Source organism: Hyperolius riggenbachi, chromosome 10 (genome assembly GCF_040937935.1).
Source record: "Hyperolius riggenbachi isolate aHypRig1 chromosome 10, aHypRig1.pri, whole genome shotgun sequence".
Lineage (NCBI taxonomy): Eukaryota > Metazoa > Chordata > Amphibia > Anura > Hyperoliidae > Hyperolius > Hyperolius riggenbachi.
Window position 1 is genome coordinate 140,640,047 of NC_090655.1, and position 288,358 is coordinate 140,928,404.

Sequence of the window (288,358 nt, forward strand, 5' to 3'; positions counted from 1 at the left end):
TAAAATTCTTTGTTCACACAAGAATTTCGTTATGGAGGTAAGCCACCTCACTCTGTTTTTAAACTGGTTTTAATCCATTTTATAAAAACCAGGGTGCCTCTTTTCCTTTAATTGTAGAAATGTTGAAAATGTATGACTCCCCCTGAACCCAATGTCTCACTTCATCTTGTACAGCCTGTCTTTTAACCTTCCTGGCGATGTAGTTCAGGGTAAGCCGCGCAGGAGGATTTCTCAGGCCCTGCTGGGCTGATTTGCGTAATTTTTTTTGTTGTTGCTACATGCAGCTAGCACTTTGCTAGCTGTGTGTGCATACCGATCGCCGCCGCTCCGCGCCGATTCACTGCTATCCACTGCACCCCCCCCCCCTAGACCCCTTGCGCAGCCTGGCCCATCAGCACCAGGCAGTGCTGAGGGGTGGATTGGGACTCCCGATGATGTCAAGACGTCTATGACATCGATGACGTCATCCCGTCTGTCGCCATGGCGACGGGGGAAGCCCTCCAGAAAATCCCGTTCTTTGAACGGAATTTCCTGATCGCAGATCGCCGGAGGCGATCAAAGCGGGTGGGCTATGCCGCTGCACAGCGGCTATCATGTAGCGAGCCCTAGGCTCGCTACATGATTTAAAACAAAAAAAAACACAACTGCTCTACTGCCCCCTGGTGGTTTTTAATAGACCGCCAGGAAGGTTAATATCAGAATATGGATACTCAGACCACCTTTAGATTGCAAGGCATAAACTGTTGCAAACATTTATTTGCAGGCAGTTATTGTAACAGTAGCAAGTATTAAACCTTTTTTTCTAAAGTAGCTGTCGTATCTCCAAGTATTTAATAAAGTTTGATTTAGTGGTTTGTAGTTTCCTTGTTTTAAATTTGACTTGTGTTATATGTGTTCATGTATAATGTCACTAAAAGGTCTTGAATTATCCATTTTGATCCTCTGCCACAAACCAATCCATTTGATTAAAAAAAGATGACTTTTAGAATAGCGCCAGAATGAGATCAAGCTAACAGGAGAATGTCAGCACAATCAAGATTTAGTCCTCCCTTTGTATTGAAAGTAGCTTAACAGCCAAACATAAAATCTATTTTTTTCAAAAGACAATACGATAAAGTACCCAGGTTTACGATTATGATTTTAATACAATCATGTTTAATCAGTTTTATGTATCAACTGGGTAGATTTACATAAAACTAATTACAAATTAATCAATAAAACTGAATACATGATGAATCAACAGCATCAGTTAATCAAAAGTTACTGGTTGGGATATTGGTTAGGAACAAGACACTTAAACAACACACACCACCATCCAATCTCAGACAGATTTCTGTAGAAATCTGATAAAAACAAATAAAAACAAAATGCACCATAAAAACATAGAACCACTAGTTGTCCTGCTTCCAAACTGGCCAAGATTATCACAATTTCCAGTCAAACTACTGATTGATAAACTACTTTAAAAAAAATTGTGTACATAATTATATTCTCGCATAGAAGAACTTTTAAAGGAAATTAAATCAACCTGTGTATAGCAAAAATAAGTGAAAAGGCTGGACTCTGAAGAGGTACATGATTTAGGAGTGAAAAGTCAGACTCTGGAAATGATCCTGCAAATGAGGTGATCTCTCTGAATATACGCAGCTGAAAGTCAGCTGATGAACTGATATGACTGAAAATTGGCAAATTGATTAACTTATCTGTAATCATGTTTAGTTACAATGCCACTCGAAATTTGCAGTTAAGGATTGTGCTTATCATACTGATGACCTTTTTGTTGGTTAGTAGTCAGAGGAAGGTCATTCAGTTTGAAGATGTGTACTTTATGTTGGCTGCCAGTGCTGCTGACTAATTATAGTATTTTTATGTAAAAGATACTGTAGAATTACGAAAGCCCATCATGTTTTGGGTTCAGCGGGGAATTACAATACTTCAACCTTTGATGTATGCAGGAACAGCAGACATAAAAAGGAGACATCTCATTGTTCTAAGCTATTGTGAATAAATGCACCGGAGGGTGACATATTCCCCACTGTTTGTAAAGAGTGCAGACTCTGCCAAAAATAACTGTTATTGTAAAATTATAAAATAGATGACAAATGCACAATATAGGAATCAATTTATTATGCTAAAGTACAGTTGCTTATATCTATTATTCTTGCTTTAATAAAGAGAACTTCACAAAGGAAACAAAAACTCCAGTATATTTTATGTAGCAGATACCTCGGAAAGGATTGTAACTAAAGTGCTATTTAAAGCAAACCTGTCCCTAACGCATCAACAATATGGCAGACACGCTTGTTTCTATTACTTATTTGCTGCTAGTGATTTCTACAGCCACAATACTCCTATATATGCTGCACGTTACTGGTGATACGGAAGTTGTCCTAACCAGTAGGCAGCCAGGATATCCTCAGATCTCTGCAAGAGGCCAAAATGAATAATAGAATAAATGATGATTAGATGTAATATGGGTGTGATAAAGCATACACAATATTAGTATAATTGTCTTTTGATGTTTTAGGAAAATGTTGAATCACAACTTTATGCACACTGGGGTTTTTTTAAGTGCAGTGAAGGCACCTTTAGTGAGTCGTTTGCTTATTTTTATCTGTTAAAAAAAACCTTACTAATGAAAATAGGATTTGACTTACCTCAGTGATGACACAGACATTGGACAAAGGGAAATAACATTTATTTGCACAATGGCAGCAAGTTTCAGGAGTACACCTAGCTTCATCAGGCCAAATTTCAGTGCCAGTTTGCAATAGCAGCCTAGCTTCTGAGGTACTCTATACTATTCTGTTATAGCAAACTGGCACTGAAATTTGGCCTGATGAAGTTAGGGTAATGCACTCAAGAAACACATTGCATAGTGCAAATACAGGTAGAAGAGGAGGGAACTCACAAAATTAGATTGCTAAGAAGGGCAACCGACCAATAAAGCATGTGGAAATATATCAGTCTCCACTCGGGTACAGGTGACCTTCCTTGTATTTTTCTTGCTCTCCCACAGCAAAAACAGGACTGGTACCTGCCAGCTACAAGGAAAATAGGTGATGGCTTTCCTTAGTGATGACAAAAATTTGAGAAAAAGGACATTTGTTCAGTTAATTAGCACTATGGTAACATGTTTGAGTGCATTACCTTAACTTCATCAAATCAAATTTCAGTGCCAGTTTGCAATAGCAGCCTAGCTTCTGAGGCACTCAATACAATTGTTATTGCAAACTGACAGCAGCAGATGCTACAAATGGTACTACATACACAATCATCCATAATGGCACATGTATCTCAATAAGCAAAAAGGTAGGGAATGAGCCTACATTATGTTGCCCACCGGGGACAGAAACTTTATATATTACTTGTAGACCTAAGCCTGTTTAAAAATAGGCTCTAGGTCTGTCTCTTACCACCACCGCCACATGTCTGTCTGCGCACACGCCCACCCATCTAACAGGTCTCACCCTCCTGTCCCAACAGTCCATGCTGCACACATGCGCAGTAGCAAAAAGCACGGACCCAAGGACACAGAGAAATGGAGTACGCAGGGACAGTTAGGTTTTATTAGGTAGGATAGTAGGATAAGATTAGGTAGGATAGTATGCAGTTAACAATGGAGGTGGGGAGGGACAGGTATGACCATGAGAATCCCTGTGGGTCAGTATATAAAACAATAAAACAGAACACAAGAATGTTTATCCCCTCAGTCAAGCTAATGACCTTCATGCTTCATGGAGCTCTATCACTGGCATGACCTCAGAATGAGATTAGACAGGTTAGATCCAGGGGCATAACTAGAGCTTGACGGGTCCCTCGGAAAAACTGAACCAGACAGGCTCGCTGCAAAATCCTGGTCCTCCCCAGGATCAAAATTGTTTGTGTGGATCCAGCAATCTCTGTGTCAGTGAGGGGCGGGAGATTAGAGGCACATTCCATGGATAAAAGCAGTCTGTTGGCTTACCTCACCAGTAATCACGCTGATACGTGAAGAGATCTGACGTAACGGCACTGATTCATTTCCTCGTACCACCTAAAAGCCATCTCCTATAATCTTTGGGCACTATCACAATGGCACCACATATGCAGATAATCTCCTCCCCGTTGACCACATCTCCAACATTCATCTATCAGACCTTCCTGCCATCTACATATCTGTGCCGAGGTGCGAAACCAGCGTGTTAGAATTCTATAGTTCCTCTCTTGAACTGAACTCGATATAGAAGATTTGTGAGTCAGGATCAGTGATTTTTTTCCATTCATATTCTGAAAAGGACTTTCCCAGGTCATCTTCCCATCTAGAATTGATGTTTTCGAAGGGATTAACTGCTGTCTCCCCAAGAAATTGGTATAATTTTGACAGAACGTGTTCAGGTCTGGGATCACCCGCACACCAATTCTCAAACTTTGAGCAGTCCCTCCATCCCCATGGGGCAGCCCAAGAGAACTGATATAGCTATGTAGCTGATAATATTGGAGCCATCTTGGTGACTAACAATTTCCCCTACTAATCTCTCCCACGTCCGCCATAGGACGTAGTGTTCCATCTATCACGACCCTCCTCAGCTGGAGCTAATCTCCCCTAGAAAAGCCTAAAAAGGTATCAATTCCAATGGCTGGGGGGGGGGGGGGGGGAGGCCAAGTTGTCGAAAATCGGGGTCAATGGTCCTGGTAGGGACAATACTAACTGATTATTAAGCACTACATTATCCCATACCATAAGCACGTTCCTGACCCATAAAGGCAGATTATTCATGGGTCTCCTGAGCTTCTTAGGGGTCCAGGGCAAATCCCGTATGTCCAACTCCACGATCTGCGACTCTAGGGCCACCCATGGTTTAGTTTCTCTACTGTGATGCCAATCTACTATGTGGGACAAGGCAATAGCCTTGTAATATAGTTCAATATTTGGGAGACCTAGCCCCCCTTCCATTTTTGACTTACATAATAAAGAGTAGCGGAGTCGAGGGTCCTTCATATGGCTGCAAATGTACTTGGCGAATATTGACCTTATTGATCTGAAGACTATCTTAGGAACAAACAACGGAAGCGCCTGCATTACATGTAAGAATTTTGGCAAGATGTCCATCTTGTGGACATTTATTCTTCCTATCCATGACAATTTGCCATACGTAGGGGATGCCAGGTCCCTTGATATCGCATGTACTAATGGTATATAACAGGGGTCCCCAAACTTTTTCGGTCAAGGGCCAGGTCAATATACTTCAGACTGCTGGGGGGCTGGAACATACATAAAATGATGTTGAAAAACATTACATTGAATCTAGGTATTGATTCCTCCCAGTCATGCCAGAAGGAGAACTCCCAGCAGCAGCCATTCAGTCATGTGGGTCCCGAAGAACATCTTTGTGCACCAGACAGTGAAGCATAACCAGGTGACAGCCTGTTGTCCAGTTGAGCAGCAGCGTCACCTGGTGCAGAATTGGAATGGAAGTCAGCAAAGGACTGCTCGCTGGCTTCTACAGTATGCGGATGGGTGGTGCCAGCACTGCTATTCTATATACGGGGCACCAATATTTAAAGGTGCAGTGAGCAGCATCTATAAGTTATACATTTTATGTTTGGGGGGCCAGTGAAAAAGTCTCAGGTCGCCGCATTCGGCCCGCGGGCCTTAGTTTGAGGACCACTGGTATATAATTTAGTGTGTATAATTTGGAGAGATCTGAGGGGACCTGTATTCCCAAGGTATTTTATGTGCTGAAATTGCCATTTGAAAGTGAAGGCAGCTTGTAATTTTCTTAACATCTGCCCAGAAAGGTTAATATTCAAAATCTCCGTTTTAGCAGTGTTCATTTCAAAATTACTTAGGTCTCCGAACATGCCAATCTCGTCAAGCACATTTGGGAGAGAGATCAATGGGGAAGTAATAAACAATAATACGTTGTCTGCGTATAAGGATATATCATAGAATGTCCAGACCGGATTCTAAGCCCAGAGATCGAGAGATTCTGCCTAATCGCATTTGCAAAATGCTCCATAGTTGGAATATAGAGTATAGGGGACAGGGGACATCCTTGCCTGGTGCCATTGTGGACCTCAAAGGTGTCCGACAGGAGACCATTCACCCTCACCCTCGTTGCGGGGAAGGAATATAAGGACATTATTCTCTGTAGCATACCTGGACCCACCCCCGTATGTTGGAGGGTGAGTTCCAGAAAGGGCCAATGTACTCTGTTGAACGCCTTTTCGGCATCCACAGACACCAGACAACTAGGGATACATTCTCGCTGTGCATATTCGATCAGAGTGGTGACTTTAATTACATTGTCCCTCAATTCTTTTTGGCTCACAAACCCGGTCTGGTCACTATGTACCACTTCAGGAATCAGTGGTCGCAAACTCGCAGTCTGTTTGCAATCAATTTTGCAAAAAAATTTAATATCCAGGTTAATTAGGATATTGATTTTTATTGAAAAAATATATACAAAATATACAATACAATAAATAATAATTATATTCGTGATCAAAAGGATCACAAAAGCAAAACATACATAATCGATACATACATTGTATATCCTATACATAATGTATTAGCAACAATACTATGTACACAAGGTGATTAATTAGCCATATCACAAACTTGTATCAAGCAAAACAAAGGATTATAAATCCCTGAGCAGAAGAATACTCATTCAATCTACATTCAAAACCAGACAGGACAACAGGAAACATGAATCCATCACCTACACCCAACAAGTGACTATCACCAGAAACAATAACCACTCATTCTGCCATTTATGCAGGAGGGGTAAACAAAGACACAAATATCAAAATCAACACAGGACAAACAAGGACACCCATAAGTTAGTTGGAGGGATAACTCCACTAATTATGTCTGCGGCCAATCATCAAAAAAGGTATGAAAAAATAAATCAAAAAACTGAAAAAGGGTGATAAGAAACAGAAAGCTCACCCAGAAGAGACGGAGATAGGCTAAGGAGGCCTGATGTTCTGCCACGCAAGAACCCAGGCACCTCTGCCCAAACTACGCCTTTCCAAGTCCCGGATCCTAGATACCTCACCCAGAATATTGCCTACCACCACCTGAACAGGAATGGTTTTATGCCTAAGTGGTACCTGACACCGTGCCAACCATGTGTGCTGCCTAACAACTAAGCTGACTAAGTATAAGGTGCATAAATCAAAACCCTGGTGGTGTCTGAATGCTCCATACGCCCACTCTGCGTAACTTAGACGCTCCAGAAAGGGAATACCTAGGCTTCCTCCCACCTGTTTATACACTTCAACGTTAAAAGGACAATGAAGTAGAAAGTGGTCCATGGATTCCTCAACACCACCACACTCCTCACGAGGACATCCACGTGCTTCCACCTTCAAGCACTTAACATTACTTCTAACGTAAAGCTTGCCATGAAAAGAGAGCCAAGCAATATCCCACAATTTATTTGGAATCCGCTGTGAATTAAGAAGTCGCAAACCCTCCTCCAATTTTACGCTTGGGCAATCTCTCAGGTACAGTGGCTCATGAAAGTATGAGTCTACCACCCGGCTCGTAAGGACACGCCTCTCGACCGATTTGATATCCTCCACAGTCAATCCCCACTGCCTTAATTTTCTCAAGCACATAACAACATAGGTCGGAAGATAGTCACGACGTGACGCCAGTCTCTTCACTGAACCACCACTTTCCCAACTCTTTAGGTAATTAAGGTTAATTAGGTATCTTAGGTATCTTAAGGTTAATTAGGATATTGGTCTATACCCGGAGCATTCCATAAGGTTCTTACCAGGTTTGCGTAACACAGATATTTAGGCCTGTAAAGCCTGTGGAAGAAACTTTTCTGTAGGTGAAACTGCATTAAATGCCTCTAATAACATGGGAACCAAGTCTCCCTTAAAGAGACACTGAAGCGAAAAAAATATATGATATAATGAATTGGTTGTGTACTATGAATAATTACTAGAAGATTAGCAGCAAAGAAAATATTCTCGTTTTTATTTTCAGGTATATAGTGTTTTTTCTAACATTGCATCATTCTCTAATATGTGCAGATTACACAACACTCAGCATTCAAAATGATTCTTTCAGAGCAGTCTGTGAACTAATGACCTCTTCTCTGGCACAGGAAAAGTAAAAAAATTAACTAACAGTTGAGATAATAAAAGTCAGAAAACAGCCCTCTCCACGACTTTGAAAGTCGTAGAGCTTAATAGCTTTTTTGCATAGAGATAACAACTGGAGTTTCTTAAATCTTCCTGTACTGGAAACAATTAGACTGATGTATCTGATCTTAATGTTTTATTTCTTAGCTGTACTACACATACAAATCATAATATCATAATTTTTTTTCGCTTCAGTGTCTCTTTAAAGGCCTTATAAAATGGGGCTGTAAAACCACCTGGGCTCTTGCCATTCTCAGAGGTGCAAATAACCAAAGTCAGTTCCTCTTCCGATAAATCCCTTTCCTGTGTGTCTAAAGCCAAATCTACACGGAGGGACATTGTAGCGATCCGGCGGCTCGATTAGCCGCCGTATCGCCTCTTCCGCGTGCCCGCGGCGTCCTCGCTCGCCGCGCCGCATTCGATTCCCCGCTCGTGCCCACTCGTCCCCGCTTATCTCCCGCACGATTCCCTGCCATTGTCCCCTCGCGGGGATCGAGCAGGGAATCGGCGGTACGGAGATCCGTCCTGTCGGATCTTATCAATCGAGCAGCATCAGCGGCTCGATTGATAAGCAGCATCGCGGCCGCATCTACTCGTGTAGATGCGGCTTAAGATCTCAGAAGAGACTTCAGGTAATTTAGTGGCTTTCAGATAAGTGGAAATCTTATCTTTACGTTCTGATATGGGAAGATCGTGATATTTACCTTTAACATTATACAAGTTGCTATAATATTCCATGAAAGTGTTTGCTATCTCTTTTGACTTATATATCACCCCTTTATTAGGGGAGTTTAGGTGAGGGATAAAGGTACTTGATGTTTTCGGATGTATGAGTCTGGCTAATGCCTGTCCACTTTTATTGCCAAACCCATATGCTCTGGCTGGGACTCTCTCTGTAAAATAATGTTTTAGAATCCAAAATCTGTAATAAGTCATGTCTAACCTTAGATAATTTAATAGCAACTCCTGGCTCTATACGTTTTATGGTTTACCTCCAGAGAGTGAATCTCAGCCAGAAGGGAAGATACATGACGAGACCTCTCCCATTTAATCCGCACCCCATGTGAGATAAACAACCCCCTTAGCATGCACTTTAATGTTTCCCACCTTACTAATTGAGTAGTAGGATCTCCTATGTGGGTGATTTTAAAAATAGGTTATTGCCCTCTTTATATCTGCCTTACAAATTGGATCATCCAAGAGGATGCTATTTAAGCGCCATGAATAGTCTGTTTTGTTATGCTTATTAATGACAAAAGAGCAGATCACCGGGGAGTGGTCTGACCATAACATCTGCCCTATCTTACAATGAAATTGAAGGTCCAACAGTTGATGTGATACAAGAATATAGTCTATTCTACTGTGCATATTGTGTAAGGGGGGAAAAGGAGTAATCTCTAGTGCCTGGGTTAATTACTCTCCACCCATCAACCAACCACAGGTCTCTCAATCTATGCTTGATTTTCTGCAAGATATTGCGGGGAGTAGTTGAGTGACCAGAAGAGGAGTCCCAAGTCGGCTCCAATGTGAGATTCAAGTCCGAGCCTATTACTACATTACCCTCCATAAAATTACGTAACTCGGATAGATACCCCACTAAGCAAATGGTGGGCTCTGGTGTATCGGCTACACAGTAAACTTCGCGAGCCGACCCATCAGAGCCCACCACTTTGGGCGAGAGAGCCCCCCTCCCAGGGACACCGCCCTCCCACAGCACAACATTAGTATTCACAAAGGTGGTCAACAGACCACTTAGGTGATCGTGCGTTAGGACACAAAAATCCATAAGACCAGAAGTACACCTCCCCCACCCCGGCCCGCTACCGACTCAACCCTCCTTTTGAAACAACAATTTTCATTTATATAAACACACTGAAAACACATTATTCCAATTTCTATTAATTAGGCCATCATTATAGACCATCAAACTTCTCCACGGCTTACTAGATCCCCTTCTGCCAATTACTGTGTGATAAACAAAGTTACCACTGTTTTCCAACAGAGGCCTAGTGCTTATATTTATAGCTAACTAATTCTCATAAACAAATGTTTCAATGATAATTTCTCTGTTTCAGAATTTCTGGCTCCTTTCCTATGCCATTTTTCTCTCTGAGGGGAAGTTACTGCTGTATAATGATAAGGCCACTCTCCTATTGCTAGATCAGGTATATCAAAAGTCTACAAAAGATTCGGTAGATCAGCCGGTGTTCTAAGAATGGCTGACCGGCCTTCATGGTTTACAATTAATGAAAATGGAAAAGCCCATCAAAATGTTATTTGTTTTTCTCAGAGGACTGAAAGCAGTGGGCCCAAGGCCCTCCTCATCTGCAGGGTCATACATGAGAGATCTTGTAAAACTATCAGTTTAGCACCTTTATAAATCGATTTCAGGTTTAGAACGAGCTGCTTTCAGAATTTCATCATTTAAAGCAAAAAAAATGTATGTGGCAGACTTTTGATTTGATAGATTTCACATGTCTAGGGCCAAGATATCGGTGTGCGCTATCAATTTCGATATACATATCTGCTGGTCTCCCCAGCAGCTCGTTGAAGATTTTGGTCAAAACAGGAATAAGATCTGAGTGATTTACTGTCTCGGGAAGACCTTATGCGCAAATTGTTCCGCCTGCTGCATTTTCGGTATCATCTAATTGCATTGCGAGCAATTGGATTTGCTGTCCTTGTAAGTCTATTAACTGCTCTTGGACATCTAGCCGGGCTTGAATATCCTCTTGATTCTGTTCGACTTCCTCTAACCTTCCTCCCACAGCTTTTATTTCTTGTTTAAGATCTGTCATTTCCTGGCAATAAGTTGCCTTGATAGGTGCCACACAACTCTCTAGGTCAACCTTTGTCAGTAGGAGACTTACATAACTTTGTAGGTAGGTCTGTAATTGCCTCTCAAAACTGTTCTTGGCAATTTGCTCTACATTATCTGCGGCAATCAAGTTTGATTTACCTGTCTGTAAAGAGGTGAGGGAAGGTGATCTCTCTACCAAAGTGATTTTTCCTATTGCCCCTTGCTGCTGTTGTCGCCTGTCAACCCGCCCTGTATTGTGATTTGATTAGGCCAGAGGATCGACTCGATCATCTGCAGGGGTGGCAGCAATAGTAGCCATAGGGGCAGGCAAAGCTGTATTAGCAGGAGAGTCATACACAGATATCAGATGGCAGTAGTACAAAGGGGCTAGGCAGATACGAGGTCAAACAGGCATGCAAAGGTCGGTACAGATCAATATACAAGATTACAAATAATACAATACTTTCTGACTAGAGAACATATATATTGTGCTGATGCGCAATATATGAAATGTAGCTCTCAAACTCTCACTAGCTAAGGGCCAAGAACGAGCAAACTGATTAGTATCAAGGCCAAAAAGCAAGTGAACTCTCTGGCCTTAAGTATCCAAAATGACCTCACAGCTGACACCACCTCAGATAGGCCTCCTCAGCCTGTAAAGGCTGCTCAGGCGGGGGCTCTGACTCACCGCTGCAGGGGTGCCGAGACTGCCACTAGAGGCCGACAGACCACGTGAGCGAGTACCACAGGAGACGCAGCAGAACTCGCTGCAGGAAGGCAAGCTCATTACATTACTCCAGGGCCGGAAAAGGAGAAGGTGAGGATGGAAAACACGTTAATCGGGGATTCTGTCCAGTAACGATCAAAAAAGGTGACAACTTGGTTGATGAACTGGGGAGATTGTTGAAAGCGAATTCGGCAAAGGGCAAAAAGTCAAGCCATGACTCCTGACAGTCTGAGACAAAACAATGGAGGTACTGTTCCAATGATTGATTCTTTCGGTTTGACCATCGGTCTCTGGGTGGAAACCAGAAGAGAAGGACAAAGTGATCCCTAAAAGGGTACTGAAGGCTCACCAAAAACAAACTGTACCCCTCTATCTGACAGTATGTTCTCAGGAATTCCATGCAAACGGAACACATGGACGATAAATAACTTGGCCAATTCTTTAGCAGAAAGCAGACTAGAAAGTGTTACAAAATGCGCCATTTTACTGAGGTGGTCAACGACAACCCAGATTACCCTTTTACCCCCAGAAGAAGGCAAATCAACCACAAAATCCATTGACACCAGGGGCGTAGGAATAGACCCTGCAGCCCCTGCAGTTGCAGGGGGGCCCCTAGCAAGTCAGGGGCCCGGAGGAGGAAAGGCTGTCACCACTTAGAACGGGCCCGGGGCCCACCGCGGGGCCCCTAGCAAGGCTGACACCAGTTAGAACGGGCCCGGGGCCCGCCGAGGGGCCCCTAGCAAGTGAGGGGCCCGGCTGCCTGAAGAAGGAAAGCCTTTTGCTTGGAACGGGCCCGCCGCCGCCATTGTTTCTGTGTTGGTGCGGCGGGCTGCGGGCACTAGGACCTTACAGGAAGAGGCTAAGAAGATCCTGATTCCTGAGAGGACCACGTTTCACTTCCTGGATAGGGGGAGGAGGATCACATGGCACTTTTGTCCAATCCAGTTGTCCCGCCTGTCAGCGTGTCTCTGCAGTGCAGGCTGGGACAAGGAAGGGGAGGTGCCTTCTCTCGGAGCCGGAGGACAGAGGAAGAAGACACCATTGTGGGACCTCCAGCCAGTCTGCAGCCTTTCTCTGCCACCAGCAGCCAGCGAGCTCAGCGAGAGAGAGCTCTCACACAGACAGACTCAGTGTCTGTGTGTGTGTGCTGTGCTGCAGTGGTCAGACCAGCGGATCTGTGTGGAGGACAGAGGGGGCCTTTGGAGGAGAAGAGAGACAGCACAGCAGCCGGACCGGACTTGTAAGTGAGAGCGAGTGACACATTGTTTTTTTTTATCAATAAGGGGAGAGGGGACTCGGAGCAGAGCAGGAGCATGAGGTGAGGGTCGCTGTTTTCTTTGGGGGGGGGGGGGGAGGGGGTTATATCTGCATTCTGGCTGGCTGTGTGTGGGGGAGGGGGGAACATGAGGTGAGGGTTGCTGTTTTCTTTGGGGGGGGGGGAGGGGGGGTTATATCTGCATTCTGGCTGGCTGTGTGTGGGGGAGGGGGGAGCATGAGGTGACTGAGGGTCGCTGTTTTCTTTGGGGGAGGGGGGGGGGACTTATATCTGCATTCTGGCTGGCTGTGTGTGGGGGAGGGGAAGGAGATAGCATGAGGGTGTGGGATGCTGTTTTCTTTGGGGGGGGGGGGGGGTTATATCTGCATTCTGGCTGTGTGTGGGGGAGGGGGGTAGCATGAGGGTGAGTTGGGGCTTCACAAAGGGGGGGCAGTTCTGGCACCACTATAGGGGCCTGTTTTTAGAGGACACCTGTAAAAAAACTTTCCTGGGGAATCTACCGGCCCCTTGCAGGCGTCCTGTGCCCGCGACAGGATAAAGCAATCCTCCGGTTCCCCGCCGTGCCTCACTTTCATTCAGCGCAGGACACCACCGCTCAGAGCCGCGCAGAGGGTGCCGACCAGGAAAATGAAAGTGAGGCATGGCAATGGACTGAAGAATCGTCTTGGCGTGGGAACAGGACGCCTGCAAGGGGCCGGTAGAAGCACCAGGTAAGTTAAACCTTTTTAATATTACAGATGTCCTTAAACATCAGCAGGTGCAGTGAATCATTTTTTTTTTTTTGCACTTGCAGTGATTGGGGGTGTGTGTGTGTTAAAGCTCGGCTTGGCTGGCGGCTTGATAGCATAATGGTTAAGGGCTCTGCCTCTGACACATGAGACCTGGGTACGAATCTAAGCTCTGCCAGTTCAGTAAGCCAGCACCTTATTCAGAAGGAGACCTTGGGCAAGATTCCCTAACACTGCTACTGCCTATAGAGCGTGTCTTAGTGGCTGCAGCTCTGGTGCTTTGAGTCCGCCAGGAGAAAAGTGTGGATATAAATGTGCTGCCCAAATAGTGTTTACTGGGGAAATGTGGCTTCTCTCCTCGCGTGGTGTGTCCACGTTTTTTTGACCATTTTTTCCCAGAAAAATATGAAATTAGATTGGCAACCCTGGTTGCCGCTGCTGGCCACGGGGTCTCAGAAGGGGGGTGTGCGTGTGTGCGTGATATGGTTTTTTTTTTTTTTCTTGTTTTGTTGTTTTTTTCGTGTGTTTCTGAGACGAAGGGAACAAAAGGATTTTTTTCTTACCTGGGGCTTCTTCCAGCCCCTGTAGTTTGTCAGCTACCTAAATGTCTTTTGGATCCCCTCCATTGTTCCACTGCGAACCCCGTTTCAGTTGTGGAGTACTACGCACCTGATTGTGCTCCCTAGGCCGGCCGCAGGAGCATGATCAAGGAGGCGCACAGCCCTGTACAGCTCACGCAGTGCAGTGGATCGGACCAGGGGGACATCGGGGGAGCTCACGGCCTGCAGAGGACTGGCAGGATTTATAAATACAAATCCCCTTTGTTCCCTTAGTGTTATGTTTACTTTAAATTGGTGTTCAAACTATAGTACCTATTCATTTCCTAGGGCTCTTCAACAGCTGCTGAGAGGGAGGCAAAGGGCTGTGTGTGGACGGTGCTTCCTGGTTGATCTTGTGTAAGTATGTGTGGTATTATGTATTGTGTGTGTTTGGGGGGGGGGGGGGTTGTTAGTATTCTCGCCTGGCAGAGGGTGTGGAGTGTTTTTTTGTAAATTAGGCAGATGCATTGCAATAGGGCCCTATTACTGGTGTGTGTGTGTGTGTGTGTGGGGGGGGGGGGGGGGGAGGGGGCGCAGCAAAGTTTGAACATATTCCTCCTATTTTCAGGGCTGTTCAACACAGTCTGCTGTGTTGAACAGCCCTGAAAATAGGAGGAATATGTTCAAACTTTGCTGCGCCCCGCTGCGCCCCCCTCCCCCCCCCCCCCCCACACACACACACCAGTAATAGGGCCCTATTGCAATGCATCTGCCTAATTTACAAAAAAACACTCCACACCCTCTGCCAGGCGAGAATACTAACAACCCCCCCCCCCCAAACACACACAATACATAATACCACACATACTTACACAAGATCAACCAGGAAGCACCGTCCACACACAGCCCTTTGCCTCCCTCTCAGCAGCTGTTGAAGAGCCCTAGGAAATGAATAGGTACTATAGTTTGAACACCAATTTAAAGTAAACATAACACTAAGGGAACAAAGGGGATTTGTATTTATAAATCCTGCCAGTCCTCTGCAGGCCGTGAGCTCCCCCGATGTCCCCCTGGTCCGATCCACTGCACTGCGTGAGCACTGCACTGCTGAGAGTGAGACAGAGGGCTACCTGCAGTGCTTTGGACGGGTCTTCCTGGCTGATCTTCTGTGTGTAAGTATGTGTGTTTTGGGGGGGGGGGGGGGCAGACTTCAGCAAAGGGCAAAGTTTGAACACATTTTTTAAAATTATTCTTCCTATTTTCAGGGCTGTTAAACACAGGCTACACAGCAGCTGCAAGAGAGTGAGACAGAGGGCTACCTGCAGTGCTTCGGACGGTGCTCCCTGGCTGATCTTCTGTGTGTAAGTATGTGTGGTATTGTTTGTATATGCATTAGGGTGCATTCACACTTGAGAAGAGAACGTATCTGTGAGCACGGTTTTCTAAACCGTGCTCACGGATACCAATGTAAACAATAGACACCATTCAGACTAGAGGTGCACATGGATCCGTGTGCGTCCCTGCTCAGACGCGGAACGCACATAAGGATCTTGCAGCATTCTGCACGCACCCGTCCACACGGACGGGTAGTGCAGAACACTGCATTTCCCGACCTCCATTCCCACTTGTACTTTAGGGACACTGGGAACGGATCCGTTCCCAGTGTCCCAGGTGGGGAAAATGGAGGCTGGCATTGCTGGAGGGGATGCCGAGGACGGGGGGCTGCGGGAAGCGGCGCCCAGGGGAGTCGGACCCCCCTCCCGGGTCACCTGTGTGCCCCCGTCCCCGCTCCCCTCCAGCTCTGTGGCCAAAATGTATTAAAAAAAGTTACATTATATTAAATAAAGAGCCGGCATATTTACATGTACTTTCCCCGCTTCACGGTAGGGCACTTCCGCCCATACCGCTGAAGCCATTTCCTGGGGATTCCGGTGACGTCACTGGAATATCCCCGGAAGTGACGTCGCGCTATGGGCGGAAGTGCCCTACCGTGAAACAGGGAAAGTACATGTAAATATGCCGGCTCCTTATTTAATATAATGTAACTTTTTTTTCTACATTTTGACCACAGAGCTGGAGGGGAGCGGGGACGGGAGGCACACAGGTGACCCGGGAGGGGGGGTCCAACCCCCCCCCCCTCCCAGGTGCCGCTTCCCGCAGCCCCCCGTCCTCGTCATCCCCTCCAGCAAATAGCTGCACGCACACGGATCCAGGACGGGTGCTGCTGAAAAAGCAGCACGTATCCGTGTGCGTGCAACACGCAGACAGCACGGATCCAGGTTCAACCGTATCCAATTTGAACCTAGCCTTACCATATTGTGAATATGAACCTTTTTTTTTTTTCCCCTAAAAAATGGGAATAAAAAAAAAAGTCTGTGTCCTATATTTCAAATACAGGGAGACCCTTGACTTACGCCCGCAGATATGAAATGACGACCAGCCACCATGTCAGGCACTCCCTGTAATGTACGTGTGTCCTTATTTGCTCCCTGTGTGTAGGTAAAAGCAGCAGCATATCTCTAACCTCATCCATCAGAGCCCGCAGCAATCAGAGATCTCTCCTCTAATTTGCTGTTCCTCTAGTGCTGGTCGTATTTAATGACACAATCAGCAGAAGCTGGTACTAGTGAGAAGAATGAGGGACAGGAGAGTTCTCTGATCACTGCAGGAGCTGATGAATGAGGTGAGAGACATGCAGCTGCTGCTTTTTACTATGCAAAGGTGAGTGGAGGAGAAAGGTTAGTTGGACAGAGAAGGACACAAGGGGAAGTGCAATGGTGGGACAGGGGATCACTGGAGGTGCAGGGGGCTGAGACTGAGAGGGAACAGTGTTCCGAATTTTAAGCCATATTGTCACCCTAAAAAAAAATCAAATTTCAACAGCAACTGGTCTGAGTGTATTAAGTGATAAAGATGCTAATCCTGCATTCAGAACTTTCAAAACATTTTTTCCTGCTGTTATGGTTTGGAGTTATTACATACCTTAGGAGCACTGGCCCTTTAAGAGCCATAGGCATCAACTGGAATGCTGGGAGTTATTTTTTATCTAATATATTCATCCTCTTCCTTTGTTTCCCTGCTTGGTTGAATGGGTGAAACACGATCCTCTGCTCACTTGTGTTTACAAGCAAGGCTGAGGTGACTCAGCGATTGGAGGAGAGTTAAGAGAAGAAATGACATCAGGATTTAGCCTCAAACTGTGGGCAAAAGACATGGCTCCCACCAGGGATAAAATTTTCGTAATTATCTAAATAAAATTCACTGACATCAAAATGTGGACAGTGCAACACATGTGTTATATAAGTAGAGGAAGTATTTATCAACTTAAATATGTGGTTTATTTTTCTTAGATAGTATGGCTGACATCTCCTCTTTCAGGTTAATGGACAACTGTAATGAGGTATATGGAGAATGCCATATTTAATTCCTGTTAAACAATACCAGTTGACTGGCAGCACTGCAGATCTATTTGGTTGCAGTAGTGTCTGAATTACAACAGAACCAATCATGCAGCTAATCTTGGCAGATCTGACTATGTCAAACTCCTTATCTACCTCATGCTTGTTCAGGATGTATGGCTAAAAGTGTTAGAGCTAGGGGATCAGCAGGATAGCCAGGCAACTGGTATTGCTTTAAGGGAATAAAATAAGGCAGCCTACATATCCCTCTCACTTCATTTGTCCTTTAACCCCCTTGGCGTTCTAATTATTTACAGATTTATGTTCTAAAAGACGTGACATTTTTCACAAGCTTTTAGACCCTAAAAACAAGAAGAAAACCATACATCAGAGAGGTCTGCAGAAACTCCTGCATGTAATTCACTCAGGCACAGTACTACCGCTATGTTCTGCGGCTTTCCGTCCCGAGCCTGACTCGGGATAACTGCCAAGGGGGTTAATGGAGTAGTGTGTGTGTGTGTGTGGGGGGGGGTTGAACTTACCTGAGGCTTCTAACTCTCCCCCGCTGACGTCCTGTGCCCGCTCAGCCACTCGCCAATGCTCCAGTCCCTGCTGCCGGTTCACTGGGATTAAAGTTGGAAAACCGCTGTGCCTGTGCAGCTGTCTCCTCACTCCTGCTGATGTCACCGGGAGCGTACTGCGTAGTCGCAGACCGTACAGTGCCTGCACAGTACGCTCCCAGGTAAGTGAAGTTTAATTTTTTTTCCCTGCCCCCATTACACTACTATTAAGAACAAATCTACAGTCCTTATATAGTAAGTGACAGGGGAAGAGAGCGGCTGTAGCTGCTCTGTACTTTGACTGTGGGGGCCCATGCACTCTCTTGTGCTCCTTTTTGTCAGTGATGCAGTGGTGGTATTTTGTGGTATTTTGTGGTATATAAAGCCTCTTACGTCTTTCTGCAATGTGTCACCCTTCCTGATTCTCCAGCACATATCAATGCATCACCCTCTGCATCATAGTTCTCTTATTTGTCGCATGATTACATGCAACATTTAGGAGATTGGAGCAGGCAGCTGCTTCATAGGATGGCTGCATATCACATATACCACTGCACTGCTACTCTGATTGCCTAGACTGGGGTGCATGGGGGAGGGGGTGGGGGAAAATAGCACTGTTTAAGGGCACTGCCTTTGACAAGGGAGACAATGGTTCTCCTGGCTAGGGTGAGTACCTATTCAGTAAGAATTCATGGCAAGACTCCTTAACACTGCAGACTGGCCACAGGAGCACATCCTTAGTGGCTGCAGCTCGAGCGCTTTGAATCTGACAGGAGAAAGCGCTATAAAACTGTTCGGATATTGGACAATAAGGAATATCTCCCTCTGACCATAGGACTCTCTATAAACGAACATTATATACAGGTCATCTGGCAGGACTTTGGCCGCCTGTCACTGTGATAAATTTCAGAATGTAAATCAGAGAGGAAACAATCTATAAATGAGTATTGTTAAATCTTTATTGTAAAATTGTATTCATTATATTTTCATTATGTTCTCACTACAGTTCCTCTTTATCCCTTTAGCAGCCATTTTATTTAGAGGCTTGCAAGGGTTTCAGGCCAATTTAATATTTGCACATTTTTTTTTTTTATTTGTTGCATTTCCTTGCTAATATTTTTACTGCTGTGATGTGTTGATGTGTATGACCGTTTGTCCCTAGGGGGCCATATGAGACAACAGAGGACTTCTGCTTTTAGTTTTTAGTTTCTCTATTTTCTGCTAGCAGAGACATCCAAGCATTACAATAATTTACAGCACGAGTTGTGCAGACTGAGTCAAAAGCAGTGCACATTTTACAAACAAAAAAATTCCTTTGGAGCTGCTGATAGGTTAAGGTATATACTAGTGCGGGTTTTAACTTGACTATGGTATCCGATAACACCATAGCCAGTGTACAACGGCAGCATGACAGGCCCTGCGAGACAACATTGTTCTTGCCGCTGCAATGCCGCACACCGCTCTGTCTCTCTGCTCCCCCCGCATAGCAACATACACATCATTAGACGGAGGCTAATGATGTGTATGTATATTGTCGTGGGTGCTCTGTCACCCAGCAGTGGACGATACCTAATCCCTTAGGCCAAAGAGCTCTGCAGGTTATCTTTAGGTGAGTATGTTGCCTTTCAAAAACAAAAAAAGTTGCAATAGTTGCTGAATAGCCATCCTCATCCGTCGGTCATGTTTTAAAGGGAAGGTTCAGGCTTCTATTAAAAAAAAACAAAAAAAAAAACGATATCCACTTACCTGGGGCTTCCTCCAGCCCGTGGCTGGCAGGAGGTGCCCTCGTTGTCACTGTGGGGGCTCCCGGTCTCCCGCGACAGCCCACGACCGAACCAGGAAGTAGCGTCTCGGTCCTGGCTTCATTCTTTTGAATTCCGCGCTCCACGCGGACGCGATGACGTCATCCGGCGTCATCCGGACTGTACTGCGCAGGCGCAGAACTACTGCACCTGCGCAGTACAGGCCGGATGACGCCATCGCACCCGCGTGGAGCGCGGAATTTAAAAGAAAGAAGCCAGGACCGAGACGCTACTTCCTGGTTCGGTCGTGGGCTGTCGCGGGAGACCGGGAGCCCCCACAGTGACAACGAGGGCACCTCCTGCCAGCCACGGGCTGGAGGAAGCCCCAGGTAAGTGGATATCGTTTCTATTTGATTGGATAGTAATCAATAGTAATCACTTCATACATGGCATGCTCCCTCTTAATCAATATCACTTAAGTTGTCAAGCATTAATTTAACTACAAAATTGGTACTGTTTGATGTTAATGGGCAGCATAGGGGATAGCACTTTCACAGCTGCAAGGAGTTTGTATGTTCTTTCCACGTCTACATGGGTTCCCTCCAGCCAATTGTGTTTTCTCCCACATCCCAAAAACATATAGCTGAATTAATTGGATTTTCCCTAAATTGGCTCTATACCGCAATAGACATATGACTATGGTAGGGATTCGAGATTGTGAGCCTCACTGAGGGACAGTTAGTGACAAGACTATATATACTTTGTAAAGCGTTGTGGAAGATGTGTACCCTATATAAAAATGTGGTGCAATGCTAATTTCTTGACTATCGCCTCCACCCTTTATCTGCTCAGCCCAAAATCCAATCAAAAGTGAATGGATCAGAAATGCTAGGCCAACGGGTGACAGGTAGATTTGATCAGTTTAACATATTTGGCCAGCTTTACATTTATATACTATTGATGGATCATGTGAATATTATGGAACGTAAAGCCTTCATCTTTCAATATGACGGTATCATAATGTACTCATTTTAGTTTTTAGAACATTTTAAGCTTGCTTAGTGTAGAATTTTAAAGGAATGTTCACTTATACTTCGTTCCTACAGCATAAACCATCAGTAACATGTCTAGTTACCACCATCAAAGTGGTGCATAAAAACGGAAAAAAAGGCTGGAGGCAAACGAGAAATCAAAAAAAAAATCCAAAAATTACCAGTTTTTTTACTGCTCCCAGTGCTGGTGAAAGCGCTAAGGCATCTTCACCCATTGAAAGTGCTGTGGAAGCAAGCCCAGAAACTCTTTGCTCCCCGGGTAGTGTAGTGCAGGAGTCTGAAACAGGGGATAATACTATAGCAGAGACAAGATCTTTGGATGTTGGCAGTCCTGCAAGGGAAACCGTGGAACTATGCGAAGCTGAATCAGAGCCAAGTACATCTTTAGATGTTGGCAGCCCTGCAGGGGACAATGTAGAAGTGTGTGAAGCTGAACCACACAGGTCAGGTGAACTGGAATTGGTGAGTAGTGATGTAATTGACCTGACTGCCATTGCTGCAGAGAAATACATCACAGACAGAGCTAATTTCCCAATAACCATAAAAGATCCTCGTGTGAAGAGATTTATAATTTCTCATGGTCCTTGCAGACCTGTTGGACCCTTTCCGAAAGATGATGAGAGAAGATGTTTCTCGGTCAGTTACTATGAGAAAATAACACATACAGGGCTAAAAATTCCAGTATCCTGGCTTTGTTACTCGCCCAAACTAAATTCTGTGTATTGTGAGCCATGCTGGCTTTTTGGGGATCGTAAAAAGCTGGGACTTGAACCGGCTTGGGCAAAAGGTATTCAAGTATGGAGAGAACTTTCTAAAAAAATAAATGTGCATGAAACATCCCAAACTCATATTGATGCATGTGTGGTTTATGGTCACTGGCGAAGAGAGGGAACCATTGATGAGGAGCAGGAAAGACAAATCCGAAAGGAAAAAGGGTTTTGGAGAGAGGTTTTAAAAATAATTATTAATGTCACTCTGACTATGGCAATGGGGAACATTGCTTTCCGAGGCCATCGTGAAAAACTTGGCAAACTAAATAGTGGAAATTTTCTAGCTATTATAGAACTATTGGCAGAGTATGACCCTATACTTAAACAACTGCTACAGTTACCACAGGGTACCACCAAGTATCTTAGCCCTACAATACAAAACAAAATAATAGAAATTCTTTCAAAACAGGTTGTGAATGACATAGTCTCTGAAGTACAGCAGGCTCAGTTTTACTCACTGATCATTGCCACAACTCAAGACATCTCTAAAGTGGATCAGATGAGCCAAGTCATTCGCTATGTGTCAATTAAAAGAGATATCAGTATGAGAGCCATCGAAGTTGTCATCCAAGAGGCATTTCTGGGGTTTCATGTGGTAGAAGATCAGTCTGCTGCTGGGATAGAGCAGGACATTTTGGCATGCATTGCTAAAAAAGGCCTCTCTTTGGACAAATGCCGTGGTCAAGGTTACGATGGAGCTGCTACGATGAGTGGAGTCTATTCTGGGGTTCAGGCCCGAATTATAGAAAGGCAGGAGAATGCACTGTATGTTCATTGTGCTGCTCACAACTTAAATTTAGTCCTTCAGGATGCTGTGTCTGACATAGCTGAAATCTCATCTTTTATGACAACTCTACAGCAATTGTATACATTTTTGGGGGATAGTGGAAAGCGTTGGCAAATTCTTTCTAGTTTCAACTCTGAGTCTTTAGTAACTTTGAAAAAACTATGCCCCACATGTTGGTCTTCTCGATTTGACTCACTGATTGCCTTACGTTTTCGATATGCAGATGTGTTGAAGGCATTATCAAAAATCATTCTTGTGTCATCCAAGAAAAGTGAAAGAGAGAGGAGGCAATGAGGATTAAAACAAAATTAGAGTCCTTTCACTTCATACTTCTCATTGTTCTTCAGTCAAAAATTCTGAGCGTAGTAAATTCTCTCTCCAAAGTACTCCAGTCTCCGAGCATGGATTTGTCAAGAACTGCTCAGTTAATAAAAACTGCAATTGAAGAGGTGTCCCAGTTCAGAAATAATTTTGACGAAGCAAAAAAAAATGCTGTCTCGCTGGCACAGAACTGGAATATTTCACCAAAATTTGAAGTTAAGCGAGTTCACTTAGTCAAAAAGCATTTTGACGAACTGTGTGTGGATGAACGTTTAAAAGACCCAGAAGAACGTTTCAGAGTCTACGTTTTTTATAAGTGCTTAGACACAGTTACCGGCCAGCTCTCGAATAGATTTCAGGGACTGAATGAAGTTGTTGATCGCTTTCATATTATTCAGCCAGCTGTTCTATCATCAGTTTCAGATGATGAACTATTTAAAGGTGCAGAAAAACTGCAATCCAAGTATGCCAGCGATTTATCTTCATTTTTCCCTAGACAGCTTCTGAGCTTCAGATCAGCACTTAAAGCTGATATACAGAAAGTTTGTTCTGTGGAGGACCTAACCCACTTGCTTTTGGTTGAGAACAGTGCCCTAGCCTCCACATTGCCAGATGTCTGCTTAGCCTTACTATTGTTCTTAACCTTACCTGTGACTGTGGCATCGGCAGAAAGGTCCTTTTCCAAATTAAAGCTAATTAAAAGCTATTTGAGAAGCACAATGTCTGAGCAAAGACTTTCTGGGCTTGCTGTCCTAAGCATTGAAAATGCACGAGCAAAGATGCTAAACCTTGACAGCATTGTGGAGACCTTTGCAGAAGTGAAAGCACGCAAACGTTTGTTCTAATAGTGTTCTGAGTGAGTATACTGGTTCGAGGTTGGAGTTCAAAGATTTCTCCAGCTTCTTTGTTCAGTTGGCATAGCCCCGTTGGCATAGCCAGTTTTTTAAAAATATTTTAGGAATGGGCAAATAACTATGGAATTCATGGAGCCAGTGAGTCCAAAATCGGACCCATAAAGAAATGTTTTAATTGCAAGATTCATTGAAAATTTGTTAAACTAACACCTGTAATTTTCAATAGCTCATTGGCTACCTGACTTCTGTTATTTGTCCAGCCTAGCTACAGTTGGCATAGCCCCGTTGGCATAGCCAGTTCACTCTTTTCCAGCATAGCTACAGATGGCATAGCCCCGTTGGCATAGCCAGTTCTCTCTTTTCTATCCTAAGTACAGTTGGCATAGCCCTGTTGGCATAGCCAGTTAACTCTTAAGCCTTTCTTCCATGGATGGATAAATTGCTATGGATTTCAAGAGCCAGTTGGTCCAAACCAGGAGCCAATGGGAAATGTTTAATGGCCATAAATTGAGAACCGATTAAGGTTAAGTGCCATTTTTTATTTTTTTTTATTTTTTGCCTTTTTTAAGCTCATTGGCTACTTGAGTTCTGCAATTTGTCCAGCCTAGCTTCAGTTGGCAGAGCCCTGTTGGCATAGCCACACCTGAGCATCGCAAAGCAGAAAAACAGGCACATGTCGAACTTTTATATATATATATATATATATATATATATATATATATATATATATATATATATATATATATTTATTTATTTATTTATATATTTATATTCCTTCTACATGTATCCTGAAATGCTTACAGCTAACCCAAAACATAAGCAGCTAACCTCTTTATGTTCCAAGACACAGCTAAATTGACAATACTTTAGTTATATGCTAATTTGTCAGGAACCTATTTCACCAATCTAAAAGTGTAATATTGCTGTAAGTCATGAAGATTGTAGATTGATCTTGCTGAAAGTGGCAAGTACTAGAAAATACTCAGCATCGTGATGGTGCTTATTCATAGTCAGATGGTCAACTGGCCCTTCTCTGGCTACCTAGTGTGCTAAAAGTGGCTGAACATATTTTCAGAACCTGTTCAACATTTGCCTGCAATTTTGCTTCCACTATTTGAGTTCCATAAACTGATAGCCGTTTAATTTTTTTTCCCCTCTTTTTTGACTCCACAGCTGCTTACTGTTTTCATTTTCCCTATGCACTAAAGATATATTGTCATATCTAAGCTGCCACTGCAGCCCTGTGCCAGACAACTGGAATAACTGTAATCATTGTGGATCATTTAAAATATTTTTCCACACAGCACGCATTGAAATGGAAACCCCCCTCTATCTCCCATTGAAAATTAAGTTTTATATGGGTCAATAAAGGACTTGTCCATCAATAGCCAGGTGACTCCAAGAGCAAATATACTCTACATTAACTTTATGTGCATCGAGTAAGCTGTGTTAGTCAAAAAGAGGGGGAAAAAAAGTTTCAAAGGACAGTACTAATGCATTTCTATTTTTGTAATCTAGGTTCTGTTTTCTGTTTTATCTTGGATTGTGGATGTTCATTCGTTAAGATTTTGATATTGGCTACGGTTAAAGACTTCAGATTTCAAGTGCAAGTGAAAAAGTAAGTAAAAATAAAAAAATACACAGTAGAATTGTATGATTAGTATAACCCCTTTATAGTAAACTCAAAGGGACCAGGAAAAGTAGTTTCCTATATCAAAAGTTTGCTTTATCAGAATTGGTCACAGACAGTGTATATTTATACAGGTGCTTTTGCAGGGAATTGATAACTGAGTTTACTGTATCCAGAGGTTAATTATATCAGAGTTTACTATGAGATTCTACTGTACTATTGGTTAATTTTTACCTCTTTTAAAGGAATGGTGGGATCTGTTTTCCAATGAAGATAGACACTGGCGTTTCACCACTAAATTCACGATTTCTGCATTGAAGACTTATGGGTAAGTCCTAAACTTTTCTTTTCTGCACTACACACCTACACACTGTCATTCCAAATACTTAATTGTTTTCATTTTGTCTTTCTGTTTTTCACAGCTGACACTATCATCCTGTGGATTGTTTTACTTGTGTGGATTGTTTACCTTGTGCTCCTGGTTGATATTTCAATAGTACAGTGCTCTTGAACGTGGACTGGTTACATTGAGCATATGTGGTGTTTTATATATGCCATAATTAAAAAAAAAAACAAAAAAAAAACATTGCGAGTTTTTATTTTTACTTTTTTTTTGGGGGGGGGGGGGGCATCCAAAGTTTTGCAGGGGGGCCCTGTGGTTTCTAGTTACGCCCCTGATTGACATGAGACCATGGTTTAGATGGAATAGGTACAGGCATCAGGTGACCTCGGGTAGCGACCCGGGAGACCTCAATTCTGGCACAGGTGGCGCAAGCTGCCACAAAAGCTTTACAGTCTTTTGTTAGTGAGGGCCACCACACATGACGAGACAAGAGTTCCAACATCTTGGTCTCACCAGGATGCCCTGCTAGTTTAGACTCATTAAATAATTGGAGTATTTGAATGTAAGGGAACATAATCTACATTAGGAGGTGTTCCGGAGGGGCTCTCTTGTTGAAAGGGCTGCAGGGAATTACTCAGATCAGAAAATTCTTGAGTGTGCACAGCTGCCAAAACACAACGTGAGGGTAGAATTATTTCTGGAGTAACAAGTTGAGATATCTTTGCTTCAAAACTTCTGGATATGGCATCAGCTTTCACATTCTTGGAACCCGGTTTATATGTGATGACAACATTGAAACGGGAGAAAAACATTGCCCAGTGTGCCTGCCTAGGATTAAGCCTCTTAGCCCCCTCGATGTATTCAAAATGTTTATGGTCTGTATAAACTGTAACAGGGTGCAGCGCCCCCTCCAACCAATGCCTCCATTCCTCAAGGGCCATTTTTACAGCCAAGAGTTCCCTGTTGCCTATATCATAATTGCGTTCTGCTGATTAGAATTTCTTAGAAAAGAACACACAAGGGTGTAGAGGCTCGGGACGGCCAGAACATTGCGAGAGAACTGCTCCTACCCCGACCTCAGAGGCATTTACCTCGACAAAGAAGGGCAACCCAACATCTGGATGAGTAAGGATGGGAGCAGAACAAAAGGCTGATTTAAGATCAGAAAAGGCCTTGCAGGCCTGCGAAGACCAGTTGACAGGATCTGCATCTTTTTTTGGTCAAATCAGTTATAGGAGCGACCAAAGTGGAGACATTTCTAATACATTTAGGATAGTAATTGGCAAAGACCAAAAACCGCTGAATAGCCTTGAGCCCCTTGGGTTGTGGCCGGTCTAGAACTACTGAAAGTTTTTTCTGGTCCATTGAGAGTCCTGTATCAGAAATTATGTATCCTAAAAAGGGTACTTGTGTGACCTCGAAAATACATTTTTTCAATTCAGCAAACAGAGTTTTCCCTCAATTTTTGTAACACAAACTTAACATGGTGTGATACAAGTCTGAAGAGCTTGTGTGAATGACTGGTTGCTAGGGAAAAAAACACATTAGCAAGCTAGTCTGTAGGCAGATAGGACATATCCTGTATCTTTTACTAGTGATGAACCATTCTTCATAGAAAACCATTGGCAGAGCAGCAAAAGGTTATTGCAAGTTATGAAAACATGCTGTTTGCACTGCAATCACGCAGAGATCACGAGGGATGAATCATACTTCCACGTTGTGGATAGGCTGACGGCCAACTACACCCTATCAAAACAAGTACTTAGCATGCGTGGCACGTGATATGGTTATATAACATTGTGTTTGCAATAAGCGCGTAACCCTGAATTAACTTCAGGAATGGCACGACTTAACTAGAACTAGTCCTGTTCATGAAAATATTGACTATAAGTCATACAACCGTAGTGAAGCTCATGCCTGAGCATCCCCAGGATGCAATAGGGAAAATGGGTGGAGCTATGAGTATAAGACAGAGAGACTTCCCTTGCTCTGATGGGACTCTCCACTACTGATGAGTTGTGTGATGTTGTGTATGCGCTGCCTCCTGACGATCGCTGGTCCCCCGATATGGAGTGATGATGCAATATCCAGTAATGTATTGATTCTTTACTCTATTACTTATCCATGATTCACTGCTATACCTGTAAATAATGTAAATAATTGACTAAATATCCTAATACAGCGTGAAGTTGTAAGCTATGTATTTACCCGGCCTGTAGGCTGGTGTGAGTCGAGTGTGAGGACTTAGCAACGCCAAAAACATAGCAATACACATGGTTGCGATGTTCAAACAGGGTGTTAGAATAAATCAATATGTCGTCTAAGTAAATTACCACAAATTTACCCAACACATCCCTGAAAAGGTCAGGGACGTAAACCCCCATCTTTTTTATCCACAAAGAAGAATCCTGCTCCAGCTGGAGATGTGGAAGGTCGAATAAACCACCTCGAGATTTTCCTTAATGTATTCCTTCATGGCCAGTTTTTCAGGACCAGTAAGGTTGTAAAGGTGACCTCGGGGGGGGGGATGTTAGGGGTGGAATGCTCCTCAAACATATTCCCTGGCACTGATGTGACCAATTGATCAGTTGTCCTGAGCACCAGTCAATACGAGGGTCATGGGTGTCCGCAGGAAATTTTACAGGGGGGGGGGGCAATAAGGGGGGGGAGAGAAAGAAGTAGCCTGTCAATGGGTCTATAGCTGAAAAATTGGTGTGGTCATGGACCAGAATGTGGGTGTGGTCACGGGTGGAGACAAGATTACATGAATTTAGCAATGGTGGGACATTAGATTAGGACAGTGGTGGTGAACCTTTTGGAGGTCGAGTGCCCAAACTGCAACCCAAAAGTCACTTATCGAAAAGTGCCAACAGCAATTTAAACTAAATACAAACGTTTTAACTCATACATGAACATTATGGAAAATCCAAGTTGAAAATAAACTGTAAAGATAAACAATTTTATCCATCCTACTCCTGAAAAATGTATTAATTGTTTTAGAACCTCCCAGTTTAATTTTCTGTTTTAAAAATCTGAAAAAGTAGGTTTAATGCTGTTGTCTCGTATGATGATGATTCAGCTTTTTCCATAGTCTTGCACTTAGCAACCATGTGATCCCCAATAAGACAAATTCAACAATCATGAGCCCCCCCCCCCCCCAATCAAGACATTCAGCAATCATGAGGCCCCCAACATGACCAACTCAGCAATCAGGAGGCCCCAACAAGACAAATTCAGCTATCATGAGGCCCCCAACAAGACAAATTCAGCAATCATGAGGCCCCCAACAAGACAAATTCAGCAATCATGAGGCCCCCAACAAGACAAATTCAGCAATCATGAGGCCCCCAGCATGACAAATTCAGTAACCATGAGGCCCCCAACAAGACAAATTCAGCGGTCATGAGGCACATAAATAGACAGCGTTTCACATAAATAGGCAGAATGCCCCCTCAATATGGTAGACACCTCTCACCTGGCTTCTGAATTCTCCTCTAATGGCTGCTGTGCTTGGCTGGCCTGGCAATACTGTTTTTGGCTGGCTTGGGGATGATGTGTGTGCCAAAAGGCCTGGCAGTGATGCTGTAGCCTGGCTGGCGGTGATGCTGGGCTGGCCTGGCTGGCGGTGATGCTGGGCTGGCTGACCTGGATAGTTTAGGTAGTGACAGGGACCCCACAGTTTAGGTAGTGACAGGGACCCCCCAGTTCAGGTAGTGACAGGGACCCCTCCAGTCGTGACAGTGGGCGGCGGGGAAGGGAAGAAGTCCCCCCCCCCTTTCCCTCACCTTGGGGCTCACCCTTACTCGGTCTCCCCTCCATAATACAGCAGCTGGCACACGGCAGTGGGCGGCAGTAGAGCGTCACACTTCCTCTATTCCCCTGCGCAAGAGGGAGATCTGTGCGTCGCTGGTCTGACGTCATTGACCAGACCAGACCAGCTGTTCACAGAACCTTCCTTGCGAGCAGCAAATAGAGGAAGTGTTCTGCTCCGTTGCACCCGCCGCTGACTTATGGAGGAGGGGGGAGCGAGTAAGTTGGAGCCCCAAGGTGAGGGAAAGGGGGTGGGGGGGGAGAGATGTCCCCCCTTCTCCACCGATGTGCCTGCTGCTCTCCCTTCACTGCGCTGAGTCGCGTGGGGGGTATGGGGCAGGGTTGCCAACCTCATTTTTAATTTTTGCAGGACAAAAGGTCCCAAAAATCAGGACACCTAATTTTTTGGATAGACAGGGAGCGGAGTCTGCAGCGTACTCTCTGAAGGGTTGGGAGAAAAAGGTGTCTAGCTGTTGTCACAATATTTACATAAATTGTACACACGTATAGTACAGGGGAACCTCTATTAAAACCTGTAGGCTGAAGAACATTTAAAGTGAGTGTCCAAGGTAAAGAAAAAACCCCCCAAAGATCCACTTACCTGGGGCTTCCTCCAGCCCGTGGCAGCCGTTCTGTGCCCTCGGTGCCACTCCGGAGGCTCCTGGCCTCCCACACCGGTGCAGCCAACCTCGCCAGGTAGGGTTCCGGGTCGGCGTCTTCTGCGCTCCACCGCGCGGGTCACTTGGTCAAGCCGACGTCATCAGGACGGTACTGTGCAGGCGCAGAACTACTAAACCTGCGCAGTACAGTCCTGATGACATCGGCCGGACCACGTGACCTGCGCCGTGAAGTGCATAAGAGGCCGACCCGGAAACCGACCTGGCGAGGTTGGCTGCACCGGGGAGAAGACCGGGAGCCTCCGGACCTACGGCAAGGGCACAGGACGGCTGCCACAGGCTGGAGGAAGCCCCAGGTAAGTAGATCTTTGTTTTTTACTTTGGATGTTTCCTTTAAAGCAAGACTTATGTGTTGGTGGTGGGGGTATGGAGGGATCAGACCTACTTACTTGTGGCTTCTTCCAGCCCCGCTGCAGTACGATTTCCTCCATGGTGCCGCGGTTCCCTCTGAAAGATCAGAGTACACCACATGCACAAGTTCATCCATGATCCTCCTCTATCACACTCCCATGACCAGCAGCGTTCTGTTCGTGTGCAGTTTAAACCTGGGTGAACTGCGCAAGTACCGAAGGCTTCCAGGCCGCAGGAGCGAGATAGAGGAGGCACGCTGATTCGTCCACGCATGCACAGTAGCCGGATCTTTTAAATGGGGACAGCGGCACCATGAAAGGAATCAGACTCATAGCAAGGGACCTGATAAACTGCTGAGGGCTGGAAGAAGCCCCAGCTAAGTAAATCTAAACCTTCCTATGAAGTGTTCCTCCATCAGATAAACACACAGAACTGCTGCTGCTGCTGCTGCTATACGTCCATCTGAGCAGCTCACAACAGTTCATTTACTATCAAAAGAAATGTTCTTGCCCTGATTACAGTTATAAACTGTTCTTATCACCTTGCTTCGACACCATCGTCTCACAGACTGTGAGATCACTTGACTCTCCACACAGCAAACAGGAGATAGACTTTCTCAGGCTTCTTCAATGTTTACGTTATTTATTCAAGTCACAGAAAGACAGATAGATACAGTCATCATATCCTAGCTATGCCAATCTTCATGTTGCGTTACAAGCTCGTGATGAGACTCCCTGCTGAAGTCTATCAGGTACCTTCTTCCTAACTACGTTACACTAAACTACCTATGTACAGCATACATTATATCAGATTACAGAAAGGAAGAACATGCTTAGAGGTCCCAGTCGGCCTTGCGAGCTAGTGCGGAAGGAAGAAGCAGGAGTGAGCTCTCATAGCTCCCTCAGCCTTTAATACCGACTAGGAAAGAGTTAAATATGACATCATCTTCGCCACCCCCTAGATTAGTCTATTGGTGGACCCACTTGTGGTGTCATCATACACACCTACTTGATTAATAATCAATGAGGCATTTGGCCTATATGCAGGACCGTGGATGTTTAGTAAATATGGCCAATGTTTTCTGTTCCTGTGGTTGAGGTCAGAGTAGTCCGATGGCCTTCTTTTAGGAACATGTTCTCAGTATCTGCGTGTATCCTCTGCTACACGCAGACCCTGAGATGCCTCTGCCTGCATCACAAAACCTCTATTTATTTTAAAGGCATACACTGCGGACAAGCCTTTTACATAAAACTCAGGCCAAGTAACTGAGGCCTACTTAAATTATAACAATTAATACTTTGCCTTTTCAGAGCCACATGGTGATTTTATTACACCTAGCTCAGCTGGAGTCTCCTCTCTTGATGTTTACTTTATTATGAAAGAAGGGGGCAATCACTCTCTGTCTATCTTTCCCCTGCTTTACACAAGATCTCCTAGTAATCCTCCAATCCCTTCCCCCATACCTCACGGACCGAGACATTCTCCAGCAGTAATGCTGCTGCACTCACCAGCCCAGCTCGCTCGTAGCTGATAGTGCAGATCACTGCATGTTCCATCCTTTTGGATGACAGCAGTAGAAGACTTGCACATGCTGGGGGCTGCAGAACGCTCTCCATCTCCACTCTGTGCTAGTCGGGACTCTGATGCTAGGGCTGTGGGGGCGTGACACACTCGCCTGGCTGCCTCTCTTCTATTTGCTGAAGAGAGGCGCCAGCTAAGAAAGGAGGTTATGGATTGGTCGGGAGAGAGAGAGGGAGGAAGGGGTTGCAGTCTGAGGCTTTAGTGCGGGGATCCGGGATCTCAACTAACCACGATCTCTGTGTCTGCCACACATGCGCACATGACAAGATGCCGTGGCCAGTAATGTTTTACATATTCTGTGAGACGCAAATCAGCTAGGAAGGGGGGGGGGGGGGCAGCCAGGAGGGGCCGTCCGCCCGAATTTGCCATACGTGCGGATGCCCATGACGAGGGTTGTGAACCTGCAACCGCGGCAGACCCAGAACCAAAAAGGACTAGAGGGCATCCTGAGTATATAAAACTGAATTTTCTCAAAATGCATGGCCCCAACCTGCAGGGAGATTTCAGGAGTAATGGAGATAGGTTGTTTAGTCTGCAAGGTTGAGTATCATCAATGGCAGTGATGAAGTTTGTTCTGCAAAGACACGACAGGAATACCCAAATCAGCGGCAAGGACGGAATCAATGAAGTTACCAGCTGCCCCGGAATCAATAAAGGCTTCAGAATGGAAAGACTTATCGCCTCAACGAATGGTAACTGGTAATAAAAAAAAAATATTTTAAAGGGAAGCAATTGCTCACCCAAGTGAAGTTCCCCTACTTCACCTAGGCGCTGGAGTTTTCCGGAGCCTTCTTTGCAGAACAAGACTGTGCAAAATTACCTTTCCCACCACAATGTGTAAGCCCGCCCTCGGAATTGACAGCACCTCCTACCAGAAGTTTCAGCTGATGACCTCACAGCTGACATCACCCCAGATACGCCTCCTCAGCCTGTAAAGGCTGCTCTGCCCCACATGCCTCCATCTAAGTGCACTGCGCAGGCGCGCGCTCCGATTCACCACCGCAGGGGTGTCGGGGATGCCACGGGTTCTCTATGAGGTACCTAAATTAGGTAGCAGGAAAAATGGGATCCGACGGCGAATGGACAATTTGGGTGCTGCCATAGACTCCAATGCATTTTTCAGTAATATTTTACGTTATCAAACGTTATCATTTCTAGGTTTGTAAGGGTGTTTGTGCAGGGTGTGTGGTTAGGGTTAGGCATCACCAGGGGAGTTTAGGGCTAGGCACCACCAGGGGGTGTCTTAGGGTTAGGCACCACTAGGAGAGGGTTCTGTGTGAGAGTAGAGTTATGGTAAGCCGTTTTGAATAATGAAACAGTTTATAAAATGCACAAACCATTTTGTTATCATTTGCGGTAGTTTCAGAACTGTACTTATTTACATGCTTTCATGTTCAACCGTGCCCAGTTCAACACGCTATTTTCCGTTAATACAATTTTTTTTTCAGTTGCGCCCTTTCTTTCTTCCACCTCTATTTCATGCACATCTAACTTACAAGAAGCAAATGTGCGCCATAATTACCTTTTACAGTCGCACAGACTTCTTGACTACAACATATTTAAGAGTAACTGGATTCTTCTTCTGATCAAGCTTTTCTTAGATATGGAATTAGGAATTATTTTCACTCGATTCTTAAAATAACTAGGTATTCTACAAATAGCAAATTATAGCAAATTATGAGAGAAATGAAAAATAGCAATTAATGGATCTTTATGTTTTTGTGTACTATTTGTAGCAACCAAAAAGCCTGTTTCATTTTCCATTAAACCCCTTTTCTGTTTAGCAGCCCAAATGTACCACTGATTCTTGCACAAATCTAACAATAATCTGCATTACTGACTGTGCTTGCTGGCTTGCTGGCTTGCTAGTGTACAGCATTGTTGTTTTTAAGGCTGCCATACACTGGTCGATTGCCACCAGATCGACCAGCAGATAGGTCTCTCTGTGATCGAATCTAATCAAAGAGGGATCTATTGGCTGCCTACACTGCAAACAGATTTTGAATTGATTTTACTATGAAACCGATTCACAATCTGTGGAGCTGCCGGTGCCGCCGCCCCCTGCACACATTACCTGATCCGGCCGATGAGAGTCCCCCTGGTCTCCACTGTCCCTTCTCCGCTCTGGGCTCCAGCTTCACTTTACTTCCTGTCGCTCTACTGTTTAAACTTCCTGTCGGGACAGGAAGAAGTGAAGCCAGCCGGAGCCCAGCGCAGAGAAGTGACAGCGGGGAGAGCGGGGACACGCGACGGCGGAACAGGTAATGTATTGCCACTAGCGTCGGTCATTCGGACATTTGAACGCCGCTATCAACGCACTCCCGACCCGCCGGCGATCTAGCAAAATCTTCAACGCGGACAGATCGACGGGAATGATTTCAGATGGAAATCAGTCGTTCGGTCAGCATTTGCACAATGATTTCACAGCAGATTCGATCACAGTGATCGAATCTGCTGTCTATCGGCGGGAAAACTTTTAAGTGTATGGGCACCTTCAGTCTACAGTCATACCATATTATATATCTTACATGTAACTTATTCATGTGAATTTGCAATAATATACTCCATTAAAAAGTAAGTTGTATGACTAAATGAGGTACAAAATCAGCTTAGCCATATTATAAGCAAATATCATGTAAAAGCCAACATTATTAGGACATCTATGAAAGATTATGCCAAACATAGGATGTCCTGCTGCATTCCTAAACATCTGGAAATAGCAGTAGGTTGCTGCATTATTCATGACTGTATTCAATGTTAGCAGCAGGGCATAGGACAGGACCTGGATTTATAGATCATTGGTAAGTAAACACCTAGTGGGTTCAGTTCTGGTTATGAAAATCTAGGAGGTTATTAATAACAGTAATGGTTTGTTAAGGATATATGGTATTTAGATGCACCATAGATTTATTGTGTTGGAAGTAAAGTTTATCAGGTAGTGAGTGCACCAAAGGATGTACAGAACAAATGGAAAATTGAACTTCGTGACATATGTTGCTTTTGCAGTAAAAAAAACAAACAAACAAAAAAAATGCTAGCTGTAGGTTTTCATAGACAGTAAAAAATGTGCAAAATTCTTGATTAAGTTGTTTTTATTTTAGTTTAAATTATCTTATCGCAGGAGTTTAACGGAGCATTTCAAACATAGCATCAGGAAATGTATCAGTACATTCAACATTGTATAGATAATAAATGTACAACCACATGACAATTAACACTGAGCTGATCGCCGGCAGTTGCGTGCATGCAGTGGGGGTCAAGGTGGGAGGGCACATCGATCCTCCTGTTCTCAGTACGCCCTCAGACGGCAGCTGAGGTGGTATCTGCTGAAATTTTTAGTCAACTGATACGCAGGCAGCAGTGTCATAGCTAAGGAACTATGGGCCCCAGTGCATAACAATTGATACGGCTCATCAAAACCAATAGAGACAACCACAGTGTCAGAGGTGCAAGAAGGGCATGGGGAACAGTTTGTTAATGATTACTACTATTCAAAGCATCTATAGAAGTGAATATTATCAGCACAGGACCAATAAAGAGCTAATTCGGTGGTTGAGGGTGGGCTCCATGGGGCCCTTCTGGTCCAAGGGCCCCCGACGCGGTTGCTACCTCTGCACCACCTACTGCTACGCCACTGGCAGGCAGGCTTTTAGCACTTGGTGTCAGCTGACATCCTCAGTCAGCTGACACACACGCAGGTTCAACTGATGGTGTCAGCTGACATTCTAGTCAGCTCAGAATCAGAATAATTTATTTCGCCAAGCATGACTGGGTCATGCCCGGAATTGGATTTGGCACATACATAACTCAGAAGCAAAGCAAGACAATGGATAATAACACAATAAGACAAGATAGTAGCACAATAAGACATTAGATAATAGCACAATAAGACAGTAACACTAACAGATCGTGGACACTGGACAGCAAAACAGACCATGGACACTAGACAGCAAAAGAGGTGGTGACGTAGTAGATACAGTATAGTTTCCCAGCTTCAGGTCTCTTCGTTTGCAGTTCAGGGGGACCCTGGTGGAGTGGGGGTACGTGACTGTAATTTAGGAGGAGTTTAATAGGTTGACAGCGGAGGGGAAGGAGTTCCTGTGCCTTTCGTGTTGGTCCAAAGTATAGAAGGGTCGGCACCACCAAGTAGTAAATATAGCTCTTTATTCCAGCAGTAACAGACGCTGTTTCGGGCTGACAAGCCCTTTATCAAACTGCTCACCATGTGTAAAACACCACCACCTTATATACCCACCCACAAAATGGGTGGCAACACAGGAGGACCTGATGGGGAACTTTAGAAATGTCATAAAACACTCACCAAGAGCGAAGAAAACGTTAGGATGCCAGGAAGTAGCTGCAACGTGTATTGAAAGCCATATGTTCAATCACAGCAGCTGTACGCCGCCGACCAATCACAGAAGGCAGTCCCCGCCGTCCAATCGAACACAACAACGCTTGGAGCAAACCTCACAGCGCGCTATGACTGACGCTGGCCAATCAGGGCGGCTGAAGCCGCCAACCAGTCACAAGCGTCTGTCAGCGTCGCCCCGCATGACGTCACGGTGTAATTACGTGCGTCTAAGAGGGAAGATCATAGGTAGTCTCCATGCGTATAGAGGGGCGTGCGCTGTCACAACATTATCGCACCGCCCACATAGAGGAGGACATATAACTACATAGATAAAATAGGGCATGGGGTGTCATGACAACGCCGCTCCGCCCTTTTAAACAAAGGGAGTAAATATAGATCCTAGCTACAAACATCACTAACAAACATGTGATAGAAAGTAAAAATTCACATGTAAACAAAAATAATATAACTCAGATTCCCAGCAGGTCCTCCCGTGTCAACATTAAAATAAGGCAAGAGCACCTGTTAAAATTAAAATAAAAGAAAACAGATGTCAAAGACCAGCATAGTGTGCAACTCTCACTTACAAGCAAAATCTGAGATCATATTCTTTATTGAGACCCCCTGGACCCATGGTACCAAGTCTACGTATCCAATAAGCCTCCTTACGTAGCAGTTCTTTGTCCCGGCTCCCACCCCTAAAACCAGCAGATACCCCATCAATGACAGTGACCCTAAGTTGGGAAACCGCATGTCGAAAATTATGAAAATGCTCTGCCACCGTGACAGTACATTGGGGATTACGAATGTTGGATTTATGCGATGATATGCGGTCCTTAAGACGCTGAGTCGTCTTACCAATATAGGAAAGACCGCACGGACATTTAAGCATGCAAACAACATACGTAGAATCACAATTGTAAATCCCATTAATCTGCAAAGGAGTACAAAGAGAAGGGTGAGAAAACGTTTTGCCTCTGATAACGTTATTGCACATGTGGCAGCTAAGGCATGGATACATACCACGCCGACCCTCACCCGAACGCTTGGGGATAGCCGCCGTAATCTTATCACGGATGGTGGGAGCACGTTTAAAAGACATGAGAGGAGGGTACCTAAACTCAGGTACCGCAGGTAACCCATCTCTCAAAATATGCCAATGTTTGCGGATGCTATGAGAAATAGCATCACTGCAAACATTGTACGTGGAGACAAAAGGTAATCTAACACCCATACCCCCCATACCACGTTTTGTCCTGGGTCTAAAACAACGGTCTGGATAACCCCGTTTCTTAAATTTCTCCACCATCTCCCGGCCGCATGCCTCTCTGGTCGGTCCATCGCTGACAATTCTAGACACACGAGAAAGTTGACTGTGTGGTATACTCTCCTTGGTGCCCATGGGGTGAAAGCTGCAAAAGTGAAGCACCGAATTCCGATCCGTGCATTTCACATGCAGATCTGTCATCACCCCAGAGTCACCAAGGGAGACCATAACGTCCAAAAAAGGAACGCTGGTCTTATCAGCATGGACAGTGAGACGCACCTGCGGACAGGAGCTGTGGAGCTGTGTAACAAACTCCTGCAAGCTGCTCTGTGGCCCCCTCCATACGCAAAAGATGTCATCAATAAAACGTAGCCAGCACAAAGCGTGCCGGTGAAAAAGTGAATTCGTGTAAACAAAGGCTTCTTCATAAAGCCCCATATACAAATTTGCGTAGGAGGGAGCCACATTCGAGCCCATAGCAGTGCCCCGTTTCTGCATATAGAATGTTCCTGCATAAGAAAAATAGTTAAACTTCAACACAATTTCTAACAATCCGATAGCAAACCTCCGTTGTTCTAATGTAAGGTCGGCCTCCATCATAAGGTACCAATCTACTGCCTCTACACCCCCATCATGAGGGATGGAGGTGTAGAGGCTTTCAACATCCATGGTAACCAATAGCACATCACCCCCAAAATCCAGTTCTTTGAGTTTATCTAAGAACATAGACGTATCTCGCAGATAGGAAGGTAAAGCTTGTACAATTGGTTGGAGAAGGCCATTGAGGAATTTGGCCTTTCGTGTTGGTGGCAATGACCCGAAACCTTCCGGCCTGATGGAAGCCTGTTAAAGTAGCGGTGGCCTGGGTGAGATGAATCGCTTGTGATCCTCAGCGCTCTAGAGCGCAGTCTTGTGACGTAGAGGAGGTCGAGTGGAGGGAGAGGTTTCCCAATGATTTTTCTCTGCTGTTCTGATAACCCTCTGTAGTTTGCATCTGTCGCTGGCAGAGGAGCAAGCGTACCAGACCAGAATAGATGAGCAGAGGACAGATTCAGTGGTGGCAGTGTAGAAACTTGTCAGAACCTTTTGGGCCATACCGAACTTCTTCAGCTGGCGGAGGAAGAAGAGCCCTTTCTGAGCTTTTACCAGGGCGGAGCTGGTGTTGGCCTTCCAGCTCAGGTCCTTGGAGATAGTAGTGCCCAAGAGGCGAACACAGGGAACACTTGCCACCTCAGTGCCGTCAATGTGGATTGGAAGTGGTTTGGGGGCATTCTTTCTAAAGTCTATGATCATCTTTACAGTTTTGGCCGTGTTGAGGACCAATCTGTTCTCCTTGCACCAGTGACATATTCTGTCAACCTGCTGGCGATAGGCCTGCTCATCGTTGTTTGTGACAAGGCCAACAATGGTGGTGTTACACAGAGTCTGCTGTAGATCTACAGTCATTCGTCTTAGGCAGGGATCTCTATTTGATTGGAGGAGTGTGTGTGGCCACTGATTGGTTGCTTGCAATATAAAAGTCTGCTCTGCTCATTTTCTAACTGCCCGTGACAGCATTAGCAGTTGCTACTTGCTGGGGCTCCTGTGCATCTTACTAAACTGTGGATTCATTTTCTTGGGTTTGACCTTTTGCCTGTACTTGGATTACCGCTGTTTGTTGCCTGGATTTACCTTGCCTGTACCTTGACCTCTTGTGATTGCTGCCTGAACTGACCTTTTGCCTTATACTAACTAACCGTATTGCTGCCTGGACTGACCCCTGCCTGTTTCTCGACTACGCGTTGGATTGTCCTCATGATTTCTGATCTTCTGTGTATGATCCCTGGCTAGTTTAGACTTTTCTTTGTATCTAGTGGGTACTGTTAGTTTCTTGCATTCTCTACATCAGTTTCAACACCTTGCGCATTAAGGCATGGGTGTAACGGAGGTCAGGCAGACGCTTCTCTGTCTCTAAAACAGAGTGAAGACTGCGGTGTTAGATTGGGGCGTTGAGACTGATATGAAGGCAGGAATTTGACCAGGCCTTACAATTTTGCACTTTTCTCCTGGAGGACTCAAAGCGCAAGAGTTGCAGCCACTAGGACGTGCTGTATAGGCAGTAGCAGTGTTGGGGAGTTTTTGCTCAAGTTCTCCTACTGAATAGGTGCTGGCTTACTGAACAGGACAAGCTGGTCTTCTGTGTCAGAGGCAGAGCTCTTAAAGGGACTCCGAGCAGTGCAGAAACTATGGAAAGATGCATATCATTTTAAAGCTCTCTTTCTCCTCTTTCCAATGATATATAAACCGCCGGAATACGCCTTTTAGTTTTCGCGATTGAATTTGCTGCAGCCGCGATTTCAATCGCTAAAATAAAGAAAACTAAAAGGCGTAGGGCAACGATTTAGGTGTCGCCAGAAAGAGAAGAAAGAGAGCTTTAAAATGATATCCATCTTTCCATAGTTACATTGTATTACACAGGGCGACTTTTTCTGCTGACACTGGGGAAAGTGTCGTCCTGTGTAATACAAGTAACTATGGAAAGATGGATATCATTTTAAAGCTCTCTTTCTCCTCTTTCTGGTGACATCTAAATCGTCGCTCTACGCCTTTTAGTTTTCTTTATTTTTGCGATTGAAATCGCGGCTGCAGCAAATTCAATCGCGAAAACTAAAAGGCGTATTCCGGCAGTTTATATATCATTGGAAAGAGGAGAAAGAGAGCTTTAAAATGATATGCATCTTTCCATAGTTTCTGCACTGCTCGGAGTCCCTTTAACCAGCACACTATCCAGCCACTGTAAAACATAGCAAAAATATGCTTTTAGGCTAGGTCTACACTAGGCACGGTTGCAGGACGGATGCTGCAGTCCGGGATTAGGGGAAGTACCACCAGACCGCAAACTGATCCGTTTTCAAAAAAAGTGCATCAGTTTTGTATCAGTTTCCGTTCAGTTTTTTACCCCAAAAAACGGACAGAAAACGTCTCTATCATTAGGAAGGTAGTGGGAGGATTTTTTGTGCCAATAATAAAGTTCAGGCTATCCGTTTTTTCATCCGTTTTTGGTGCCATTTTGCCTGTGGAGATGGAGTTGCGTTTTTCCATTGCTTTTCACTACCAATCCGTGTATCCGTGTTCCGTAAAAATGCAGCAATTCCGGACCTTCCGTTCAGGCTTTGAAAATGGGTCCCTGCAAACGCAGACAGATCAGTTTTTTTCTTGGGTGAGGATGGCTGCCATTTTTAACATTAGTATCCGGGACTCCGTTTTTCATCAGGGCTGAAAAACGCAGCCACGGATACGTTTCCGGACCTAGTGTGGACTAGCCCTTAGACATCATAGGCAAGAGTCAAATGGAACAAAACATGCTCATCAGGCCATGAGAGTGATATTGAGCAAGTAAGGAAGAAAGAATACTTGGAGTATCATTTCAAGAGTACACTATGAAGATGTGTTTCCCCTATAGGAAATCCAGGGGGCCCAGGTTTTTCAGCTGTCAAATTTGTAATCGATTGTAGCATTTATTTTCTGGAATTTCAAAGTGGAGTCAATCCTATCAATTGCAATAGTAAATGATAAAGTGTTGGTTTACCAATTTGCAAAATCAGTAGCAGAGACGGAGGAGTTGATGGTAATGGATTTATTTATATGGGGATGGTGTAATTAATTTACACCTTATTATACAAAACATCCCCATTTGCTATGCCAAATTTTAGAAAAGCAGGATACTATGCTGAAACTAGTATCCAGGCAATATATGATCATTTTGGAAAAAAAGGTTTGCTCTTAGCCACATTTTTTCGGAATACTAAGGCCCCTTTCACACCCAATCTTTTGTGTTGCAGAATATTTCTGCACATCAGTTCACAGCCCATACAGGGTTGTTCACACTTCTGTGTTATAAGAGATTGCGTATGGCATAATGCACACAGTATTCATTGCGGTTCACACACACATAACATGTGCGATATCCATGCACACAGTGTGAATCCAGAGCCTAAATTAACCCACTTTTTTGTTGTTGTTGTTTTTTAAAGGGACTCCGAGCAGTGCAAAAACTATGGAAAGATGCATATCATTTTAAATCTCTCTTTCTCCTCTCTCCAATGATATATAAACCGCCGCCCTACACTTTTTAGTTTTCGCTATTTTTGCGATTGAAATTGCCGCAGCCGCGATTTCGATCGTGAAAATAGAGAAAACTAAAAGGCGTAGGGTGACGATTTAGGGGTCGTCAGAAAGAGGAGAAAGAGAGCTTTAAAATGATATCCATCTTTCCATAGTTACATTGTATTACACAGGGTGACTTTTTCTCAAAGTCAGCAGCTGCATTCAGCAGAATGGAGCTGCTGACTTTAGGAAAAAGTCGCCCTGTGTAATACAATGTAACTATGGAAAGATGGATATCATTTTATGGATATGGAAAGATTTTATGTAACTATGGAAAGATAAATATATCATTGGAAAGAGGAGAAAGAGAGCTTTAAAATGATATTCATCTTTCCATAGTTTTTGCACTGCTCCGAGTCCCTTTAAAATGTGTGACTAAATATTTTTCAGTTTTTAAGTAAAATTTGTGTGTGAATACACACAGTTTTAAAATAATTAACCGAAACCGCATATGGATATTACTTTTTCACCACTCACCAAGGTATGCAAAACCTTTAGTCATGATGGAACTAAATCTGTTTAATAGTTTAATGTATTTCATTTTTGAAATACTGTGTATAAGACAATGGCCTCGATTCATAAAAGTAGTGCGATAAAAAAAAAAAATCTGGGAGGGAAAATACTGCACTCAGTATTTTCCCGGTCTGTGTGCCAATTCATAAAGATTTTCCCAGCTGCCTTTGAAGGTTGGTAAATTACCGCAGCCTATTGAGCGGTAGAGCAGTGTGGTGATCTCTCTTTTGCCCTGCACAGATGACTCACACAGACGGCTCTGTGCACAGATGACTCACACAGACGGCTCTGTGCTCAGGACTTTCGTCTCCCTGCACTTTGCATTGTTAACACCTTACCAGAGGTGTCAGTAACTTGTTAAGACCTCACCAGAGGTGTCGGTAACTATGATGGACAAGGGAAGTAAGGGACAAGTGGCAGATGGAACAGCCAAAAAACGTGCGGTGGAGTTTGTTGGGGATTTGTTGATTCAAGGAGGGTGAAGTCTATGGTGCCCAGACATCTGTGCCTATAGGCTCCTGTGAGGTATGGCGCATGCGCGATTAAACCGTGCATGCGCAGTACTGTCACGCCGGCCGCCGTGATGACACGAGGCAGCCGGCGTGGTGACGACTGATGTCATCTTTCAGGAAGAGGAGCCCGACACTCGGGCCCAGTGTTGCTGGGAGCCGCCGGGGAGCCATTTCTGACCAGGCCCTGGGAGAAGAGCCAGATGGACATCGAGGGACCTCCCGGACCTACGGTGGGCTGGAGAAGCCCCAGGTAAGTTCAGATTTTGATTTTAATTAGAGCTCAATTCCCTTTAATATTTGTACAGTGTTGAGGAATATGTTGCTGCTATACAGAGTATAGTACTGTCACTGTGTCACAGAGGAACTCCAGTGAAAATAATGTAATTTTTTTTTAAGTGTTTTATCTTTACAATAATTATGTATAAATAATTTAGTCAATGTTTGCCCATTGTAAAATATTTCCTCTCTCTGATTTACATTCTGACATTTATCACATGGTGAAATTTTTACTGCTGGCAGGTTATGTCAGTGGAAGTAGTAGTTTTGGCAGTTGGAAACAGCTGTAAACAGCCATTTCCCACAATGCAGCAAGGTTCGCAGACAGGAGACTGCCAGGACCCTGGCCCTCACCATTTCCTGTGGGAGGGGTTTCACCACAATATCAGCCATACAGAGCCCCCTGATGATCTGTTTGTGAAAAGGAATAGATTTCTCAAGTAAAATGAGGTATCAGGGACTGATTGGGATGACGTTCATTTCTTGGTCACGGTTTCTCTTTAACTGTCCCTCAGAGGGGCTCACAATCTAATCTCTACCATAGTAATATGTCTATGTATATCTCGTGTAGTGTATGCATTGTTGTCTAGGCGACAATTTAGGGGGAGCCAATTCATTTATCTGTATGTTTTGGGGATGTGGAAAGAAACTGGAGTGCCCGGGGGAAAGCCATACAGACGGAGAACATGCAAACTCCATGCAGATAATGCCCTGCCTGAGATTCGAACTGGGGATCCAGCGATGCAAGGCAAGAGTGCCACCATGCTGCTCACTGAATAGGTGCTGGCTTACTGAACAGGAAGAGCACAAATTCTGAATGCAGGTTGCCTGTGTCAGAGGCAGAGCCCTTAAAGAACAATTGAATTGAGAAGAATATGGAGGCTGCCATATTAATTTCCATTTAAACAATACCAGTTTCCTGACAGCCCTGCTGATCTGTTTGGCTGTAGTAGTGTCTGAATAAAACCAGAAACAAGCTAATCTTGTCAGATCTGACAAATGTCAGAAACACCTGATCTGCTGCATGAATGTTCAGAGTCTCTGAAGCATGGTGCACACCGAGCGGTTTTTGAAGTGTTCCACAAACCGCTTCCGCCTGTGAAAACGCTTGGCTAATGTATTTCAATGGGATGGTGCACACCAGCGGTTTGAGGTTCTTAGCAAACCACAAACATGGGTCCTGCAGCACTTTTGCGGTTTACAGATGCATTTCTGCCTCAATGTAAAGTATAGGAATATCTCAAACTGCTCTGAAAAACGCTAGATCAGAGCTATTTTCCAGGCGTTGTTACATTAGCTGTTTAGTAACAGCTTCACTGTAACAAGATTTGTAATCTGCTACACAAAAACACTCAAAAAAACGCCAGACATGTTTAGAAAACATGCCCAGAATCGCTCTGAAATCTGCTTCAAAAACCTCTAGCGTCTGACAGAGCATCAGCAGGATAGCTGGTATTGTTTTAAAGGAAATAAATATGGCAGCCTCCATATCCCTCTCCTTATAGTTGTCCTTTAACAATCCAGCCACTGCTGGATGAATCCTTGTACATCTGAGTAAACCCAAAACAATGATTCACACTGCAATTTAATGTTTACTTTTAAATGTGCTTTCAGCTGGTAGCACAGGGCATTCATGATTATAATATTTGCTTAATTATGTAATGGCAGATTTCCAAAGAATGTATTATATAATTTTACAATTATCTCACTGTCATTTATCAATTTGATGCCACACCTGTTATCCTCAAAGTGGGTAATGAAATTGTTACAAAATGTCCAAATATGTTCTGAAAAAAAAAAAAAAAAAAAAAAAAGGGAAAAGCATCTGCTAATAGGTCCAATTACTGAATACATATTTCCGGTACTTTGCTATGTGAAAATTCTGACTTTCATTCACAGACTGTGTAAATCAAATCTCTCTCTGATCAAATCTTATTAGAGGGAGTTCTGCCGCCTGCCCATACACTGCAGACATTTCCGGTCGATTTTGGCATGAAATCTCTCGAGAATCGGCTGTTTCCTCGCCACCCCTTTAGTGTGTAAATGTACCCACTTGTGTGTGCTTTTATACATTACCTTCCCTGTGTCGCCCACCATGCAGTGCTCATCCATCTTTGGAATTCCCTGCAGGTTATTGTATTGAATTCAATGCAAAAAAATAAATAAATAAAAAATTAGCCAGTAGTTGATGACGGTGCATGACACAGATCGCCGAGGAACATGTCACTATCAGAGGTACACGACGAAGGATCCGTATGCCAATGGTGAGTATAAGTGCCCTCAGTATAAGTAGCCAATTATAGGTGCCCCCAGTATAGGTTAGCCAGCTATAGGTGCCCCAGTATAGGTTAGCCAGCTATAGGTGCCCCAGTATAGGTTAGCCAGCTATAGGTGCCCCAGTATAGGTTAGCCAGCTATAGGTGCCCCAGTATAGGCTAGCCAGCTTTAGATGCCGCAGTATAGTTAACCAGCTTTAGGTGCCCAGTATAGTTAGCTAGCCATAAATGTCCCAGTATAATAGAATCATATTAAAGGTGATTAGGTCTAAATTATAAAGTGTTTATCATAATAGTTAAAAAAAATGGTTTAAAACATATCAATTAGCTCTAGTTTTAAAGTGCTTAACAGTATACATGGTAATATATAAATGACAAGGTTAGGGATTAAGGTAAAAAACAAACTCACCTCATGTGGTCTAGTAGCAAGCTTAGACTGCGTCTGAGGGCATCTAGTGCACACTTCCTGTGGCAGAATCAACACTGTGCGCAGAAGTGTATTGTTAAAACATGCTTCCGCACATGCGCGATGCGTAAAACTTGCAGCTGTCGTTTTTAAACAAGCACATCACCATACACTTAAATAGCTTCCGATCTGATGCCGGAGTCACACAGTAACGTAGGTAAGCGCTCATGTTAGATTAGGGACTTCCGGTGCACCGTGCCACGTGTAGTGTGATATGCCCCACAGACTTTCATTGCCCTAGTGTAAGGCAGCGGTAAAATGCTGCACCGCGCCAGTGTGAAAGGACACTCATCCACCTGTCTTCCTAGTCATCTGATGCAGCTCCTCTCTGACTATCCATTGGTTACTTATTACCCAAAGGTTCCAGTTTAGACTCCTCATCCTATCATACAAAGCTCTTCATAAGTTGTCACCTCCTTACATTTCCTCACTAATCTCCAGATACCATCCCAACCAGAACCTTTGCTCTTCCTACCCTCTTGTCCTCTAGCTTAGTCACCTTCTCTTAGGGCTGGTGCAAACCAGAGCATTTCTGTAGCGTTTTTAAAAATGCTTGGGTAATGTATTTCAATGGGCTGGTGCACACCAGAGCAGTTCGTTTTTTCCACAAACGCAAACTCCTGGGCTGCAGCATTTTTTTAGATTTCTGAGGCGTTTCAACCTCAATGTTAAAGTATAGGAGAGTGGAATACTGCTCTGAAAAACGCTAGATCAGAGCGGTTTTCCAGGCGTTTGTTACAGTAGCTGTTCAGTAGTAGCTTTACTGTAACAATATTTGTAATCCACTACACAAAAATGCTCCTAAAAACGCTAGGCATGTTTAGAAAACCTAAACCTACTTACAGTTTCTCTGAAAATCTACTTCAAAAACATCTGCTAGAGGTTTTTGGTGTGTACTGGGCCTTACTCCCTTATTCAGGGCTTCGCACAAGCATCACCTCTCCTTTGGAACGCTCTCCCACAGCCAGTCTGGTATGCTCCGAGCCTGGTAATACTGCAGCCTTCATTCTCCGAAAACACACCTGTGCACGCAAGCTTATAATTTTCTATAGGTAGCAGTGGAGGCTTACTCCCTCATACTCTTATTCATGTATCTCCTTCCCTAATGTCTCCAGACCACTACCCTCTAGATCAGCCTTTCTCAACCTTTTAACCCTGGAGGAACTTTTAAAATAATTTGGGGATCTCAAGAAACACCAACATTAGTGGGGAATGGCAATTTTATAGAGGGGATGATAGTCTTTCAAAATAGCCCCTCTCCAGGATTCTACTTGGATCCAACAGATTTACAGCACATTTGCAATATCCAACAGGAGGAAGAAAAAAAAAAAAAAAAAAAAAAAAAAAAGCAGGAAAATATTTTGAATTGCTGAACTGCAAAGAAAAAAAATATAATAAAAGTATTGCATAGGGCCGTGAATGCTATGCAATTTTCCTGTGCTCCCATACTTTTTAATAGACGCTCAAGCCCATGAAAACAATGCAACAGGCAGGACAGTTGCGAACACCAAAAATCAAGCCATAAATGCAGTGCGAGTACCTAGAGTTTTGCAATCTGAATTGCATTGTAAAATGCTCTTATTTGAAAATGGCTCAAACTTAAAAAGTTTTATATTTAGTACATTCCAGACTAACTGCAGAGGAGTTTTCATACTGGGCTCTCTTTATGTTCTGCAATGTACATATTTAAAAGCACACAATTTGCTATTTATTTTTTGTTTACTGTATGCCAATTACATGCGATTCGCATACAATTTTATTTATATATTGTAATGATAAAGCGCCAACATATTACGCAGCGCTGGACATTAGTTTAGGTTACAGACAATATTTAGGGGCGACATACAGCAAAATGACAATACAAGAAATACCACAGTATGAGTACAAGGTAATGCTTAGTCACTGGAGGGGGGCATGGAGATTAGACAAGTTAGGTTCACTGAGATGCATAGCATGGGTTCACAGTAATGGTGGTGCATGATCAGGTAAGACACAAAAAGAGGACGACCCTGCTCAAAGGCTTACAATGTAGAGGGAGAGGTAAGGACACAAAAGGTAGGGGACCAGAGTTCAGGTGTGGGTTTAGAGCACTTGTGAGGGGTAGTAGGCCAGAGTGAAAAGGTGAGTTTTGAGGGCTTTCTTGAAGATGTTGAAGGAGGGGGCTGCCCTAATGGATGGAGGTAGGGAGTTCCATAGTTTTGGAGCAGCTCTTGAGAAGTCCTGGAGACGTGCACAAGACTGGGTGATGCAGGGGGCGGTTAGGTGAAGTTCTTTGGAAGAGCAGAGTGAGCGGCTAGGTTTGTACCTCTGAGTAAGATCGGAAATGTAGGTTGGTTTTGTGGACAGATTTGTAGGTCAGACACAGCATCTTGAATCTGATTCTGGACTGGATAGGAAGCCAGTGGAGGGATTCAAGGAGGGGATCCGCCATGGTGGAGCGATGGGAGCAGTGGATAATTCTGGCTGCCGCATTCATGATGGACTGCAGTGGGGCAGTTCGGGTCATAAGGGGACAAGACAGCAGGGCATTGCAGTAATCAAGGCGGGAAATTATGAGGGCATGGATGAGGAGTTTGGTGGTGGCAGAGGTCAGGAAAGGGCGAATCTTACAGATGTTAAGGTGGAAGTTGCAGGACTTTGTGAGGTTTTGAATGTGGGAAGTGAAGGAGAGTGCGGAGTCTAGGGTGATACCCAGACAGTGGGCTTGAGAGGTAGGGCAAATGGTAGTGTGGTTAACAGTGACATGCACATCTGGGAGGTTCATGGATAGCCGGGGTGGGAAGATCATAAATTCTGTTTTGTCTAGATTTAGTTTCAGGAACCTAGCGGACATCCAGGAGGAGATGGCAGATAGGCAGGAGGAGACCTTATCCATGGTAGTGGTGGATATGTCAGGGGTGTGGAGGTAGATCTGGGTGTCATCTGCATACAGATGATAGTTAAAACCCAATGTTAAATGCAATGCTTTCCTATTGGTGGGGGTGGAATAGAATACAATATATTGGGCTCTATTCATAAAAGGTTACCGCAAGTTTTCCGCTCAAAACAGCGGATTTTCCCGTCCATTTAGCAAAGTGGGCATTCATAAAAGCTGTTCCCGCATGAAAATCTACAATCCCCCTGCAGAGCGAGAAATTTCCGCCTTCTCCAGTGTTTTCCTAGATTTATCTAGAAAAAAGTAACAAAATGGCCATTCATAAAGTTTAGAGGAAGCGGTATGTGGACGGGAAATACCGCTTCCTCTGATTTTGCGGATTACATACAAGTGAATGGGACAGACCTCCCAGAGAGAGCAGTGCACGGAGGGACTCTGCGGGCTGAAGTGTTTCCGCATGCCTTCCGACAGCTTACCGCCAGCTTTCAGCGGGAGATCTCCGCCCTTGCATCGCAGCTGGCAAGATTTTTTTGAATGACCACCCAGAAGTGTAAAATACCGCTGCGGTATTTTACCTCTACGAGTATTTACGCCACACGTTTTTTATGAATAGAGCCCATTGTATTTTTCTACATTGATAAAGGGAAACTATTAAAAATGCAAGACACATAACACAAATGCACCAAAAACGCCTGAAAAAAAAAATTCACAGAAAACGCCAACACACACAAAAATACAGAAACGCACAATACAAAAAAAACCTCCACACCTGTTAAAGGGAAGGCAGAAGAAAGACATGATTCCTGACTGACTGCAGTGGGACAGCCCACACCGACTCAATTCACTCAAATATGCAGCAGTGAAACCTTTCCTGTCATGTTTGTCCCTTGCCTCACTGACTTCACTTCAGCAGTAACCAAAATCACAGAAATCTAAGGCAACAGCCAATAACACTTTATTTGTGCAAACACATTTTCACCACCTTTATACAGCAAAGTGAATGGATATGAAATGGCAGAAGAGCAAAATTATCATGTTGAACCATTTCCTTTTTTTTCCTTTTTAGCATTGTGCAATATTTCAGCAGTATCGCGCAGGGTATTTTGGGCACTAGTATGGCGACCCAGCTGGAAATCTCATAGGGAAATTCCACTAAAATGATTGGGTGGGCAGTACCCTCTAAAGGCTCATACACACATCAGGACTATAGTCTTTGGAAAATGAAAGATCACAGACCAATTTTATCCCCTTCCATGTAGTATAAGAGCCATACCTACACAGTCTATTCTATGGAGCTGAACTCCACATCAGATAAAAATCTTTTCAAGATGCTGCACACACAGATGCTGTACAGACACAAAAGATCAGTATCTGCAAAATATCTGTTCCTGACAAAAATCCATTCCTGCAAATTGCAATGATAGTCTATGAGATCTGCAGATCATCATACACACATGATTTAACTGACATTTATCTGCAGATCAGATTTTCAGATCTGCAGGAGATTGCCTGATCTGCAGGTTAATAACTAATCCCACACTATTCAGCCAATTACAACACTTCAAGTTGTAGAGGGTGTTGTGAATGCAGAGCTGTTCCCTATGGACTTTATATATATTCTATATACAGACTGTGAAATACGGTCTGAACTGTTCAGTCTGTGTTGCATAATTCAGTCTATATTGAACTGTGCAAAAGAAACACACACTAAACTGTGCTGTATAAGCACTACAATACAGACTGCCATTATATAGAGGGTGAACGCTGTCATACAATTCTAGCTGTGCAATGCAGAGCGAGCTGTGCTGTGCAACATGTTAAGACTGAACAGTGCCGAACAGATAGCTGGCAAGAATACATATGCAGGAAGTACCTGAGCTGAAATGAAATACAGTATCACACAGATATGTGCAGAGCACTCTTCACCTGAACTCAGTGGCGTAGCTAAGGAGCTGTGGGCCCCAATGCAAGTTTTACAATGGGGCCCCACAGGCACTCTATACATAACAATTGATACGGCGCACCAAAATCTGACAATGGCAACTACAGTGTCAGAGGTGCAAGAAGGGGATGGGGAAGAGCTTGTTAATGTTTACCACTACTTAATGTATATATAAAAGTGATTATTATGTGCACAGGACCAATAGAGAGCTAATACTGTAGTTGAGGGAGGGCCCCGATGCGGTCGCTACCGCTGCACCCCCTATTGCTATGCCCCTGCCTGAACTTTGCTTGCAGGGAATTACAACAGCTTCAGTGCACTGAACCACACACGACCGTGCCAGTCCCTGCTTCCTCTCTGGGTGTGCTCTGCCTGCGTCTCTGAAGAAAAGGGGTGGAGCTAGACAGAGCTGAGTGACTCCTGCAGCACACAATGTGGATGCTAGTGATGGGAATTCCGGCTCTTCTCAGAGAATCGGCTCCCATTAAAGAGATGGCTCTCACGGCTCTGAATCGGCTCTTCATTAAATATCACTAGACACCACTCAGAATCGGAGTAAAAGCCCCACCCCCATCTCCATGACAACTCCAGACTGCTTCTCTGACTGGGGCAATCCCTCCTGCTACTGCTCTGCTCCGCCCCATACACTCCTACAAGCTGCAAGAGGAGGACTACATCTCCCAGCATGCCTCAGCGCCCTTTATTACACAGCAAATCAGAGCTGTGTGGGGCGGCTGAGGCCTCGGCTCTTTCAAAACTGAGAACCGACTCTTGTCGTTTGCAGCAAAGAGCCGGCTCGTTCGCAAACGACCCATCACTAGTGGATGCAATAAGCATTAAGCCATCAAGTCTGAGTGTGTTCTGTGTAGGTGAAACTGTGTCTCCAGCATGCAGAGAGACAGCAGTTATCGGGTAGACCGGTGCCTAGTAGTGTCCTGCTAAGCCACAACCCGGGAATTTGCCAGCAAGGGGCAGGACAGACGCCAAAAAAGTGACAGTCCCTCAGGATTCGGTAGAGTCGGGCCCTATGGCCTTAGGCCTCTTTTATATGAGCAGCTGAAGGCAGTGAAATTCACCACCTGTCAGCTTCTCTCGTGTCATGACCGGGCACTGGTTAGCGCTCGGTATTGTGCTGGACAGGCAGTCTCACCATGGAGTCACATCTAAGCGCAGCTGCGCTCATTTGTGACATGTGGCTCTATGCTGTGTAGTAGCACCACTGCAATTATATGTCTTATAATATAAGTGCTAACAAATGCTGCCATCCAGCTGCATTTTAACCACTTTACCACCAGCGGTGCGTATATCTACGCTCCTTTTTATGCCCTTTCCCCACCAGGAGCGTAGATATACGCACCTCCCGCCGCTACCCGTACTCCCACTCGCTCGTGCGCGCGCTCCCGAACCTCGCAGGCCGCTCACCCAGAGATCAATGAATGAGAAAAACCGTTCCCGTTCGTTGATCTCAGCCCCCCAGCAATGATCGTCTGCTTCTATGAGAAGCAGCACGATCATTGTGAAAAATAAAACCAAAAAAACAAAAACCTTTTCCAGCCTCATTTAACATCCTGTAAGCGTACTTCCGACGCTTACAGGTTGCATGAACAGAAAATTACTGTGGCCATCTTGTGGCCAAATAGTAAAATTACATCCAAAACATTTTTCATATACAAATACATACTTTTACACTATAAATTAACTCATTACCTCCCACACTCTAATTTATTTATTTTTTTGTAAGAAAAAAAAATGCCAATGAAAAAAAAAAAAACATAAATAAATAGTTACCTTAGGGAGTGAACTCTTTAAATATTTGTGTCAAGAGGTTACAACACTGTTACTTTATAAACTATGGGCTTGTAATTGTAAACTGAAAAAAATGCACCTTTATTTCCAAATAAAATATTGGCGCCAAACATTGTGATAGGGACATAATTTAAACGGTGTAATAACCAGGACAAATAGACAAATACATTTCATGGATTTTAATTACAGTAGCATGCATTCTTTAAAATCCGCGATCCTGTGAGAGCTGCAGCTTGACCAATTAGCTTCACTCGTCACTATGACGACGATCGGACATGACGTCATGTGCAGTTCCGATCCTCCCCATAGCGATGCCGAATGCTGATTGGGAGGCTGCGCCCATCGCGGAATCCCTGGGGGGTACTTATTACGGCGGCAATCAGGGGCAATCGGAGGGGACCGAAGGGACTTGGCGCACATAGTTAGCTAGCCTAGTGCTAGCTTAACAATAGGCAGCAGATTTTATAAATAAAAAAAAATCCTCCCGGGGCCATGTGATCCCCTGCGGCGGCTAGCCTGAACGTAGGTCGGGCTTACCGACAGGGAGGTTAATGATGCTTATAAGAAAAAAAGCCAGTACACCCCTTTTTAACTGCTTGGCAACCAACATGTGGAAGACAGTGTAAAGTCAGCGTTTGAGTCCTCTTTCAGATGGCAGCCTGATCTGCAAACATGTTGGGCAGTTCAGCGTACTGTCTGCCATGCCCACTAGTCCCATTTGTGTGCAGTTAAAATGCAGCTAAATGGCAACGTTTGTCAGCACTTCACATATAATTGCGGTGGTGGTGCTACTACACAGTAGAGAGCCACGACATATCACATCTGAGCACAGCTGCGGCCACAGTGGCCAGTCTCTAATTTTTTTGCAATGGGAACAATTAATGGTAACATTGCACTGTTATAGAGAAAAGATCTTACAAACCTTTATGATACCTGGTCAGATAGTACTTTCAGTACTGGGCATTGCTTTTCATTTCCCACAGTGTACCCCTGTTCCAGCCACTGGTGGACCCCACAGAAATTATGATTACCAATGACAGTCACACACAGGACATTATTTTCACATCTTCATCATGCACTTTACATTGAATATTCTTACCTGTTCCAGTGCAGATCCTCTGGGTAACAGCATGCGTGCTGTTCAGGTGGTGCAAAGAAAATATATCCCTCTTCTACAGGCTGAGTTTTTCCCATTCCTTTGTCATGCTGTGCAAATTCACTTCCACTTCTGGGCATTAGATACTAAACATGTCGATCCCACTGAAAACACACTCAGAGCTCCTGCTGCCAATTGCTCACTTGGTGTTTCAGGTTCCTCCTGCAGCCCTTAACAACCGCTCTCGCAATCTGCTTCTTTAGCAATTCCAGGCAGTCTCTCACCATCTGATGTTAGTTGGTTTTCTCTGGCAATGAGATTGCCCAAATTCCTAAGTAACACAAGACTCATCTTAATCCACAGCAGGCACATTACTCTCCGCAGGTTCAAAGAGTTTAGAAATCTACTGCTTCCATGCTGGATGAGACTCTGCGCCCTTTAGGCCTCATTCAAACTTGGGTGCTTTCAGCCCACGTTTCATGCTTTTCTGATCTTCAGCGATCAGCAAATTGATGCAGCACAAGTAGTCCTATGGGATTACTCACACAGCCGTTATTGTGGCGCGTTTGCAATATCCACTGATCGCAAACGTGCTGCATGCAGCATTTTCCCAATGGTTGTGTTGCAATTCTCATTCACTGGAAAACGCAGTCCGTGAAAAAGCACTGGCAATCTGAAAAAGGGCTCAGAAGCTCTCTCGGTTTGCACCAGCCCTCACCTATGTTCACTGGCCTGCAACACTGGCTCCAAAGGCTTATTTTCAAAGTAAACATTCCCATAGACTTTTTAGAAACTATTATCAAACCATTATTGTTGTCATTGAACCAACTATCTTAGTCAACAGCTGGACATTTACTTTTGCGACCCATTTCTGCCTTATGCAGTACATCCACTTGACAAACTTAGCAAAGGGTGAGGCAATTAGAGAAAAAAAAATCTGCTGGCGTAGTTTACGAGCTGGAAGCCGAATTATTTCATTCCCCCACTATCCATGGCGGCCTGGAGGGGGAATAGTAACTAATTCGGGCCGGACTTATGCAGAAGCAGGACCAGCCATATAACAGCTGTATCCTGCACCCAAGTCTACCGGCGCCGAATTCAAATGTACTCCCTCATAAGGTATGTAGCAGAGAAAACAATGACAGAAGGTTATGCTTCATACACACTTGAGATAAAAGTCTTTGGAAAATGCAAGATCACAGACCAATTTTACCCCCTTCCATGTAGTATGAGAGCCATACTCTACACAGTCTATTCTATGGAGCTGAACTCCCCATCAGATAAAATCGTTGCAAGATGCTGCACACAAAGATGCCCGTACACACTTAAAAGATCATTATCTGCAAAAGATCTGTTCCTGCAAAAGATCCATTCCTGCAAAATGCATTCATAGTCTATGAGATCTGCAGATCCTCATACACACTTGGTTTAACAGACAATCATCTGCAGATCATCTGCAGATCAGATCCACCAGGATGGATCTTCAGATCTGCAGATGATTGCCAGATATGCAGATGAAGTCTGTTAAACCAAGTGTGTATGAGGATCTGCAGATCTCATAGACTATGAATGCATTTTGCAGGAATGGATTTTTTGCAGGAACAGATCTTTTGCAGATAATGATCTTTTGAGTGTGTACGGGCATCTTTGTGTGCAGCATCTTGCAACGATTTTATCTGATGGGGAGTTCAGCTCCATAGAATAGACTGTGTAGAGTATGGCTCTCATACTACATGGAAGGGGGTAAAATTGGTCTGTGATCTTGCATTTTCCAAAGACTTTTATCTCAAGTGTGTATGAAGCATAAGAAGCACTCTGCTAAAATACCAACCCTCACCTCAAGTTATCTCCAGGGTCATTTGCATATTTCTTTGTCCACCAGCATGACATTCACCAACCACTTGTTTATTTAGGCCAAAATGGGATCCCCAGTACTGAAGTCCAGCTAATGCAGCCTCTCTTTGCTGCACAGCCTACTGCCTTCTGAGAGATCCAGCTTTCTGCTTGTAAATTACACCAGGTGAGCTGATTATTCCTGCTCGTCTTAAGAACTGGCCTGGGTTTTCACGACTGGCATGTAAGGCCTATACCAGTGTTTCTCAAACCTGTCCTCGTAACTCCGGAACAGTGCATGTTTTGCAGACTATGGGCTCTATTCTCAATGATTTTCCGCATGCGGAAATGCACTTGCGGTAAATTCCCGACTGAAAAAAACCAAACATCTTGACATTCACAAATGTTATGCATAAAATTTACCGCATGCGTAAAATTTTACGCATTAATTACCCGCATGCGTAAAAAAGTAAAAGTCCGCAAAAGTCGGTAGTTTCCGCAAAAAAATACAAATTCACAAAAAAAAGTGGCGCCTTATTTCTGACTTAACTACCGAATTTTTATCACCTACTACCGGTAGTACTTGGTGATATATTTCGCTTCCCATTGACTTAAATGGAGTCTGGAGCCTTGAGTGCTATATTTTGTGGACTTTAATTTTTTTTTTTTGGACAAGGTTTTTTTTATGCAACTTTTTTCCACATGGTTTCCACATGTTTTCCACATTTTTTTACACATTGTTCCCGCATGCGGGAAACATGCGGAACATTTTTAGTGTGTGGAGAAACCCTGCTGTTTAGATAAGGCGATCAGCCAGGGGTAACAGTCAAGATAACAGCAAGTGAATGAGAAATACCTCCCAGGCAGCTGCAGTGAGAGGAGAGCAAACAAGGCATTCCAGAGTATCAAGGCTGTGCTTTTTTTAACCCCTTGGGTACCTGTTTTCAGATAAATGTAACATCAGAAAGCCTGCATTATTGAAGTTCTTTTAAGCTGCAGCAATTAAATAGATTGTTTAGGAAGACTTAAGGTGCGTACACACATGCGACTATAGTCGTTTGTAACGATCGTTCCCCGATCTTTACCAACGACGATCGTTACAAAAAACGAACCACCGACTATTAAGGCAAACGACGAACGAGCCAAATCGCTACAAAAGAAAGTTCTGTCTCGGCGGATTTTAACCAACGACGATCGTTTGCAAAAGTAGTACATCGTTTGGAAACGGTCGTTCCTACTAGGCTTGACATGCGCATTTCACTATTTCTCCCTGAAACTTCTCATTTTTATGCGCAGGCGCAATAGTTGCTTTACCTGATGTAACGTTTGTTCTAACGATCAGATCGTTACACACATTTAAAAACTAACTTTACTCAGGTCGTTCTTTCATCGATTAAAAGCTCGTTCGTCGTTCTCAACGAACGATCGTTGTCGCATGTGTGTACGTAGCACTATAGACAGATTCAGTGCAGGAGAAGGAGAGGCAGAAAATGCACATGTAAAAGGATGCTGGGGCTGCCTCCTTTCTACTAAGGCTGTCTATGCAGGAGAAAATGTATCAACTCAGCCAGCAAATGTAACAACTCAGCAGCACCACCAGTTTAGGGCTCGTTTCCACTATAGCGAATACGCATGCGGGCACTGCATGCGGATTCGCATACTTAATGTTAGTGGATGGGGCTGTTTCCACATGTGCGGCGGCGGCGTTTTTCGGTGCGGGGAAAATCTGCACGACAGGGTCGTGCAGATTCGTGTGCGGCAGGAATGCGGGCGAATCGCCGCTAATGTATTCAATAGGGAAATCGCATGCGGCTTTGTCATGCGGATTTCCCCGCGATTTCGCATGAAAGCCAATGGAACTTAACACAGGCAGTGACATGGTTAAATTCGCATGGCTCCTTGCCATGCGAAATCGCATGCAAAATCGCGGGTAAATCTGCATGCGGAAACGCAGCCGCATGCGATTTCTTCAGCAGTGGAATCCAGGCGATTCCGCACCGCTACAGTGGAAACGAGCCCTTAGTGCGGGAATTCCCCAACCTATTATCACAAGTGTAAACATTTATATGAATTAGCACACAAAAGTGTAAAATACCGATGCAGTGTTTTCCCTCCAAGATTTTTTTTTACCGCAAATGTTTTATGAATAGAGCCCTATGGGCTCTATTCACAAAACCATGTTCGGTAACTTTTTTGGGTGAAACATTACCTCCAGTGATAATTCACTAAAAATAGTGAAAATAGTGAGTAGTCACTAAAAATGTACCAAGTGTGATAAATGTTTGATAAAAGTGCGGTAAAACAGGTGATAAAACTGTCAGTAATATGTACGGAAATAAAGTTTTTTTGGGCAGCCCATATACTTGCCACCCATTACACAGAGACGACCCAGGAAAGCCTGTCACATTTAAAGTGGGACCTCAACTCTTGCACAGGACAGAAGGAAAACATATAGAAATGCACCCTGTATGTATATAATTTAGCCTGTCTAATTCTCCCTCATCCGTGAATAATCACAACTGTAATTTGAGCTCTCAGCTGTGCCAGCTGGCTGCCTCAGCAGAGCAGCTAATGTGTAAACACAGAATGTTAACCCTATGTCTGCTTTCATGAAAGCAGGAAGTACACACACTGGAGATTTTTTGCTGGATTTGTACCAGCTGTAACAAAGAAATGTTTTTCTTTAAAGGTAATTATGCTGTTGCTTATCTTTTAGAGCAGAGATGTATTTCCTCCTCGGCATCTATTAAATCATCTAAAAGACTGTACAAGGTCTGAAAGTGCCTGCCTTCTATGTAAAATTGACATAAACTCGAGCAAACAAAGCTCAAAAGGCTCCATCCTGAAGGCCAAAAGCAGAGAAGTGATAATTATCACCTGCCATTTGTAGGTGATAAAAAAATCCTTAATTAACACCAACTTTTCAATTGAGAATCTCAAATTGGAAATAAATTTTGAGGTAATTACCACACTTTTACCTCACTTTTACCGCATGAGGTAAAGAAAAATTGTGAATTTCAAAATGGAGGTATTTTGGTCGGTATTTATCACTACCTAATTTAACTCATGCGGTAACTCATTGCGAAATAGAGCCCAATGGGCTCTATTCACAATTAGGCATGCGGTAAAGGATTTTTTACCGCTAAATTACCGCCAGCGGTAATCTCTGCATTTTTTTCACAGTCACTAAAATGTTCTGCATGTTTTCCGCACGTGGGTATTTTGCGGAAAAAATGTGCGGTAACATGTGTAAGTTGGCGTTAAACTTGCGACAAACATGCGGAAAAAAGTAGCATTAAAAAATTGTCCCCCAAAATTTTTCGAAGTCTTGCAAACACAGCACTAAAGCCTCCAGACTCCATTTAAGTCAATGGGAAGCAAAATATATCACCTGCTACTTGTAGATGATAAAAAAATCGGTACTTAAAGCAGAAATAATGTGCCTAATTTACATTGGGAATTTGGATCTTTTGCGGAAATTGCCGACTTTTGCGGTAATTTTCCACATCCTTTGCACACTTTCACCGCACATTTTCCACATGCGAGAAAAAACATGTGGAAAGTTTTGTGAATGACAACATGGTCTTATTTTGGTCGCAAATTTCCTGCAAGTAGTTTACCACATGCAGAAAATGATTGTGAATAGAGCCGGGAGCAAGGCGTAAAAATTTTTGGGAAACACGCGTAATTACATAGTAAACATGCGGAAACCATGCGTAAAAAAAGTGGTATAAATAAACTTGTCCCCCCCAAAAAAAAGTTCATCAAACAAAGCACTCAAGGCTCCAGACTCCATTAAGGGCTGGTGCACACCAAAACCCGCTAGCAGATCCGCAAAATGCTAGCAGATTTTTAAACACTTTTTTTGGTACTTATCCGTTAGCCGGGCGCATCCTCTAGGTGGCGACAAAACTCCACCAGAGTTACATCTTTCCCTACTATCCATGTCGGCCTGGAGGAGGAATAGTAATTAGCGCCACCTGCCGGATGCGCCCGGCTAACGGATAAGTACCCTTTTTTTTTATTTTTATGAGGCGATTTGCTAGCGTTTTGCGGATTGCTGCTGCGGTTTTCAGTATAGTAGATTTCATATATTGTTACAGTAAAGCTGTTACTGAACAGCTTCTGTAACAAAAACGCCTGCAAAACCGCTCTGAAGTGCCGTTTTTCAGAGCGGTTTGCGTTTTTCCTATACTTAACATTGAGGCAGAAACGCATCCGAAATCCAAAAAATGCCTCACCCAGGCATTTTTCGTTTCTGCAAAACGCCTGCCGCTCTGGTGTGCACCACCCCATTGAGATACATTGACCAAGCAGATCCGCAGCCGCAAGCGGATCTGAAAACGCCCAAAAAGCCGCTCGGTGTGCACCAGCCCTAAGAGCTCTTTCACACCAAGACATTGCATTTTAGGGGGCGTTAAGGTCGCATAACGTGCCCCTAACGCAACGCATGGTGGTGCTGAAGTTGGACACCAGATTGAGCCGCGTTATGCGGCTTTTGGTGCGCTGTTTTTGTTCTATAGACTGCGGAGACCACGTGATCGGAACACTCCGCATCACGTGGTCCCGCCAGTCAATAAGCTGCCGCTCCAGGAAGTAAACACTGCAGTATTAATTAGCCATGTGGCTATGTACAATAGCGGACTCTCCCCTCCTCCCCTCCTCCTCCTCTCATGCACACAAAAAACCTACATTACTGAGCATGTGCAAACAGTCTAACGCGGCTAAAACCGCGTATAACGCACAGCATGCTGCACTTTCATAGAACGTGCAGTCTTATAGTGTAATGCAACATGGGCACTGTGAACAACCCATTGATTTTTCATTGCTGTGAGTTGGGCTGCGTTACAGGCTGCTCTAACGTGCGCCTGTAACGTTCCACTGTGAAAGCAGCCTTAAGTCAATGGGAAGCAAAATATATCACCAAGTACTAGTAGGGGATAAAAATCGGTAGTTAAGTCAGAAATAAGGCGCCCCTTTTTTTTTTGAGAAGTTGGATTTTTTTTTTTTGCGGGAATTACCGACTTTTGCAGACTTTTACCGCATTTTTTTACGCATGCGGGTAAACAATAAATACAATTTTACCCATGCGGTAAATAATCATGCGTAAAAATTTGTGAATGTCAAGATGGTCTTTTTTCAGTCTGGAATTTACCACAAGTGCATTTCCGCATGCAGAAAATGATTGTGAATAGAGCCCATTGGCTATCATTCATAAAGCATTACCACATGTGGTAATGCAGAAAACAGCTGACTTTACCGAGCACTTAGCAAACTGTCAATTCACAAAAGCAGTTACCGCATGAAAAGCTGAAATTCCTGAACAGTGAGGTAAATTACCGCCTTATGCAGAGATTAACTCAACACATGTCAGTAAATGTCAATTCATAAAGATTAGAGCAGTTGGTAATGGCACGTAGAATACCGCCTGCTTTGAAGAAGTGATAAGAGAGTGATAACAGCAAAGTTAATGGAGACAGATCTCCCAGGCAGTCGCAGAGCGATCGGAACAAACAAGGCTTCCCATAAATGTGTTTTTAACCTCTTGGGTACCTGTTTTCATATGCATTTTGCATCAGAAAGCCTGAATTTGTAAAGTTTTTTGAAGTTCTTCTAAGCTGTGACAATTAGATAGATTGTTTAGAAAGTCTAATGGACAGATTCAGAGCAGACTCAGGGTAAGAAGAGGTAGTACAACAAAAAGTGCACATCTAAAGGGAAGTTGGGGATGCCTCTTTTATTGTAATGCTGTCTCTGCATGGAGAACAGGAATGTAACAATGTTACCGACAGCTGGGCTTCTGGAAAACACCGCAGATTTTTATTTTTTCCATCCCAGATTTATTTTTTACCTTACATGCTTTTATGAATGATAGCCATTTGGCTCTATTCACAATAAGCAGTTCAGTAAAAAAATTTGGGAGGTAAAATAACTCATGTGGTATTTTACACTTTGTTTCCAACTTCACAAAAGTTTTCTCCCATGAGGCAGAAGTTCAGTAATTTACTGAACAAACTGCCTCAATTCACTAAGCCCTGGTCGGTAAGTTTTACTTACCAGGCTTCTAGCAGAGCAGCAGTCAGACAGGGAGCTGTGTGTGGGACTCGGAGGTTTTCATGACTGTGCATACTGTCATCCCTTTAGATGTGCTGCAGCCACTAGGGGGAGCTCTTTTGTGCAGTACAATACAAATATGCACAGCTAAAGGGATGCAGGGATGGCTGCAGAGTTGTAACTTGTCTCTGCTTTGTTACACTGAAAGACCCACCGGCATCCCTATCACATCCAATCACAGGGAGAAAGCAGGCTGTGTGGCTCTCCCTATTGGCTGCCTGGCTCTCCCAGAGGCTGTCTGTCAAGTTACCGCACAGAGACAGCATGTGGAGAGCCACTTATCGGCTGCTATGAGCTGGAGAAAATACAGAACACTTTTGGCTGGTAAATAAGATGTGGAAATCTTTGTGAATTGATATTTCTTGACGTTTCCTGAGGTAATTAACGCACAAGTCAGTAATTTACCTCACTAGCCGGGAACTCTGATTTTCTGTGCAGTTTGGCCTGGTGCACACCAGAGGAGTTTTTCTAAGCGTTTTGAGTTTTTAAATCTGCTGCTAATGTTATCCTATGTGTCTGTGCACACTGGAGCAATGAGGTTTTGTAAAAAAAACCATAGCATTACATTGGGAAGAGCTTTTGAAACCTCTAAAAGCTCTTCCCATTGTAATGCTATGGGTTTTTTTACAAAACCTCATTGCTCCAGTGTGCACAGACACATAGAATAACATTAGCAGCAGATTTAAAAACCCAAAACGCTCAGAAAAACTCCTCTGGTGTGCACCAGGCCTAACAGGTTTAGTGAATTGTGACTTGGGAAGGTGATCGGTAAAATCAGCTGTTTTGAGCATTACCGAATGTGGCAATACTTTGTGAATAGAGCTCATTGGGTTATATTAACAAAGCATTACTGCATTCGGTAATGCTCAAAACAGCTGATTTTACCGATCACCTTCCCAAGTTACAATTCACTAAACCCATCCCCGCACTAAAAAAAAAAATCATAGTTCCTGATTAGTGAGGTAAATTAACGACTTGTGCCTTACCTCAAGAAATGTCAATTCACAAAGATTTCTGCCTGTCATTTACCGGCCAAAAGTGTTGTTTTCTTTTCTCCAGCTCACAGCAGCTGATAACTGGCTCTCCCCATGCTGTCTCTGTGCGGTAGAATTGACAGACTGCCTTTGGGGAGAGCAAGGCGGCCAATAGGGAGAGCCACACAGCCCTGCTTCTCAGGCCAGAAACACACTAGGAGCGATTTTCTGAGCGCTTTGCAATTTGAAAATTCTAGCTAATGTAATGCTATGGGTGTGATCCCACTTTAGCAATGTGATTTTATACAAATACCCCATAGCATTGCATTAGCAAGAGCTTTTTCAAATCACTAGTGCTTAGAAATCGCTCCTAGTGGGTTTCTGGCCTCACTCTGATTTGATGCGATGGGGTATCGGGTGGGTCTTTCACTATATCAAATCAGAGGAAACTGACAATTCTGCAGGCATCCCTACACATGTGTTTTTTATGCATTTTCCATGCGATTTTCTATTACGTTTTATGCAAATCACTAGGAAGACAACAGGAAGCAGAAATACATCAGAAAATATATTTTTTTTAAATCAAGCATATAAAAACGCATGAAAAATGCATACAAAACACATTACCTTACGTTACCATTGACTTTCATTATGTGCGTTTTTTGAGCATTTTTGAAATATATGCAACAAAAAAAACATTTTTAAAAAGGCATGTTTTAAAATGCATTCAAAATGCATATGTGTTTTTTTGATGCGGCCCATTGACTACCATTGCAGGCAAAAACGCTGCGTTTTCTGTGTGTTCCCAGCCTAAAAGAAACATTATCCTTTAAAAAAAAATAAAAACAATGAAAAAAAAAAACAGCTCTACTTAACTCCAGCCCCTAGCAGCTTATATGTTCCTCGCCGCAGCTCCACACCCAGCCGGTCTACCGGTGTCCCCTCCATTGCAGTTGCTGACCCGGCGAGGTCGGCAGCTTCTGGGTTTATGGCTAAAAGCAGGGTTGCTCGGGTTGTACTTTTTAAAACCCGCCCGGATCCGGGTACCCAGATACCCGGATCTGAGTCGGATATCTGGATCCAACCTTGCGGATATCCGAGTGAATTCGGATATCCGACCAAATTACCTGCGGGTACCCAACCTATTCGGGTATCGGGATAGAAAAACCGGAAGTGCCCTTTAAATAGCTTTAGCAAGAAGTTTTAAATCAGGATGATACCATTTATTGGCTAACTAAAAATGAATAAAAATAAGCAAGCTTTCGGCCTTGCAGCCTTCGTCGGGCTTATATCCTGTTAGTTTGCAGGCTGGTGGTACAGACAGCTTTAGACATGCATCATTAAAAGGGAAAACAGATATTTTTTTCAAGCATAAATACATGTCATTAAGATGCCTTAATTCAAACAGACCATCTAAATGGGGTTAGGGGTTATTAGCTAAGATAAGGATCCTTGTTTACTCCATGCTCACAGACCTGGGATTAGGATTGACCCAGAGGTATTGTAAATTCTTAGTTCACAAGTTCAGCTAGAATGGCTGAGAAAGTTCGAATATCATCAGCCTCATACCAATATAAAAAGTTGTTGTCCTTATTCAAACCGTTCTGCACAGCTTTGAACCAATTTATACATTTTGTTTCTGCTAATAATCGATCATTTGACGTTTTGAAGCCCCCCTTCAGGGCAGTGACACGTAGATAATCCATGCTGTGTCCGTTGGACCGAAAGTGTGTAGCAACTGAGAGTCCAGATTTAGTATCAATCTACGTGGGAGAAACTGGACAAACTCTGCGCAAACGTATGAATGGACACAGGCACACTATTAATGATACCAAATCTGGACTCCCTAGTATAGGTTAGCCAGGTCCCTGTGAAGAATAGTGGGACCGCCGCCGCGCAGGGCAGCATGGCGGCGGCCTCCGCTTCCCAGCCGGCTGACTCCGTCGCTCATGCGGAGCAGCCGGCACACTCTGCTAGGGACACCACCGCCGCGACTGGCGACACGGCGGCGGGTCTCACATGGCGGCAGGCGGATTTCAGTCCGCAAGCGGACGCGGACCCGGGGCCTGGCCTCTCCATTACCCAGAGGCAAAGGGTCGCACGCGCGCGCGCGCAAAGAGGCAGGACTTTTACCTCCTACGTAGGAGGCTCAGCTGACTCACTAGTCAGCTGACCTCAGGAGGTGTCTGGATTGGTTGGGGCTCTGGGGCCGCGCTGAGTAGCTCTCTAGCTTCAAATACAACTTGCCTGCCAGTAGCAAGTTGTCTGCTGTCGTGAATACACTGTTGTGTTAGCGCTCAGACCTTAGTGCAGTGCCCTGGTGTTGATACTAAGGATTTCACACCTTAGCTTAGGAATATAATTGTATATTGATCTGTGTTTTGACTCTGGCTATCCCTGACTACTCTATCTCTTGCTGATCTTGTACCTTTGCCTATCTGATCCTTGTTGCTGACCTCTGCCCGTTTACCGGTTAGGCTGGTTTCACACCAGGACGTTGCGTTTTAGGGGACGTTATGGTCGCATAATGTGCCCCTGACACAATGCCTGGTGCTCCCTGCTTTGGACGTCGGAGTGAGCCGCGTTGTGCAGCTCACTCTGGCGTCCGTGATGCCATGATGCGTACTCTTGTGCGCATGCGGCATCACGTGGTCCCGCCGGCCAATCGCTGCACAGAGCGGCCGCTCCAGGAAGTAAACACTACACGTCACTGAGTGCAGTGAATATTAATTAGCCATGTGCCTGGCCGCTCTCCGCTCCTCCCCATCGCTACTGAACATGTGCAAGCAGTCTAACGCGGCTCTGCCGCTTAGAAAGTACTGCATGCAGTACGTTGTCTGGTGGCGCAGCGTTACTATGTAACGCAACGTGGGCACTGTGAACAGCCCATTGATTTTTCATTGCTGTGCGGTGGGGTGCGTTACAGGCTGCTCTAACGTGCGCCTGTAACGTCCCACTGTGAAACCAGCCTTACTCTTCTGTCTTCCGCTCCTGTACCGCTGCCGTCATCTCTGTTGCTGAACCCTTGCCTGTCTGACCTTTCTCCCTTCAGTGGAACGTCTCCCACTGGAGGGTTATCTCTGAGGCTTGCCTTTCCGAGACGCCTGCCCCAAGCAGACGATTACTGCTAGGGGTCGAGATTCCTCACTCAACCTGGTTAGAGGATCTCACTCACGGGGTTCCCATTCAGAGGTAACCACACCTCTGAGGTGGATATTTCCACACTTCTGTGATATTACTGTCTTTATTGTGTTACTTTTGCTGAGGTGCCCAGAGGTTAGCAATATATCTGTATCATCGGTGATTCTGCAGATCACCAATAATCAGGTATATATTTGCATTCTTGGTGATACTGCAGATCACCAATAATCAGATTCTCTCTGTGTGCTAACATCAATCATGACAGAACAGCAGACCATTAGGATGGAAGCACTACGCACTCAGATCGAGACTCTAACCAACTCGCTTAAAGGGGAACTGTAACGGCAAAACGTCCCCTGGGGGGTACTCACCTCGGGTGGGGGAAGCCTCAGGATCCTAATGAGGCTTCCCACGCCGTCCTCTGTCCCACGGGGGTCTCGCTTAGTGTTGGGCGAACAGTGTTCGCCACTGTTCGGGTTCTGCAGAACATCACCCTGTTCGGGTGATGTTCGAGTTCGGCCGAACACCTGATGGTGTTCGGCTAGATTGTTCGGCCATATGGCCGAACTAAGAGCGCATGGCTGAACGTTACCCGAACGTTTGGCTAGCGCTGTGATTGGCCGAACGGGTCACGTGGTTCGGACCCGAATGCGCCCTGATTGGCCGAACGGGTCACGTGGTTTGGGTAAATAAATACCCAATCCACGTCATTTCTCCGCCATTTGTCTGTGAGTTTAGCTTTGGGTAGGCAGGCAGGGTAGTTCTCTCTCCAGCCAGGCTAGCCAGGGTCCCCCGGTCATTGTGTCGCTGCTGGGAATAGTAGTACACCGCTTACCCACACTATATAGCATTGTGTTTACTGCCACTCTGTGTCTCTCTGCTGGGAACAGTAGTACACCGCTCACCCTGTATAGCATTGTGCTCTGTGTCGCTGCTGGGAATAGTAGTACACCGCTCACCCACACTATATAGCAGTGTGTTTACTGCCACTCTGTGTGTCTGCTGGGATCAGTAGTACACCGCTCACCCTGTATAGCATTGTGCTCTGTGTCGCTGCTGGGAATAGTAGTACACCGCTCACCCACACTATATAGCATTGTGTTTACTGCCACTCTGTGTGTCTGCTGGGATCAGTAGTACACCGCTCACCCTGTATAGCATTGTGCTCTGTGTCGCTGCTGGGAATAGTAGTACACCGCTCACCCACACTATATAGCATTGTGTTTACTGCCACTCTGTGTCTCTCTGCTGGGAACAGTAGTACACCACTCACCCTGTATAGCATTGTGCTCTGTGTCGCTGCTGGGAATAGTAGTACACTGCTCACCCACACTATATAGCATTGTGTTTACTGCCACTCTGTGTGTTTGCTGGGAACAGTAGTACACCGCTCACCCACCACTGTATAGCATTGTGCTCTGTGTCGCTGCTGGGAACAGTAGTACACCGCTCAGCCACACTATATAGCATTGTGTTTACTACCACTCTGTGTCTCTGCTGGGAACAGTAGTACACCGCTCACCCACCACTGTATAGCATTGTGCTCTGTGTCGCTGCTGGGAATAGTAGTACACCGCTCACCCACCACTGTATAGCATTGCGCTCTGTGTCGCTGCTGGGAATAGTAGTACACCGCTCACCCACCACTGTATAGCATTGTGCTCTGTGTCGCTGCTGGGAACAGTAGTACACCGCTCACCCACCACTGTATAGCATTGTGCTCTGTGTCGCTGCTGGGAATAGTAGTACACCGCTCACCCACCACTGTATAGCATTGTGCTCTGTGTCGCTGCTGGGAACAGTAGTACACCGCTCAGCCACACTATATAGCATTGTGTTTACTGCCACTCTGTGTCTCTGCTGGGAACAGTAGTACACCGCTCACCCACCACTGTATAGCATTGTGCTCTGTGTCGCTGCTGGGAACAGTAGTACACCGCTCAGCCACACTATATAGCATTGTGTTTACTGCCACTCTGTGTCTCTGCTGGGAACAGTAGTACACCGCTCACCCACCACTGTATAGCATTGTGCTCTGTGTCGCTGCTGGGAATAGTATTACACCGCTCACCCACCACTGTATAGCATTGTGCTCTGTGTCGCTGCTGGGAACAGTAGTACACCGCTCACCCACCACTGTATAGCATTGTGCTCTGTGTCGCTGCTGGGAATAGTAGTACACCGCCCACCCGCCACTGTATAGCATTTCTGTACTGCCACTGTACTGCTGCCAGTCAGCGTGTACGTTTATGGATAAGTGAAATGAAGAAGAAATCCTGTGAAAGAGGGAGGGGCAAGGGAAGAGGTGTTCCCCCTGACGGTTCACGTACAAGCCACAGTGGAGCACCGAAGAAAACCTACTCAATACCGCCCATGTTGTCCAGGAAATCAACCCTCACCAATCCAAAAGAACAGGACCAGATAATTAATTGGATGACCTCTCAAGCGTCCAGCAGTGGGTTAAGCAGCACCAGCACATCACGCACGAGGTCCGAGTCCTCAGCCAGTTACAAGGAGCTAGTGGGCACAAAGCTGACACAACCGGCAGCGACACCATGCACACAACTGCCAAATAACCAGTCCGAAGAATTTCCTCAGGACACAATGGGGTATTCGCAGGAGCTATTCCCAGCCCAACAAACTTCCACCTTTCAAAGGTAAATGGAACAGCCAGAAATTTTGTACCCGGATTCATAACCATTGACTGTGGGAAATGCACCGCACACTGAAATGCAAGGCGAGTCCGAGGAGGACTTTGAAACCCAAATCCCAGAGCAAGTTGGGCAGGAGGGGTTTCAATTGCAGGAGGTCGGCCGAGAAGATCTTGAAGACGACGTTGGAGTGTACTGCGCAGAGGTTGTTGTGGGGAGCTCTACTCCACGGCGGCGGCCCACAATCACATATGACGAGTTTGAGGAGATGGAAGAGGAGGAGGGTATGGACAATGTTGACAGAGACCCAGATTTTGTATGTGAAGGAGAACATCGCCGTCGTAGCAGCACAGATGAGTCTGTTGAAGAACCCACTGCTGCACGAGTTCGCCTTGTGCCACAAGGTAGGCGGCACGAAATTTCAGGCACCACAAGCGTGGAAGTTCAAGTGAGACGCAAAAGAGGCGCAAACAGAAATCACCAGCAAGGCAGGTGCTCCAAAGTCTGGCCTTTCTTTGAAGACTGCAGTGAGGATGGTACCATGGTGATTTGCAAGGTGTGCAAGACCCGCCTGAGCAGGGGGAAACATATTAACAACCTCTCCACCACCAGCATGACCCGCCACATGGTATCCAAACATCCCACTCTGTGGCCGCCAGGACAGGGTACCAGCAGCAACACTGCCTCCCTTGGGGTCACCAGACTCACCACCAGACCCTCCTCAGCAGCAGCAGTAGCCCAGCCATTGCGTGGTTCACAACAACATTCACAAACATCAGACGACGCTGACACTGTCACTTTCCGGAATAGTGCTCTTGAGGTCTCCCAGTCATCAAACACAACAACCAACAGCCGTTCAGTGTGCAGCCCTACGGTTCAGTTGTCTGTCTCGGAGATGCTTGAGAGCAAGAGGAAATTGCCAGCAAATGACCCCCGGGCCGTGGCACTAACAGCCAGCATAGCCAAGCATCTGGCCTGCGAAATGCTGCCATATCGAGTGGTGGAGACAAACAGCTTCAAGGGCATGATGTCAGTGGCCATCCCACGTTACGTGGTTCCCAGCCGCTACCACTTTGCGCGCTCTGCAGTGCCTGAGTTGCATGAGCACGTGGTCAGCAAAATTACCCGAAGCTTGAAGAATGCCGTTGCCTGCAAGGTTCCCTCACCACTGACACCTGGACGAGTGCGTTCGGCCAGGGTCGATACATCTCCCTTACCGCGCACCGGGTGAACCTTGTGGAGCCTGGCAGCGATTCCTCACCTGCTACGGCGCGGGTGTTGCCCACGCCGCAAACAGCTGCACCGCCGTCCCTCCCACTGGATAACAACAGCAGCACCTACCTCTACCGCTCATCTGGAAACGCTAACCCAGCAGAAGTAGGATCGTGGAAGCAGTGCAGCACAGCTGTTGGCATGCGTCAGCAAGCGTTGCTGAAGCTGATCTGCCTTGGGGATAAGCAGCACACAGGGGAGGAAATTTGGAGGGGAATAAAGGAACAGACGGATTTGTGGCTGGCACCGCTGGACCTGAAACTGGGCATGGTTGTGTGTTATAATGGGAGTGATCTCATTCGCGCTTTAAGGTTGGCTAAGCTGACACACATCCCTTGCCTGGCGCACGTGATGAACCTAGTAGTTCAGCGGTTCCTGAGGACATACCCAGGCGTGGCCGATCTTCTGTTGAAGGTGCGACGAGTGGCCAAACATTGCAGAAATTCCAGTACTGCTTCGGGGGCACTCGCCAAGATGCAGGAGCGCTTCAATCTCCCCCACCACCGCTTGCTGTGTGATGTCCCTACGCGCTGGAATTCTACGCTGCACATGCTAGCCCGCTTTTGCGAGCAGAAGAGTGCAGTGGTCCAGTACATGACGGCGCAGTACCGAGGCGCATCCGGACAGCTGCCAAGCTTCTGTGGATCCGATTGGGCTAACATGTTGGACCTCTGCCAAGTCCTCCAAAATTTTGAGCAATCCACGTTGCTTGTGAGCAGTGACAACTCTTCAGTCAGCATTACCATACCACTGCTGTGTTTACTGAAGAAGTCAATGTTGAAAATCAAGGAAACAGCTGTCATGATGCAACTGGGGGAATCGGAAGGAGAAAACGATCAGCGTGATGGTACCAACATCAGGCTATGACGAAGAAGAGGAGCTGGAGTTGGAGCAGGAATTTCATGCCACCACTGACGAGGGCCAGAGCGGTGCACGTTGGACTTCCACAATTCAGCGCGAATGGTCAGCAGAAGCAGACCAGGAAGAAGGTGATGACTATGATGCATCACAACAACTATCACAACGCTCACAAGAGGATGATGAGGATTCTGGTAGGACTCTGGCACACATGGCTCAATTCATGCTAGACTGCATTGAACGTGACCCACGCATTGTGCGCATTCTGGACAACACCAATTACTGGGTTTATACCCTTCTGGATCCACGGTACAAACACAATGTTCCAAAACTGCTTGAAGAAAGAGTCAGACAGGTCAAAATGGAAGAATACCAGCAGGCCCTTGTGGAGACTTTAGAGAGGAGATTGACATCCTCCCCCTCCTCTAGCCAGTTGTACGCCGACAGACTGACTTCCGCAAACCCAGGAGGACCAGGAGGGCAGCAAACAACACAAGCCGCAGCTAGTGCCCAAAAGGGAATGGTATCGGCAGTGTGCTTGGAGTGGGAACATTTTCTGACAGCCATGCAGCAGCCCACAGAACAGCAAGCGTGCAGATCCACCTCCAACACCGATCGCCTGCAGAAGATGGTCAAGGACTACATGTCAGATGGCGTAGCTGTGTTGAACAATCCATCTGCACCCTTCAACTATTGGGTATCGAAGCTAGACACCTGGCACGAACTGGCAATGTACGCAATAGAGGTGCTGGCTTGCCCGGCATTCAGCGTTATGTCGGAACGCTGTTTCAGTGCTGCCGGAGGCATCGTCACAGATCGGCGTATCCGCCTCCACAGAAAATGCAGACCGTCTGACTCAAATTAAAATGAATCAATCCTGGATTGGAAACGACTATGCAACACTCCTGGACCCCAACCAAGTAACATGAACAATGACCATCTGTGATGGGTTAGTGTTTCCGGTCCCTGTTTATTGAACCTCTTATCTGTATTACATTTATGACTGCATGGCGGCAAAAAGCATGCTATCCGCACGCTTCTTGTCCTCATGCAAGGCATGGGTTGTTGTGTCTCAAAGCGTGGCCTTCTCCTCCTGCGCCTCCTCCTGTTCCATCACGTGTGCTGCTGCTGGGTTAGCGTTGCCGGTCCCTGTTTATGGAAATTCAAATGGAAAAAGGGACGAAAACTGGCACTAAATGCGGCAGGGATGGATACCAGGTCACACTGGGCTTACCTGCAGTGTGCTTCCAAGCAGTACAAAGTCCAAATCAATCAAGGAAGAGAGAAGGGCACTGCTGCATAAAAATACACTTTATTGTGACCGGGTCGACACACAGGTTACAGCAGTGGGGGGAGGAAAGTTGTCTGACAGCTGTTTCGCAAGGATTAACCGTGCTTCATCAGAGACAATGCGAAAATGAAACAAGCAGTTTAAATACAATAGCCATCACGCTTACCACCATGTCGTAACCACCTTGGAACGCACGCTGTTGAGGACGGTGGATCCGCCCACCTCCTACTCCAAACACGTGGATGGCTCTAGCCCAATCAGCGAGCCGCATGTCTCCCCGCTCTGTCATCCAATCGTGGTGATAGACGTCATTGGAGGGCGGCGTCCACCGGCCCATTACAGCTGAATGTACGTAATGCAGGCGTATTTACGCCTGATCGTCACGTTGCCATGGTGACTTGCCGCTGTTTCCCAGTACATGCGCACATACTCCCCTCCTATCTCTGTTACGTCACAGCAGGTCTCCCAGCTTCAGTGACAACACAGGTTTGATATCATTGGGTTTCTGTCGCTAGTATTCCAGGGCAGCAGTAATAAACCAGCGGATCATTTGGCCACCTGCAAACAATTATATACATAATGTTAATTGCAGATAGTAAGAAAAAGAAACGTTAAAAACATATCAGTGACTGAAAGGAATGGTCTAAACTCACTCTGACAGCTATTAGCATCAATACATGTGAATTCTAATCATACTTATTGAGAAAGCAATGGAGCTCATTTCTATCATTTAGACCTAGAGGGCCACAGGCATTCGTGATTGAAATTATTCTAGCTTCTTGTTGAAGCAATTTTTGTTCCCGATTGCCCCCTCTATGTGGGACCTCTACAGTCAAAATACCAGTAAATCTTAGGCAATTGGTGTTCCCATTGTGCTGCTCTCTAACATGTCTAATTAATCTGCCTGCTCACACCCCAGTTTTTACTGAATTGCAATGTTCTTGAAAACGGGTACACAGCATCCGGGTGGTCTGGCCAACATAAAAACTGCCGCACTTGCAGATGATAGTGTATACAATAAATTTAGTGCGGCAGTGGATGAATTCCTTAATTTGTAAATTTTGACCACCCACTCGGACACTGCGTCCCGGCATGAACTGATGACAATGTGTGCAGTTTCCACACTTAAAGGCTCCTACGGGCATTGCCCTCTGTAGCCAGTTTAACTCTCTCTGTTGTCCTCTGAACTCACTGTTGGTGATGACATCACCTATGGTTCGAGCCCTCCTAAAAGAAATAAGTGGTCTAACAGTTGCCAACTCAGATAAGTGAGGATCATTGCTTAACACATGCCAGTGTTTGTACACAATACTCTTGATACGCTCTGCCATGGGGGAATAGTCAAAAACACAGGTGAATCTTTGTTCATCTTTTGATTTCTGTTGGGTTTTCATATTTGTCCGTTTCCTACTCTTTTCAAGGATCAGGTTGCTCCTTTCTAGGGACTCAGCTTTTTATGGAACCTCTTATCTTTATTACATTTATGACTGCATAGCGGTAAAAAGCATGCTATCCGCACGCTTCTTGTCCTCATGCAAGGCCTGGGTTGTTGTGTCTCAAAGCGTGGCCTTCTCCTCCTGCGCCTCCTCCTGTTCCATCACGTGTGCTGCTGCTGGGTTAGCGTTGCCGGTCCCTGTTTATGGAACCTCTTATCTTTATTACATTTATGACTGCATGGCGGCAAAATGCATGCTATCCGCACGCTTCTTGTCCTCATGCAAGGCCTGGGTTGTTGTGTCTCAAAGCGTGGCCTTCTCCTCCTGTACCATCACGTGTGCTGCTGCTGGGTTAGCGTTGTCGGTCCCTGTTTATGGAACCTCTTATCTTTATTACATTTATGACTGCATGGCGGCAAAATGCATGCTACCTGTGCAAAGAAAACAGACATTTCCCGCATCTAATAGACAGTTTTCCCTTTGAAAATTTAAAATCGATTTTCTCAAAAACTATAAGCTCTTTTTGCTAAAAAAATTTTCCTCTTGTACCCACTCCCAAGTGCACATACCCTGTAAATTTGGGGTATGTAGCATGTAAGGAGGCTTTACAACGCACAAAAGTTCGGGTCCCCATTGACTTCCATTATGTTCGGAGTTCGGCGCGAACACCCGAACATCGCGGCCGTGTTCGGCAAACGTTCGCCAACCCGAACATCCAGGTGTTCACCTAACACTAGTCTGGCTGCAGCCCTCCGTACAGCCGTGACGTAATATTTACCTTCCTGGCTCCTGCGCAGACGCTCTGATGGCTGTCGGCTCCGAAGTAGGCGGAAATACCCGATCGCTGTCGGGTCCGCTGTACTGCGCAGGCGCAAGTCTCCGTCACCTGCACAGTAGAGCGAACCCGACGGAGATTGGGTATTTCCATCTATTTCCGAGCCGAAAGCAGCCACAGCGCCCCCGCTGGAGCCAGCAAAGGTAAATATTGAAATTACAGTCGGGCCTGTCGCCGGCTGTTCAGAGGGCTGCAGCGAGACCCCCGTGGGACGGAGGACGGCGTGGGAAGCCTCATTAGGATCCAGAGGCTTCCCCCACCCGAGGTGAGTACCCCCCAGGGCATCTTTTTGAAGTTACAGAGTCTCTTTAATAAACTCATTGAGGTGGTTAATACGCAATAGACTCAGATCAATCAATTGGCTGGGTCTGTACGGGTCTTGCAGACGACTGTGGCCATAGTGCAATCCCCTCCAGTCACAGATCTCCGCATGCCAGTGCCCGAAAAGTTTTCAGGGCAAAGATCTGACTTCCAGAACTTTCGTAACCGGGTTTTATCTTACTTTGAGTTACGACCTACTCAGTCTGGTTCTGAGCAGCAAAGGGTGACCTTTATTAAGACCTTATTGTCCGGGGACTTGCAAACCTGGGCATATGGTCTTCCACCCGAGGATATGGCTCTCACGTCAGTTGAAGAATTTTTCAAAGCGATGGCTATAATTTATGATGATCCGGATGCTTCGATCACTGCCGAGAGGAAGCTCAAAACTCTCAGGCAGGGTCGAGACACGGTTGAGGTTTACGCAGCAGAGTTCAGAAAGTAGGCTGTGTCAGCTAGGTGGGGGTCTCACGCCTTGTTAGACTGTTTTCTGTCAGGCCTATCAGATGCAGTCTCTGAGTTATTGTTGGGACACCCAGAGCCCAAGTCCGTGGATGACGCCATTTCCTTGGCGATACGGGCGGACCGCAGGTTGCGCTATCAGCTCCAGTCGAGGGGCAGAAATGCAGTGAGAGTTTTTTCTCATGCGTCCTCATCTCCTGCCCCTCCTACAGACGAGCCGATGCAAATCGGACAGTCTCGGTTGACTCGAGCCAAGAAGGAGCGTAGAAGGGCAGAAAATCTTTGTTTATATTGTGCAGAGCAGGGTCATATTGCTCAAAATTGCCCCAGGAAATCGGGAAACGCTGCTGTCTAGGTGTAGTTAGAGGTAATACCCTAGACGCACAGAGCTTACCTCTAAATCAGAATAATCGGTTACTTCTCCCGTGTTCCATTTCCTGGAGGAATTTTACTGTTTGTACTGAAGCTTTTGTGGACTCTGGGTCCGCGACCAATTTTATAGATTACGAATTTGTGAAAGGACAGCCCTTAGACCGACAAATAGTCGTCACCGCTGTAGATGACTCTCCTTTACAGTGTAGACAACCTCTCTCTCAGACCCCAAGATTGTCATGCACGATAGGGGTTCTACATAAAGAGAGTCTACAGTTTCTTGTTTTGCGCATGGCAACCTCCACCGTTATTCTCGGTATGCCCTGGTTACAGCTCCATTCCCCACAAATAGATTGGGCCTCAGGTCAGTTACTCAGCTGGTCACCTTATTGCCATACCCATTGTTTGGGGAGGATTGCCATGTGTGCCGCCAAGGTAGAGGTTAAGGGGATAGCAGCACAGTACGTTGAATTTGCGGATGTGTTTTGTCCTAAATCCGCTGATAAATTCCCTCCACATCGGAGTTTCGACTGTCCTATCGACCTAAGATCTGGTTGTATGCCTCCTAGGGGTCATCTTTATAATCTTTCCGGACCGGAGAAACAGGCAATGCGTGAGTACATTGCCGAGAACCTGGCTAAGGGGTTCATCCGCCCTTCTCGTTCACCAGCCGGGGCGGGGTTTTTTTTCATTAAAAAGAAAGATGGTGGTCTTAGACCCTGTATTGACTACCAAGGTTTAAACAAGATCACCATAAAGAATCGCTGTCCATTACCTCTGATAGACGATCTCTTTGCCCAGATTACCAATGCCACTATTTTTTCGAAATTGGACCTATGTGGGGCATACAACCTGGTGCGCATTAGGGCTGGTGACGAGTGGAAGACGGCTTTCAATACACCCGATGGGCATTACGAGTATCTGGTTATGCCCTTCGGGTTGTGTAACGCCCCGGCCGTCTTCCAGGACTTGATTAACGAGGTCTTCAGGGAGGTGATGGGGAAGTTTGTCGTAGTATACCTCGATGACATATTGATTTTCTCTCCAAACCTCGAGGAGCATCGCAAGCATGTCAAATATGTGTTGAAGAGGTTGAGACAAAACTTATTGTATGCAAAACTAGAGAAATGCCTTTTTGAGGTCACTCAAATTCCTTTTCTGGGATACATCATCTCTACGTCAGGGCTCTCTATGGATCCAGAAAAGGTTTCGGCAGTCCTAGAGTGGCCGCAACCGGTAGGCTTGAAGGCACTTCAGAGATTCCTTGGTTTTGCTAACTACTACCGGAGATTTATCAAAGGATTCTCTTCGGTAGTAGACCCTCTGACTAATCTAACCAAGAAAGGGGCCAACCTCTATCAGTGGTCCTCGGAGGCCCAGGCCGCCTTCAATACCCTGAAGAAACTGTTTTGCTCGGCACCTATACTGAGACATGTTCACATCGCTCTTTCCTTCATAGTTGAGGTAGATGCCTCAGAGATCGGGGTGGGGGCTGTGCTGTCTCAGCGCTCGGGTCTGCAGGGCAAGACACATCCTTGTGCCTATTTCTCACGCAGGTTTTCTCCTGCTGAGAGAAACTATGATGTGGGCAACAGGGAACTGTTGGCCATCAAGTTAGCCTTCCAGGAATGGCGCCATTGGCTGGAAGGTGCAGAACACACCATTACTGTATATACTGACCATAGGAACCTGGAGTGCATTGAAGGGGCTAAGAGGCTCACTCCCCGGCAGGCCCGCTGGTCCCTATTTTTCTCGCGTTTTTAGATTTGTTGTCACGTACACCCCAGGTTCCAAGAACATTAAGGCAGACGCTCTCTCCAGATGTTTTGAACCGGAGACGGCTCAGCCCGCACTTCCCAAGAGCATTTTACCACACAAGGTGGTGCTGGAGGACTGGGCAGTCACACTGGCGCCTCACCAGCTAGATACCCCAGAAGGGAAACCGGAAGGGGTCCTCTTTGCTCCACTTCCGTTCCGTTTACAAATCATGCAGCTATTCCATGCCCATAAGATCACAGGTCACCCAGGGGTCACCCGCACGTTAGACCTACTCACAAGGTGTGTTTGGTGGCCTTCATTGGCCTCTGATTGCAGAGAGTTTGTCAGAGAGTGTGTGGTGTGTGCCAGGAGTAAACCGTCTCGCCAGGCTCCAGTGGGTACCTTGCAACCCTTACCAGTTCCAGGTGAACCATGGACCCATCTGTCCATGGACTTCGTGGGCGAGCTTCCCAGGTCGCAAGGTATGACTGTGATATGGGTGATAGTGGAGGGCCAGACAGAGTACGAGGTTGGGAAAATTTTGGATTCCCGGCTGGTACAGAATTCTGTACAGTATCTGGTCCATTGGAAAGGGTATGGGGTGGAGGACAGATCTTGGGTATCTGAGAATCGCATGCATGCTGAGAAATTAAAGAAGAATTTCCATCAGTTACATCCTGAGAAACCGGGTAGGAAGTGTCCGGAGTCCACTCCTCAAGGGGGGGGGGGGGGTACTGTGAGGAATAGCGGGACCGCCACCGCCGCGCAGGGCAGCATGGCGGCGGCCTCCGCTTCCCAGCCAGCTGACTCCGTCGCTCATGCAGAGCAGCCGGCACACTCTGCTAGGGACACCGCCGCCGCGACTGGCGACACGGCGGCGGGTCTCGCATGGCGGCAGTCGGATTTCAGCCCGCAGGCGGACGCGGACCCGGGGCCTGGCCTCTCCATTACCCAGAGGCAAAGGGTCACACGCGCGCACAAAGAGGCAGGACGTTTACTTCCTACGTAGGAGGCTCAGCTGACTCACTAGTCAGCTGACCTCAGGAGGTGTCTGGATTGGTTGGGACTCTGGGGTGGCGCTCCCTATTTGTATCACAACATGCAGAAATAAGTGAATGATAACAAGGCAAACAGGTTCAATCTCACCCTTCCTCCGATGTCCCTTGATGTTTACTTGCTTGGATGTGTGCACATCAGATCAACGAATGAAAAAGGAATAACAGCTATGACCAGGAAGAAGAAGAAAAACATCCGGGCACCTTCTGTCCTTGACCTTATTGCAATCTGTTTAATCATTGTGGGTTACATATAGTGTTGGGCGAACACCTAGATGTTCGGGTTCGCGAACGTTCGCCGAACATCGCCGCGATGTTCGGGTGTTCGCGCCAAACTCCGAACATAATGGAAGTCAATGGGGACCCGAACTTTCGTGCTTTGTAAAGCTTCCTTACATGCTACATACCCCAAATTAGCAGGGTATGTGCACCTTGGGAGTGGGTACAAGAGGAAAAAAAATATTTGAAAAAGAGCTTATAGTTTTTGAGAAAATTGATTGTAAAGTTTCAAAGGAAAAACTGTCTTTTAAATGTGGAAAATGTCATGTTTCTTTGCACAGGTAACATGCTTTTTTTCGCCATGCAGTCATAAATGTAATACAGAGAAGAGGTTCCAGGAAAAGGGACCGGTAACACTAACCCAGCACCAGCAGCAGCAGACGTGATGGAACAGGAGGAGGCGCAGGAGGAGAAGGCCACGCTTTGTGAGACACAACAACCCAGGCCTTGCATGAGGACAAGAAGCGTGCGGATAGCATGCTTTGTACCGCCATGCAGTCATAAATGTAATAAAGATAAGAGGTTCCATAAACAGGGACCGGCAACGCTAACCCAGCAGCAGCAGCAGCACACGTGATGGAACAGGAGCAGGCACAGGAGGAGAAGGCCATGCTTTTTGAGACACAACAACCCAGGCCTTGCATGAGGACAAAAAGCGTGCGGATATAGCAGCAATGCTTTTTGCCGCCATGCAGTCATAAATGTAATACAGATGAGAGGTTCAATAAACAGGGACCGGAAACGCTAAACCATCCCAGATGTTCATTGGTCATGTTACTTGGTTGGGGTCCTGGAGTGTTGCGTAGTCGTTTCCAATCCAGGATTAATTCATTCATATTTGAGTCAGACGGTCTGCATTTTCTGTGGAGAGGCGGATACGCCGATCTGTGACGATGCCTCCGGCAGCACTGAAACAGCGTTCTGACATAACGCTGGCTGCCGGGCAAGCCAGCACCTCTATTGCGTACATTGCCAGTTCATGCCAGGTGTCTAGCTTCGATACCCAATAGTTGAAGGGTGCAGATGGATTGTTCGACACAGCTACGTCATCTGACATGTAGTCCTTGACCATCTTCTCCAGGCGATCGGTGTTGGAGGTGGATCTGCACGCTTGCTGTTCCGTGGGCTGCTGCTGCATGGGTGTCAGAAAATTTTCCCACTCCAAGCACACTGCCGATACCATTCCCTTTTGGGCACTAGCTGCGGCTTGCGTTGTTTGCTGCCCTCCTGGTCGTCCTGGGTTTGCGGAAGTCAGTCTGTCGGCGTACAACTGGCTAGAGGAGGGGGAGGATGTCAATCTCCTCTCTAAAGTCTCCACAAGGGCCTGCTGGTATTCTTCCATTTTGACCTGTCTGACTCTTTCTTCAAGCAGTTTTGGAACATTGTGTTTGTACCGTGGATCCAGAAGGGTATAAACCCAGTAATTGGTGTTGTCCAGAATGCGCACAATGCGTGGGTCGTGTTCAATGCAGTCTAGCATGAATTGAGCCATGTGTGCCAGAGTCCTACCAGAATCCTCATCATCCTCTTGTGAGCGTTGTGATAGTTGTTGTGATGCATCATAGTCGTCACCTTCCTCCTGGTCTGCTTCTGCTGACCATTCGCGCTGAATTGTGGAAGTCCAACGTGCACCGCTCTGGCCCTCATCAGTGGTGGCATGAAATTCCTGCTCCAACTCCAGCTGTTCCTCCTCCTCTTCTTCGTCATAGCTGCTGGGGCCAGCGTTTCCTGAGGCGGATGGCCTGATGTTGGTACCATCACGCTGATCGTTTTCTCCTTCAGATTCCCCCAGTTGCATCATGACAGCTGTTTCCTTGATTTTCAACATTGACCTCTTCAGTAAACACAGCAGTGGTATGGTAATGCTGACTGAAGAGTTGTCACTGCTCACAAGCAACGTGGATTGCTCAAAATTTTGGAGGACTTGGCAGAGGTCCAACATGTTGGCCCAATCGGATCCACAGAAGCTTGGCAGCTGTCCGGATGTGCCTCGGTCCTGCGCCGTCATGTACTGGACCACTGCACTCTTCTGCTCACAAAAGCGGGCTAGCATGTGCAGCGTAGAATTCCAGCGTGTAGGGACATCACACAGCAAGCGATGGTGGGGGAGATTGAAGCGCTCCTGCATCTTGGCGAGTGCCCCCGAAGCAGTACTGGAATTTCTACAATGTTTGGCCACTCGACGCACCTTCAACAGAAGATCGGCCACGCCTGGGTATGTCCTCAGGAACCGCTGAACTACTAGGTTCATCACGTGCGCCAGGCAAGGGATGTGTGTCAGCTTAGCCAACCTTAAAGCGCGAATGAGATTACTCCCATTATCACACACAACCATGCCCGGTTTCAGGTCCAGCGGTGCCAGCCACAAATCCGTCTGTTCCTTTATTCCCCTCCAAATTTCCTCCCCTGTGTGCTGCTTATCCCCAAGGCAGATCAGCTTCAGCAACGCTTGCTGACGCATGCCAACAGCTGTGCTGCACTGCTTCCACGATCCTACTGCTGCTGGTGCTGGGTTAGCGTTTCCGGATGAGGTACAGCTTTGAGATGCGTTGGAGGAGAAGGAGTCAGAGAGGTAGGTGAACCTTGCAGGCAACGGCATTCTTCAAGCTTCGGGTTATTTTGCTGACCACGTGCTCATGCAACTCAGGCACTGCAGAGCGCGCAAAGTGGTAGCGGCTGGGAACCACGTAACGTGGGATGGCCACTGACATCATGCCCTTGAAGCTGTTTGTCTCCACCACTCGATATGGCAGCATTTCGCAGGCCAGAAGCTTGGCTATGCTGGCTGTTACTGCCACGGCCCGGGGGTCATTTGCTGGCAATTTCCTCTTGCGCTCAAACATCTCCGAGACAGACAACTGAACCGTAGCGCTGCACACGGAAGGGCTGTTGGTTGTTGTGTTTGATGAAGACTGGGAGACCTCAAGAGCACTACTCCGGAAAGTGACAGTGTCAGCGTCGTCTGATGTTTGTGAATGTTGTGAACCACGCAATGGCTGGGCTACTGCTGCTGCTGAGGCGGGTCTGGTGGTGAGTCTGGTGAACCCAAGGGAGGCAGTGTTGCTGGTACCCTGTCCTGCCGTGTTTGCCCAAAGAGTGGGATGTTTGGATAGCATGTGGCGGCTCATGCTGGTGGTGGAGAGGTTGTTAATACTTTTCCCCCTGCTCAGGCGGGTCTTGCACACCTTGCAAATCGCCATGGTAACATCCTCAGTGCAGTCTTCAAAGAAAGCCCAGACTTTGGAGCACCTGCCTTGCTGGCGATTTCTGTTTGCTCCTCTTTTGCCTCTCACTTGAACTTCCACGCTTGTGGTGCCTGAAATTGCGCGCCGCCTACCTTGTGGCACAAGGCGAACTCGTGCAGCAGTGGGTTCTTCAACAGACTCATCTGTGCTGCTGCTACGACGGCGATGTTCTCGTTCACAAACAAAATCTGGGTCTCTGTCCACATTGTCCATACCCTCCTCTTCCATCTCCTCAAACTCGTCATATGTCATTGTGGGGGGCCGCCGCCGTGGAGTAGAACTCCCCAGAACAACCTCTGCGCAGCTCACTCCAACGTCGTCTTCCAGAGCTTCTCGGCCGACCTCCTGCAATTGCAACCCCTCCTGCCCAACTTGCTCTGGGATTTGGGTTTCAAAGTCCTCGGACTCGCCTTGTATTTCAGTGCCCGGTGCATTTCCCACAGTTAATGGTTGTGAATCCGGGCACAACATTTCTGGCTGTTCCTCCATTGACCTTTCAAAGGTGGAAGTTTGTTGGCCTGGGAATAGCTCCTGCGAATACCCCATTGTGTCCTGAGGTAATTCATCGGACTGGTTATCTGGCAGTTGTGTGCGTAATGTCGCTGCCGGTTGTGTCAGCTTTGTGCCCACTGGCTCCTTGTAACTGGCTGAGGATTCGGACCTCGTGCGTGATGTGCTGGTGCTGCTTAACCCACTGCTGGACGCTTGAGAGGTCATCCAAGTAATTATCTGGTCCTGTTCTTTTGGATCTGGGAGGGTTGTTGTCCTGGACAACATGGGCGGTATTGAGTGGGTTTTCTTGGGTGCTCCCCTGTGGCCTGTACGTGAACCGTCAGGGGAAACACCTCTTCCCTTGCCCCTCCCTCTTTCACCGGATTTCTTCCTCATTTCACTTATCCTTAAAGTACACGCTGACTGGCAGCAGTACAGTGGCAGTACAGAAATGCTATACAGTGGTGGGTGAGCGGTGTACCACTATTGCCAGCAGCGACACAGAGCACAATGCTATACAGTGGCGGGTGAGCGGTGTACTACTGTTCCCAGCAGACACAGAGTGGCAGTAAACAATGCTATATAGTCTGGCTGAGCGGTGTACACAGAGTGGCAGTACACACAATGCTATATAGTCTGGCTGAGCGGTATACACAGAGTGGCAGTACACACAATGCTATATAGTGTGGCTGAGCCGTGTACACAGAGTGGCAGTAAACAATGCTATATAGTCTGGCTGAGCAGTGTACACAGAGTGGCAGTACACACAATGCTATATAGTGTGGCTGAGCCGTGTACACAGAGTGGCAGTACACACAATGCTATATAGTGTGGCTGAGCCGTGTACACAGAGTGGCAGTACACATAATGCTATATAGTCTGGCTGAGCGGTGTACACAGAGTGGCAGTACACACAATGCTATATAGTCTGGCTGAGCGGTGTACACAGAGTGGCAGTAAACAATGCTATATAGTCTGGCTGAGCGGTGTACACAGAGTGGCAGTACACACAATGCTATATAGTCTGGCTGAGCGGTGTACACAGAGTGGCAGTACACACAATGCTATATAGTCTGGCTGAGCGGTGTACACAGAGTGGCAGTAAACAATGCTATATAGTCTGGCTGAGCGGTGTACACAGAGTGGCAGTACACACAATGCTATATAGTCTGGCTGAGCGGTGTACACAGAGTGGCAGTACTCACAATGCTATATAGTCTCGCTGAGCGGTGTACACAGAGTGGCAGTAAACAATGCTATATAGTCTGGCTGAGCGGTGTACACAGAGTGGCAGTACACACAATGCTATATAGTCTGGCTGAGCGGTGTACACAGAGTGGCAGTACACACAATGCTATATAGTCTGGCTGAGCGGTGTACACAGAGTGGCAGTAAACAATGCTATATAGTCTGGCTGAGCGGTGTACACAGAGTGGCAGTACACACAATGCTATATAGTCTGGCTGAGCGGTGTACACAGAGTGGCAGTACACACAATGCTATATAGTCTGGCTGAGCGGTGTACACAGAGTGGCAGTACACACAATGCTATATAGTCTGGCTGAGCGGTGTACACAGAGTGGCAGTAAACAATGCTATATAGTCTGGCTGAGCGGTGTACACAGAGTGGCAGTAAACAATGCTATATAGTCTGGCTGAGCTGTGTACACAGAGTGGCAGTACACACAATGCTATATAGTCTGGCTGAGCGGTGTACACAGAGTGGCAGTACACACAATGCTATATAGTCTGGCTGAGCAGTGTACACAGAGTGGCAGTACACACAATGCTATATAGTCTGGCTGAGCCGTGTACACAGAGTGGCAGTACACACAATGCTATATAGTCTGGCTGAGCGGCGTACACAGAGTGGCAGTAAACAATGCTATGTAGTCTGGCTGAGCGAGGTACACAGTGGCAGTACACACAATGCTATATAGTCTGGCTGAGCCGTGTACACAGAGTGGCAGTAAACAATGTTATATATAGTGTGGCTGAGCGAGGTACACAGTGGCAGTAAACAATGCTATATATAGTGTGGATGAGCGAGCGGTGTACTACTGTTCCCAGCAGCGACACACAATGACTGGGGGGGACCTTGGCTAGCGTGGCTGGAGAGCGAACTACCCTGCCTGCCTACCCAAAGCTAAACCCACAGAGAAATGGCGGAGATATGACGTGGTTCGGGTATTTATTTACCCGAACCACGTGACCGTTCGGCCAATCAGAGCGCGTTCGGGTCCGAACCACGTGACCCGTTCGGCCAATCACAGCGCTAGCCGAACGTTCGGGGAACGATCGGCCATGCGCTCTTAGTTCGGCCATATGGACGAACGGTTTGGCCGAGCACCATCAGGTGTTCGGCCGAACTCGAACATCATCCAAACAGGGTGATGTTCTGCAGAACCCGAACAGTGGCGAACTTTGTTCGCCCAACACTAGTTACATACCATAAGTGCGTTCACCTAATGGTTAATGCGGAGGTGGTGAGTTGTAGGTGGGGGTGCCGGGCACCAGTTGGGGCTTGCGATGGCCGTTTTGCGTCCTAACAGACGCTTGGTCACGCTGCGCTCCAGTAACTGTGGCGATCCGCGAACATCCGGTATATGCGTAAACAAGCCCTGCCTTTTCCGGGTGTCGCGTTCGCCAATGGGTGAAGACTAAGGAAAGACTGCCGGGCTACAGGATGTGCGTTGTCCGGCTAAAGGACTACCATACCCAGAAGTCAGCGCGAATGGGAGGCGGTGAGGGGGCAATGCATCTTCACCTCTCCCAAACCACCAATTCTCAACGGTAAAGGCCGTTAACTCCACCCCATGGGCGCTGACAATAAATGTCCTGCATACATTTTAGCAAGACGAACTGGTACAGTATCAAGTACTTTACAAGTACGTGCCTTTAGATTGCAGGGAAAAAACGCACCCAGTTAGGCAGGTCTCTCAATAATGTGAGTGACACAGTGAAAAACACCATTGTGAAAATACATTTAAAATCACACACAACCTGGGGATTTCAGATCTAGCTGCAGCCAACAAAGCGAGTTAAGCTACTGTACATCCACAATAAGGTATATATATATATATTAAGGTATATATATTAAGGTATTCATAGTGGTTGCCTCAGCGGTAACCCTAGCCAGCACCTATTCAGTAGGAGACCTTTGGCAAGTCTCCCTAACACTGCTACTGCCTATAGAGCGCGTCCTAGTGGCTGCAGCTCTGGCGCTTTGAGTCCGCCAGGAGAAAAGCGCGATATAAATGTTCTGTGTTTGTTTGTTTGTTTGTTTGTGAGTATAACCTTCTCACATTACATTATTCACTATTGTTCCGAGCATACTGCACCATATTGGGCTCTCGGTGTCTTTTTCTTAAAATTGGTTAAAGATAAAAACAGTTAAAAAAAGACGGGAGTTGATAACAAAAAAAAAAAAATTTGTGTTAAAAATCATAACATAATCCAACAATACAGCTTAACCCAACCTTACTCTCACACAGAACCCTCCCCTGGTGGTGCCTAAAACTAACCTCTCTCCTGGTGGTGCCTAACCCTAACCAGCCTGGGTGTTGCCTAACCCTAACCGCCCCCCCCCCCTCCGGGTGGTGCCTGGCTCTAACCACTTAACCTGCAAAAACACCCTTTTACACATAGAAACAATAATATCTTTGATAACGTAAAGCCTGTACATACAAATGAAATGTGATATGATAAAAGCTATAACGCTGAAAGCTTCTAAAACGATAACATACTTCAAAAACTTTAATGTTGTAATGTTGTTAACTATATTTATCGGGTGCCCTTTTTTCTGCTTTTTTTCCGCTGTATTAACGATAATTGCATTAGAGTCTATGGCGGCACCCTTTTCGTCCACTAGCTGCCAGCGCCCTTTTTTCCTACTACCATTTTCGGCTTCACCCTGCACCCAAATTTCTCAGCCCCTTAATTGCATGTACACTTTTATAATTGCTGACTGCCACTGGATGTGAATATAGGGAAGCTGATGAACACAAGTTTGAATCTGGAGAAGGTACAGGACGGCAGGGAATGGGAGAAGGGTGACACTGGCAAAAGGATCATGCCAGGGGAAGCCCAGTCCTGGTTGCTTTTTGTTTTAATAACTGGACCCTCCCAATTCAATGCCGCTGGCTTTATGTTCTGTGCCTACACACACGCTGTCTCCACCACCACTCAACCCTGCAGTTCCGGGTGCTGCTGAGCATCATTGTTGTCACAGCAACTGAATACAGAAACCGGGCCACTTTGTTACATGCGGCCTGCTTCTGTGTTCTGTTTCCATGGGAACAGTGATGCTGCTTTGGTGCCAGGTGTAAAGATGCGGAGTGGCTGGTGGGCACAGAATGTGTTTGTGTGTGCATGTGGGGTCTGAGGTGAGGGTGCCAGGCAGCATTGTTGGAGCAGGATGGCAGCAGGTTCTGAAGGGGAGGGGGGTTTTAGAGTACTGGCAGCACTTTGTCCTGCACACTGTGATTAAAGTTTTACAACTTTACGCAGAACTTGCAGAAAATGTTGCGGTGCCTACCGGAATGATTACAAACACAGTCGCAGCACAAGTGACAGACAAGGGCAGATGACGTTAGCAGAGCAGGTAAATGACTTGCCATGCTGCAGCTACTCTGCATGGAGGGTAAGTGTACTAAGTGGTTCCATATACCCCACCTATTCTCCTCCAGAATAGCTGCAACATGGTAAGCCATTTACCTATTCTGCGGACAACATCTTCTCTGTCTGTCTTGTCAGTTGTTGTGTCGGTCATTGTTCCGGCAGGGTATATAGCAACACTGGGGGTGGAGGCACCCAAAATACAAAACTAGGGTATGAGTTAAATAGAAAAATTATAAGAAGAGTTATCTTAATCTGATAATAATAATATCCGCATGTGCACCTCTAAGAATGGTCTTTTTATCAGTGTTGCTTGCAAATTTTAGAGAAATTAGAGACATTTTTCGCTAAAAATTGCTTGTAAAAACATGAAAAAAAATATATTTTTGCTGCAAAAAGCACAAAAAAACAATATTTTAGTGTGACTATTTTTCTGCAAAACTGAAAAACTCGAAAAAAATCAATATTTTTACAGCAAAAAACGGGAAAAATAAAACAAATTTTCAATGGAGTTTTCATTTGAAAATCGTATTTAACATTATTTTCTCGAAAATGTATGCAAAAAGAATTTTAGCATTTTCAGTCATTACTGCTTTTTATAATTGTGTTTGAATAAATCTGACCCAATAAAACCCTTTCCTTGTCTGGTTTGTGCATCTGGATTTTTTTCTATATAACTCATACCGTAGTTTTGTATTTTGGGTGCCTCCACCCCCCAGTGTTGTCAATTACACCTCCTCAGGAGGTGGTTAACCCCTGGTGTGGTGCCATCAATAGCCAGAAAGGACCTCAGGAGTGCGACCAGTTCCAGCAGGAGTGGGGATGGTAATGTCCCTTCAGTTGATATACGTTGGTTGCAGGGACTGCAAGCCATCTTTGTGAGTATATTTTCTCTCTGAATTCTGAAAAGCATTCAATACCCTATGATACTACACAATTTGGCTCCTGGTCTCTCCTTGTTACACAAGTGACCATGGCCCCTCCCTTTGGAAGGATACCCACGGTGACCTCCACTACCCCTATGGGTATATAGCAGGCTGCTTGCAATACTGTGTCCCTGTTCCTACTTCTTCCAAAATTGCCTCCAACACCTCCTCCATCTATACTGTGTTACCTATTCCTGATCCCACAACCTCTATACTTTGCTGACTGCTCCTAGTCTCTCTCCCCATGCTTTGCCCCCACTCCATGGTTTCCTATATCTAGGGGCTTATCTGGGTAATGCACACGCATTTTAGCTGGACACTTCAGCTCTCGTATCCTTTAAAGTGTACCTTAGATAGATTTATACATAGATGTATAGATTTATACTTATCTGGGGCTTCCTTCAGCCCCCTGTTGTCTGTCTGCTAGATCACTGTCCTCCTGGGCCACTCCATTTTTTAGCAATGTGCCCCAGTAAATTCACAGACTGACCCAGTCGCACTCTACTGCGCATGCGTGGTCCAGCGGAAATGCATGTCCCCCGATTGCGCTCTCACTGCTGGGAGCAATATGCACATGCACAGTCTGCTAAGCCTGTTATTGTGCTTGTACAGGGTGATCGTGGGTGCACGCATGTCCATTGTCCAGGACTGCACAGTGGAGTGCGACTGGGCTGGGTCATGGACTCCAGTGCGGGAGGGCGGCAATCAAGCAGATGGACTACATGGGGCCGGAGGAAGCCCCAGGTAAGTATGAGTCTATACATTTAGTTTATCTCAGGTTTCCTTTAAAGGTAATATTTTTGTTGTTGTTGGGGGGGGGGAGTAGGTGGCAAGAGGGAAGGGGACCCCATCCAAAGTTTTGCAGGGGGGCCCAGTGATTTCTAGTTACGCCTCTGGGGGCAGGCATGGTAGCACAGTACAGGAATAGACATGGCGCCTATGGCAGGAGCCATGCCTGCACCCCTCTAGATACACCTCTGCATCATATTGTGCCCCTGCTCTCCCTCCTCATACTCTGCCCCCAAGGTCATGATCCCTTTCATAGTATGCATCCCATTCCATCCTGGTCTTCTAACCCATACTGTGGCCCCAGGTTCTGCTGCACCCATCCCCCTACTGCAGAAGGTGGAGGGTCATCTGGCTACCTACACTGGGGGATGCGGTCACCTGGATACCCATACTGGTGGGACATGACCATATTCAGACCTTTCCACTGCTGCCCGGGAGACTCTTCTTACTTGTGGCCTCCCGTCTGTGTATAAGCACAACTATACTGGGCATGTGCGAGTACAACCTGCACATGCCCAGAAGCATGAAGCCGCTTGTGCACAGACATAAGTGGCTTTGTGCTACTGGGCATGTGCGGACCACACTCATGCATGCCCAGTACAATTGCACTTTTACACAGACACAAGGACAGCCTCAAGGATGAAGAGGGTCCGAGAAGCAGTGGTAGGTCTGAATATACTCAGAGGGTCCCGGCGCTGGAACAGTGTTGTTGGTCAGGGGGAAGCTGGTGACAGTGGGACAAATTTATCAAAGCATTACCAACAGTTTTTTTCTGCTTTAAACAGTTCTAACCAGCAGAGGGAACTGTTCTGCATGATAATAAGAAAAGTCTTAACTCCTAGTTAATGGTGACGGTTTAGTGTGAATTTCTAGAACTGCACTACAGTTAAGAAGAGTGCAAACCCATCCCTAAATTGCTAGAGATTGTGCTTAACAGCACTTCTACAAATTATGCAGTGTAGACTAGACATGATTTGTGAATTGCTCCTTCCCCTGCTTAATCCTGTGCAGCTGTTCTTTGCTTAACTCTTCCAGTGCTGGGCATTGATGCAATACCACAGACGTATTGGTTACCTTAGCAACAGCAATTTCCCTCAAACACTGCACTGTCTGAGAAACATTCCTAACTCCTCCTATTCCTATTTATTTAGTGATTTCTTAAGATGTCTGAGACAGTTTTTCTGCACAGATTTCTTAAAAAAACCTACCAATATTTTGTCTCAGACAATCTTGATAAATGTCCCCCAGTGAGCCTTGGGCAATAAAGGGTCCAAATCCGGCCCTGCTCAGTAGTATTGGACCAATCAAGGAATGCAGAGGTTTACCTCGGAAATCATAATACCACAAATTTCCACGGTATTCTAATTTCCACTGAGAAATTCTGCAGCCTGTGATTGGTCCAATGCTTCCAAGCCCTGTAATTGAGCTAACAATTTCAAGTTGCTGTAATGTGCTATTTCTGCGGAATACTGATTTCAGAGGTCAGTTTTGGATTGCCACTGCGGTAAGTCCATTTGCAATGGAAACTCTGAAATCAGTATTCTGTGGAAATTTTCCTAACATCTAGGGCCGGATTTACAGCTCAGGAGGGAGAGATGGCACTTAAACCACAAATAACCCCCCCCCTCGAGTCTACTTGACTGTGCAGACGTGAGATGACTGTTACTGTGCAGTAGAGCGAACACCATCGAGCCCGGCTATTTCTGCCAGAGCCTGAGGGGAAAGCCAATACTGCACCTACGAGCAACACCAAGAAGCAGACCTTCAAGGGTGCCAGCGCTAGATCCAGGGGACTGAGGAAGACTTAAAATCATTTGGAATCATTTAGAATGCTGGGTAGTATGTAAACTGCAAATAATACAGAATGATGCAATGTTATAAAACAAACTATATAACTAAAAATAAAAATATGAGAATACTTTTCTTTGCTACTAATGTTCTAGTAATTATCCATACTCCACAGCCAATTCATTATATCATATTTTTTTTTCACCTCAGTGTCTCTTTTAGGATCCATTGAGTCAGATCCTGAAGGGCCACAGATGCCAGAGCAGGCGCAGGCGGCACAATTTTAGTTTTTGCTATGGGCGCTATTTTACCTTGATACATTATTGGTCAGGGGAGATTAGATTGTTGGTCTTAGTCCGACACTTTGATCTCAGGGGTCTGACGCCATGTCTTAATAGATCCGATGGCAGCGCAGGCAGCTAGAGAACAAATACACTCATTATAATTTACAGTATATTACGTGGCATGGCTGAAGGACTAAAAAGTTAAGGGCTTCACTGCACATTTTATATTGGCCCCCTTCAAACACTCTGTATATAAAAATAATAAATAAGGTGCACAAAAACCTACCAAGGACAGTTGCAACGCCAGGGGGGTGTGTAAGCTGGGGGAGCATTTTTTTTTTTTTATGATTTTCACTATTAAAATTAGAGATGATTATTACCAACATAGCACCAATGAAGTGCTAATACAATGACTGAAGGAAGGCACTTGATGGGCCTTTCTGGTTCAAGCGTCCCAATGTGGTTGCAAACTCTGCATCCCCTACTGCTACACCACTCACTGTAACTAAATCAATGAAAGTGGCAGATTGCATTGGACACTTCCATTCTACTGAGGAAAATACTACATTTACAGTTATTACGAATCTTCGAGTGCTTAATAGTTTTGGTAAACTAGATGAATTTATACAAGACTAACCAGCAAAGAAAATGTAAACTTAATGATAATACTGATGCTTTTTATACAAAGTTTATTTAATCAGATTTACATAATTAAACTTCTTTGTTCTACTTCATACATCACTTTCTGTTTTCAGAATGATTAGATAAGCGTCAGTGCGTAGTGGGCCTCTAGAATATTCATGAAGCACCTTGCTGTATTTGTCATTCTGAAAGTAGTCAGATCTGAAAGCCCAGAACATTTCAAATTCTTCCATACCAAGAGATAAAACTTTTTCGCAACAGCCTATAAAATATAAGCAGATCTTTTCTCATAACATCTGTCTGCTGCAGTATGACATGAGTCTGACCAGCTGTTGTGAAAAAGTGGCAAAATGAAGGTAAAAGGCTTGGGGGATAATATATATTTCATCCTCAAGTAGTTTGGATCATATGGTTGGGGATGTTGCAGCACTAATGATCTTAGACAAACTGCAAATGTTTATACAGCATTTTGAGTTTACCAATTAATTATGAAAATGTGAACACAAAGAAAAAGAAAAAAAGTATTGCTATGTAGAGTTTAAAAAGTAAATGCCATTTTTTTCTCTGATTGGCAGAAAATAACTTTTCGGAAAACTACAGGGGCCCATACACTCAGCCGATTTTTGGCCGATCGATCGATCAAAATTGGTCGATTGCAAATCGATTGACCAATTGATCGATTTGTGGCCGATTTCGATCGATTTTGATCAATTTCAATCGATCTGGCAGGCTGGAAAATCTAGGTCGATCTGTTGAGATTGCTTATCATTTTGCATTGGCCCTAATTGAAATCTGATGGCTAAAAAATGCCATCAGATCGATTTTCAATAGATTTCAAACTGAAATCTATTGGAAATCTGTTCCTAGTAAAAAATGTTCCTAAACACATCAGAGAGATCAGAAATCTATCTGATGATCTATCTGCTGCTAATCTAACGAGTGTATGGCCACCTTAACTTTATACCTGCTCTGTATACATATTTCCTCACAATCTTATCTAATCTATACTCACCAGGGGTTTAACTACAGGAGATCTGCCCCTGAGACTGCAGAGGGGGGCCAGAGCTGTAAGCGGGCCACAAACACTTAAGGTAGCCATACACTTGTCGATTTGCCATCAGATTCGACCAACAGATAGATCCCTCTCTGATCAAATCTGATCAGAGATGGATCATATGGCTACCTGTACTGCAAACAGATTGTGAACCGATTTCAGCCTGAAACCATTCACAATCTGTTGTGGTGGTGGTGCTGCCGCCGCTCCCCCCGCCCGCATGCCCGCATACACGCATACATTACCCGCTCCGCCGGCGCGACTCCAGTCCCCAGGTCTCCGCTGTCTTCTCCGCTCTGGTCTCCAGGTCTGGCAAGCTTTACTTCTTCCTGCCGGGCAGAAGGAACTGAAGCATGCCGGAGACCAGAACGGAGAAAAAGCAGCGGTCACAGCGGGGACAGTCGCGCCGGCGGAGCAGGTAATGTATTGCCTCTCTATTGCGTCGGTCGTCGGGCACTCGAACGCCGCTAGCGACACGCTCCCTACCCGCGGGCGATCGACGGTAATTTTCCGCACGGAGCGAGCGGTCAAAATGGATCAAAATTCGGCGTGTAGCGCGAACGATTGGCAGCAGATTCGATCCCAGTGATCGAATCTGCTGTCGAAACGGCGGCAAATCGGGCCAGTGTATGGCCAGCTTTAAGGTGGCCATAAACTTTGCAGCAGATTCGACCATCAGATAGATTTCTAGCAGATGTCTGTCAAGTCCAATCTGACAGGAATCTATCTGATGTGTGCCACACACTAGGAACAGATTTCCAATGGATTTCAGAATTAAATCTATTGGAAATCTATTGAAAAATCAATCTAAAGACATTACTGCACCATTAGATCCAGTGCAACTCTATGGGCCATCGATCTGCTGCCAGCAGCAGATTGACCTAGATTTTCTATCCTGTCAATTAGATCAAATCGATCGAAATCGGCCACAAATCGATCAATCGGCTGATTCGATAGAATTGATTTCCGATCAATCGATTGCTAGCTGAAATCGACCAGTGTATGGGCCCCTTTATAGACTCCCTCTGATAAAGGGATCTATCGTTCTATTTTTGTGGCTACACTTGTTATGGGTTTGAAAATTATGATGTTCACAGCAATTCTTGCAAGATGCCCCCACTCCTCTGGGCTCAAACTCACTAGAAGCCTTTTCTAAGCGCTAGTGATTTGAAAAAGCTCTTGCTAATGCAATGCTATTGGGGATTTTTATAAAATCACATCACTTAAGTGGGATCACACCCGTAGCATTACATTAGCAAAAGCTTTTCAAAAGCAGTTTACATTAAACCTAATAAGTTACAGTATATTTAATCACACATAATAGGGTGTTATTTTCTCACCCTAAAGGGACTCGGAGGAGTGCCCGAATGTAAAAGAATACACTTACCTGGGGCTTCTTCCAGCTCACTGTAGGCAGAGAGGTCCCGCGGCATCCTCCTGGCTCGTCTCCTTTAGCCTCCGCCTGCAGCAGTTCTCCTGTCTCCCACCACTCCTACAACTGTGAAAAGATATGTAATTTGATCCAGGCAGACAGAGGGCACCAGGCCAGAGGGGAGGACACTTGCAAGGCATCAGCATGAGGAGAAAGATGGATGTGCTACTACAGATATAAATGTAAGTCTGATTTATCCACTACGATGTACCAGATGTGAACTTTATATGTTCATCTAACTGTACACAGTGCATAGACTACATATATATGTACTGCAATTCAAACTTTTTTTGGCCGTAGGAAGTCTTTAATTACCTTATTTTCAATACAGGTCCTCATTAATGGATCCCTTTACTAGTTCACAGTGCACAAAAAGAAAAAAAAATCTCAGTATGTAAAACCAGTGATGTAACTGTTGGAGAAGCAGTCTCTGCAGCTATTAAGAGGGCCAGGAACCAGAAGAGTCTAGTCCCTAACCAGTGGCGTAGCTAATAAGATGTGGGGCCTGGTGCAAGTTTTACATTGGGGCCCCCCAAGCATTCTATAGATCACAATTGATATGACGCATCAAAATCTGCCAAGGACAACCACAGTGTGAGAGGTGATAAAAGGGGATGGGGAACGGTTTGTTAATCACTACAATTCAGAACATTTATAAAAGTGAGTATTATCAGCACAGGACCAATAAAGAGCTAATTCTGTGGTTGAGGGTGGGCCCTCTGGCCCAAGGGCCCCGATGCAGTCGCAACCTCTGCACCCCATATTGCTATGCCACTGTCCCTAACTCAAACAAAGGCCCCCTTACAGCCCTTTTCCTAGTAGGTATCATCTGCCCCTTAAATGAAAAACAGTGCAGCAGAGCCAAAAAGTTATTTACCTGTAGGCACATGCTCATCTTTACTATAGCTGCCCACTGACCCACACCCTTGTATAACTCCCAAGTATGGTCATACAATGGTCAGCAGGCTTTCACAGGTAGCAGTGGAGAGCAGAAGGACCCTAATGCTGATGCTTGTTAATATTTCTGCGCTGCTCTGCATATGAGCGGTCAGAGTCTGATGAGGTGACAGCAGTGGCTTGATGCAGGGGGATTCCTTATTTATTAGGTGGGTGCAGAGGGTGGAGCAACTGTGGTTGCCTTTATTATTGGTAGGAAATGCGGTGCATTTTTGCTAATCACATGTTTTAGGTAGAAGATTGAAGTAGAATGGCTTGGCAGTGGCATAGCAATAGGGGGTGCAGAGGTAGTGACTGCATCGGGGCCCTTGGGCCAGAAGGGCCCCGAGGGGGCCCACCCTAAACCACAGTATTAGCTCTCTATTGGTCCTATGCTGGTAATAATAATCAATTCTATAGGTGCTTTTATTACTAGTAATCATTAATAAACTGTTCCCCATCCCCTCCTTGCAGCTCTGACACCGTGGTTGTCCTTGGCAGGTTTTGGTGTGCAATATCAATTGTTAGGTATAGAGCAGGGGGGCCCAATGTAAACCTTGCATCGGGGCACATAGCTCCTTAGCTACGCCACTGATGCTTGGCATGGGAAAATAGCTGTGCTTGTTTTATGGGGGTGTAGGGCTGGTAGCAGCACTTGTTCTGGGGAGAAGGGAGGGTGTTATGGTGGCAGCACATGTAATGGAGGGTTGGAATATGGTGCCTAGTATTGCAGTAGAAGTAAGTTTATATGGGGGCCAGGGGTAGTGGTTTTCTGCATCTTGCAGTCCTGAATCCTAGTGAACAAACAACATTTAAGAGAGATGATTCCTTTTATATAATAAAGAGAAAAAAAAAACTATATATGAATAAATAAAGTGTTGGATAATATACACACATTTAAAATGAATTTCAGCATTTTTTGATAGTTGTCCTTTAAGGAAGTGATTTATGTGATAACACTATTCCAACTTCCTGCAAAAAGTAAAATTTGATGAATAGAGAAGCAACTTTATGTAAATCTGTTACATATAATGTATCACCCTTCCCCATTGTGCGCTTCTTGCAGTATGACACAGTTGATAAATCTCTGCCATAGACTTGTGCTCAGCTTGTACTGCATTATTGATATCAGTCATTTAAAGCTCTCATAAACCAAACACAGATCTACTTTTGATTACAGAATGGAGTTATTTTAGGTGTATATGATTTTGTTTGCTTTGGGTTTTCCTTAAGTTTGTGTCAAACAACACATCATTTCTTCCTCATAACTCCAATTTCAATTTCAGGGCTCAATAAACAAAGTGCACTCTGTAAATTGGAACTTCTGTTCAGCATAACTGTCATTTCCAGAAAAAAGCAATAAAGCCAAAAATTCAACATGCATATCTTGCTCACAAGCCTAAGATAATGTAAATATGTCAGATGCCAGTAATGAAGTGTTTACATAACTGGGTATCTATCTATAAATATATATATATAGGACCGGATTTGTACATTTTACCGCCCAAGACCTACTGTCAACAACCCCACCAACATCCTGCCTCATTCCTGTGCTTCCCTCGTCCTGTGCTTTTCTCTCCCCCATCCTGTGCTTGTCTCCCCCCTCTCCCTCCATCCTGTGCTTGTCTCCTCCCATCCTGTGCTGTTCTCCCCCTCCCCCTTACCATGCTGTTCTCCCCCCATCCTGTAATGTCCATCATTTCCGCAGACCGGGTCTGTGACCGCTGCCATTTACATGTTTGGCAATTGAACTACCTGAGTGTGCCAGCGACTGCCCGCCGCTTGATTCTTGGTGCCCTAGGCCATGGCCTATATGGCCTTGCCTCAAATCCGGCTATATATATATATGTGTGTGTGTGTGTGTGTGTGTGTTTGTGTGTGTCAAATGTCTCAAAACCTTGAGACCACCTTACTCTCAAAATAAATCTTCATGCGGTATGTTGAATTACTTACTGTAAAAGGAACCAGAGGTAAAAACCATATGGAGGCTGCCATATTTATTTCCTTTTCAACAATACCCTTTACCTGGCTGTATTACTGAACTTTCTGGTCAATAGTGTCTGAGTCAGATGTGTGAAACAAGCATGCAGCTAATCTAGTCAGATTTCTAGCAGGAACTTTTGATCTGTTGCTTGTTCAGGGTCTATGGCTAAAAGTTTTAGAGGCAGAGGATCAGCAGGACAGCCAGGCAATATGAATTGTTTAAAAGGAAATAAATATGTCAGTCTCCATATGCCTCTTGCCTTAGGTTCCTTTCACAACCCTGTCATGTAGTTTAGCATAAATAGAAGATTAGTTCATAGAATTTTGTCCGCAGCACCAGCAAATAATGAGTGTGCTATGGTAAATTACAATCAATATTTCAACCAAGGGGGGCGTGGCTTGGATCCCGAGCAAGATGGCTGCTTAACTCTGAGCTCTCGTGTCACCACTGCACGAAGCATCCAAATTCTAGCCTTTACCCGATACGACCCGAGCTATGAGGAGTACCCGCAAACAGCTTGCCTCCAAGGAAGACCTAACACTCTCGCAAACCTCAGTGGGACCTACTATCCCGGAGATATTCCGCTCAAACCGCGGCGCTAGCACGGACCCATCTAAAACTAAGATGGCGCCCGTCAAAGACTCGAACAATGCGTCACCGCCAAGCACAGGCACTAACCTGCAAAAAGATAAGAAGAAAGCGGCCCTTACCCTAGACGATCTTCAAGCGATGGCAGCGGACATCAAATCCACCTTTCACTCCGCAATAGCAGAGGTACGTCAAGATGTAGCTGCCTTCGGCGTGAGGCTTCAGGCCCGAGAGGCCGCAGACACCGCCCAGGGGTCGCAAATCACCATGCTCCACAGGCTGGCGGTAGGGCAGAATGCCAGAATTGCAGCTCACTCTCGCCATTTAGAAGACCTTGACAACCGAGGCAGGAGGTGCAACATTCGGGTGAAAGGCCTCCCCGAAACAGTCTCCACAGAGCAGATTGAGCCTGCCCTCCAATCGATCTTCGCAAACCTCATGGATCTTCCGGCTGACTCTGAGATCCCACTCGTCAGGGCTCACAGAGCGCTGAGACCCCGGGGCCTAGAAAGTGATAAGCCGAGGGACATCATATGCTGCCTTGAATCATTTAAGCAAAAGGAGGATATCATGAAGGCCGCTAGAAACAACGAGGAGATTCGCTTCAATGACCACCCCATTGCTTTATACCAAGACCTCTCAGCCATCACTCTTGCCAAGAGAAGAGCCCTCAAACCGCTATTTCAACTTCTGCGTGACAAAGGTTATACCTACCGCTGGAGGTTTCCATTTGCACTAACGGTGATGCATGGCGACCGCATGGCGATACTCAGATCAGCTGCCGGCCTGTCCGATTTCTGCACCGAACTGGGCCTGTCATCGGTGGATATCCCGAACTGGGACAGTGAAATGTCAATCCCCGAGCTAGCGTCTGCAGGAGACTTCGTTTCCACACCTCCGGCATCCCAACTAGCTGGTCAGTCCCGCTCCCCTCCGGAATCCGGATTGTCACAGAGGAGACCCTCCATCTCCTCGCGCACTTCCGAAGTCTCCACCGGTGACTGATAGAAGGTACATTGGTGGGATTTTCTTCCTCCCTTCCCCTCCCCCCTCATTCTCAGCATATGCACCCCCCGTTCAGGCGAGACCCCCTTTATGATGTGGGGCTCCTAGCGTGACTTAGCTATAATATTTTTGATGGCCTCACGTACTCCATTTTTGGGTCCTTCACACATTAGATAACAACCTCTGCAGGCCCCAGTTCGTGTTATGATGTTTCTAACTGTTTTTGTTCAGATCCGTTACTTTGCTAAATGTTGGTATTTGGGGGTTTTGGGGCTAATAATGATGTGGGGGCAAAATGAAGAAGAGGGGGGGATGTGGACGTTGATGTTGATGTTGAATATTATACCGCATTGCCTAGAGTTTGTTCTCCAGTTAAGTCCATGCTACCCAACACATGCTCCGCTTTACCTGTATATAACTTAGCTATTAGGAGGTTGTTTCCCTCCTAAATGTATGTTAACTTCTCCCATAGAACTCTAGGTCAGACCTGGGGGGGAAGGAAGGCCCCTCTATCCCTGCTTGTCCTCCTACACTAGGCTAATTGAGGCTATTTTGTTATAGCTCACCCAATGCTAGGATTTCCATTCAGGTAATCCCTTCTGCACTATGCAGTGTAGACACCCATGAGATCAGCTCCTATACCCTTGGTATCTTTCCACAACCCACAACAGTGTGTATACCCGACACACTGAGAAGGTTACCCACACGTTGGGTGAGTGCAGTCCCCCACACTGTACTCACGTGGGATGCCTGTCCTTGTTGCTCCTACACTAGATAGGTTACTGTCTCTGTCTTCACCCTATTTTTTCCTTTTTTTCCTCTTCTCTTTTTAACACTGTCCTCTTATCCCTTGGTGTCTGTACCTAACACCCCTTTGAAAGAAATCTCACTCTCTGCGAGAAGTGGTTGTCCAGGCTTGTGGCCATACAGATTGAGCTTACCAGAGATACCCACCTTAACCAGACCCCCACGGCTCCCGCATCTGCCAGCACTGATATTTTGGAACATGGGCACACACGATAAAAATATGGAGACCACCAGCTCAGGTTTTCTAACCTGGAAAATGGTGTCACTAAATGTCAATGGTATGAACACCCCTGAAAAAAGGACCATGATATTTGATTTTTTGAAAAGGGAGAAGGCAAACTTTGCCTTCCTACAGGAGACACATTTACGCTCAGGTCATACCCCAACCAGATTTGACAAATGCTTCCCACATGCATTTCATGCCACTTCGGCTACAACTAAAACGAAAGGGGTTTCTATTTTTGTCAACCAAAATATCCCATTCACTACACTAGAAGTCCAACAGGACCCATTGGGAAGGTTTCTATTCGTGAAAGGCAAAATTGACAACAGAATAATTACATTAGCTAATCTTTACTCTCCTAATGTGAAGCAGACTCCCTTCCTGATCACCACCTTATCAAAACTGCTAAACTTTATGCAAGGTATACTGATTCTGGGAGGTGATCTTAATGCCCCGCTGGAACCGCTCATAGACTGCTCTAACGAAACCTCGACTCTATCTTATAGGTCTCTAAAGGCTATCCGTACACAGCTGCAAAAACTAGCCCTAGTCGATGTATGGAGAGCCACCCACCCACGAGAAAAGGATTTTACGTTCTTTTCCCAAATTCACAAGAAACACTCACGCATCGATTACCTCTTTGTTTCCCAAAGAGACTTGAGCCTATTACAATCAACATCAATTGGTGTTAAAAGCATTTCAGATCACGCCCCAGTTTTCGTTACCCTCAAACTCCCGGAACGAGTGACCAAAACCTGGTGCTGGCGTTTAAACCCACACCTGCTGGCTGATAAGGTTAGAGCAGAGAAGATCTCTGCTGCATTATCCGACTATTTTACTATCAACCAAACCCCAGAAACTTCGCCTCTCACTGTCTGGGAAGCACACAAGGTGGTGATCAGGGGGAGGCTTATCCACTTGGGTGCCCTGCTCAAAAGAGAAAAACAAGAGGCCATAGCTAATTTGACAGCCAAAGTAAATGAGATTGAGAGACTCCATAAACAATCCTTAGCAGCAGATAGAATGGAGGAACTGACCACAGCTAGAATATACCTATCCAGATACCTCTTAGTTGAGGCAAAAAGGAAAATCTGTTAGAGTAAACACATTTTCTATGAGTTTGGTAATAAACCTGGAAGAATTCTAGCCAGGTCTCTGAGGAAGCAGGTTCTTAAAACAAACATCTCCTCGATTATAGACAAGTCCCAGAGGAGGGTTCACTCACCGGAGGATATTGTGGAGCAATTCAGACAGTTCTATGAGAAGTTATATAACCTATACCCTGTAGGGTCACCGGATCCCAGAGGTCTGGAGAGGTCCGCTAAGATGCATGCCTTTTTAAACAAATTCTGCCGCCCCTTTAACCTCTCCACTGATGACAGGGAGATGCTCTCAGCACCTATATCTGAGGACGAATTCCTTATGGCTACCTCCACACTCAAAGCTGGTAAAGCACCGGGCCCAGATGGCCTTTCCTCCCAGTATTATAAACTCTTCCGCCACATTCTTGCTCCCAGGTTCATAGCAGCCTTTAACTCCACTAACTCAACCACTGTCCCATCTCCCCAATTCCTTGAGGCTCACATTACCGTGATCCCCAAGGACGGGAAAGATCCACAACAGTGTGCTAGCTATAGACCTATCTCACTGCTGAACCTGGACGCAAAAATCCTAGCTAAAATTATCGCTAACCGGCTACTACCTCACGTTCCTAACACAATAATGAGCGATCAGGCTGGCTTTATCCCTGGGAGGGAAGCCAAAGATAACGTCTTTCGTACGATCGACATAATCTCTCTGGCCAAAACAAAGGGAGTGAAGACCTTTCTCCTGTCCACAGACGCAGAGAAGGCCTTTGACAGGGTGGCCTGGGACTATATCCGAGCCACCCTGTCATGCCTTAACATTGGTGAACCTATGATCCACTGGATCGGTTTACTCTATTCTAACCCATCAGCTCGGGTTAAAGCAAATGGGGTACTGTCGTCCCCATTAGCAATATCAAATGGGACTAGACAGGGCTGCCCTCTTTCGCCACTCATATACATTTTAACTCTAGAGCCCTTTCTCAACTGTCTAAGATCGGATCCCTCAGTCAGGGGTGTTAGAATAGGGACAAACGAACATCTAGTTGCGGCATTTGCCGACGACCTCTTGTTTTTCTTGCAGGACCCCTTAGTCTCACTGCCGAATTTGATGAAGAGGTTCCATGAATTCGGCCTACTCTCTAATCTCAAGATCAATTTTTCCAAATCCCAGGCGTTGAACATTTCCCTGACACCAGAAGTGGTCCTTCAATGTGAGCGGTCCTTTCCATTTCAATGGTCTAAGTCATCCCTGAAATATTTGGGAATTAATATTCCTAGTGAGCTGTCTGAGTTGTTCCACCTGAACTTTGAACCTCTGGGCAGAACTCTCTCTGATGATCTGACCAGCTGGGCCAAAAAACCCTGTCTCTCTTGGTTTGGGAGAATTTCCTCTGTCAAAATGAACCTGCTTCCTCGGTTCCTCTATGTCAGCCAATGTCTCCCTATTACACTTCCTCCATCCTATCTGCGCTCTCTCCAATCTCAAATCTCCAAATTTATTTGGGGGAACAAACCACCCAGATTGAAAAGAGCGGTGATCTCCATGCCCAAAGAATGCGGAGGCCTTGGTCTCCCTGACCTAACTAAATACCATATTGCATCACAACTAGCTAGAGTGGTGGAATGGTCTAACGAGCTGGATACCAAACACTGGGTTCTAGTTGAACAAGATCTCACTTCAACTCCGGCCCCAGTCCTTGGCTGGGCGCCCCCTAGCAAACTTACAAGAGGAACCCTGGGCAACCCATTAATCGACGCAGCAATTACCTGCTTACGGAAACACTCTTTAAAACTTGGGTTGACCTCATTTCCAAGCAAACTAACCCCCTTAATATACAACCCTGAGTTCTCTCCAGCTCGCGAGATCCCCTTCCTCTCTAACAATCCCACCCTCTCAACTCCTCGGGTCAAAGACTTCATTAGTAATGGTAGAATTAAATCACTTACTGATCTTAATTCAACATTTGAGACCCCTTCCCCCCTGACTTGGTGGCAATACCTCCAGATCTCCCACTATCTCAATAGTGGTCAAATCAAGAAAGTCTGGTCTAAAACACTCACCCCATTTGAAAATGTAGTGGTTAGTGCAGGCCCCCACAGACACCTGGTGTCCTCCATATATCACATTTTGCTCGGGGCAAATTGGGACGGAAACACCAAATTCCAAGACAAGTGGGAAAGAGATCTGAAGCTAAGATTTGATAATGATAGATGGCAACAAATCATCCTTTTTAACCACAAAGGTTCACTAAACTCTAACACCCAGGAACTTGGCTACAAAATCATAACACGTTGGTATAAGACGCCTCATGTTCTGCACAAAATTTTCCCTTCACTCCCAGATCAGTGCTGGAGATGTGGAGCCCCTGGAGGGACTCTTGTCCACATCTTTTGGGAATGCCCAATCATACATAATTTTTGGAAATCAATCCACTCCTTAATGGAACACATCACAACCGACAAAATCCCATTTACCCCAGCTTGTCTCCTGCTGCATGATACCAAAACCTCCATCAGAACCTATAAGAAATCTCTCCTAATTCATTTAATTAACGCCGCAAGGGCACTCATTCCACTCCATTGGAAATCTCCCACCCCTCCGTCCCCCACTGAGTGGGTCCGTAGGGTAGATGCAATCGCAGAAATGGAGGAACTGGTGTCAGCAGCTGCAGACAAACTTGAAAAATACAATATCACTTGGGCAGTCTGGCACCACTTCAAACTCTCAGACGACTTTCAACAGAGAGTGGGCTCATAGCCCCACCACATTCGAAGGTCTAACATTTACACACCCTTCAAGTTATGCCATCCGCAACTGGCTGAGAAACACCAACCCCTTCTAAACTTTCGTATACTCTCTTCCCCTTTACTCCTTCTTTCTGGGTCTACCCCCTCCCATCACCACTCAGCTTGGTTTGGCTACCCTTTTGATGGGGCATGGAGACCCCAGACTTCCTTATAGTTAGCCTCAATCTTGCTTAAACGTCTAGCAGCCTAGGATACAGTTAACCTATCTATGTTTTTTACGAAGCTGTATATGTGCCCTTTTTGACACTGAGATGCTTGTATCTTTTTGAATTTCTTGTTCAATAAAGCCTTGAATAGTGAAAAAAAAAATATTTCAACCAAGAAAATAAACCCAGAAACCAGCACCACTCATAACTTATATCACTTCTATATTGATCTTTATTTGACAATGATCACCCGCTATGCAGGTATTAGTGCACAAAATATACAATCCAACAATTTAAAATCAATTTTAAAATCTCATGCCCTTGTATTCTGCTGCCAAGTGATATATTATTATATTTCTGATAATATGTTATCAACAACACTGGGGGCTCAAACAAGTGCCTCCAGTTCGTATGAACCCGGGTTCAGTATATAAATATAGTGCAATTGCTCAAAAAGTGATAATCGATGCAAAAAATACACATCAAATGTATAAACAAATCATAAAAATCCAAACCAATAATATTATAATAAAGTGCACTACTTAACCACTTAAGGACCGCCCCCAGCCGATGGGCGGCGGAAAAGTCCGGGCCTAAACGACCGCAATACGCCCATCGGCGGGGGCGGCTGTGGGCGTGGTTATGCGGCGATCGCGTCATTCGTGACGTGATCAGCCGCCGGCGACTGGCTCCGCCCCCCTCACGCTGTAACCCGCCGGCCGTTCGGAAGCGCCGGCGGGTTACTAGCACCCGGATCGCTGCATGTAAACAGTGTAATAGGCTTTGTAATGTATACAAAGCCTATTATACTGGCTGCCTCCTGCCCTGGTGGTCCCAGTGTCCGAGGGACCACCAGGGCAGGCTGCAGCCACCCTAGTCTGCACCAAGCACACTGATCCTGCCCCCCTTTCCCTCTGATCACCCATAGAACCCCTCAGACCCCCCCCTGCCCACCCCCCAGACCCCTGTTTGCACCCAATCACCCCCCTAATCACCCATCAATCACTCCCTTTCACTATCTATAAACACTATTTTTTTTAACCCTAATCTGCCCCCTGCTCCCTCCTGATCACCCCCACACCCCTCAGATTCTCCCCAGACCCCCCCCCCCCGTGTACTGTATGCATCTATCCCCCCTGATCACCTGCCAATCACCTGCCAATCACCTGTCAATCACCCATCAATCACGCCCTGTCACTGCCACCCATCAATCAGCCCCTAACCTGCCCCTTGCGGGCAATCTGATCACCCACCCACACCAATAGATCGCCCGCAGATCCGACATCAGATCACCTCCCAAGTGCAGTGTTTAAATCTGTTCTCTACTCTAAACACCCACTAATTACCCATCAATCACCCATCAATCACCCCCTATCACCACCTGTCACTGTTACCCATCAGATCAGACCCTAATCTGCCCCTTGCGGGCACCCAATCACCCGCCTACACGCTCAGATTGCCCTCAGACCCCCCCCTTATCAATTCGCCAGTGCAATATTTACATCTGTTCTTCCCTGTAATAACCCACTGATCACCTGTCAATCACCTGTCAATCAACCACCCCCTGTCACTGCCACCCATCAATCACCCCCTGTTACTGCCACCCATCAATCAGCCCCTAACCTGCCCCTTGCGGGCAATCTGATCACCCACCCACACCAATAGATCACCCGCAGATCCGACGTCAGATCACCTCCCAAGTGTAGTGTTTACATCTGTTCTCTACCCTAAACACCCACTAATTACCCATCAATCAGCCCCTATCACCACCTGTCACTGTTACCCATCAGATTAGACCCTAATCTGCCCCTTGCGGGCACCCAATCACCCGCCCACACGCTCAGATTGCCCTCAGACCCCCCCTTATCAATTTGCCAGTGCATTATTTACATCTGTTCTTCCCTGTAATAACCCACTGATCACCTGTCAATCACCTGTCAATCACCTATCAATCACCCATCAATCCCCCCTGTCACTGCCACCCATCAATCACCCCCTGTCACTGCCACCCATCAATCACCCCCTGTCACTGCCACCCATCAATCACCCCCTGTCACTGCCACCCATCAATCAGCCCCTAACTTGCCCCTTGCGGGCAATCTGATCACCCACCCACACCATTAGATTGCCCCAGACCTACCCTCAAATCACCTCCAAAGTGCATTGTTTACATGTGTTCTGCCATCTAATCACCCACTAATCACCCATCAATCAGCCCCTGTCACTAATACCCATCAGATTAGACCCCTATCTGCCCCTAGGGCACCCAAACACCCACCCACACCCTCAGAACGCCCTCAGACCCCAGCCCTGATCACCTCGCCAGTGCATTGCTTGCATCTATTTCCCCCCCTCTAATCACACCTTGAGACACCCATCAATCACCTCCTGTCACCACCTGTCACCCCCTAGCACACCTACCCATCAGATCAGGCCCTAATTTGCCCCATGTGGGCTCTTGATCACTCAGCCAAACCCTCAGACCCCCTTCCGATCACCTCCCCAGTGCATTGATTGCATCTATTTTCCCCTCTAACCACCCCCTGAGACACCCATCAATCACCTCCTGTCACCCCCCTAGCACTCCTATCCATCAGATCAGGCCTAATACAACCTGTCATCTAAGAGGCCACACTGCTTATGACCGGTTCCACAAAATGTGCCCCCTCATAGACAACCTGTCATCAAAATTTGCAGATGCTTATACCCCTGAACAGTCATTTTGAGAAATTTGGTTTCCGACTACTCACGGTTTTGGGCCTGTAAAATGCCAGGGCAGTATAGGAACCCCACAAGTGACCACATTTTAGAAAAAAGACACCCCAAGGTATTCTGTTAGGTGTATGATGAGTTCATAGAAGATTTTATTTTTTGTCAACAGTTAGCGGAAATTGATTTTTATTGTTTTTTTCACAAAGTGTCATTTTTCACTAACTTGTGACAAAAAATAAAATCTTCTATGAACTCACCATACACCTAATGGAATACCTTGGGGTGTCTTCTTTCTAAAATGGGGTCACTTGTGCGGTTCCTATATTGCCCTGGCATTTTAGGGGCCCTAAACCGTGAGGAGTAGTCTAGAAAACAAATGCCTCAAAATGACCTGTGAATAGGACGTTGGGCCCCTTAGTGCACCTAGGCTGCAAAAAAGTGTCACACATGTGGTATCGCCGTACTCAGGACAAGTATCATAATGTGTTTTGTTGTGTATTTTTACACATACCCATGCTGGGTGGGAGAAATCTCTCTGTAAATGGACAATTGTGTTTAAAAAAAATCAAAAAATCAAATCATTTACAGAGATATTTTTCCCACCCAGCATGGTTATATGTAAAAATACACCACAAAACACATTATACTACTTCTCCTGAGTACGGCAGTACCACATGTGTGACACTTTTTTGCACCTTAACTGTGCTAAGGGGCCCAAAGTCCAATGAGCACCTATAGGATTTCAAGGGTCATTTTGCGGCATTTGGTTTGCGGACTACTCCTCACGGTTTAGGGCCCCTAAAATGCCAGGGCAGTATAGGAACCCCACAAGTGACCCCATTTTAGAAAGAAGACACCCCAAGGTATTCTGTTAGGTGTATGATGAGTTCATAGAAGATTTTATTTTTTGTCACAAGTTAGCGGAAATTGATTTTTTTTGTTTTTTTTTCACAAAGTGTCATTTTCCACTAACTTGTGACAAAAAAAAAATCTTCTATGAACTCACCATACACCTAACGGAATACCTTGGGGTGTCTTCTTTCTAAAATGAGGTCACTTGTAGGGTTCCTATACTGCCCTGGTATTTTAGGGGCCCTAAACCGTGAGGAGTAGTCTAGAATCCAAATGCCTCAAAATGACCTGTGAATAGGACGTTAGGCCCCTTAACGCACCTAGGTTGCAAAAAAGTGTCACACATGTGGTATCGCCGTACTCAGAAGAAGTAGTATAATGTGTTTTGGGTTGTATTTTTATACATACCCATGCTGGGTGGGAGAAATCTCTCTGTAAATGGACAATTGTGTGTAAAAAAAATCAAACAATTGTCATTTACAGAGATATTTCTCCCACCTAGCATCTGTATGTGTAAAAATACACCACAAAACACATTATACTACTTCTCCTGAGTACGGCGGTACCACATGTGTGGCATTTTTTTGCACCCTAAGTGTGCTAAGGGGCCCAAAGTCTAATGAGTACCTTTAGGATTTCACAGGTCATTTTGCGACATTTGGTTTCAAGACTACTCCTCACGGTTTAGGGCCCCTAAAATGCCAGGTCAGTATAGGAACCCCACAAATGACCCCATTTTAGAAAGAAGACACCCCAAGGTATTCCGTTAGGAGTATGGTGAGTTCATAGAAGATTTTATTTTTTGTCACAAGTTAGCGGAAAATGACACTTTGTGAAAAACACAATTAAAATCAATTTCCGCTAACTTGTGACAAAAAAAAAATCTTCTATGAACTCACCATACTCCTAACGGAATACCTTGGGGTGTCTTCTTTCTAAAATGGGGTCATTTGTGGGGTTCCTATACTGCCCTGGCATTTTAGGGGCCCTAAACCGTGAGGAGTAGTCTTGAAACCAATGTTGCAAAATGACCTGTGAAATCCTAAAGGTACTTATTGGACGTTGGGCCCCTTAGCGCAGTTAGGGTGCAAAAAAGTGCCACACATGTGGTATCGCCGTACTCAGGAGAAGTAGTATAATGTGTTTTGGGGTGTATTTTTACACATACCCATGCTGAGTGGGAGAAATATCTCTGTAAATAGACAATTGTGTGTAAAAAAAAAAAAAAAATTGTCATTTACGGAAATATTTCTCCCACCCAGCATGGGTATGTGTAAAAATACACCCCAAAACACATTATACTACTTCTCCTGAGTACGGCAATACCACATGTGTGGCACTTTTTTTGCAGCCTAACTGCGCTAAGGGGCCCAAAGTCCAATGAGCATCTTTAGGCTTTACAGGGTGTCAGAATTCTAGCGGTTTTATTTATGCAGGAAAAGATGTCATATGTATATGTGTTAAGTTTTAATGTTCTATGCAAAATTTCATTGTAAAGTTGGGTTACTTCTTTAAAATATTGCTGTGTGACATCTGAGCATATTTTAGGCTTTAAAGCTTATGAGATTATTTTAACTTGCAAGCTGGCAGATAATAGACGTACTGGTTACAAAAAGCCAGAGCATTATTGTTTATGCTAGTGCGTAGCCTTGACATTTAACCACCCTGGCGTTCTATTAAGATCGCCAGGGCGGCTGCGGGAGGGTTTTTTTTAAATAAAAAAAAAACTATTTCACTAGATGGCGCTCCGGAGGCGTTCTTCTGATCGCCTCCGGCGGCCAAAAGTAACACGGAAGGCCGCAATGAGCGGCCTTCCGTGTTTAGCTTACTTCGTCGCCATGGCGACGAGCGGAGTGACGTCATGGACGTCAGCCGACGTCCTGACGTCAGCCGCCTCCGATCCAGCCCTTAGCACTGGCCGGATTTATTTGTTCCGGCTGCGCAGGGCTCAGGCGGCTGGGGGGACCCTCTTTCGCCGCTGCTCGCGGCGGATCGCCGCAGAGCGGCGGCGATCAGGCAGCACACGCGGCTGGCAAAGTGCCTGCTGCGTGTGCTGCTTTTTATTTCGTAAAAATCGGCCCAGCAGGGCCTGAGCGGCAGCCATCGGCGGGGATGGACGAGCTGAGCTCGTCCATACCGCTAAGATGGTTTAAAGAGGCTTCTGTGTGAAGACAGAAAAGCAAGTTAAACTTACATTACTGCAGTAATTATAAATGCACATAATTATTACACACAGATATTATTAATCTAAATATTAATCATCAATACAGTCCTTCTAAAGAAAGAAATAGTTATTGTTAAACCCTATATAATAGAATCTATTACTCTGAAAGATATTTAAAATCTGTAGTCTACCCGTGGAAGATGAGAAAGTAAAACTTTTATAAGATTGTTTCAACTTGTAAGCTAGACAATTGTTGACATGTTCAGTGGCTTGAAGGCCATCACAGCCAGCAAGAATATAATGCCATGTTTTGACTATGATTGTCCTTTGGAATGTCAATAACTTCCAAGGTTTTTGTATTGTCCCGTATTTAGGACAATGATGCCATCTGGCGGGTTCATACTTTAATAAAATCAACATTATTAATAGATTGTTATTTGTTATGAAATGCTGACCTCTGCCGGTGGACATTATATTTATTTTATAAGAAAGACAAAAATATAGACATTGAGGGCTGGTGCACACCGAGCGGCTTTTTGGGCGTTTTCAGATCCGCTTGCGGCTGCGGATCTGCTTGGTCAATGTATCTCAATGGGGTGGTGCACACCAGAGCGGGAGGCGTTTTGCAGAAACGAAAAATGCCTGGGTGAGGCATTTTTTGAATTTCGGATGCGTTTCTGCCTCAATGTTAAGTATAGGAAAAACGCAAACCGCTCTGAAAAACGCCTGTTCAGAGCGGTTTTGCAGGCGTTTTTGTTACAGAAGCTGTTCAGTAACAGCTTTACTGTAACAATATATGAAATCTACTATACTGAAAACCGCAGCAGCAATCCGCAAAACGCTAGCAAAACGCCTCATAAAAATAAAAAAAAGCGTTTAAAAATCTGCTAGCATTTTGCGGATCTGCTTGCGGTTTTTGGTGTGCACCAGCCCTGATTTTATATTATTAAGATTTATTATGTAATTATTCCTTATATGATTCATTGTTTTAATTAGAATTATATAATAAGCTTTATATTTAAATAAGTATATTAGAAGCCCTGTATGTTTTAATAAGCCTTAAATTGCTGAAGGCTCTTGCAGGTCTGTGTTAGTGTCAATCTGACCTGGGAAAGTACCAAGACATTCCAACATAATTAACAGGGAACACTTTATCAGAAATGCGTCATGAATGACATTGTTTAGTCCTCATGTCTGGGTCAGCCAACAGACAAGATGGCTGTTGACGTCCATTTTTAATTACGTGCGTCAGAAATGACCTAAACAAAATGTCAAGCACTCCAAATGACGTTAATTCCCACAAGATAAGGTAATTAAGAATTTATAAACAATAATATTGTGACTTAGGAAATCAAAACATGATAAAGCATTGACGCACGAAAGCTTTAGCCAATCAGAGCCTGGGATTCAGGGAAAGTTCGGATTAGGCAGCCATATTGCCTCCAGCCCCTATAAAGGTAGGAGCTGTAAGCTCATAGTTTGCAGAAGCCCAATAATCTCCTGAGAAGACACATGAGGCAGAAGCTACCTTCCCACAAGTGGTTCTAGATGCTGAAGAGATGACAGAGAAGGGGTAATATGCTTAATATTGTGGTGATTTACTTTATTAATTTTTCAGCATTAAGTTTTATTAAGATGTTAGCAAGAAGTTTTTTTAGAAGCTATTTTTTATGGTATGTCTTTAAGAAGATTACTACACGTTTTACACAGCTACTAGATACACAGCTATTGATACAGATGAGACTACTTTTGATCTTATTCTACATAACACAACTGTTATATTCTTTTTTGAATGTACTTTTTTGAAAATTGATGATCGTTTGGCTATAAAGCCTTGATGAGATGGAATACTGTTATAAGGAAACACTACATGGAACTGTTCATATTTTGTATATATGCTGTATGATAAGCAAATACAATTTTTTATATAAAATCATACACTGAGTGCTCTGATTCATTTCAAGGTATACCGTCAATCTATAATTACTGTAATAGAGGGTTCAGACCCCACTATGCCGGATTTATATGATAGCAACGCTTTAAGGGCTGGTCCTTTACTGAGTTGGCAATCATGAAAAAGGCAAAAACCGCACAGGTTTTTGACAAGGGGTGCTTACAATTAGGCACCCCCAAAATGCCAGGACAGTGAATACACCCCACAAATGACCCCATTTTGGATAGTAGACACGTCAATGTATTCAAAGAGGAGCATAGTGAGTCCGTGGCAGATTTCATTTTTTTTTGTCGCAAGTTAGAAGAAATGGAAACTTTTTTTTTTTTGTCACAAAGTGTCATTTTCCGCTAACTTGTGACAAAAAATAAAATCTTCTATGAACTCACCATGTCTCTTACTGAATACTTTGGGATGTCTTATTTCCAAAAATGGGGTCATTTGGGGGGTATTTATACTATCCTGGAATTTTAGCACCTCATGAAACATGACAGGGGGTCAGAAAAGTCAGAGATGCTTGAAAATGGGAAAATTCACTTTTGGCACCATAGTTTGTAAACGCTATAACTTTTACCCAATCCAATAAATATACACTGAATGGTTTTTTTTTTATCAAATAAATGTAGCAGAATAACTTTCACACGCAAATGTATAGGAAATTTTACTTTATTTGAAAAATGTCAGCACAGAAATTTATGTCTTTTATGATGAATATAATAAAGAGTAAAACTCGCAGCAGCAATCAAATAGCACCAAAAGAAAGCTGTATTAGTGACAAGAAAAGGAGGTAAAATTCATTTAGGTGGTAGGTTGTATGACCGAGCAATAAACCGTGAAAGCTGCAGTGGTCTAAATGGAAAAAAAGGCTCTGGTCCTTAAGGGGCGAAGAGACTGTGGTCCTCAAGTGGTTAATAACTGTGTAACATACATTATTATATTGACCAAAGTGCATATATCAGATGAGGTAGTATAAAAGGTAGTGAAGCGGCCCATAAGTAAAGTGCATAAAGTAAAAATATATACTTAGAGAGAGTCAACAGGAGAGACAGGGAAGGACGGTGAATCCTCTCAGACCGACCTCACTAGTTCCGCGGGCGCCACCCCGCTTTCTCAAGGAGAGGAGAAGCAGTGTTATCTTGCCGCGTGTGCGGCGTTTAAATATGAAATCGGAGGGTGCTTACGCGTACAACCATCCACGTCACTTCCAGATGTGACATCAGAGGAAGGAGGAAGAAGACCTGGCCGGCTCGTGAGCGTAATCACGCTGGAGCACAAAGGTAAATATAATAGACGCAATGTCTGTGAGTCCAAGACAGCCACTCCCAGATAGCCCCAAACAATAGAGAGTCTGTACAGAACCACGCTGGAACACAGGAAGGTAAATATGATCCGGACAGTCCCCAATACAACATAAACAAGTGTCAATAGTAAAGATTAGAATAAGGAAGGGAAAGAGAATGAGATACAACAAAGAAGAATACATTGCATATATTAATTACATCATTACAACAAGATCTTACAAAATATAATACTATTACACATTTTTATAAAATTAGCATCCATTGTATATGATGCATGCTCTTGGAGGCTCCCTATACTAATGCGTTTTTTCCTCCATTTGGCACTGTTATTGGCCTCAGGAAGTGGGCTTAGACCTGTGAAACGCATTGCCTTTGCTCAATAATAAAGATCTTTCGTTGTTACAAAGATTTTGTTATTTAAGGTAAGCTACCTCCCTTTCTTTTGTTTATATTTGTTTTTAAGAATTTTATACACACCAGGGCGCCTCTTTCACCCATATTGTGCTTATATACCCCCCGACATATCCTGTTGGAGGGGTTAAGACAGACTGCATGTGGTTCACACCACAGAGGACAACTGTCGAGTTTCCTAAGAGAGTGACCGTCACCAGGTCCGGCTGGACCACCCCGAGTGGAGTCGGGTTTATGGTCTTCACCTGCTTCTTGCGGTCGGTTGCCACACTGCAACCCACCTTTGTGAGAAGTTTTCATTATTCCACTTATAGACCTTATACTAAAACGTATTACGCTATTGGGCTCCCGTCCTTTTTGTGTTTCCTGTGTCTTTTCTCCAGGGTGTCAAGACACCCCTACCATACCACAGATGATTAGGTAAGTTATAATTAAAGAAAACAGCAGAGAAATGGTGGCCGATAAAGCCCACCTCGACCAAGAATCTAGCATGCATCCAGCATGTGTACAAGAGCCGCCCAACATCACCAAAGGGCCTGTACACACTGAAAATCGCAAGCTCAGTGCAATGGGATTACGTTTTTATTCATCACATTTCTGTTTCTGTCCATTTCTGTCCATTTTTGTGAGCTTGTGATGCACCTGCGATTTTGCTGATAGTATCTTTTCCTGGTTTCCTGATTGTTTACATAAAAACACAATACAAATTTCAAGTTATTGCATTTTTCAAGCTTTTTTTCAAATGCAGCACTTTAAAAACGGCAGCAGTAACTGCGATTGCATCTTTCAAAAAAGCATTGCACCAGTGTGTACAGGTCATTACGAGTTTCATGATTTTTCAAAAGACCTTGCAATTTATAAAATGCATTTGATTTTAAAAAACGCAGTGCAAACACAGCAGTGTGTACAGGCACTAAAGATCCGGCATCCCAAGCAGTGTCTGAATGCATTGTTCTTCTACTCACCCAGCCTGCGTCAAGCAGTTCTGTCATGGACATCGTGTCATCCCTCCGCCGACCTCCACACCAACAGAGGCATCACTAGCCTTCAGACATCTGTACAGAACCAAACCCTGATCCTGAGAGATCCATATCCTTCTAAAAATTGCCAACTATTAGGCAGTAAAAGATTAGAGCTTTGTCTGGGTCATAAGTAGTAGTAGCCATTGATAGTGTTAGTTAGTAAATTAGCTGTTGTCTGATAACAGTCTCATCCAGATATCTACAAAGACACCCTTTTTTTGAAAACACAGGCTGTCTTGCATTTATTTAAAGAAAAAAAATTAAGCACAGCCACTATTTCTCACAATTGTCATACATCCTGGATTTGATTTGATTTGATATGACCCAGACCAGTTAATAGCAGAAACATTTTAATTTATTCAGTGCAGCGTTTTCTAATTACACTAAAACTCCTGACTGTAAAGGTCTTAATGTCTCTGAAAATTTAAAGAAAAGTGTTCCTTGTGTGTTAAACATTACAGCTGATGCTATCCCCCATCTTGAGTAGTGGCTGACAAAGTCAATACTGACAGGTCTGGTGATCAAGTTTTCTTCTTGGAGATAATTTTTTACCTTCTGTTTAACCTAACTTTTCAGCACTCTACAATTGAAGCAGTACAAAAAAGTAGGCGAAAAAGTACTATCAAAATTATGAGATCGGGAAGTTGCGGTTTGACACTTATCATTGTCGCAAGTTCTAATTCACCTGATGAGGAAACGCTTGCGTCATATGATTAAAAGCTCCCACAGGCATTATAACGCAACACTCTGAAATGCTTTGTCTAATGTGACTTTAACGGTTAATAGCAAAGCCCCCTTACATGGTAGAAGCACCAAATTTGCGGGATATGTTAAAAAGATAGTGGGAAAAAATATTCTTTTCCAATTTTTTTTTTTTATGTTCAGAGTGTGGGAAATTTTTTTTTAAAAAATGACATGGGGTCCCCCCTACAGAGCATATTTAACCCCTTTAATCAAGAAAGGTCTGTACAGCGCTCACTCCCTTCTCAATGTCTCAAAATACATCTTCTATAGGTAGTCTTTCAATCAAAAATGTCTCTAGTTTCTGGTACAAATAAACACTCTCACCAATGTTGAAATGCTGACTTATCACAGATCAGCTGCATGCACATAAGGGATGGACCAGTTCTTGTATTCCTCTTCCTGATGTTCACCTCTTAAATTCCACAGATATGTTGGCTGACCGATCAGACCAGCATCAATCGCATGAATAGTATCACTCAAATTCTTCCTCCACAACAGGTCTCCAATAGTAGCTTGCTTCGGTAGTTCCTCAGAAACAAATTCATAAACACATATAGTGTGAGCCTGTCACAAACAGTTTCCCAGTATTCATGCAAACGCATTTCCCTCTGTGGGCACTCTGCACCCTGTGATCTCGTGCTGTCCTACTGGTAGTCCCACTGGATATGCTGTCATACAGAAGTTGGTGTACAGGTCCACGGGTCAGGCAAGCTGTCTCATTACAGAACTGTGACAAAGGCCAAGTGCATGAAGATAGATAGGTTGGCACACACTGTATGTGGTAAGCACTTCGGGCTAATGAACAGTATTTTCACAATAGGCCTGACTCGTGACCCCAAGAATGACAGGCAATTCACCGAGATTAGTGCCTAAGTTGAAAACACATTCCGAGGCAAGCTTATGGACACAATTGCAGGTGTAAATGATATATTGTTAAAGTTGATACAGTTCACTCATAGAACAGTCCGCCAGGGTCATCCCTTCAGCAGCATCAACTAGGCAAAGGCAATATCAAATTTCCAGCCGGCAACAGCATATTGGTGCATCCTAGGTAGGTGTCTTAGTCAGCATAAAGTACACAATGGTTATTCCTTAAAGGAGAACTGTAGTGAGAGGTATATGGAGGCTGCCATATTTATTTCCTTTTAAGCAATACCAGTTGCCTGGCTATTCAGCTAATCCTCTGCCTCTAATACTTTCAGCCATAGGCCCTGAACAAGCATGCAGCAGATCAGGTGTTTCTGACAAATTTAGACAGATATGACAAGATTAGCTGCATGCTTGTTTCTGGTGTGATTCAGACACTTCTTTAGGCAAATAGACCATCAGGGATGCCAGGCAACTGGTATTGCTTAAAAGGAAATAAATATGGCAGCCTCCATATCCCTCTCACTACAGTTCTCCTTTAAGAGGCCTCTTTCTAGTCACCAGCAGAAATACACATCATTGAGATATACTCATCTGAGTGGCTGATTGCTGTGAAGTCCATCCACAGGGGCCCATGTGCTGCCACCACAAGTGTGTCTGGTCAAAGGGAGAGCTCTGGAAGGCCAACCGGTTTCACTGGTAAGGATACCAGCATCATCAGGGCAAGCTCAAAAGTTTTGCTGCCTGTGAGAAAGAGGAGCCGGCCTAAAATGGCACTGAGCGGCCAGAGGACGCCACCACGCCCCCCCACAGCCACACCCAAGCCTCCACCACCTGTTGCAGGTAGTGGATGGGGGGGCGGCGGCAAAGGTGCGATGCGTCCAATTCTCCGCGTGTACGCATAGCGTTTCCCCCACGTCCGCATGCGGTAATGCGGATTAATGAGGAGGGAACGCGTAATGCGTACATATGTATGCATGGAGTTTCCCCCGCGTCCACAACCGCTCAGCGGATCAAGGCAGTGGGAATGCGTACATGCGTACAAATGCATGCGGACAGAGGCCCCCCAGCAGCAGGGCCACTAGGGCACTACAAAGGGGGGAAGATACCTCCGCAAGCACTAGGGAGCATGGACCGAGTGGACCATACTCCCAGATGGAAGTTACAGAGAAGGGTTGACCCGGCTGGCCCTAAAGGTGGGTCCCCGGGTCCCCTGGGCCGCCCAGTTGCCATCACCACCGGGGCGCCACCATAGCCGCGGCCCAAGGTGCCATGGGGCAACAGAAAAGCAGGGTAGGGGAGGGGGGGGGAGGGAGAGCCACAGCAGGAGGAAGACGGGGGAGGCCCACTGGCTGGACATGGGTCAGCAGGCAACAGCCCAGTATATGGCCCATGACAAGCCCAAAGCATGGACCAAGCCTGAAAGACCCCCCCGGGGCACACCAAGCCCCCACCAACCCCACCCCGCATCCAGGGGCAGCGGCCAGTGCGCCACCCCGGGGGGGGGGAGGGCATAACTAACACCCCCACAGGATCAGCAAAGTCATCAAGGAAAATTACATATTAAAGAAATAATACTACACAAAAATAATACATAATAGTATTTACATAAATGCTGAATCCCTGTATAACCATATATAATAGTATAGTCATAGTAATTAAATAGACTACAAAAATATAATGAACTATATAATCAATAATCATTGTCCTGCCCGTGGGGGACAAGAGGGGAAGAGGCCATGAGCAAAGTGGAGCGGCGGGAGGCCACGCCAACCCACCAACCATCATCCATGGAATGACAAAAATCATATCCACAATGGGTAACAAGTGGAGTATATGTTAAATCAAAAAATAATAAACAGGAAAAAGGGGACAGGAAAAGACCCGGCATGAGCGCAAGCAAGTCTCCAGTTCCTAGCACAAAAATTACTAAGGGTGAAGGTTCAACCCTGGTGAACAAAAATGATGAAATCGAAAAAAATATATATATGAAGTGTGTTCTGCAGTGATGCTCGAATACCCCTTTTTATTATTCGAGTTTGGTCGAATTCGAATAGTAAATTATTCGAATTCGGTCGAATATTCGAGTCGAATATTTTTTACTACTCTATTCGACCTCGGACTTCGACCTCACTATTCGAGTCGGTATTCGAGCTCATTATTCGAGCTGACTATTCGAATTGGCCTTAAATAGCTTCCAACACTTGTTTTGAGGGTGAATGATGCAAGAAACATCTTTTTTTCCAAGTAACAACAGCAAGTGATTATGTGGGGATGTTCCTTTAAAAAAAAAAAAAAAGGTGGAAAGAGAAGTTGTGTCCAAAATGTTGTTCAGTACTGTATATACTTCTTCTTCTTTATCTTCTATATCTTCTTCTTCTTCTTCTATATCTTCTTCTTCTTCTTCTATATCTTCTTCTTCTATATCTTCTTCTTTTATATCTTCTTCTATATCTTCTTCTTCTTCTTCTATATCGTCTTCTTCTTCTTCTTCTTCATCTTCTTCATCATCATCTTCTTCTTCATCTTCTTCTTCTTCTTCTTCTTCTTCTTCATCTTCTTCATCTTCTTCTTCTTCTTCATCTTCTTCATCTTCTTCATCTTCTTCTTCTTCATCATCTTATTCTTCTTCATCTTCTTCATCTTCTTCTTCTTCATCTTCTTCATCTTCATCTTCTTCATCTTCTTCATCTTCTTCATCTTCTTCATCTTCTTCTTCTTCATCTTCTTCATCTTCTTCATCTTCTTCATCTTCTTCATCTTCTTCATCTTCTTCATCTTCTTCTTCTTCTTCTTCATCTTCATCTTCTTCTTCATCTTCTTCTTCTTCTTCTTCATCTTCATCTTCTTCATCTTCATCTTCTTCTTCTTCTTCTTCTTCATCTTCTTCTTCTTCTTCATCTTCTTCTTCATCTTCTTCATCTTCATCTTCTTCATCTTCATCTTCTTCTTCTTCATCTTCTTCTTCATCTTCTTCTTCATCTTCTTCTTCATCTTCTTCATCTTCATCTTCTTCATCTTCTTCATCTTCTTTATCTTCTTCATCTTCTTCATCTTCTTCATCTTCTTCTTCTTCTTTTTCTTCTCCTCCTTCTTCTTCTTCTTCTCCTTCTTTTTCTATATCGTCTTCTTCTTCTTCACTTATTTCTCTTTTATATTTTTTTTAAAGAAATGCAGCTATTTTTGAGTGTAATAAATAGCTGGTTGCGCACGCATGTTGGAAGCGCCATTGTATGTGCTCCCTGGCAGTGGAAACACACAGACAGCAGGAGGTAAATTCAGCAGCAGGAGGAGGAGGAGGATTGTGTGGCAGCAGGCAGTCAATGAGGCAGGCAGCGAGACTAGACATAATAGGCTGTGGTACCTAGCGGTGGTACCAGGCCGTAAATACACAGCATGAGGTTCCAGACAGCGGTCGTGAAGCCCACATCATGTCCAATACACAACTGGGACAACACAGTTTTCAACCCGGAAACCTCTAAAAATAATATCACACAGTATTAATAAAAAGTATATATAATTTTTTGGTTTTTTTAAAGAAATGCAGCTATTTTTGAGCGTAACAAATAGCTGGTGGCGCACGCATGTTGGCGCACGCACGCATAGCTCCCTGGCAGTGGAAACACACAGACAGCAGGAGGTAAATTCAGCAGCAGGAGGAGAAGGATGAGTGTGTGGCAGCAGGCAGTCAATGAGGCAGGCAGCGTGACATAATAGCCCTGGTACCTAGTGGTGATACCAGGGCTGTAAATAAACACAGCACGAGGTCCCAGACAGCGGTCGTGCAGCCCACATCATTTATCTAATACACAACTGGGACAACACAGTTTTCAACCCGGGCACCTCAGAAAAATTAAACCTTTTTTTTTTATAGTTTATTTGTTTTGTTTTTACAACAAATTACACAGACAGATATAGCTATTGTTTGACGTAATAGCTGGTGGTAGAGTGGCAGCAGAAGGAAATTCTGTGTACCCTGGCAGTGGGAAATACAGACAGACAGCAGCAGCAGCAGGAGGAATGGAGGAGTAGTGTGAGTGTGGCAGCAGGCCAGGCAGGCAGCGTGACATAATAGCCCTGGTACCTAGCGGTGATACCAGGGCTGTAAATAAACACAGCAGGAGGTCCCAGACAGCGGTCATGCAGCCCACATCGTGTCCAATACACAACTGGGACAACACAGTTTTCAACCCGGGCACCTCAGAAAAATTAAACCTTTTTTTTTTTTTTGGTTTATTTGTTTTGTTTTTTATAGAAAATTACACAGACAGATATAGCTATTGTTTGACGTAATAGCTGGTGGCAGAGTGGCAGCAGAAGGTAAATCTGTGTACCCTGGCAGTGGGAAACACAGACAGACAGCAGAAGGGCAGAACACAGCAGCCCACTGTAGGTGTAAAATGTGTGGCTGCAGGCGACGTAATAGTCAAAGTGAACCAGGCTGGCTTAGTGAGCAGGAGCCAGGAGGTGGTAAAGGGTGGTAAGGCACATTAACGATGGTTCTTCAGTTCATGTCCCCCTCTCGCCGACAACAGGGGCCAGGAACTCGCCTTCCACCCACGCCTGGTTCATCTTGAGAAACGTCAGTCTGTCCACAGACTTGTGAGACAGACGTGAGCGTTTCTTGGTGACCACGCCACCAGCTGCACTGAAGCAGCGCTCGGACAGCACGCTGGAAGGGGGACAGGACAGCACTTCCAGGGCGTACTGCGCCAGCTCGCTCCAGATCTCCAGGCGCTTGACCCAATACTCCATGGGATCAACAGGGGCATCGCTGTCAAGCCCGCTGTAGGACCCCATGTAGTCAGCCACCATTCGGGTCAGGCGCTGGCTGTGACCGGAGGAGGATGCTGCTGCATGCACCTCCTCTCTAGTCACTGCTGCCGGAGCCTCTACAGTCCTGTAGAGCTCGTTGCTGAGAGACAGCAGGTCTGTGGGGCGCTTGCTGCTGGATGCAGGCACCTGCTGCTGCCTCTGTGCTGGCTGGACAGTGGGGGTGGAAGGCTGGGGGAAGGCTTCCTCCAAGCGCTCAACAAGGGCCTGCTGCAAGCTCCTTATTTGTTGCGCAGGGTCTCCTCCTGCAGGCGGCAGGAACTGGCTCAACTTCCCCTTGAGGCGTGGGTCCAACATCATGCTGATCCAGATGTCCTCCCTCTGCTTCATCTGGATCACCCTGGGGTCTTTGCGCAGGCACGTCAGCATGTGCGCTGCCATTGGGAAGAGGCGGGCCACATGTGCTGGCACATCGGCAGCAGTGCTGTTCTCATCCTCCTCCTCTCCCTCCTCAGCCTCATCCTCTCTCCACCCCCGCACCAACTCAGCTGCACTGTGCTGATCCCCCTCATCAGCAGCAAGGTCAGGGACCTCCACCAAGTCCTCCTCCTCCTCCCCCTCAGAGGTGGACTGTGCAGCTGCATGACGCTCCTGCTGGTCCAAGGCTGCCGCTCCCTGTTCCAGCAAAGCATCGAGGGCCCTGTTCAGCAGACAAACCAGGGGCACCCACTCGCAGACCATAGCATGGTCCCTGCTCACCATGTTAGTGGCCTGCAGAAAGGGAGCCAGCACTAAGCACACCTGCTGCATGTGCCTCCAGTCATCATCGGGGACGATGGACGGGATGTTGCTGGTCCTGTCCCTTCTCTGAGCGGCGGACACAGTGGCCAGGGCAAGGTACTGGTTGACAGCGTGCTTCTGTTCAACCAGACGCTCCAACATCGCCAGGGTGGAGTTCCAGCGAGTCGGAACGTCAAGGATCAGCCGATGGCGTGGCAGCTCCAGCTCCTTTTGCACGCCTTCCAGGCTCGCACAGGCTGCAGCCGAGCGCCGGAAGTGACGCACAACGTTCCTTGCCGTTTCCAGCAGTTCGCCCATCCCCTGGTAGGTGCGCAAGAACTTCTGCACCACCAGGTTCAGCACGTGGGCAAGACAGGGGATGTGGGTCAGGTTTCCCCTGTCTATTGCGGCAACCAGATTGGCCCCATTGTCGGACACCACCTCTCCGACTCTGAGGCCTCTGGGGGTCAGCCAAATCCTCTCCTGCTCCTGGAGTTTGGCCAACACATGGGTTGCCGTCAGTTTGGTCTTCCCAAGGCTGACCAAGTGCAGTAGCGCTTGGCAGTGGCGGGCCTTCACGCTGCTGCTGAGGCGGGGGGTTTGGCCAGGTGTGCCGGAGGATGGCAGAGGATCGAAGGAACCTGCTGCAGTTCCCCTGACCCTGCAGGGTGGCACCACCCACTTTGTTGCTGCTGCTGCTGTGCCCGCTGCTGCTCTCCCATCCTCACCCCCTTCCACCAAGCTGACCCAGTGGACAGTGAAGGACAGGTAGCGGCCTGTCCCGAAGCGGCTGCTCCAGGAGTCCATGGTGACGTGGACCCTTTCACCAACCGCGTGCTCCAGCCCTCGCTCCACATTGGCCATCACAAAGCGGTGCAGTGCAGGAATGGCCTTGCGGGCGAAGAAGTGTCTGCTGGGGAGCTGCCAGTCTGGGGCTGCACAAGCAAGCAGCGCATGCATGTCACTCCCCTCCTGCACGAGCGTGTACGGCAGGAGTTGGGAGCACATGGCCCGTGCCAGCAAGCCGTTCAAGCTGCCGCACGCGACGGCTGCTGAGAGGCAGAGCCCTAACTACCCCCTGGAAGGACTCGCTCAAAAGGCTCTGGCGTGGCCTTTTGCTGGCACGGGAATCAGCAGACACAGCAGAGGAGGCCACTGAGGACTGGCTGCCAGAACAGGCCTCAGTGCCGGCGGCAGGAGTTGCAGAGGGGGGAGGAGCAGTGCGTTTCCGCACTCCTGCTGGTGCTGCTGGAGGAGCAGGAGGGCGGGTGGCTGCTGTTGCTGCTGCTGCTGAAGGCTGTGCAGTGATGGGTGTGGGTGTGGTGCCACTGGTGCCACCAGATGCCTTCAGCCTCTGGAACTCCTCATGCTGGTGGAAATGTTTCGCAGCAAGGTGGTTGATGAGCGAGCTGGTGCTGAACTTTAAGGGGTCTGCACCTCTGCTCAACTTCCGCTGACAGTAATTGCAAGTGGCGTACTTGCTGTACACTGTGGGCATGGTGAAAAACCGCCAGATTGGTGACTAAAACAACCCCCTACGGCCTGGAGCCGCTGCTGCCTGTCTCCCTGTGGTGGTTGGGGCGGGGGCTTGGGTGCAGCTGATGGTGGTACTGGCAGATGCTGCTGCTGCTGCTGCTGAGCCTGAGACACCAGCAGGCTGTGGGACCTGCCTACTGCTGCCAATGCTTGCAATGATGCGCCTCCTTGCAAGGCCCACAAGCGCATCCTCCTCCTCCTCAGAGCTGCTGATGACGACATCCCCTGGAGCTGGTGGCACCCAGTCTTTGTCTGTCACCGTGTCATCATCATCCTCCCCCTCCTGAAACATGTCCTGCTGGGATGATGACCCCCAAAACTCCTCTCCTGATGCATGGATGGGCTGCTTGACTGTCACCACAGTCTTGCTGTCCAATCCCTCCTCCCCCAAAGTGCCCATCAGCATCTCCTCCTCAAGATCGCCAACAACAGCAGACAATTTACTCATGATGCCTGGGGTCAAAAGACTGCTGAATGACAGGTCGGCGAGTGACGGTGAATTGGCCTCCTCCCCAGGCCCTGCTGGGCGGCTGCTGCGAACAGGGGTGGTGGTGGTGGTGGTGGTGAGGGTGGAGGCCTCGGATGCAGAGCTGATGGCGGGCTGCTCATCCTCCGTCATCAGTTGCACCACAGTGTCTGCATCCTTTTCCTCAATGGGACGTTTCCGACCCGGCTGGAGGAAAATCGGAGCAGGTGCTACACGCTGCTGCTGCTGTGTCTCTGCAGCGTGAGTTGCAGATGCTCCTGCTGGGCCGCGCCCAAGGCGTCCACGGCCAGTGGCTATAGGAGGAATGTTAGCCACTGACGCTGCTGCTGCTGCTGCGGAACTGTGCATGGTGCTGCTCCCTCTCCTCCTGATTCCCTTGCTGGCCTTCCCCTTGCCCAAACCGCGCTGGCTGCCACTTCCAGACATCTTAGATGTTTTGGGCGTAAACACAAAAGTTTTTTAAAAGGGCGGGTGAAAAGTGGGGTACTTTAATGGAGTGGGTTGGTGGGTGAGGTGACGCTAATCACTAAGTGATTAGATCGCTAACTGATTAGTACAGTACAAATACAAAATACAATAATCGGTAATCAGTAAGTGTGAACAGTGAACAGTGAGTGTGTCCCCTAGTACACTAACTGGAAATTACAATAATCAGTAGTAATCACAAGGAAATAGAGTGTGTGTACACTACAGACAGTGAGTGCACGCACGCACACACACGCGCAGGAGCTAGCCTATGAACAGTGACTGAGTGAGTGTCCCTAGTACAGTAAGTAAGTAGTAACAGTCAGGAAGTACAACTAGAAATTACAATAATCAGTAGTAATCACAAGGAAATAGAGTGTGTGTACACTACAGACAGTGAGTGCACGCACGCGCACACACGCGCAGGAGCTAGCCTATGAACAGTGACTGAGTGAGTGTCCCTAGTAGAGTAAGTAAGTAGTAACAGTCAGGAAGTACAACTAGAAATTACAATAATCAGTAGTAATCACAAGGAAATAGAGTGTGTGTACACTACAGACAGTGAGTGCACGCACACGCACACACGCGCAGGAGCTAGCCTATGAACAGTGACTGAGTGAGTGTCTCTAGTACAGTAAGTAAGTAGTAACAGTCAGGAAGTACAACTAGAAATTACAACTTACTCAGATTCAGTAATCAGTAGTAATCACAAGGAAATAGAGTGTGTGTACACTAGAGTTGGGCCGAACGGTTCGCCTGCGAACGGTTCCATGCGAACTTCAGTGGTCCGCGTTCGCGTCCCGCAGGCGAACCTTTGCGGAAGTTCGGTTCGCCCCATAATGCACATGGAGGGTCAACTTTGATCCTCTACATCACAGTCAGCAGGCCCAGTGTAGCCAATTAGGCTACACTAGCCCCTGGAGCCCCACCCCCCCTTATATAAGGCAGGCAGCGGCGGCCATTACGGTCACTCGTGTGCTGCCTGCGTTAGTGAGAGTAGGGCGAGCTGCTGCAGACTGTCTCTCAGGGAAAGATTAGTTAGGCTTAACTTGTTCCTGTCTGGCTGCATACCTGTTCTGTGAACCCACCACTGCATACCTGTGCTGTGAACCCACCACTGCATACCTGTGCTGTGAACCCACCACTGCATACCTGTTCTGTGAACCCACCACTGCATACCTGTGCTGTGAACCCACCACTGCATACCTGTTCTGTGAACCCACCACTGCATACCTGTGCTGTGAACCCACCACTGCATACCTGTTCAGTGAACCTGCCACTGCATACCTGTTCTGTGAACCCACCACTGCATACCTGTTCAGTGAACCCACCACTGCATACCTGTTCAGTGAACCCACCACTGCATACCTGTTCAGTGAACCTGCCACTGCATACCTGTTCTGTGAACCCACCACTGCATACCTGTTCAGTGAACCTGCCACTGCATACCTGTTCTGTGAACCCACCACTGCATACCTGTTCAGTAAACCTGCCACTGCATACCTGTTCTGTGAACCCACCACTGCATACCTGTTCAGTGAACCCACCACTGCATACCTGTGCTGTGAACCCACCACTGCATACCTGTGCTGTGAACCCACCACTGCATACCTGTTCAGTGAACCCACCACTGCATACCTGTGCTGTGAACCCACCACTGCATACCTGTTCTGTGAACCCACCACTGCATACCTGTTCTGTGAACCCGCCACTGCATACCTGTTGTGTTCAGTGAACCCGCCACTGCATACCTGTTCTGTTCAGTGGACCCGCCACTGTATACCTGTTTAGTGACCCCGCCACTGCATACCTGTTGTGTTCAGTGAACCTGCCACTGCATACCTGTTCTGTGAACCCGCCACTGTATACCTGTTCTGTTCAGTGAACCCGCCACTGCATACCTGTTCTGTTCAGTGGACCCGCCACTGTATACCTGTTCAGTGAACCCACCACTGCATACCTGTGCTGTGAACCCACCACTGCATACCTGTTCTGTGAACTCACCACTGCATACCTGTTCTGTTCAGTGAACCCGCCACTGCATATCTGTTGTGTTCAGTGAACCCGCCACTGCATACCTGTTGTGTTCAGTGAACCCGCCACTGTATACCTGTACTGTTTAGTGAACCCGCCACTGCATACCTGTTGTGTTCAGTGAACCCACCACTGCATACCTGTTCTGTGAACCCGCCACTGCATACCTGTTGTGTTCAGTGAACCCGCCACTGCATACCTGTTGTGTTCAGTGAACCCGCCACTGTATACCTGTACTGTTCAGTGAACCCGCCACTGCATACCTGTTCTGTGAACCCACCACTGCATACCTGTTCAGTGAACCCACCACTGCATACCTGTTCTGTTCAGTGAACCCGCCACTGTATACCTGTTCAGTGAACCCGCCACTGCATACCTGTTGTGTTCAGTGAACCCACCACTGCATACCTGTTCTGTTCAGTGAACCCGCCACTGTATACCTGTTCAGTGAACCCGCCACTGCATACCTGTTGTGTTCAGTGAACCCGCCACTGTATACCTGTACTGTTTAGTGAACCCGCCACTGCATACCTGTTGTGTTCAGTGAACCTGCCACTGCATACCTGTTCTGTGAACCCGCCACTGAATACCTGTTGTGTTCAGTGAACCCGCCACTGCATACCTGTTCTGTTCAGTGGACCCGCCACTGTATACCTGTTCTGTGAACCCGCCACTGCATACCTGTTGTGTTCAGTGAACCTGCCACTGCATACCTGTTCTGTGAACCCGCCACTGCATACCTGTTGTGTTCAGTGAACCCGCCACTGCATACCTGTTCTGTTCAGTGGACCCGCCACTGTATACCTGTTTAGTGAACCCGCCACTGCATACCTGTTGTGTTCAGTGAACCCGCCACTGCATACCTGTTCTGTTCAGTGGACCCGCCACTGTATACCTGTTTAGTGAACCCGCCACTGCATACCTGTTGTGTTCAGTGAACCTGCCACTGCATACCTGTTCTGTGAACCCGCCACTGTATACCTGTTCTGTTCAGTGAACCCGCCGCATCAGTGCGCATACCTGTGCAGTTAAGTGAACCCACCTACCTACGTGAGTGCACGCAGTGTGATATACCACTCCGTGCATACCCGATATGGACAAAACAGGTAGAGGAAGAGGTAGTGCCAGAGCCAGAGGAAGGCCACCCGGCAGGTCTGCGCGAGGTCGTGTAAATGTAATTTCGTGTGGACCTGGCCCACAGTACAGTGCTCGGAAGAAGGCATGTCCCATCACGTCCCAAGATTGTCAGGACGTGGTTGAGTATTTAGCGACACAGAACACCTCATCTTGCTCAGCCACCAGCGCTACTACTAGCACCACTTCCGCTGCATTTGACACTTCGCAAGAATTATTTAGTGGTGAAATCACTGATGCACAGCCATTGTTGTTACAGCCAGATGAATTTTCACCAGCTCATATGTCTGCGTTACGCGGCAACACTATGGATGTAACGTGTAAGGAGGATGAAGGACCTACTGATGGTGCATGTTTGGATTTTTCTTAGTCAAGCGAAGCTGGGCAGGATGACTACGATGATGACGATGATAGGGATCCTCTGTATGTTCCCAATAGAGGAGATGAAGAGGGGGACAGTTCAGAGGGGGAGTCAGAGAGTAGTAGGAGGAGAGAAGTTGCTGAAAGAAGCTGGGGCAGCTCTTCGTCAGAAACAGCTGGTGGCAGAGTCCGGCACCATGTATCGCCACCTATGTACAGCCAGCCAACTTGCCCTTCAGCATCAGCTACTGAGGTCTCCATAGTGCCCACATCCCAGGGTGGCTCAGCGGTGTGGACATTTTTTAATGTGTGTGCCTCAGATCGGACCAAAGCCATCTGTTTGCTCTGCCAACAAAAATTGAGCCGTGGAAAGGCCAACACTCACGTAGGGACAAGTGCCTTACGAAGGCACCTGGAGAAAAGGCACAAACAGCAATGGGATGGCCACCTGAGCAAAAGCAGCAGCAGCACACAAAAGCAAAGCCACCCTCCTTCTCCTCTTCCTCCTCCATCAGGTGCATTATCTGCTTCTGCCGCTTTCTCCCTTCCACCTTCACAGGCACCCTCCTCCACGCCGCCTCTGCCCTTGAGCGGTTCCTGCTCCTCTGCCCACAGCAGCAGTCAGGTGTCCGTGAAGGAAATGTTTGAGCGGAAGAAGCCAATTTCGGCCAGTCACCCCCTTGCCCGGCGTCTGACAGCTGGCGTGGCGGAACTGTTAGCTCGGCAGCTGTTACCATACCGGCTGGTGGACTCTGAGGCCTTCCGTAAATTTGTGGCCATCGGAACACCGCAGTGGAAGATGCCAGGCCGCACTTATTTTTCGAGAAAGGCCATACCCCAACTGCACCGTGAAGTTGAGAGGCAAGTGGTGTCATCTCTTGCGCAGAGCGTTGGGTCAAGGGTACACCTGACCACGGATGCCTGGTCTGCCAAGCACGGGCAGGGCTGCTACATTACGTACACAGCCCATTGGGTGAACCTGGTGGTGAACGATGGCAAGCAGGGCGCAGCGGACCAAATTGTGACACCTCCACGGCTTGCAGGCAGGCCTCCTGCCACCTCCTCTCCTCCTGCTACATGCTCTTCGCTGTCCTCCTCCTCCTTGGCTGAGTGGCAGTTCTCCTCTCCAGCTACACAGCCCCAGCTCCGCAGGGCCTATGCTGCATGCCAGGTAAGACGGTGTCACGCCATCTTAGACATGTCTTGTCTCAAAGCGGAGAGTCACACTGGAGCAGCTCTCCTGGCTGCTCTTAAGAAACAGGTGGATGAGTGGCTGACCCCGCACCACCTGGAGATAGGCAACGTGGTGTGCGACAACGGCAGCAATCTGCTTGCCGCTTTGCATATGGGGAAGCTGACACACATACCCTGCATGGCACATGTCATGAATCTAGTGGTGCAAAGATTTGTGGCAAAGTACCCTGGCTTAGCCAATGTCCTGAAGCAGGCCAGGAAGTTCTGTGGGCATTTGAGACGGTCTTACACAATATTAAATAAAAGGTTTGCACACCCTGAGCATAGTATGAAGCAGATCTGCTGGGTGCTTGGTACAGTAAGACAGACCCGTGGGGAGGTCCTAAATAACAATGTAACTAGAAAAATACCAGCACACCAATTTTGCTTAGTGAATATATATATTGACAAAGGCAAAAATACATACAGCATTAGCAGAAAAAGTTGAAGCACACAGCATAGCAGTTAAACTGGAATGACTGAAACCTTATGCAATCCAGTGAGAGCACAAAACAGACGCAGGAAACATATGTACAAAGTTTAGGTTGCTAGACAAGTAGCAGCAAGTGATGTGTATAATATAGTATTTGAACAAATGGCTAACAATCCAAAATGTACACACAGTTAACTGCACAGAAAATCACCCTGCATAGTTTACAATGAGAAAAAAGCATCAGAGTTCAAAAAGAGCAAGTAGAGCTACAGGGATGCAGGGGATGCCAAGAAACAAAAAGTGCTCAGAGATCCATTTACCCTGACAGCGCTGTTTCGGAGTGAATACTCCTTCCTCAGAGGGTAGCCAGGTACTGCTGCAGTGAGTGCTCAGCACTCACTGCAGCAGTACCTGGCTACCCTCTGAGGAAGGAGTATTCACTCCGAAACAGCGCTGTCAGGGTAAATGGATCTCTGAGCACTTTTTGTTTCTTGGCATCCCCTGCATCCCTGTAGCTCTACTTGCTCTTTTTGAACTCTGATGCTTTTTTCTCATTGTAAACTATGCAGGTTGATTTTCTGTGCAGTTAACTGTGTGTACATTTTGGATTGTTAGCCATTTGTTCAAATACTATATTATACACATCACTTGCTGCTACTTGTCTAGCAACCTAAACTTTGTACATATGTTTCCTGCGTCTGTTTTGTGCTCTCACTGGATTGCATAAGGTTTCAGTCATTCCAGTTTAACTGCTATGCTGTGTGCTTCAACTTTTTCTGCTAATGCTGTATGTATTTTTGCCTTTGTCAATATATATATTCACTAAGCAAAATTGGTGTGCTGGTATTTTTCTAGTTACATAGGCGGTCTTACACAGCCATGGCACGCTTTGCGGAAATTCAGCGCAAAAACAACATGCCGGTGAGACGCCTCATTTGCGATAGCCCGACTCGCTGGAACTCGACCCTGCTCATGTTCTCCCGCCTGCTAGAACAGAAGAAAGCCGTGACCCACTACCTCTACAACTACAGTAGAATGAAACAGTCTGGGAAGATGGGGATGTTCTGGCCCGACAACTGGACACTGATGAAAAATGCATGCAGGCTCATGCGGCCGTTTGAGGAGGTGACCAACCTGGTGAGCCGCAGTGAGGGCACCATCAGCGACTTAATTCCCTACGCTTACTTCTTGGAGCGTGCTGTGCGTAGAGTGGCGGATGAAGCTGTGAATGAGCGTGACCAGGAACCGTTACGGCAGGAACAGGCATGGGACCAATTTTCATCAGACCCAGCTGTTTCCTCAACACCTGCGGCAGCACAGAGGGGGGAGGAGGAGGAAGAAGAGAAGTCGTGTGCAGAAGACGAGTCAGACTCAGAGGATGATGAGCAAGGTGTTTCTTTGGGGGAGGAGGAGGGGACAGCGGCAGGAGAACAACCGCAGCAGGCGTCGCAAGGGGCTTGTGCTGCTCAACCTTCCCGTGGTATTGTTCGTGGCTGGGGGGAGGAGGTTGACTTACCTGACGTCACTGAGGAAGAGCAAGAGGAGATGGAGGGTACTGGATCCGACTTTGTGCAGATGTCGTCTTTTATGCTGTCCTGCCTGTTGAGGGACCCCGTATAAAAAACCTCAAGGGGAATGAGCTGTACTGGGTGGCCACACTACTAGACCCTCGGTACAGGCACAAAGTGGCGGACCTGTTACCAACTCACCGGAAGGTGGAAAGGATGCAGCACATGCAGAACCAGCTGTCAACTATGCTTTACAATGCCTTTAAGGGTGATGTGACAGCACAACGCCAGCAAGGTACCACTGCCACTAATCCTCCTCCCGTGTCCACGCAGTCAAAGACAGGACGCTCCAGCGATCTCATGGTGATGTCGGACATGCGGACGTTCTTTAGTCCAACGCCTCGCCGTAGCCCTTCCGGATCCACCCTCCACCAACGCCTGGAACGGCAGGTAGCCGACTACCTGGCCTTAAGTGTGGATGTAGACACTGCTGTGAACAGCGATGAGGAACCCTTGAACTACTGGGTGCGCAGGCTTGACCTGTGGCCAGAGCTGTCCCAATTTGCCATCCAACTTCTCTCCTGCCCTGCCGCAAGCGTCCTGTCAGAAAGGACCTTTAGCGCAGCTGGAGGCATTGTCACAGAGAAGAGAAGTCGCCTAAGTCACAAAAGTGTTAAGTACCTCCCCTTTATCAAAATGAATGAGGCATGGATCCCGGAGGGCTGCTGCCCGCCCCAAGACTAAGTCAGTCCCCGCACACACAGCATCTCTGCCTGCACGCCGTGTGACTGGCTGCCTGGCCTGCCCCAAGAACACTAAGTCGCTCCCAGTCCCTCCACACAGCATGTCTGCCTGCAGGCCGCTTGACTACCTTCTCTGCCACCACCAACAGGGTCCGGGACTCCAGGCTGATTGCTGAATTTTTTAGGCCGCTGCTAGCAGCGGCCGCTGTAATAATTTTTCTGGTGCGTGTACATGACTGCCTAATTTTTCTGGCTGCACTGTGGGCAGCTGCAACAACAAAAGAAAAGGCATGTACATGCGCCCATTCCCCTTCGTGATCATTACCTTGCCGTGGTGAAGGGGCTTGCGTATCACAATGAAGCAATGACCGGCGCCTAGATGAGTGTCTCGGGGGGCACACAAAAGATAATAAGGTCGTTGCTTCATTGTGGTCAGACCAAATTTGATCAGCTGGACAGTCACTGTTCTGTCATTCAGCTACATCAGCCAGGCGACCATATGGGCTGTAAAGCCACCAAAACCTGCACTCTCGCCATGGTGCGCACCAGTCCAGCACGGCCATCACTACACAAACAGCTGTTTGCGGTGCGTTACACAGTGAGTTTGGTGTGTCAGTGTGAAGCAGTACTCTAATTACACTCCCTGATTGATGTATACACATGCAAGATGTTTCAAAGCATGTTAGGCCTGCAATTTAGCATTCAATGTGATTTCTGTCCTTAAAACACTGCTTTGCGTCACATCCAGATTTTTCCCCGGTACTTTTGGCATGTATCCCACTCCGCCATGCCCCCCTCCAGGTGTTAGACCCCTTGAAACATCTTTTCCATCAGTTTTGTGGCCAGCATAATTATTTTTTTTTTCAAAGTTCGCCTCCCCATTGAAGTCTATTGCGGTTCGCGAACTTTAACGCGAACCGAACGTTGCGCGAAAGTTCGCGAACCCGGTTCGCGAACCTAAAATCGGAGGTTCGGCCCATCTCTAGTGTACACTACAGACAGTGCACGCGCACACGCACGCAGGAGCTAGCCTATGAACAATTACTGAGTGAGTGTCCCTAGTACAGTAAGTAAGTAGTAACAGTCAGGAAGTACAACTAGAAATTACAATAATTAATCAGTAATCAGAAGGAAATAGAGTGTGTGTACACTACAGACAGTGCACGCACACACACACGGTCACACGCAGGAGCTATGAACAAACAGTAACAGTGAGTGTCCTAGTTAGTCCTAGTACAGTTATATAACTACAATACAAAATACAATCACTCAGTAGCTAGTAAAGGACAGCAGAAATACTGGTATAGATGAGAAATAAACTAACAGAGGACAGGAGAGAACAGCTGAGCTGCCCACACAGGCAGGCCCTGAGGCCTAAAGTTGTGTAAGCTTGCCTGCAGCAGCTGGCTCTCTAGTAACACACAAGCTACTAACTAAAATACAATGTCTATCTACGGTAACTAACAACAATATAGGTGTATATAGGAGGTGTATGTGAGCAAAAACGCTAGGTGAATGACCACAATAAAGCTCTTGCTAAGCCAAAGCACAAAGGAGCAGATCTCTCTCTGTACAAAGTCAGGCAAGGACGGAAAAACCGAACATGGCGGCCGCTATTTATAGGGTAGGGGCTGGCCAGGGTCCCCCTCAGTGATTGGCTGCCGTCAGAGGGCCTGGGAGCCCTCTGATTGGCTCTGAGGACATCAATCTGGGCTATGACGCTATTCGAGCTCGGTATTCGAGCTCGAATAGCGCTGTTAGCTCGAATAGCGCGAATAGTGAATGTGCTATTCGAGTTCACTCGAATAGCCCATTCGAATATCTCCAGCTATTCGGAGCTCGAATACCGAGCTCGAATAGCTGAAAAAGAGCTCGAATATTCGAGCTACTCAAATATTCGAGCTCTGTTGAGCACCACTGGTGTTCTGGAGCTAGGGCGCCGCTGTCACAGAAATGGTGCAAAATCAATACCTTCATTGAGGCCCGGTGTTCGAAAGGCCTTAAGTTTGTATATCCAAAAAGCCTCACATTGGAGGAGTCTCTCGTCCCAGTCCCCGACCCGAGGATCCCAATGTACCCTATCCAGGCCAAAAAAATCTAATTTTCCTAGGGTTACCCCCCTGACAGGTTGCAAAGTGTCGAGCTACAGGTGTCTGGTGTCCCTCCTGAATGCCAAAGTCTCAGACTTATGGAGGATTATCTTTGATAGGAATATTTAGGACCCTTTTGTCTAAATATACTTAGTATAGCTAAGAGCTTGTCCTCTGTGGACGCTTTGCCGCCAGCTCCCGCTGTCCTCCCCACGCCTATCTCCCTCACCCATGCTGGCACCCAGTGCACCCATGGGCAGATGCGATCTCAGCTTTATTTAGTATAGCTGAGAGCTGCGGCATGTGTGGAGGCAGCAGCAAAGAACTTCTATCTTCGAAGATCTTCAATCAATGCAAGAAAATCGCAAGATTAGAGGATATTGGCGTGGGACCTTTTTCCAAGGATATTGGTGTCGGAACATTTTTTAAAAGGTACATGTAAGTACTGTATATTCTGGCGTATAAGACAACTGGGCGTATAAGACGACCCCCCAACTTTTCCAGTTAAAATATAGAGTTTGGGATATACTCACTGTATAAGACTATCCCCCTCTTCTAATGCACACCAAATCATTTTTTTTAATCATATACTGGTGCTATGTATGAACAGATACTGGTGCCGTACTTTACCCAGTATATAACCGATTGACTGGTTGGATTGGTCAGCTCTCCTTGTCTCCCTGTTTATCAGAGTGATATGGAAGAATAGATTGCGCTATGCCCATAAAACACGCCTCTTTCACCCTTCTGGCCCAACCTTGTATCCTATTTACCTACTTCTCTGCCTCTAAGATCTCGCACATGTTCTTCACTACAGTCCTCAGCAGCGAGATCTGAGAGTCGGTTACAGGATAGGGCGTATCACCTGGCATCAATGGCACCAGCGTATAAGACCACCCCTGACTTTTCAAAAGACTTTTAAGGGTTAAAAGGTAGTCTTATATCCCAGAATATACTGTATTTCTATGTCTCCGACTTCATCTGGACGGTACTGCTCAGGCGTCGAACTACTGTGCCTGCACAGTACCGTCCTTATGACGTCGGAGAGACCATGTAACCTGCGCGGTGGAGCGCAGAAGAAGCCTACCCGTCTGTGGCAGCGGAGAAGACTGGGAGCCTCCGGAGCTGCGGCGAGGGTACAGGACAGTTGCCACGGGCTGGAAGAAGCCCCAGGTAAGTGAATTTTTTTTAGGTGCTTGGATGTATCCTTTAAAAAAAAAGAAATTAAAAAAAAAATAGGAAAATAATATTTTTCCTCACCATCTTTTTAACATATCCTGCAAATTTGGTGTTTCTATCATGTAAGGGGGCTTTGCTATTAACTGCTAAAGTCAGTGGGTTTTGCTTCATTAACTGGCATTTACGGCATTTAAAAGTATACTTTTTTCCTTTAAAATTTTAAAATAGATTTTCTTTCTTTTTTTTAAATTTTTTTTTTCTCCTTGCTCCTGCTTTTCTTTTTAACATAACCTGCAAATTTGGTATTTCTGGCACGTAAGGGGGCTTTGATATTATCTGTTAAAGTCGGTGGGTTTTGGCAGTTTAATCACGGCCTTGATCATGGCTAAATCCGTGATCACGACCCGGATTTGGACGATGATCACGAGTGCATTCGAAACGGAATTTGTGATCGAGAGGCAATCACGAATTCGGATCACAATGTCGGATAGTGAAAAAATGCTTGTGAATCATGGCTATGCAGTGATCACGAGGTCGTGATGAGCAACCCTGATGATGGGCAAGCTACTGGGCTCTGGAAATTATTAGCTCAGGTCACGTACATCTTGAAGACTTAAACTTAAAGTGAACCTCCACACTAAAAATGTACTCCGCAGCACTGAAAAGGCTTGGTGTTTCTTATACAGTTTCACAGCATCAGAACTTAGCTGCACAGAAACTAAGCTCTGTCCCATAAAATAAATCTGCTCAGGCATTTTCCCCTCATGCTGTGCAAAGCAGGATGGGATTTCTGGTGTTTTTGTTCTCATTCTGCTGTTTTGGCGCAAATTTGTTTTTTTACATCTTGAATTTGAGATTTGAAGCCTGGCGCACGCAGCTGGGAGGGATGATCAGGACACAGGACAGTTAGAACTGTGTCTCGTGCTTCCTGTCACCTCCTTTCAACCAAAATAATGGCTGCCCCCATGAAATCACAAACATTTGCCTGTTCTTCTAAAACAGGGTGGGTAAGAGATTATATTACATATCTATTTTAATCAATTCAACATACAGTAACTACTTAACTATAAACTGCTGTAAGATTGCTGTGCACAGTTAAGGCAAATGTCCGCGGACTGGCTAACTCAGCGAACTGCAGTAGACTTCAATGGGTAGAGATGGCCCCAACCTCCTATTTTCGGTTCGCGAACCACGAATGCGAACTTCCGCTAAAGTTCAGTTCGTGCGAACGTTCGCAAACCGCAATAGACTTCAATGGGGAGGTAAACTTTGAAAACTAGAAACACTTATGCTGGCCAGAAAAGTGATGGAAAAGATGTTTCAAAGGGTCTAACATCTGAGTTTTTGGCTTGCATGGATGAGTGGGATAGATGCCAAAAGTCCCGGGGAAAAATCTGAATTTGACGCAAAGCAGCGTTTTAAGGGCAGAAGTCACGTTGAATGCTAAATTACAGGCCTATAGTGCTTTAAAACATCTTGCATGTGTATACATCAATCAGGGAGTGTAATTAGAGTACTGCTTCACACTGACACACAAAAACTCACTGTGTAACGCACCGCAAACAGCTGTTTGTGTAGTGACGGCCGTGCTGGACTGGTGCGCACCATGGCGAGAGTGCAGGCCATGGCGGTTTTCAAGCCCATATGGTCGCCGGGCTGTGGTAGCTCAATGATAGAACAACAGTGACTGAGTGTCCAGCTGATCAAATTTGGTCTGCCCACAATGAAGCAACGACCTTATTATCTTGGGTGTCTTTAAGCGGCCTTAAAAATTCAGTAATTCACCTGGAGTCCTGGACCCTGTTGGTGGTGGCGGAGAAGGCAGTCAACCGGCCTGCGGGCAGAGATGCTATGTGGGGAGTGAGTTAGTCTTGGGGCAGGAAGTCACACGATGTGCAGGCAGAGATGCTGTGTGTGGGGACTGACTTAGTCTTCGGACAGGCCTGAGCGTGCTTTGCAGACCAGGCATCTGTGGTCAGATGGACCCTTGACCCAACGGTGTGTGCCAGAGATGTCACCACTTGCCTTTCAACATCACGGTACAGTTTAGGTATCACCTTTTTTGAGAAAAAATTGCGGCCTGCGGTGTGTGGCTTTGCTTTTGTGTGCTGCTTTTCCTCAGGTGGTCATCCCGTTGCAGTTTTTGCTTTGTAATCATGTGCCTTCGTAAGGTAGTTGTCCCTACGCGGGTCTTGGTCTTTCCACGTCTCAATTGTCGGTGGCAGAGAGTACAGATGGCATTGCTCTCATCTGAGGCAGACACACAAGAAAAATTTCCACACCGCTGGGCCCTGGGGTGATGGCACTTTGGTGGTGGCGGCCGACTGAGTGTTAAGTGGGGTGCCAGAATCAGAGCAGGAGGAAGATATGTCACGCTTCCGTGCAGAAGCTGAGAAAAATGAGGTGTTCTGTTTTAAATAGTCAACTACGTCCTGACAATATTGGGGGTTGATGGCTTTCTTCTGAACACTGTACTTTGGTCGAGGGCCGCATGAAATCATGACAGCGCAACCTCGAACAGACCTGCCAGGTGGCCTGCCTCTGCCTTTTGTTTTGTCCATATTTGGGGGGGATGAAGTGAAAGGTATGCACTGACTTGACTAATACAATGTGCAGTCACACAGGTGCAGCAGTTAACAGGTATGCACGGAGTGGTATATCTCAGTGCGTGCACTCACGTAGGTAGGTGGGTGCACTGAACACAACAAGTAGGTATATGCAGTGATGGGTATTATAATGTGCACCTGTCACAGTAGTAATTATACCACCAAGGGGCCAAAGGCCAGCTGCGACTGACTGACAGGGCTGTACATAATGCAAGTGGGCCACACAAAAAAAGAAAATAGATCACAAAAATAAGATTAGCTCTCAAAAGAGCTGTTGAGGGGTGCTTTTTTACCAATAAGAATCAGCAAGGAGCAAGCTAAGAAGCCTAGAACACAAGAGCCTAACTAAGCTTTCCCTATAGGTCTCTGCACAGCAGCTCTCAATTCTCTAATTACTGCAGGCACACACGCGAGTCCAGTGCCTGACGCTGCCTGCCTTTTATAAGGGGGGGGGGCCTCCAGAAGGGAGTGTAGCCTGATTGGCTACAATGTGCCTGCTGACTGTGATGTAGAGGGTCAAAGTTGACCCTAATGATGCACTACGGGGAGAAGTGAACTTCCGGAAAAGTTTGCATTCGTCCGCAAACCACCAAAGTTCGCCTGAAACCATTAGCTGGTGAATCGTTCGGGCCATCTCTATCAATGGGCAGGTGAACATTAAAAACTACAAACACTGTTTCTGGTGGCCAAAAGTGATGGAAAAGATGTTTCAAGGGGTCTAACACCTTGCGGGCGGCATGTCGGAGTGGGACACACGCCAAAAGTTCCTAAAGGGCAGAAATCACATTGCATTACTAAATTGGAGGCATAAAGTGCTTGAAAACATCTTGTGTGCATATATACATGGATCAGGTAGTGTAAGTAGTGTACTGCTTCACACTGACAGACCAATTTACTGTTTAATGGATGCACCGCCGCAAAGGGTTAGTTGACACTCCCAGGCCAAACTGTAAGGATCCCTCCTGTAGCGTGTTCTGTCCGTTGCAGTGGAGCTGCAAACGGACAGTTCTGGCTTATCTGTTTGCATTCGGTTGTGCATTAGCAATAAGTGTCATTGTCATTTGCAATCACTCTGCAGTTCTGGGCAGCTCAGGATGCTGTCATCATTCCACCAATTGCTTGTTGCAGCTGAGCTGCGGCCAGATAGCCCTGGATTTCCTGCATGCATGTATTTCTTATGGGAGTCCTGTGCATTCACAGCCAGCTAGCAAATGGTAATCAAGCCAACTCAGGATTGAACGATTTCCATTCAGCTGTGTGGGAATTTGCATACCTGCATCCATTGGTTGATGCCAGCATAAAAGTCTGCCTCCCATTTCATGCCCGGCCCAACATAGTGTTCAACTCTCTGAGTTGTCGTTGGGTCTATGCTGTGAAAGTTGTTATTGTAAATGTCTAATGCCTAGTTCTGTATTTTCATGTCTGCTGGATGTTTGCTGACCTGCGGGGGTCAGTGAAGTCCTCCTGATCCTGATAGTTAGATTCTGCCAGCACCATGTTGGTGACTGGTAGTATTCTTGAGGATGAACTATAGCAGCGGTTGCCATTAGTTCGCTCCTACCTGTTAGTCTTGTCTATCTCAGTGTGAATGTTTCCGTCGATGAAACAGCGACTAGATTGGCTGAGCATTCCGTCTGTCTGTCTGTTATCTGTCTTGTTAACTGTAATTACTTTTGCTTTAGCTAGTGAGTTATTTGAGAGCTACATTTTATATATTGTGCATCAGCATAATATATGTACTCTAGTCAGTAAGTATTGTATTATTGTAATATTGTATTGTATACCGACCTTTGCCCGCTTCTCGACTACGAATCTGCCTAATCCTTCCAATACGACTGACATCTGAATTAACGTGTATGACCCAAGCCTGTTACCGACTACGTCTGTTGTGTATTGTATCACATAGCATTTAGCCTGATAGGCGGCCCAGAGCTGCAGTTGCTCTGGGCAATCTTGCTCCCTTGTTTATTACTGTATTTACTCGAGTATAGGCCGAGTTTTTTGGTCCAAAAAGTGTCCTAAAAGTGGGGGTCTAGGCCTATACTCAAGTCAATTACCCCCACTATGAACAAATATAAAATAAAGTGTCCCCCGTCTTAACTAGAGCAGTGCGGCCGCCGCGGATTTGCATACAAAAGTGACAGCTTTGTGCTGTCTCCCGCTGTGTGCCGTGTCCCTTGCCAGAGCAGTGTGGCCACCGTCAGAGCTGGGACAAGGTCCTCCAGCGCCCAAGGCTGAGACAGCAAAGTGCGCCCCTCCATCCCTTCCACCCCAGCCGTCACACACTGATTGCTATTAGACTAAGAGGGCCACAGGGCCCACAACGTCCCCAACACCTTAATCTCTAGTTATCTGGCTTGCAGTCACTGCTATGTATCCCCTTTTCTTATTTCTTTCTGCTTCATACACAATTAGGAATGACAGCTGAATGAATTGTGCGCCCCCTCCTACACTGCGCCCTGCCTCGGCCCGGCCCTGGCCACCGTGGATTTACATACAGCACAAAGCTTGTGCTGTCTCCTGCTGTGTGCTTTGTCCCCTGTTCCGGCAGAGTGGTGCGCGTGGCATATTTACCAGTGACGATGCACGGGTCCGCCACCTTCCGAGTGTCCCCGCCGGCATATGTCTTCTTATGCTCTCCAATGGCTTAAGTGACACCTCCTGCTGCAAAAAAAATAAATAAAAAACAAACAAAAAATTCAAAAAAAAAAATAAAAAACCAAAAAATGACCGGGGGAAAAGCCACTAGGTCCCATGGACTAACATTTAGCATAAACAGGGTTTCATTTGCGATTACTTTATTTTTTCCACCAGAATGCGGAATTCCGTGGAAATGTAATGGCGACGGAATTTAACACTAGCGGAATTCCACAATTCCAGCAGAACGGAATTTGCTCATTCCGATCATCCCTGTTGCTGATAGGGGATAGGTTCATCTTTGCCACTAATGCAACACCTGACCTCGGCTTATACTCGAGTCAATCTTTTTTCCCCAGTTTTTTTGATGTAAAAGTTGGGGGGTTGGCTTATACTTGAGTATATACAGTACTCCTGTGTCCATCTGTGGAGCCTTTTTCGTTATCCAGCTCTTAGCCTTGTTGCGCTGGGTGGTGAGAAAGTATGACCCCCCCAGCATTGCACATACACTGTCAGTACTGTGGGCGGCAATGTTTGTGTAGTGATGGCTGTCCAGAAGTACTACAAGGTAAATCATGCACTGTTCCCATTCAGTGACAGGCTTTGTTGTGTGGGGCCAACAAATTCATGACCCGCTGCTACTTAGTAGCCTTTCAGCTTCCACATCAGGATAGTATGGATGGATGGATGGAAGCTGTACCTTATGGTATCTCTTTCCACTTGTTCCACTAATAATAATAATAATCTGAACATTTCTATAGCGCTTTTCTCCTGTCTGACTCAAAGCGCTCAAGAGCTGCAGCCACTAGGACGCGCTCAAGAGGCCACCCTGCAGTGTTAGGTAGTCTTGCCTTGAACTCCTTACTGAATAGGTACTTGACCTAGCCAGGATTCGAACCCTGGTCTCCCATGTCAAAGACAGAGCCCTTAACCAGTACACTATCCAGCCACTACTAGCCACTAGCCAGCCACTACCACTAGGTACCCACTGCTACTTAGTTAGTAGCCTTTCAGCTTTATCATCAAGATAGTATGGATGGATGAAAGCTGTACCTTATGGCATCTCTCTCCACTAGTTCCACTAGGTACCCGCTGCTACTTAGTAGCGCTACCAGAGAAGATTGTGGTGTACAGAGATCATGGAGTGTCAGATGGACAGCTCAGCACAATTCAGAATTATGAGATCCCGCAGTTACAGACCTGCTTTGGTACTTTTGAAAATGATTCCCCTCGCATAATTGTCATCATAGTGCAGAAAAGGATCAGCACCAATCTGTACTGCTCAGTGTCCGAAGCATTTGTCACAGGGCAGAAATGCCATTGCATTCCTAAAGTGGAGGCATAAAGTGCTTTAAAACATCTTGTGTGTGTATACATGGATCAGGTAGTGTAGGTAGTGTACTGCTTCACACTGGCAGACCAAACTTACTGTGTAACGCACCTCCGTAAACAGCTGTTTGTGTAGTGGCCGTGTTGGTGCGCAAGTTGGTGAGAGTGCAGGCAATGGTGGTATAACAGCATATATGGTGGATCACGAAGGGGAATTAACACATGTACATGCCTTTTATTTTGTTGTTGCAGCCGCAGTGCAGCCAGAAAAATTAGACATGTACACACACCAGAAAAAAGCGGACTTAAAAATTCAGGAATACACCAGGAGTCCTGGAACCTGTTGGTGGTGGCAGAGAAGGCAGTCAATTGGCCTGCAGGCAGAGATGCTGTGTGGGGACAATGTCACTTACAAAAAATAATAAATTAAGTTAGTGCGTTATGCTCAAGTAAACGGACCAGCGTAGCGTCATGATCTCACGTGTACCAGAAGCCTAGATGGGAAGTTAATTATAGAACTTTATGATGGTAGCAAGCAGACTGGCTCACTGTACTACCTATTATTTTCTTTTGTTTTTCTTAAAGCATGTTAGTCAAAATCATCAAAAATTATTTGTAACGTTGTTATATTTGTGTGCTGCTTTTATTAACGTGTGCCTACCATTGGTGTTTGTGTTTGGCGATCAGGTGCCATTGCAAAGCTGTTGACCCTAGGTGGGTGTTGGACTTCCCACGACTCAGTTTCTTTTGGCAGAGGTTGCAGATGGAATTGCTGGTATCAGAGGCACACAAACAAAAAAAATGCCACACTGGTGATCTTTGGAAAGTCGGCATTCGGGTGGTGGCAACAGCAGGCCTTGAAGGGCATGTTATAGCTGGATGACCCCAAGTGTATCACTAAATGCATTATGTGTGAATAAGTCCTCTTTGGAAAAGAAGCAGGCGGTTTACTTCCGGCAAACAGAAGGAGCGATCAGTGTGGCAGGGTGAAAGAGGGGAAGGATAAAGGTGCTTCTCTTGGTATCCACCTCAGTGGAAAAAGTATCTGTGTTTGAGACAAGAAGAGACAGAGCGCACTCAGGGGAACAGTACAGCAGTAGATTCTGTGAATTCAGAATAATCTCACCTCTAGAAGTTGCTGGCGAACCTGTACAGGAGTAGCCAGCATGTAGACAAATAGACAAGACAAATAACATTTATATTGCGCTTTTCTCCTTGCGGACTCAAAGCGCCAAGTAGGCTTTTATCCCTCTAGCCAGGGATCAGGCACAAAGGCAGCTGGATTCCTCCTTCACTCGGATGGTTGTTGGCAGGCAGCGAGCGGCTCTGAGGTTGTACACCCTGTCTGTGTGCGAGTCCGCTATATGCGGTTGCACAAACAGGTTGTGGTGGATTTCAAAGCATCAGCTCCAGGAGTGAGGGATTTAAAAGCAAAGCTCCATGCTGCTCCATGAGTCTTGCACAGGCAGTTCACGGGCAGTTGGAGTGGTGGTCTAATTGCAATGCAGCAATGCGTGTGGGAAAGAAGAAACGGCGGCTGCCGTATAGTGTTGATTGAGGGTTATCAAAATATATTGCAATGCGTTTCAGGAGACCTAGTCCTCCTTTCAGTGAAAAGATATGCAATGGTAATACAGAGTGTGGGCCTGGCACACTACAGAAACTAAGCCCAGCTGCGACAGGGCTGTATCTATGCCTGTCTGTGGTCATACACACACAAAAAAAGAAAATAGATTAGCAGAATATTAGCTCTCAAAAGAGCTTTTTGTGGGGTGCTTTCAGCAACAAGACTGAGTGAGGAGCAAGCTAACAGCAGCTTAACACTTTCCCTATCTCCAAATGTCTCTCCCTTCCTCTCACTATAGCAAGATCAGCAGACTGAGAACATGGCCGATGCTGCGGCGGTTTTATGGGGGGGGGGGGGGGGGGGGGCGGGGGTGAGTGGAGGCTGAGTGGCTGCCATGTGTCTGCTGACTGTGATGTAGAGAGTCAAAGTTTAGCCCAATGACGAGGTATAGGAGGCGGGTCGAACGCACCATGTGTCCACTACCCGCTGTGGGTGCAAGCAGCTGATATCCGTGTGGATTACCCGCCGGGCGAAGCGTTCGGGCCATCTCTAGTGTCTATATTGTGTATACCATGTTGTATATTATGTACCCTATTGTTTCTTACTCTGTATAGTGCCACAGAGTATGTTGGTGTTTTATAAAACAATAATAATAAATTAATCTTATCTTTATCGGGAAGAGTACAACTGATTAAAATGTTTAGTGTAGCCAGGCTATTATATCCTCTTCAGACGATACCAATTCTTTTAAAACATAAAGATATCACTCGCTTTGAGTCGGCCTTTGTAACATTTCTATGGAAGAAGGGGAAGCCTAGGATAGCTCTATTAAAATTAAAAGCAACTATCCTGCAGTTAGGACTAAATTTCCCAGATATACGCATGTACAATCTTTCAGCATTATTTAGACACATTAGGGACTGGGTAGGTGATACTTCTTTTTACACGCCTACAAAATTGGAAAAAATGGTAGTGATTCCATTTTCATTCCTAGGAATTCTCCACACCCCAATGAGTCAGTTACCTCAACGGATTAAAAGCAATGTCTTGATAGGAGACACACTAATAACATGGAGGGAAATTAGAAAAAGGTACAACCTACGTGCCTATATATCTTTATTAACACCTATAAAAGGAAACCCTTCGTTTCCATCAGGAGATATGCACGAGGCCTATGAATTATGGGCGAATATGGGAATACACTTAACCTTCCTGGCGGTAACCCCGAACTTAGTTTGGGGTAAGCCGCGCAGGAGGTTTTCTCCGGCACTGTTGGGCCGATTTTCTTAACTTTTTTTTTTGCTGGACGCAGCTAGCACTTTGCTAGCTGCGCCAGCACACTGATCGCCGCTGGCCTGCGCCCGATCGCCGCTATCCGTTGCGGCGCGCGGGCCCCCCCCAGACCCCGTGCGCTGCCTGGCCAATCAGTGCCAGGCAGCGCCGAAGGGTGGATCGGGACTCCCAATGACGTCACTGACGTCGGTGATGTCATCCCGCCCCGTCGCCATGGCGACAGGGGAAGCCCTCCAGGAAATCCCGTTCTTTGAACGGGATTTCCTGATCGGAGATCGCCGAAGGCGATCGAAGAGGGCGGGGGGATGCCGCTGAGCAGCGGCTATCATGTAGCGAGCCCTGGGCTCGCTACATGATTTAAAAAAAAAAAAAACCTGCCGCGCTGCCTCCTGGCGGAATTTTTCATACCGCCAGGAGGATTAATAGGGGATTTTCTAGACCAGGAGGGCAAGATGTTACCTGGGAAAAGGCTTTATTGACTAAAGAAATTCTTTCAAATCATGATTACTATTTTGCTCAATTGAAAAGTTATGTGAGGAAAAAATCAGGGGGAACGGGAGTGATTAAGTCTTGTACTGGCTTCAGCTATTTAATAGGTACTCTAAAATATAAACAGTCCCTATCCTGGATATATACCCAACTTAGAGAAACCCTTCCTAAAAAAAATATTTCCAACAATTTTATAAATGGGCAGAGCTAATGGAAATACCAAGAGACAACATAGTGGATCTTTTAAAAGAAGGATGGTTAGCAGTGAGATCAGCAATAGTGGGAGAAGATTGGAGGGAAATATACCTTAAGACAGTATTTAGAGCCTATATTCCCATAAAAGGCCCATACCTCATAATGGATCAACCTTGTCAACTATGTGTCCTAAGTGTGGGGATCTGACACCCGATTTAAACCATATGTTATGGCTATGTAAAGCAATTTAAAACTTCTGGAAAGAGGCATTGGTTTTCTCTCAGGAAATCACTCAGAAATCTAGGACAGTGGATCCCCTTTTCTGTTTATTTCACACCATAGATCGTTCACATAATAAAGAGATTCCTTCAATCATAAAGTGGGAACACCTTCTTCTTCTGGCAGCCAAAAAGGCTGTCATGAAGAAATGGCTTGAACCTACAGCACCCTCTGTGGAAGACCTAAAAATAATTCTTACCCACATCCTCCATCTTGAGAGGTTATCGATGGAAACGATGAAACCAAAAACAGTCCCGAAGTTTTTTAAAACCTGACAATCATGTATTGAATATTCATTTACAAGAAGTCAAATTGTTACCTTAATGAAAGCTTTCAAAGATACCTCGTGGTACCTGAAAGGAAAGATAGGGGGATACCTGGGTCGTTTAGAGATATAATCAAAGAAATGAGTATAGTTAATTAATCCAAATTAAGAAATAGACTCCTATCAGAGGGGAAGAATGAGGGGGGGGGGGGGGGGGTAGAGCGGAAAATGTTTGTGTTTGTGTTATTTTATGTTAATGCATTCAATACATATTAGGTTCTATCATATATCATTCTATAAAAACGAAGTATTAGATTGAGTGCATTTTGGCCAGGATTTATGGCTTATTAAGGAAATTGAAATAGGACAGCAAGACAATGCCATATAGATAGGTTATGATGCCCTCACTTTAGTGAGGGACTTATCTATATATATTTGGATGAAATGCTATATGGTTCTTGACAATGAAACAACCATTGCAACTATATGATCATTGTTTGTACGATAGACATTGATATTGAACAACATATTGTATAGTAACCATCAGATTGTCATGAAGCAGTGGTGTATTGTTAACAATATGTTTTTGTATCTCCCTTGCTGTTCTAAATAAAGAAAAGTTAAAAAAATAATAATAATGCCACTAACTAGAGGCTTAAAAGAATAGACACCTATACGCTCCATGAGTGTGCTGGACCACAGTGTGAAAAAGTGGATCTGAGGAAAAACCATTAGCTTGCTTGACAAAGTCCTCTCTGCAACTACAGGGTTGATCCATCCAATCTGCGCTGAGAGTAACAAACATAAGGCATACAGCTTCAAATTCAGTTGTACTTCATGTATCATTGAATTTGCAGTTGTATGCCTTATGTGTGTTGCTCTCAGCACATCTACTTTCACCATGTTATTGCTGTGGAAGCTTATTGTATTCCATTTGCAATGTATTAAAACTAAACAGAAAGAAAAATGATTTCTACAGATTTGGATATCATTATCTAATGTTCACTCTTGCCACATCAGTCCTGTGTGAAGTTATCCTATTTTAGTTACTCTATGTTAGACCAAACAGGGAGGAGGTAACTGTCAATCAATTCACTAACCTTAAAGAGGAACTCCAGTGAAAATAATGTAGTAAAAAAAGTGCTTAATTTTTTACCATAATTATGTATAAATGATTTAGTCAGTGTTTGCTCATTGTAAAATCTTTCCTCTGCCCGATTTGCATTCTGACATTTATTACATGGTGACATTTTTACTGTGGGCAGGTTATGTAGCTGCTCCTAGCTGTTTTGGCTGTTAGAGACAGCTGTGAACAGCTAATTCCTGTCTGTGAACCTTGTTACATTGTAACAAACTGCCAAAAGTACCGCGGTACTCAGAGCTTCTTGTGGGAGGGGTTTTAGCACAAAATCAGTCATACAGCGCCCCCTGATGATCTGTTTGTGAAAAGCATTATATTTCTCATGTAAAAAGGGGTATCAGCTACTGATTGGAATAAAGTTCAATTCTAGGTTGGAGTTTCTCTTTAACTCCTGTCTTTAATAACTCTTCTGAGCTGTTTTACAGTTATCACCATGGTGATATAATTGTGATAACTGTAAAACAGCTCAGAAGAGTTATTAAAGAGAATCTGTATTGTTAAAATCGCACAAAAGTAAACATACCAGTGCGTTAGGGGACATCTCCTATTACCCTCTGTCACAATTTCGCCGCTCCTCGCCGCATTAAAAGTGGTTAAAAACAGTTTTAAAAAGTTTGTTTATAAACAAACAAAATGGCCACCAAAACAGGAAGTAGGTTGATGTACAGTATGTCCACACATAGAAAATACATCCATACACAAGCAGGCTGTATACAGCATTCCTTTTGAATCTCAAGAGATCATTGTGTGTATCTTTACCCCTGCAGCTATCTTCCACTGAAGTGTCAGGCTGTTTCTTCCTGCAGAGTGCAGACAGCTGTGCCTGTATGTAATTCCTCAGTATGTGAAAGCCCAGCCAGCTCAGAGGAGGATTTATCCAGCTTGTAAAAGATAAGAGAGAAGAGAGAAGCTGCCCTAATCTAAATAACACACAGGCAGTGTGCAGAGAGGGGCCTGGAGGGGGGAGATGCATCACAGAACCACAACACTGAAGAACTTGGCAGCCTTCCAGACACAGTCTGACAAGTCTGACAAGAGAGAGATAAGTTGATTTATTACAGAGATGGTGATAGTAGAACGCGCTGCAGTAAGCCAGAACACATTAGAATAGCTTTTGGAACTTGTAGGATGATAAAAAACAGGATGCAATTTTTGTTACGGAGTCTCTTTAAAGACAGGAGTTAAGCTTAGTGAATTGAGGCCATTGTCACGCAGTTTCTACTCTTATGTATATTCTACAAGTCTGCTGTCACTTTATCATCATTGATTTATAAAGCACCAACATATTCTGTGACGCTGTACTCAGTAAGAAACAAACATAGTGTGCATAATGATACAGACAAGGCATTCATAATATATTAAAATTGGTACATAACACAAAATTGATAGCCATAATAATTAATGTGACAAATGTAACAAGTTCATCATAATGTATAGTACATTCCAAGAGACAAAAGGGTGATAGAGTCCTGCCCTTGTAAACGTATAATAGGAATAGGGAGAAAAGGATGGGATAACATGCAATATGTGTATCTAAAAGCAGTGATTTCAGGATTTATTTAGAGCAGAGACATTTCAGAAATTATCACTAGATAGCTGCTGTATTTATATATTAAAATATATTAATAAAATGCAATGGCAGCTTTCAGAGCAAATAAACTGTACTTTGAGAACTTGTAATTTGTAAACTGGCAATATTACGTGTGCACAGAAGCAAATATGGTAACTGTATGGGTAATAACAAGTAGGAAAACACATTTTTATTGAATGTTATGTCAGAGCTTTATTCCACTTTAAGACCAAGGGACTTATGTTCAAAGCAAATTGACTGATCTGAGGTTGAACAGAATTGAAAAGAATAAAGAACCAGAGTGACAATGGAGCAAACCAGGAACATAGGAAGGTAAGTTAATTAAACGGAAACAGCACCATTATGTTACATTTTAAAATAAATTTTACTGCAGGCACCCTTTAAAGCAAACCTAAAGCGATAATAAAAAAAAACAAAAAAAAACACCTATGATATAATGATTTGTATGTGTAGTATGGATGAATCTTACATTAGTAGAATATTTTTATTTTCAGTTATATATCATATTGTCACAGTTGCGGTTTTAAAACCACACACTGTGTTTTAAGCTATATAACAAATTAGAAATAATAACCCTTTATCTCTTTATCTCAAGCTGTTTCTTGGCTGCTTAAGTGCTTCAGAAAACAGGACTGTATTCCACCCAGGTGGGTCAAATAGCAAAGAAAAGCCCTTTTGCATAAATAACAGCTGAAGTTTTTTTTTTGTCATTCTTCTTGTACTGGAAAACAATATGAGACTCTTTTCTTTGCTACTAATATTCAAGTTCTTAGCTGTACTACACATACAATGCATCCTATATAATAAAACCCGTGTCTCTGCATCCTCCTGTGTCCGTGCTCTCAGACCTGACAGTTTGCTGTCTGTGAACCTCATTGCATTGTGGGAAATAACAGCTTTTTCCAACTGCCAAGCAAGCAGCATCTCCCTGTGTGCATATACTTTAGACAGCGGTGGAGGATGGGTGAACGGGACACATCTAAGCTCATTGCGGGGAAAAAGGGGGATAACCTAGCGCATGTTTTTTTAATGGGCAGGCCTTTTTACTAGTTATCGCATACGTTTATTCAATGATTTCTGAATCCCAAATATCTCAATATTCTCAGACAAAACAGAAGCAAATCTGAACAGCGCTTGTTATGATTGTCAGAACAGACCACTAGCTGCTAACCTTATGTAAATATAAAACATTTGCATTCAGTATTTCATTGCTACTTCATAAATGTCTGTCCAAAAGGTTTAAATTCTTAATAATATTTTACAGGAAAACAAAACAAAAAGTACCAACCATGCATTTTATTAACATTAAGTTACTGATAAAAAAAATAAAATTAGATGCTAAGAAGCAACAGGTATTGTAAGGCAGGCCTTGGCTAAGAATGTAAGCCTATGTCAGGTGTCATCAGGCGTTTTATGGTATCAGGCAAAAATGTATTGACAAAATAAGTCGAATAAATTTGTTTACTGTTCAGTTATCACAAAATGTGTACGTTACATACACATTTCGTGATAATGCTTACAATCACAAATGATGGATTGTTTGCTCAAAATACAGAAGAATGAATGGCATTCTGATTGAAATAACATATGCCAAAATCATAAGTTAATCTTCTCTCAGACTCATTTCATTACAGCCGTTCACAGTATGGTATTATTTTTATAATCAGCATGTGTCAGACTAAAGTAACAGCTGAGTGCCAAATACTGTGTCAGAAATCTGAAGGCTCATTTGATAACATATTTGTTTCTTATGATTTAACCCTGAAGACTAATTTAAATAGAGATTAAAATGACTGAAGGTTTGCTCTGCTCACTAACATTGTCACAACAAGTATAGTGGCAGATGAAAACATAGCAGATTGCCAAGGCTGCCTCTACAGCATCTACAACTGTCAATTTGGTGATTTGACAATGGAACAAAAAATGACTGATAAGGAATCTCATCAGGATGTTGATTAAGAAGCCATTGCATCAATCAAATCAAGCATGCTAAGATATTCAAACATCAGACAATGATAGGCCTTTACATGTCTAGTGAGACATATTGGTTCCATGGCCATGAATGTGTATTAAAAGAGAACCTGAAGAGTGAGTGATATAAAGGTTGCCATATGTATTACCTTTTAAACAATGCATAATGCCTGGCTGTCTTGCTGATCATTAGATATGGCCCAAACCTCCGATTTTCGCGAACTTCCGCAAACGTTTGCGAACATGCGAACTTCCGCAAACCGCAATAGACTTCAATGGGGAGGCGAACTTTGAAAACTAGAAACATTTATGCTGGCCACAAAAGTGATGGAAAAGATGTTTCAAGGGGTCTAACACCTGGAGGGGGGCATGGCGGAGTGGGATACACACCAAAAGTCCTCGGGAAAAATCAGGATTTAACGCACAGCAGTGTTTTAAGGGCAGAAATCACATTTTATTGCTAAATTGGAGGCCTAAAGTGCTTTAAAACATCTTGCATGTGTATACATCAATCAGGGAGTGTAATTAGTGTACTGCTTCACACTGTCAGGCCAAACTCACTGTGTAACGCACCGCAAACAGCAGTTTGTGTAGTGACGGCCATGCTGGACTGGCCTGCCCTGGCCAGAGTGCAGGTGATAGCGGTTTTCAAGCCCATATGGTCGGGCTGAGGTAGCTGAATGACAGAACAACAGTGACTGAATGTCCAACTGATCGAATTTGGTCTGTGCACAATAAAGTAACAACCTCATATAGCCGGCGGTCATTGCTTCATTGTGATACGCAAGCCCCCTCACCGCGGCAAGGTAACGAACACGAACGGGAATTGACACATGTACATGCCTTTTGTTTTTGTTGTTGCAGCTGCAGTGCAGCCACAAAAATTAGGCAGGCATGTACACGCACCAGAAAAATTATAGCGGCCATTGCTAGCAGCGATGCAGGCAGAGATGCTGTGTGGGGACCGACTTAGTCTTGGGGCAGGCAGTCACACAGCATGCAGGCAGAGATGCTGTGTTTGGGGACTGACTTAGTCTTCGGGCAGGCCTGAGCGTGCTTTGCAGACCAGGCATCCGTGGTCAAATGAACCTTTGACCCAACGCTGTGTGCCAGAGATGTCACCACTTGCCTTTCAACATTACGGTACAGTTTAGATATCGCCTTTTTTGAGAAAAAATTGCGGCCTGGTATCTTACACTGCGGTGCGTGGCTTTGCTTTTGTGTTCTGCTTTTCTTTAGGTGGTCATCCCATTGCAGTTTGTGCTTTGTAATCATGTCTCATGTGCCTTCGTAAGGTAGTTGTCCGTACGCGGGTCTTGGTCTTTCCACGGTTAAATTTGGCAGAGCGTACAGATGTCATAGCTCTCATCTGAGGCAGACACACAAAAAAATGTCCACACCGCTGAGCCCTGGGGTGATGGCATTTTGGTGGTGGCGGCCGACTGAGTGTTAAGTGGGGTGTCAGAATCAGAGCAGGAGGAGGAAGATATGTCACGCTTCTGCGCGGAAGCTGAGAAAGATGAGGTGTTCTGTGTTAAATAGTCAACTACATCCTGACAATATTGGGGGTTGATGGTACGTGCCTTTTTCTGAACACTATACTTTGGTCGAGGGCGGCGACCTCGAACAGACCTGCCAGGTGGCCTGCCTCTGCCTTTTGTTTTGTCCATATTGGGGGGATGAAGTGAAAGGTATGCACTGACTTGACTAATACAATGTACGGTTACACAGGTGCAGTGACTGGTATTACAAATGTGCAGCTGTCACACACACAGGTACCGTGAACAGGTGCAGCAACTGGTGGTGGTATATAAAACTGTGTGCGCTCACATAGGTAGCTAGGTGCACTGAACAGGTGGGTATGCAGTGATTGGTATTACAAATGTGCAGCTGTCACACACACACACACACACACACACACACACACACACACACACACACACACACACACACGTGCAATGACTGATGGTATTAACAACGCGTGCCCTCAAGTAGGTAGGTAGGTAGGTGCACTGAACAGTGAACAGGTGCAGTGATTGGGATTACAAATGTGCAGCTGCCTGTCACACACACAGGTAGTCACTGAATGTGCTAGGCCTGGCAGTGACAAAGTAGGAATTACCACCAAGGGGCCAAAGGCCAGCTGCAACTGACTGACAGGGCTGTATATCATGCAAGTGGGCCACACACAAAAAAAAGGTCACAAGAACAAGATTAGCTCTAAAAAGAGCAGTTGATTGGTGCTTTTTTTTAGCAATAAGAATCAGCAAGGAGCAAGCTAACAAGCCTACAAGAGCCTAACTAAGCTTTCCGTATAGCTCTCTCTGCAGCAGCTCTCCCTTCTCTAATTACTGCAGCAGGCACACGAGTGAGTCCAATGCCTGATGCTGCCTGCCTTTTATAAGGGGGACTCCAGGAGGGAGTGTAGCCTGATTGGCTACAATGTGCCTGCTGACTGTGATGTAGAGGGTCAAAGTTGACCCTATTGATATAGCATAGGGGCAGACCAAACTTCCGAAAAAGTTTACGGTTCTCCACGATCACGGACCACCGAAGCTCACTGGTTCCTGTTCGCCAGCAAGCCGTTCGGGCCATCTCTACTGATCATGTGCCTCTAATACTTTTAGCCATAGACCCTGAACAACATGCAGATTAGATGTTTTTTTTTAAAACAATAATCTGACAGTTGCATGCTTGTTCTGGGTGTGCAATTCAGACACTACTGATACCACAATGATCATCAGGACTGTCAGGCAACTGGGCATGTTTAAAATAAAATGAATATAGCAGCCTCCATATCCTTGCTTCAGGTTCTCTTTAAGCATGCAGCCAGTATCTACTGAGAGGAGTCACAGGGCCCAATTTAATCACAACAATCACTGGCAATAAGTCACACATGGAGTCATTCACTTAAATGTCTTTTTATCATGCTGACATTCTGTTCATTTAATTCAATGCAAGAAGCATTGTTTCATGAAAAATAAGAGCAGATGACTTTTACACTTACCACCTGCTTTACCCAGGTAATCAAATGTATTGCTTATCTCAGGATGGCGAGGAATCCTGTTGGAAGAATCACATTAGCACATAGACCAATAGGAAATCCTTAGTGGCAAAATCTCAGATGCTTTTGTCAACATTCCCTGAAAATGTACTTTGCAGCAATAGCAGGGAGAATAGGGACATCCAGCAAAATGCTCCTTTTGATTTGTTTAATTTGCTACTGGGTCTCCATTTTACGGAACATTTAAAAATAATGCAACAAATTTGGACGCCCACTATGAGAACTGCAGCTATGAATAGCTGGCATAAGTTGGCACAGTCTGCATAAAGTCGGGGGATCATAAGGTTAGGTGGTTTTGGGGTTAAGGTTAGGCACCCAGCAGGGGGGTTAGCATTAGGCACACCACCCAGAGGGTTAGGTTAGGCACAACTGGGGGGAAGTAAGGTTAGGCACCACCGGGGGTTGTTAAGGTTAGGCACCACCCTACATGAAAAAAAAATGGCTTTGCTGCCCCCTGGCAGATTTTGACAAACCGTCAGGAGGGTTAAAGGACCAATGCAGGGTGCTGGAGTACTTAGTATAGCAAGCCGAGACATAGCAGCAGCTGTCCCTCTCTCTGAGGCCGCTGTCCCCACTGCATCTTTTTTCACAGTAGGCAGGGCACCCCAGCACCCTTCCCTGTGACACCCCTGCCACTAGGTCTGGGCTTGCTATACTAAGTATAACAAGCTCAAAAAGCATTTTTAAATTTCCCTAGACCAATGGGAATACTCATTGGCCATTAAAAAGACCAATTGAGGGCACTGGAGGAAAAGATGCTCCAGGGCTTATCATATTTAGTATAGCAAGCCCATGGCATCGGTTTGACACATGTGGCACTGTTTGTCAGTTGTCTGGGCAGGGATCGACGCATGCATGTGCGTTCTCCTTCATTCATTGGGTATCAAGAAGATATGGTGTTGGACCATTTGAGAGAATACTGTTGTGGGAGTAACAAAAATTAAGTATTTATTGTTAATTAAGATTAATAAAGGACTTTTTGCATGGTTGATTTTTCTCTTATTATAAGGAACTTATCTGTGAATACTGATGATGTGCCGAGAGCCAATCGGAATCCGCCGCGTCCGGGTCTTTACGCTTCTTCCCCGCTGATGACGTGCAGGCTGGGACACAGGTCACACTTCCTGATAGGTGGAGGGTGCATTCTCAGTAGGCACTCCGCAAAGTTAAACAATAGTCATCTAACTGCACTCAGCTGACAGCGCAAGCGTCAACTGATTATTCATCTGACACTTAGGCAGGTGTGTCTGCTGTGATTGGATGTGCAGAGTGTGGCCGGCCACTGATTGGATGGAAGATGTATTTAAACACGCAGAGTGCTCTCAGTCATCCCGGTAATAAGAATAGCTGTGGCTAGTTGCTGGGTGCGCACTCATACTAAAATTGAATTATCTGGAATTGACCTTGGCTTGTATTTGACCATTCTTGTCTGCTGTTTAACTAACCCTTGCTTTTACCTGGATACTCTTGTCTGCTGCCTGGATAAACCTTTGCTTGTTACCTGGATACTCTTGCCTGCTGCCTGGACCAACCTTGCTTATTACCTGGATACTCTTGCCTGCTGCCTGGACCGACCCTTGCTTGTTACCTGGACATTCTTGCTTGCCACCTGGACCAACCCTTGCTTGTTACCTGGATACGCTTGCATGCTACCTGGACCAACCCTTGCTTGTTACTTGGATACTCTTGCAGGCTGACCTTGCTTGGGCTCTCTTGCTTACTACCTGGATCAACCATTGCCTGTTTCCTGAACTATAGGTCACTTTGCTGGCAGTCATCACTGAGGGCCTCATCCGACTAAACTAATGGTCCTGTGCAGGGGCGTAGGAATAGGCCCTGCAGCCCCTGCGCCCGCGGGGGGGGCCCGGCCCCCCCCCTGGGGCCCGTCCGGAAGTGACGTCAGCCGCTAGAGGGAGAAGTCTCCGATGGAACGCACGGAAGCAGGTATGTATCTGCCCGCCGCTCGCTGCCCACCACAGCCCCACAGACAGACACTTACGAGCTGGAGGGGAGCACAGAGGGGAGAGCCCCGAGGTGAGGGAGAGGGGGGAACTACCCCTCTCCCCGCCGACTGTGGGCAAGGCTTTCCCCTCATGCTGCCACCCCTCCAGCACCCACAAAACGGCCGCGAGCGGGCCCCGGGGGGGGCGCTCAGAAAATCTGCAGGGGGGCCCGGTGGGGCCTAGTTACGCCCCTGGTCCTGTGTGTACAGTGTGTAAAGTGTGTACAGTGTACAATATAGTCCTGTGTGATGCTTATGAACTGTTGAACTTTGCTTTACTTGCCTCAGTGGGGTTCTGGTGGGTTATTGTCCACTCTACTGCAGTCTGTATGCCTTGCACGTTTGTCAAAAACCTGAGCGGTTCTTGCCTTTTTCATGATTGCTAACCCAGTAAAGGACCAGCCCTTAAAGTGTTGCTATCATATAAATCCGGCATAGTGGGGTCCGAACCCTCTATAACAGTAATTATAGATTGACGGTATACCTTGAAATGAATATGAGCACTCAGTATAGGATTTTATATAAAAAAATGTATTTGCTTATCATACAGCATATATACAAAATATGAACAGTTCCAAGTAGTGTTTCCTTCTAACAGTATTCCATCTTATCAAGGACTTTATAGCCAAGCGATCATCAATCTTCTAAGTACATTCAAAAAAGAATATAACAGTTGTGCTATGTAGAATAAGATCAAAATTAGTCTCACCTGTATCAATAGCTGTGTATCTAGTAGCTGTGTAAAACTTGTAGTCATCCTCTTAAAGAAATAGCATAAAAAATTGCTTCTAAAAAAATCTTCTTGCTAACATCTTAACAGAACTTAATGCTGAAAAATTAATAAAGTAAATCACCAGAATATACAACATTCACTCTTCCTCAATCAGCACGCGTACACAAGAAAGCAATTATAAACTTTTAACCAGGTGGTACATGACACCAGATAGACTGGCAATTATAGATAGTACAAGAAGCGAAGAATGTTGGAGAGGATGCGACAACAGGGGCACTCTGCTACATCTACTCTGGAACTGCCCTAAACTGGTGAATTATTGGGATGAGGTGCTCCAGATAATTGAAAAAATAACATGTCATAAGATTGAGGACAATCCATGGGTAGTCCTCTTACACCTATCAAAAAGCAAATCGTACAAGAGAACGGTGGTTCCTCATATGCTAGATGCAGCTAAAGGACTAATCCCCTTACATTGGAAATCCCACTATACCCCCACCATAAAGGACTGGTTCCAGAGACTTAACCAGACACAGAGGACTGAGGAAATAGTGCTAACAAGCAAGGATAAGTATAAAAAATATTACCAAATTTGGGCCCTATGGATCGATTATAAGGATTCAGTAGAATACAGACACTATATGGGCGGAAATCCATCTGATTAGGCTATATCAGCAAGGTAGGCACCTTCGACACAAATGCTATTCTTAGACATAGCCGAGCACAGTCCAATAACCTGTGATCCGGGGAGGGAGGGGGGGGGGGGGAAGGGAGGGGGAGGGGGTGGATGGGAAGGGTAACACCTGCTAAGCCTGGAGGATAGTCAATGCAATAGGTAGCACCTAATGGAAGAAGCAATACCTCATTCTTAACCTCCCTGGCGGTAAGCCCGTGCTGAGCACGGGCTATGCCGCGCAGGGGGATTTCTCAGGCCCTGCTGGGCCGATTTGCAAAATTTTTGGTTTGCAACACGCAGCTAGCACTTTGCTAGCTGCGTGTGCAGTCTGATCGCCGCCGCTCTGCGGCGATTATGTGCCTCCGCTCGCCGCGCCGCCCCCCCCCCCCAGACCCCGTACGCTGCCTGGCCAATCAGTGCCAGGCAGCGCTAAGGGGTAGGCCGGGACTCCCAATGACGTCACAACGTCGATGACGTCGGTGACGTCATGCCGCCCGTCGCCATGGCGACGGGGGAAGCCCTCCAGGAGATCTCGTTCTTTGAACGGGATCTCCTGATCGCCGATCGCCGGCGGCGATCGGAGGGGCTGGGGGGATGCCGCTGAGCAGCGGCTATCATGTAGCGAGACTTTGTCTCGCTACATGAAAAAAAAAAAAAAAAAAAAAAAGATTTGCTGCCCCCTGGCGGATTTTTTGCAAACCGCCAGGAGGGTTAAAGTTGGAAATAAGCTGTTTAAAAATAGAGAAGAGTTTTGTCCGCGTCATAGATAGAAACCCGGCATTTCGATATATATGCACACAGAAAGTCAAGCTAATCTGTATATGAAAAGTTTATTACACTGTATGGATGAAACGTTGTAAAGGTTTTTCTTCTTGAAAAATGAAAATAAAATTATGTTAAAAAAAAAAAATCACCAGAATATTAAACATATTACCCCTTCTCTGTCATCTTTTCAGCATCTAGAACCACTTGTGGGAAGGTAGCTTCTTCCTCATGTGTCTTCTCAGGAGATTGTTGGGCTTCTGCAAACTATGAGCTTTAAAGAGAAACTCCAACCAAGAATTGAACTTTATCCCAATCAGTAGCTGATACCCCCTTTTACATGAGAAATAGAATGATTTTCACAAACAGACCATCAGGGGGCGCTGTGTGACTAATTTTGTGCTGAAACCCTTCCCACAAGAGGCTCTGAATACCGCGGTACTTTGGGCAAACTGCCACAATGTAACAATGTTCACAGACAGGAAATGGCTGTTTAAAGCTGTCTGTAACAGCCACAACAGCTAGGAGCAGCTATATAACCTGCCCACAGTAACAATGTCACCATGTAATACATGTCAGAATGTGAATCTGGGAGAGGAAAGATTTTACAATGAGCAAACACTGACTAAATCAGTTATACATAATTATGGTAAAAATGAAGCACTTTTTTTATTAAATTATTTTCACTGGAGTTCCTCTTTAAGCTCCTACTTTTATAGGGATAGGATGCAATATGGCTGCCTAATCTGGAATTTCCCTGAATCCCAGGTTCTGATTGGCTAAAGCTTCCATGTGTCAATGCTTTGTCATGTTTGAATACCTGAATCATAATATTATTGCTTATAAATTCTGATTAGGACATTTCTGACGCAGTTGATTGAAAATGGACGTCACCAGCCATCTTGTCTGCTGGTTGACTTTTGTCCTTAGACATTGAGACTAAACAATGTCATTTATGACGCATTTCTGATAAGATGTCCTTCTGCTAATTAGGTTCAGTTTGTAATGTGTCTATACTTTCCCAGGTCAGGTTGACACTATAACACTGTACACGGACCTGTAAGTGCCTTCAGCAATTTAAGACTTATTGAAGCATACAGGGTGTAACAATAGGTGTCAGCAACCAGAGAGAGAATCTGATTCTTGGCGATCTGCAGTATCCCCAAGAATACAGATATACCTGATTATTGGAGATCTGCAGAATCGCCAATAATCAAATATGTCTAACCTCTAGACACCTGAGTGTGTAAGTGTTTTGGTGCAACAGTAACCTTTGGACCACCGGGGTAGCAGGTGGTCCAATAAGTAGAGAAGACTCTACTGCAGTCAAGGACACCTGGAGAGGGAGTCCCTGACTGATAAGGAGCAGTGTCCCCTCTGTAGAGCAGGGGACCCCTGCGGGAAGGCTGGCCACCCTGTAGAGGGGGGGGGGGGGGTGACAGCCAGAAGGTCAGACAGGCCGGGTCGGCAACCGTGTATCAGATAAGCAAGGTACCAAATTAGAGAGCAGAAGAATAGTCAAGAAAGCTACAGGTCATAACCGATATCAGAACAAGGCCTAGTCTGAGGTGTGAGGTCCATGATCTCAACACCCTGGAACTATGCTAGAGAATAACACAGATGATATACAGTATTCCTAGTCTGGGGTGTGAGGGCCGTGATCTCAACACCCTGGAACTATGCTAGAGAATAACACAGATGATATACAGTATTCCTAATCTGAGGTGTGAGGGCCGTGATCTCAACACCCTGGAACTATGCTAGAGAATAACACAGATGATATATAGTAACTGGCTAAGTGTGGATTCCCAGGTCCTCCTGGTTCCACCACACTGAAGGATCTGACTAAGGTCTGAGTGCTAACACATAGGCATTCGCAATGCCAGACAACCAGCAACTGAACAGCAGATATATATAGTAAAGCACCCCACAGCGCCGCCCAGCTCCCATCAACCAATCACTGACTGAGCAGGAATCAGCTGACCGCCCTGATCAGCTGATCTTCCTCCTACTGGTATAAAGAGCTTGTCTTGCAGCGCGCGCGCGCGTAGCTCTCCATCTGTGTGCACTACTAGGTCCAGACAGCCCAGGCACATGTTGCTGCGGGGAAACCGCTGCACTGGACGCGGAATCCGCCGCCTCACCGTCGGAACATGCGGCGGCCCCCACGCCATCCTTCCCATGTGCACCATTAGTTCCAGATAACCCAGACGCATGCTGACGCGGACAAACCGCCGCATCAGACGCGGAATCAGCCACCTTACTGTCAGAGCACGCGGCGGCTTTTCCACTATTCATCACAGTACCCCCCCGAGGAGTGGACTCCGGACACTTCCCACCAGGTTTTCCAGGATGTAAATCATGAAACTCTGTCTTCAAATCCTCCGCACGCATGCGGCAATCTGGTACCCAAGATCGCTCCTCTATGCCATATCCTTTCCAGTGGACCAGATACTGCACGGAATTCTGCACCAAGCAGGAATCCAGAATCTTTTCAATCTCATACTCTGGTTGGTCATCCACCAACACAGGGGGGGGGGGAGGAGTCCAACAGCTGGTTTCAACAGGGACACATGGAACGATCTCACACCTTTCATGCTGGGTGGGAGATCAACAGCATATGTGACATTATTAATCTTCTTGGCCACTGGAAATGGTCCTATAAATTTAGGACCTAGCTTGGGTGACAATTGTTTCAAGGCCAAATGACGAGTGGACACCCACACCAGATCTCCAGGGGAGAATCTCCACTCCACAGACCGATGTTTATCTGCCTGCTTCTTCTGGGTCTGGAAAGCTTTCCCTAGGTTCCTCTTAACCATTCCCCAAATCTCTTTCAAGGCCCTCTGCCAGTCCTCCAGAGCTGGAAAAGGAGTTGATGCGACTGGCAAAGGAGCAAACGTAGGTGATCTACCTGACACTACTTGAAAAGGGGAATACCCAGAGGAAGAGCTTTTCAGATTGTTGTGCGCAAACTCTGCAAATGGCAAAAACTTTACCCAATCAGTTAGCGCATCAGCAACATAGCACCTGAGAAATTGTTCCAGGGATTGGTAAACTCTCTCGGTCTGGCCGTTGGTCTGAGGGTGGTAGCCTGATGAGAATGCGAGTTCCATGTCTAATTGATGGCAAAAGGCCCTCCAACATTTTGAAACAAATTGGACTCCCCGATCTGACACTACATTTTCCGGAATGCCATGTGTTAAGAAGCGCGGAAGAGCCGCCGCCATGTGGCAGCAGGAGGCGGCTCTTTTCGCGCATACTGGGGCAGAGCACGGGGAGGCAGCCGCCTCCTCTCAGCGTGAGGCGGCTGTCTCCGTGCAAGGCATGGTGGTGCGCGGAGAAACCGCCGTGTTGGACGCGGCGGTTAGCGCACATGGCCCCACTGCAGAGACTCCGCAGAACGGTGTTTGTGTGGCTGGGACACGTAGTCCCTCCAGGTTCAGAGTGACGCGCGCGCGCGCGCACTCAGGCAGGAATTATATGACAGCCAGAGGTAGTCAGCTGACCAGGCTGGTCAGCTGACTCTGGCTCCACTCCTCATTGGGCTCCACTCCTTATTGGTCCAGCACTTAGGGAGGTGCTGGAGGGATCCTTGGGGATATATACGGGAGCCTGGTCATTTCTCCAGTGTCTGGCATTGCGATCACATATGTTGGAGCACTCAGACCCTTAGTCAGATCCTTAAGTGTGCCGGGACCAGCTGGAGCTGTAATCCTACACTTAGCTAGATTCTGTTGATTGCTTAAAGTACTAGTTGTGATTATCTGTTATGACCTCTTGCCTGCTTGACTATCCTCCTGAACTCTGATATTGTACCTCGATATTTCTGATAATCTGTTGCCGAACCCTGCCTGTACCTTAGACTCCGCCTACTGTATCTGTACCTTATCTGTCCGTGTGTTTACTACCTGGCTTGTCCGACCTCGAGAACCGACCTTACTGTTGGAGGCGGTTCCCCGTCCTGTCAGTGATACTTCCTCCAGAGTGTCACTCTCAGACTAACCTTCCTACTCTTTCAGCCTGACTCCTCCCGCCTTGGAGTGTTCATGTCTTCGGAAGGAATCTGTGTAGTACTCCTTACTACACCGAGGCCTAGTCCTCTAAGTGTTACTGTTACACCAAACACTCCACTCAGGTGAACAGAGGTTAGCTGGTATATCGGATTATCGGTGATACTGCAGATCACTTATAATCTGGTATATTTCTGTATTCCTGGTGATACTGCAGATCACCGGTAATCAGATCCTCTCTGTGCTTCACCAATCGTTACAGAACGCCAGACCAAAACCAATATGGATGTACACTCCGACCGTCTGGGGGCAATGGCCTCTTCAATGGATGATATCAATCGAGTGCTGGGTGGGCACCAGACACTGATTGATTTATTGTCCGCGTCGTTACAGACCCTCCGGACGGCTATTGATGAGGTACGATCCCCTCCTAGTGCTGATATATGTATGCCAATACCTGAGAGATTTTCCGGGCACCGATCTGACTTCCGCAATTTTAGGAGTACAGTGTTGTCGTATTTCGAGTTAAGACCCCAATCCTAAGGCACAATGTCCCAATGGGTCACATTTATCAAGACATTACTGTCAGGCAATTCCCAGACCTGGGCGTACAGCCTACCTGAGGGTGACTTAGCCTTGACATCTGTCGATGAATTCTTCAAAGCAATGGCGGTAATCTACGACGACCCAGATATTGCCTCAACCTCAGAGCAGAAGCTCAAGTTATTACGTCAAGGCAAGGGTCCAGTCGAGGATTACGCCTCTGAATTTAGGAGGTGGTCAGTGACAACCAGGTTGGACAACTTCGCCCTGTTAGACCGCTTCCTATCTGGGTTGTCGGACGAGGTCTCTAGTCTCATGTTGAGTCAGCCGAAGCCCACAACACTTGATGGAGCCATCTCTGCGGCCATCAGGATTGATCGCAGATTGCGCTACCAGCGACAAACCCGGGGTAAAGACCAGGTTAAACTAGTCTCCTATGCAGCTCCCCCTGAGACGCCACCTTCGCCTGTTTTACCCTCACCTGAACCTATGCAGATAGGTCGGTCAAAACTGTCTCAGGTAGAGCGGAGACGCAGAATGACAGAGCAGTTGTGTCTATATTGTGCGGAGCAAGGTCATAGAGTACGGAATTGCCCCAACAAGCCAGGAGGTGGTCCCAAGGACCCGGGAAACGGGCTTGCCTAGGAGTAGTGGGGGGTGACACCCTAGGCACACAATTCTCACCCCTTAAAGAGAAAAGGTTGCTTCTCCCTTGTACGATTACATAGGAGAACAATTCTGTAGCCACTGAAGCTTTTGTGGATTCAGGTTCAGCGGCTAATTTCATGAGCATTGAATTTGCTAAAAAATTGGGTATTGCTCTCACCCCAGTGAAGCCTCCTATCCAAGTCACGGCAGTGGACGATTCTCCCCTGCAATGGAATCATTCCCTGTCACAGACTCAAGAGAAGAAGGTCACTATTGGGGTATTGCATGGGGAACAATTGCAGTTTTTTGTATTACACATGTCCACCTCCACTATCATCCTAGGCATGCCGTGGTTGCAAATCCATTCACCCCAGATAGACTGGGCCACGGGGCAGTTAACAGCATGGTCACCTCATTGTTTCCAGCAGTGTTTAGGGAGACTGACGCTAGGTCAAACCAGGGTACAGGTGGAAGGAGTACCTGAACAGTACTCGGATTATGCTGATGTGTTCTGTCCTAAGGCTGCGGATAAATTGCCCCCGCATCGCCCTTTCGACTGTCCCATTGACCTCCGTTCTGGTTGTATGCCCCCTCGAGGCCATCTGTATAATCTATCTGGACCTGAAAAACTAGCCATGCAGGAGTATATTCGTGAAAACTTGGCCAAGGGCTTCATTCGCCCGTCTCGGTCGCCGGCCGGGGCAGGTTTCTTTTTTGTTAAGAAAAAAGACGGGGGCTTGCGGCCATGTATCGATTACCGGAGCCTAAATAAAATCACAGTGAAGAATCGCTACCCGTTGCCGTTAATAGACGATTTATTCACACAGGTCACTGATGCAAGGATTTTCTCGAAACTAGATTTACGGGGGGCATATAATCTGGTGCGTATAAGAAAGGGCGATGAATGGAAAACGGCCTTCAATACACCTGACGGGCATTAGGAGTACCTGGTGATGCCCTTCGGGTTATGTAATGCCCCGGCCGTTTTCCAGGAACTCATTAATGAGGTCTTTAGGGAAGTGTTAGGGAAGTTCGTTTTAGTCTACCTAGATGACATTCTTATCTTTTCTAACAACCTCTCTGAACACAGAACCCATGTCAGAATTGTACTGGACAAACTGAGGCAGAATTTGTTGTACGCTAAACTTGAGAAGTATATTTTCGAGGTTACGTCTGTCGCCTTTTTGGGATATATAATCTCCACCTCGGGCCTGTCTATGGACCCTGCCAAGGTCTCCGCGGTCCTGGAGTGGCCACAGCCGGTGGGGTTAAAGTCTTCACAACGGTTCTTGGGTTTTGCAAACTATTACAGAAGGTTCATAAAGGGGTACTCCACAGTAGTCACACCCCTCACCAGTCTTACAAAGAAAGGGGCAGACACCACTCACTGGCCTCCCGAGGCCCTACAGGCATTCTCTACTTTAAAGGAGCTGTTCTGCTCAGCACCCATACTAAGACACATGGACACTTCTTTTCCTTTTATAGTTGAGGTAGACGCCTCAGAGGTCGGGGTGGGGGCTGTGCTGTCTCAACGTTCAGGCCTACAGGGTAGATTACACCCGTGTGCCTATTTTTCTCGGAGGTTCTCTCCTGCAGAGAGAAACTACGATATAGGCAACAGGGAGCTCCTAGCTATTAAATTAGCCTTCGAAGAGTGGCGTCATTGGCTAGAAGGAGCAGAGCACACGATCACGGTTTATACCGACCACAAGAATCTGGAATACATCGAGGGGGCTAAGAGATTAAGCCCTCGGCAGGCTCGATGGTCCCTGTTTTTCTCGAGGTTCACATTCTTGATCACGTACACTCCAGGTAGTAAGAATACTAAGGCGGATGCACTCTCTAGGTTTTTCGAGCCGGAGACAGCATAGCCCTCTGTCCCCGAGACCATTGTCCCACGGAAATTGGTGTTAGCCACTACCGAGACTTGGGAGGACTGGAAGGAAACTTTGAGTCCTTTCCAGCAGGATATCCCGGAAGGGAAACCAGATGGGGTTTTGTTTATCCCGTTACCATTCAGTCTTCAGATCCTGGAAATGGTCCATTCACACAAGAATGCTGGACACCCTAGATAGAACGCAAGATCTCGTAGCCAGGTGTGCGTGGAGGCCCTCTCTAGCAGCAGACTGCAAGGAGTTTGTTAGGGAATGTGCGGTGTGCGCAAAAAGCAAGCCCTCCCGGCTGGCACCTGTAGGTACGCTGCAGCCTTTTCCCACCCCGAGTGAACCATGGACCCACTTGTCCATGGATTTTGTGGGTGAGCTTCCTAGGTCTGAGGGCATGTCGGTCATTTGGGTGGTAGTCGACCGCTTCAGTAAAATGGCCCATTTCGTGCCCCTGAAGGGACTCCCCTCGGCTCAGGAACTGGCCGATTTATTCATCACCCATATCTTCCGACTGCATGGCATTCCGGAAGACATAGTATCCGATCGGGGAGTCCAGTTTGTCTCAAAATTTTGGAAGGCATTCTGTCACCAAATGGGCATGAGACTGTCATTTTCGTCGGGCTACCACCCACAGACCAATGGTCAGACTGAAAGGGTCAACCAATCGTTAGAGCAATTTTTAAGATGTTACGTTGCCGAAGCGCAGAATGAGTGGGTTAAATTTTTACCTTACGCAGAATTTGCGCACAATAACTTAAAGAGTTCCTCCTCGGGATTCTGTCCGTTTCAGATAGTAACCGGGAAACTACCTAAATTCTCTCCGTTGCCGATTGCGTCCACTCCGTTTCCAGCCCTGGAGGCCTGGCAAAGGTCATTCAAGGACATGTAGTGGGTCATAAAGGATAACCTGGTGAAAGCATTTCAGAGTCAGAAAGGTCAAGCGGACAAGAGACGCTCTTTAGAGTGGAGATTTCAACCAGGAGACTTGGTCTGGGTGTCCACCCGTCACTTGACCTTGAGACAGCCCTAAGCCAAGTTGGGGCCCAGGTTTGTGGGTCCGTTCCGGGTAGCAAGGAAGATCAACAATGTCACGTATACCGTTGATCTTCCTGCTAGCATGCGTGGTGTAAGGTCCTTCCATGTGTCCCTACTTAAACCTGCAGTTCATGTGGGTCCCACTCCTCCTCCCCCTGTAATGATAGACGATGGACCTGAATATGAAGTCGAGAAGGTTTTAGACTCTCGTATAGTACAAAACTCAGTACAATATCTGGTGCATTGGAAAGGGTATGGCATTGAAGAGAGGCAATGGGTACCTGGGAGCCGCATGCATGCGGACGAATTAAGGAAGGAGTTTCACGCCCTACATCCCGAGAAACCTGGTAGGAGCTGTCCAGAGTCCACTCCCAGGGGGGGGGGGGTGCATTTACCATTAAGAAGCGCGGAAGAGCCGCCGCCATGAGGCAGCAGGAAGCGGCTCTTTCCGCGCATACTGGGGCAGAGCACGGGGAGGCAGCCGCCTCCTCTCAGCGTGAGGCGGCTGTCTCCATGCAAGGCATGGCGGTGTGCGGAGAAACCGCCGTGTTGGACGCGGCGGTTAGCGCACATGGCCCCACTGCAGAGACTCCGCAGAACGGTGTTTGTGTGGCTGGGACACGTAGTCCCTCCAGGTTCAGAGTAACGCGCGCACGCGCGCACTCAGGCAGGAATTATATGACAGCCAGAGGTAGTCAGCTGACCAGGCTGGTCAGCTGACTCTGGCTCCACTCCTCATTGGTCCAGCACTTAGGGAGGTGCTGGAGGGATCCTTGGGGATATATACGGGAGCCTGGTCATTTCTCCAGTGTCTGGCGTTGCGATCACATATGTGGGAGCACTCAGACCCTTAGTCAGATCCTTAAGTGTGCCGGGACCAGCTGGAGCTGTAATCCTACACTAAGCTAGATTCTGTTGATAGCTTAAAGTACTAGTTTGATTGTGATTATCTGTTATGACCTCTTGCCTGCTTGACTATCCTCCTGAACTCTGATATTGTACCTCGATATTTCTGATACTCTGTTGCCGAACCCCGGCTCGTCCTTAGACTCTGTTTCTGCCTCCTGATCTTGTACCTCGATATTTCTGATACCCCGTTGCCGAACCCTGCCTGTACCTTAGACTCCGCCTCTGCCTACTGTATCTGTACCTTATCTGTCCGTGTGTTTACTACCTGGCTTGTCCAACCTCGAGAACCGACCTTACTGTTGGAGGCGGTTCCCCGTCCTGTCAGTGACACTTCCTCCAGAGTGTCACTCTCAGACTAACCTTCCTACTCTTTCAGCGTGACTCCTCCCGCCTTGGAGAGTTCAGGTCTTCGGAAGGAATCTGTGTAGTACTCCTTACTACACCGAGGCCTAGTCCTCTAAGTGTTACTGTTACACCAAACACTCCACTCAGGTGAACAGAGGTTAGCTGGTATATCGGATTATCGGTGATACTGCAGATCACTTATAATCTGGTATATTTCTGTATTCCCGGTGATACTGCAGATCACCGGTAATCAGATCCTCTCTGTGCTTCACCGATCGTTACACCACGCAGCCGGAAGATGTGCTGGATGAAGAGATCAGCCAGTTCCTAGGCCGAGGGGAGTCCTTTCAGAGGGACAAAGTGCGCCATCTTACTGAAACGATCTACTACCCACCCAAATGACCGACTTGTCTTCAGACCGAGGGAGTTCACCCACAAAATCCATGGAAATATGAGTCCAAGGTTCATTGGGGACTGGCAAAGACTGTAACGTGCCCACGGGGGCCTGCCGAGAGGGCTTACTCCTCGCACAGATCGTGCACTCCCTTACAAATTCCTTACAATCAGAATTAAACTAGGCCACCAGGCACATCTAGCCAGTAGATCCTGAGTTCTGGTGGCTCCAGGATGACCGGCATTCTTGTGAGAGTGAAAAAACTGTAGAATTTGTAACCGAAAGGGCAGTGGCACAAACATGACCCCATCTGGCTTCCCCTCTGGAACATCCTGTTGATAGGGACTCAAAGTGGTTGACCAATCTGTCCAAGTCTCAGTGGCTGCCAGGACCACCTTTGGAGGCAGGATAGTCTCCGGATAAGCAGACTGCACTGACTCGGGTTCAAAACACCTAGAGAGCGCATCGGCCTTGATTTTCTTACTTTCGGGAGTATACGTGATTATAAATCTAAATCTAGCAAAAAACAGGGACCTCCGGGCCTGACGGGGGCTAAGTCTCTTAGCCCCCTCAATATACTCCAAATTCTTATGGTCTGTGTAAAACGTGATAACATGTTCTGCACCCTCCAGCCAGTGTCACCATTCCTCAAAAGCTAATTTGATGGCTAGAAGCTCCTGGTTGCCGATTTCATAATTTTTCTCAGCAGGTGAAAATCTGCGAGAAAAGTAAGCGCATGGATGTAGCTTGCCCTGCAATCCTGACCTCTGTGACAATACCGCTCCTACCCCCACCTCTGAGGCATCAACCTCCACAATGAAGGGAAAGGCGACGTCGACATGCCTCAGTATGGGGGCAGAACAGAACAGCTTCTTTAGAGTCGAGAAGGCCGTATGAGCCTCAGGTGTCCAATGATGAGCATCAGCCCCTTTCTTGGTGAGACTGGTGAGAGGAGAGATTATGGTAGAGTGCCCCTTAATAAATCTTCTGTAGTAATTGGCAAAGCCCAGGAACCTCTGGAGTGCCTTCAGCCCCACGGGCTGAGGCCAGTCCAGGACAGCAGAAACCTTTCCTGGGTCCATCGAGAGACCAGAAGTGGAGATGATGTAACCTAGGAAGGCTACCGACTCTACCTCAAAGAGGCATTTCTCTAGTTGGGCATACAGCTGATTCTGTCATAACCTCTCTAATACCCATCTAACCTGCTTGCGATGTTCAGCGAGGTTGGACGAAAAGATTAGTATGTCGTCCAAATAAACCAGAACAAACTTACCCAACACTTCCCTGAAAACTTCATTAATTAACTCTTGGAAGACGGCTGGCGCATTGCACAACCCGAAGGGCATCACCAGGTATTTGTAATGCCCATCGGGTGTGTTAAAGGCCGTCTTCCATTCGTCCCCATCTCTGATGCGAACCAGATTGTATGCACCCCTGAGATCTAGCTTAGAAAAAATCTTGGCGTTTGTCACCTGCGTGAATAAATCGTCAATGGTAAAGGGTAGCGATTTTTCACAGTGATCTTATTCAGTCCTCTGTAATCAATACAGGGGTGGAGACCTCCGTCTTTTTTCTTCACAAAGAAAAACCCCTGCCCCTGCTGGTGACCGAGAGGGACGTATGAATCCTTTCGCCAAGTTTTTCTTGATGTATTCCTGCATAGCTAGTTTCTCTGGCCCAGATAGATTATAAAGATGATCTCTGGGCGGCATACAACCAGATCTCAGATTGATAGAACAATCAAAGGCACGATGGGGGGGAAGTTTGTCTGCAGACTTTGGGCAAAAGACATCAGCAAATTCTGCGTATTGTCTTGGTACACCTTCAACCTGAATGTTGGCATTACCCAGGGTTACTTTCGCTAAATAATGATGATCACAGTGGGACGACCAGCTCGTTAGCTGACCCGTAACCCAGTCTATCTGAGGTGAGTGGATTTGTAACCAGGGCATGCCAAGAATGATGGTAGAGGTTGCCATATGCAAGACCAGAAATTGCAGACTCTCCCCATGTAAGACCCCCACCTTGAGAATGGATGCACATTAGGAGTCTGGGACAAGGGGCGGCTGCTCTGCAGAGGAGAGTCATCTACCGCAGTGACCAAGATTGGTTGATTCAAGGGAAGCATGGGTATACCCAATCTTTTTGCAAACTCGTAATCGATAAATTAGCTGCTGAACCAGAATCAATAAAGGCTTCCGTAGAAGCAGTCTGACCCTCCCATGTGACGGAACAAGGGAGTAACAGACGATAATTATGTAGAGGTAAAGACTGCGCACCCAGGGTATTACCTCTGACTACACCTAGGCGGCAGCGTTTCCCGACTTCTTGGGACAGTTCCGCACTATATGACCCTCCTCTGCACAGTATAGACAAAGCTGCTCCGTCTTCCTACGATTCCTCTCTGAACGAGTTAATTTGGAGTGACCAATTTGCATTGGCTCAGGTGACGGTGAGGTAGGTGGAGATGTGGCATAAGAGACATATCTAACCCTGTCTTTACCACGGGTTTGCTTTTGGTATCGCACCAGACGATCCACACGCACTGCCAGGGAGATTGCTTCCTCAAGTGTCTTAGGTTCGGGGTATTCCAACATCAGCCCAAAAAATGCGTCTGACAACCCCGATAAAAAACAATCTAATAGTGCAAAAGCCCCCCACCTAGCTGACACTGACCACTTCCTGAACTCAGCCGCATAGACCTCCACTGGATCCTTGCCTTGACGCAAGGTCTTTAGCTTCCGCTCAGAGGTAGACGCAATGTCTGGGTCGTATAAATTATGGCCATGGACTCGAAGAATTCTCCAACTGACCTAAGTGCTTCATGCCCTGTTGGTAAATTATACGCCCAGGTTTGAGCATCCCCTGAGAGTAAGGTTTTGATAAAGGTAATTCTCTGTGCCTCTGTCCCTGACAGATTAGGCCTCAATTCAAAATATGCCATCACACGATTCTTAAAATTCTGAAAATCAGATCTATGGCCAGAAAACTTTTCCGGTACAGACATTCTCAAGTCTGTGACTGGAGGGGATCGCACTGAATTGACAGTCGTCTGTAGGACTTGTAGTGACCCAGATAAAGCAGAGATCTGGGCCTGCTGACCGTCCATCACTCTGATGAGATTTTCCACCGAGGTGGTGAGTGTGTCCAGACGAGTGCTAAGTGCTTCCATATTGTTTTGGTCTGGCGTTCTGTAACGATAGGTGTCAGCAACCAGAGAGAAAATCTGATTCTTGGCGATCTGCAGTATCCCCAAGAATACAGATATACCTGATTATTGGGGATCTGCAGAATCGCCAATAATCAAATATGTCTAACCTCTAGACACCTGAGTGTGTAAGTGTTTTGGTGCAACAGTATCCTTTGGACCACCGGGGTAGCAGGTGGTCCAATAAGTAGAGAAGACTCTACTGCAGTCAAGGACACCTGGAGAGGGAGTCCCTGACTGATAAGGAGAAGTGTCCCCTCTGTAGAGCAGGGCACCCCTGCGGGAAGGCTGGCCACCCTGAGGGGTGGTGACAGCCAGAAGATCAGACAGGCCGGGTCAGCAACCGTGTATCAGATAAGTAAGGTACCAAATCAGAGATCAGAAGACTAGTCAAGAAAGCTACAGGTCATAACAGATATCAGAACAAGGCCTAGTCTGAGGTGTGAGGTCCGTGATCTCAACTCCCTGGAACTATGCTAGAGAATAACACAGATGATATACAGTATTCCTAGTCTGGGGTGTGAGGGCCGTGATCTCAACACCCTGGAACTATGCTAGAGAATAACACAGATGATATATAGTAACTGGCTAAGTGTGGATTCCCAGGTCCTCCTGGTTCCACCACACTGAAGGATCTGACTAAGGTCTGAGTGCTAACACATAGGCATTCGCAACGCCAGACAACCAGCAACTGAACAGCAGGAGATATATATATTAAAGTGCCTCACAGCGCCGCCCAGCTCCCATCAACCAATCACTGACTGAGCAGGAATCAGCTGACCGCCCTGATCAGCTGATCTTCCTCCTACTGGTATAAAGAGCTTGTCTTGCAGCGCACGCGCGTGCGTAGCTCTCCATCTGTGTGCACTACTAGGTCCAGACAGCCCAGGCACATGTTGCTGCGGGGAAACCGCAGCACTGCACACGGAATCCGCCGCCTTACCGTCGGAACATGCGGCGGCCCCCACGCCATCCTTCACAAATCATGTTCTATATATTTGCCTTTCTTATGAATAACTTTAACCGGCAGAGGTCACCATTTCATCATGTAATAACAATCTATATTAATGATATTAATTTTATAAGACTGAAACCGCCAGGTGGCATCATTGAATCATCTTTAACTAATTAGGAAAACACCTTTGTTTTATTTTTTATAAAGCCTATTCCCAAAACGCGTACGTTAAAAAGGGGCGCTGGGAAAAAAGGGCGCCGGGTTTTAAACGATAAACATGGATAACGTTTAAAAAATATAATGTACTATATTTCGTTTAAAAATAATGTTTTAAAAAGTTATAAATCATTAAATAATGTGCATGAAATTGGCAATTGTGAAAACGTTAATCTTCCGTTTAAAAAGTGAAACGTATAATAACGTTTAAAAAAAAATAGTAAGTAACCCTCCCTGTACCTACCCCTAACCCCTAGACCCCCGTGTTGGTGCCTAAACCTAAGACCCCCCTGGTGGTGCCTAAACCTAAGACTCCCCTGATGGTGCCTAAACCTAAGACTCCCCTGGTGGTGCCTAAACCTAAGACTCCCCTGGTGGTGCCTAAACCTAAGACCCCCCTGTTGATGCCTAAACCTAAGACCCCCCTGGTGGTGCCTAAACCTAAGACCCCCCTGTGATAAGCATTAATAACGTGTGAAAAAAATATTGTGCTGTTTTTCGTTTAAAAATAATGTTTTACAAAAGATTGTACTGTTTTTCGTTTAAAAATAATGTTTAAAAAATTATAAATCATAAAATAATGTCTAATCATGAGAAGCAGTTATAAAACAGTAAAAGTCTCCGGGCGCCGCTTATTAAACGTTATTTTTCTCCGGCGCCCTTGTCGGGCGCCCATTAAACGATATTTATTATGGGAGTGAATGGCGGCGCCCGATTTGTCCACTTGCCTCAGGCGCCCGAATTTACTGTTCCCTCCCAAAACATCATGTGTTATCAGCTAGCTGAGACTAGAACATGTCAACAATCCTCCAGAATTATAACAATCTCACGAGAATGTTTTACTGTCTCAAAGCATCACCAGCTTTTAAATGTATTTCAAAGTATTAAATTATATTATATAGGGTTTAACAATAACTATTTCTTTCTTTAGAAGGACGGTATTGGTTATTAATATTTAGATGAATAATATTTATACGTAATAATTGAACAAATGTGTGCATGTATATATATATATATATATATATATATATATATATATATATATATATATATATATATATATATATATATCTGCAGTAATGTGACTTTTAAACTAGCATTCTGTCTTACACATACTGCGCAGTCTAACCTTGACATAAACAAAGAATGTTTGGCTTCTTGTAACCAGTACGTCAGCAATCTTCTATCTTGCAAGTTAAAATAATCTTATAAGCTTTACAGCCTGGAATATGCTGAGATGTCACAGAGCAATATAAAGTACTCTAACTTTACAGTTTACAATTAAATTTGCATAGAACATTAAAACTTAAAACCTATACATATGACAGCTTTTCCTGCATAACTAAAACCGCTAGAATTCTGACACGTTAAGACCTGGGGTAACCGTAGTCAGGAGACAAAGTGTCCTGTTCACGTGGGGGCTTGTCTATACTGGTGAAGACCGTGGGCTGAGCCCAGAGTCATGGCACTAGATTGGGGCATAGGGACTGATTGTGGACATAACCTGTCAAGCCTTACACATTTTTTTTTAACTCTAAAATTGGCTAAGGGGTACGTCAGTTGATTCCCCTAAGCCATGCCACTGTCCAGGTTTTTGGACACTATGCACATCTTTTTTTAAAGAAATTATGGCAGCAGATGCCCTGAAGGTTTTCAAAGTTCACCTGCCATTAAGGTCAATAGGGCTTAATGTGAACACAGGGGTGAGCCTGGGGTGCCTGGCACCTGGGTGCAAGATTTTCTCTGGCGCCTATGGGAGTAGTTAAATTAACCGCGCCCAACCACATAACCACACCCATGTCCTGCCTAATGACACCCACACCTTCCACCTCTTTACACATGCATGTGATACCCCATTCCTTACCCCTCTTCCATGGGCTTGCTCCTGGCTGGCTTTGGCTGCCTGTGAGTCTGCTAGTCTCTGGACTGACTCAGGTTGAGAGGCTCTGCGAGTGCGACGCAGTCACACACTGCGTATTTATGGCTGCCTGTGGCCACCCTACTCTCGCTGTTGTCAGCGAAGCCCAAGTGTTAGGTGGGCTGCCTGTATCTTTACCGTTGCGCCACATAGCCTGCCAGTGTTGCCAACGTTATTTTTTACTGACAAATACCTACAAATTTACTGACAAAAGATTATGACAAAATTTCCCCACTAAATGCACATAAGAGACAGCGTTTCACCAGTAAATGCACGTAGTGACAGACAGCCTTTCATCAGTAAATGCACATAATGAGAGACAGCTTTTCCCCAGTAAATGCACATAATAAGAGACAGCTTTTCCCCAGTAAATGCACATAAGAAAACGCTTTCCACCAGTAAATGCACATAATAAGAGACAGCTTTTCACCAGCAAATGCACATAATAATAAACAGCTTTTCACCAGTAAATGCACATAATAGGAGACCGTTTTTCACCAGTAAATGCACATAATGACAAACAGCCAGTGTCCCCAGTATATGTAGCCTGCCTGGACCCCCTTTAGGTTGTCAGTGACAGGGGGCCCCTTTAGGTAGTGAGTGAGTGACAGGGAGCCCCTTTAGGTAGTGAGTGAGTGACAGGGAGGCCCTTTAGGTAGTGAGTGAGTGACAGGGAGGCCCTTTAAGTAGTGAGTGAGTGACAGGGAGCCCCTTTAGGTAGTGAGCGAGTGCCAGGGAGCCCCTTTAGGTAGTGAGTGACAGGGAGCCCCTTTAGGTAGTGAGTGAGTGACAGGGAGCCCCTTTAGGTAGTCAGTGAGTGCCAGGGAGCCCCATTAGGTAGTGAGTGACAGGGAGCCCCTTTAGGTAGTGAGCGAGTGACAGGGAGCCCCTTTAGGTAGTGAGTGAGTGACAGGGAGCCCCTTTAGGTAGTGAGTGAGTGACAGGGAGGCCCTTTAGGTAGTGAGTGAGTGACAGGGAGCCCCTTTAGGTAGTGAGTGAGTGACAGGGAGCCCCTTTAGGTAGTGAGTGAGTGACAGGGAGGCCCCATTAGGTAGTGAGTGACAGGGAGCCCCTTTAGGTAGTGAGTGACAGGGAGCCCCTTTAGGTAGTGAGTGAGTGACAGGGAGCCCCTTTAGGTAGTGAATGAGTGACAGGGAGCCCCTTTAGGTAGTGAGTGAGTGACAAGGAGCCCCATTAGGTAGTAAGTGAGTGACATGGAGCCCCTTTAGGTAGTGAGTGAGTGACAGGGAGCCCCATTAGGTAGTGAGTGAGTGACAGGGAGACCCTTTAGGTAGTGAGTGACAGGGAACCCCTTTAGGTAGTGAGTGAGTGACAGGGAGCCCCCGCCCCCGCAGCTCCCCCTCACCTCGCAGCCAGCAGACCTCAGGATCAACGGTAGTGAGTGAGTGACAGGGAGCCGCCGCCACTCCCCCCTCACATCGCAGCCAGCAGACCTCAGGATCAGCGGCGACCCGACCAGTACGAGCGGGCACCGGAACGCACCCGCTCTATATGCGGAAGTAAAGTCACTTCCGCATATCAGTGCGGTGTGCTAGGTCCTAGCACCCGCATGATTGGTCGCCGCCTGATCGAGGTCTGCGTGACGCGGCGGCTACAGGGAGGGAGGGAGCCGCGGCAACAGGCGCCCGGGTGCAATGCACCCACCCAGGCGCGGCCCTGTGTGAACAATCATTTCGTGATTTTTTATTTATTTTTTTGCAGTAAAACTCTCCACTCCAGATCTTTTTGTTGCTATTTTCCATATCCATATTTTTCCAATCTTTCTAATTTTTTCTTCTACTGAACTTTTTCATGTTTTTTCAAAGCCGTCCCCATTCTTCTTGATCCCTGTGGATGCCATTCTAGGGCTCTTCTGTCTATAGATTCCTTACCCTTCCTAAGTGTGTGAGCTATCCAACCACACTTCCTCTTCTTTAACTGAATTTATTTTGGTAGTTGGTTGGTGTTTTTCCACAGTTCTTCTTTTGTCACTTTCTCTAACCATTTGAAATTTGCAAATCTCCGTAGGCACTTATTTACAAAGATCTGGATTTTTGTTGTAATGGGTTGTGTGACCTTGAGGTTTCTTGTGTGTCTAAAAGTAGTGCTTTCGCATTAGTATTAAAAATTGCAAACTTTTGTTTAGCTGTGTTTTTATTTCTTCATAAAGGTAAACATCTCTATCAGTTACATTTCATAGTTGCTAATATTCAATCTCTCTGCAGCAGGATTGTTTATCCTCATGTTATTTGTTTTTTTTTTCTTTGGTTTTGATCTATCTACCTGTGAGGCAATAAACAGATTTCACAAATTCTAGATTCTTACGTTGTGCTGTGCATAGTATAAAACAATAATGGGAAACATAGATATGTGAGTAGTTTAACACAAAGTACAAAGTACAATCAGGACATCCAGCAACACAAGTACACATGCATACACAGCTGGTGTTTGGACAAAAACATTGCCAATACTGGTAAATTCTCATTTGATAAAGTACAGCAGAAACAGGAAGCACTAGCGAGAAAGCAGAAAATAAAGCCAGTGCTCACCACATGGGCTGCATTTGAATGACTTATCACCTCATGTGCACCACTTATACAGCTCAAATACACACTAGTAGTGGTGCTCAAATACCCCTTTTCAAAATTCGAGTTAGGTCGAATTCGAATAGTAAATTATTCGAGATCAGTCGAATATTCGAGTCGAATAATTTTTACTATTCGATTCGACCTCGGAATTCGAGCTCACTATTCGAGTCGGTATTCGAGCTCATTATTCGAGCTGACTATTCGAAATGGCCTTAAATAGCTTCCAACACTTGTTTTGAGGGTGAATGATGCAAGAAACCTCTTTTTTTCCAAGTAACAACAGCAAGTGATTATGTGGGGATGTTCCTTTAAAAAAAAAAAGTTGAAAAGAGAAGTTGTGTCCAGAAATTTGTTCAGTACTGTATATACTTCTTCTTCTTCTTCTTTATCTTCTATATCTTCTTCTTCTTCTTCTTCTTCTTCTTCTATATCTTCTTCTTCTATATCTTCTTCTATATCTTCTTCTTCTTTTATATTGTCTTCTTCTTCTTCTTCTTCATCTTCTTCATCATTATCTTCTTCTTCTTCATCTTCTTTTTCTTCATCTTCTTCATCTTCTTCTTCATCTTCTTCATCTTCTTCTTCATCTTCTTCATCTTCTTCATCTTCTTCTTCTTCTTCTTCTTCTTCATCATCATCTTCTTCTTCTTCATCTTCTTTATCTTCTTCATCTTCTTCATCTTCATCTTCATCATCTTCATCTTCTTCATCTTCATCTTCTTCATCTTCTTCTTCTTCTTCTTCTTCATCTTCTTCTTCTTCATCTTCTTCTTCTTCATCTTCTTCATCTTCATCTTCTTCATCTTCTTCTTCTTCATCTTCTTCATCTTCATCTTCTTCTCCTTCTTCTTCTTCTTCTTCTTCATCATCTTCTTCTTCTTCTTCATCTTCTTCTTCTTCATCTTCTTCATCTTCTTCTATATCGTCTTCTTCTTCACTTATTTCTCTTTTCAAATTTTTTTTTTTTAAAGAAATGCAGCTATTTTTGAGCGTAACAAATAGCTGGTGGCGCACGCATGTTGGAAGCGCCATTGTATGTGCTCCCTGGCAGTGGAAACACACAGACAGCAGGAGGTAAATTCAGCAGCAGGAGGAGGAGGATGAGTGTGTGGCAGCAGGCAGTCAATGAGGCAGGCAGCGTGACATAATAGCCCTGGTACCTAGCGGTGATACCAGGGCTGTAAATAAACACAGCAGGCAGGAGGTCCCAGACAGCGGTCGTGCACAGTTTTCAACCCGGGCACCTCAGAAAAATTAAACCTTTTTTTTTTTTTTTTTTTTTAATGGTTTTGTAGTTTTGGTTTTACAACCAATTACACAGACAGATATAGCTATTTTTTGACGTAATAGCTGGTGGCAGAGTGGCAGCAGAAGGTAAATCTGTGTACCCTGGCGTTGGGAAACACAGACAGACAGACAGCAGCAGCAGCAGCAGGAGGAATGGAGGAGTAATGTGAGCAGCTATTGTTTGACGTAATAGCTGGTGGCAGAGTGGCAGCAGAAGGTAAATCTGTGTACCCTGGCAGTGGGAAACACAGACAGCAGCATCAGCAGGAGGAATGGAGGAGTAGTGTGAGTGTGGCAGCAGGCAGGCAGCGTGACATAATAGCCTGGTACCTAGCGGTGATACCAGGCCGTAAATGAACACAACAGGAGGTCCCAGACAGCGGTCGTGCAGCCCACATTGTGTCCAATACACAACTGGGACAACACAGTTTTCAACCCGGGCACCTCAGAAAAATTAAACCTTTTTTTTTTTTTATGGTTTTTTGGTTTTGTTTGTAAAACAAATTACACAGATATATAGCTATTGTTTGACGTAATAGCTGGTGGCAGAGTGGCAGCAGAAGGTAAATCTGTGTACCCTGGCGTTGGGAAACACAGACAGACAGCAGCATCAGCAGGAGGAATGGAGGAGTAGTGTGAGTGTGGCAGCAGGCAGGCAGCGTGACATAATAGCCCTGGTACCTAGCGGTGATACCAGGCCATAAATGAACACAACAGGAGGTCCCAGACAGCGGTCGTGCAGCCCACATTGTGTCCAATACACAACTGGGACAACACAGTTTTCAACCCGGGCACCTCAGAAAAATTAAACCTTTTTTTTTTTTTATGTTTTTTTGGTTTTGTTTGTAAAACAAATTACACAGATATATAGCTATTGTTTGACGTAATAGCTGGTGGCAGAGTGGCAGCAGAAGGTAAATCTGTGTACCCTGGCAGTGGGAAACACAGACAGACAGCAGAAGGGCAGTACACAGCAGCCCACTGTAGGTGTAAAATGTGTGGCTGCAGGCGACGTAATAGTCAAAGTGAACCAGGCTGGCTTAGTGAGCAGGAGCCAGGAGGTGGTAAAGGGTGGTAAGGCACATTAACGATGGTTCTTAGCCAGTTCATGTCCCCCTCTCGCCGACAACAGGGGCCAGGAACTCGCCTTCCACCCACGCCTGGTTCATCTTGAGAAACGTCAGTCTGTCCACAGACTTGTGAGACAGACGTGAGCGTTTCTCGGTGACCACACCACCAGCTGCACTGAAGCAGCGCTCGGACAGCACGCTGGAAGGGGGGCAGGACAGCACTTCCAGGGCGTACTGCGCCAGCTCGCTCCAGATCTCCAGGCGCTTGACCCAATACTCCATGGGATCAACAGGGGCATAGCTGTCAAGCCCGCTGTACGACCCCATGTAGTCAGCCACCATGCGGGTCAGGCGCTGGCTGTGACCGGTGGAGGATGCTGCTGCATGCACCTCCTCTCTAGTCACTGCTGCCGGAGCCTCTACAGTCCTGTAGAGCTCGTGGCTGAGAGACAGCAGGTCTGTGGGGCGCTTGCTGCTGGATGCAGGCACCTGCTGCTGCCTCTGTGCTGGCTGCTGGACAGTGGGGGTGGAAGGCTGGGGGAAGGCTTCCTCCAAGCGCTCAACAAGGGCCTGCTGCAAGCTCCTTATTTGTTGCGCTGGGTCTCCTCCTGCAGGCGGCAGGAACTGGCTCAACTTCCCCTTGAGGCGTGGGTCCAACATCATGCTGATCCAGATGTCCTCCCTCTGCTTCATCTGGATCACCCTGGGGTCTCTGCGCAGGCACGTCAGCATGTGCGCTGCCATTGGGAAGAGGCGGGCCACGTCTGCTGGCACATCGACGGCAGTGCTGCTGTCCTCATCCTCCTCCTCTGCCTCGTCAGCCTCATCCTCTCTCCACCCCCGCACCAACTCAGCTGCACTGTGCTGCTCCCCCTCATCAGCAGCAAGGTCAGGGACCTCCACCAAGTCCTCCTCCTCCTCCCCCTCAGAGGTGGACTGTGCAGCTGCTTGCCGCTCCTGCTGGTCCAAGGCTGCCGCTCCCTGTTCCAGCAAAGCATCGAGGGCCCTGTTCAGCAGACAAACCAGGGGCACCCACTCGCAGACCATAGCATGGTCCCTGCTCACCATGTTAGTGCCCTGCAGAAAGGGAGCCAGCACTAAGCACACCTGCTGCATGTGCCTCCAGTCATCATCGGGGACGATGGACGGGATGTTGCTGGTCTTGTCCCTTCTCTGAGCGGTGGAAACAGTGGCCAGGGCAAGGTACTGTTTGACAGCGCGCTTCTGTTCAACCAGACGCTCCAACATCGCCAGGGTGGAGTTCCAGCGAGTCGGAACGTCAAGGATCAGCCGATGGCGTGGCAGATCCAGCTCCTTTTGCACGTCTTCCAGGCTCGCACAGGCTGCAGCCGAGCGCCGGAAGTGACGCACAACGTTCCTTGCCATTTCCAGCAGTTCGCCCATCCCCTGGTAGGTGCGCAAGAACTTCTGCACCACCAGGTTCAGCACGTGGGCAAGACAGGGGATGTGGGTCAGGTTTCCCCTGTCTATTGCGGCAACCAGATTGGCCCCATTGTCGGCCACCACCTCTCCGACTCTGAGGCCTCTGGGGGTCAGCCAAATCCTCTCCTGCTCCTGGAGTTTGGCCAACACATGGGTTGCCGTCAGCTTGGTCTTCCCAAGGCTGACCAAGTGCAGCAGCGCTTGGCAGTGGCGGGCCTTCACGCTGCTGCTGAGGCGGGGGGTTTGGCCAGGTGTGCTGGAGGATGGCAGAGGATCGGAGGAACCTGCTGCAGTTCCCCTGACCCTGCGGGGTGGCACCACCCACTGTGTTGCTGCTGCTGCTGTTCCCGCTGCTGCTCTCCCATCCTCACCCCCTTCCACCAAGCTGACCCAGTGGACAGTGAAGGACAGGTAGCGGCCTGTCCCGAAGCGGCTGCTCCAGGAGTCCATGGTGATGTGGACCCTTTCACCAACCGCGTGCTCCAGCCCTCGCTCCACATTGGCCATCACAAAGCGGTGCAGTGCAGGAATGGCCTTGCGGGAGAAAAAGTGTCTGCTGGGGAGCTGCCAGTCTGGGGCTGCGCAAGCAAGCAGCGCACGAATGTCGCTCCCCTCCTGCACGAGCGTGTACGGCAGGAGTTGGGAGCACATGGCCCGTGCCAGCAAGCCGTTCAGCTGCCGCACGCGACGGCTGCTGGGAGGCAGAGCCCTAACCACCCCCTGGAAGGACTCGCTCAAAAGGCTCTGGCGTGGCCTTTTGCTGGCACGGGAATCAGCAGACACAGCGGAGGAGGCCACTGAGGACTGGCTGCCAGAACAGGCCTCAGTGTCGGCGGCAGGAGTTGCAGAGGGGGGAGGAGCAGTGCGTTTCCGCACTCCTGCTGGTGCTGCTGGAGGAGCAGGAGGGCGGGTGGCTGCTGTTGCTGCTGCTGCTGAAGGCTGTGCAGTGATGGGTGTGGTGCCACTGCCAGCACCAGATGCCTTCAGCCTCTGGAACTCCTGATGCTGGTGGAAATGTTTCGCAGCAAGGTGGTTGATGAGCGAGCTGGTGCAGAACTTTAAGGGGTCTGCACCTCTGCTCAACTTCGGCTGACAGTGGTTGCAAGTGGCGTACTTGCTGTACACTGTGGGCATGGTGAAAAAGCGCCAGATTGGTGACAGAAACATCCCCCTACGGCATGGAAGCGCTGCTGCCTGTCTCCCTGTGGTGGTTGGGGGGGGGGCTTGGGGGGCTTGGGTGCGGCTGGTGGTGGTACTGGCAGATGCTGCTGCTGCTGCTGCTGAGCCTGAGACACCAGCAGGCTGTGGGACCTGCTTACTGCTGCTGCCAATGCTTGCAATGATGCGCCTCCTTGCAAGGCCCACAAGAGCATCCTCCTCCTCCTCCTCAGAGCTGCTGAGGACGACATCCCCTGGAGGTGGTGGCACCCAGTCTCTGTCTGTCACCGGGTCATCAACATCCTCCCCCTCCTGAAACATGTCCTGCTGGGATGAGGACCCCCCAAACTCCTCTCCTGATGCATGGATGGGTTGCTTGACTGTCGCCACAGTCTTGCTGTCCAATCCCTCATCCCCCAAAGTGCCCATCAGCATCTCCTCCTCAAGATCGCCAACAACAGCAGACAATTTACTCATGATGCCTGGGGTCAAAAGACTGCTGAATGACAGGTCGGCGAGTGACGGTGAACTGGCCTCCTCCCCAGACCCTGCTGGGCGGCTGCTGCGAACAGGGGTGGTGGTGGTGGTGGTGAGGGTGGAGGCCTCAGATGCAGAGCTGATGGTGGGCTGCTCATCCTCCGTCATGAGTTGCACCACAGTGTCTGCATGCTTTTCCTCAATGGGACGTTTCCGACCCGGCTGGAGGAAAATCGGAGCAGGTGCTACACGCTGCTGCTGCTGTGTCTCTGCAGCGTGAGTTGCAGATGCTCCTGCTGGGCGGCGCCCAAGGCGTCCACGGCCAGTGGCTATGGGAGGAATGTTAGCCACTGACGCTGCTGCTGCTGCTGCGGAACTGTGCATGGTGGCGCGCCCGCGCCCGCGGCTTGCCACAATGCTGCTCCCTCTCCTCCTGATTCCCTTGCTGCCCTTCCCCTTTCCCAAACCGCGCTGGCTGCCACTTCCAGACATCTTCGATGTTTTGGGCGTATAGACAAAAGTTTTTTAAAAGGGCGGGTGAAAAGTGGGGTACTTTAATGGAGTGGGTTGGTGGGTGAGGTGACTGAGTGAGTGTCCCTAGTACAGTAAGTAAGTAGTAACAGTCAGGAAGTACAACTAGCAGTTACAATAATCAGTAGTAATCACAAGTAAATTTAGTGTGTGTACACTACAGACAGTGAGTGCACGCACGCGCAAACACGCGCAGGAGCTAGCCTATGAACAGTGACTGAGTGAGTGTCCCTAGTACAGTAAGTAAGTAAGTAGTAACAGTCAGTAAGTACAACTAACTAATTACAATAATCAATCAGTTATCAGAAGGAAATAGAGTGTGTGTAGTGTGTACACAGACAGTGAGTGCACACACGCAGGAGCTAGTAGCCTATGAACAGTGACTGAGTGTTCTAGACTCCTAGTACAGTAAGTAGTAACAGTAAGTACAACTAACTAATTACAATAATCAATCAGTTATCAGAAGGAAATAGAGTGTGTGTAGTGTGTACACAGACAGTGAGTGCACACACGCAGGAGCTAGTAGCCTATGAACAGTGACTGAGTGTCCTAGACTCCTAGTACAGTAAGTAGTAACAGTAAGTACAACTAACTAATTACAATAATCAATCAGTTATCAGAAGGAAATAGAGTGTGTGTAGTGTGTACACAGACAGTGAGTGCACACACGCAGGAGCTAATAGCCTATGAACAGTGACTGAGTGTCCTAGACTCCTAGTACAGTAAGTAGTAACAGTGAGTACAACTAACTAATTACAATATTCAATTACAATAATCAATCAGTTATCAGAACTTGGAAATAGAGTGTGTGTAGTGTGTACACAGACAGTGAGTGCACACACGCAGGAGCAGCTAGTAGCCTATGAACAGTGACAGTGAGTGTCCTAGTACAGTTACAGTATATAACTACAATACTAATACAATCAGTAGTAAAGGACAGCAGAAATACTGGTATAGAATAGAGAGAAATGAACAGAGGACAGGAGGACAGCTGCCCACACAGGCAGGCCCTGAGGCCTAAAGCTGTAAGCCTGCAGCAGCTGGCCTGTCTCTATGTAACACAAAAGCTACTAACTAAAATACAATGTCTAACTAACTAACAACAATATAGGTGTGTATAGGAGGTGTATGTGAGCAAAAACGCTAGGTAAATGACCACAATAAAGCTCTTGCTAAGCCAAAGCACAAAGGAGCAACTCTCTCTCTATGCAAGTCTCAGGCAAGGACGGAGAAACGTAACATGGCGGCCGCTATTTATAGGGTAGGGGCTGGCCAGGGTCCCCCTCTGTGATTGGCTGCCGTCAGAGGGCCTGGGAGCCCTCTGATTGGCTCTAAGGACATCAATCTGGGCTATGACGCTATTCGAGCTCGGTACCGAGCTCGAATAGCGCCGTTTGCTCGAATAGCTCGAATAGTGAATGGGCTATTCGAGTGTACGCGAATAGCCCATTCGAATAGCTACAGCTATTCGGAGCTCGAATACCGAGCTCGAATAGCTGGAAAAGAGCTCGAATATTCGAGCTACTCGAATATTCGAGCTCTGCTGAGCACCACTGCACACTAGGTAATCAAACAGATGCAAAACATATGCATAACTAAATACTTACCATGCAAACAGGAAAGCACAATAGGAGCTGCTAGAGAACCCCATATTCCTTTTTAGGACTGACTGTACTTTTTTTTTGTGCTGTGTGTGTCAACCGTGGTGTTCTGCTAGACTACTACATGTAGTTCACAGCCCAGTGCAGCACAGCAACTATATATTGTGATGTGTGGTCTTTGGAAAACACAATTTTCACCTGAGTGAAGTAACATTCAGTTCACCAAAGCACCTGAGTGTCCACTACTGTTAACTTTCCAGTGTTGTCCTGTATAAAGATCTCACTGGCACCACAGTTCACTGGCAGAGATGGCCCGAACTGTTTGCTGACAGACAGGTGTTTGCGTCGGCAGGTAAACACATGGCCTGTTCGACCCGTCCTCTATACATCATCATGGAGCCAAAGTTTGACTCCTCACCCTACAGTCTGTAGGCACATGGCAGCCAATCAGCTATCCCTCCCTCCTGGACCACAACCCCCCTCCCCCTTTAAAAATGCCAGCACGGCAGCCATTTTACACTCTGTAGCTGCTGTGAAGGAGTGTAGGGACATATCTGTGCTGCTGCTAGGGAAAGCGGTAGTTAGGCCTGTGTTCTGTGTCTCCAGTCCAGTTTCTTGCTGCTATAGTACCAATTCACCATGTACATAAGCCCAAGAGCCCCTCTAAAGGCTGTTTTTTTTGCTATTGTTAAATTTGAAGTTTGCTACATCACTGTTCACTGGCAGGGCCTTTTTTTGGCGATGTACATTTGATGTAACATATATCATTAAACAATTGTCACCTGGGTTATCAGAGGCGCCAAAAGTATAAAATCAGATAAAAATTTTAAAACATGGAGGTGGTGGGGGTGGGCCCTTTTCCACTCCAAAGGACACAGTAAAGGTACGTGTTAGGTTATAACACAACAATTTTTATTAATACACGCCACAAGGTATTGCACAACGCGTTTCGCGGGCGTGACCCCGCTTCATCATGCAGTGAGAAAGGGAGTATATAGCAGATTTCGTCCTAGTCTAAGAAGAGCACCTTTCTTCCAAACTACAGAGAGCGAATTTTTAATCCTGAATGGGGACAAGCTTGTTCTCCCCACCTGCCTTCACGGTGGTTGCCTAAGGGGTAACCCTGGTTTGTGAGTATCCCTTTACTTACTCCTTAATTCTTCAACTTATACCAGACTTAGTGCACCATATAGGGCTCTCTGTGTTCTTCTTTTTCTACCAATTGTCACCTGGGTTAAGTGACATTCAGACTAAATTTGATCCGCTGGATGAGTTTGGATAAGTTTTGGCAAAATTTATTTTTTATGGTCAGCTCAGGTGATCAATAAAGCCTGCTAGGCCAACACTGGGCCCACACTGCAGAATCAGTGTTTTTTTAGCCACTTAACTGTCATTTAGTTACCTCAGCCCGACCATAAGTGCTAGAAAACCGTGATCGTGTGCTCTCACAAATGTGCACAAAAGCACGTCATCCGTCACCACTACACAAATATTGCCGCTGAGTGAATTAACATTTACATCCTCAAGGTGTCAACTAGTAAATACAATTATTCGCTTACCTGACGTCTCACTAAAGCTCTTTATGGTTGTTTGCGGTGTGTATTTTTGTCTGTCAGTGTGAACCGGGCCTAACCCTTACACTACCTGATCAACGTGTATACGCTGGACGTTTTGAAGCACTTTATTCCACAAATTTAGAAATGTAACTTCTGCCCTTCTGTAATGATCGGTGTCAGCAAGAACAGATTTTCTGATTATTGGTGATCTGCAGTATCACTAATAATACAGATGCTATACCTGATTATGTAGAGATCTGCAGAATCACCAATAATGCAAGTATAGCGAGACACAGGACAACGCGATGTAAAGATAAGTGTTTGGTGCAACAGTAATACAACGAATACTGTTCACCCGAGGAGCGGGTGATTCAGACTGCACTGCAGCTGGTGATCACCTGAGGGGCAGGTGATTAACACTATACTGCAGCTCCTAATCACCTGAGGAGCAGGTGACTAAGAGTGTACTGTAGCTACTGGTCACCTGAGGAGCAGGTGATTCAGACTGTACTGCAGCTACTGGTCACCTGAGGAGCAGGTGATTCAGACTGTACTTCAGCTACTGGTCACCTGAGGAGCAGGTGATTTACACTGTACTGCAGCTACTGGTCACCTGAGGAGCAGGTGGTTAGCTGTACAGAAAAATCCCTCACCAGGGACTAGGCTCTCTGGTGAGGGCAGGAGAGTCAGACAGGCAGATTCGGCAACACACGGACAGATAGGGTACAAAGACAGAAGGCTAAATCAGAGTATTGTTCAGGCTGAGTCGGCAACAGGATCAGATAGGCAGAAGCACAGAATCAGTAGGGAGAAGAGTAGTCAAGGCTAGCAGAGGGTCATAACAAATTCAATTAGTACTTTAGCTATCAATAGAATCTGACTAAGTGTGGATCCCCAGCTAGAGATGTAGCGAACGGTTCGCCGGCGAACGGTTCCAGGCGAACTTTTGCGGAAGTTCGATTCGCCCCATAATGCACTATGAGGGTCAACTTTGACCCTCTGCATCACAGTCAGCAGGCACATTGTAGCCATTCAGGCTACACTAAGCCCTGGAGCCCCACCCCCCCCTTATATAAGGCAGGCTCGCTGGCCATGACACTCACTCGTGTGCCTGATAGACAGACTAGGGACAGCTGCTGCAGACTTGTTCTCCTAGGGAAAGATTAGTTAGGCTCTTGGCTTGCTCCTGGTCCTGGATGATTGTTATTGCTAAAATAGCACCCCTCAGCTCTCTTTTGAGAGATAATGTTTTCCTGATGTGTTTTTTTTTGTGTGTGTTGCTCACTGACACTGACATTATACAGCCCTATCTGTTGCAGCTGGACTTTGGTAATTGTTATTATTGAGCCAGCCAGGCCCTGCCTAACTATCTATACTGGGACACCTACCTATGCCTACCTAACTACTGGGGCAAAACAAAACAAGGGGACCAATTTCTCACAATGCTTCATAATTTATTGATTCAGTATACAAACCCCACAATAAACAACCCCTACCCCCCTAAAAACAATGCCTATATTGGATTGGAGCGCTCCCCATTCACACCAACACATGCACATGCAAATTATGGCCTGGTCAGCACAAAAAATGCTCAGTTTGAATAGCAATTCAAGATCTATCTAGTTTTCTTTGCAGCATCACATTTATCAATGGAATTCTGTTTGAGATCTAGTCAGTATAATTTCCGCATCACAGTTCCATATATTGCTTTAATCTTCCAAGGAAATACTAATGTCCATGGACTACACCTTCCTCTACAATGGGCTGTACTCACACAGCATGGTTAGGGCTCCCTTGAGCTTTCTTAATCATGCACAGTCCTTATATGATGCTTATTCCAATCAGCTCAGCTCAGCAGCACTCACCACCTCATGTCACGTCTCGTCTCTTATAAGATCATCTCAGCGCTTGTAGACTTGTGTCCGCAGCGTCCCGCGGCTTCCTCTGCCATCACTGAATGATACTCCACGAGTTGAGGGGTAATCTTCTCTGACCGGCCAGACTTGCTAAATCTATGTGCTGGTGGAGGGGTACATAGTGTCACACGCTCTCTTCCAGCGGCATGTACCACGCCTCGCATACGCGTTACGCCCACTAGTCGTCACGTGGGCTTCCTCAGGGCATCTGCTGTGGATTGTGACAGAGGGGGCGTCGCCCAGCCCTTTTATCTCGTAGTGCATTTTTTTCTCTCTCTCTTCCTTACGGAAATGCCTACGCCCAGGGGAGGAGTCAGCCACTTTTTCATTTTAACACTTTCCTTTTTACAGGGACCCTGGTACACAGTCCTTCGTCATTATTATCGTAAGAGAACAGAGGCGCCAGCAGGATAAAAGGTAATAAAAATTTTAAAATTTGCTGGGAGGCAGTGGTGGACTTACCTCCGGAAAGCAGACTCAAAATACTGTCTGAATTAAACAAATACATTTATTATTGGTACCCCAAAAAGATGCAACGCGTTTCGCAGGCACAGCCCGCTTCATCAGGCAATAAGATAGGGGACAAACAGTAGCTCGTCAGTAGCACGAATAGCGCCTCTGAGGCGCTATTCGTGCTACTGACGAGCTACTGTTTGTCACCTATCTTATTGCCTGATGAAGCAGGCTGTGCCTGCGAAACGCGTTGCATCTTTTTGGGGTACCAATAATAAATTTGTTTAATTCAGACAGTATTTTGAGTCTGCTTTCCGGAGATAAGTCCACCACTGCCTCCCAGCAAATTTTAAAATTTTTATTACCTTTTATCCTGCTGGCGCCTCTGTTCTCTTACGATAATACTGTGTCCACCCCTGGTGGAGGGGTGACCTTACCCCTATTTTCCTGATCTACAGAGAGCGACACCTTAATCCTGAGTGAGGACAGGTCTAATCTCCTCACCTGCATCTACAGTGGATGCCTAAGAGGTAACCCATGTTTGCGAGTATAATCATCTCACACTTACATTTATCCACGGTTTCCAATACATACTACACTATATTGGGCTCTCGGTGTTTCTTATTTATCTTCGTCATTATTGCTTCTTACCCGACTTTGAACAATCGTTTCTAGACCCTTATTTGATCATTCATATATCGTTCTCAGCAACATTTCTTGATCCTATTTTAATCATTTTTGAAGCGTTTTTAGAACATTTTTCGGTCATTTCTAGATCATTTTTAGATCCTTTTTATGGCATTTTTAAAGCATTTTTAAGCAGTTGGAGAACATTTTTAAAGCGTTTTTTTTGAGAGCATCTTTGGAGCATTTTTTGTGCATATTTTGAGCATTTTTTGAACATTTATTGAGCATTTTTTGAGCATTTTATGAGCATTTTCTGAACATTTTTTAAGCATTTTTTGAGCATCTTTTGAGCATTTTTTGAGCATTTTTAGAACAGGATTTTATCCATCCACTGCTATCCTATGCAGTCCAGATGCAACCAACATGCATACCTCCACCCATATCACAACATATATTTCGGCATTGGTGCAAACTATTTTTCTTGCAATACCAATGTCCCAACTACTTAAAGTGATAGTATTAGCGGAAATTAGCATAAAGCTGCTGTAAGATTACATCCATGGCAACGTAACCCGTGCTCCTACTAAACAAGGCAAGATCATATAGAATTTAATCTGGCAAAAACACCGCCAGATTTAAGTCTGTGTTTAGCCCTCCAGGATATAATGTGCCTAGGGTATATATCCACCTGCTTTCTACCTGGTATAGCAACCTATCAATCACCCCCTCTTAGGCTCTGTTTGGGTTTCACTATGCCTTTAACCTCCTGAGCGGTATGGACGAGCTCAGCTCGTCCATCACCGCCGGAGGCTGCCGCTCAGGCCCTGCTGGGCCGATTTTCTTCAAATAAAGTGCAGCACACGCAGCCGGCACTTTGCCAGCCGCGTGTGCTGCCTGATCGCCACCGCTCTGCGGCGATTCGCCGCGAGCAGCGGCGAAAGAGGGCCCCCCTAGCCGCCTGAGCCCTGCGCAGCCGGAACAAAAAGTTCCGGCCAGCGCTAAGGGCTGGATCGGAGGCGGCTGACGTCAGGACGTCGGCTGACGTCCATGACGTCACTCCGCTCGTCGCTATGGCGACGATCTAAGCAAAACAAGGAAGGCCGCTCATTGCGGCCTTCCTTGTTTATTCTGGGCGCCGGAGGCGATCGGAAGAACGCCTCCGGAGCGCCCTCTAGTGGGCTTTCATGCAGCCAACTTTCAGTTGGCTGCATGAAATAGTTTTTTTTTTATTAAAAAAAACCCCTCCCGCAGCCTCCCTGGCGATCTCAATAGAACGCCGGGGAGGTTAAATCTCAATAGACTCGGATCACTATTGTGGAACACAGCAAAGTGAGTTCCCAGGGGGCTATCTTCATCTGCACCTTTTATGTTGGCTATGTGTTCCCCTATGCGTGTTCCCCTACTCTTTGATATTAATGAGTGTTTTTGGGTTCATTGAGAACATGGTTGTTCAATAATAAAATTATTCCTCAAAAATACAACTTGCCTAATAATTCTGCACTCCCTGTGTGTGTGTGTGTGTGTGTATATATATATATATATATATATATATATATATACATATACAGTGGGTTGCAAAAGTATTCGGTCTCCTTGAAGTTTTCCACATTTTGTCACATTACTGCCACAAACATGAATATTGGAATTCCACATGAAAGACCAACACAAAGTGGTGTACACATGAGAAGTGGAACGAAAATCATAAATGATTCCAAACATTTTTTACAAATAAATAACTGCAAAGTGGTGTGTGCATAATTATTCGGCCCCCTTTGATCTGAGTGCAGTCAGTTGCCTATAGACATTGCCTGATGAGTGCTAATGACTAAATAGAGTGCACCTGTGTGTAATCTAATGTCAGTACAAATACAGCTGCTCTGTGAGGGCCTCAGAGGTTGTCTAAGAGAATATTGGGAGCAACAACACCGTGAAGTCCAAAGAACACGAAAGACAGGTCCAAGACAGGTCAGGGATCAAGTTATTTAAAGCAGGCTTAGGCTACAAAAAGATTTCCAAAGCCTTGAACATCCCAAGGAGCACTGTTCAAGTGATCATTCAGAAATGGAAGGAGTATGGCACAACTGTAAACCTACCAAGACAAGGCCATCCACCTAAACTCACAGGCCGAACAAGGAGAGCGCTGATCAGAAATGCAGGCAAGAGGCCCATGGTGACTCTGGACGAGCTGCAGAGATCTACAGCTCAGGTGGGAGACTCTGTCCATAGGACAACTATTAGTCATGCACTGTACAAAGTTGGCCTTTATGGAAGAGTGACAAGAAGAAAGGCATTGTTAACAGAAAGCATAAAAAAGCCCCGTTTGCAGTTTGCCACAAGCCATGTGGGGGACACAGCAATCATGTGGAAGAAGGTGCTCTGGTCAGATGAGACCAAAATGGAACTTTTTGGCCAAAATGCAAAACGCTATGTGTGGCAGAAAACTAACACTGTACATCACTCTGAACACACCATCCCCACTGTCAAATATGGTGGTGGTAGCATCATGCTCAGGGGTGCATCTCTTCAGCAGGGACAGGGAAGCTGGTCAGAGTTGATGGGAAGATGGATAGAGCCAAATACAGGGCAAACTTGGAACAAAACCTCTTGGAGACTGCAAAAGACTTGAGACTGGGGCAGAGGTTCACCTTCCAACAGGACAATGACCCTAAACATAAAACCAGGGCAACAATGGAATGGTTTAAAACAAAACATATCTATGTGTTAGAATGGCCCAGTCAAAGTCCAGATCTAAATCCAATCGAGAATCTGTGGCAAGATCTGAAAACTGCTGTTCACAAACGCTGCCCATCTAATCTCACTGAGCTGAAGCTGTTTTGCAAAGAAGAATGGGCAAGGATTTCAGTCTCTAGATGTGCAAAGCTGGTAGAGACATACCCTAAAAGACTGGCAGCTGTAATTGCAGCAAAAGGTGGTTCTACAAAGTATTGAATAATTACGCACACCCCACTTTGCAGTAATTTATTTGTAAAAAATGTTTGGAATGATGTATGATTTTCAATCCACTTCTCACATGTAAACCACTTTGTATTGGTCTTTCACGTGGAATTCCAATAAAATTTATGCTTATTTGTGGCAGTAATATAACAAAATGTGGAAAACTTCAAGGGGGCCGAATACTTTTGCAACCCACTGTGTGTGTGTATATATATATATATATATATATATATATATATATATATATATATATATATATATATATATATATATATATATTATAATATATATATTATAATATATATATATATATATATTATAATATATATATATATATTATATAATATATATATATATATTATATAATATATATATATATATATATATATATATATATATATATATATATATATATATATATATATACATATATATATATATATATACATATATATATATATATATATATATATATATATATATATATATATATACATAATATATATATATATATATATATATATATATATATATATATATATATATATATATACATACATAATATATATATATATATATATATATATATATATATACATATATATATACAGGATCTTCTCAAAAAATGTGCATATTGTGATAAACTTCATTATTTTTTGTAATGTACTGATAAACATTAGACTTTCATATATTTTAGATTCAAATACACACAACTGAAGTAGTTCAAGCCTTTTATTGTTTTAATATTGATGATTTTGGCATACAGCTCATGAAAACCCAAAATTCCTATCTCAAAAAATTAGCATATTTCATCCGACCAATAAAAGAAAAGTGTTTTTAAAACAAAAAAAGTCAACCTTTAAATAATTATGTTCAGTTATGCACTCAATACTTGGTCAGGAATTCTTTTGCAGAAATGACTGCTTCAATGCGGCGTGACATGGAGGAAATCAGCCTGTGGCACTGCTCAGGTGTTATGGAGGCCCAGGATGCTTCAATAGCGGCCTTAATCTCATCCAGAGTGTTGGGTCTTGCGTGTGTCAACTTTCTCTTCACAATATCCCACAGATTCTCTATGGGGTTCAGGTCAGGAAAGTTGGCAGGCCGATTGAGCACAGTAATACCATGGTCAGTAAACCATTTACCAGTGGTTGTGGCACTGTGAGCAGGTGCCAGGTCGTGCTGAAAAATGAAATCTTCATCTCCATAAAGCTTTTCAGCAGATGGAAGCATGAACCCACTTTTGAACCAGAAACAGCGGCAGAAGCGCCTGACCTGGGCTACAGAGAAGCAGCACTGGACTGTTGCTCAGTGGTCCAAAGTACTTTTTTTGGATGAAAGCAACTTTTACATGTCATTCGGAAATCAAGGTGCCAGACTCTAGAGGAAGACTGGGGAGAGGGAAATGCCAAAATGCCTGAAGTCCAGTGTCAAGTACCCACAGTCAGTGATGGTCTGAGGTGCCATGTCAGCTGATGGTGTTGGTACACTGTGTTTTATCAAGGGCAGGGTCAATGCAGCTAGCTATCAGGAGGTTTTGGAGCACTTCATGCTTCCATCTGCTGAAAAGCTTTATGGAGATGAAGATTTCATTTTTCAACACAACCTGGCACCTGCTCACAGTGCCAAAACCACTGGTAAATGGTTTACTGACAATGGTATTACTGTGCTCAATAAGCCTGCCAACTCTCCTGACCTTAACCCCATAGAGAATCTGTGGGATATTGTGAAGAGAAAGTTGAGAGACGCAAGACCCAACACTCTGGATGAGCTTAAGGCCGCTATCAAAGCATCCTGGGCCTCCATAACACCTGAGCAGTGCCACAGGCTGATTGCCTCCATGCCACGCCGCATTGAAGCAGTCATTTCTGCAAAAGGATTCCCGACCAAGTATTGAGGGCATAACTGAACATAATTATTTGAAGGTTGACTTTTTCTGTTTTAAAAACACTTTTCTTTTATTGGACAGATGAAATATGCTAATTTTTTGAGATAGGAATTTTGGGTTTTCATGAGCTGTATGCCAAAATCATCAATATTAAAACAATAAAAGGCTTGAACTACTTCAGTTGTGTGTATTTGAATCTAAAATATATGAAAGTCTAATGTTTATCAGTACATTACAAAAAATAATGAACTTTATCACAATATGCTAAGTTTTTGAGAAGATCCTGTATATATATATATATATATATATTATATTATATATATATATATATATATATATATATATATATATATATATATATATATATATATATTTATACGTTATGCACTTGCAAATGTAAACTTGTTTAACTATTATTTTTTTGTTTGTTTTTTATTTGGTTAAATAAATGTAACATTTTGATACTAAAGAATAAATGGTTAAGCAATAAACGATACATTTACCACTAAACTTCAATATGCTTTTCTTTTTATCTACTTATTTTTTTAAGTAATTAAAACCTAGTAATATCATATTAAAGATGAAATAACAGCAATCTGTTTACCAATCAGTGGCAGATGAGGATTTGAGTGTGTTATGTTGCTATGGTTGCACCATCCAATATTAGCAGGGGGTGAACAGATGGAGAAATGCTAAGAAAAAAATGTTTAGATTCTTTAGAGATAGATCTATTTTGTGAGCTCATTTTCAGACTTTTTTTTTTTTATCTCTTGTCAATGCATGTTGGTATACAGAGTTTGGCATATAGACTTGTCAGCCTCATATTTTTCTAACCTTTTAGTCAAAAAAACTTTCAAAGGTACTTAAGATCAACTACATTCTTAAGAGTGACTATGCATGGCATTGAATAAAAGATCAGTAGGTTTAAAATGCCTCCAGTCCTCACTCTTTCTTCTCTGTACAGATGATTTGCAAGCACAGTTATGCTCCATTTCAGTTGTCTGGCTAAGGTAATCCAGCAAGATTGTGTGTGTGTGTGTGTATGTGTATGTGTATGTGTGTGGGTGTGTGGGTGTGTGGGTGTGTGGGTGTGTGGGTGTGTGGGTATGTGGGTGTGTGGGTGTGTGGGTGTGTGTGTGTATATCTTATTTCTGAATTACAGTATACAAATATACATTTATCTATTGTCCATGTATGTTGATTTGAAGACTGGTGTGGTGCATTAGTGTCTACAGGACAACAGGACTAAACACCTGAGCTAACAGGCTTCCGCTGATCGATGTGCTACAGACCCACTGCATCCAGGTTCTTCAATGTAAAAGCAAGGCTTTTTCTTTCAGCACATGTTGGCACCCACTTCATTAGATGCTAGTGCATGTCTGGGATAGTGATGATAAAACCAACACTCTCCCATGAGACGTCCAGTATCTGATGCATCTTTTTTGGTGGCTATGTGCCAGTCCTCAGTAATAAGCTCATGGACATCATTGCAGGTTGACGAGTCAGTTGAGTTTGAGGAGTGCCCACTGTGAGACTCCTCTTCAATGGTGAATTGCCCAGTCTTGAAACAAAATATCCAGATTTAGACAATGTTGTAGGAAGGACACTTCTCCCCCACATTTAATATTAATAACACTCCCAAAAATATGACAATAACTAGTGGAAACATTCGGCCAAGGCAGGAGCAACTGAGTGTATGGCAGTTGTGTTGGGTGTCAACAACTGTATGGGTTCATGGAAGCAGCATGAATTATCTTTCTGGTATCAATCTGTGACATCACCTCTCATTCATTTATTTAAATAAATGTTTTTTAAAAAAGTGCTGCGCCGCCCCCTTGCCGTCAGAATTGGAACGGCAAGGGGGGGGGGGGGCGAAGCAGTTTTAATTTTTTTCTTTTTAAATCATGTAGCAAGCCCAGGGCTCGCTACATGATAGCCGCTGAGCAGCGGCATCATCCCACCCACTCCGATCGCCTCCGGTGATCAGAATAAGCAGGATTCCCGTTCACAATGGGATTTCCTGCTGGGCTTCCCCGATCGCCATGGCGATGGGGCGGGATGACGTCATGGACGTCGAGACATCAGAGGGAATCCCGATCCACCCCTCAGCGCTGCCTGGCACTGCTTGGCCAGGCTGAGCAAGGGGTCTGGAGGGGGGGCGGCGCGGCACGGCGGGTAGCGGCGAATCGGCGGCGAGCGGCAGCGATTGTAATATGCACACAGCTAGCAAAGTGCTAGCTGCGCGCAATAAAAAAAATTATGAAAATCGGCCCAGCGGGGCCTGAGAAATCCTCCTACGCAGGTTACCCTGAGCTGAGCTCGGGATAACCGGCAAGGAGGTTAAAAGTGATGCAATTGACAATTGTGATCAATTGTTCATGACCACACTGCTAGCAGCATGGATCACTGGATACCAGGCAAAAAACAACCTCAATGACAGAACTGTGTCTATTGTGGGGAAATGTCAAACCTGTTAACACAAACACCACCACCGAAAGAACCTACATACTTATGTGCCATTAGACTTTGTTAGTGGCTTTGGCCCTGCGATTCAGATGTTTGAGAGGGATGCAGTGGATTTCAGTGGTGCTCAGCAGAGCTCGAATATTCGAATAGCTCGAATATTCGAGCTCTTTTTTCAGCTATTCGAGCTCGAATACCGAGCTCGAATAGCTGCAGCTATTCGACTGGGCTATTCGAGTGAACTCGAATAGCCCATTCACTATTCGAGCTATTCGATCAAAACAGCGCTATTCGAGCTCGAATACCGAGCTCGAATAGCGTCATAGCCCAGATTGATGTCCTTAGAGCCAATCAGAGGGCTCCCAGGCCCTCTGATGGCAGCCAATCACAGAGGGGGACCCTGGCCAGCCCCTACCCTATAAATAGCGGCCGCCATGTTCCGTTTTTCCGTCCTTGCCTGACTTTGTACAGAGAGAGATCTGCTCCTTTGTGCTTTGGCTTAGCAAGAGCTTTATTGTGGTCAACTACCTAGCGTTTTTGCTCACATACACCTCCTATACACACCTATATTGTTGTTAGTTAGATAGACATTGTATTTTAGTTAGTAGCTTGTGTGTTACATAGAGACAGACACAGCTGCTACAGGCAAGCTTACACTGCTTTAGGCCTCAGGGCCTTGCCTGTGTGGGCAGCTGTCCTCCTGTCCTCTGTTAGTTTATTATACCAGTGTTTCTGCTGTCCTTTACTACTGAGTGATTGTATTTTGTAGTAACTGTACTAGGACACTCACTGTCACTGTTTGTTCATAGCTCCTGCGTGTGTGCATGCACAGTACACACACTCTATTTCCTTCTGATTACTATTGATTATTGTAATTTCTAGTTGTACTTACTAACTACTTACTACTAGGGACACTCAGTCACTGTTCATAGGCTAGCTCCTGCGCTGCGTGTGTGTGTGTGCGTGCACTGTCAGTACACACACTCTATTTCCTTCTGATTACTACTGATTATTGTAATTTCTAGTTGTACACTTACTTACTACTTACCACTAGGGACACTCAGTCACTGTTCATAGGCTAGCTCCTGCGTGTGTGTGTGCGTGCACTCAGTACACACACACACTCTATTTCCTTCTACTTAATCTGATTACTACTGATTATTGTATTTTCTAGTTAGTGTACTAGGGGACACACTCACTGTTCACTGCTCACACTTATACTGATTACTGAATTATTGTATTTTGTATTAGTACTGTACTAGTAATCACTTAGCGATCTAATCACTTAGTGATTAGTGTCACCTCACCCACCAACCCACTCCATTAAAGTACCCCACTTTTTCACCCGCCCTTTTAAAAAAACTTTTTTGTTTACGCCCAAAACATCAAAGATGTCTGGAAGTGGCAGCCAGCGCGGTTTGGGCAAGGGGAAGGGCAGCAAGGGAATCAAGAGGAGAGGGAGCAGCATTGTGGCAAGCCGCGGCCGTGCCACCATGCACAGTTCCGCAGCAGCAGCTGCTGCGTCAGTGGCTAACATTCCTCCTATAGCCACTGGCCGTGGACGCCTTGGGCGCCGCCCAGCAGGAGCAACTCACGCTGCAGAGACACAGCAGCAGCAGCGTGTAGTACCTGCTCCTATTTTCCTCCAGCCGGGTCGGAAACGTCCCATTGAGGAAAAGGATGCAGACACTGTGGTGCAACTGATGACGGAGGATGAGCAGCCCGCCATCAGCTCTGCATCCGAGGCCTCCACCCTCACCACCACCACCACCCCTGTTTGCAGCAGCCACCCAGCAGGGCCTGGGGAGGAGGCCAGTTCACCGTCACAAGTTGGCGACCTGTCACTCAGCAGTATTTTTACCCCAGGCACCATCAGGGTATTGTCTGCTGTTGTTGGCGATTTGGAGGATGAGATGCTGATGGGCACTTTGGGGGATGAGGGATTGGACAGCAAGACTGTGGCGACAGTCAAGCAGCCCATCCATGCATCAGGAGAGGAGTTTGGTGGGTCATCATCCCAGCAGGACATGTTTCAGGAGGGGGATGATGATGATGACACGGTGACAGACAAAGACTGGGTGCCACCAGCTCCAGGGGATGTCGTCATCAGCAGCTCTGAGGAGGAGGATGCGCTTGTGGGCCTTGCAAGGAGGCGCATCATTGCAAGCATTGGCAGCAGTAGGCAGGTCCCACAGCCTGCTGGTGTCTCAGGCTCAGCAGCAGCAGCAGCAGCATCTGCCACTACCACCACCAGTCGCACCCAAGCCCCCGCCCCAACCACCACAGGGAGACAGGCAGCAGCGGCTCCAGGCCGTAGGGGGTTGTTTTTGTCACCAATCTGGCGATTTTTCACCATGCCCACAGTGTACAGCAAGTACGCCACTTGCAACCGCTGTGAGCGGAAGTTGAGCAGAGGTGCAGACCCCTTAATGTTCAGCACCAGCTCGCTCATCAACCACCTTGCTGCGAAACATTTCCACCAGCATGAGGAGTTCCAGAGGCTGAAGGCATCTGGTGCTGGCAGTGGCACCACACCCATCACTGCACAGCCTTCAGCAGCAGCAGCAGCAACAGCAGCCACCCGCCCTCCTGCTCCTCCAGCAGCACCAGCAGGAGTGCGGAAACGCACTGCTCCTCCCCCCTCTGCAACTCCTGCCGCCGACACTGAGGCCTGTTCTGGCAGCCAGTCCTCAGTGGCCTCCTCTGCTGTGTCCGCTGATTCCCGTGGCAGCAAAAGGCCACGCCAGAGCCTTTTGAGCGAGTCCTTCCAGGGGGTGGTTAGGGCTCTGCCTCCCAGCAGCCGTCGCGTGCGTCAGCTGAACGGCTTGCTGGCACGGGCCATGTGCTCCCAATTCCTGCCGTACACGCTCGTGCAGGAGGAGAGCGACATGCGTGCGCTGCTTGCTTGTGCAGCCCCAGACTGGCAGCTCCCCAGCAGACACTTTTTCGCCCGCAAGGCCATTCCTGCACTGCACCGCTTTGTGATGGCCAATGTGGAGCGAGGGCTGGAGCACGCGGTTGGTGAAAGGGTCCACGTCACCATGGACTCCTGGAGCAGCCGCTTCGGGACAGGCCGCTACCTGTCCTTCACTGTCCACTGGGTCAGCTTGGTGGAAGGGGGTGAGGATGGGAGAGCAGCAGCGGGCACAGCAGCAGCAGCAACACAGTGGGTGGTGCCACCCTGCAGGGTCAGGGGAACTGCAGCAGGTTCCTCCGATCCTCTGCCATCCTCCGGCACACCTGGCCAAACCCCCCTCCTCAGCAGCAGCGTGAAGGCCCGCCACTGCCAAGCGCTGCTGCAGTTGGTCAGCCTTGGGAAGACCAAACTGACGGCAACCCATGTGTTGGCCAAACTCCAGGAGCAGGAGAGGAGTTGGCTGACCCCCAGAGGCCTCAGAGTCGGAGAGGTGGTGGCCGACAATGGGGCCAATCTGGTTGACAGGGGAAACCTGACCCACATCCCCTGTCTTGCCCACGTGCTGAACCTGGTGGTGCAGAAGTTCTTGCGCACCTACCAGGGGATGGGCGAACTGCTGGAAACGGCAAGGAACGTTGTGCGTCACTTCCGGCGCTCGGCTGCAGCCTGTGCGAGCCTGGAAGACGTGCAAAAGGAGCTGGAGCTGCCACGCCATCGGCTGATCCTTGACGTTCCAACTCGCTGGAACTCCACCCTGGCGATGTTGGAGCGTCTGGTTGAACAGAAGCACGCTGTCAACCAGTACCTTGCCCAGGCCACTATTTCCGCCGCTCAGAGAAGGGACAAGACCAGCAACATCCCGTCCATCGTCCCCGATGATGACTGGAGGCACATGCAGCAGGTGTGCTTAGTGCTGGCTCCCTTTCTGCAGGCCACTAACATGGTGAGCAGGGACCATGCTATGGTCTGCGAGTGGGTGCCCCTGGTTTGTCTGCTGAACAGGGCCCTCGATGCTTTGCTGGAACAGGGAGCGGCAGCCTTGGACCAGCAGGAGCGGCAAGCAGCTGCACAGTCCACCTCTGAGGGGGAGGAGGAGGAGGACTTGGTGGAGGTCCCTGACCTTGCTGCTGATGAGGGGGATCAGCACAGCGCAGCTGAGTTGGTGCGGGGGTGGAGAGAGGATGAGGCGGCAGAGGAGGAGGATGAGGACAGCACTGCCGTCGATGTGCCAGCACACGTGGCCCGCCTCTTCCCAATGGCAGCGCACATGCTGACGTGCCTGCGCAAGGACCCCAGGGTGATCCAGATGAAGCAGAGGGAGGACATCTGGATCAGCATGATGTTGGACCCACGCCTCAAGGGGAAGTTGAGCCAGTTCCTGCCGCCTGCAGGAGGAGACCCAGCGCAACAAATAAGGAGCTTGCAGCAGGCCCTTGTTGAGAGCTTGGAGGAAGCCTTCCCCCAGGCCCCAGCCTTCCACCCCCACTGTCCAGCCAGCACAGAGGCAGCAGCAGGTGCCTGCATCCAGCAGCAAGCGCCCCACAGACCTGCTGTCTCTCAGCAACGAGCTCTACAGGACTGTAGAGGCTCCGGCAGCAGTGACTAGAGAGGAGGTGCATGCAGCAGCATCCTCCTCCGGTCACAGCCAGCGCCTGACCCGAATGGTGGCTGACTACATGGGGTCCTACAGCGGGCTTGACAGCGATGCCCCTGTTGATCCCATGGAGTATTGGGTCAAGCGCCTGGAGATCTGGAGCGAGCTGGCGCAGTACGCCCTGGAAGTGCTGTCCTGCCCCCCTTCCAGCGTGCTGTCCGAGCGCTGCTTCAGTGCAGCTGGTGGCGTGGTCACTGAGAAACGCTCACGTCTGTCTCACAAGTCTGTGGACAGATGAACCAGGCGTGGGTGGAAGGCGAGTTCCTGGCCCCTGTTGTCGGCGAGAGGGGGACATGAACTGGCTGCTGGAAGAACCATCGTTAATGTGCCTTACCACTAGTGTTGGGCGAACAGTGTTCGCCACTGTTCGGGTTCTGCAGAACATCACCCTGTTCGGGTGATGTTCGAGTTCGGCCGAACACCTGACGGTGCTCGGCCAAACCGTTCGGCCATATGGCCGAACTAAGAGCGCATGGCCGAACGTTCCCCGAACGTTCGGCTAGCGCTGTGATTGGCCGAACGGGTCACGTGGTTCGGACCCGAACGCGCTCTGATTGGCCGAACTGTCACGTGGTTCGGGTAAATAAATACCCGAACCACGTCATATCTCCGCCATTTGTCTGTGGGTTTAGCTTTGGGTAGGCAGGCAGGGTAGTTCGCGCTCCAGCCACGCTAGCCAGGGTCCCCCCCAGTCATTGTGTGTCGCTGCTGGGAATAGTAGTACACCGCTCGCTCAGCATTCTGTTTACTGCCACTCTGTGTACCTCGCTCAGCCACACTATATAGCATTCTGTTTACTGCCACTCTGTGTCTGCTGGGAATAGTAGTACACCGCTTGCACAGCCACACTATATAGCATTCTGTTTACTGCCACTCTGTGTACCTCGCTCAGCCACACTATATAGCATTCTGTTTACTGCCACTCTGTGTCTGCTGGGAATAGTGGTACACCGCTCGCTCAGCCACACTATATAGCATTCTGTTCACTGTTCTGTGTCTGCTTGGAATAGTGGTACACCGCTCGTTCAGCCACACTATATAGCATTCTGTGTACTGTTCTGTGTCTGCTGGGAACAGTAGTACACCGCTCGTTCAGCCACACTATATAGCATTCTGTGTACTGTTCTGTGTCTGCTGGGAACAGTAGTACACCGCTCGCTCAGCCACACTATATAGCATTCTGTTCACTGTTCTGTGTCTGCTGGGAATAGTGGTACACCGCTCGCTCAGCCACACTATATAGCATTCTGTTCACTGTTCTGTGTCTGCTGGGAATAGTGGTACACCGCTCGCTCAGCCACACTATATAGCATTCTGTTTACTGTTCTGTGTCTGCTGGGAATAGTGGTACACCGCTCGCTCATCCACACTATATAGCATTCTGTTCACTGTTCTGTGTCTGCTGGGAATAGTGGTACACCGCTCGCTCAGCCACACTATATAGCATTCTGTTCACTGTTCTGTGTCTGCTGGGAATAGTGGTACACCGCTCGCTCAGCCACACTATATAGCATTCTGTTCACTGTTCTGTGTCTGCTGGGAATAGTGGTACACCGCTCGCTCAGCCACACTATATAGCATTCTGTTCACTGTTCTGTGTCTGCTGGGAATAGTGGTACACCGCTCGCTCAGCCACACTATATAGCATTCTGTTTACTGTTCTGTGTCTGCTGGGAATAGTGGTACACCGCTCGCTCAGCCACACTATATAGCATTCTGTTCACTGTTCTGTGTCTGCTGGGAATAGTGGTACACCGCTCGCTCAGCCACACTATATAGCATTCTGTTTACTGTTCTGTGTCTGCTGGGAATAGTGGTACACCGCTCGCTCATCCACACTATATAGCATTCTGTTCACTGTTCTGTGTCTGCTGGGAATAGTGGTACACCGCTCGCTCAGCCACACTATATAGCATTCTGTTCACTGTTCTGTGTCTGCTGGGAATAGTGGTACACCGCTCGCTCAGCCACACTATATAGCATTCTGTTCACTGTTCTGTGTCTGCTGGGAATAGTGGTACACCGCTCGCTCAGCCACACTATATAGCATTCTGTTCACTGTTCTGTGTCTGCTGGGAATAGTGGTACACCGCTCGCTCAGCCACACTATATAGCATTCTGTTCACTGTTCTGTGTCTGCTGGGAATAGTGGTACACCGCTCGCTCAGCCACACTATATAGCATTCTGTTTACTGTTCTGTGTCTGCTGGGAATAGTGGTACACCGCTCGCTCATCCACACTATATAGCATTCTGTTCACTGTTCTGTGTCTGCTGGGAATAGTGGTACACCGCTCGCTCAGCCACACTATATAGCATTCTGTTCACTGTTCTGTGTCTGCTGGGAATAGTGGTACACCGCTCGCTCAGCCACACTATATAGCATTCTGTTCACTGTTCTGTGTCTGCTGGGAACAGTAGTACACCGCTCGTTCAGCCACACTATATAGCATTCTGTGTACTGTTCTGTGTCTGCTGGGAACAGTAGTACACCGCTCGTTCAGCCACACTATATAGCATTCTGTGTACTGTTCTGTGTCTGCTGGGAACAGTAGTACACCGCTCGTTCAGCCACACTATATAGCATTCTGTTCACTGTTCTGTGTCTGCTGGGAATAGTGGTACACCGCTCGCTCAGCCACACTATATAGCATTCTGTTCACTGTTCTGTGTCTGCTGGGAACAGTAGTACACCGCTCGTTCAGCCACACTATATAGCATTCTGTGTACTGTTCTGTGTCTGCTGGGAACAGTAGTACACCGCTCGTTCAGCCACACTATATAGCATTCTGTTCACTGTTCTGTGTCTGCTGGGAATAGTGGTACACCGCTCGCTCAGCCACACTATATAGCATTCTGTGTACTGTTCTGTGTCTGCTGGGAACAGTAGTACACCGCTCGTTCAGCCACACTATATAGCATTCTGTTCACTGTTCTGTGTCTGCTGGGAATAGTGGTACACCGCTCGCTCAGCCACACTATATAGCATTCTGTTCACTGTTCTGTGTCTGCTGGGAATAGTGGTACACCGCTCACCCGTCACTGTATAGCATTGTGCTCTGTGTCGCTGCTGGGAATAGTGGTACTGTATAGCATTTCTGTACTGCCACTGTACTGCTGCCAGTCAGCGTGTACTGTAAGGATAAGTGAAATGAGGAAGAAATCCGGTGAAAGAGGGAGGGGCAAGGGAAGAGGTGTTTCCCCTGACGGTTCACGTACAGGCCACAGGGGAGCACCCAAGAAAACCCACTCAATACCACCCATGTTGTCCAGGACAACAACCCTCACAAATCCAAAAGAACAGGACCAGATAATTACTTGGATGACCTCTCAAGCGTCCAGCAGTGGGTTAAGCAGCACCAGCACATCACGCACGAGGTCCGAGTCCTCAGCCAGTTACAAGGAGCCAGTGGGCACAAAGCTGACACAACCGGCAGCGACACCACGCACACAACTGCCAGATAACCAGTCCGATGAATTAACTCAGGACACAATGGGGTATTCGCAGGAGCTATTCCCAGCCCAACAAACTTCCACCTTTCAAAGGTCAATGGAGGAACAGCCAGAAATGTTGTGCCTGGATTCACAACCGTTAACTGTGGGAAATGTACCGCGCACTGAAATACGAGGCGAGTCCGAAGAGGACTCGGAAACCCAAATCCCAGAGCAATTTGGGCAGGAGGGGTTGCAATTGCAGGAGGTCGGCCGACAAGATCTGGAAGACGACGTTGGAGTGTGCTGCGCAGAGGTTGTTGTGGGGAGCTCTACTCCACGGCGGTGGCCCACAATGACATATGACGAGTTTGAGGAGATGGAAGAGGAGGGTATGGACAATGTGGACAGAGACCCAGATTTTGTTTGTGAACGAGAACATCGCCGTCGTAGCAGCAGCACAGATGAGTCTGTTGAAGAACACACTGCTGCACGAGTTCGCCTTGTGCCACAAGGTAGGCGGCGCGCAATTTCAGGCACCACAAGCGTGGAAGTTCAAGTGAGAGGCAAAAGAGGAGCAAACAGAAATCGCCAGCAAGGAGGCAGGTGCTCCAAAGTCTGGGCTTTCTTTGAAGACTGCACTGAGGATGTTACCATGGCGATTTGCAAGGTGTGCAAGACCCGCCTGAGCAGGGGGAAAAATATTAACAACCTCTCCACCACCAGCATGAGCCGTCACATGCTATCCAAACATCCCACTCTTTGGGCAAACGCGTCAGGACAGGGTACCAGAAACAACACTGCCTCCCTTGGGTTCACCAGACCCGCCTCAGCAGCAGCAGTAGCCCAGCCATTGCGTGGTTCACAACATTCACAAACATCAGACGACGCTGACACTGTCACTTTCCGGAGTAGTGCTCTTGAGGTCTCCCAGTGTTCATCAAACACAACAACCAACAGCCCTTCCGTGTGCAGCGCTACGGTTCAGTTGTCTGTGTCGGAGATGTTTGAGCGCAAGAGGAAATTGCCAGCAAATGACCCCCGGGCCGTGGCAGTAACAGCCAGCATAGCCAAGCTTCTGGCCTGCGAAATGCTGCCATATCGATTGGTGGAGACAAACAGCTTCAAGGGCATGATGTCAGTGGCCATCCCACGTTACGTGGTTCCCAGCCGCTACCACTTTGCACGCTCTGCAGTGCCTGAGTTGCATGAGCACGTGGTCAGCAAAATAACCCGAAGCTTGAAGAATGCCGTTGCCTGCAAGGTTCACCTCACCACTGACACCTGGACGAGTGCGTTCGGCCAGGGTAGATACATCTCCCTTACCGCGCACTGGGTGAACCTTGTGGAGCCTGGCAGCGATTCCTCACCTGCTACGGCACGGGTGTTGCCCACGCCACAAACAGCTGCACCGCCGTCCCTCCCACTGGATAACAGCAGCACCTACCTCTCTGACTCCTTCTCCTCCAACGCATCTCAAAGCTGTACCTCATCCGGAAACGCTAACCCAGCAGCAGTAGGATCGTGGAAGCAGTGCAGCACAGCTGTTGGCATGCGTCAGCAAGCGTTGCTGAAGCTAATCTGCCTTGGGGATAAGCAGCACACAGGGGAGGAAATTTGGAGGGGAATAAAGGAACAGACGGATTTGTGGCTGGCACCGCTGGACCTGAAACCGGGCATGGTTGTGTGTGATAATGGGAGTAATCTCATTCGCGCTTTAAGGTTGGCTAAGCTGACACACATCCCTTGCCTGGCGCACGTGATGAACCTAGTAGTTCAGCGGTTCCTGAGGACATACCCAGGCGTGCCCGATCTGCTGTTGAAGGTGCGTCGAGTGTCCAAACATTGTAGAAATTCCAGTACTGCTTCGGGGGCACTCGCCAAGATGCAGGAGCGCTTCAATCTCCCCCACCATCGCTTGCTGTGTGATGTCCCTACGCGCTGGAATTCTACGCTGCACATGCTAGCCCGCTTTTGCGAGCAGAAGAGTGCAGTGGTCCAGTACATGACGGCGCAGTACCGAGGCGCATCCGGCCAGCTGCCAAGCTTCTGTGGATCCGATTGGGCCAACATGTTGGACCTCTGCCAAGTCCTCCAAAATTTTGAGCAATCCACGTTGCTTGTGAGCAGTGACAACTCTTCAGTCAGCATTACCATACCACTGCTGTGTTTACTGAAGAGGTCGATGTTAAAAATCAAGGAAACAGCTGTCATGATGCAACTGGGGGAATCTGAAGGAGAAAACGATCAGCGTGATGGTACCAACATCAGGCCATCCGCCTCAGGGAACGCTGGCCCCAGCAGCTATGACGAAGAAGAGGAGGAGGAACAGCTGGAGTTGGAGCAGGAATTTCATGCCACCACTGACGAGGGCCAGAGCGGTGCACGTTGGACTTCCACAATTCAACGCGAATGGTCAGCAGAAGCAGACCAGGAGGAAGGTGACGACTATGATGCATCACAACAACTATCACAACGCTCACAAGAGGATGATGAGGATTCTGGTAGGACTCTGGCACACATGGCTCAATTCATGCTAGACTGCATTGAACGTGACCCACGCATTGTGCGCATTCTGGACAACACCAATTACTGGGTTTATACCCTTCTGGATCCACGGTACAAACACAATGTTCCAAAACTGCTTGAAGAAAGAGTCAGACAGGTCAAAATGGAAGAATACCAGCAGGCCCTTGTGGAGACTTTAGAGAGGAGATTGACATCCTCCCCCTCCTCTAGCCAGTTGTACGCAGACAGACTGACTTCCGCAAACCCAGGACGACCAGGAGGGCAGCAAACAACGCAAGCCGCAGCTAGTACCCAAAAGGGAATGGTATCGGCAGTGTCCTTGGAGTGGGAAAATTTTCTGACACCCATGCAGCCGCAGCCCACTGAACAGCAAGCGTGCAGATCCACCTCCAACACCGATCGCCTGGAGAAGATGGTCAAGGACTACATGTCAGATGGCGTAGCTGTGTCGAACCATCCATCTGCACCCTTCAACTATTGGGTATCGAAGCTAGACACCTGGCACGAACTGGCAATGTACGCAATAGAGGTGCTGGCTTGCCCGGCAGCCAGCGTTATGTCGGAACGCTGTTTCAGTGCTGCCGGAGGCATCGTCACAGATCGGCGTATCCGCCTCTCTACAGACAATGCAGACCGTCTGACTCAAATTAAAATGAATCAATCCTGGATTGGAAATGACTACGCAACACTCCAGGACCCCAACCAAGTAACATGACCAATGAACATCTGGGATGGTGTTGCGTTTCCGGGCCCTGTTTATTGAACCTCTCATCTGTATTACATTTATGACTGCATGGCGGCAAAAAGCATTGCTGCTATATCCGCACGCTTTTTGTCCACATGCAAGGCCTGGGTTGTTGTGTCTCACAAAGCGTGGCCTTCTCCTCCTGCGCCTGCTCCTGTTCCATCACGTCTGCTGCTGCTGGGTTAGCGTTGCCGCGTGGTCCCTGTTTATTGAACCACTTATCTTTATTACATTTATGACTGCATGGCGGTACAAAGCATGCTATCCGCACGCTTCTTGCCCTCATGCAAGGCCTGGGTTGTTGTGTCTCACAAAGCGTGGCCTTCTCCTCCTGCGCCTCCTCCTGTTCCATCACGTCTGCTGCTGCTGGGTTAGCGTTGCCGCGTGGTCCCTGTTTATTGAACCACTTATCTTTATTACATTTATGACTGCATGGCCGTACAAAGCCTGCTATCCGCACGCTTCTTGCCCTCATGCAAGGCCTGGGTTGTTGTGTCTCACAAAGCGTGGCCTTCTCCTCCTGCGCCTGCTCCTGTTCCATCACGTCTGCTGCTGCTGGGTTAGCGTTGCCGCGTGGTCCCTGTTTATTGAACCACTTATCTTTATTACATTTATGACTGCATGGCGGTACAAAGCCTGCTATCCGCACGCTTCTTGCCCTCATGCAAGGCCGGGGTTGTTGTGTCTCACAAAGCGTGGCCTTCTTCTCCTCCTGCGCCACCCTCCTCCTGTTCCATCACGTGTGCTGCTGCTGGGTTAGCGTTACCGGTCCCTTTTCCTGGAACCTCTTATATGTATTACATTTATGACTGCATGCCGACAAAAAACATGTTACCTGTGCAAAGAAAACAGACATTTCCCGCATTTAAAAGACAGTTTTCCCTTTGAAACTTTAAAATCGATTTTCTCAAAAACTATAAGCTCTTTTTGCTAATTTTTTTTTCCTCTTGTACCCACTCCCAAGGTGCACATACCCTGCAAATTTGGGGTATGTAGCATGTAAGGAGGCTTTACAAACCACAAAAGTTCGGGTCCCCATTGACTTCCATTATGTTCGGAGTTCGGGTCGAACACCCGAACATCGCGGCCATGTTCGGCCTGTTCGGCCCGAACCCGAACATCTAGATGTTCGCCCAACACTACTTACCACCCTTTACCACCTCCTGGCTCCTGCTCACTAAGCCAGCCTGGTTCACTTTGACTATTACGTCGCCTGCAGCCACACATTTTACATCTACAGTGGACTGCTGTGTACTGCCCTTCTGCTGTCTGCCTGTCTGTGTTTCCCACTGCCAGGGTACACAGATTTACCTTCTGCTGCCGCTCTGCCACCAGCTATTACGTCAAACAATAGCTGCCCCTGCTGCCTGTATTTACCTTAAAAAAAAAAAAGGTTTAATTTTTCTGAGGTTCCTGGGTTGAAAACTGTGTTGTCCCAGTTGTGTATTGGACACGATGTGGGCTGCACGACCGCTGTCTGGGACCTCCTGTTGTGTTTATTTACAGCCCTGGTATCAACGCTAGGTACCAGGGCTATTATGTCACGCTGCCTACCTACCTGCTGCCACACTCACACTACTCCTCCATTCCTCCTGCTGCTGCTGCTGCCTGTCTGTGTTTCCCTCTGCCAAGGGTACACAGATTTTACCTTCTGCTGCCACTCTGCCACCAGCTATTACGTCCAACAATAGCTACTCTCATTACTCCTCCATTCCTCCTGCTGCTGCTGCTGTCTGTCTGTGTTTCCCACTGCCAGGGTACACAGAATTACCTTCTGCTGCCACTCTGCCACCAGCTATTATGTCCAACAATAGCTACTCTCATTACTCCTCCATTCCTCCTGCTGCTGCTGCTGTCTGTCTGTGTTTCCCACTGCCAGGGTACACAGAATTACCTTCTGCTGCCACTCTGCCACCAGCTATTACGTCCAACAATAGCTATATCTGTGTAATTTGCTGTAAAAAAAAAAAAAAAAGTAAACCATTAAAAAAAAAAAAAAAAAAAAAAAAAAAAAGGTTTAATTTTTCTGAGGTGCCCGGGTTGAAAACTGTGTTGTCCCAGTTGTGTATTGGACACGATGTGGGCTGCACAACCGCTGTCTGGGACCTCCTGTTGTGTTTATTTACAGCCCTGGTCTCAACGCTAGGTACCAGGGCTATTATGTCACGCTGCCTACCTACCTGACTGCCTGCTGCCACACACTCATCTTCCTCCTCCTGCTGCTGAATTTACCTCCTGCTGTCTGTGTGTTTCCACTGCCAGGGAGCACATACAATGGCGCTTCCAACATGCGTGCGCCACCAGCTATTTATTACGCTCAAAAATAGCTGCATTTCTTTAAAAAAACAAAAAAAATATATATTCTTTTTATTAATACTTTGTGATATTATTTTTAGAGGTGTCAGGGTTGAAAACTGTGTTGTCCCAGTTGTGTATTGGACAAGATGTGGGCTTCACGACCACTGTCTGGAACCTCATGCTGTGTATTTACGGCCTGGTACCACTGCTAGGTACCACACAGCCTATTATGTCTCGCTGCCTGCCTCATTGACTGCCTGCTGCCACACAATCATCCTCCTCCTCCTGCTGCTGCTGCTGAATTTACCTGTGTTTCCACTGCCAGGGAGCACATACAATGGCGCTTCCAACATGCGTGCGCCACCAGCTATTTATTACGCTTTAAAATAGCTGCATTTCTTTAAAAAAAATATATATAAAAGAGAAATAAGTGAAGAAGAAGAAGACGATATAGAAGAAGAAGAAGATATAGAAAAAGAAGAAAATGAAATAGAAAAATAATAATAAGAAGAGGATATAGAAAAAGAAGATATAGAAAAAGAAGATATAGAAGAAGAAGATGAAGATGAAGAAGATGAAGAAGATGAAGAAGAAGAAGAAGATGAAGAAGATGAAGAAGATGAAGAAGAAGATGAAGAAGATGAAGAAGATGAAGAAGAAGATGAAGAAGATGAAGAAGATGAAGAAGATGAAGAAGAAGATGAAGAAGATGAAGAAGATGAAGAAGAAGAAGATGAAGAAGATGAAGAAGATGAAGAAGATGAAGAAGAAGAAGAAGAAGAAGATGAAGAAGAAGAAGAAGAAGAAGAAGAAGAAGAAGAAAAAGAAGAAGAAGAAAAAGAAGAAGAAAAAGAAGAAGAAGAAAAAGAAGAAGAAGAAGAAGAAGAAGAAGAAGAAGAAGAAGAAGAAGAAGAAGAAGAAGAAGATGAAGAAGAAGAAGATATAGAAGAAGAAGAAGAAGATATAGAAGATAAAGAAGAAGAAGAAGAAGTATATACACTACTGAACAGAATTTTGGACACAACTTCTCTTCTCTTTCCACCTTTTTTTTTAAAGGAACATCCCCACATAATCACTTGCTGTTGTTACTTGGAAAAAAAGATGTTTCTTGCATCATTCCCCCTCAAAACAAGTGTTGGAAGGCTATTTAAGGCCAGCTATTTATTACGCTTTAAAATAGCTGCATTTCTTTAAAAAAATATATATAAAAGAGAAATAAGTGAAGAAGAAGAAGACGATATAGAAGAAGAAGAAGATATAGAAAAAGAAGAAAATGAAATAGAAAAATAATAATAAGAAGAGGATATAGAAAAAGAAGATATAGAAAAAGAAGATATAGAAGAAGAAGATGAAGAAGATGAAGAAGATGAAGAAGAAGATGAAGAAGATGAAGAAGATGAAGAAGAAGATGAAGAAGATGAAGATGAAGATGAAGATGAAGATGAAGATGAAGAAGAAGAAGAAGAAGAAGAAGAAGAAGAAGAAGAAGAAGAAGAAGAAGAAGAAGAAGAAGAAGATGAAGAAGAAGAAGAAGATGAAGAAGATGAAGAAGATGAAGAAGAAGAAGATGAAGAAGAAAAAGAAGAAGAAGAAGAAGAAGAAGAAGAAGAAGAAGATATAGAAGAAGAAGAAGAAGATATAGAAGATAAAGAAGAAGAAGAAGAAGAAGAAGAAGAAGAAGAAGAAGAAGAAGTATATACACTACTGAACAGAATTTTGGACACAACTTCTCTTCTCTTTCCACCTTTTTTTTAAAGGAACATTCCCACATAATCACTTGCTGTTGTTACTTGGAAAAAAAGATGTTTCTTGCATCATTCCCCCTCAAAACAAGTGTTGGAAGGCTATTTAAGGCCAGCTATTTATTACGCTTTAAAATAGCTGCATTTCTTTAAAAAAAATATATATAAAAGAGAAATAAGTGAAGAAGAAGAAGACGATATAGAAGAAGAAGAAGATATAGAAAAAGAAGAAAATGAAATAGAAAAATAATAATAAGAAGAGGATATAGAAAAAGAAGATATAGAAAAAGAAGAAATAGAAGAAGAAGATGAAGAAGATGAAGAAGATGAAGAAGAAGATGAAGAAGATGAAGAAGATGAAGAAGAAGATGAAGAAGATGAAGAAGATGAAGATGAAGATGAAGATGAAGAAGAAGAAGAAGAAGAAGAAGAAGAAGAAGAAGAAGAAGAAGAAGAAGATGAAGAAGATGAAGAAGATGAAGAAGAAGAAGATGAAGAAGAAGAAGATGAAGATGAAGATGAAGAAGAAGAAGAAGAAGAAGAAGAAGAAGAAGATGAAGAAGATGAAGAAGAAGAAGATGAAGAAGATGAAGAAGAAGAAGATGAAGAAGAAGAAGAAGAAGAAGAAGAAAAAGAAGAAGAAGAAAAAGAAGAAGAAGAAAAAGAAGAAGAAGAAGAAGAAGAAGAAGAAGAAGAAGAAGAAGAAGAAGAAGAAGAAGAAGAAGAAGAAGAAGAAGAAGAAGAAGAAGAAGAAGAAGAAGATGAAGAAGAAGAAGATATAGAAGAAGAAGAAGAAGATATAGAAGATAAAGAAGAAGAAGAAGAAGAAGAAGAAGTATATACACTACTGAACAGAATTTTGGACACAACTTCTCTTCTCTTTCCACCTTTTTTTTTAAAGGAACATCCCCACATAATCACTTGCTGTTGTTACTTGGAAAAAAAGATGTTTCTTGCATCATTCCCCCTCAAAACAAGTGTTGGAAGGCTATTTAAGGCCAATTCGAATAGTCAGCTCGAATAATGAGCTCGAATACCGACTCGAAATAGTGAGCTCGAAGTCCGAGGTCGAATCGAATAGTAAAAAATATTCGACTCGAATATTCGACCGAATTCGAATAATTTACTATTCGAATTCGACCAAACTCGAATAATAAAAAGGGGTATCCGAGCATCACTGGTGGATTTATCCAGGCATCCAAAAGATCTCTCCCCACCATGGCCAAGAGTTGGAGATGTGCATAACCTAACACTAGTACAGCTAAAAATAGAGGAGGATAAGGAGGAAGTGCCTGTCTGACCTCACTGTTTGGATTTTTGTGAAAGAAAATCTTCACACAAATAGTCACAATGTACACTGGTTAGGTGAATGAGCGTTGCGTTGTCTTAAGCTGTGCTGGGTAGAAACTGGGACATTTTCCCTTGGCAGCAAGGAAGGGTGGCCAGCCAATAGTCATCCTGCTTTTTATGCTAAAAATACAGTGTTATAAAACTCGCAACATGTGCACATACATTTGAAATAGGTGGCCTCTGAGCTCATCCTCCTCACTAGTCCTCCTCAAAAAGCAAGATGCAGACTGCATTCATTGTTGGCTTTCAGTGTGAAAAGGCCTACACTGGAAGGGTGCATGCAACAACTCTGCTGCTCTTTTTCCTTGTCTGTATCTGATGCTGCTGCTTTCTGTGCATTTACTTATGCTCCAGTTCCCTGATGGTCACATCATCTCTGACTGATTCCCTTCCATCCCCAGTCTTCCAGCCCCAGTCTGCTGCTGAATTTCCTCTTTGTCTTTTTTGGAACTGCTGGTAGTCCATCCATTTGTATGTGATTCCGAGGTGAAATCACAGTTGTCTTTATCCTCATTTTCCTTTAGTCCAACCTCTGCATATGCAGCTACTGATACTGATGCTTTTGCTGCTTTGACAGCCCCCAGTAGGTCCTGACTACATACTACAATGATATAAAAATCTGCCTCATGCTCAGTACATTGCACTGACAAGGCTATTCCTCAGACAATAAGGGAGACTTATTGGGAGGTACAGGCACTTTTGCAATGCTAACTGTTGTGTGAGTCTTAATTATGGGCCGAAATTGGTTACATTAATCAGTCAGACATGCTGCTACAGGTAGGGCTTGCTTGCTTGATTGGGTGCGTGGCAGTAACCTGCGAGGGATATCGGGATGAGCGACAAACGCACTGAAACCCCCAGCGCGGTCCCCAATTGGTAATGTGCCCCCCTGGTGCCCAGTGCACGATACATTACCTGTCCGTGGCTGCTGCTTGTCCTCCGCTGGCTCTGGGTGCACTCCTTGCCCCATGTGGTTGTCTAGTAACGTAGGGACCTCTGCGACATCACACATGCACGCTTACTAGACAACCATGTGGGGCACGTGTATGGAGCCCAGAGGGGGCGGCGGCTGTGGACAGGTAATGTATAGAGTACACTGGGCACCGGGGGGGGGGGGGACATTAAACATTAGGTGGGATATTGTCAGGTCGGAGAGGAGGCAGATGCGGCATCTCAAGGCCAATTCCTGATCTATTTCAGCATGAAATTGATCGAGAATCAGACGGGCAGCCGACAGATCTCGCTCTAATCAGATTCAATTAGAGAGAGATTTGTCTCAGTTCAAATCTAGCCATCAGTGCGGTTCTGTATTAGTCCGTAGATACAGTAGTAGCACACAATACATAAGGTGCACTTCTTTAGTGTGAGATACAGCAGACATTTAAATAGATGGAATCTCCAATTGTCTCACGCTGGTATGTAAACTCCTATGCAAGAAAAGCTGTTTGAGAAATGCATAAATGAAAACACATACTTGCTTTATACTTTGTTCTTTTTTTTTATCAAAAAGAGTTATTTTCTTTTGTTAAAATTGTATTATTTGAAGAATATTGTTGATTTACTAATGGTTTAAAATTTTGATTAAAATGTAGATGTGCTTAAGAATACTATTAAAGAAAATCACTTGTAAAAGTACATATTAAAGTGGAATATAACCCTGCATTTTAACTTTGCTCTAAAACATTATTTACAGTATATTATATGCAACCAACATTTTTTTTTTACTAGACCAGCATTGGAAGGGTTACACAGAGCTTTTAAGTTCCTGGAGATTTCTGCAGACGCATCCGAAGCTGACATAGATACATTTTGTTTACATAAATGTATCTAAGTGTTGAATGTGACTCACTCTCTCTGACTGAGAAGGAGTTGGAGGACAGCCAAAGAGTGTGTAACAGTTATCAATAGATACATTTAACTAAATAGAATGTAACAATCTGAACTTCTGCATATCTCTCCACGGAACTTCAAACCTGTGTGTTTAACCCTTCCAATGTTGGTCTAGTAAAGAAAAAAAATGCTTTTTGCATATAATATGCTGTAAATAATGTTTTAGAGCAAAGTTGAAATGCAGGGTTATATTCCGCTTTAAGTTGTAAAGCTTTGCTATACAAAAATAAAAAGGAAAGTGAAGAAAAAAAAATGCTGGGCACACATATTTCTAAACATGATAATTAGAGTTGGGCTGAACGGTTCGCCTGCGAACGGTTCCAGGCGAACTTTGGGGGTTCGCGTTCGCCTGCATCAGGCGAACTTTTGCGGAAGTTCGATTCGCCCCATAATGCTGTATTGAGCAAAATTTTTAGCCTCCATTTCACTGTCAGCAGACATGTTATTGTCAAACACACTGCTTTCAGTGTTAGAGAACCCGCCCACCCTCCCTTCAAGCTAGGTCCTTTATACCATTTGACTCAGTTGTCTGCCAACACTAATTAATTATGGGACAGCTGCTACACACTCTGCTAGGGAGATTTTAATTCCTCGCTCCTCCCACCTCCCTCCTCCCACCTCCCACCCTTCTACCTTTCTACCCTTCTACCGGAGGGAGGAGGGTCTCTTCTGCCAGGGAATTATACTATTTTAAAAACCAGTATACATCATACCATAGCTGGTACATCATACCATAGCTGGGAATACATACATGAGTATACATCATACCATAGCTGGGAATTGAACCCAGATCTCACTGTGTGGTGGACACGTCACCCTAAGCACTGTACCACTACAGAAGTAAGTGAAGCTAGCCTAAAATTTAACATTTATGCTCAATGCAATAGAACCATTAGGTTGCTTAAAGGAGAACTGTAGTGAGAGGTATATGGAGGCTGCCATATTGATTTCCTTTTAAGCTATACCAGTTGCCTGGCAGCCCTGCTGATCTATTTGGCTGCAGTAGTGTGAATCACACCAGAAACAAGCATACAGCTAATCTTGTCAGATCTTACAAAAATGTCAAACACCAGATCTGCTGCATGCTTGTTCAGGGTCTAGGGCTAAAAGTATTGGAGGCAGAGGATCTGCAGGATAGCCAGGTAACTGGTATTGCTTAAAAGGAAATCAATATGGTAGCCTCCATATACCTTTCACTACAGTTCTCCTTTAAAGGGAACCTTAACCGAGAGTGATATGGCTGTTTCCTGTAAACAATACCAGTTGCCTGGCAGTCCAGCTGATCTTTGTGACTGCAATAGTGGCTGAATCACACCCTGAAACAAGCATGCAGCTAATCCAGTCTGACTTCAGTCAGAGCACCTGATCTGCATGCTTGTTCAGGGGCTGTGGCTAAAAGTATTAGAGACACAGGATCAGCAGGCAATTCAGGCAACTGGTATTATTTTAAAAGGAAAAAATTAGCTGCATGCTTGTTTCTGGTGTGATTCACACTACTGCAGCCAAATAGATCAGCAGGGCTGCCAGGCAACTGGTATAGCTTAAAAGGAAATCAATATGGCAGCCTCCATATACCTCTCACTACAGTTCTCCTTTAAGCAACCTAATGGTTCTATTGCATTGAGCATAAATGTTAAATTTTAGGCTAGTTTCACTTACTTCTGTAGTGGTACAGTGCTTAGGGTGACGTGTCCACCACACAGTGAGATCTGGGTTCGATTCCCAGCTATGGTATGATGTATACTCATGTATGTATTCCCAGCTATGGTATGATGTACCAGCTATGGTATGATGTATACTGGTTTTTAAAATAGTGTAATTCCCTGGCAGAAGAGACCCTCCTCCCTCTGGGAGGAGGGAATAGGTAGAAGGGGAGGAGGGAGGAGGGAGGTATGAAAATCTCCCTAGCAGAGAGTGTAGCAGCTGTCCCATAACTAATTAGTGTAGGTAGGCAAATGGTATAAAGGACCTTACTTGGAGGAGGGAGGGTGGGCGGGTCCTCCAGCAGTGATGTGTATTTCACTCAATTAGGTGTGGCTCCAGGTATTAGAGCTTTTGAAACATGTTTTCTATCATTTTTCCAGTTGATAGAATTTTTTAAAACTTTGAAAGTTCGCCTCCCCATTGAAGTCTATGGCGGTTCGCGAACTTTTTCGCGAACCGAACCGTTCGCGAACAGGGTTCGCGAACCTAAAATCGGAGGTTCGGCCCAACTCTAATGGTAATCACTGGTATTTCCAAATGCATAGTCTGATTGTCTGTATGAATATTTAAAAAGTATAAACTCTATAAACTGTTCTATTGTAAACATTCCAAACAAGTTTTGATTTTTTAAAACATAATTTCAAACTGCTTCAGACATAAAGGCATTAAGGCAACAGCTTCTTAATGAGATTTTTATTTTAAGATATTAATATATATATTGAGGGGCTTTCTGTAAAGTAGATAATACATCATTTTTTCTAGTGTAGGTAAATTAATTTATTTCCCATTACCTTTCCTTCTTAAGTTACTATGGCTACAATTAGAAAACATCTTAACCAGTTTAGCTTTTAGGATGTAGCTCCTATGTCCAAAATTGGATGCTGGACGTAGGAGCTACATCCATTAAAAAAAGAAAAAACTGCTGCCGTGGCCGTTCGCGTGTTCACCCGTAGGGGTACTCCTCACTGCCCATTAGCCTGGAAATCAATGAATGGGGATGCATTTCCCATTCTTTGATCTAAGTCCCTGTGTCAATGAACACTGGCATCAATGAGATGCTTGCGTCATTGTGATGTCGGCAGGAACACATTGTGATGTCGGCAACACACAATACTTTCTGTTTAGCGTACTAACAGTACACAACAGAAAGTAATGCGTGAGGACATCCTGTGGCCAAATAGTAAAATTACACCTAAATACATTTATTTAACAAAACAGAACTACACATATTTTAAAATTAACTCCTTACTTCCCACACTCCCCCCCTCCCCCCCCCCAAAAAAAAAACAAATAAAACTTTTGATTAAAAAAATTACAATTATAAAAAACAACAAATAGTTACCTTAGGGTCTGAACTTTTTTAATATGCATGTCAAGAGGGTATATTACTATTATTTTTCATCTTGGCGAATGAATGAGAGGTGCGCTGAAATAATGCATAAGGTGAAAAACCACTGAAAGCTGCAGTGGTTAAAATAGTTTTTCTTTATTATTACTAAACTTCAGTGGTCAGTAATATCACTTGGGTATCCCAGGCACAGTTTTTAGAATTTTTAAATAAGCCAGTGTTAAGAATGTCAAGAAAAATTCAAAAGAGTTTGGTAAGAGAAGCTGGAATTCACATACTGTAGCTCCTTGCCAGTAAAAACCTTAAATCTTTGTTACCACAATGGGCTTGGAAACAACGTTGCTCCTGATGAGTTGCCTAGGCAATGAAACATGTACTGAGGAGCTATGGAGCGACGTGTGTGTATAACATCAGTTGGATGCAGCAATGTCTATACATGCTGGTTCCTAATTTGATACAGTAGGCGCAGGTGAGAGGCGTGTGCTAGGTGCATACACCTGCCATGAACGTGACTGGCTTTCTTAATGCTGCACTCGATAAAGCGGAAAATTGCAGAACATTTATCTGTTGGAAGGCAGGGTGTTTTGGAGCTTTGCTTTTAAAGTTTGTTACTGGGTTTTACTACAAGGAATAAAGCTATTAAGCATTTTTACACTGAAAGTGGAGTTATTTGAAATGGAGGCGGTAGGATAGTGCCAGAAAGATGTTGGGGTGGCCTTTACCCCAGAAGCTGTAATGGGCCCTGACTGGTCGCCACATTTAGTGAGTCCCAAACTGACGGTGGGTCTATGTGGTTTCTGATATCCAGCTGATACACTAAGTGAAGTTGATTGTAAAGCCTGGGATCTGAGTGCTTGTTGTCCCATAAAAAGACTGGGCTTGGAAAAATAACAGATACCTGCTAAACTGGAATGTCAACAATGGCTGTCCTGACTAAAACACAAACTCTTCCTATCTGCCATGAAGGCAGGATCTCACCTGATGTATATTAAAAGGAACTCAACATTGGAAGAGACCTGTAACAAAGATGAATCCTAAACTCAGCATGGTCAGCACATGAGTCTGTGATGAGATATTAGAGTATATGGGATGCCTCCTCTTTCCCCATTCCTTACAATTTCATTTGCCATAATCTGAATATATGTATTTATTTGTAACTAAATCTACCCTTTTTCTAAAGATCAAGTGGTCGGTCATTCATAAGTAAGTAGCACAAGCTAGGGTGCATTCTATAACCACCAAAAGCTATAAAGATTATAAACATCTGTTGGCCCCTAATTCAAGATGCCTGTTATTGACATCTCTAAGCATGTGCTTTATGTTTGTCCCAGGACACATTCCCCGGAGCTGTAGAGAAGGGGGGTTAATTATTTTTTGCTATCAGCTGGGGAGAAGGACGTTCAATTCTTTTTTTGATATCAATACATTATCTAAAAGATCTCTGATAGGTTTTAATTTTATTAATAAAAAATCTATCCCTCATTTCAATGCAATTTTCCAACTTCCAAATTTGGGATTGAAACAATTCTTAGCATGTTTGAAAACACTACCGTCAAAATATTAAAATTAGTTTTCTTTGTTTCCACAACAGTAGTCCACAGATTGAAAGGGCAGCCTCATAGTTTTTAGCACTTTCTGAATTAAATAAAATTAGGTTGCAGGCCCTTCTAACAGTAGGGAGAATTATATACCAGTCAAAATCCCTCTATTGATTTGGAGCCCCAAAACCTATCAAGTACAGCTGCAGTGTCAGAAAAGTGTAATCAGAGTAAGAAAATGGCTTGTTAGGGATTACCACTATTCAATGCACAGGTCATTATCAGCATAACGTGAATAAAACACTAATAAGATGGATGAAAGCAAGAAGTTTTGAATCAGGATGATACCATTTATTGGCTAACTTAGAGATGGATAAACAGTGAGCTTTCGACTTATAAAAGCCTTTGTCGGACTGGTTCCTGACCAAAACTGAAAAACACAGCTTATATACACTGACATACAGAGGAGAAACATTTTTTAGCAAACATAAATGTAAATAGATGCCTAAAGATGGATGAAGGGAGGGCCCTAGTGGGCCCCAGTGCGGTCACAACCCTCTACATCCCCTATTGCTACTCCACTGCTTGCCATTGCATGAGAGTTTGTATAGTGCATTGAAGCTTAAAATGTGCATCTTTGGAAAACAATGTATATGAATATATCATTGTCTTATTAGAATATATTATATTAGAATATATTATTCTACATAGATAAGAGAGTTATATAACTGTTCATCAAAGTACAAGTTTCCTGAAATCTTTAAAATACTAGAAAGTGTTTATTTTAATCAGATAATATAACATCACCAGTTTTAGTACAACCAATTAAGGGTTATAAACCACTTTTCCATTTATAACAGCTGTGAACAAAGAATCCACCTGCTTTTTATTATTAATATTTCTTTTTTTTTACCGTTATCCACATTCTTAGTGTAATTGATGAAGCGGTCTTCAACCTAATAGAATTTTGAGTAGATAAATGGAAGATACATACAATTCAGATATAAAATAAGATGAAAATGGTGAAGTAGAGAATCAAAAATGTTAGACTGTGATACAAGTACACATAAAGAGAACATAAAAACACTCACATCCTTCATTGCTCATATTCTTTGAAAAAGCACTTAAGGTACACATGGTGTTATCGCTGATCTTTTAAAGCATATTTTATAACTGTCTAACAGGAAGTCTCTAAGAGACCGTAGGAGCCTTGTACATTTAATGGTCTTGAAGTGCTTTTAGCATTCATTTTCAGAAAAATGTGAACAGGAATAAATGGTGAAAATAAAACTTTTAGAAGCAGAAGTAGGCATTTTGTGTATTGCAAAAGTATTGTTGTAGATATTTCCTTGTAACAGAGATAGGACTAAAATGTGTTTTAAGTAAAGTTTGGTGCTACAATTCTAATCTGTTATTTATTCATTTTAAAACAGGATTCATAGGGACAGGGTGATGTCTAGGTCAGTTCTGTTCCTTGCAATTAGAGATGGCCCGAACCTCCGATTTTTGGTTCGCGTATAGGTAGGTAGGCATGGGTAGGTGTCCCAGTATAGGTAGGTGTCCCAGTATAGGTAGATAGGCATAGGCATATAGGTAGATAGGCATAGTTAGGTGCCCCAGTAGTTAGCTAGGCATAGGTAGGAGTCCCAGTATAGGTAGGTAGGTGCCCCAGTAGTTAGCTAGGCATAGGTAGGAGTCCCAGTATAGGTAGGTAGGCATAGGTAGGTGCCCCAGTAGTTAGCTAGGCATAGGTAGGAGTCCCAGTATAGGTAGCTAGGCATAGGTAGGTGTCCCAGTATAGGTAGGTAGACATAGGTAGGTGTCCCAGTATAGGTAGATAGGCATAGGTAGGTGCCCGAGTAGTTAGCTAGGCATAGGTAGGAGTCCCAGTATAGGTAGGTAGGCATAGGTAGGTGTCCCAGTATAGGTAGGTAGGCATAGGTAGGTGCCCCAGTATAGGTAGATAGGCATAGGTAGGTGCCCCAGAAGTTAGCTAGGCATAGGTAGGAGTCCCAGTATAGGTAGGTAGGCATAGGTAGGAGTCCCAATATAGGTAGGTAGGCATAGGTAGGTGCCCCAGTAGTTAGCTATGCATAGGTAGGAGTCCCAGTATAGGTAGGTTGGCATAGGTAGGTGCCCTAGTATAGCTAGGTGGGTAGGCATAGGTAGGTGTCCCCGTAGTTAGTAATGTAAGTAGGTGCCCCAGTAGTTAGGTAGGCATAGGCAGGTGTCCCAGTATAGCTAGTTAGGCAGGGCCTGGCTGGCACAGTAATAGCAATTGCCAAGGTCCAGCTGCAACAGATAGGGCTGTATAATGCAGTGTCAGTGGGCAACACAAAAAAAAAACACATCAGGAGAACATTAGCTCTCAAAAGAGCTGTTGAGGGGTGCTATTTTAGCAATAACAATCAGCCAGGAGCAAGCTAACAAGCCTACAAGAGTCTAACTAATCCTTCCCTATGAGAGTCTGCCAGCAGCTGTCCCTTCACTAATTACTGCTGGTACACAAGTGAGTGTAATAGCCAGCGCTGCCTGCCTTTTATAATGGGGGGGGGGGGTGGCTCCAGGAGAGCGTGTAGCCTAATTGGCTACAATGTGCCTGCTGACTGTGATGTAGAGGGTCAAAGTTGACCCTAATGGTGCACTTATGGGGCGAACCGATCTTCCGCAAAAGTTCGCCTTTGCTGGTGAACGTGAACCACCGAAAGTTCGCCTGGAACCGTTTTCCAGCGAACCGTTCTGGCCAGCTCTACTTGCAATGTGAGGATCCTGTGGTTGATTTGCATTTGCAGGCCTAGTAATATTTTTTTTCTGCATTTTTACAATTGCATGTAAGGTTGTGTTGTTATTGTGTAAGGACTTGACACATAGCTAGCAACCTGACCATATACTGTATAACCTATTAATTGTTTCATTAGCTAGAATACTGTCTGCCAGATAAGCCTAGGTGGACATAACATTTAGTAGTTGCTCAAGAAGGAAACATTATTGCCTCAATTCTGGTAGCTACTTGCGGTAAATATTTTTTTTTTTGTCGGTAGAATACCTCATGCAGTATTTTCCTCTTTTGTTTAGCAATTCTGAAAGATTTTACCACATTTCCGAACATGCAGTAAATCATGCGGGTAAACGTGCAGTAAATGCATAAAGTGCTGTATTTCAGTGGTAAACATGCGGTAAATAAATAATAATAATCCTTAATTGTCTTCCATAAGTTACGTTAAGTCTTTGGAAGAATTTTATTTTTTTTTAGGGAGGGGAGGTATATTTGATTATACAGCAGCTTATGAAAAGAACATTTATAGGCATCCCCTATAAAGAAAAACAATCCAGTAAATATTTGGAGTTTTATTTCTACTATTCTTTTCTATTATGACCAATGTACCACACACCTATGTTTAATTTTTCCTCAATTATGATAAAACTGATTGGAAACTGAGAAAATTGGTAGGGTGTGTATATTAATAAGTTGACAATCTAACACACACCATACAAACTTAAAAAAAATTGAAGAGAAATATCTGGCTTTCTGGATCGATATAAATCGAAAAAAAACCCGGGAAATCCGATCAAATTTTTCAGTCGAATGAAAAAAAAGCTTTTCGATTTTTCAGGAGATACGATCGTTTTTATCGAATTGCTGTAAAATTGGATCATTTTATTGTATCGTGTGTGGCCACCTTTACACTGATCAGTAAATTATGTGCTAATATGCCCCCTAATTTCCAAGAGAATAGCAATTTTCGGTAAAATAAATGCAAATTACTGCATAATTTACTACATGCAGTAATTCATGACTAAAATTTACCGCATGAGGTAAAACATGACTAAAACAGACCAGACTTGCTAAATGTCATTACAGTATGCAGTAAATGACCATGTATTCAATAGAATTGTGTTGCTTCCTAACATTACACAATCAGAAACCTTTTGGGTTCACCACACCTCTAGGTAAAGTTACATACATGTGGTAATTTTCTTGAAAACCCTACCAGAATTGAGGCCTTTTTCTTGTTCATGGTTAAGGCTACTTACACACCACAACGTTGCGTTTAGGGGATGTTATAGGGCACATAACGTGCCCCTAACGCAACGCCTGGTGGTGTTGGAGCAGGACGCTACCAAGAGCCGCGTTACAAGCAGCTCTTGGTGCGCCTGCTGTGTTGGAGGCACTGCAGAGACCACGTGAGCGGAGCTCTCCGCATCACGTGGTCCCACCAGCCAATCCATGGCCGCACCAGGATGTAAAAACTGCAAGTGCAGTGAATAATAAGTAGCCATGTGCCTGGCTATGTAGCGGCCTCTCCCCACCTCCTCTCCGCCCATAAAATGAAAAAAAAAAAACCCTACTGAGCATTTGCAAACAGTCTAACGCAGCTTAGCCGCGTGTAAAGTACTGCATGCAGTACGTTATGTAAACGTGCTGCGTTACAATGTAACGCAAAGTGGTCACTGTGAACAGTCCATTGATTTTTCATTGCTGCGCGTTGGGGTGCGTTACAGGCTGCTCTAACGTGCGCCTGTAATGTCCCACTGTGAAAGCAGCCTGAAAGGTTCCAGCTCAGTTTTGCATGAAATCACATTTTCACAAGGTGGGGTGGGGGGTTATGGAGTGTTTAAATATACTTGCAGCTTACGTTTAGGGATACTCTAATGGGGCATACACATGCATGGAGATTGTTGGAAATAAATTAGAATCAATTCTTCAAGTGACATTTCAGGGAATAATCCAATATTGACATTTCATAGTGGATTTCTTGCTTTGGAGGAGGGATAGGAGACATGACATACCACTAAGTTTCTTCCAGCAGCCAAATGTCTATTGCAGCCAAGTTTCATCTAGCTTGTGTATCTAACTTAAAGGGAACCTAAACTGAAAGGGATATGATTGTTTCCTTTTAAAGAATACCAGTAGCTTGTCAGTCCTGCTTATCTCTCTGGCTGCAGTGGTGGCTGAATCACACACCTGAAACAAGCATGCAACTAATTCAGTCTGACTTCAGTCAGAGGCTCAGAGCACCTGATCTGCATGCTTGTTGAGGGGCCATGGCTAAAAGTATTAGAAACACAGGATCAGCAGGAAAGTCAGGCAACTGGTATTATTTTAAAAGTAAAAATCCATATCTGTCTCAGTTTAGGTTCCCTTTAAGGGTCAGTGACCCCTTCAAGGCCTATTCTCTATTGACTTAAAAAAATGCACTACATAGTATTACAATTGGGGGTGTAACAAGAGTACAGCAGGCCCCTCCCCCACAAACAGATCACCAATGTGCACATTCACATCCCACCCACATGTAGCAGAGTAGCAACAGTGGCACATCGTAATTTACCTTTGGCCAGTAGTGGGACAGGTGTGGCTCCTGTCTCTGCATGTCATGTGTCATGCAGAGTCAAGAATCACAAAGAGATAGGCTGCATGGCATGCAGCTATGATGAGGAGGACCTGCCCCGCCACTAGAAGTAGGTAAGTATTAGCTCCCATTCCTGTGAAAGTGGTGGCCATGGGGTCTATTGCTATGCTTTTATCATTCTGAACAGATTCCAGCCACAGTATTGAAGCCAGTGAAGATTGTTTCTTTATGCTGGATGTGCTGGGCACAGTCCTCCATAGTAATGCCCACAGTGAGAACTGTTCTCTGTAAATGTGATATTTTCTTCATATAAAACATAAAAAAAGTATTTGTATTGTTATTTACTAGTAATTACTGGAAATATATGTGGTATTTAGAATTTTAGTTATCTTTGAAAGATGTCCTTTAAGGAAACAAGTTTTATTTCACTCTTAATTTCCAGTAAGTGATGAAAGATTTTTTTTGACAAAAAAATGTTGTTAGCTCCTTGTGATCATCATAAGAGCTGTTTAAAAAAAATATTTGAGTTACTTACTACCAGTTCAACAGTTGGAACTAAAAATTGTCAAGTAAACACATCACTGTAAGTGCTGCCTGTCTTTTGAGAAAGTGAACGTTTTTTGACTTTTCCAATGCATAGGGGTTAAATGCATTAAACTACCAAAAGCAGAGAACATTACTCTAGAACTGTCCGTAGTTTCAACCCATTTTAGAGTTACATTTAGGTAAAACTGTGTTAACCCACCAACTCCATCTTTTGTAATGAAATCCTACTTCTCATTATAACAGGTTGGCTATTCAGTGTTGAACAAAGTTATGCTATGTCATGTACTGTAACGATCATCATGTGCTTTAGTTGTGGCCTGCCTGCTATAATTATATCACTCAGTGTTGACTAGAGGATGAAGAGGTCACCAACTATAAAAAAAAAAGATTTTTGTTTTTTTAAAATAGTTTTTGTAGTTTTTGTCTATGTATTCTGGTAATGGTGCACACTGTGGGCCTGATGCACTAAATTTATTGATACTACCCCTGACAGTGTTGCCTAATAAGGCTTACCTAAGCAATGAGAACTAGGGTAACACACTAATTAAACTGTTAGGATTGCGGGATGGGAGCTGTTGACCACACCACTATGTTGACGGACCACCCAAGCACAGGATCTAAGTGACCACGGGTCTTCACCCACGACCCCTTGAGGGGGAAGCAGGACCACGACCCTTTGAGAGGGAAGTGGAACTTCGCTGCCTAGTGCCCACCAGGTTGCGCTCGGGATAGCCCCACAGTGATTTGGAGAACAGGGGATGACTCAATGTGGAGAGCCAGGTAACTGAGTCTTGAGGTAGAAATACAAGCCAGGGTCAGGGCAGGCGGAGGTCAGGAAGATCGGAGACAGGCCAGAGGTCAGGGCAGGCTGCAGACAGACGTAATCGGTAACACAAGCCAAGGGTCGAGACGGGCAGCAATCAGGAGTAGTCGGGGTCACAAGCCAAGGTCGATATCAGGAAGACAACAAATAACTAGCAGGTTCACTGGTACAAGCTGCAAGAACAAACAGCACTGCTCTAAAGGGCAGAGCTGTTTAAATAGAGGCTTGGGCGCCAAAATTAATGCCTGCGCATGCGCGCAGCGCGCCGTGCAGAGGGCGCGTGCGCGCAACCTTGTGCGCGCATGCGCACAACCTTGTGTGCGCACCACGCGCGCAGGCGGTGCGCGCCATGACAGGGAGCAGGGACTACAAATCCCAGCGAGCTCGCGCGTGCGCGCGTAAGAGCCCGCCCGCGGAGACGCTGGAGAGAACCAGGACGGTAAGCATGACATTGCCCCCCCCCCCTAGAGGCAACCTCTGGGTGCCTTCCGGACGAGGTCTCCCAGGAAACTTGGTGTGAAACTGCTTAATTAGTCTTGGTGCATGTATGTTTCTCGAGGGCTCCCAGGAATTCTCCTCAACACCAAAACCCTTCCATTTTACCAGATACTGAAGAGATCTCCCTCTTCTTCTGCAGTCCAAGATCCTTTCTACTTCATACTCCTCATGACCATCAAGTAGTACGGGGGGAGGAGGAGAAGGAGAGCGATTAAAACTATCAGAGACCACTCTCTTAAGACAGGAGATATGAAAAACTGGGTGTAAGTTCATCGAGTTCGGAAGTTTCAGCTTAAAGGCCACTGCATTAATGGCTCTTTCGATGGGAAAAGGACCCACAAACTTAGGGCCCAGTTTCCTGGAAGGACAACGGAGATGTAGATTGTTGGTAGATAACCAAACCAGGTCACCAGGGGAAAGACTAGGACCTTCTTCACGCTTCTTATCAGCCCAAAATTTTGACCTTTCCTGCGATTCCAGTAGAACAGATTGTATCTTTTTGAAATTTTCTACTAAAAAATTTAGCCTGTCTTGAACAGTAGGGACTGAAGATTCAGCTATGATTCCAGGTAAGTGTACAGGATGAAAGGCAAAATTAGCAAAAAATGGAGATTGTTTTGTGGCAGCGTGGACGGTGTTGTTATACGCAAACTCGGCTGCGGCTAGTAGATTTGACCAATCATCCTGGGAAGCAGAGGAAAAACAACGTAAATATTGTTCAAGTGTTTGGTTAGTCCTCTCTGTCTGGCCATTGGTTTGAGGATGGTAACCAGAAGAAAGGTAAGAATTAATGTTCAAAAGTCTGCAAAGTTCCTTCCAGAACCTAGAGGTGAACGGTGTTCCTCGATCAGACACAATTTCAGAAGGGAGTCCATGGAGACGGACAATCTCTTTTAGGAACACTTGAGCCGTTACTGCAGCGGAGGGGAGTCCCTTTAAAGGCAAGAAGTGGGCCATCTTGGTAAAACGATCCACCACTACCAAGATGGTGGTAAACCCTTCAGAAGGAGGTAGCTCGACTATGAAGTCCATGGCTATCTTGTCCCAAGGTCGTTCTGGAACGGGTAACGGGTTAAGTAGACCCCAGGGCTTGGACCTGGAACTCTTCGATCTGGCACAAGTCTCACAGGAATGAATAAACTGTTTACAGTCCTTGGACATGGTTGGCCACCAGAAGCTCCTCCTGAGAAGTTCCAAAGTTCTTGTAACTCCAAAGTGACCTGCTAGTTTGTGATCGTGACAACTGGCCAACACAGCCTGATGGAGTTCGGAAGGAATGAAAACTCTATTTTCGTGAAGAAAAAGGCCATCTTGGAAAACTAAGTGAGAAGGAACTTCCTGCGCAGATAAAGTAGAGGTGATCTGTTTGATTCTATCCAATAACCCAGTCTGGAGAAGGAGGAAGTGATTGGCTGAGAGGATGGTATCCGATGCACAAGTGGCTGCAGGATCGTCAGGGAACATGCGTGAGAGTGCATCCGCTTTGGCATTCTTGGCACCAGGACGAAAAGTTAAGTGGAAACGAAATCTGGAGAAGAACAAGGCCCAGCGGGCTTGTCGAGGCCTCAATCGCTTGGCTGAACGTAAATATTCCAAGTTCCTGTGGTCAGTAAATATAAGGATTGGATGCATCGCCCCTTCTAACAGATAGCGCCATTCTTCCAAGGCTGCTTTGATTGCTAAAAGTTCTCTGTCAGCAACATTGTAGTTCTTCTCCGAAGGACTGAGTTTCCTAGAAAAGAAAGCTATCGGATGAAGGATGGTTTTTGGGCCAAATCGTTGGGAGAGAATGGCCCCTACTGCAACCTCCGAGGCGTCTACCTCCAGGACGAATGCTCGGGAAGGATCTGCATGCTTGAGGATAGGAGCAGAGGTGAATAACGACTTTAATTCCTCAAAGGCAAACTGAGCTTCAGAAGTCCATCTAAATGGAAGATTGACCTTAGTCAGGAGCGTAATAGGAGCAACAGTCTTAGAAAAGTTCTTAATGAATCTCCTATAGAAATTGGCAAATCCTATGAAACATTGAACTGCCCTGCGGTCTGAAGGTACTGGCCAGTCTAAGATGGCAGACACTTTCTTGGAATCCATTTCGATACCTTCAGCAGAAATTCGAAGACCCAGGAACTGGATAGTGTCTCGCTCGAACTCGCACTTCTCGGGCTTAGCATAAAGTTTGTGTGTGCGTAGACGAGAGAGGACTCGTTTGACATGGATCCGGTGTTCCTCTAATGAAGAAGAAAAGATGAGGATATCATCAAGATAAACCACGAGAAAATCATCAATAAAGTCTCTTAACACGTCATTGATGAAACGTTGAAAAGTTGCTGGAGCGTTACAGAGGCCAAAAGGCATGACCAGATACTCGAAATGTCCGTAACGGGATCTGAAGGCAGTCTTCCATTCATCTCCTTCCTTGATCCTCACTAGATTATAGGCTCCCCTTAAATCAAGTTTGGTAAAGACTTTGGCAGACCGTAACCTCTGGAATAGTTCAGACATCAAAGGCAGTGGGTAGCGATCCTTGATGGTAATTTCATTGAGGGCTCGGTAATCGATACACGGTCTGAGAGAGCCGTCTTTCTTTTCCACGAAGAAGATACCTGCACCCGCTGGGGAGGTGGAGGGTCTGATAAAACCCTTCTTGAGATTGTCCTCGATGTATTCTTTGAGTACCTGCGACTCTGGCTCAGAAAGAGGATAGACTCTGCCGTAAGGAATGGCTGCTCCAGGCTGCAGGTTCACCGGACAGTCATAAATACGATGCGGGGGAAGAGAATCGGCCCCTTTCTTGTCAAACACATCTAAGTAATCATGGTAGACTGCAGGGATCAAGGAGGCCTTCTCAGAGTTAGTGCAGAGTAGACGGCCGATGCTTGGAAAGCAGAACCGGGAGCAGTAGGAGGAGTTGAAGAACACCTCCCCGGAAGCCCAATCAATCAGTGGATTATGACTCTTGAGCCACGGCATTCCCAGAATGGCAGGAAACAGCGGGGAAGGATCAAATCGAAGCAGAGGTATTCCTGATGATCATCCTTGATAGTGATTAGCAGAGGGAATGTCTCTAAGGTAACTGGACCGGAATGAATAGCTGATCCATCGGCAAGCTGGACCAGTAAAGGTTTGTTCTTTTGGCGAATGGGTAGTTGAAGTTCTTGAGCAAGATGGAGGTCGAGGAAACAGGAGCAGGCTCCAGAGTCAACGATGGCCTTGAGTTTAACGTTCCTTCTTCTGGGACCCTGTAGAAGGAGAGAAAGAGGAATGTGAGCCGAGGAGGCTAAAGGACTGTGAAGCTCCATTGGATGAAAGGAATCAGGCTTACTTAGAGGGCGGACAGGGCAATCTTGAAGAAAGTGTCCTGTAGCTCCACAGTACAAGCAGAGGTTGGCAGCTCGACGCCGTTGTCTCTCTTCGGGAGTCAGCGGAGAACGGGCAAGACCCAATTGCATGGGCTCGGGCTCATCCGTTGTCAGGGTGTTAGAGGCTGCGGAGGAAGGGGAAGAAGAAAATGGAGTGGGAGGAAACCAAGAGGTGCGAGACATTCCGGCTCTTTCCTGTCGTCTCTCCCTCAAGCGTCGGTCGATCTGAATGGAGAGCTGGATAAGTTCTTTGAGGGTGGCTGGAATTCCCACACGGGCAAGTTCATCTTTTACCGCTTCTGACAGACCCAAACGAAACTGGGATTTGAGTACTGAGTCGTTCCAGTCCAGATCACCAGACCAACGACGGAAATCAAGGACATATTCCTCTACGGATCTTCGACCCTGGCGAACGGCACGTAAGGCGGCATCAGCTGAGGCTTCTTTACTAGGGTCATCATATAATTCAGCCATCGCTTCAAAAAATGACACGGAAGTCTGCAAACACACATGACCTTGTTCCATCAATCGAAGGGCCCAGGCCTGTGGTTCTCCTTGAAGAAGGGAGATGATGGCTCCAACTCGAATACCTTCATCAGCGTAAGTTCGGGGTAGTAAGGAGAAGTGTAGGTAGCAAGCGCTTCTGAAAAGTCGAAATTTGCTTCGGTCACCAGAGAAGCGCTCCGGAAGAGGTAACTTAGGTTCAGGAGCAGGTAGCTCAGGGATTGCCGGTAGCTGAACAGGAATGGCGGCAGGAGCTGGAGCTGGAGTTGGAGCCGAGGCAGAGTCAGCTGCGGTTCCTTGGGCCGGTAGGTTTGCAAATTGGCCACGAATCTCGGCACAGTCTCTCTGGACACTCTGCACAGACTGGGTCAGTTGCTGCACCAGATCACAAAGGGCATCAAACGGAGTTCGCTCTCCAGAGCCTTCCATAATGGCTGTTTGTTACTGTTAGGATTGCGGGATGGGAGCTGTTGACCGCACCACTATGTTGACGGACCACCCAAGCACAGGATCTAAGTGACCACGGGTCTTCACCCACGACCCCTTGAGGGGGAAGCAGGACCACGACCCTTTGAGAGGGAAGTGGAACTTCGCTGCCTAGTGCCCACCAGGTTGCGCTCGGGATAGCCCCACAGTGATTTGGAGAACAGGGGATGACTCGATGTGGAGAGCCAGGTAACTGAGTCTTGAGGTAGAAATACAAGCCAGGGTCAGGGCAGGCGGAGGTCAGGAAGATCGGAGACAGGCCAGAGGTCAGGGCAGGCTGCAGACAGACGTAATCGGTAACACAAGCCAAGGGTCGAGACGGGCAGCAATCAGGAGTAGTCGGGGTCACAAGCCAAGGTCGATATCAGGAAGACAACAAATAACTAGCAGGTTCACTGGTACAAGCTGCAAGAACAAACAGCACTGCTCTAAAGGGCAGAGCTGTTTAAATAGAGGCTTGGGCGCCAAAATTAACACCTGCGCATGCGCGCAGCGCGCCGTGCAGAGGGCGCGTGCGCGCAACCTTGTGCGCGCATGCGCACAACCTTGTGTGCGCACCGCGCACGCGCGCAGGCGCTGCGCGCGCACCGCCCAATGCCGTGCGCGCCATGACAGGGAGCAGGGACTACAAATCCCAGCGAGCTCGCGCGTGCGCGCGTAAGAGCCCGCCCGCGGAGACGCTGGAGAGAACCAGGACAGTAAGCATGACATAAACGATTGCAGGTCATGCTTATTAGGCAAATACCGCTACACTATCAGCAGTAGTAATGGTAAAAGTACCTGCATATGGCAATCTTACTGCAGTTTAGTGAATCAGGACCAGTGATTCTATTTAATTTACCATATTTTGTTTCAAACCTGGAATTAATTTACATTCATTTATACGCTAAACAGAAAACAGCGTTTTATTCTGTAATAATAGTAAAGAACTTAAAAAAGGTAGTGATTTTTTTTTTCTTTAACAGGAGGAATCAGTGGGTAGGCCATTATAATAATGGGTGGTTGGTTGATTGATATCTCTAAGCTGAGTCCAAAATTAGCCTTTAATATAAGCCTTCAGTGATGCCTTAGTGAGTAAAGAGTATTAGTATTTTTACAAGCAAAACTTGTCACAGGGTTCAGCAATAATAGCAGTAGAACTGACATTATAATAATCTTATTATAAAGTCCAAATCAATATGACCACAAGTCTTTCTAGCAAACAGCTGTCATTCCCAAGTCTACTAAAAACAACCAGAGGATAAAAACGCAACTGTGTCTCAGCATATGTGCTGGTGCCTTAGACTGAGTGAAATTCTTGCATGCTCTTGAAATTGTTTATTTTAGTTAGAATTATGTCATATTGTGACCCACTTATGATGGTGACACTTGGTATTGCAAATTACCATTTATATTATCTGCTTAAAACACAAAATCAACATAAAAGCACATAGAACAGAAAAAAAGCACCTCTGGAAATTTAGACGTAGCTACTTGTCGACAGTTTGTTTGTTTAATGTCCAAGAGAGCAATTTAAAGGATTGCCTCTAGATTCTGTTTTTAAATAACTTAGTCATAAGCCAGAGGCAGAAAGTAGTTGCTGGCAAGATTGGTGGTTGTGGATAACACAGACTGATGGAAGGAAAACGGGACATCCATGAATACATTACTAGCTGAGAACACACTTAGGAATCTTTTCTGTTAATATCTGTAAGATAAAGGGATGCTTTGTACTTCAAAGGTTTAAAGTAGATGTTTAGACACACGTTTGGGCAAATATTTTTGTGATTATTATGAAAAAAAAGGTTTCTGGCACAAAGATAACATGTAAAGTGAATACCCAAATAGCACACTTGTCACCAGGAATTAAGGAAACATTTTCCTGTGTAGCACCTATGGAGAAGGGTGCCCAATGAGTTAATCTTAGTTGAATTGTTGAGTACCAATTCACATAGAACATGTCTGAAGGACACACGATTTACTTTAAAATACCCCACAGTCAACAGGAGACTTCCCAACTAATAAATACCAAATACAGTGGCCCCACTTCCTCTTATTCATGTGTTGACACACAACTGTTTGAACTATAGTAGTTTTGAAATAGAGAGTACTGAACAATTAAGAGAGAACTAAAAAAACTAAACAAAAAGAGCACATAAATGGAAAACTTTCCATGAAATCCAATAAAGCAGATAACACACCACTCACCAGGCATGTGGGTATAACAATCTGCTCGAGGAGATCACTAAAGTGACAAGACAAGAACAGGAGATCACTTTGCAAGGAAACAGAGTGAATAAACATGCTTGAATTGAAAGTTTGAATTGAAAATTGAAAGTGAATAAACTTTATTTACAAGAGATATATATATATATATATATATATATATATATATATATATATATATAAATATATATATATATATACACACACACAACAATATGCATGCAATCATACAAAGAGAACCGCATGGTGCACCAACTTTACTATCCTAACTAACTATGCAGACTAATATACTAATATATACAATAACAAATATGCGAGAGCACTGATGCAATACACAGAAACATGGATCACACAACACAATATTCTGTATACACAGTGGCAAACATGCAGGAGCAATGAGCATGCACTATGTACAGGAACATACAAGCACTATCAGCACACATGTGAATCATCAGACTATGAAGTGATACAGACAGTAGGCAATAAGGATAGTCAGGCAGACAGGAGGTCAGTTATCAAGGGATCAGATACAGGAGCAAGGTACAGGATACTGGAAACAGAGACCGATGACCAGAATCACAAGCAATCTAGCAAAATGATTTTGCAATGTTGCATAGCTAGCAGGGGCGTAGCAATAGGGGGTGCAGCGGTAGCGACCGCATCGGGGCCCTTGGGCCAGAGGGGCCCCGAAGGGCCCTCCCTCAACTACAGTATTAGCTCTCTATTGGTCCTGTGCTCATAATAATCACTTCTTTAGATACTTTGAATAGTGGTAATCATTAACAAACTGTTTCCCATCCCCTTCTTGCTCCTCTGACACTGTAGTTGCCATTGGCAGGTTTTGGTGCACCGTATCAATTGCTATGTATAGAGTGCTTGGGGGGGCCCCATTGTAAAACTTGCATCGGGGCCCACAGCTCCTTAGCTACGCCACTGATAGCTAGAGACTATGGGGCTCCATAGCAACATTTTCATGGAGCCATCAGATTTAGGCACTCTTTTTTTAACAAAACAATTTATTGATTTTAAGCATGAACATTGACAGAAAGAACAGTACAGGCATGGACCCAAACACGGGGACAGCAAGCTGACATATCTACATTGAAAATGAAATACATCCTAATGTGTCAGGTACAGCAATGTAACATTGATTCAATAGAGTCAATACAATGGCTATCATTCATAAAGCATTCCCGCATGCGGAAATGCTGAAAACCGCTCACTTTGCAAAAGGTGTATTCATAAAGGCTGTTTCCGCATGAAAAGCTGACATTACCGAGCAGAGCGATAAATCACCGCCTTGTGCGGTGATTATCGTAATAAATGTAACAAAATGTTAATTCATAAAGATTTACGCAAGCGGTATGAGGACGGGAAATACCACTCCCTTGGATGTGGCGATAAAAATGTTAAGTGAATGGAGATACAGACCTCCCAGGCAGCTGCAGTAGAGCGGAACACCGAAAAATGTATCAACTCGGCTGCTTCCTGTGTTTCCGCAAGCCTACCGCCTGCCTACTGACAGCCTAGTTCGGGAAATTTCCGCACGGCTATCGCAACTGGCAACATTTTTATGAATGAGCAGCCAGAAGTCTAAAATACCGACAGCTGTGTTTTCCCGCATGGATTTATTTTACCGACCACACTTTTATGAATGATAGCCAATTAGAGATAAGTCCCATGTAGATCTGAGATATAGTAGTTGACTTGATATCAAAATATGCAGTTAGATTAAGAGTCCGAGAATTTATAGAACAGTAGGAGCATAAGGGAAGAAAAAAGGAAAGGGGGGGGGGGGTAAGAAGAAAAAGAAGAGAGAAGGAGGTTCATAAGGAAAAAGAGAAGAGAAGAAAAGATGGCACTCTTTCCCCCACCCCCCTCCCCCCAAGTGACAGTTCAGAAAAAACTCCATAGCTCCATCTTCACGTGGGCCGAGGAACTGTAGAGTTTCCAGTGCAAGGAGGGACACTGGCTGGTGGAGAGCAGGAGTCCAGACAAAGTCCATAAGGCTGCCACCAGCAGGAATACAAAAGCAAATATCATGACAGTGGCCTTGCAGATTACCAGAAAAGGGCATCCCACAGTTCCATACAAGCCATGCTAAGTAAGGGGCCTGCACAAACATTGTCACTCAACAATTTTAGTGACAATTTCAGGAAGAAGTTTTGAGTATCTTGATCTTATTTGTAGATGTAATATACTGCTTTGGGGGAATCATTAGGATCACCTGTAACATTTAAAGTAACTTTGCCATTTTTTTTTACAGTAGATAAGTTAGGAAAGTTTCCTTTAAGGAGGACACCCAGGTTTAGACCTGAATCTGAAATGTTCACTTTTACAGTAGTGATGCAGGACATTGTTACTAGTATTTCTCTACTGATGGAAGTATAGCTAAAGACAGTGGTTCAAATGACCTGGTATTCTCCAATGTATGTGTAAGCAACTGCAGACCCACATTTTATTAGTAAGAGCGTGACTGTAACACAACAACCTAAGTTTACTACCCCCAAAATTAACCCAGCCTGGTTGGAGACCATTAATTTAACAAAAAACAAAAATTGTAGATCCACTACTGAGATGAATTTCCTGTGGTGTGTAAAGTCTCTTGGTCTCTCCTACATGGCTTTGCAATTAGTATGTTTTCCACAATGGCATAAACTTTGAGAGAAAAAAAAAAGAAAGAAAACACAAAGAAGCAGAGAGGTAAATCACTTAAAAGTTCTTTATGATCTTTAAAAATGCAAAAAGTGACCTGGTATCACCCTGAAGTTGTTTGCGTGACTGGTGTATCGACATGCATGGCAATTTCATGATTGTATGATTGGTATACAGCTTGGTTCTAGCAATAAAGCAGATTATTCTTTTTTTTAAATTGTATTTATTTTGTTTTATTTTCTTTATATTCAATAAAGATTGCTCAGAATTGTTAGAGAGATCCACATTTATTAACCAAAGAAGTACCTTTCATTGTATTACATCTAAAGCTCAAGGAACATAAGTAACACTACTTTGAACTTTCAACTGATAATGATCAAAAACTTCTGAACTATTTTTAATCTTCCACTATGATCTTTTCTGCTACAAAAACAAACAAAAAAAATCATTCTATTTTTGAGAAACAGAAATGCATGTAGTAAAGGTCAAAGGAATTTACACTTCACAGAACACCCACATTTTCCTCTGCTATGTATAACTTAATAATTAAACTTGGTTCAATTTTTAGAAGCAAGTAGACAGATGTAATATGCATCAATGATATCTGTATGTTTATATTTGTATTTTCTACATTTGGTCCAGACTGTGTGTTACATTGAGAATGTATCTACTTTTTTTGTTTCATAACACACTTTGTTTAAAGACAGGTACAGTAGTACAATTATGCAGAGTGGAGAGGAGTTACAATGCCTTATTAGTTTTTATTGCTGTGCCACATGAGTACCAGTTTTCATTTAAAAGATCACTGAAATGGCCTGAAGGGAATTGTCTTTTGGGTATTTTCCACACCATTTATAACAAATAAAGAAATAAAATGAAAACAATATCAACAACATAAAAATTGCCTTAAATAAATCGGTCATTGGTGTTATATTATATATTTTTAATACTGTCTTTGCTCTTAGCTAAGATGGTCTGGGTTTGAATGATTAGACCTGCATAACTTTCACTCCTTCCTTCCTACTTTCATATTAATATATATATATGTGTATATATATATATATATATATATATATATATATATATATATATATATATATATTTATTTGGAAATTGGTTGCTTAGTGTCTATGGTTCTTATCAGCCGGTCTGTTTTGCCACCGAGTCTGTGGTCTCCTCAACCTGACCAGCAAAAATAAATGGGTGTCACTACGCACTGGAACATGGGCGTGGTCATGATGAGTCATAGGCAGACGTAAGAATACACAAAATAACAAAAAAAAAAAATACACAAAATAAGTAGCAGTGGGTCTTACCAGATACATTTTAGATAAAATAATCAAGTAGTTACATGCCTCATGATAATTCATCAAGTAGTCAAATGTTGCAAAATAAAAATATTAAGTATTCCAGTGCTGTCCAACTTCGCGGGCATGGAGGGCCATTGTTTTTCCAGACCACATGGTAGAGGGCAACCCCCCCCAAAGAAAAAAAATCTAGTAGCAGATTTCCCCACAAAATGCAATCAGATTGTCAGCAGATTTCCCCACAAAATGTAATCAGATTGTCAGCAGATTTCCCCACAAAATGTAATCAGATTGTCAGCATATTTCCCCACAAAAGGCAATTAGATTGTCAGCATATTTTCCCACAAAATGCTATCAGATTGTCAGCATATTTCCCCACAAAATACAATCAGATTGGCAGCATATTTCTCCACAAAATGCAACCAGATTGGCAGCAGATTCCCCAAAAAAGAGAGGACCTGGTGGGCAGGTCTATAGGTGTCCCCAGTATAGGTAGGCTGATATATAGGTGTCCCCAGTTTAGGTAGGCAGGTATATAGGTGTCACCAGTATATGTAGCAAGGTGTGTAGCTGTCCCCAGAGCAGAGTGGGAGTGTCCGAAGACTGTCTGTGTTTGCATTGGCCAACCCTCCTCCCTGAGTAAGGGAGCTCAGCCAGACTATATTCCATTGTTTACTGACACTCTGTGTACACCGCTCAGCCAGACTATATACCATTGTTTACTGACACTCTGTGTACACGGCTCAGCCTGACTATATAGCATTGTGTGTACTGCCACTGTGTACCTCGCTCAGCCACGCTATATATAGCATTGTTTACTGACACTCTGTGTACACGGGTCAGCCAGACTATATAGCATTGTGTGTACTGCCACTCTGTGTACACGGCTCAGCCAGACTATATATCATTGTGTGTACTGCCACTCTGTGTACACCGCTCAGCCAGACTATATAGCATTGTGTGTACTGCCACTCTGTGTACACCGCTCAGCCAGACTATATAGCATTGTGTGTACTGCCACTCTGTGTACACCGCTCAGCCAGACTATATAGCATTGTGTGTACTGCCACTCTGTGTACACCGCTCAGCCAGACTATATAGCATTGTGTGTACTGCCACTCTGTGTACACCGCTCAGCCAGACTATATAGCATTGTGTGTACTGCCACTCTGTGTACACCGCTCAGTCAGACTATATAGCATTGTGTGTACTGCCACTCTGTGTACACCGCTCAGCCAGACTATATAGCATTGTGTGTACTGCCACTCTGTGTACACCGCTCAGCCAGACTATATAGCATTGTGTGTACTGCCACTCTGTGTACACCGCTCAGCCAGACTATATAGCATTGTGTTTACTTCCACTCTGTGTCTGCTGGGCCTGGGAACAGAAGTACACCGCTCACCCGCCACTGTATAGCATTGTGCTCTGTGTCGCTGCTGGGAATAGTGGTACACCGCTCACCCGCCACTGTATAACATTGTGCTCTGTGTCGCTGCTGGGAATAGTGGTACTGTATAGCATTTCTGTACTGCCACTGTACTGCTGCCAGTCAGCGTGTACTGTAAGGATAAGTGAAATGAGGAAGAAATCCAGTGAAAGAGGAAGGGGCAAGGGAAGAAGTGTTTCCCCTGACGGTTCACGTACAGGCCACAGGGGAGCACCCAAGAAAACCCACTCCATACCGCCCATGTTGTCCAGGACAACAACCCTCACAGATCCAAAAGAACAGGACCAGATAATTACTTGGATGACCTCTCAAGCGTCCAGCAGTGGGTTAAGCAGCACCAGCACATCACGCACGAGGTCCGAGTCCTCAGCCAGTTACAAGGAGCCAGTGGGCACAAAGCTGACACAACCGGCAGCGACACCACGCACACAACTGCCAGATAACCAGTCCGATGAATTACCTCAGGACACAATGGGGTATTCACAGGAGCTATTCCCAGCCCAACAAACTTCCACCTTTCAAAGGTCAATGGAGGAACAGCCAGAAATGTTGTGCCCGGATTCACAACCATTAACTGTGGGAAATGTACCGCGCACTGAAATACAAGGCGAGTCCGAGGAGGACTCGGAAACCCAAATCCCAGAGCAAGTTGGGCAGGAGGGGTTGCAATTGCAGGAGGTCGGCCGACAAGATCTGGAAGACGACGTTGGAGTGAGCTGCGCAGAGGTTGTTCTGGGGAGCTCTACTCCACGGCGGCGGCCCCCCACAATGACATATGACGAGTTTGAGGAGATGGAAGAGGAGGGTATGGACAATGTGGACATAGACCCAGATTTTGTTTGTGAAAGAGAACATCGCTGTCGTAGCAGCAGCACAGATGAGTCTGTTGAAGAACCCACTGCTGCACGTGTTCGCCTTGTGCCACAAGGTAGGCGGCGCGCAATTTCAGGCACCACAAGCGTGGAAGTTCAAGTGAGAGGCAAAAGAGGAGCAAACAGAAATTGCCAGCAAGGAGGCAGGTGCTCCAAAGTCTGGGCTTTCTTTGAAGACTGCACTGAGGATGTTACCATGGCGATTTGCAAGGTGTGCAAGACCCGCCTGAGCAGGGGGAAAAGTATTAACAACCTCTCCACCACCAGCATGAGCCGCCACATGCTATCCAAACATCCCACTCTGTGGGCAAACGCGGCAGGACAGGGTACCAGCAACACTGCCTCCCTTGGGTTCACCAGACTCACCACCAGACCCGCCTTAGCAGCAGCAGTAGCCCAGCCATTGCGTGGTTCACAACATTCACAAACATCAGACGACGCTGACACTGTCACTTTCCGGAGTAGTGCTCTTGAGGTCTCCCAGTGTTCATCAAACACAACAACCAACAGCCCTTCCGTGTGCAGCGCTACGGTTCAGTTGTCTGTGTCGGAGATGTTTGAGCGCAAGAGGAAATTGCCAGCAAATGACCCCCGGGCCGTGGCAGTAACAGCCAGCATAGCCAAGCTTCTGGCCTGCGAAATGCTGCCATATCGAGTGGTGGAGACAAACAGCTTCAAGGGCATGATGTCAGTGGCCATCCCACGTTACGTGGTTCCCAGCCGCTACCACTTTGCGCGCTCTGCAGTGCCTGAGTTGCATGAGCACGTGGTCAGCAAAATAACCCGAAGCTTGAAGAATGCCGTTGCCTGCAAGGTTCACCTCACCACTGACACTTGGACGAGTGCGTTTGGACAGGGTCGATACATCTCCCTTACCGCGCACTGGGTGAACCTTGTGGAGCCTGGCAGCGATTCCTCACCTGCTACGGCGCGGGTGTTGCCCACGCCGCAAACAGCTGCACCGCCGTCCCTCCCACTGGATAACAACAGCAGAACCTACCTCTCTGACTCCTTCTCCTCCAACGCATCTCAAAGCTGTACCTCATCCGGAAACGCTAACCCAGCAGCAGTAGGATCGTGGAAGCAGTGCAGCACAGCTGTTGGCATGCGTCAGCAAGCGTTGCTGAAGCTGATCTGCCTTGGGGATAAGCAGCACACAGGGGAGGAAATCTGGAAGGGAATAAAGGAACAGACGGATTTGTGGCTGGCACCGCTGGACCTGAAACCGGGCATGGTTGTGTGTGATAATGGGAGTAATCTCATTCGCGCTTTAAGGTTGGCTAAGCTGACACACATCCCTTGCCTGGCGCACGTGATGAACCTAGTAGTTCAGCGGTTCCTGAGGACATACCCAGGCGTGGCCGATCTTCTGCTGAAGGTGCGTCGAGTGGCCAAACATTGTAGAAATTCCAGTACTGCTTCGGGGGCACTCGCCAAGATGCAGGAGCGCTTCAATCTCCCCCACCATCGCTTGCTGTGTGATGTCCCTACGCGCTGGAATTCTACGCTGCACATGCTAGCACGCTTTTGTGAGCAGAAGAGTGCAGTGGTCCAGTACATGACGGCGCAGTACCGAGGCGCATCCGGACAGCTGCCAAGCTTCTGTGGATCCGATTGGGCCAACATGCTGGACCTCTGCCAAGTCCTCCAAAATTTTGAGCAATCCACGTTGCTTGTGAGCAGTGACAACTCTTCAGTCAGCATTACCATACCACTGCTGTGTTTACTGAAGAGGTCAATGTTGAAAATCAAGGAAACAGCTGTCATGATGCAACTGGGGGAATCTGAAGGAGAAAACGATCAGCGTGATGGTACCAACATCAGGCCATCCGCCTCAGGGAACGCTGGCCCCAGCAGCTATGATGAAGAAGAGGAGGAGGAACAGCTGGAGTTGGAGCAGGAATTTCATGCCACCACTGACGAGGGCCAGAGCGGTGCACGTTGGACTTCCACAATTCAGCGCGAATGGTCAGCAGAAGCAGACCAGGAGGAAGGTGACGACTATGATGCATCACAACAACTATCACAACGCTCACAAGAGGATGATGAGGATTCTGGTAGGACTCTGGCACACATGGCTCAATTCATGCTAGACTGCATTGAACGCGACCCACGCATTGTGCGCATTCTGGACAACACCAATTATTGGGTTTATACCCTTCTGGATCCACGGTACAAACACAATGTTCCAAAACTGCTTGAAGAAAGAGTCAGACAGGTCAAAATGGAAGAATACCAGCAGGCCCTTGTGGAGACTTTAGAGAGGAGATTGACATCCTCCCCCTCCTCTAGCCAGTTGTACGCCGACAGACTGACTTCCGCAAACCCAGGACGACCAGGAGGGCAGCAAACAACGCAAGCCGCAGCTAGTGCCCAAAAGGGAATGGTATCGGCAGTGTCCTTGGAGTGGGAAAATTTTCTGACACCCATGCAGCAGCAGCCCACTGAACAGCAAGCGTGCAGATCCACCTCCAACACCGATCGCCTGGAGAAGATGGTCAAGGACTACATGTCAGATGACGTAGCTGTGTCGAACAATCCATCTGCACCCTTCAACTATTGGGTATCGAAGCTAGACACCTGGCACGAACTGGCAATGTACGCAATAGAGGTGCTGGCTTGCCCGGCAGCCAGCGTTATGTCGGAACGCTGTTTCAGTGCTGCCGGAGGCATCGTCACAGATCGGCGTATCCGCCTCTCCACAGAAAATGCAGACCGTCTGACTCAAATTAAAATGAATCAATCCTGGATTGGAAATGACTACGCAACACTCCAGGACCCCAACCAAGTAACATGACCAATGAACATCTGGGATGGTGTAGCGTTTCCGGTCCCTGTTTATTGAACCTCTCATCTGTATTACATTTATGACTGCATGGTGGCAAAAAGCATTGCTGCTATATCCGCACGCTTTTTGTCCTCATGCAAGGCCTGGGTTGTTGTGTCTCAAAAAGCATGGCCTTCTCCTCCTGCGCCTGCTCCTGTTCCATCACGTGTGCTGCTGCTGCTGCTGGGTTAGCGTTGCCGGTCCCTGTTTATGGAACCTCTTATCTTTATTACATTTATGACTGCATGGCGGTACAAAGCATGCTATCCGCACGCTTCTTGTCCTCATGCAAGGCCTGGGTTGTTGTGTCTCACAAAGCGTGCCCTTCTCCTCCTGCGCCTCCTCCTGTTCCATCACGTCTGCTGCTGCTGGGTTAGCGTTGCCGCGTGGTCCCTGTTTATTGAACCACTTATCTTTATTACATTTATGACTGCATGGCGGTACAAAGCATGCTATCCGCACGCTTCTTGTCCTCATGCAAGGCCTGGGTTGTTGTGTCTCACAAAGCGTGGCCTTCTCCTCCTGCGCCTCCTCCTGTTCCATCACGTCTGCTGCTGCTGGGTTAGCGTTGTCGCGTGGTCCCTGTTTATTGAACCACTTATCTTTATTACATTTATGACTGCATGGCGGTACCTCATGCAAGGCCTGGGTTGTTGTGTCTCACAAAGCGTGGCCTTCTCCTCCTGCGCCTCCTCCTGTTCCATCACGTCTGCTGCTGCTGGGTTAGCGTTGCCGCGTGGTCCCTGTTTATTGAACCACTTATCTTTATTACATTTATGACTACATGGCGGTACCTCATGCAAGGCCTGGGTTGTTGTGTCTCACAAAGCGTGGCCTTCTCCTCCTGCGCCTCCTCCTGTTCCATCACGTCTGCTGCTGCTGGGTTAGCGTTGCCGCGTGGTCCCTGTTTATTGAACCACTTATCTTTATTACATTTATGACTGCATGGCGGTACAAAGCATGCTATCCGCACGCTTCTTGTCCTCATGCAAGGCCTGGGTTGTTGTGTCTCACAAAGCGTGCCCTTCTCCTCCTGCGCCTCCTCCTGTTCCATCACGTCTGCTGCTGCTGGGTTAGCGTTGCCGCGTGGTCCCTGTTTATTGAACCACTTATCTTTATTACATTTATGACTGCATGGCGGTACAAAGCATGCTATCCGCACGCTTCTTGTCCTCATGCAAGGCCTGGGTTGTTGTGTCTCACAAAGCGTGCCCTTCTCCTCCTGCGCCTCCTCCTGTTCCATCACGTCTGCTGCTGCTGGGTTAGCGTTGCCGCGTGGTCCCTGTTTATTGAACCACTTATCTTTATTACATTTATGACTGCATGGCGGTACCTCATGCAAGGCCTGGGTTGTTGTGTCTCACAAAGCGTGGCCTTCTCCTCCTGCGCCTCCTCCTGTTCCATCACGTCTGCTGCTGCTGGGTTAGCGTTGCCGCGTGGTCCCTGTTTATTGAACCACTTATCTTTATTACATTTATGACTACATGGCGGTACCTCATGCAAGGCCTGGGTTGTTGTGTCTCACAAAGCGTGGCCTTCTCCTCCTGCGCCTCCTCCTGTTCCATCAAGTCTGCTGCTGCTGGGTTAGCGTTGCCGCGTGGTCCCTGTTTATTGAACCACTTATCTTTATTACATTTATGACTGCATGGCGGTACAAAGCATGCTATCCGCACGCTTCTTGTCCTCATGCAAGGCCTGGGTTGTTGTGTCTCACAAAGCGTGGCCTTCTCCTCCTGCGCCTCCTCCTGTTCCATCACGTCTGCTGCTGCTGGGTTAGCGTTGCCGCGTGGTCCCTGTTTATTGAACCACTTATCTTTATTACATTTATGACTGCATGGCGGTACAAAGCATGCTATCCGCACGCTTCTTGTCCTCATGCAAGGCCTGGGTTGTTGTGTCTCACAAAGCGTGGCCTTCTCCTCCTGCGCCTCCTCCTGTTCCATCACGTCTGCTGCTGCTGGGTTAGCGTTGCCGCGTGGTCCCTGTTTATTGAACCACTTATCTTTATTACATTTATGACTGCATGGCGGTACCTCATGCAAGGCCTGGGTTGTTGTGTCTCACAAAGCGTGGCCTTCTCCTCCTGCGCCTCCTCCTGTTCCATCACGTCTGCTGCTGCTGGGTTAGCGTTGCCGCGTGGTCCCTGTTTATTGAACCACTTATCTTTATTACATTTATGACTACATGGCGTTACCTCATGCAAGGCCTGGGTTGTTGTGTCTCACAAAGCGTGGCCTTCTCCTCCTGCGCCTCCTCCTGTTCCATCACATCTGCTGCTGCTGGGTTAGCGTTGCCGCGTGGTCCCTGTTTATTGAACCACTTATCTTTTTCCTTTGACCACTTAGTCAAAGGAATTTACACTTCACAGAACACCCACATTTTCCTCTGCTATGTATAACTTAATAATTAAACTTGGTTCAATTTTTAGAAGCAAGTAGACAGATGTAATATGCATCAATGATATCTGTATGTTTATATTTGTATTTTCTACATTTGGTCCAGACTGTGTGTTACATTGAGAATGTATCTACTTTTTTTGTTTCATAACACACTTTGTTTAAAGACAGGTACAGTAGTACAATTATGCAGAGTGGAGAGGAGTTACAATGCCTTATTAGTTTTTATTGCTGTGCCACATGAGTACCAGTTTTCATTTAAAAGATCACTGAAATGGCCTGAAGGGAATTGTCTTTTGGGTATTTTCCACACCATTTATAACAAATAAAGAAATAAAATGAAAACAATATCAACAACATAAAAATTGCCTTAAATAAATCGGTCATTGGTGTTATATTATATATTTTTAATACTGTCTTTGCTCTTAGCTAAGATGGTCTGGGTTTGAATGATTAGACCTGCATAACTTTCACTCCTTCCTTCCTACTTTCATATTAATATATATATATGTATATATATATATATATATATATATATATATATATATATATATATATATATATTTATTTGGAAATTGGTTGCTTAGTGTCTATGGTTCTTATCAGCCGGTCTGTTTTGCCACCGAGTCTGTGGTCTCCTCAACCTGACCAGCAAAAATAAATGGGTGTCACTACGCACTGGAACATGGGCGTGGTCATGATGAGTCATAGGCAGACGTAAGAATACACAAAATAACAAAAAAAAAAAATACACAAAATAAGTAGCAGTGGGTCTTACCAGATACATTTTAGATAAAATAATCAAGTAGTTACATGCCTCATGATAATTCATCAAGTAGTCAAATGTTGCAAAATAAAAATATTAAGTATTCCAGTGCTGTCCAACTTCGCGGGCATGGAGGGCCATTGTTTTTCCAGACCACATGGTAGAGGGCAACCCCCCCCAAAGAAAAAAAATCTAGTAGCAGATTTCCCCACAAAATGCAATCAGATTGTCAGCAGATTTCCCCACAAAATGTAATCAGATTGTCAGCAGATTTCCCCACAAAATGTAATCAGATTGTCAGCATATTTCCCCACAAAAGGCAATTAGATTGTCAGCATATTTTCCCACAAAATGCTATCAGATTGTCAGCATATTTCCCCACAAAATACAATCAGATTGGCAGCATATTTCTCCACAAAATGCAACCAGATTGGCAGCAGATTCCCCAAAAAAGAGAGGACCTGGTGGGCAGGTCTATAGGTGTCCCCAGTATAGGTAGGCTGATATATAGGTGTCCCCAGTTTAGGTAGGCAGGTATATAGGTGTCACCAGTATATGTAGCAAGGTGTGTAGCTGTCCCCAGAGCAGAGTGGGAGTGTCCGAAGACTGTCTGTGTTTGCATTGGCCAACCCTCCTCCCTGAGTAAGGGAGCTCAGCCAGACTATATTCCATTGTTTACTGACACTCTGTGTACACCGCTCAGCCAGACTATATACCATTGTTTACTGACACTCTGTGTACACGGCTCAGCCTGACTATATAGCATTGTGTGTACTGCCACTGTGTACCTCGCTCAGCCACGCTATATATAGCATTGTTTACTGACACTCTGTGTACACGGGTCAGCCAGACTATATAGCATTGTGTGTACTGCCACTCTGTGTACACGGCTCAGCCAGACTATATATCATTGTGTGTACTGCCACTCTGTGTACACCGCTCAGCCAGACTATATAGCATTGTGTGTACTGCCACTCTGTGTACACCGCTCAGCCAGACTATATAGCATTGTGTGTACTGCCACTCTGTGTACACCGCTCAGCCAGACTATATAGCATTGTGTGTACTGCCACTCTGTGTACACCGCTCAGCCAGACTATATAGCATTGTGTGTACTGCCACTCTGTGTACACCGCTCAGCCAGACTATATAGCATTGTGTGTACTGCCACTCTGTGTACACCGCTCAGTCAGACTATATAGCATTGTGTGTACTGCCACTCTGTGTACACCGCTCAGCCAGACTATATAGCATTGTGTGTACTGCCACTCTGTGTACACCGCTCAGCCAGACTATATAGCATTGTGTGTACTGCCACTCTGTGTACACCGCTCAGCCAGACTATATAGCATTGTGTTTACTTCCACTCTGTGTCTGCTGGGCCTGGGAACAGAAGTACACCGCTCACCCGCCACTGTATAGCATTGTGCTCTGTGTCGCTGCTGGGAATAGTGGTACACCGCTCACCCGCCACTGTATAACATTGTGCTCTGTGTCGCTGCTGGGAATAGTGGTACTGTATAGCATTTCTGTACTGCCACTGTACTGCTGCCAGTCAGCGTGTACTGTAAGGATAAGTGAAATGAGGAAGAAATCCAGTGAAAGAGGAAGGGGCAAGGGAAGAAGTGTTTCCCCTGACGGTTCACGTACAGGCCACAGGGGAGCACCCAAGAAAACCCACTCCATACCGCCCATGTTGTCCAGGACAACAACCCTCACAGATCCAAAAGAACAGGACCAGATAATTACTTGGATGACCTCTCAAGCGTCCAGCAGTGGGTTAAGCAGCACCAGCACATCACGCACGAGGTCCGAGTCCTCAGCCAGTTACAAGGAGCCAGTGGGCACAAAGCTGACACAACCGGCAGCGACACCACGCACACAACTGCCAGATAACCAGTCCGATGAATTACCTCAGGACACAATGGGGTATTCACAGGAGCTATTCCCAGCCCAACAAACTTCCACCTTTCAAAGGTCAATGGAGGAACAGCCAGAAATGTTGTGCCCGGATTCACAACCATTAACTGTGGGAAATGTACCGCGCACTGAAATACAAGGCGAGTCCGAGGAGGACTCGGAAACCCAAATCCCAGAGCAAGTTGGGCAGGAGGGGTTGCAATTGCAGGAGGTCGGCCGACAAGATCTGGAAGACGACGTTGGAGTGAGCTGCGCAGAGGTTGTTCTGGGGAGCTCTACTCCACGGCGGCGGCCCCCCACAATGACATATGACGAGTTTGAGGAGATGGAAGAGGAGGGTATGGACAATGTGGACATAGACCCAGATTTTGTTTGTGAAAGAGAACATCGCTGTCGTAGCAGCAGCACAGATGAGTCTGTTGAAGAACCCACTGCTGCACGTGTTCGCCTTGTGCCACAAGGTAGGCGGCGCGCAATTTCAGGCACCACAAGCGTGGAAGTTCAAGTGAGAGGCAAAAGAGGAGCAAACAGAAATTGCCAGCAAGGAGGCAGGTGCTCCAAAGTCTGGGCTTTCTTTGAAGACTGCACTGAGGATGTTACCATGGCGATTTGCAAGGTGTGCAAGACCCGCCTGAGCAGGGGGAAAAGTATTAACAACCTCTCCACCACCAGCATGAGCCGCCACATGCTATCCAAACATCCCACTCTGTGGGCAAACGCGGCAGGACAGGGTACCAGCAACACTGCCTCCCTTGGGTTCACCAGACTCACCACCAGACCCGCCTTAGCAGCAGCAGTAGCCCAGCCATTGCGTGGTTCACAACATTCACAAACATCAGACGACGCTGACACTGTCACTTTCCGGAGTAGTGCTCTTGAGGTCTCCCAGTGTTCATCAAACACAACAACCAACAGCCCTTCCGTGTGCAGCGCTACGGTTCAGTTGTCTGTGTCGGAGATGTTTGAGCGCAAGAGGAAATTGCCAGCAAATGACCCCCGGGCCGTGGCAGTAACAGCCAGCATAGCCAAGCTTCTGGCCTGCGAAATGCTGCCATATCGAGTGGTGGAGACAAACAGCTTCAAGGGCATGATGTCAGTGGCCATCCCACGTTACGTGGTTCCCAGCCGCTACCACTTTGCGCGCTCTGCAGTGCCTGAGTTGCATGAGCACGTGGTCAGCAAAATAACCCGAAGCTTGAAGAATGCCGTTGCCTGCAAGGTTCACCTCACCACTGACACTTGGACGAGTGCGTTTGGACAGGGTCGATACATCTCCCTTACCGCGCACTGGGTGAACCTTGTGGAGCCTGGCAGCGATTCCTCACCTGCTACGGCGCGGGTGTTGCCCACGCCGCAAACAGCTGCACCGCCGTCCCTCCCACTGGATAACAACAGCAGAACCTACCTCTCTGACTCCTTCTCCTCCAACGCATCTCAAAGCTGTACCTCATCCGGAAACGCTAACCCAGCAGCAGTAGGATCGTGGAAGCAGTGCAGCACAGCTGTTGGCATGCGTCAGCAAGCGTTGCTGAAGCTGATCTGCCTTGGGGATAAGCAGCACACAGGGGAGGAAATCTGGAAGGGAATAAAGGAACAGACGGATTTGTGGCTGGCACCGCTGGACCTGAAACCGGGCATGGTTGTGTGTGATAATGGGAGTAATCTCATTCGCGCTTTAAGGTTGGCTAAGCTGACACACATCCCTTGCCTGGCGCACGTGATGAACCTAGTAGTTCAGCGGTTCCTGAGGACATACCCAGGCGTGGCCGATCTTCTGCTGAAGGTGCGTCGAGTGGCCAAACATTGTAGAAATTCCAGTACTGCTTCGGGGGCACTCGCCAAGATGCAGGAGCGCTTCAATCTCCCCCACCATCGCTTGCTGTGTGATGTCCCTACGCGCTGGAATTCTACGCTGCACATGCTAGCACGCTTTTGTGAGCAGAAGAGTGCAGTGGTCCAGTACATGACGGCGCAGTACCGAGGCGCATCCGGACAGCTGCCAAGCTTCTGTGGATCCGATTGGGCCAACATGCTGGACCTCTGCCAAGTCCTCCAAAATTTTGAGCAATCCACGTTGCTTGTGAGCAGTGACAACTCTTCAGTCAGCATTACCATACCACTGCTGTGTTTACTGAAGAGGTCAATGTTGAAAATCAAGGAAACAGCTGTCATGATGCAACTGGGGGAATCTGAAGGAGAAAACGATCAGCGTGATGGTACCAACATCAGGCCATCCGCCTCAGGGAACGCTGGCCCCAGCAGCTATGATGAAGAAGAGGAGGAGGAACAGCTGGAGTTGGAGCAGGAATTTCATGCCACCACTGACGAGGGCCAGAGCGGTGCACGTTGGACTTCCACAATTCAGCGCGAATGGTCAGCAGAAGCAGACCAGGAGGAAGGTGACGACTATGATGCATCACAACAACTATCACAACGCTCACAAGAGGATGATGAGGATTCTGGTAGGACTCTGGCACACATGGCTCAATTCATGCTAGACTGCATTGAACGCGACCCACGCATTGTGCGCATTCTGGACAACACCAATTATTGGGTTTATACCCTTCTGGATCCACGGTACAAACACAATGTTCCAAAACTGCTTGAAGAAAGAGTCAGACAGGTCAAAATGGAAGAATACCAGCAGGCCCTTGTGGAGACTTTAGAGAGGAGATTGACATCCTCCCCCTCCTCTAGCCAGTTGTACGCCGACAGACTGACTTCCGCAAACCCAGGACGACCAGGAGGGCAGCAAACAACGCAAGCCGCAGCTAGTGCCCAAAAGGGAATGGTATCGGCAGTGTCCTTGGAGTGGGAAAATTTTCTGACACCCATGCAGCAGCAGCCCACTGAACAGCAAGCGTGCAGATCCACCTCCAACACCGATCGCCTGGAGAAGATGGTCAAGGACTACATGTCAGATGACGTAGCTGTGTCGAACAATCCATCTGCACCCTTCAACTATTGGGTATCGAAGCTAGACACCTGGCACGAACTGGCAATGTACGCAATAGAGGTGCTGGCTTGCCCGGCAGCCAGCGTTATGTCGGAACGCTGTTTCAGTGCTGCCGGAGGCATCGTCACAGATCGGCGTATCCGCCTCTCCACAGAAAATGCAGACCGTCTGACTCAAATTAAAATGAATCAATCCTGGATTGGAAATGACTACGCAACACTCCAGGACCCCAACCAAGTAACATGACCAATGAACATCTGGGATGGTGTAGCGTTTCCGGTCCCTGTTTATTGAACCTCTCATCTGTATTACATTTATGACTGCATGGTGGCAAAAAGCATTGCTGCTATATCCGCACGCTTTTTGTCCTCATGCAAGGCCTGGGTTGTTGTGTCTCAAAAAGCATGGCCTTCTCCTCCTGCGCCTGCTCCTGTTCCATCACGTGTGCTGCTGCTGCTGCTGGGTTAGCGTTGCCGGTCCCTGTTTATGGAACCTCTTATCTTTATTACATTTATGACTGCATGGCGGTACAAAGCATGCTATCCGCACGCTTCTTGTCCTCATGCAAGGCCTGGGTTGTTGTGTCTCACAAAGCGTGCCCTTCTCCTCCTGCGCCTCCTCCTGTTCCATCACGTCTGCTGCTGCTGGGTTAGCGTTGCCGCGTGGTCCCTGTTTATTGAACCACTTATCTTTATTACATTTATGACTACATGGCGGTACCTCATGCAAGGCCTGGGTTGTTGTGTCTCACAAAGCGTGGCCTTCTCCTCCTGCGCCTCCTCCTGTTCCATCACGTCTGCTGCTGCTGGGTTAGCGTTGCCGCGTGGTCCCTGTTTATTGAACCACTTATCTTTATTACATTTATGACTGCATGGCGGTACAAAGCATGCTATCCGCACGCTTCTTGTCCTCATGCAAGGCCTGGGTTGTTGTGTCTCACAAAGCGTGCCCTTCTCCTCCTGCGCCTCCTCCTGTTCCATCACGTCTGCTGCTGCTGGGTTAGCGTTGCCGCGTGGTCCCTGTTTATTGAACCACTTATCTTTATTACATTTATGACTGCATGGCGGTACAAAGCATGCTATCCGCACGCTTCTTGTCCTCATGCAAGGCCTGGGTTGTTGTGTCTCACAAAGCGTGCCCTTCTCCTCCTGCGCCTCCTCCTGTTCCATCACGTCTGCTGCTGCTGGGTTAGCGTTGCCGCGTGGTCCCTGTTTATTGAACCACTTATCTTTATTACATTTATGACTGCATGGCGGTACCTCATGCAAGGCCTGGGTTGTTGTGTCTCACAAAGCGTGGCCTTCTCCTCCTGCGCCTCCTCCTGTTCCATCACGTCTGCTGCTGCTGGGTTAGCGTTGCCGCGTGGTCCCTGTTTATTGAACCACTTATCTTTATTACATTTATGACTACATGGCGGTACCTCATGCAAGGCCTGGGTTGTTGTGTCTCACAAAGCGTGGCCTTCTCCTCCTGCGCCTCCTCCTGTTCCATCAAGTCTGCTGCTGCTGGGTTAGCGTTGCCGCGTGGTCCCTGTTTATTGAACCACTTATCTTTATTACATTTATGACTGCATGGCGGTACAAAGCATGCTATCCGCACGCTTCTTGTCCTCATGCAAGGCCTGGGTTGTTGTGTCTCACAAAGCGTGGCCTTCTCCTCCTGCGCCTCCTCCTGTTCCATCACGTCTGCTGCTGCTGGGTTAGCGTTGCCGCGTGGTCCCTGTTTATTGAACCACTTATCTTTATTACATTTATGACTGCATGGCGGTACAAAGCATGCTATCCGCACGCTTCTTGTCCTCATGCAAGGCCTGGGTTGTTGTGTCTCACAAAGCGTGGCCTTCTCCTCCTGCGCCTCCTCCTGTTCCATCACGTCTGCTGCTGCTGGGTTAGCGTTGCCGCGTGGTCCCTGTTTATTGAACCACTTATCTTTATTACATTTATGACTGCATGGCGGTACCTCATGCAAGGCCTGGGTTGTTGTGTCTCACAAAGCGTGGCCTTCTCCTCCTGCGCCTCCTCCTGTTCCATCACGTCTGCTGCTGCTGGGTTAGCGTTGCCGCGTGGTCCCTGTTTATTGAACCACTTATCTTTATTACATTTATGACTACATGGCGTTACCTCATGCAAGGCCTGGGTTGTTGTGTCTCACAAAGCGTGGCCTTCTCCTCCTGCGCCTCCTCCTGTTCCATCACATCTGCTGCTGCTGGGTTAGCGTTGCCGCGTGGTCCCTGTTTATTGAACCACTTATCTATTACATTTATGACTGCATGGCGGTACAAAGCATGCTATCCGCACGCTTCTTGTCCTCATGCAAGGCCTGGGTTGTTGTGTCTCACAAAGCGTGGCCTTCTCCTCCTGCGCCTCCTCCTGTTCCATCACGTCTGCTGCTGCTGGGTTAGCGTTGCCGCGTGGTCCCTGTTTATTGAACCACTTATCTTTATTACATTTATGACTGCATGGCGGTACAAAGCATGCTATCCGCACGCTTCTTGTCCTCATGCAAGGCCTGGGTTGTTGTGTCTCACAAAGCGTGCCCTTCTCCTCCTGCGCCTCCTCCTGTTCCATCACGTCTGCTGCTGCTGGGTTAGCGTTGCCGCGTGGTCCCTGTTTATTGAACCACTTATCTTTATTACATTTATGACTGCATGGCGGTACCTCATGCAAGGCCTGGGTTGTTGTGTCTCACAAAGCGTGGCCTTCTCCTCCTGCGCCTCCTCCTGTTCCATCACGTCTGCTGCTGCTGGGTTAGCGTTGCCGCGTGGTCCCTGTTTATTGAATCACTTATCTTTATTACATTTATGACTACATGGCGGTACCTCATGCAAGGCCTGGGTTGTTGTGTCTCACAAAGCGTGGCCTTCTCCTCCTGCGCCTCCTCCTGTTCCATCAAGTCTGCTGCTGCTGGGTTAGCGTTGCCGCGTGGTCCCTGTTTATTGAACCACTTATCTTTATTACATTTATGACTGCATGGCGGTACAAAGCATGCTATCCGCACGCTTCTTGTCCTCATGCAAGGCCTGGGTTGTTGTGTCTCACAAAGCGTGGCCTTCTCCTCCTGCGCCTCCCCCTGTTCCATCACGTCTGCTGCTGCTGGGTTAGCGTTGCCGCGTGGTCCCTGTTTATTGAACCACTTATCTTTATTACATTTATGACTGCATGGCGGTACAAAGCATGCTATCCGCACGCTTCTTGTCCTCATGCAAGGCCTGGGTTGTTGTGTCTCACAAAGCGTGGCCTTCTCCTCCTGCGCCTCCTCCTGTTCCATCACGTCTGCTGCTGCTGGGTTAGCGTTGCCGCGTGGTCCCTGTTTATTGAACCACTTATCTTTATTACCTTTATGACTGCATGGCGGTACAAAGCATGCTATCCGCACGCTTCTTGTCCTCATGCAAGGCCTGGGTTGTTGTGTCTCACAAAGCGTGGCCTTCTCCTCCTGCGCCTCCTCCTGTTCCATCACGTCTGCTGCTGCTGGGTTAGCGTTGCCGCGTGGTCCCTGTTTATTGAACCACTTATCTTTATTACATTTATGACTGCATGGCGGTACAAAGCATGCTATCCGCACGCTTCTTGTCCTCATGCAAGGCCTGGGTTGTTGTGTCTCACAAAGCGTGGCCTTCTCCTCCTGCGCCACCCTCCTCCTGTTCCATCACGTGTGCTGCTGCTGGGTTAGCGTTACCAGTCCCTTTGCCTGGAACCTCTTATATGTATTACATTTATGACTGCATGCTAGGGATGCTCGGAAAATTCCGCGGAATTATAAATTCCGTGATTCCGGCCGGAATTAGGTCAATTCCGATTCCGGTAGTCAAATCGGAATTCCTATACCTCTCAAACGGAATTCCGACGGAATTTTCCGGAATGACATAAAAAATCTCCTCCTCCTCCTCCTCCTCCTCCTCCTCCGATTTCCGTTTCCGCCACAATTCCGCATTCCGACATATAGAAATTCCGTTACCGTTCCATTCCGACGGTATACCGGGTCAGTAGGGAATTGCAGATTTTCAAAACAGCTTATATACCATAGCTGGGATTTGATTGGAAACCAGCAAAATTTCTGCTAATCATGCTACTTTTTCTATCGAATTGATCATAATGGAAGTATGGTTTATGCTACCGGCAGCTTTAGCATGTAGTGTGGTTCATGGTCTAGAGGGTAAGACAGATACCTACTACACACTAGGTTCTGGGTTCAAATCCCAGCTATGGTATATAAGCATGCTTTTCAAAAAGTACAAATCCTTAATCATGCTACTTTTTCTATCGAATTGATCATAATGGAAGTATGGTTTATGCTACCGGCAGCTTTAGCATGTAGTGTGGGTCATGGTCTAGAGGGTAAGACAGATACCTACTACACACTAGGTTCTGGGTTCAAATCCCAGCTATGGTATATAAGCTGTTTTGAAAATCTGCAATTCCCTACTGACCCGGTATACCGTCGGAATGGAACGGTAACGGAATTTCTATATGTCGGAATGCGGAATTGTGGCGGAAACGGAAATCGGCTATTCCGACCTTGCCTGCTGCATGCCGACAAAAAGCATGTTACCTGTGCAAAGAAAACAGACATTTCCCGCATTTAAAAGACAGTTTTCCCTTTGAAACTTTAAAATCGATTTTCTCAAAAACTATAAGCTCTTTTTGCTAATTTTTTTTCCTCTTGTACCCACTCCCAAGGTGCACATACCCTGTAAATTTGGGGTATGTAGCATGTAAGGAGGCTTTACAAAGCACAAAAGTTCGGGTCCCCTTTGACTTCCATTATGTTCGGAGTTCGGGTCGAACACCCGAACATCGCGGCCATGTTCGGCCTGTTCGGCCCGAACCCGAACATCTAGATGTTCGCCCAACACTAGTCAACATCTGCAAGGAATTTGTATGTTCTCCCTGTGTCTGCGTGGGTTTCCTTCAGGCACTCCGGTTTCCTCCCACATCCCAAAAACATACAGATAAGTTAATTGGCTTCCACTTAAATTGGCCCTGGACTACGATACATACACTACATGGTACATACATAGACATATGACTATGGCAGGGTCTAGATTGTGAGCCCCTTCGAGGGCCAGTTAAGTGACAAGACAATATACTCAGTTCAGTACTGCGAAAGATGTCAGCACTATATAAATACTAAATAATAATAATACATAATAATATATGTATATAAAAGGGTAACATCTTGCAATTTTTTTGTTCAGGTGATTACAGGTCCGGGCCAAGGTCATCTTTTTTCGATACCCAGCTTCTTATATCACCTCCACTAATCTGATGTCCTGAGGGCGTTCATTATGGACAAACCAATTTTGATTTTATTTTATAAAGTTAGAAAATTCTTTACAAATATATACAGTTATACCCTTATTTTGATTTTTCACATGAACAGTTAAATAAGCAGGGTGATAAGTGGAGTTCACAAATTTTGTTCTAAACTTCCCTGGCATTTAGCCCGTAATGGTTACCCGAAGGAAAAAGAAAATGAAAGCGGCATGCCCGTAACCTTTTCGGGCATGCCGCCAGGGTCCCAACATATAGGCGTCCATAGCATAGTGTAGATTAGGTGCCCCCCCATCCCCTGATCCCCTCCCCCTGATCCCCAGCACTTTTACTCACCTTTGCCTGTCTCCAGCGATCACAGAACCCTGCAGCACAGCTTTGGTCTTTTCCGTGCGGAGCATTGGTACACGGCTGGTGACGTCATGTCATCACCGATGTCATGACGTCACCCACTGGGTTACGATCACCCGCAGGAGAAGTCCCAAGCTGTGCGGTGGGGTTCTGCTATTAAGAGAGGCGAAGGTGAGTAAGAACGCTAGGGATCAGGGGCACATATTCTAACCTATACTGGGGGACACCTGTACCAGGCTTCCTATACTCGCCACACCTGTATCTGGCTTCCTATACTGGCCACACCTGTACCTGGCTTCCTATACTGGCCACACCTGTACCTGGCTTCCTATACTGGCCACAACTTAATCTGGCTACCTATATTGGCCACACCTGTACCTGGCTTCTTATACTGCTAACACCTGTACCTGGCTTCCAATCCTGGCCACACCTGTATCTGGCTACCTTTACTCCTTTACTAGCCACACCTATTTCTGGCTACCTATATTGGCCACACCTGTACCTGGCTTCCTATACTGGCCACACCCGTACCGGACTTCCTATACTGGGGAACACCTTAACCTGGGTTTTGAAGTGTATGGGAGAGCTGGCAGGCACTCGGGGTAAAAGCTGATAACAGACAAAATATGATGAACCCAGACAACTATGTGCTCAAGACTAAAAAGGAAAGTATTCTTCATGAACTGTGAGGCATGGGAAGAAAGTCTGGCACTATAGTATTTATTGTGCAAAAAGTGACACAAAAATGCAGAATCAAGGCATCAGCAGGATATGACAGTCATACAAAAAGTAATGTAGCAGTTTAAAAGTCATACTAATAGCATCTTTGGTGACGTCTGGGTGAAGGTGGAGAACAGCGGCGGTGGGTGCCAGAGGGTGCACGGCCTAACGACCGTTAAGGTGGATGTGCAACAATGTTGGGAAGGCGGCGAAATGTTATAAAGTGAACGGAAGAAACACTTTCGGTTCGCCGCTTTAAGGTCCTGCCCTTTCCGGGAGTGTAGAAGAGCTTGGCCCAATCACTCATAGACGTTGATGGAACGCATGGGGTTACGCGCGGAGGGCCGCGTGTACGCGTCATAAATGAACCTGGGTTTAGAGGGGCAACATCAAAGCGGCGGGCGCTGCCAAGTCCCAAGAGATTTCATGCTGCAATTGATCAGGAATTTGCCTGTGGTATACCGACAGATTGCTCTCTAATCAGATTTGATCAGAGAAAGATTTGTCTTTTGGTCGAATCTGCCCACTGCTAGATGCATGGTCACCTTTACATTTGCATTAGTGCAGGTTGAGCATAAATCGTATATTTCCCTGGTGCAGTTCAATGGCAGCATACTATGGGTTCCGGCCCCACCCCCTAACCCCATTGGACACCATAACTATACGTTTGAGAGGACATAGTCCCACCATTCTTTTTCCTTTGTCCTCCCCTCCTCTTGGACACAATTTTTTTTGCTATCCCTTTAAAATCCTTTATGCCCCCAGGGTTTATCCCTTTCCCTGGGGAAGTCTCTTATAGGGGCTAAATGCTTCTCCTGAGATCCCGGTTGATAGTCCCGGTAAACTATGACTTGTTAAATACAGGTCGATATGCTGCACTTTCAATTTTTCAGTTTTACTTATCTGTCTGTCTGCTGTTAGGATGATGAATACTAGGGCACAGTGTGGCTCCTTCACGTTTGTGGGCCGGTTGGGGGGGCGTTCTCCCTGCTTTCTTTCAGGGGTGCTCTGCCCACAGCAGCGTGGCATGGAGAGGAAACATAGTCTTCCTGACTTTCTCTGCGGTGTTCTCGCGCGGCCGTGCGAGACTAGGTGGCTTTTTCTATCCAAGATGGAATTCCGCCCAGTTCTGCCCTCATGATGCGGTGGTGGCCATCTTGGATCAAAGTGCGTTTGTAGTTCCTGGGGGGGGCTCAGCGCATCTCTGATTGGAGGCCATTCGGAGGCGGCCTGGTGTTGCGCTGATCCACCTTTTGCGTAGTTTTCGATTCTTCAATTTTACTTGGTAGCGCACCCAGGCTATGCATATACATAGGTTAGGATTTAGTTAGTGTTAGGCCCCTCCCATGGAGGATTGACTTCTTCACAGTGGGAGGGACGAGTACTTAAAAGGTTGCATGCAAGTTGTTACAGGAAACCAACATCCTCCAGTGGTAGACAGGTCATGTGTATGCTCGGTGTGTATTCGACCCCACAAGTCGGGCTTGAACTCTTTTGCAGGTAGGCACTAGTCTGTTTTTAACTAGCTCTGCTCATTTCCTTGCTATGTACTAATTAAATTCGTTTTTGGTCAGCTGCTCCCACTTAACAGCCATGCTTTTGGTGTATATGCAGAGCTTCTGTTTGGGTTCAAGGTACGTTTGTAGTTCCTGGGGGGGCTCAGCGCATCTCTGATTGGGGGCCATTCAGAGGCGGCCTGGTGTCGCGCTGATCCACCTTTTGCGTAATTTTCGATTTTTCAATTTTACTTGGTAGCGCACCCAGGCTATGCATATACATAGGTTAGGATTTAGTTAGTGTTAGGCCCCTCCCATGGAGGATTGACTTATTCGCAGTGGGAGGGATGAGTACTTAATAGGTTGCATGCAAGCTGTTACAGGAAACCAACATCCTCCAGTGGTAGACAGGTCATGTGTATGCTCGGTGTTTATTCGACCCCACAAGTGGGGCTTGCACTCTTTTGCAGGTAGGCACTAGTCTGTTTTTAAGTAGTGCTGCTCATTTCCTTGCTATGTTCCATCTTAGATGTGGGCATCTTGTCATGAGCGAGCATGCCCACATCCTTCTAAGGCTATTTAAACAGAGCTTTCCGGGATGGAGGCTGCTTCTGGGTTAGCTCTGCAGCCATGGAAGACTGGAAGCGCTGGGAAGCACATTTACCTTCTTTCTGAAGGTATATATATGTATATATTTATTATAAATTATATTTTTGTGGCTTTATGGATACTAATTAGTATTCCTTTTTAGCCCCTCTAGACCTAATGAAGACAAACGATCATCTAATCCATCAAAACATCATTCATTGACTTCACATTACCGCCCCTCTCAAAGGAGCAGAAGCAGGTCAAGACGACATGAGAAAAGATCACCGTCTTATAGATCCTACTACGACGGAGACAAGCAGGGCAGCAGCGGTATGCGCGGAGCTAGCAATGTAGCATCGACTGAAGCTCGGTAAGCTATTCTCCGCTCTCTGCTGCCTGCACTTCTGGAGGAAGGGGGTACGCGGAAGGAGGTGCCCCTAGGTGAGGGAGGGGGGGAGGCTTCCCCGCTGATCTGTGCCCGCTGCCCCCCCTTCCAAGCTGGGGTGGGGACTTGCATTTTGTGGGGGTATCTGCCAGACTGCCACCAACCTGATTGCATTGTGTGGGGGTATCTGCAGCCAACCTGATTGCATTTTGTGGGGGTATCTGCAGCCAACCTGTTTGCATTTTGTGGGGGTATCTGCCACCAACCTGATTGCATTGTGTGGGGGTATCTGCAGCCAACCTGATTGCATTTTGTGGGGGTATCTGCAGCCAACCTGTTTGCATTTTGTGGGGGTATCTGCAGCCAACCTGATTGCATTTTGCGGGGGTATCTGCCGCCAACCTGATTGCATTTTGTGGGGGTATCGGCCACCAACCTGATTGCATTGTGTGGGGGTATCGGCCACCAACCTGATTGCATTGTGTGGGGGTATCTGCAGCCAACCTGATTGCATTGTGTGGGGGTATCTGCAGCCAACCTGATTGCATTATGTGGGGGTATCTGCAGCCAACCTGATTGCATTTTGTGGGGGCATCTGCCGCCAACCTGATTGCATTTTGTGAGGGCATCTGCCGTCAACCTGATTGCATTTTGTGGGGGCATCTGCCATCAACCTGATTGCATTTTGTGGGGGCATCTGCCGTCAACCTGATTGTATTTTGTGGGGGCATCTGCTGGCAACCTGATTGCATTTTGTGGGGGTATCTGCCGTCAACCTGATTGCATTTTGTGGGGGTATCTGCCGTCAACCTGATTGCATTTTGTGGGGGTATCTGCTGCCATTTGACTACTTGATGAATTATCATGAGGCATGTAACTACTTAAATATTTTATCTAAAATGTATCTGGTCAGACCTAATCTCTGTGAATAACATCGCTACTTATTTTGTGTTTTGTATTTTTTTTTAAGTCTGCCCATGACTCATCATGACCACGCCGATGTTCCAGTGCGTGGTCAGGGCCGGCCCTGGACTTTTTGCCGCCTGAGGCAAAATTAGAAAAAAATCGCCCCCCCCCCCCACTCGGGGTGGGTGCCGAGCTGGAGGGGTAGCTAGCAGAAAGGGGGTATTGGGCCTAGCGGCAGGGAGGGGGGTCGGACCCCCCCCTCCCTCGCCTTGGTCCACCGATGTGCGCTCCTCCTCCAGCGTAAAGTACCAGCCAGCGCGCATATGTTGAAGAGGCAACGGGCAGAGGAATCATTCACCTTTTCCGCGTTCCATCGTGCGCTCCACTGACGTCACTTCCTGCAAGGCCGTCGACTTACAATACAGTGGGCGGCGTTGCCGGAAGTGACGTCAGTGGAGCACGCGATGGAACGCGGAAGAGGTGAGTGATTCCCCCGCCCGTTGCCTCTTCGTCATATGCACGTTGGCTGGTACTTTACTCTGGAGGAGGAGCGCAGATCGGGGGACCCAGGCGAGGGAGGGGGGGGGGTCCGACCCCCCTCCCCGCCGCTAGGCCCAATACCCCCTTTCTGCCCGCTACCCCTCCAGCTCGGCGGGCGGCCCCAGTGTCCATGGAGAGGCGGGTGCCGCCCCCCCAGATTTGCCGCCTGAGGCAAATGTTTCACCCCGCCTCATGAGCGGGCCGGCCCTGTGCGTGGTGACACCCATTTAGTCTCACTGCGGCGCGCTGCATGCACCGCATTTAGACTAATCCCTATTGGAGACTGTCCTCAGAATTGCTCACAATCTATTCCCTACCATAAAGTCATGCAAAATTTCTAGAGTGCATGTGAGCCCAAAATGGGGGGGGGGGGGGGGGAGGAGAAGAGGGGGGCGGGCCCCAAGCTGAAACTTCCTTGGTGGGCCCTTAGAGTGTCCCAGTCCGACCCTGTCTACAGTATATCTCTTATGTATCTTGCAGTATTCGGCACTGTCCTACATTGATCACCTATATTCTCTATGTTACCTGCATTGCCTGTATTATTTGCAGTGCTTGCTACTTGCTTTCCAATCTGCTTACCAATTTACTAATTTACCAGCTGTCTGCCTATCTGCCTAGTTATCGAATTACCAGATTTCAGGCTCTAGCCTAAATATCTATTTAAATTAATACGCTGCTTAATGTGACGGCTGGACTACGTATATTGCTGGTGTGAATCTGCTCTGTGTCCTGGTACCTCTGTTTATTAGACTCATGTGCATGTTCTCCCTATTTCTTTATATCCGCATGTATATGAGATGCTGTACTAGCTGGATATCCTACGGGCTAACAACTGATCTGCGAAACTGCTCATACTGGCCACACTGCTCTCTGAGAAAAGAAAGAGGGTAAGTGAGAAAGCGGGGAAGCAGAACGCTGCTACCCCACCACCCGGGGAGCCAAGGGTGAGTGAAGTCTGGTATCTGTTTTGGATTTTTTTTTTCCTTTTCTGTTGGAGCTGATATTTGGTCTGACTGATATCGGATTGAACTAAGGTGGATTGTAGACAGAAAGGGTGGGGGAAAAATACATAGCCACAGGCACAAGAAATAGAGGAAGGACCCTACAGTCTAATAAAAGTAAAGGTTTGACTAACTTTGGATTTACAGCAAACACAAACGGAAAAGACATTTTGGGTTCTCCTGCTGAGGACATTGCCCCCTGTAATATGCTCAGTACCCCAAATAAAGATCCCCCAATTCTAGCACCGCAGGCAGCCTTTACACCTGAAGATATATCCACACATATAAAGAGAATCGAGGCATTGTGCAACAGCTCCACACGTGAAGACCTAAGAACAGATGAAGCTACTCTAAAAGTAAAAATAAGCAATATACAGGCTAATCTACAAGACCCAATTGAGGGCGTTTTAACCAATGAGGCAGAGAAATCAGTTAACAGTGTGGGAAAAAAAAATGCTCGGACTACTGGAGGACTTTGCAAAGAAAATTGAACAAACAATGGTAATGACAGTACAAAACAGTATTAAAGGGGAACTGAAGAGAGAGGTATATGGAGGCTGTCATGTTTATTTCCTTTTAATCAATACCAGTTGCCTGGCAGCCCTGCTGGTCTATTTCTCTGCAGTAGTATCTGATTAAAACCAGAAACAAGCATGCAGCTAGTCTTGTCAGATCAGACTTATAAGTCTGAACCACTGAAACACTTGATCTGCTGCATGCTTGTTCAGGGGCTATGGCTAATAGTATTAGAGGCAGAGGATCAGCAGGGCTGCCAGGCAACTGGTATGGTCTAAAAGGAAATAAGCATGACAGCCTCCATATACCTCTCTCTTCAGTTCCCCTTTAAGGAGGCAGTTGCCAGTGAGATTCAACCTATCAAGGATCAGATAATACAGATGACAAAAGATGTGAAGAGGATTGATGATAGGCTGGAAATAATCTCCGCAGTTACGCAGACATGTAATGAATCTCTTAAAGCATATAAAAAACAAATACATGAGATTAACAGCAAGTTGGATGACCTAGAGAACAGGAATAGACGTAACAATATTAAAATAAGAGGTTTTCCACCCCAAATAAAAAATGAGGAGCTATTAGAGGCATCAACAGGACTCTTTAAACAAATCCTGGGCAATGAAGCCACAGAAGAAATAATTATTGAAAGAGTGCACAGAGTGGGCAAGAGCAGGGGCGCGGTGGGTGGAGGAGGAGGAAGAGGAACTGATGTACTCTGTAAATTACTGCTATTCCAAATTAAGGAAAAGATCGTAAATATAGCAAGAAACTTGGGCACCATTAAATACAGAGACTCTAGCATTGAAATATTTCAGGACCTTTCTAAAAGGACGATGGATAGAAGAAGGCTGCTCAAACCGCTTCTAGAGGAGATTAGACCCCGTTGGGGTTTTCCACTCTCACTGAATGCCACTATTGACAATAAATCAGCAATATTGAGAGATGGAGACCCACTAGCAACCTTTATTGAGACCCTGGGTCTACCGAAAAAGGAGATTGCAGAATGGGAAAAAGTTTAGGTTAAGGTGAAATTCCTATAAGTATTATGTAGGTTTACCCCTTCCCGTTGCTATTTCTTCCCCCAACGTTCAGTTTTTGGCCTTACTATCTCAGCTCCGTGCTCTGAAATTAATCACAGAGAAAATAGATGAAAGGTGGTGCACGGTTACCGGATTCAGGGCCTCTCTTCAGTACTCCATTAGGAGTGCGAGGGAAGGCTTCTGGAGAAGGAGAGTCATTCGAGAAACTCATAAAGTTGACACCAACAGGTGTCTCTCTCTAGAAATGGATCAAAATGTATATGTGTGGTTATGGTTGAGAGTGAATGTGTCAGAATGGATATTAGCCAGGTCCTCCCATGATCCTCCCCATGAATTTTATTTCCCGATTCCTCTTCTTTTAGTTTTTAAGTGCATATTTTTTCTAATAAAATGAGTTATTACATTTGAATCCATTAATGTTAAAGGAGCTAACTCTGGCTGCAAAAGAGGAAGAATCATAGAGGAATTTGTTAGAAAGACGATAGATATAGGTTTTATTCAAGAAACCCATTTTAAAACCGGCAAGCTCCCCAAGGCATTTGACAGAAGATATAATAGATGGATCATTAATGCAAGTCCCCCGCAAAAAGCGGGGGGAGTAGCAATAGTTTTTAGCTCCAAATTATCAGTTACCATTGATAGAATAATAAAGGATAATGAAGCAAGGGAATTAATTGTCCTGGGAAGCATTAATGGGGTAGAATATACATTTGCCAACCTATACGCACCCAATAAAAAACAGGTTAAATATATCATAGGATTCCTGGATAAAGTTAAGCAGGTGGCAGTTGGCACTATTGTTATTGGCGGTGATTTTAATGTTGCAATCAGCCCCCCCCCCCCCCCCAAGACACGTCTAGAGGAATTAGCCAGACTCCCGATACAGATTTAGTACTGTTGAAGGATAGGCTGAGGACGCTGGAATTAACAGATGTATGGAGACTATATAATCTGAATGAAAGGGAGTATACATTTTACTCCAGCAGACATAAAACAGCCTCCAGGATAGACTATTTTTTTGTCTCTCAAAAAAAAATAACTGAAGTAACTAATGTTGAGATAGGAAAGATAACCTATTCTGATCATGCTCCAATATGGCTAACAATAAAAATAGGAACCGCGCACCATCAGAATACTATTTGGAGGCTTCACACTAGCTTACTGGAAGATGAGGTCATAAAAAAAAAGTTGTTATTAAGTATAACCGAATTTATCACAATAAATAGAACACCAGAAATTTCACCAATCATCCTATGGGATACAATGAAATGTGTGTTAAGGGGGAAGCTGATTGCAATGAAATGCGTCCTCAAGAGAGAGAGAGAACGAAAAATGCCCTATTATATCATTTTGATGAAGCAGATAATGCAGCTAAACATAACCCATCTATAGATAATATTATTAGATTAAATACAATAAAATCAGAATTACATTTATTTTTGGATAAAAAAAATGGGAAGAAGAAATCAAGAAAAATAAACTCCTCCTTAAAAAAAATATTAATAGATCTGGTAGGTTTATGGCACAATATCTTAAAGGTGGAATAAAGGGGAAAAACAACATTGAAAAAATCAGGGATGAGAATGGAGAAACAAAGGTCAGACCTGAAGAAGTAGGGATAGCCTCCTCTGAAGCGGGTTGTGCCCGTGTGGTGCACTAAGGCTGTTCCTTCGGCGTCTCTCTCCCTCCTTCTGGCGGTCTGGATCCTTGGATTTCCTCGCTACTGTGTGAGTTTCACCCACTCCATCTCGACCTCTCCTATTTGCTCTGCACCTAGCACTTTATTGTTCCTCATAGGTCATTAGCCTTTATCAATTTATATTTCGCAATTTTTGGTATTCACTTTTTAACATATACATGCATTAACAAATTTAGTGTGTTTACACTTTTTGGATCGTGGGTGCTCATTTTTCAGTCCACTAGCCTTTTTCCATCAGATTGTTGTTGTAATTTTTGATATCCATACAGCCATAATATTTTCCCACAGCCAGTGGATGTTTTATTCACACACTTTGATATATATATTATAATATATTCTTGTTGAGAGACCCTGGTGTTTCTTTTAAATGTTTTTATGAATTTTTGAATGTTTTCTTTGGAAAAATAATAAAGATTTATAGCTTTACTATTAGTCTGGTGCTGATTATATATGGGGGGGGGGACTTCCTGTTCTCTCTTTTGTTTATCATGCAAATGTACTGTCCCCCTCATAGCACATTCTAATTCCTTGTATCATTGTTTTCATACATAATATATGCATGGTGCTGGTCCCAACTTTTATGAGTAAACTATACTCGAGTATAAGTCGCAAAATTTAGGACGGATTCAAAGTACAAAAGTGTGTGGGGGGGGGTCGACTTATAGTCGCATAGTCCTAAATTTTGCGACTTACAGCCTGTGTGGGGTGAGGGTGTGGGTTATGGATGTGGGGTGTGTGTGTGGAAGGGTTACTCACCCTCCATCGCTGGGCGCAGTTTCCTCTCTTCTCCCTCACTCGCGCGTCTACCCCCTTAAGGGATGGTGCGGCTCCCGATGTCACATGACGTCGGGAGCGGAAGTTACAGCGCGAGTGGAGGAGAAGCGAGCAGAAGAGAGGAGACTGCGCCCAGCGGTGGATGGTAAGAGGAGACTGCTGCAGCAGCGGGGAGTGCGGGCATGGAGGCAAACATCCCACCTTCCACAGCCTCTATCCTCCATCTACTCCATCTACTTTCCTTTACCACGCATCCCCTTGTGCTGATACCAGCGTCTCCTGTGATGATGTCATCACAGGAAATGCTGGTATCAACGCATGGGATGCCTGGGAGAGGAAGTAGATGGAGGATAGAAGGTGAGATGTTTGCCTCCATGCCCGCTCCCTCCACCGCTGCAGCCTATACAGTACATGGGGGCAACTGTACTGGCTACCTACCTATGCTAGGGGCAAATATATTGGCTACCTACCTATGCTACTGGCAACTATACTGGCTACCTACCTATGCTACTGGCAACTATACTGGCTACCTACCTATGTGTAACGATTGGTGTCAGCACGCAGAGAGAATCTGATTCTTGGCGATCTGCAGTACCACCAAGAATGCAGATATACGCCTGATTATATATGATCTGCAGAATCAGCGATACTACAGATGTATTGCTAACCTCTGGACACCAGAATAGTGAGAGTGTTTGGTGCAACAGTAACAACTCTGAGTGGAAACCACCAGAGGAGCTGGCGGCCTAAGACTCCTGAGGGATTCACCCCGGACTGTGGGTGATATTCCTGTAGCCTGTGGACCCCTAGGCGAGGGACCGAGGCTGGGTTGCAGGAAGCCCTGCAGCTAATATGAAAGGTATTGCCCTGGACAGGGCTAATGTAATACAGTAATAGTACAATCCTAGTCTGGGTGTGAGGTCTGTAGTCACAACACCCTGGAACTAGTCTGGAGCATAACATAAATTATAATACAATTCCCTAGTCTTGGGTGTGAGGTCCGTGATCGTCAACACCCTTGAACTAGTCTGGAATATAACACAAAGACAATACAGTTCCCCTGTCTTGGGTGTGAGGGCCTTGATCTCAACACCCTGGAACTATGATAGAGAATACACAGAAGATACACAGTATTCCTAGTCTGGGGTGTGAGGGCCTTGATCTCAACACCCTGGAACTGGTCTAACAAATAAACAGTACAAGGTAATCTAGCTCAGTGTGAATTCCCAAGTCCCCCTGGTTCAAACACACTGTAAGGATCTGACTATGGTCTGAATGCTTCCACAAAGTGTTTGCAATGACAGACAACCAGCAACTGACAAGCAAGCAGAATATATAGTAGCTGAACTCTGCTGCCCCGCCCGAGCCACTCAGCCAATCATGAGTCCAGCAGGAATCAGCTGATCGTCCTGATCAGCTGACACTTCCCCTGCTGGTATAAAGGTCCTGACTTCTGGCCCGCGCGCGCGTAGCTCTTCATCCATCTATCTGGACTAACAGACCCAGCCACTCCAAAGGCACGCTGCTGCGTACAAACTGCCACCTTGGACGTGGAAACAGCAGCTTTGCTATTAGAACATGCGGCGGCTTTTCCGCGTTCTGTCACACTACCAGACGCGTGCCTACACGTGCAAACCGCCGCGTTGGACGCAGAATCAGCTGCCTTGCTTTCAGCAGACGCAGCGGCTTTTCCACGTTTTCTCACACTATGCTACTGCCAACTATACTGGCTACCTACCTATGCTAATGGCAACTATACTGGCTGCCTTCCTATACTGGGGCAACTATACCTGGCTGCCTACCTATGCTGGCTACCTATACTGGAGGCACATACTTGGGTGGATTACCTATAGACTTACCTATAGACTTATACTTGAATAATTGGAAGAATCCACCTTGTGAGGGTCAAAGTTTGGGGGTCGACTTATACACGGCGTTGACTTGTATTCGAGTATATACCGTAACACTGTAATTCAAGACCCCGGGGAATATTTGAAGAAAGTGAAACTGCCCGAGATTGGAGGAGAGATGAGGGCAATGTTAGATGCCCCAATATCGGAGTTAGAATTTAAAGAAACAGTGCAGAAATTGAAAAAGGGAAAAAGTCCAGGCCCGGATGGATTCCCAGGGGAATTTTATGAATATGTAGCAGAGGAGGTGGCTCCGTTAATTTGCAACCCTGTTAATCAGGATATATCTCCTATAACCTTTTCTAAAGAAACTAATATGGCTTTTATTTCTGTAATCCCAAAAAAGGGGGAAAACTTAGAAAACTGTAATCAGTATAGGCCTATATCTCTGATTAACACAGATGTAAAAATGTATTCGAGAATTTTGGCTTCCAGACTAGAGGATGCCACAGAACATATTATGAGTAAGCAACAGAGCGGTTTTAGGAAAAATAAACTCATTCAGGAAAATATTTATGCAGCCATCGGCTTTATTCATGACTGTAAGAAAAAAAAGGAAGAAGCTATAGTAGTAACAGTGGATGCCGAAAAGGCGTTTGATAGAATCTCAAGAGAATTTATGTTTAAAACCTTACAGAAATATGGATTTACAGAGACATTTATTAATAGAGTTAAGAAACTTTATGAGAACCAGTCATCAAGTGTAAAGCTGAATGGTTGCGCAGCAAGAAGCTTTAGATTACAGAATGGGGGACGTCAGGGGTGCCCGCTGTCTCCTGCTCTCTTCAATCTCTGTGTAGAACCGATTATTAGTCTAATTCAGAACGATCCCCAGATAGAGGGCATGTCATTAAAAGGAACAGAATTAAAACTATTAGCATATGCAGACAATATACTACTGACCTTAACAAAGACAATAAGTTCATTGAAGAAAACCTGGGAATTATTGGAGGAATTTAGTACCCATTCAAATTTTAAAATGAATAATGGAAAGACTAAGATTCTGAATATAGGGTGTTCAAATGAGACATGAATAGCAATCCAAAAAACAAAGCAATTGGGATGGTGCGAAAATTCTGTCAAATACCTAGAGATCATGTTGAGTAGCAACCCAAATATGTTTTTTTCTGATAATTTTCCCAGTTTAGTTAAGAATTGTAAGGGGATATTTAGGGGAGCTGACCGCCCCTGTTTTAACGCCCTAGGAAGGATAGATATTATCAAGATGCTAATCCTGCCAAATATTCTATATGTGCTCCAATGTCTCCTGGTAGCTTTACCACATCATTGGTTTATGGATTGGAACAATATTTTTCAAAAATTTATTTGGGACAATAAAAAACGTAAAATTAAATATGCACAGCTGATGAGGGAGAAAGAACAGGGAGGAATGGGCGCCCTGGACATCGAAACCTATTATAAAAGTATTCATATATCAAGAGTGATAGATTGGAGGATAGGTTCCGAGGAGAAACAGTGGGTTATGACAGAAGAGGGTGAAATAGATTTTAATTTTATATTTACATGGATACCGGGGAACATTCGGGCTATAAAACACGGGGTTACACACCCGCTTATTGGCCCAACACTTAAGATTCTATATGACCTTATGGCGGATTGGAATAGGAAGGCTGGTGCCTCCCCCTGGTCACACTGAGAGATAATGTGGAATTTCCACAAGGTAACCAAAGAAATTGGTTTGTCTCTAACAGACTGGACAGTGAGACTCGGATCTTGGATCTAATAGGCGATCACAAGCTGAGAATCAATGGTCATCTGGGAGGGGAGAATAATATTTGTCCATGGGATAGATTGCAAATTAACAACTTTTTGAGAGCATTGGATAAGAAAAGACGAGGTATAAGACCAAATATAAATATGGTAGAAAAATGTATTTTTTTCAAAGAAAGACCGGCAAAATTATTATCACGGGTATACAAATTTATCCTCGGGGAAAAGCCAGAGAAACCCCCTGTGTGGCAAATAAAATGGGAAAGGGATGTAAGAAGTAATTGGGGAAAAGAATTATGGCATAAGATCTACCAGATTATTTGGAAATATCCAAACCGTAAGTGTCAACTTTCTCAATATAAAATATTGTCCAGATGGCACCTTACCCCGGCAAGATTGGCTAAATTCTCCAAAGATGGTGTAGATCGCTGCTGGAGGTGTGACCTGGGGGGAGGTGACCAGATTCATATGTGGTGGGCCTGCCCTCAGGTGCACAGTCCTGGCAAATAATAGAGGGTTTTTGGAGCAAATATACGCAAAAAAGCATATATATAGGATGTCTAGAAGCAGTATTTAGAATTGTAGAAAGTTAAGAGAATATTCAATTAAAAGAATTAAGAGAAATTGGGAGCTTGGTAGCACGAAATATCTTAGCAAAGCAATGGAAAGATAAGAACCCACTAGATTTTGAGACGTGGTTTGCTGGGATGTGTTTCTTTTGGGAGGAGGCCTTTGAGGAGGGGACAGAGAATATAAGGGAACCAAATAAGATAAAAGGACTGAATGATTTCTGGATGGACCTGATATGGAGGGAGGACGCCTCAATAGAAAACAGAAGGGATGACCTGGCTAATAGGTAAATGAGTGTGCTGTGGATTGAATGGTGAAAGAAGAATGAGGGAGGGAAGGGATGGAATGAATGAGGGATGAATGGTAAGTTTGGGTTATGGGGGTGGGTATGTTTGTTTAGCTTAAAAGTGGAGTTTGAGAGATGAGGGGAAGGGGGGGGTGTAGGAGGGAAGATTTTGTTGTTTTGTTTTGGGGCCTATAGTGTACTCAGCCCTAGTAAGGTATCTTACGTTATTAATTTGGTTTACTCGATGGTTAAAAAAAAATAAGACTAATTATCGAACTATGATGCAACTAATAGCCAGACACAAGGAGTCTTTCAATGAAGCCCGAATTATGGTCTGACAAGGGCGATGTTAAGCCAAGCTGATTTCGAAAAATAAAAATAAAAAAATAAAAAACAGTGGAGGATGTTTCTACCCAACCAAATCCACCTCTGCATTCAGATTCTGACGCTGAAGACCAAATCAATTTTCAATTTTCCTTGGTTGAACCTCTGGTGAACGCCAAGAAGTAGGGAAATATTACCCTTATTTAACCAAATCTGGTCCTTCTTTTCCATTGATGAAAGAGATTAAAGGAGTTATTGTCGATGAATGGAACAAGACTGAAAACAAGTCTTTTACCAACAAATGAGCAAAACTCTATCCATTTGAAGACGTTGATGCAGAGTCTCTACAAATTTCTCCTTTAGTTGATGCCTTGATAACTAGTCTAGCTAAACACGTCACGCTACCCATGGATAATTCTGTTTCTTTCCAAGATGTACTTGATCGGAAAATGGAAAATGAATTAAAATATCGTATATATCTTCAGGAGCAGCTTGTAAAACTTCAATTGCTCTAACTTCATTATCAAGAACCATGAGAATTTGGACTAATAATATAGAGGAAGCAGTAAAGACGGGCGCCGACGTGGACCAAATAGTTTCAGCTGGAAGATTTAAAGATAGCATCTGATTTTGTGGGGAAGCGGCCATTGATGGAGTGAGAGCATCATCAAGGTCAATGTTGTCATCAGTTACAGCCAGGAGAGCCCTTTGGCTAAAACCTTGGAAAGCAGATAACTCATCAAAACAAGAGTCCATCTAGGTCATTAACGTCAATCAATAATCATCACCAGCCGCCAAATACATACAGTAATACTTTATTAACAAAGTAACAAATAAAATCAATTAAAACCATCTAGTGCACAGGTAGGACATTGTGGATTAAATATACTTAAATACATGGTACAGTACAATATTTGTCATATTTGCAGAGAGCTGGTAGGCAATAAATTCCGCAAGCTAAATCAATTTCCATAAACCTTCCATTTAGTCTGAAGACCTTCTGGAGAATTGACTGGGTCACGGAAGGCGTGAAGGGGCATGGGAAGGCAGCGAATCCACTTTTGCAGATCTAGGTGCGGCTTTACTCATAACAAACTTCAGACTAAATGGAAGGTTTATGGAAATTGATTTAGCTTGCGGGATTTATTGCCTACCAGCTCTCTGCAAATATGACAAATATTGTACTGTACCATGTATTTAAGTATATTTGATCCACAATGTCCTACCTGTGCACTAGATGGTTTTCATTGACTTTATTTGTTACTGGGACAAGTCCTTAATAAAGTATTACTGTATATATTTGGCGGCTGATGATGATTATTGATTGACGTTAGTGGCCTAGATGGACTCTTTTCTTAGATACATGAGATTTAACAGGTTCATGGCATTTGCCCTTCTGGTGGGCTTTTTGCTCTCTATTTGTTGTGTTAGAACTCATCAAAACAAAACTGGGTCAAAATTCCTTTTGACAGAAAGTTTCTTTTTGGAGAAACCATCTCCAGGAAGAAAGGAGGAAAAATCGTGTCAAATTCCTCAAGACAGACAATTCAGGAAACAGAAATACAATCAGAAGCCTCCAACTCAGTTTCAAAACCTTAAAAATCTACGTTCTTACAAGCCTGGTAAAGAATACCAAAGAAAGTGGCAGCCAGCCCAAACTGCTCAAAGTCTGTTAAGAATGCTGCTGCTACTCGTCCGACTCAGGGAAAGTCCTTTTGAGCCCCTGTCTGTCCACACTCCTTCTGTGGGAGCGAGGCTTCTAGCCTTCGCTCAAGTGTGGGCAGACAGGGTTTCAAATCCTTGGGTTTTGACGACAATCAGCAAAGGTCACCGTTGGAAGTTCACAACTATTCCAAAAAACATATACCTACCGACTTGACATCTGTCTTCAAGAGAAAAAAGAAAATGTTTAATAGAATACATCAAGCTTCTAGTTTACCAAGATGCACTACAAGAAGTTCCTTCCTCTCAAAGAGGCAAAGGTGTCTACTCGCCTCTCTTCTTAGTGGCCAAAAAAAACGGCGATTGGAGGCCGGTAATAGGCTTAAAGCAATTGAACAAACACATTCTTCTTCCGAGATTCAAAATTGAATCATTACAGTTGATTATCCTTTCCGTGCAACCAAACGATTATATGACTTCCATCGATCTAAAAAATGCATACTTCCACATCCCGATACATCCCCAATATCAGTCTTACCTCAGGTTTGTTCTTCAAGATATACACCTTCAGTTCAGGGCTCTTCCTTATGGACTGTCAACCTCTCCCAGGACTTTTTCCAAAGTTCTCCAAGCATCCATAGCACTACTCCGAGACAAAAAAATAAGAATTTTTCACTATTTGGACGGCATTTTCATTTTGGCCAACTCTCGTCATACTTCTACTTCAGCAGACTCAAACTGCTCTGATTTTGTTACAAGAGATGGGATGGATCATCAATTTCCCCAAAAGTCAGTTAAGCCCTTCCAGAGAGATGATATATCTAGGAGCATACTTCAACACCATCAGCAATACAGTGTCGCTTCCTTATTCGAAAATCCCTTCCATTGCTCAGTGGATTTTAAAAGCTCTCTGTGTTCAACATATATCAGCCAAAGAATGTTTACAACTACTGGGGACTCTGTCTGTGGCCATTCCGATGGTCAAATGGTCACACTGGAATATGAGCGGCTTCCAGTTGCCATTCCTACATCGGTGGGACAAAACATTTACAGCAGAGAATCATAATTTCTCCATCAATGAAAGAATCTCTCCTCTGGTGGACGGAGGAGAAGCATCTCCTGACAGGTTTTTCTTTATTTCCAACACAGTGGGTGTTTGTCACGACCGACGCCAGCCTCTTCGGATGGGGTGCATGGTGCCAAGATCAAATAGTCCAATCTCGGTGGCCTTGCCAGCCTGTGTCGAGAAGTTCCAATCTCTTAGAATTACAGGCAGCACGTCTAGCCTTGCAAACCTTCTCACATCTTCTGAAGGGGAAAGCAGTTTGTATTAAAACAGACAACACAACCACAGTCACTTACATTCAGAATCAAGCACAATCTTGTCCCAAGAAGTGAAACAGCTGTTTGTCTGGGCAGAACTGAATCTATTATATCTTCGAGCGATGTATGTACCAGGTCATCTCAACACAAAAGCGGATTATCGGTCAAGAAAAACAAAACACAACAACGAATGGTCTTTGGATCAGCAAGAATTTCTTCATCTGACTCACAAATTGGGACTTCCGGGTTCTAGACCTGTTTGCATCAATTCAAAATCACAAGTTGCCCCAGTTCTTTTCAAGGAATCCTTGCCCATCAGCATTAGCAGTGGATGCTCTGGTACAACCATGGCCACCAAATCTCCTATATGCCTTTCCTCCAGTCCCATTGATATTTTGTTTTCTCCGGAAACTAATGCAGGAGAAGTTTACAGTGCTGGCAACTCTTCCTTATCGGCCGCACAGGATCTGGTTTCCGCTCCTATTACAGTTGGCTCAAATGAAACCAATCTTCCTTCAGAACTCACCAAATCTGTTATCCCAAGTAGTGTTGGGCGAACACCTAGATGTTCGGGTTCGCGAACGTTCGCCGAACATCGCCGCGATGTTCGGGTGTTCGACCCGAACTCCGAACATAATGGAAGTCAATGGGGACCCGAACTTTCGTGCTTTGTAAAGCTTCCTTACATGCTACATACCACAAATTTGCAGGGTATGTGCACCTTGGGAGTGGGTACAAGAGGGAAAAAAAATTAGCAAAAAGAGCTTATAGTTTTTGAGAAAATCGATTTTAAAGTTTCAAAGGGAAAACTGTCTTTTAAATGCGGGAAATGTCTGTTTTCTTTGCACAGGTAACATGCTTTTTGTCGGCATGCAGTTATAAATGTAATACATATAAGAGGTTCCAGGAAAAGGGACCGGTAACGCTAACCCAGCAGCAGCACACGTGATGGAACAGGAGGAGGGTGGCGCAGGAGGAGAAGGCCACGCTTTGAGACACAACAACCCAGGCCTTGCATGAGGACAAGAAGCGTGCGGATAGCAATTTGCATTTTGTCGCCATGCAGTCATAAATTTAATACAGATGAGAGGTTCAATAAACAGGGACCGGAAACGCTAACCCATCACAGATGTTCATTGTTCATGTTACTTGGTTGGGGTCCGGGAGTGTTGCGTAGTCATTTCCAATCCAGGATTGATTAATTTTAATTTGAGTCAGACGGTCTGCATTTTCTGTGGAGAGGCGGATACGCCGATCTGTGACGATGCCTCCGGCAGCACTGAAACAGCGTTCCGACATAACGCTGGCTGCCGGGCAAGCCAGCACCTCTATTGCGTACATTGCCAGTTTGTGCCAGGTGTCTAGCTTCGATACCCAATAGTTGAAGGGTGCAGATGGATTGTTCAACACAGCTATGCCATCTGACATGTAGTCCTTGACCATCTTCTCCAGGCGATCGGTGTTGGAGGTGGATCTGCACGCTTGCTGTTCTGTGTGCTGCTGCATGGGTGTCAGAAAATTTTCCCACTCCAAGGACACTGCCGATACCATTCCCTTTTGGGCACTAGCTGCGGCTTGTGTTGTTTGCTGCCCTCCTGGTCGTCCTGGGTTTGCGGAAGTCAGTCTGTCAGCGTACAACTGGCTAGAGGAGGGGGAGGATGTCAATCTCCTCTTTAAAGTCTCCACAAGGGCCTGCTGGTATTCTTCCATTTTGACCTGTCGGACTCTTTCTTCAAGCAGTTTTGGAACATTGTGTTTGTACCGTGGATCCAGAAGGGTATAAACCCAGTAATTGGTGTTGTCCAGAATGCGCACAATGCGTGGGTCGCGTTCAATGCAGTCCTAGGCCGAAGAGGTCATAGCCTAGGGTCACAAAAACCTGTTTATTTGGGCTATTTCAATGGTAGTGATGGTGACGTACATAAATCTCAGCCATGGCCGTTAGCAACGTCTGAATTTCACGAAATGTCTCATGCAGGTAGAATACATATTGTTAGACTTGGATTCCAAAGATGGGGTCCCTACATCTCTGCAAACCAGAGTTACAGGGGTCCAAAATTGGTAAAATCCCCCATAGACTTTCATTGCCTCCCTATTTCACTTTCCAAAATCTCACATCTTTTCAAAGGGCAATGGCTCAGCAGTACCAAATTTTCTAGCATTGTAGGGACCCTTAGGGGGATCATGACTGGTGAGTTTTGACACTGCTGAGCCATTGCCCTTTGAAATGGTGTGAGATTTTGGAACGGTAAATAGTAGGCCCAATGAAAGCCTATAGGGGATTTTACCAATTTTGGACCCCTGTAACTCTGGTTTGCAGAGATGTAGGGACCCCATCTTTGGAATCCAAGTCTAACAATATGTCTTTTACCTGCATGAGACATTTCGTGAAATTCAGACGTTGCTAACGGCCATGGCTGAGATTTATGTACGTCACCATCACTACCACTGAAATAGCCCAAATAAACAGGTTTTTGTGACCCTAGGCTATGACCTCTTTGGCCTAGGGGCCCGAAACTCACCAGTCATGTTCCCCCTAAGGGTCCCTACAATGCTTGAAAATTTGCCACTGCTGATCAATTGCCCTTTGAAAAGATGTGAGATTTTGGAACTGTAAATAGGAGGCCCAATGAAAGCCTATGGGGGATTTTACCAATTTTGGACCCCTGTAACTCTGGTTTGCAGAGATGTAGGGACCCCATCTTTGGAATCCAAGTCTAACAATATGTCTTCTACCTGCATGAGACATTTCGTGAAATTCAGACGTTGCTAACGGCCATGGCTGAGATTTATGTACGTCACCATCACTACCATTGAAATAGCCCAAATCAACAGGTTTTGTGACCCTAGGCTATGACCTCTTCGGCCTAGGGGCCCGGAACTCACCAGTCATGTTCCCCCTAAGGGTCCCTACAATGCTAGAAAATTTGCCACTGCTGATCAATTGCCCTTTGAAAAGATGTGAGATTTTGGAACTGTAAATAGGAGGCCCAATGAAAGCCTATGGGGGATTTTACCAATTTTGGACCCCTGTAACTCTGGTTTGCAGAGATGTAGGGACCCCATCTTTGGAATCCAAGTCTAACAATATGTCTTCTACCTGCATGAGACATTTCGTGAAATTCAGACGTTGCTAACGGCCATGGCTGAGATTTATGTACGTCACCATCACTACCATTGAAATAGCCCAAATCAACAGGTTTTGTGACCCTAGGCTATGACCTCTTCGGCCTAGGGGCCCGGAACTCACCAGTCATGTTCCCCCTAAGGGTCCCTACAATGCTAGAAAATTTGCCACTGCTGATCAATTGCCCTTTGAAAAGATGTGAGATTTTGGAACTGTAAATAGGAGGCCCAATGAAAGCCTATGGGGGATTTTACCAATTTTGGACCCCTGTAACTCTGGTTTGCAGAGATGTAGGGACCCCATCTTTGGAATCCAAGTCTAACAATATGTCTTCTACCTGCATGAGACATTTCGTGAAATTCAGACGTTGCTAACGGCCATGGCTGAGATTTATGTACGTCACCATCACTACCATTGAAATAGCCCAAATAAACAGGTTTTTGTGACCCTGGGCTATGACCTCTTCGGCCCAGGGGCCCGGAACTCACCAGTCATGTTCCCCCTAAGGGTCCCTACAATGCTAGAAAATTTGCCACTGCTGATCAATTGCCCTTTGAAAAGATGTGAGATTTTGGAACTGTAAATAGGAGGCCCAATGAAAGCCTATGGGGGATTTTACCAATTTTGGACCCCTGTAACTCTGGTTTGCAGAGATGTAGGGACCCCATCTTTGGAATCCAAGTCTAACAATATGTCTTCTACCTGCATGAGACATTTCGTGAAATTCAGACGTTGCTAACGGCCATGGCTGAGATTTATGTACGTCACCATCACTACCATTGAAATAGCCCAAATAAACAGGTTTTTGTGACCCTAGGCTATGACCTCTTCGGCCTAGGACTGCATTGAACGCGACCCACGCATTGTGCGCATTCTGGACAACACCAATTACTGGGTTTATACCCTTCTGGATCCACGGTACAAACACAATGTTCCAAAACTGCTTGAAGAAAGAGTCCGACAGGTCAAAATGGAAGAATACCAGCAGGCCCTTGTGGAGACTTTAAAGAGGAGATTGACATCCTCCCCCTCCTCTAGCCAGTTTTACGCCGACAGACTGACTTCCGCAAACCCAGGACGACCAGGAGGGCAGCAAACAACACAAGCCGCAGCTAGTGCCCAAAAGGGAATGGTATCGGCAGTGTCCTTGGAGTGGGAAAATTTTCTGACACCCATGCAGCAGCACACAGAACAGCAAGCGTGCAGATCCACCTCCAACACCGATCGCCTGGAGAAGATGGTCAAGGACTACGTCAGATGGCATAGCTGTGTTGAACAATCCATCTGCACCCTTCAACTATTGGGTATCGAAGCTAGACACCTGGCACAAACTGGCAATGTACGCAATAGAGGTGCTGGCTTGCCCGGCAGCCAGCGTTATGTCGGAACGCTGTTTCAGTGCTTCCGGAGGCATCGTCACAGATCGGCGTATCCGCCTCTCCACAGAAAATGCAGACCGTCTGACTCAAATTAAAATGAATCAATCCTGGATTGGAAACGACTATGCAACACTCCCGAACCCCAACCAAGTAACATGAGCAATGAACATCTGTGATGGGTTAGCGTTTCCGGTCCCTGTTTATTGAACCTCTCATCTGTATTACATTTATGACTGCATGGCGACAAAACGCAAATTGCTATCCGCACGCTTCTTGTCCTCATGCAAGGCCTGGGTTGTTGTGTCTCAAAGCGTGGCCTTCTCCTCCTGCGCCACCCTCCTCCTGTTCCATCACGTGTGCTGCTGCTGGGTTAGCGTTACCGGTCCCTTTTCCTGGAACCTCATATATGTATTACATTTATGACTGCATGCCGACAAAAAGCATGTTACCTGTGCAAAGAAAACAGACATTTCCCGCATTTAAAAGACAGTTTTCCCTTTGAAACTTTAAAATCGATTTTCTCAAAAACTATAAGCTCTTTTTGCTAATTTTTTTTTCCTCTTGTACCCACTCCGAAGGTGCACATACCCTGTAAATTTGGGGTATGTAGCATATAAGGAGGCTTTACAAAGCACGAAAGTTCGGGTCCCCATTGACTTCCATTATGTTCGGAGTTCAACATCGCGGCCATGTTCGGCCCGAACCCGAACATCTAGATGTTCGCCCAACACTACACGTGACCCGTTCGGCCAATCACAGCGCTAGCCGAACGTTCGAGTAACGTTCGGCCATGCGCTCTTAGTTCGGCCATATGGCCGAACAGTTTGGCCGAACACCCTCAGGTGTTCGGCCGAACTCGAACATCACCCGAACAGGGTGATGTTCTGCAGAACCCGAACAGTGGCGAACACTGTTCGCCTAACACTAATCCCAAGGAATGGTATTCCATCCAGCTCCGCACAAACTACACTTAGCAGCATGGATATTGAAAGGGAAAGGCTCTTAAACTTAGGTTGTTCGCATTCGGTTGTGCAAACTCTTCTTAAATCAAGAAAGCCATCAACTAATGCTGTATATAAAAAGATCTGGTTCAAATTTATGGATTTTGCTTCAAAATTTTCTTTTGATCCTTTATCACCTTCAGATAATAATGTGCTGGACTTTTTACAAGCAGGTCTAGATATCGGAACCTCCTACAACACACTAAAAGTTCATGTAACAGCCCTATCTTCCTTGTCTGGTCAGAAATGGGCCTTTAATCCCTCATACAACAATTTTTAAAGGCTACACTAAAGATAAATCCACCAAAGAAAAGTATTATCCAAAACCAGTTGTATTAGACTAATTGAGTTCATCTCCTTTTTATCCTGTGGATTCCTGTTCCATATCCAATCTTACTCACACGTTGGCTTTTCTTCTAGCCATAACTTCAGCAAGAAGAGTTTCTGAAATTCATGCTTTAGGTTGCAAAGAGCCTTTTTTAGTATTCTACCAAGACCGAGTGACACTAAGACCAGTGGCATAGCTTTTACCTGAGGTGGTTACAGTCTTTCATCTGGACAATGAATGGACAATTCCTGCCCTTTTTAATAAGGATGATCCCTCCAAAGAACATCCTCTAGATCTAGTATCTTTATTTAAAAAGTATCTAACCATGTCTGAATATTTTAGACAGTCAGATCATTTGTTACTGATCCCAACAGGTTGTAGGAAAGGTAAAGAGGCCTCGGCAAGAACTATTGCTTCCTGGATTTGAGGAATTCTTTGTAAAGCATATAAGTCTAAGCGACTTTCTCCTCCAGCACATCCTTCGGCCCATTCAACCAGAGGCATGGCTTCTTCTTGGGCGTCGCTGGCAGGTGTTTCATTACCAACGATCTGCAAAGCTGCAGGATGGTCTTCCTCTAACACCTTCATTGATCATTACATAATTGATACATCTTTACTAACTTCCTCTGTAGTTCGTCGATCTATTATTAATGCTGCTTGTACTGTTTAAATAAATAGTGTTTATGCATTCCCTAAAAAAGTAGCATGGAGAAGATCCGGCACTATAGTGTTTAATGCAGCAACAATTTGTAGACAGTGGCATAAAAAAGATGGTCATGATGAACATAGCAGAGCATAACATCCAAGCATAATAGCAAACAGTGGCGGTAGTGCCAAAAAATGTGTCTAACTTGGTACCTGGGTGTGGGTGGGAGGCAGCGGTGGTGGGTGCCAGAGGGTGCACGGCCCGACGACCGTTTCGCGTGGCTTACGCCAAGCTTTCTCTAAGGTGCAGGTGCAACAAATGCTGGAAGAGCGGCGGGGCATTTAAAGCCTGTTGGAAGTGTACTTCCGGTCCGCCGCAGTTGAATCCGCCCCTTCTGGAACTGCTGGCCAGAGTTGGCCAATCCCCAGCTGAGTATCGTGGGACGCATAAAGTGACGCATGCGCAGTCGCATGTACGCGTCAAGGTGACGTCCGCTCACGCTAATTAGCTTCGCAAGCGTCACTGGTGGGGGCGGGAACTATACCGTATGGACAGTCGCGTGCACGCGTCAAAATGACGTGCGTGCACGCTAACTAATCCTAACCCACATCAGCCTTATCGGCACACGGAGCTGCTGTGACACGCTCAAATCGCGTGCCTGATAAAAACCATAACAACCTCGGTGTTGCCAAAACAGATGGGAACATCGAGGGGAGGCAACTAGTAGTGGATGCACTCCAAGTGGATGGGTGGACCATTTCCACCAAGGACTGAAGCACAATGCGTCAATGCTGAGCTGCGGGGTAAGGCAGAGCCAGAGAGGGGAAGAGGAGGATAACAAGTGATACCCAAGAGGAAAAGAGTGGAAAATGGTGAGGTGTGAGTGGGGGATAAAAAGGATGAAAAAGGGAAAAAAAAGGGGGGAAGGGGTGCTTGGATACACCAAGTAGAAGAGAGGCTGCAGATCGCAGAACGGCCACCAAGTGGAGAGAGACAGACAATCTCTGAAGCGGCCCATCCTCCTTAATAGAACAAATTAATTGGTTCGTTAATTTTAATTCTAGTTTAGTATGATTCCGTTAAAAACCATCACATAATGTTGGTAAGAGGAATATAGATAAAAAATAGAGGATAAGGAACCGCTGAAGGACTGTAAGGGCAACAAGAAGCGGCCCAGGGGAAATGTACAGGGGTTCATAAAAGGAGCACAAAGAACCCCTGAAAAAATGATCAGGGGTCAAGAAAACAGGCAAGATCTACATAGTCGTTAAGACCCAAGGAACCCATTGCATCAGTGCGTAGGATCCAATGCGCCTCTTGTCTGAGCAATAATTTTTTCCTGTCGCCTCCTCTACGGGGGGCATCACAGGACTCAATGCAAGCAAATGACAAGAGATTGGGATTGCTTTGGTGAACAGTTGACATATGTTCAACAATCCTTGGGCATCCTTTGTTTTTAGGAAGCAAGCGTATGTGCTCCAGGATGCGTTCCTTCACCATCCTGGTGGTTTTGCCAATGTAGAATCTGTGGCATGGGCACCACAGAGCGTACACAACAAATTTTGTTCTACAGGTGGCAAAAAATGTGATGTTGTGTTGCACTGGGCCTAAAGTAAAAGACTTGCCAGTTCTCATGAACCGGCAGGCTTTACAAAAGCCGCATCTATGATTGCCTATGGAGGCGAAATCGCTCAGCCAAGTGCGTTGTGGATGCTCGCGAAAATCACTATGCACCAAAAGATCACCAATAGTTGGTGCTTTCTTAAAGGTGATTAGGGGTTGAGAAGGTAGAATACTTTTAAGAGTCGGGTCCTCCAAGAGAAGGGACCAATTTCTACTGAAGGCCCATTTAATTTGATTGGCCATAGGGGAAAAATCAAACGAGAAAACCCCTGACTGTTTAGTTGTGCTATCTCGCCTTCTCCTCTTGATAAGGTCTGATCTTTCCTTACCAAGGGCCCTATTAATGGCCAGATCAAGATTTTTTGCTTCGTATCCTCGAGTGAGGAGTCTTTGTTTCAATTCTTCTGCCTGATGGAGGAAGTCTTGAAGTGTGCTATTATTCCTGCGGAGTCGCAGGAATTGGCCATAGGGGAGAGAGGTGATAACGTGCTGAGGGTGGTAGCTTTTGCTATGTAAAATGGTATTGGAGGAGGTAGGTTTACGATAACCCTTTGTAACAATTTTCCCATCTGAAATGGCCAGTTCCAGATCAAGAAAGCTGACCTTATCAACTGACCATTCCATAGTGAAGAGCATGTTTACATCATTACAGTTTAAGTACTCCAAAAAACCTTGCAAAAGTGGAATACCACCCGACCAAAAGATCAAGACATCGTCCACGTACCTGGACCACATCCTCAAAGCCGAGCGATAAGGATTATTAGGGGAATGTATGTACAATTCCTCCCATGCCCCTAGAAACAGGTTAGCATAGGTACAAGCGACCGGAGTCCCCATCGCTGTACCGGAGACCTGCTGGTACCAAGCGTCCCCAAATAGAAAGGCGTTATGGGAGAGAATGAATTCCAAACATTCGCACACAAACGCATTGTAAGAAGCATCCTTTGCAGTGTATCTGTCAAGGAACATCCTCACGGCGCTGATACCATCAGCATGTGGGATTCTACTATAAAGGCTGGTGACATCAATGGTCACCAACAGGTCTCCCTCAAACCACGATGAGGACTCAAGGCCCTCCAACACATCTATGGTGTCTCCAAGGTGTGAGGGGACATGAAGAAGTAGAGGCCGGAGGATGTGATCCAGGTACCTGGAGAGTCTCTCCGTGACCGCCCCCAGGCCTGAAACAATTGGTCGGCCTGGGGGATCGGTCAGGGATTTATGGATCTTAGGAAGGCAGTACCAGACGGGTTTAACTGGAAAAGCAGGAAGAAGATTGTTAGCTAATGCATGAGTGAGGAAGCCTTGTTCGGCTCCTCTCCTCAACAGTGATCTCAGAGCAGAGTGGTACAAAGTGGTAGGATCTTTTTTCAGTGGTTTGTAAGTGGAAGTGTCAGACAGCTGTCTCTCAGCTTCCATTTTGTATCTCTCCGTAGATAAGATCACCACTGATCCTCCTTTATCTGCTTTGCGAATAGTGAGGTCGGGACGTTTCCTCAACCACCGCAAAGCATTGCTCTCTACCGGGGATAGATTGGGGGCTGACATGGGGTAGAGTAGGGCCTTAATTTCATTATCGATTTGTTTTTCAAATTGGTCAATGCATGAGCCTGCTTGTGTCGGGAAAGGCGTAATGGACCTACAAGGCCTGAACTTTGTGTCCTCAGTTACCGGTACATCAACCAGTGCTGATTCTACCAAAAGTTCGTTCAGAGCTGTGATTTCGCCAAGTTGAGTTTCTTTCAATGAGCCTGTAGGGCTAAACCCTAGAGTTCCTACAGAAGTTAGATCAACTTTTTCAGAACTTCTCAGTAATAGCGTATCTTCTGTATTCATTTTCCCGAAGTGATGTTGCATATTGAGTTTCCTCACTCCTTTATAGAGGTCGACCTTGAAACGGGAATAGTCAAATTGTTGTGTCAAGGAGAAATTTAGGCCCTTATTAAGGAGGCTCTCGACTCCATCCGGTAGATCAACTGTTGTCAAATTAATTACATTAGTTTTGATGTTAGAAGGCATTTCGATTAATGGATCGTTTTCCTCTTCTTGCCCCTGCCTCTTGGTTTGTCTTCCCAGGTAACTCTTTTGTTTCTTTCTCCCTCTTCCTCGTCTGGTGCGCCGCCTAAAGGGGCACCTGAAGGGTTTGCTGGAGGCTGCTTCTTGGGGTTACGTTTGGGACGCCGTTTAGGTACGTCCTCTCCGCTGGATTCAGAGTCTGTGGTCCAATATCCCCTAGGTTTTTTAGGAGTATTGGGTTTACCTCTAGGGCCAAGGCCAAGGGGCTGTGCCCATGAAAAGACTCTCCCAAATTTGTAATCTTCTTTGTCACGGAGAAGTTTGTGCAGTTTCCGTGCTTTTATATTATCTTGTACTGTTGCTAATTTCTTATCAATTTTGTCAATTGAATCTTTAAATTGCTTCTCGGTCACTAGTTTCTTGAATTCCGCTTTATTCTCTGCGATTGCACTTGTCAACAGATCTAATTCGACTTTGCTTCTATTTTTTTCCCTTTTTCATCCTTTTATCCCCCACTCACACCTCACCATTTTCCACTCTTTTCCTCTTGGGTATCACTTGTTATCCTCCTCTTCCCCTCTCTGGCTCTGCCTTACCCCGCAGCTCAGCATTGACGCATTGTGCTTCAGTCCTTGGTGGAAATGGTCCACCCATCCACTTGGAGTGCATCCACTACTAGTTGCCTCCCCTCGATGTTCCCATCTGTTTTGGCAACACCGAGGTTGTTATGGTTTTTATCAGGCACGCGATTTGAGCGTGTCACAGCAGCTCCGTGTGCCGATAAGGCTGATGTGGGTTAGGATTAGTTAGCGTGCACGCACGTCATTTTGACGCGTGCACGCGACTGTCCATACGGTATAGTTCCCGCCCCCACCAGTGACGCTTGCGAAGCTAATTAGCGTGAGCGGACGTCACCTTGACGCGTACATGCGACTGCGCATGCGTCACTTTATGCGTCCCACGATACTCAGCTGGGGATTGGCCAACTCTGGCCAGCAGTTCCAGAAGGGGCGGATTCAACTGCGGCGGACCGGAAGTACACTTCCAACAGGCTTTAAATGCCCCGCCGCTCTTCCAGCATTTGTTGCACCTGCACCTTAGAGAAAGCTTGGCGTAAGCCACGCGAAACGGTCGTCGGGCCGTGCACCCTCTGGCACCCACCACCGCTGCCTCCCACCCACACCCAGGTACCAAGTTAGACACATTTTTTGGCACTACCGCCACTGTTTGCTATTATGCTTGGATGTTATGCTCTGCTATGTTCATCATGACCATCTTTTTTATGCCACTGTCTACAAATTGTTGCTGCATTAAACACTATAGTGCCGGATCTTCTCCATGCTACTTTTTTGTTGAATCTGCTGCTCTGCATCTGTCCTGAGCACATAGTGTTCTGGGTGTTTTTGACCTACCTACCCCGAGTGCCCGCCAACTCTCCTTCAATTTATGCATTCCCTCCCTGACCTATGTTTTTTTGTCTAGTTATATCCCATAGTATGCTGCTATGGAAGCACCAGGGAAACAGGAAAATTAATACTTACCTACAGGAAATTTTCCTTTCCTGGTGCGGTTCCATGGCAGCATATGGTCCCACCCAATGTCGGGGAGGACGATAGTTATTAGAATGGTGGGACTATGTCCTCAAAAAACGTATAGTTATGGTGTCCAATGGGGTTAGAGGGCGGGGCCAGAACCCATAGTATGCTTCCATGGAACTGCACCAGGAAAGGAAAATTTCCTGTAGGTAAGTATTAATTTTCCTGTATTTGTATAAATCATATATTTGACTGCATATATGAGCATCTAGATATTTTATTTTATATACGGTCCATTCCATATTACATAATACTGTAATCCTTTTAATGGTCTTTTCCATACAACCAATACTATCAACATTAATTTAGTAGTTGAAACAAGCTTCATAATTTTTAAAAATCATTAATGCCCTCCCTACAGTGTTTGCCATCTCCTGCAGCTTCAAAATAATATCTTCTGCATAAACCATTATTTCCTCCTCCTCTAACTCATTCCTTTGATACTTTGATACTTTGATCATTTTATATCTGCTGAATTAATGTTTCCAGTGCCAGATAAACAACAGCCGCCACACAGGGCACCCCTGCCTCACACCATTAGAGATCCAAACCCCCTCCATCTCCTCCTCGTTCACCTACACACTAGCTGCCTGATTCATAAATAGCCATTTTAGATTCTATCAATAAAAGGTGCAATGATTCCAAACCTTTATATACATAATTAAAAAAAAGTCTGAGCACAATTCCCAAATTGTGTACTATTCTTAAAATTTCCACTGGAATGCTTTATTTTTTCAATACATTTAGTGTTTTGTTTTGTTTCTTCAAATTATCTGATAATACATTTCCTGCTGTGTTTAGCCCCATATGAAATGTTGTAGATGCTACATTGGGCCTGATCCAATGCAGTTTTCCTCCTAGGTATTTCTATTTTATCACTATATACAGTATATCTTATCAATAAAATGCCTTTTAATCACCAGCACTTTTCACCTACTTTTCGGTACTTTTTCAGTTGCAGAGTATTGAAAATCTCCTAGGAGAAAAGTTAGGAGAAAAAGTGAACTGGATCAGGCCCATTATATTTTGCAGAACAATTATTGTTTAGAATTTCTTTTTTAAGTCTATTTTATTTATTTAAAGGGACCCTGAGCAGTACCTAGAATAAAAAAATGCACTTACCTTGGGCCTCCTCCAGCCCACCGTAGGCCACGAGGTCCCCCAGCATCCTCCTGGCTCCTGTCCATGTCCCTCCGGTGGCTCCCGTTACCGGTGACACCTGGGCCGGGTGTCGGGCGACTCTTCCAGGATCTTCATGCTCCTTGTCATCATGGCGGCTGGCGTGACAGGTCTGCGGATGCGCGGTCTAAAGTTAGAAAACCGTGCATGCGCAGACCTGTCACGCCGGCCGCCGTGATGACGCCGGGGGACCTTGCAGCCTACGGTGGGCTGGAGGAGGTCCAAGGTAAATGAAATGTTTTATTCTAGGTACTGTTCAGGGTCACTTTAAGCCCCTCTGCAGTTTGCCTTCTTTTGTGCATCTCCTGCCAATGCTATTATTTAGCTAATGTTAAATTAAAAAAATATTAACATTTTACAGCATTCTAGAAACTAAAGTGATCTTTCTAGTTCATAATTTTGTTTTAACAAACAGCACTTGACTCTTTCAGTATGTGTTCATGCCAAGATGTAAACAAATAAGTGATGTGTATGTGTTCAATTACAATTCAAAGTACACCTGAAGTGAGTATGGAGGCGATCATATTTATTTCCTCTAAACAATGCAAATTGCCTGCTTTTGTTCCTGATACTCTACCTCTAATACTGTTAGCCATAGACCCTGAACAAGCATGCAGATTAGACTGGATTTGCTCCATACTTGTTTCAGATGTAGGATTCAGACACTACTTGCATACACAAATATGCCTGTGCAGAGAGAAAACCATGTGCCTACTATGATCTCCAACAGCCTTGATATCACAGCCTCTCACCCTGTATATTAGCTTCCACACCACAGGCAGCAATAAGTGCACCAAATCCTTCACAACAAATTAATACTGAATCCTGCACACAAAATGCCTGACACCAGACTCTTGTTGCCACATTATAAGACAGCAAATCAAGCAAGTTGCTAAATCAAGCCATCAAACAGGCTCCAAGTTGGCCAAGCTATCTAAACATTGCCTGGTTTTACTCCCTCTTCCAGCCTGAACATCACAGCTGTGCTTCCTTAAACTGAGGGAACCCAACATAGTGTAAAACCATTTATTTGAATAACCTACAAATGGTAGTGAACTCACAGAAAGTCCAAGAATAAAAGTGCATCAATAAACATGCAGACTATCATGTATCATAAAGCTTGACTCAACTAGTCTCAAACATCAGTACTCATCAGGGACTAAAGACACACTTCCTGTTGGCATGCGTTAACTAGTTAACCACTAAGGAGAAGAACTAGTAGAGATAAAAAACACACAGGGACACCGGGAGCCCGATATCGTGTATTACCGTTGCGTAAGAGGATCTAATGTAGATAAAATATACTCACAATTCTAGGTTGCTGTTTAAGCAACCACCATAAGAACATGTGGGGAAGTACCGTCCCCACTCGGCCTTGTCAGGTCGCTGCTCCCGGGAAAAGAGACCCCTATAATGAGTTTACAGTAGGTCTGACCCCACGTAGTGGGGTGTTAGTACGTCTAAAACACTGTAGGAGGCGCCCTAAAGTCTCGTTATAAAATACAATACCAATTGATCACAGGTAAGCGTAATGCGTCTTACCTGTTATGAAGGCTCGTACACATACGGATCATATAAATTGAGTTTATTTATAGCACTATGGACTGGACAACGCGTTTCGCGACTGTAAATCGCTTCTTCAGGTCAAATAAAGTGCTTTAGAGAAAGGAATAGAAACATAGTGGCGCTTAGGCTAAAACATCTCATTTCATATAAAAATAACAATTAAAAAATAACAATTAACAGTCCAACATTAACATGTATAGGCATGACATTGAAATATATCCACGTATATATATACACATATACACCTCATCTCTGTTATCTAAGATCATAGATCATAAATAACTAATATATAAACATCCATATAAAAATATATAAAAATATATAGGTATATTCTAAATGAGATTAAAATATAGGCTAATATACCTAATATATACCAAATCCCTACTAATGTCAACTTACTAAACAAAAATGTGTCGATTTTAATAACTAAGTTCAGAATGTCTATTTGTGATCAATTGGTATTGTATTTTATAACGAGACTTTAGGGTGCCTCCTACAGTGTTTTAGACGTACTAACACCCCACTACGTGGGGTCAGACCTACTGTAAACTCATTATAGGGGTCTCTTTTCCCGGGAGCAGCGACCTGACAAGGCCGAGTGGAGACGGTACTTCCCCACATGTTCTTATGGTGGTTGCTTAAACAGCAACCTAGAATTGTGAGTATATTTTATCTACATTAGATCCTCTTACGCAACGGTAATACACGATATCGGGCTCCCGGTGTCCCTGTGTGTTTTTTATCTCTACTAGTTCTTCTACTTCACACGGATACTACACGCTTTTTGCTGGGATCCGTCACACAGAGGACGACCTGGTTTGAGACCTCGTCAATCAATCGAATCAGAAACCGCATACGGAGATGGAGCTATTAGGAGATCGCACCCTTCAAAGAGCGAGACTTTTCGATCAATTTAAGAAGACCAACTTTAGACCACGGGAAAACGAGGCATCGAGCGAATCTGCAGAGACAAGTACATCAGGGCAGGTCATACCTGACCTAAGCCCTCTATTTTTTGCTCTAGAGAAACTGTTAAAGACTGAATTTTTCAATATAGCAGATATTGAGATGCAAACTATTTATATAGAAGAGAAAATCTCACCAGGAGGCTTGAGAGTAATGACAGAATCCCCTTTTCCCAACGACCCGGTTTTTACCGAGGAATGGTATGAATACCTGGAAACATGTTCCAGGGGTATGATGGAAAGAATCACCACCAAGCGTAGATCCATCATTCAAGACCTCAAACCAGAAATAGAGAATAAAAAGCTGGAACTGGCTCCTTTCAGGGAGACCAGTGATTATAAATCCTTTTCCCATATATTATGTAACAAAATCAGCAGATTTGAGGTAGACATATCTGAAGGAAAATTGCACAAAATCAACAGGGACAGAAACTTATACCTACATAATAAACAAAGGAATACCAGGAAACAACACCCAATAGTACAGGGAAATGGTGTAGTCCCCCAAACACTCTCGGAGCCACACACCTCTACTGGCGTACACTTGAACACCAACACCAAGTCTCCTAATTCAGCCCCCAATCGACCACAACCTGACATGCCCCTAGATGAGGCCCCACCTGTTAGCACCACAGGAGGACTGACTGATCAAATGAAAAATATTCAGAGGAAGGATAAAAGACCCCTAACTAAGGACAAGATCGAGAGGAAACCGCCACCTAAACTCTCGCGGAAGAATCCAGTATCGAGAGTGAAGAACATGGAACACTCACCTACCCAGTCTACAAATCAGAAAAATGGAGCTACTAGTGAAAAACTGGGAACCCCGGCAAAGAGACGAAGAATATCAGAAGAAGAGGAAATATTCAGTACCCCACTAGCAAAACCCATGACGGAGCAGCGATCTACCTCCTTTGAGGAACTGCTGAATCTGAGCACATACAGTGACCAGGAGGAACCTGTATGCAAACTACACCATATGACAAATCAACATAAAAAACGACCACAGAATCCAGATGTTCCTAAACCTACAAATTTAGTTGAAGCCGGATTTCATCACACTCCAACACCATCCTTGATATCTAAAATACCGGTCTCGAATCGACCACACCAGAACATGAGAGGTCCGAAGAATAAGCAGATCACGGAGTTCTTCTTACCTAGCCAGGAACCAAGTAGTGGA

General features: G+C 45.8%; 2 protein-coding genes across 2 annotated transcripts; both read right to left on the reverse strand.

Annotated features, from left to right (window-relative positions):
• Positions 1–208,674: 208,674 nt before the first annotated feature.
• On the reverse strand, positions 208,675–209,553 carry LOC137535277 (uncharacterized; the record flags this gene model as incomplete). The annotated part of the gene is made up of 2 exons (XM_068257098.1): positions 208,675–209,152; positions 209,498–209,553. Coding segments are annotated over 2 exons (534 nt in total), but the record flags the coding sequence as incomplete, so codon positions are not given.
• A 15-nt stretch (positions 209,554–209,568) lies between these two features.
• Positions 209,569–210,552, reverse strand: LOC137535279 (uncharacterized; the record flags this gene model as incomplete). The annotated part of the gene is made up of 2 exons (XM_068257099.1): positions 209,569–209,854; positions 210,215–210,552. Coding segments are annotated over 2 exons (624 nt in total), but the record flags the coding sequence as incomplete, so codon positions are not given.
• Between the last annotated feature and the right edge of the window lie 77,806 nt (positions 210,553–288,358).